Source organism: Hyla sarda, chromosome 3, assembly GCF_029499605.1.
Source record: "Hyla sarda isolate aHylSar1 chromosome 3, aHylSar1.hap1, whole genome shotgun sequence".
NCBI classification, from domain to species: Eukaryota; Metazoa; Chordata; class Amphibia; order Anura; family Hylidae; genus Hyla; species Hyla sarda.
This window is the reverse complement of record NC_079191.1, coordinates 241695748-241904900: the sequence shown is the minus strand read 5'-3', so window position 1 is coordinate 241904900 and position 209153 is coordinate 241695748. Positions and strand designations below refer to the sequence as shown.

Below are 209153 nucleotides of genomic sequence, written 5' to 3'. Positions count from 1 at the left end.
TATTTTCTGCTATTACACTTTTTAAAAATGTAAAATTTTTGGGAAATCAAGCATTTTAGGTAAAAAAAATATATTTTTTTTACATATACAAAAGTCGTGAAACACCTGTGGGGTATTAATTTACCCCTTGTTACATTCCCTGAGGGGTCTAGTTTCCAAAATGGTATGCCATGTGTGTTTTTTTGCTGTCCTGGCACCATAGGGGCTTCCTAAAGGTGACATGCCCCCCAAAAACCATTCGTCGCTCCTTCCCTTCTGAGCCCTCTACTGCGCCCGCCGAACAATTAATATAGACATATGAGGTATGTGCTTACTCGAGAGAAATTGGGTTTCAAATACAAGTAAAAATTTTCTCCTTTTTACCCCTTGCAAAAATTCTAAAATTGGGTCTACAAGAACATGCAAGTGTAAAAAATGAAGATTTTGAATTTTCTCCTTCACTTTGCTGCTATTCCTGTGAAACACCTAAAGGGTTAAAACGCTTAATGAATGTCATTTTGAATACTTTGGGGGGTGTAGTTTTTATAATGGGGTCATTTATGGGGTATTTCTAATATGAAGGCCCTTCAAATCCACTTCAAACCTGAACTGGTCCATGAAAAATAGGGAGTTTGAAAATTTTGTGAAAAATTTCAAAATTGCTGCAGAACTTTGAAGCCCTCTGGTGTCTTCCAAAAGTAAAAACTCATAAATTTTATGATGCAAACACAAAGTAGACATATTGTATATGTGAACCCAAAAATGTTTTATTTTGAATATCCATTTTCCTTACAAGCAGAGAGCTTCAAAGTTAGAAAAATGCAAAATTTTTATTTTTTTCATCAAATTTGGGGATTTTTCACCAAGAAAGGATGCAAGTTGCCATAAAATTTTACCACTAAGTTAAAGTAGAATATGTCACGAAAAAACATTCTCGTAATCAGAATGATAACTAAAAGCATCCCAGAGTTATTAATGTTTAAAGTGACAGTGGTCAGAATTGCAAAAAATGCTCAGGTCCTTAAGGTGAAAAAGGGCTCGGTCCTTAAAGGAGTAGTCCAGTGGTGATTCAGTGGTGAGCAACTTATCCCCTATCCTAAGGATAGGGGATAAGTTGCAGATGGCGGGGGGTCCGACCCCTGGGGCCCCCCGCGATCTCCTGTACGGAGCCCCGACAGCCCACTGGAAGGGGGCGTGTCGACCTCCGCACGAGGCGGCGGCCGACACGCCCCCTCAATACAACTCTATGGCAGAGCCGAAGCGCTGCCTTCGGCAATCTTCGGCTCTGCCATAGAGATGTATTGAGGGGGCGTGTCGGCCGCCGCCTCGTGCGGGGGTCGACACCCGCTATCTCGGCGGAGAGCCGGGGCCCCGTACAGAGAGATCGCAGGGGGCCCCAGCGGTCGGACCCCCCGCGATCTCAAACTTATCCCCTATCCTTAGGATAGGGGATAAGTTTTTCACCACTGGACTACCCCTTTAAGGGGTTTAAGGTAAAAATGGGCTGGGTCCTTAAGGGGTTAAAGACAGTACACAGAACTCCCAGTATACATATCTATACACATACAAATGAGCACGTCACTGTTTGACACAATCTGACTCCTCATGTGCACAGTATATACACAGCTCTGCTGCATTCACCTTACACGTGCACAGTACATACACAGCTCTGCTGCATTCACATTACATGTGCACGGTACATACACAGCTCTGCTGCATTCACCTTACATATACACGGTACATACACAGCTCTGCTGCATTCACCTTACATGTGCACAGTACACACACAGCTCTGCTGCATTCACCTTACATGTACACGGTACATACACAGCTCTGCTGCATTCACCTTACATGTGCACGGTATATAGACAGTATACAGAACTTCCTGTATCCACATCTATACAGCTGGTCACGTCACAGTTTCACGCAAGGTGACTCCTCCCACACATGTGACTAGTCATGTGACGATGACTCGCTGTAAGGTCCTGAAGCTCAGTAGCAGGAAGTAGCCAGTAACGGCCGTTGTCAGGGCAGCAGGATGACCCAGTCTATAGTGGTGCAAGGTGAGTCCGGCAGTGACTTGTGTCCCTAGTGAGGGATTATTATATCCATACATCCTTATACACGGAGGGACATGTGGATGGGACAGGACATCTATTCCGGCTGATAAAATACCATGAGGCGGATGTAGCGCAACGGGCTGACAGTAAAGCTCTCCTTGTTGCCAATAACAACCAGCAAAACTCTGCTTTTATATGGCTTTTCAGAATAATGAAAGCTATGGTATGGTAGGCTGCTATAGGCAACAAGGACATTATAGCTAAATCTACACTAATAATGACAAATGTGTGGTCTTTATAGAGTGTGTGGCAGCAGTCTCTATAGTGTATAGTGGTGTTCTCTATAGTGTGTGGCAGCAGTCTCTAGTGTATAGTGGTGTTCTCTAAAGTGTGTGGCAGCAGTCTCTATAGTGTATAGTGGTGTTCTCTATAGTGTATAGTGGTGTTCTATAGTGTGTGGCAGCAGTCTCTATAGTGTATAGTGGTGTTCTCTATAGTGTATAGTGGTGTTCTCTATAGTGTGTGGCAGCAGTCTCTATAGTGTATAGTGTTTAGTGATGTTCTCTATTGTGTGTGGCAGCAGTCTCTATAGTGTATAGTGGTGTTCTCTATAGTGTGTGGCAGCAGTCTCTATAGTGTATAGTGGTGTTCTCTATAGTGTGTGGCAGCAGTCTCTATAGTGTATAGTGGTGTTCTCTATAGTGTGTGGCAGCAGTCTCTATAGTGTATAGTGTTTAGTGGTGTTCTCTATAGTGTGTGGCAGCAGTCTCTATAGTGTATAGTGTTTAGTGATGTTCTCTATTGTGTGTGGCAGCAGTCTCTATAGTGTATAGTGGTTAGTGGTGTTCTCTATAGTGTATAGTGGTGTTCTATAGTGTGTGGCAGCAGTCTCTATAGTGTATAGTGGTGTTCTCTATAGTGTATAGTGGTGTTCTCTATAGTGTATAGTGGTGTTCTCTATAGTGTATAGTGGTGTTCTCTATAGTGTGTGGCAGCAGTCTCTATAGTGTATAGTGGTGTTCTCTATAGTGTGTGGCAGCAGTCTCTATAGTGTATAGTGGAGTTCTCTATAGTGTGTGGCAGCAGTCTCTAGTGTATAGTGGTGTTCTCTATAGTGTGTGGCAGCAGTCTCTATAGTGTATAGTGGTGTTCTCTATAGTGTATAGTGGTGTTCTATAGTGTGTGGCAGCAGTCTCTATAGTGTATAGTGGTGTTCTCTATAGTGTATAGTGGTGTTCTCTATAGTGTGTGGCAGCAGTCTCTATAGTGTATAGTGGTGTTCTCTATAGTGTGTGGCAGCAGTCTCTATAGTGTATAGTGGTGTTCTCTATAGTGTGTGGCAGCAGTCTCTATAGTGTATAGTGGTGTTCTCTATAGTGTGTGGCAGCAGTCTCTATAGTGTATAGTGTTTAGTGGTGTTCTCTATAGTGTGTGGCAGCAGTCTCTATAGTGTATAGTGTTTAGTGATGTTCTCTATTGTGTGTGGCAGCAGTCTCTATAGTGTATAGTGATGTTCTCTATTGTGTGTGGCAGCAGTCTCTATAGTGTATAGTGGTGTTCTCTATAGTGTGTGGCAGCAGTCTCTATAGTGTATAGTGGTGTTCTCTATAGTGTGTGGCAGCAGTCTCTATAGTGTATAGTGGTGTTCTCTATAGTGTGTGGCAGCAGTCTCTATAGTGTATAGTGGTGTTCTCTATAGTGTATAGTGGTGTTCTCTATAGTGTGTGGCAGCAGTCTCTATAGTGTATAGTGGTGTTCTCTATAGTGTGTGGCAGCAGTCTCTATAGTGTATAGTGTTTAGTGGTGTTCTCTATAGTGTGTGGCAGCAGTCTCTATAGTGTATAGTGTTTAGTGATGTTCTCTATTGTGTGTGGCAGCAGTCTCTATAGTGTATAGTGGTTAGTGGTGTTCTCTATAGTGTATAGTGGTGTTCTATAGTGTGTGGCAGCAGTCTCTATAGTGTATAGTGGTGTTCTCTATAGTGTATAGTGGTGTTCTCTATAGTGTATAGTGGTGTTCTCTATAGTGTATAGTGGTGTTCTCTATAGTGTGTGGCAGCAGTCTCTATAGTGTATAGTGTATAGTGGTGTTCTCTATAGTGTATAGTGGTGTTCTCTATAGTGTATAGTGGTGTTCTCTATAGTGTATAGTGGTGTTCTCTATAGTGTGTGGCAGCAGTCTCTATAGTGTATAGTGGTGTTCTCTATAGTGTGTGGCAGCAGTCTCTATAGTGTATAGTGGAGTTCTCTATAGTGTGTGGCAGCAGTCTCTAGTGTATAGTGGTGTTCTCTATAGTGTGTGGCAGCAGTCTCTATAGTGTATAGTGGTGTTCTCTATAGTGTATAGTGGTGTTCTATAGTGTGTGGCAGCAGTCTCTATAGTGTATAGTGGTGTTCTCTATAGTGTATAGTGGTGTTCTCTATAGTGTGTGGCAGCAGTCTCTATAGTGTATAGTGGTGTTCTCTATAGTGTGTGGCAGCAGTCTCTATAGTGTATAGTGGTGTTCTCTATAGTGTGTGGCAGCAGTCTCTATAGTGTATAGTGGTGTTCTCTATAGTGTGTGGCAGCAGTCTCTATAGTGTATAGTGTTTAGTGGTGTTCTCTATAGTGTGTGGCAGCAGTCTCTATAGTGTATAGTGTTTAGTGATGTTCTCTATTGTGTGTGGCAGCAGTCTCTATAGTGTATAGTGATGTTCTCTATTGTGTGTGGCAGCAGTCTCTATAGTGTATAGTGGTGTTCTCTATAGTGTGTGGCAGCAGTCTCTATAGTGTATAGTGGTGTTCTCTATAGTGTGTGGCAGCAGTCTCTATAGTGTATAGTGGTGTTCTCTATAGTGTGTGGCAGCAGTCTCTATAGTGTATAGTGGTGTTCTCTATAGTGTATAGTGGTGTTCTCTATAGTGTGTGGCAGCAGTCTCTATAGTGTATAGTGGTGTTCTCTATAGTGTGTGGCAGCAGTCTCTATAGTGTATAGTGTTTAGTGGTGTTCTCTATAGTGTGTGGCAGCAGTCTCTATAGTGTATAGTGTTTAGTGATGTTCTCTATTGTGTGTGGCAGCAGTCTCTATAGTGTATAGTGGTTAGTGGTGTTCTCTATAGTGTATAGTGGTGTTCTATAGTGTGTGGCAGCAGTCTCTATAGTGTATAGTGGTGTTCTCTATAGTGTATAGTGGTGTTCTCTATAGTGTATAGTGGTGTTCTCTATAGTGTATAGTGGTGTTCTCTATAGTGTGTGGCAGCAGTCTCTATAGTGTATAGTGGAGTTCTCTATAGTGTGTGGCAGCAGTCTCTATAGTGTATAGTGGAGTTCTCTATAGTGTGTGTCAGCAGTCTCTAGTGTATAGTGGTGTTCTCTATAGTGTGTGGCAGCAGTCTCTATAGTGTATAGTGGTGTTCTCTATAGTGTATAGTGGTGTTCTATAGTGTGTGGCAGCAGTCTCTATAGTGTATAGTGGTGTTCTCTATAGTGTATAGTGGTGTTCTATAGTGTGTGGCAGCAGTCTCTATAGTGTATAGTGGTGTTCTCTATAGTGTGTGGCAGCAGTCTCTATAGTGTATAGTGGTGTTCTCTATAGTGTGTGGCAGCAGTCTCTATAGTGTATAGTGGTGTTCTCTATAGTGTGTGGCAGCAGTCTCTATAGTGTATAGTGGTGTTCTCTATAGTGTGTGGCAGCAGTCTCTATAGTGTATAGTGGTGTTCTCTATAGTGTGTGGCAGCAGTCTCTATAGTGTATAGTGTTTAGTGGTGTTCTCTATAGTGTGTGGCAGCAGTCTCTATAGTGTATAGTGTTTAGTGATGTTCTCTATTGTGTGTGGCAGCAGTCTCTATAGTGTATAGTGATGTTCTCTATTGTGTGTGGCAGCAGTCTCTATAGTGTATAGTGGTGTTCTCTATAGTGTGTGGCAGCAGTCTCTATAGTGTATAGTGGTGTTCTCTATAGTGTGTGGCAGCAGTCTCTATAGTGTATAGTGGTGTTCTCTATAGTGTGTGGCAGCAGTCTATAGTGTATAGTGGTGTTCTCTATAGTGTGTGGCAGCAGTCTCTATAGTGTATAGTGGTGTTCTCTATAGTGTATAGTGGTGTTCTCTATAGTGTGTGGCAGCAGTCTCTATAGTGTATAGTGGTGTTCTCTATAGTGTGTGGCAGCAGTCTCTATAGTGTATAGTGGTGTTCTCTATAGTGTGTGGCAGCAGTCTCTATAGTGTATAGTGGTGTTCTCTATAGTGTGTGGCAGCAGTCTCTATAGTGTATAGTGGTGTTCTCTATAGTGTGTGGCAGCAGTCTCTATAGTGTATAGTGGTGTTCTCTATTGTGTGTGTGGCAGCAGTCTCTATAGTGTATAGTGGTGTTCTCTATTGTGTGTGTGTGTGTGGCAGCAGTCTCTATAGTGTATAGTGGTGTTCTCTATTGTGTGTGTGTGTGGCAGCAGTCTCTATAGTGTTAAGTGGTGTTCTCTATAGTGTATAGTGGTGTTCTCTATAGTGTGTGGCAGCAGTCTCTATAGTGTATAGTGGTTAGTGGTGTTATCTATAGTGTTTAGTGGTGTTCTCTATAGTGTGTGGCAGCAGTCTCTATAGTGTATAGTGGTTAGTGGTGTTCTCTATAGTGTATAGTGGTGTTCTATAGTGTGTGGCAGCAGTCTCTATAGTGTATAGTGGTGTTCTCTATAGTGTATAGTGGTGTTCTCTATTGTCTGTGGCAGCAGTCTCTATAGTGTATAGTGGTGTTCTCTATAGTGTGTGGCAGCAGTCTCTATAGTGTATAGTGGAGTTCTCTATAGTGTGTGGCAGCAGTCTCTAGTGTATAGTGGTGTTCTCTATAGTGTGTGGCAGCAGTCTCTATAGTGTATAGTGGTGTTCTCTATAGTGTATAGTGGTGTTCTATAGTGTGTGGCAGCAGTCTCTATAGTGTATAGTGGTGTTCTCTATAGTGTATAGTGGTGTTCTCTATAGTGTGTGGCAGCAGTCTCTATAGTGTATAGTGGTGTTCTCTATAGTGTGTGGCAGCAGTCTCTATAGTGTATAGTGGTGTTCTCTATAGTGTGTGGCAGCAGTCTCTATAGTGTATAGTGGTGTTCTCTATAGTGTGTGGCAGCAGTCTCTATAGTGTATAGTGTTTAGTGGTGTTCTCTATAGTGTGTGGCAGCAGTCTCTATAGTGTATAGTGTTTAGTGATGTTCTCTATTGTGTGTGGCAGCAGTCTCTATAGTGTATAGTGATGTTCTCTATTGTGTGTGGCAGCAGTCTCTATAGTGTATAGTGGTGTTCTCTATAGTGTGTGGCAGCAGTCTCTATAGTGTATAGTGGTGTTCTCTATAGTGTGTGGCAGCAGTCTCTATAGTGTATAGTGGTGTTCTCTATAGTGTGTGGCAGCAGTCTATAGTGTATAGTGGTGTTCTCTATAGTGTGTGGCAGCAGTCTCTATAGTGTATAGTGGTGTTCTCTATAGTGTATAGTGGTGTTCTCTATAGTGTGTGGCAGCAGTCTCTATAGTGTATAGTGGTGTTCTCTATAGTGTGTGGCAGCAGTCTCTATAGTGTATAGTGGTGTTCTCTATAGTGTGTGGCAGCAGTCTCTATAGTGTATAGTGGTGTTCTCTATAGTGTGTGGCAGCAGTCTCTATAGTGTATAGTGGTGTTCTCTATAGTGTGTGGCAGCAGTCTCTATAGTGTATAGTGGTGTTCTCTATTGTGTGTGTGGCAGCAGTCTCTATAGTGTATAGTGGTGTTCTCTATTGTGTGTGTGTGTGTGTGTGTGTGTGGCAGCAGTCTCTATAGTGTATAGTGGTGTTCTCTATTGTGTGTGTGTGTGGCAGCAGTCTCTATAGTGTTAAGTGGTGTTCTCTATAGTGTATAGTGGTGTTCTCTATAGTGTGTGGCAGCAGTCTCTATAGTGTATAGTGGTAAGTGGTGTTATCTATAGTGTTTAGTGGTGTTCTCTATAGTGTGTGGCAGCAGTCTCTATAGTGTATAGTGGTTAGTGGTGTTCTCTATAGTGTATAGTGGTGTTCTATAGTGTGTGGCAGCAGTCTCTATAGTGTATAGTGGTGTTCTCTATAGTGTATAGTGGTGTTCTCTATAGTGGTGTTCTCTATAGTGTATAGTGGTGTTCTCTATAGTGTGTGGCAGCAGTCTCTATAGTGTATAGTGGTGTTCTCTATAGTGTGTGGCAGCAGTCTCTAGTGTATAGTGGTGTTCTCTATAGTGTGTGGCAGCAGTCTCTATAGTGTATAGTGGTGTTCTCTATAGTGTATAGTGGTGTTCTATAGTGTGTGGCAGCAGTCTCTATAGTGTATAATGGTGTTCTCTATAGTGTATAGTGGTGTTCTCTATAGTGTATAGTGGTGTTCTCTATAGTGTGTGGCAGCAGTCTCTATAGTGTATAGTGGTGTTCTCTATAGTGTGTGGCAGCAGTCTCTATAGTGTATAGTGGTGTTCTCTATAGTGTGTGGCAGCAGTCTCTATAGTGTATAGTGGTGTTCTCTATAGTGTGTGGCAGCAGTCTCTATAGTGTATAGTGGTGTTCTCTATTGTGTGTGTGGCAGCAGTCTCTATAGTGTATAGTGGTGTTCTCTATTGTGTGTGTGTGTGTGTGTGTGTGTGTGTGGCAGCAGTCTCTATAGTGTATAGTGGTGTTCTCTATTGTGTGTGTGTGTGGCAGCAGTCTCTATAGTGTTAAGTGGTGTTCTCTATAGTGTATAGTGGTGTTCTCTATAGTGTGTGGCAGCAGTCTCTATAGTGTATAGTGGTAAGTGGTGTTATCTATAGTGTTTAGTGGTGTTCTCTATAGTGTGTGGCAGCAGTCTCTATAGTGTATAGTGGTTAGTGGTGTTCTCTATAGTGTATAGTGGTGTTCTATAGTGTGTGGCAGCAGTCTCTATAGTGTATAGTGGTGTTCTCTATAGTGTATAGTGGTGTTCTCTATAGTGGTGTTCTCTATAGTGTATAGTGGTGTTCTCTATAGTGTGTGGCAGCAGTCTCTATAGTGTATAGTGGTGTTCTCTATAGTGTGTGGCAGCAGTCTCTATAGTGTATAGTGGTGTTCTCTATAGTGTGTGGCAGCAGTCTCTATAGTGTATAGTGGTGTTCTCTATAGTGTGTGGCAGCAGTCTCTATAGTGTATAGTGTTTAGTGGTGTTCTCTATAGTGTGTGGCAGCAGTCTCTATAGTGTATAGTGTTTAGTGATGTTCTCTATTGTGTGTGGCAGCAGTCTCTTTAGTGTATAGTGATGTTCTCTATTGTGTGTGGCAGCAGTCTCTATAGTGTATAGTGGTGTTCTCTATAGTGTATAGTGGTGTTCTCTATAGTGTGTGGCAGCAGTCTCTATAGTGTATAGTGGTGTTCTCTATTGTGTGTGTGGCAGCAGTCTCTATAGTGTATAGTGGTGTTCTCTATTGTGTGTGTGTGTGTGTGTGGCAGCAGTCTCTATAGTGTATAGTGGTGTTCTCTATAGTGTGTGGCAGCAGTCTCTATAGTGTATAGTGGTGTTCTCTATAGTGTGTGGCAGCAGTCTCTATAGTGTATAGTGTTTAGTGGTGTTCTCTATAGTGTGTGGCAGCAGTCTCTATAGTGTATAGTGTTTAGTGATGTTCTCTATTGTGTGTGGCAGCAGTCTCTATAGTGTATAGTGGTGTTCTCTATAGTGTGTGGCAGCAGTCTCTATAGTGTATAGTGGTGTTCTCTATAGTGTGTGGCAGCAGTCTCTATAGTGTATAGTGGTGTTCTCTATAGTGTGTGGCAGCAGTCTCTATAGTGTACAGTGGTGTTCTCTATAGTGTATAGTGGTGTTCTCTATAGTGTGTGGCAGCAGTCTCTATAGTGTATAGTGGTGTTCTCTATAGTGTGTGGCAGCAGTCTCTATAGTGTATAGTGGTGTTCTCTATAGTGTGTGGCAGCAGTCTCTATAGTGTATAGTGGTGTTCTCTATAGTGTGTGGCAGCAGTCTCTATAGTGTATAGTGGTGTTCTCTATAGTGTGTGGCAGCAGTCTCTATAGTGTATAGTGGTGTTCTCTATTGTGTGTGTGGCAGCAGTCTCTATAGTGTATAGTGGTGTTCTCTATTGTGTGTGTGTGTGTGTGTGTGTGGCAGCAGTCTCTATAGTGTATAGTGGTGTTCTCTATTGTGTGTGTGTGTGTGGCAGCAGTCTCTATAGTGTTTAGTGGTGTTCTCTATAGTGTATAGTGGTGTTCTCTATAGTGTGTGGCAGCAGTCTCTATAGTGTATAGTGGTTAGTGGTGTTCTCTATAGTGTATAGTGGTGTTCTATAGTGTGTGGCAGCAGTCTCTATAGTGTATAGTGGTGTTCTCTATAGTGTATAGTGGTGTTCTCTATAGTGTATAGTGGTGTTCTCTATAGTGTGTGGCAGCAGTCTCTATAGTGTATAGTGGTGTTCTCTATAGTGTGTGGCAGCAGTCTCTATAGTGTATAGTGGTGTTCTCTATAGTGTGTGGCAGCAGTCTCTATAGTGTATAGTGTTTAGTGGTGTTCTCTATAGTGTGTGGCAGCAGTCTCTATAGTGTATAGTGTTTAGTGATGTTCTCTATTGTGTGTGGCAGCAGTCTCTATAGTGTATAGTGATGTTCTCTATTGTGTGTGGCAGCAGTCTCTATAGTGTATAGTGGTGTTCTCTATAGTGTGTGGCAGCAGTCTCTATAGTGTATAGTGGTGTTCTCTATAGTGTGTGGCAGCAGTCTCTATAGTGTATAGTGGTGTTCTCTATAATGTGTGGCAGCAGTCTCTATAGTGTATAGTGGTGTTCTATAGTGTGTGGCAGCAGTCTCTATAGTGTATAGTGGTGTTCTCTAAAGTGTATAGTGGTGTTCTCTATAGTGTATAGTGGTGTTCTCTATAGTGTATAGTGGTGTTCTCTATAGTGTGTGGCAGCAGTCTCTATAGTGTATAGTGGTGTTCTCTATAGTGTGTGGCAGCAGTCTCTATAGTGTATAGTGGTGTTCTCTATAGTGTGTGGCAGCAGTCTCTATAGTGTATAGTGGTGTTCTCTATAGTGTGTGGCAGCAGTCTCTATAGTGTATAGTGTTTAGTGGTGTTCTCTATAGTGTGTGGCAGCAGTCTCTATAGTGTATAGTGTTTAGTGATGTTCTCTATTGTGTGTGGCAGCAGTCTCTATAGTGTATAGTGGTGTTCTCTATAGTGTGTGGCAGCAGTCTCTATAGTGTATAGTGGTGTTCTCTATAGTGTGTGGCAGCAGTCTCTATAGTGTATAGTGGTGTTCTCTATTGTGTGTGTGGCAGCAGTCTCTATAGTGTATAGTAGTGTTCTCTATTGTGTGTGTGTGTGTGTGTGGCAGCAGTCTCTATAGTGTATAGTGGTGTTCTCTATTGTGTGTGTGTGTGGCAGCAGTCTCTATAGTGTTTAGTGGTGTTCTCTAAAGTGTATAGTGGTGTTCTCTATAGTGTGTGGCAGCAGTCTCTATAGTGTATAGTGGTTAGTGGTGTTATCTATAGTGTTTAGTGGTGTTCTCTATAGTGTGTGGCAGCAGTCTCTATAGTGTATAGTGGTGTTCTCTATAGTGTATAGTGGTGTTCTATAGTGTGTGGCAGCAGTCTCTATAGTGTATAGTGGTGTTCTCTATAGTGTATAGTGGTGTTCTCTATAGTGTATAGTGGTGTTCTCTATAGTGTGTGGCAGCAGTCTCTATAGTGTATAGTGGTGTTCTCTATAGTGTGTGGCAGCAGTCTCTATAGTGTATAGTGTTTAGTGGTGTTCTCTATAGTGGGTGGCAGCAGTCTCTATAGTGTATAGTGTTTAGTGATGTTCTCTATTGTGTGTGGCAGCAGTCTCTATAGTGTATAGTGGTGTTCTCTATAGTGTGTAGCAGCAGTCTCTATAGTGTATAGTGGTGTTCTCTATAGTGTGTGGCAGCAGTCTCTATAGTGTATAGTGGTGTTCTCTATTGTGTGTGTGGCAGCAGTCTCTATAGTGTATAGTGGTGTTCTCTATTGTGTGTGTGTGTGTGGCAGCAGTCTCTATAGTGTATAGTGGTGTTCTCTATTGTGTGTGTGTGTGTGGCAGCAGTCTCTATAGTGTTTAGTGGTGTTCTCTATAGTGTATAGTGGTGTTCTCTATAGTGTGTGGCAGCAGTCTCTATAGTGTATAGTGGTTAGTGGTGTTATCTATAGTGTTTAGTGGTGTTCTCTATAGTGTGTGGCAGCAGTCTCTATAGTGTATAGTGGTGTTCTCTATAGTGTATAGTGGTGTTCTATAGTGTGTGGCAGCAGTCTCTATAGTGTATAGTGGTGTTCTCTATAGTGTATAGTGGTGTTCTCTATAGTGTATAGTGGTGTTCTCTATAGTGTGTGGCAGCAGTCTCTATAGTGTATAGTGGTGTTCTCTATAGTGTGTGGCAGCAGTCTCTATAGTGTATAGTGGTGTTCTCTATAGTGTGTGGCAGCAGTCTCTATAGTGTATAGTGGTGTTCTCTATAGTGTTTGGCAGCAGTCTCTATAGTGTATAGTGTTTATTGGTGTTCTCTATAGTGTGTGGCAGCAGTCTCTATAGTGTATAGTGTTTAGTGATGTTCTCTATTGTGTGTGGCAGCAGTCTGTATAGTGTATAGTGGTGTTCTCTATAGTGTGTGGCAGCAGTCTCTATAGTGTATAGTGGTGTTCTCTATAGTGTGTGGCAGCAGTCTCTATAGTGTATAGTGGTGTTCTCTATAGTGTGTGGCAGCAGTCTCTATAGTGTATAGTGGTGTTCTCTATAGTGTGTGGCAGCAGTCTCTATAGTGTATAGTGGTGTTCTCTATAGTGTGTGGCAGCAGTCTCTATAGTGTATAGTGGTGTTCTCTATAGTGTGTGGCAGCAGTCTCTATAGTGTATAGTGGTGTTCTCTATAGTGTGTGGCAGCAGTCTCTATAGTGTATAGTGGTGTTCTCTATAGTGTGTGGCAGCAGTCTCTATAGTGTATAGTGTTTAGTGGTGTTCTCTATAGTGTGTGGCAGCAGTCTCTATTGTGTGTGGCAGCAGTCTCTATAGTGTATAGTGATGTTCTCTATTGTGTGTGGCAGCAGTCTCTATAGTGTATAGTGGTGTTCTCTTTAGTGTGTGGCAGCAGTCTCTATAGTGTATAGTGTTTAGTGGTGTTCTCTATAGTGGGTGGCAGCAGTCTCTATAGTGTATAGTGTTTAGTGATGTTCTCTATTGTGTGTGGCAGCAGTCTCTATAGTGTATAGTGGTGTTCTCTATAGTGTGTAGCAGCAGTCTCTATAGTGTATAGTGGTGTTCTCTATAGTGTGTGGCAGCAGTCTCTATAGTGTATAGTGGTGTTCTCTATTGTGTGTGTGGCAGCAGTCTCTATAGTGTATAGTGGTGTTCTCTATTGTGTGTGTGTGTGTGGCAGCAGTCTCTATAGTGTATAGTGGTGTTCTCTATTGTGTATAGTGGTGTTCTCTATAGTGTATAGTGGTGTTCTCTATAGTGTGTGGCAGCAGTCTCTATAGTGTATAGTGGTGTTCTCTATAGTGTGTGGCAGCAGTCTCTATAGTGTATAGTGTTTAGTGGTGGTCTCTATAGTGGGTGGCAGCAGTCTCTATAGTGTATAGTGTTTAGTGATGTTCTCTATTGTGTGTGGCAGCAGTCTCTATAGTGTATAGTGGTGTTCTCTATAGTGTGTAGCAGCAGTCTCTATAGTGTATAGTGGTGTTCTCTATAGTGTGTGGCAGCAGTCTCTATAGTGTATAGTGGTGTTCTCTATTGTGTGTGTGGCAGCAGTCTCTATAGTGTATAGTGGTGTTCTCTATTGTGTGTGTGTGTGTGGCAGCAGTCTCTATAGTGTATAGTGGTGTTCTCTATTGTGTGTGTGTGTGGCAGCAGTCTCTATAGTGTTTAGTGGTGTTCTCTATAGTGTATAGTGGTGTTCTCTATAGTGTGTGGCAGCAGTCTCTATAGTGTATAGTGGTTAGTGGTGTTATCTATAGTGTTTAGTGGTGTTCTCTATAGTGTGTGGCAGCAGTCTCTATAGTGTATAGTGGTGTTCTCTATAGTGTATAGTGGTGTTCTATAGTGTGTGGCAGCAGTCTCTATAGTGTATAGTGGTGTTCTCTATAGTGTATAGTGGTGTTCTCTATAGTGTATAGTGGTGTTCTCTATAGTGTGTGGCAGCAGTCTCTATAGTGTATAGTGGTGTTCTCTATAGTGTGTGGCAGCAGTCTCTATAGTGTATAGTGGTGTTCTCTATAGTGTGTGGCAGCAGTCTCTATAGTGTATAGTGGTGTTCTCTATAGTGTTTGGCAGCAGTCTCTATAGTGTATAGTGTTTATTGGTGTTCTCTATAGTGTGTGGCAGCAGTCTCTATAGTGTATAGTGTTTAGTGATGTTCTCTATTGTGTGTGGCAGCAGTCTGTATAGTGTATAGTGGTGTTCTCTATAGTGTGTGGCAGCAGTCTCTATAGTGTATAGTGGTGTTCTCTATAGTGTGTGGCAGCAGTCTCTATAGTGTATAGTGGTGTTCTCTATAGTGTGTGGCAGCAGTCTCTATAGTGTATAGTGGTGTTCTCTATAGTGTGTGGCAGCAGTCTCTATAGTGTATAGTGGTGTTCTCTATAGTGTGTGGCAGCAGTCTCTATAGTGTATAGTGGTGTTCTCTATAGTGTGTGGCAGCAGTCTCTATAGTGTATAGTGGTGTTCTCTATAGTGTGTGGCAGCAGTCTCTATAGTGTATAGTGGTGTTCTCTATAGTGTGTGGCAGCAGTCTCTATAGTGTATAGTGTTTAGTGGTGTTCTCTATAGTGTGTGGCAGCAGTCTCTATTGTGTGTGGCAGCAGTCTCTATAGTGTATAGTGATGTTCTCTATTGTGTGTGGCAGCAGTCTCTATAGTGTATAGTGGTGTTCTCTATAGTGTGTGGCAGCAGTCTCTATAGTGTATAGTGGTGTTCTCTTTAGTGTGTGGCAGCAGTCTCTATAGTGTATAGTGGTGTTCTCTATAGTGTGTGGCAGCAGTCTCTATAGTGTATAGTGGTGTTCTCTATAGTGTGTGGCAGCAGTCTCTATAGTGTATAGTGGTGTTCTCTATTGTGTGTGTGTGGCAGCAGTCTCTATAGTGTATAGTGGTGTTCTCTATTGTGTGTGTGTGTGTGTGGCAGCAGTCTCTATAGTGTATAGTGGTGTTCTCTATTGTGTGTGTGTGTGTGTGTGTGGCAGCAGTCTCTATAGTGTATAGTGGTGTTCTCTATTGTGTGTGTGTGTGTGTGTGGCAGCAGTCTCTATAGTGTATAGTGATGTTCTCTATTGTGTGTGGCAGCAGTCTCTATAGTGTATAGTGATGTTCTCTATAGTGCGTGGCAGCAGTCTCTATAGTGTATAGTGTTTAGTGGTGTTCTCTATAGTGTGTGGCAGCAGTCTCTATAGTGTATAATGGTGTTCTCTATAGTGTATAGTGGTGTTCTCTATAGTGTGTGGCAGCAGTCTCTATAGTGTATAGTGGTGTTCTCTATTGTGTGTGGCAGCAGTCTCTATAGTGTATAGTGATGTTCTCTATAGTGTGTGGCAGCAGTCTCTATAGTGTATAGTGTTTAGTGGTGTTCTCTATAGTGTGTGGCAGCAGTCTCTATAGTGTATAATGGTGTTCTCTATAGTGTATAGTGGTGTTCTCTATAGTGTGTGGCAGCAGTCTCTATAGTGTATAATGGTGTTCTCTATAGTGTATAATGGTGTTCTCTATAGTGTATAGTGGTGTTCTCTATAGTGTGTGGCAGCAGTCTCTATAGTGTATAGTGGTGTTCTCTATAGTGTGTGGCAGCAGTCTCTATAGTGTATAGTGGTGTTCTCTATAGTGTGTGGCAGCAGTCTCTATAGTGTTTAGTGATGTTCTCTTTTGTGTGTGGCAGCAGTCTCTATAGTGTATAGTGATGTTCTCTATTGTCTGTGGCAGCAGTCTCTATAGTGTATAGTGGTGTTCTCTATAGTGTGTGGCAGCAGTCTCTATAGTGTATAGTGGTGTTCTCTATAGTGTGTGGCAGCAGTCTCTATAGTGTATAGTGGTGTTCTCTATAGTGTGTGGCAGCAGTCTCTATAGTGTATAGTGGTGTTCTCTATAGTGTATAGTGGTGTTCTCTATAGTGTGTGGCAGCAGTCTCTATAGTGTATAGTGGTGTTCTCTATAGTGTGTGGCAGCAGTCTCTATAGTGTATAGTGGTGTTCTCTATAGTGTGTGGCAGCAGTCTCTATAGTGTATAGTGGTGTTCTCTATAGTGTGTGGCAGCAGTCTCTATAGTGTATAGTGGTGTTCTCTATAGTGTGTGGCAGCAGTCTCTATAGTGTATAGTGGTGTTCTCTATTGTGTGTGTGGCAGCAGTCTCTATAGTGTATAGTGGTGTTCTCTATTGTGTGTGTGTGTGTGGCAGCAGTCTCTATAGTGTATAGTGGTGTTCTCTATTGTGTGTGTGTGGCAGCAGTCTCTATAGTGTTTAGTGGTGTTCTCTATAGTGTATAGTGGTGTTCTCTATAGTGTGTGGCAGCAGTCTCTATAGTGTATAGTGGTTAGTGGTGTTATCTATAGTGTTTAGTGGTCTCTATAGTGTGTGGCAGCAGTCTCTATAGTGTATAGTGGTTAGTGGTGTTCTCTATAGTGTATAGTGGTGTTCTATAGTGTGTGGCAGCAGTCTCTATAGTGTATAGTGGTGTTCTCTATAGTGTATAGTGGTGTTCTCTATAGTGTGTGGCAGCAGTCTCTATAGTGTATAGCGGTGTTCTCTATAGTGTGTGGCAGCAGTCTCTATAGTGTATAGTGGTGTTCTCTATAGTGTGTGGCAGCAGTCTCTATAGTGTATAGTGGTTAGTGGTGTTATCTATAGTGTTTAGTGGTGTTCTCTATAGTGTGTGGCAGCAGTCTCTATAGTGTATAGTGGTGTTCTCTATAGTGTATAGTGGTGTTCTATAGTGTGTGGCAGCAGTCTCTATAGTGTATAGTGGTGTTCTCTATAGTGTATAGTGGTGTTCTCTATAGTGTATAGTGGTGTTCTCTATAGTGTGTGGCAGCAGTCTCTATAGTGTATAGTGGTGTTCTCTATAGTGTGTGGCAGCAGTCTCTATAGTGTATAGTGGTGTTCTCTATAGTGTTTGGCAGCAGTCTCTATAGTGTATAGTGTTTAGTGGTGTTCTCTATAGTGTGTGGCAGCAGTCTCTATAGTGTATAGTGTTTAGTGATGTTCTCTATTGTGTGTGGCAGCAGTCTGTATAGTGTATAGTGATGTTCTCTATTGTGTGTGGCAGCAGTCTCTATAGTGTATAGTGGTGTTCTCTATAGTGTGTGGCAGCAGTCTCTATAGTGTATAGTGGTGTTCTCTATAGTGTGTGGCAGCAGTCTCTATAGTGTATAGTGGTGTTCTCTATAGTGTGTGGCAGCAGTCTCTATAGTGTATAGTGGTGTTCTCTATAGTGTGTGGCAGCAGTCTCTATAGTGTATAGTGGTGTTCTCTATAGTGTGTGGCAGCAGTCTCTATAGTGTATAGTGGTGTTCTCTATAGTGTGTGGCAGCAGTCTCTATAGTGTATAGTGGTGTTCTCTATAGTGTGTGGCAGCAGTCTCTATAGTGTATAGTGTTTAGTGGTGTTCTCTATAGTGTGTGGCAGCAGTCTCTATTGTGTGTGGCAGCAGTCTCTATAGTGTATAGTGATGTTCTCTATTGTGTGTGGCAGCAGTCTCTATAGTGTATAGTGGTGTTCTCTATAGTGTGTGGCAGCAGTCTCTATAGTGTATAGTGGTGTTCTCTATAGTGTGTGGCAGCAGTCTCTATAGTGTATAGTGGTGTTCTCTATAGTGTGTGGCAGCAGTCTCTATAGTGTATAGTGGTGTTCTCTATTGTGTGTGTGTGTGGCAGCAGTCTCTATAGTGTATAGTGGTGTTCTCTATTGTGTGTGTGTGTGGCAGCAGTCTCTATAGTGTATAGTGGTGTTCTCTATTGTGTGTGTGTGTGTGTGTGTGTGTGTGTGTGGCAGCAGTCTCTATAGTGTATAGTGGTGTTCTCTATTGTGTGTGTGTGTGTGTGTGGCAGCAGTCTCTATAGTGTATAGTGATGTTCTCTATTGTGTGTGGCAGCAGTCTCTATAGTGTATAGTGATGTTCTCTATAGTGCGTGGCAGCAGTCTCTATAGTGTATAGTGTTTAGTGGTGTTCTCTATAGTGTGTGGCAGCAGTCTCTATAGTGTATAATGGTGTTCTCTATAGTGTATAGTGGTGTTCTCTATAGTGTGTGGCAGCAGTCTCTATAGTGTATAGTGGTGTTCTCTATTGTGTGTGGCAGCAGTCTCTATAGTTTATAGTGATGTTCTCTATAGTGTGTGGCAGCAGTCTCTATAGTGTATAGTGTTTAGTGGTGTTCTCTATAGTGTGTGGCAGCAGTCTCTATAGTGTATAATGGTGTTCTCTATAGTGTATAGTGGTGTTCTCTATAGTGTGTGGCAGCAGTCTCTATAGTGTATAATGGTGTTCTCTATAGTGTATAATGGTGTTCTCTATAGTGTATAGTGGTGTTCTCTATAGTGTGTGGCAGCAGTCTCTATAGTGTATAGTGGTGTTCTCTATAGTGTGTGGCAGCAGTCTCTATAGTGTATAGTGGTGTTCTCTATAGTGTGTGGCAGCAGTCTCTATAGTGTATAGTGTTTAGTGATGTTCTCTTTTGTGTGTGGCAGCAGTCTCTATAGTGTATAGTGATGTTCTCTATTGTCTGTGGCAGCAGTCTCTATAGTGTATAGTGGTGTTCTCTATAGTGTGTGGCAGCAGTCTCTATAGTGTATAGTGGTGTTCTCTATAGTGTGTGGCAGCAGTCTCTATAGTGTATAGTGGTGTTCTCTATAGTGTATAGTGGTGTTCTATAGTGTGTGGCAGCAGTCTCTATAGTGTATAGTGGTGTTCTCTATAGTGTATAGTGGTGTTCTATAGTGTGTGGCAGCAGTCTCTATAGTGTATAGTGGTGTTCTCTATAGTGTATAGTGGTGTTCTCTATAGTGTGTGGCAGCAGTCTCTATAGTGTATAGTGGTGTTCTCTATAGTGTGTGGCAGCAGTCTCTATAGTGTATAGTGGTGTTCTCTATAGTGTATAGTGGTGTTCTATAGTGTGTGGCAGCAGTCTCTATAGTGTATAGTGGTGTTCTCTATAGTGTATAGTGGTGTTCTCTATAGTGTGTGGCAGCAGTCTCTATAGTGTATAGTGGTGTTCTCTATAGTGTGTGGCAGCAGTCTCTATAGTGTATAGTGGTGTTCTCTATAGTGTATAGTGGTGTTCTATAGTGTGTGGCAGCAGTCTCTATAGTGTATAGTGGTGTTCTCTATAGTGTATAGTGGTGTTCTCTATAGTGTGTGGCAGCAGTCTCTATAGTGTATAGTGGTGTTCTCTATAGTGTGTGGCAGCAGTCTCTATAGTGTATAGTGGTGTTCTCTATAGTGTGTGGCAGCAGTCTCTATAGTGTATAGTGGTGTTCTCTATAGTGTTTGGCAGCAGTCTCTATAGTGTATAGTGTTTATTGGTGTTCTCTATAGTGTGTGGCAGCAGTCTCTATAGTGTATAGTGTTTAGTGATGTTCTCTATTGTGTGTGGCAGCAGTCTGTATAGTGTATAGTGGTGTTCTCTATAGTGTGTGGCAGCAGTCTCTATAGTGTATAGTGGTGTTCTCTATAGTGTGTGGCAGCAGTCTCTATAGTGTATAGTGGTGTTCTCTATAGTGTGTGGCAGCAGTCTCTATAGTGTATAGTGGTGTTCTCTATAGTGTGTGGCAGCAGTCTCTATAGTGTATAGTGGTGTTCTCTATAGTGTGTGGCAGCAGTCTCTATAGTGTATAGTGGTGTTCTCTATAGTGTGTGGCAGCAGTCTCTATAGTGTATAGTGGTGTTCTCTATAGTGTGTGGCAGCAGTCTCTATAGTGTATAGTGGTGTTCTCTATAGTGTGTGGCAGCAGTCTCTATAGTGTATAGTGTTTAGTGGTGTTCTCTATAGTGTGTGGCAGCAGTCTCTATTGTGTGTGGCAGCAGTCTCTATAGTGTATAGTGATGTTCTCTATTGTGTGTGGCAGCAGTCTCTATAGTGTATAGTGGTGTTCTCTATAGTGTGTGGCAGCAGTCTCTATAGTGTATAGTGGTGTTCTCTTTAGTGTGTGGCAGCAGTCTCTATAGTGTATAGTGGTGTTCTCTATAGTGTGTGGCAGCAGTCTCTATAGTGTATAGTGGTGTTCTCTATAGTGTGTGGCAGCAGTCTCTATAGTGTATAGTGGTGTTCTCTATTGTGTGTGTGTGGCAGCAGTCTCTATAGTGTATAGTGGTGTTCTCTATTGTGTGTGTGTGTGTGTGGCAGCAGTCTCTATAGTGTATAGTGGTGTTCTCTATTGTGTGTGTGTGTGTGTGTGTGTGGCAGCAGTCTCTATAGTGTATAGTGGTGTTCTCTATTGTGTGTGTGTGTGTGTGTGGCAGCAGTCTCTATAGTGTATAGTGATGTTCTCTATTGTGTGTGGCAGCAGTCTCTATAGTGTATAGTGATGTTCTCTATAGTGCGTGGCAGCAGTCTCTATAGTGTATAGTGTTTAGTGGTGTTCTCTATAGTGTGTGGCAGCAGTCTCTATAGTGTATAATGGTGTTCTCTATAGTGTATAGTGGTGTTCTCTATAGTGTGTGGCAGCAGTCTCTATAGTGTATAGTGGTGTTCTCTATTGTGTGTGGCAGCAGTCTCTATAGTGTATAGTGATGTTCTCTATAGTGTGTGGCAGCAGTCTCTATAGTGTATAGTGTTTAGTGGTGTTCTCTATAGTGTGTGGCAGCAGTCTCTATAGTGTATAATGGTGTTCTCTATAGTGTATAGTGGTGTTCTCTATAGTGTGTGGCAGCAGTCTCTATAGTGTATAATGGTGTTCTCTATAGTGTATAATGGTGTTCTCTATAGTGTATAGTGGTGTTCTCTATAGTGTGTGGCAGCAGTCTCTATAGTGTATAGTGGTGTTCTCTATAGTGTGTGGCAGCAGTCTCTATAGTGTATAGTGGTGTTCTCTATAGTGTGTGGCAGCAGTCTCTATAGTGTATAGTGTTTAGTGATGTTCTCTTTTGTGTGTGGCAGCAGTCTCTATAGTGTATAGTGATGTTCTCTATTGTCTGTGGCAGCAGTCTCTATAGTGTATAGTGGTGTTCTCTATAGTGTGTGGCAGCAGTCTCTATAGTGTATAGTGGTGTTCTCTATAGTGTGTGGCAGCAGTCTCTATAGTGTATAGTGGTGTTCTCTATAGTGTGTGGCAGCAGTCTCTATAGTGTATAGTGGTGTTCTCTATAGTGTATAGTGGTGTTCTCTATAGTGTGTGGCAGCAGTCTCTATAGTGTATAGTGGTGTTCTCTATAGTGTGTGGCAGCAGTCTCTATAGTGTATAGTGGTGTTCTCTATAGTGTGTGGCAGCAGTCTCTATAGTGTATAGTGGTGTTCTCTATAGTGTGTGGCAGCAGTCTCTATAGTGTATAGTGGTGTTCTCTATAGTGTGTGGCAGCAGTCTCTATAGTGTATAGTGGTGTTCTCTATTGTGTGTGTGGCAGCAGTCTCTATAGTGTATAGTGGTGTTCTCTATTGTGTGTGTGTGTGTGGCAGCAGTCTCTATAGTGTATAGTGGTGTTCTCTATTGTGTGTGTGTGGCAGCAGTCTCTATAGTGTTTAGTGGTGTTCTCTATAGTGTATAGTGGTGTTCTCTATAGTGTGTGGCAGCAGTCTCTATAGTGTATAGTGGTTAGTGGTGTTATCTATAGTGTTTAGTGGTCTCTATAGTGTGTGGCAGCAGTCTCTATAGTGTATAGTGGTTAGTGGTGTTCTCTATAGTGTATAGTGGTGTTCTATAGTGTGTGGCAGCAGTCTCTATAGTGTATAGTGGTGTTCTCTATAGTGTATAGTGGTGTTCTCTATAGTGTGTGGCAGCAGTCTCTATAGTGTATAGCGGTGTTCTCTATAGTGTGTGGCAGCAGTCTCTATAGTGTATAGTGGTGTTCTCTATAGTGTGTGGCAGCAGTCTCTATAGTGTATAGTGGTTAGTGGTGTTATCTATAGTGTTTAGTGGTGTTCTCTATAGTGTGTGGCAGCAGTCTCTATAGTGTATAGTGGTGTTCTCTATAGTGTATAGTGGTGTTCTATAGTGTGTGGCAGCAGTCTCTATAGTGTATAGTGGTGTTCTCTATAGTGTATAGTGGTGTTCTCTATAGTGTATAGTGGTGTTCTCTATAGTGTGTGGCAGCAGTCTCTATAGTGTATAGTGGTGTTCTCTATAGTGTGTGGCAGCAGTCTCTATAGTGTATAGTGGTGTTCTCTATAGTGTTTGGCAGCAGTCTCTATAGTGTATAGTGTTTAGTGGTGTTCTCTATAGTGTGTGGCAGCAGTCTCTATAGTGTATAGTGTTTAGTGATGTTCTCTATTGTGTGTGGCAGCAGTCTGTATAGTGTATAGTGATGTTCTCTATTGTGTGTGGCAGCAGTCTCTATAGTGTATAGTGGTGTTCTCTATAGTGTGTGGCAGCAGTCTCTATAGTGTATAGTGGTGTTCTCTATAGTGTGTGGCAGCAGTCTCTATAGTGTATAGTGGTGTTCTCTATAGTGTGTGGCAGCAGTCTCTATAGTGTATAGTGGTGTTCTCTATAGTGTGTGGCAGCAGTCTCTATAGTGTATAGTGGTGTTCTCTATAGTGTGTGGCAGCAGTCTCTATAGTGTATAGTGGTGTTCTCTATAGTGTGTGGCAGCAGTCTCTATAGTGTATAGTGTTTAGTGGTGTTCTCTATAGTGTGTGGCAGCAGTCTCTATTGTGTGTGGCAGCAGTCTCTATAGTGTATAGTGATGTTCTCTATTGTGTGTGGCAGCAGTCTCTATAGTGTATAGTGGTGTTCTCTATAGTGTGTGGCAGCAGTCTCTATAGTGTATAGTGGTGTTCTCTATAGTGTGTGGCAGCAGTCTCTATAGTGTATAGTGGTGTTCTCTATAGTGTGTGGCAGCAGTCTCTATAGTGTATAGTGGTGTTCTCTATTGTGTGTGTGTGGCAGCAGTCTCTATAGTGTATAGTGGTGTTCTCTATTTGTGTGTGTGTGTGTGTGGCAGCAGTCTCTATAGTGTATAGTGGTGTTCTCTATTGTGTGTGTGTGTGTGTGTGGCAGCAGTCTCTATAGTGTATAGTGGTGTTCTCTATTGTGTGTGTGTGTGTGTGTGGCAGCAGTCTCTATAGTGTATAGTGATGTTCTCTATTGTGTGTGGCAGCAGTCTCTATAGTGTATAGTGATGTTCTCTATAGTGCGTGGCAGCAGTCTCTATAGTGTATAGTGTTTAGTGGTGTTCTCTATAGTGTGTGGCAGCAGTCTCTATAGTGTATAATGGTGTTCTCTATAGTGTATAGTGGTGTTCTCTATAGTGTGTGGCAGCAGTCTCTATAGTGTATAGTGGTGTTCTCTATTGTGTGTGGCAGCAGTCTCTATAGTGTATAGTGATGTTCTCTATAGTGTGTGGCAGCAGTCTCTATAGTGTATAGTGTTTAGTGGTGTTCTCTATAGTGTGTGGCAGCAGTCTCTATAGTGTATAATGGTGTTCTCTATAGTGTATAGTGGTGTTCTCTATAGTGTGTGGCAGCAGTCTCTATAGTGTATAATGGTGTTCTCTATAGTGTATAATGGTGTTCTCTATAGTGTATAGTGGTGTTCTCTATAGTGTGTGGCAGCAGTCTCTATAGTGTATAGTGGTGTTCTCTATAGTGTGTGGCAGCAGTCTCTATAGTGTATAGTGGTGTTCTCTATAGTGTGTGGCAGCAGTCTCTATAGTGTATAGTGTTTAGTGATGTTCTCTTTTGTGTGTGGCAGCAGTCTCTATAGTGTATAGTGATGTTCTCTATTGTCTGTGGCAGCAGTCTCTATAGTGTATAGTGGTGTTCTCTATAGTGTGTGGCAGCAGTCTCTATAGTGTATAGTGGTGTTCTCTATAGTGTGTGGCAGCAGTCTCTATAGTGTATAGTGGTGTTCTCTATAGTGTGTGGCAGCAGTCTCTATAGTGTATAGTGGTGTTCTCTATAGTGTATAGTGGTGTTCTCTATAGTGTGTGGCAGCAGTCTCTATAGTGTATAGTGGTGTTCTCTATAGTGTGTGGCAGCAGTCTCTATAGTGTATAGTGGTGTTCTCTATAGTGTGTGGCAGCAGTCTCTATAGTGTATAGTGGTGTTCTCTATAGTGTGTGGCAGCAGTCTCTATAGTGTATAGTGGTGTTCTCTATAGTGTGTGGCAGCAGTCTCTATAGTGTATAGTGGTGTTCTCTATTGTGTGTGTGGCAGCAGTCTCTATAGTGTATAGTGGTGTTCTCTATTGTGTGTGTGTGTGTGTGTGGCAGCAGTCTCTATAGTGTATAGTGGTGTTCTCTATTGTGTGTGTGTGGCAGCAGTCTCTATAGTGTTTAGTGGTGTTCTCTATAGTGTATAGTGGTGTTCTCTATAGTGTGTGGCAGCAGTCTCTATAGTGTATAGTGGTTAGTGGTGTTATCTATAGTGTTTAGTGGTGTTCTCTATAGTGTGTGGCAGCAGTCTCTATAGTGTATAGTGGTTAGTGGTGTTCTCTATAGTGTATAGTGGTGTTCTATAGTGTGTGGCAGCAGTCTCTATAGTGTATAGTGGTGTTCTCTATAGTGTATAGTGGTGTTCTCTATAGTGTGTGGCAGCAGTCTCTATAGTGTATAGCGGTGTTCTCTATAGTGTGTGGCAGCAGTCTCTATAGTGTATAGTGGTGTTCTCTATAGTGTGTGGCAGCAGTCTCTATAGTGTATAGTGGTGTTCTCTATAGTGTGTGCCAGCAGTCTCTATAGTGTATAGTGTTTAGTGGTGTTCTCTATAGTGTGTGGCAGCAGTCTCTATAGTGTATAGTGTTTAGTGATGTTCTCTATTGTGTGTGGCAGCAGTCTCTATAGTGTATAGTGATGTTCTCTATAGTGTGTGGCAGCAGTCTCTATAGTGTATAGTGGTGTTCTCTATAGTGTATAGTGGTGTTCTATAGTGTGTGGCAGCAGTCTCTATAGTGTATAGTGGTGTTCTCTATAGTGTATAGTGGTGTTCTCTATAGTGTGTGGCAGCAGTCTCTATAGTGTATAGTGGTGTTCTCTATAGTGTGTGGCAGCAGTCTCTATAGTGTATAGTGGTGTTCTCTATAGTGTGTGGCAGCAGTCTCTATAGTGTATAGTGGTGTTCTCTATAGTGTGTGGCAGCAGTCTCTATAGTGTATAGTGGTGTTCTCTATAGTGTGTGGCAGCAGTCTCTATAGTGTATAGTGTTTAGTGGTGTTCTCTATAGTGTGTGGCAGCAGTCTCTATAGTGTATAGTGTTTAGTGATGTTCTCTATTGTGTGTGGCAGCAGTCTCTATAGTGTATAGTGGTTAGTGGTGTTCTCTATAGTGTATAGTGGTGTTCTCTATAGTGTATAGTGGTGTTCTCTATAGTGTATAGTGGTGTTCTCTATAGTGTATAGTGGTGTTCTCTATAGTGTGTGGCAGCAGTCTCTATAGTGTATAGTGGTGTTCTCTATAGTGTGTGGCAGCAGTCTCTATAGTGTATAGTGGAGTTCTCTATAGTGTGTGGCAGCAGTCTCTAGTGTATAGTGGTGTTCTCTATAGTGTGTGGCAGCAGTCTCTATAGTGTATAGTGGTGTTCTCTATAGTGTATAGTGGTGTTCTATAGTGTGTGGCAGCAGTCTCTATAGTGTATAGTGGTGTTCTCTATAGTGTATAGTGGTGTTCTCTATAGTGTGTGGCAGCAGTCTCTATAGTGTATAGTGGTGTTCTCTATAGTGTGTGGCAGCAGTCTCTATAGTGTATAGTGGTGTTCTCTATAGTGTGTGGCAGCAGTCTCTATAGTGTATAGTGGTGTTCTCTATAGTGTGTGGCAGCAGTCTCTATAGTGTATAGTGGTGTTCTCTATAGTGTGTGGCAGCAGTCTCTATAGTGTATAGTGGTGTTCTCTATAGTGTATAGTGGTGTTCTCTATAGTGTGTGGCAGCAGTCTCTATAGTGTATAGTGGTGTTCTCTATAGTGTGTGGCAGCAGTCTCTATAGTGTATAGTGTTTAGTGGTGTTCTCTATAGTGTGTGGCAGCAGTCTCTATAGTGTATAGTGTTTAGTGATGTTCTCTATTGTGTGTGGCAGCAGTCTCTATAGTGTATAGTGGTTAGTGGTGTTCTCTATAGTGTATAGTGGTGTTCTATAGTGTGTGGCAGCAGTCTCTATAGTGTATAGTGGTGTTCTCTATAGTGTATAGTGGTGTTCTCTATAGTGTATAGTGGTGTTCTCTATAGTGTATAGTGGTGTTCTCTATAGTGTGTGGCAGCAGTCTCTATAGTGTATAGTGGTGTTCTCTATAGTGTGTGGCAGCAGTCTCTATAGTGTATAGTGGAGTTCTCTATAGTGTGTGGCAGCAGTCTCTAGTGTATAGTGGTGTTCTCTATAGTGTGTGGCAGCAGTCTCTATAGTGTATAGTGGTGTTCTCGTGTATGTGGAGTCCTCTATCGTGTAGTAGGAGTGTCTCTATAGTGTATAGTGGTGGTTCTCTAATGTGTGAGGCAGCAGTCTATAGTGTAAGTGGTGTGATCTATAGTGTGTGGCAGCAGTCTCTATAGTGTATAGTGGTGTTCTCTGATAGCTGGTGTGGCAGACAGTCTCTATAGTGTATATGTGTGGTCTCTATAGTGTTGGTGGCAGCTTCTCTATAGTGTGTGGCAGCAGTCTCTATAGTGTATAGTGTTTAGTGATGTTCTCTATTGTGTGTGGCAGCAGTCTCTATAGTGTATAGTGATGTTCTCTATTGTGTGTGGCAGCAGTCTCTATAGTGTATAGTGGTGTTCTCTATAGTGTGTGGCAGCAGTCTCTATAGTGTATAGTGGTGTTCTCTATAGTGTGTGGCAGCAGTCTCTATAGTGTATAGTGGTGTTCTCTATAGTGTGTGGCAGCAGTCTATAGTGTATAGTGGTGTTCTCTATAGTGTGTGGCAGCAGTCTCTATAGTGTATAGTGGTGTTCTCTATAGTGTATAGTGGTGTTCTCTATAGTGTGTGGCAGCAGTCTCTATAGTGTATAGTGGTGTTCTCTATAGTGTGTGGCAGCAGTCTCTATAGTGTATAGTGGTGTTCTCTATAGTGTGTGGCAGCAGTCTCTATAGTGTATAGTGGTGTTCTCTATAGTGTGTGGCAGCAGTCTCTATAGTGTATAGTGGTGTTCTCTATAGTGTGTGGCAGCAGTCTCTATAGTGTATAGTGGTGTTCTCTATTGTGTGTGTGTGGCAGCAGTCTCTATAGTGTATAGTGGTGTTCTCTATTGTGTGTGTGTGTGTGTGTGTGTGTGTGGCAGCAGTCTCTATAGTGTATAGTGGTGTTCTCTATTGTGTGTGTGTGTGGCAGCAGTCTCTATAGTGTATAGTGGTGTTCTCTATAGTGTGTGGCAGCAGTCTCTATAGTGTATAGTGGTTAGTGGTGTTATCTATAGTGTTTAGTGGTGTTCTCTATAGTGTGTGGCAGCAGTCTCTATAGTGTATAGTGGTTAGTGGTGTTCTCTATAGTGTATAGTGGTGTTCTATAGTGTGTGGCAGCAGTCTCTATAGTGTATAGTGGTGTTCTCTATAGTGTATAGTGGTGTTCTCTATAGTGGTGTTCTCTATAGTGTATAGTGGTGTTCTCTATAGTGTGTGGCAGCAGTCTCTATAGTGTATAGTGGTGTTCTCTATAGTGTGTGGCAGCAGTCTCTATAGTGTATAGTGGTGTTCTCTATTGTGTGTGTGTGTGTGTGTGTGTGTGTGTGGCAGCAGTCTCTATAGTGTATAGTGGTGTTCTCTATAGTGTGTGGCAGCAGTCTCTATAGTGTATAGTGTTTAGTGGTGTTCTCTATAGTGTGTGGCAGCAGTCTCTATAGTGTATAGTGTTTAGTGATGTTCTCTATTGTGTGTGGCAGCAGTCTCTATAGTGTATAGTGATGTTCTCTATTGTGTGTGGCAGCAGTCTCTATAGTGTATAGTGGTGTTCTCTATAGTGTATAGTGGTGTTCTCTATAGTGTGTGGCAGCAGTCTCTATAGTGTATAGTGGTGTTCTCTATTGTGTGTGTGGCAGCAGTCTCTATAGTGTATAGTGGTGTTCTCTATTGTGTGTGTGTGTGTGTGTGGCAGCAGTTTCTATAGTGTATAGTGGTGTTCTCTATAGTGTGTGGCAGCAGTCTCTATAGTGTTTAGTGGTGTTCTCTATAGTGTGTGGCAGCAGTCTCTATAGTGTATAGTGTTTAGTGATGTTCTCTATTGTGTGTGGCAGCAGTCTCTATAGTGTATAGTGATGTTCTCTATTGTGTGTGGCAGCAGTCTCTATAGTGTATAGTGGTGTTCTCTATAGTGTGTGGCAGCAGTCTCTATAGTGTATAGTGGTGTTCTCTATAGTGTGTGGCAGCAGTCTCTATAGTGTATAGTGGTGTTCTCTATAGTGTGTGGCAGCAGTCTCTATAGTGTACAGTGGTGTTCTCTATAGTGTATAGTGGTGTTCTCTATAGTGTGTGGCAGCAGTCTCTATAGTGTATAGTGGTGTTCTCTATAGTGTGTGGCAGCAGTCTCTATAGTGTATAGTGGTGTTCTCTATAGTGTGTGGCAGCAGTCTCTATAGTGTATAGTGGTGTTCTCTATAGTGTGTGGCAGCAGTCTCTATAGTGTATAGTGGTGTTCTCTATTGTGTGTGTGGCAGCAGTCTCTATAGTGTATAGTGGTGTTCTCTATTGTGTGTGTGTGTGTGTGTGTGTGTGTGGCAGCAGTCTCTATAGTGTATAGTGGTGTTCTCTATTGTGTGTGTGTGTGGCAGCAGTCTCTATAGTGTTTAGTGGTGTTCTCTATAGTGTATAGTGGTGTTCTCTATAGTGTGTGGCAGCAGTCTCTATAGTGTATAGTGGTTAGTGGTGTTATCTATAGTGTTTAGTGGTGTTCTCTATAGTGTGTGGCAGCAGTCTCTATAGTGTATAGTGGTTAGTGGTGTTCTCTATAGTGTATAGTGGTGTTCTCTATAGTGTATAGTGGTGTTCTCTATAGTGTGTGGCAGCAGTCTCTATAGTGTATAGTGGTGTTCTCTATAGTGTGTGGCAGCAGTCTCTATAGTGTATAGTGGTGTTCTCTATAGTGTGTGGCAGCAGTCTCTATAGTGTATAGTGTTTAGTGGTGTTCTCTATAGTGTGTGGCAGCAGTCTTTATAGTGTATAGTGTTTAGTGATGTTCTCTATTGTGTGTGGCAGCAGTCTCTATAGTGTATAGTGATGTTCTCTATTGTGTGTGGCAGCAGTCTCTATAGTGTATAGTGGTGTTCTCTATAGTGTGTGGCAGCAGTCTCTATAGTGTATAGTGGTGTTCTCTATAGTGTGTGGCAGCAGTCTCTATAGTGTATAGTGGTGTTCTCTATAGTGTGTGGCAGCAGTCTCTATAGTGTATAGTGGTGTTCTCTATAGTGTGTGGCAGCAGTCTCTATAGTGTATAGTGGTGTTCTCTATAGTGTGTGGCAGCAGTCTCTATAGTGTATAGTGGTGTTCTCTATAGTGTGTGGCAGCAGTCTCTATAGTGTATAGTGGTGTTCTCTATAGTGTATAGTGGTGTTCTCTATAGTGTGTGGCAGCAGTCTCTATAGTGTATAGTGGTGTTCTCTATAGTGTGTGGCAGCAGTCTCTATAGTGTATAGTGTTTAGTGGTGTTCTCTATAGTGTGTGGCAGCAGTCTCTATAGTGTATAGTGTTTAGTGATGTTCTCTATTGTGTGTGGCAGCAGTCTCTATAGTGTATAGTGGTTAGTGGTGTTCTCTATAGTGTATAGTGGTGTTCTATAGTGTGTGGCAGCAGTCTCTATAGTGTATAGTGGTGTTCTCTATAGTGTATAGTGGTGTTCTCTATAGTGTATAGTGGTGTTCTCTATAGTGTATAGTGGTGTTCTCTATAGTGTGTGGCAGCAGTCTCTATAGTGTATAGTGGTGTTCTCTATAGTGTGTGGCAGCAGTCTCTATAGTGTTTAGTGGAGTTCTCTATAGTGTGTGGCAGCAGTCTCTAGTGTATAGTGGTGTTCTCTATAGTGTGTGGCAGCAGTCTCTATAGTGTATAGTGGTGTTCTCTATAGTGTATAGTGGTGTTCTATAGTGTGTGGCAGCAGTCTCTATAGTGTATAGTGGTGTTCTCTATAGTGTATAGTGGTGTTCTCTATAGTGTGTGGCAGCAGTCTCTATAGTGTATAGTGGTGTTCTCTATAGTGTGTGGCAGCAGTCTCTATAGTGTATAGTGGTGTTCTCTATAGTGTGTGGCAGCAGTCTCTATAGTGTATAGTGGTGTTCTCTATAGTGTGTGGCAGCAGTCTCTATAGTGTATAGTGTTTAGTGATGTTCTCTATTGTGTGTGGCAGCAGTCTCTATAGTGTATAGTGATGTTCTCTATTGTGTGTGGCAGCAGTCTCTATAGTGTATAGTGGTGTTCTCTATAGTGTGTGGCAGCAGTCTCTATAGTGTATAGTGGTGTTCTCTATAGTGTGTGGCAGCAGTCTCTATAGTGTATAGTGGTGTTCTCTATAGTGTGTGGCAGCAGTCTATAGTGTATAGTGGTGTTCTCTATAGTGTGTGGCAGCAGTCTCTATAGTGTATAGTGGTGTTCTCTATAGTGTATAGTGGTGTTCTCTATAGTGTGTGGCAGCAGTCTCTATAGTGTATAGTGGTGTTCTCTATAGTGTGTGGAAGCAGTCTCTATAGTGTATAGTGGTGTTCTCTATAGTGTGTGGCAGCAGTCTCTATAGTGTATAGTGGTGTTCTCTATAGTGTGTGGCAGCAGTCTCTATAGTGTATAGTGGTGTTCTCTATAGTGTGTGGCAGCAGTCTCTATAGTGTATAGTGGTGTTCTCTATTGTGTGTGTGTGGCAGCAGTCTCTATAGTGTATAGTGGTGTTCTCTATTGTGTGTGTGTGTGTGTGTGTGTGTGGCAGCAGTCTCTATAGTGTATAGTGGTGTTCTCTATTGTGTGTGTGTGTGGCAGCAGTCTCTATAGTGTATAGTGGTGTTCTCTATAGTGTGTGGCAGCAGTCTCTATAGTGTATAGTGGTTAGTGGTGTTATCTATAGTGTTTAGTGGTGTTCTCTATAGTGTGTGGCAGCAGTCTCTATAGTGTATAGTGGTTAGTGGTGTTCTCTATAGTGTATAGTGGTGTTCTATAGTGTGTGGCAGCAGTCTCTATAGTGTATAGTGGTGTTCTCTATAGTGTATAGTGGTGTTCTCTATAGTGGTGTTCTCTATAGTGTATAGTGGTGTTCTCTATAGTGTGTGGCAGCAGTCTCTATAGTGTATAGTGGTGTTCTCTATAGTGTGTGGCAGCAGTCTCTATAGTGTATAGTGGTGTTCTCTATTGTGTGTGTGTGTGTGTGTGTGTGTGTGGCAGCAGTCTCTATAGTGTATAGTGGTGTTCTCTATAGTGTGTGGCAGCAGTCTCTATAGTGTATAGTGTTTAGTGGTGTTCTCTATAGTGTGTGGCAGCAGTCTCTATAGTGTATAGTGTTTAGTGATGTTCTCTATTGTGTGTGGCAGCAGTCTCTATAGTGTATAGTGATGTTCTCTATTGTGTGTGGCAGCAGTCTCTATAGTGTATAGTGGTGTTCTCTATAGTGTATAGTGGTGTTCTCTATAGTGTGTGGCAGCAGTCTCTATAGTGTATAGTGGTGTTCTCTATTGTGTGTGTGGCAGCAGTCTCTATAGTGTATAGTGGTGTTCTCTATTGTGTGTGTGTGTGTGTGTGTGGCAGCAGTTTCTATAGTGTATAGTGGTGTTCTCTATAGTGTGTGGCAGCAGTCTCTATAGTGTTTAGTGGTGTTCTCTATAGTGTGTGGCAGCAGTCTCTATAGTGTATAGTGTTTAGTGATGTTCTCTATTGTGTGTGGCAGCAGTCTCTATAGTGTATAGTGATGTTCTCTATTGTGTGTGGCAGCAGTCTCTATAGTGTATAGTGGTGTTCTCTATAGTGTGTGGCAGCAGTCTCTATAGTGTATAGTGGTGTTCTCTATAGTGTGTGGCAGCAGTCTCTATAGTGTATAGTGGTGTTCTCTATAGTGTGTGGCAGCAGTCTCTATAGTGTACAGTGGTGTTCTCTATAGTGTATAGTGGTGTTCTCTATAGTGTGTGGCAGCAGTCTCTATAGTGTATAGTGGTGTTCTCTATAGTGTGTGGCAGCAGTCTCTATAGTGTATAGTGGTGTTCTCTATAGTGTGTGGCAGCAGTCTCTATAGTGTATAGTGGTGTTCTCTATAGTGTGTGGCAGCAGTCTCTATAGTGTATAGTGGTGTTCTCTATTGTGTGTGTGGCAGCAGTCTCTATAGTGTATAGTGGTGTTCTCTATTGTGTGTGTGTGTGTGTGTGTGTGTGTGTGGCAGCAGTCTCTATAGTGTATAGTGGTGTTCTCTATTGTGTGTGTGTGTGTGGCAGCAGTCTCTATAGTGTTTAGTGGTGTTCTCTATAGTGTATAGTGGTGTTCTCTATAGTGTGTGGCAGCAGTCTCTATAGTGTATAGTGGTTAGTGGTGTTATCTATAGTGTTTAGTGGTGTTCTCTATAGTGTGTGGCAGCAGTCTCTATAGTGTATAGTGGTTAGTGGTGTTCTCTATAGTGTATAGTGGTGTTCTATAGTGTGTGGCAGCAGTCTCTATAGTGTATAGTGGTGTTCTCTATAGTGTATAGTGGTGTTCTCTATAGTGTATAGTGGTGTTCTCTATAGTGTGTGGCAGCAGTCTCTATAGTGTATAGTGGTGTTCTCTATAGTGTGTGGCAGCAGTCTCTATAGTGTATAGTGGTGTTCTCTATAGTGTGTGGCAGCAGTCTCTATAGTGTATAGTGTTTAGTGGTGTTCTCTATAGTGTGTGGCAGCAGTCTTTATAGTGTATAGTGTTTAGTGATGTTCTCTATTGTGTGTGGCAGCAGTCTCTATAGTGTATAGTGATGTTCTCTATTGTGTGTGGCAGCAGTCTCTATAGTGTATAGTGGTGTTCTCTATAGTGTGTGGCAGCAGTCTCTATAGTGTATAGTGGTGTTCTCTATAGTGTGTGGCAGCAGTCTCTATAGTGTATAGTGGTGTTCTATAGTGTGTGGCAGCAGTCTCTATAGTGTATAGTGGTGTTCTCTATAGTGTATAGTGGTGTTCTCTACAGTGTATAGTGGTGTTCTCTATAGTGTATAGTGGTGTTCTCTATAGTGTGTGGCAGCAGTCTCTATAGTGTATAGTGGTGTTCTCTATAGTGTGTGGCAGCAGTCTCTATAGTGTATAGTGGTGTTCTCTATAGTGTGTGGCAGCAGTCTCTATAGTGTATAGTGGTGTTCTCTATAGTGTGTGGCAGCAGTCTCTATAGTGTATAGTGTTTAGTGGTGTTCTCTATAGTGTGTGGCAGCAGTCTCTATAGTGTATAGTGTTTAGTGATGTTCTCTATTGTGTGTGGCAGCAGTCTCTATAGTGTATAGTGGTGTTCTCTATAGTGTGTGGCAGCAGTCTCTATAGTGTATAGTGGTGTTCTCTATAGTGTGTGGCAGCAGTCTCTATAGTGTATAGTGGTGTTCTCTATTGTGTGTGTGGCAGCAGTCTCTATAGTGTATAGTGGTGTTCTCTATTGTGTGTGTGTGTGTGTGTGGCAGCAGTCTCTATAGTGTATAGTGGTGTTCTCTATTGTGTGTGTGTGTGGCAGCAGTCTCTATAGTGTTTAGTGGTGTTCTCTATAGTGTATAGTGGTGTTCTCTATAGTGTGTGGCAGCAGTCTCTATAGTGTATAGTGGTTAGTGGTGTTATCTATAGTGTTTAGTGGTGTTCTCTATAGTGTGTGGCAGCAGTCTCTATAGTGTATAGTGGTGTTCTCTATAGTGTATAGTGGTGTTCTATAGTGTGTGGCAGCAGTCTCTATAGTGTATAGTGGTGTTCTCTATAGTGTATAGTGGTGTTCTCTATAGTGTATAGTGGTGTTCTCTATAGTGTGTGGCAGCAGTCTCTATAGTGTATAGTGGTGTTCTCTATAGTGTGTGGCAGCAGTCTCTATAGTGTATAGTGGTGTTCTCTATAGTGTGTGGCAGCAGTCTCTATAGTCTATAGTGTGTGGCAGCAGTCTCTATAGTGTATAGTGTTTAGTGGTGTTCTCTATAGTGTGTGGCAGCAGTCTCTATAGTTTATAGTGTTTAGTGATGTTCTCTATTGTGTGTGGCAGCAGTCTCTATAGTGTATAGTGATGTTCTCTATTGTGTGTGGCAGCAGTCTCTATAGTGTATAGTGGTGTTCTCTATAGTGTGTGGCAGCAGTCTCTATAGTGTATAGTGGTGTTCTCTATAGTGTGTGGCAGCAGTCTCTATAGTGTATAGTGGTGTTCTCTATAGTGTGTGGCAGCAGTCTCTATAGTGTATAGTGGTGTTCTCTATTGTGTGTGTGTGGCAGCAGTCTCTATAGTGTATAGTGGTGTTCTCTATTGTGTGTGTGTGTGTGTGGCAGCAGTCTCTATAGTGTATAGTGGTGTTCTCTATTGTGTGTGTGTGTGTGTGTGTGTGTGTGTGGCAGCAGTCTCTATAGTGTATAGTGGTGTTCTCTATTGTGTGTGTGTGTGTGGCAGCAGTCTCTATAGTGTATAGTGATGTTCTCTATTGTGTGTGGCAGCAGTCTCTATAGTGTATAGTGATGTTCTCTATAGTGTGTGGCAGCAGTCTCTATAGTGTATAGTGTTTAGTGGTGTTCTCTATAGTCTGTGGCAGCAGTCTCTATAGTGTATAATGGTGTTCTCTATAGTGTATAGTGGTGTTCTCTATAGTGTGTGGCAGCAGTCTCTATAGTGTATAGTGGTGTTCTCTATAGTGTGTGGCAGCAGTCTCTATAGTGTATAGTGGTGTTCTCTATAGTGTGTGGCAGCAGTCTCTATAGTGTATAGTGGTGTTCTCTATAGTGTGTGGCAGCAGTCTCTATAGTGTATAGTGTTTAGTGGTGTTCTCTATAGTGTGTGGCAGCAGTCTCTATAGTGTATAATGGTGTTCTCTATAGTGTATAGTGGTGTTCTCTATAGTGTGTGGCAGCAGTCTCTATAGTGTATAATGGTGTTCTCTATAGTGTATAATGGTGTTCTCTATAGTGTATAGTGGTGTTCTCTATAGTGTGTGGCAGCAGTCTCTATAGTGTATAGTGGTGTTCTCTATAGTGTGTGGCAGCAGTCTCTATAGTGTATAGTGGTGTTCTCTATAGTGTGTGGCAGCAGTCTCTATAGTGTATAGTGTTTAGTGATGTTCTCTATTGTGTGTGGCAGCAGTCTCTATAGTGTATAGTGATGTTCTCTATTGTGTGTGGCAGCAGTCTCTATAGTGTATAGTGGTGTTCTCTATAGTGTGTGGCAGCAGTCTCTATAGTGTATAGTGGTGTTCTCTATAGTGTGTGGCAGCAGTCTCTATAGTGTATAGTGGTGTTCTCTATAGTGTGTGGCAGCAGTCTCTATAGTGTATAGTTGTGTTCTCTATTGTGTGTGTGGCAGCAGTCTCTATAGTGTATAGTGGTGTTCTCTATTGTGTGTGTGTGTGTGTGTGTGTGTGGCAGCAGTCTCTATAGTGTATAGTGGTGTTCTCTATTGTGTGTGTGTGGCAGCAGTCTCTATAGTGTTTAGTGGTGTTCTCTATAGTGTATAGTGGTGTTCTCTATAGTGTGTGGCAGCAGTCTCTATAGTGTATAGTGGTTAGTGGTGTTATCTATAGTGTTTAGTGGTGTTCTCTATAGTGTGTGGCAGCAGTCTCTATAGTGTATAGTGGTTAGTGGTGTTCTCTATAGTGTATAGTGGTGTTCTATAGTGTGTGGCAGCAGTCTCTATAGTGTATAGTGGTGTTCTCTATAGTGTGTGGCAGCAGTCTCTATAGTGTATAGTGGTGTTCTCTATAGTGTGTGGCAGCAGTCTCTATAGTGTATAGTGGTGTTCTCTATAGTGTGTGGCAGCAGTCTCTATAGTGTATAGTGTTTAGTGGTGTTCTCTATAGTGTGTGGCAGCAGTCTCTATAGTGTATAGTGTTTAGTGATGTTCTCTATTGTGTGTGGCAGCAGTCTCTATAGTGTATAGTGATGTTCTCTATTGTGTGTGTGGCAGCAGTCTCTATAGTGTATAGTGGTGTTCTCTATAGTGTGTGGCAGCAGTCTCTATAGTGTATAGTGGTGTTCTCTATAGTGTGTGGCAGCAGTCTCTATAGTGTATAGTGGTGTTCTCTATAGTGTGTGGCAGCAGTCTCTATAGTGTATAGTGGTGTTCTCTATAGTGTGTGGCAGCAGTCTCTATAGTGTATAGTGGTGTTCTCTATAGTGTATAGTGGTGTTCTCTATAGTGTATAGTGGTGTTCTCTATAGTGTGTGGCAGCAGTCTCTATAGTGTATAGTGGTGTTCTCTATAGTGTGTGGCAGCAGTCTCTATAGTGTATAGTGGTGTTCTCTATAGTGTGTGGCAGCAGTCTCTATAGTGTTTAGTGGTGTTCTCTATAGTGTGTGGCAGCAGTCTCTATAGTGTTTAGTGGTGTTCTCTATAGTGTGTGGCAGCAGTCTCTATAGTGTATAGTGTTTAGTGATGTTCTCTATTGTGTGTGGCAGCAGTCTCTATAGTGTATAGTGATGTTCTCTATTGTGTGTGGCAGCAGTCTCTATAGTGTATAGTGGTGTTCTCTATAGTGTGTGGCAGCAGTCTCTGTAGTGTATAGTGGTGTTCTCTATAGTGTGTGGCAGCAGTCTCTATAGTGTATAGTGGTGTTCTCTATAGTGTGTGGCAGCAGTCTCTATAGTGTATAGTGGTGTTCTCTATTGTGTGTGTGTGTGGCAGCTGTCTCTATAGTGTATAGTGGTGTTCTCTATTGTGTGTGTGTGTGTGGCAGCAGTCTCTATAGTGTATAGTGGTGTTCTCTATTGTGTGTGTGTGTGTGTGGCAGCAGTCTCTATAGTGTATAGTGGTGTTCTCTATTGTGTGTGTGTGTGTGTGTGTGTGTGTGTGGCAGCAGTCTCTATAGTGTATAGTGATGTTCTCTATTGTGTGTGGCAGCAGTCTCTATAGTGTATAGTGATGTTCTCTATAGTGTGTGGCAGCAGTCTCTATAGTGTATAATGGTGTTCTCTATAGTGTATAGTGGTGTTCTCTATAGTGTGTGGCAGCAGTCTCTATAGTGTATAGTGGTGTTCTCTATTGTGTGTGGCAGCAGTCTCTATAGTGTATAGTGATGTTCTCTATAGTGTGTGGCAGCAGTCTCTATAGTGTATAGTGTTTAGTGGTGTTCTCTATAGTGTGTGGCAGCAGTCTCTATAGTGTATAATGGTGTTCTCTATAGTGTATAGTGGTGTTCTCTATAGTGTGTGGCAGCAGTCTCTATAGTGTATAATGGTGTTCTCTATAGTGTATAATGGTGTTCTCTATAGTGTATAGTGGTGTTCTCTATAGTGTGTGGCAGCAGTCTCTAGTGTATAGTGGTGTTCTATAGTGTGTGGCAGCAGTCTCTATAGTGTATAGTGGTGTTCTCTATAGTGTGTGGCAGCAGTCTCTATAGTGTATAGTGGTGTTCTCTATAGTGTGTGGCAGCAGTCTCTATAGTGTATAGTGTTTAGTGATGTTCTCTATAGTGTGTGGCAGCAGTCTCTATAGTGTATAGTGATGTTCTCTATTGTGTGTGGCAGCAGTCTCTATAGTGTATAGTGTGTTCTCTATAGTGTGTGGCAGCAGTCTCTATAGTGTATAGTGGTGTTCTCTATAGTGTGTGGCAGCAGTCTCTATAGTGTATAGTGGTGTTCTCTATAGTGTGTGGCAGCAGTCTCTATAGTGTATAGTGGTGTTCTCTATAGTGTATAGTGGTGTTCTCTATAGTGTGTGGCAGCAGTCTCTATAGTGTATAGTGGTGTTCTCTATAGTGTGTGGCAGCAGTCTCTATAGTGTATAGTGGTGTTCTCTATAGTGTGTGGCTGCAGTCTCTATAGTGTATAGTGGTGTTCTCTATTGTGTGTGTGGCAGCAGTCTCTATAGTGTATAGTGGTGTTCTCTATTGTGTGTGTGTGTCTGTGTGTGTGGCAGCAGTCTCTATAGTGTATAGTGGTGTTCTCTATAGTGTGTGGCAGCAGTCTCTATAGTGTATAGTGGTTAGTGGTGTTCTCTATAGTGTTTAGTGATGTTCTCTATTGTGTGTGGCAGCAGTCTCTATAGTGTATAGTGATGTTCTCTATTGTGTGTGGCAGCAGTCTCTATAGTGTATAGTGGTGTTCTCTATAGTGTGTGGCAGCAGTCTCTATAGTGTATAGTGGTGTTCTCTATAGTGTGTGGCAGCAGTCTCTATAGTGTATAGTGGTGTTCTCTATAGTGTGTGGCAGCAGTCTCTATAGTGTATAGTGGTGTTCTCTATAGTGTGTGGCAGCAGTCTCTATAGTGTATAGTGTTTAGTGGTGTTCTCTATAGTGTGTGGCAGCAGTCTCTATAGTGTATAGTGTTTAGTGATGTTCTCTATTGTGTGTGGCAGCAGTCTCTATAGTGTATAGTGATGTTCTCTATTGTGTGTGGCAGCAGTCTCTATAGTGTATAGTGGTGTTCTCTATAGTGTATAGTGGTGTTCTCTATAGTGTGTGGCAGCAGTCTCTATAGTGTATAATGGTGTTCTCTATAGTGTATAATGGTGTTCTCTATAGTGTATAGTGGTGTTCTCTATAGTGTGTGGCAGCAGTCTCTATAGTGTATAGTGGTGTTCTCTATAGTGTGTGGCAGCAGTCTCTATAGTGTATAGTGGTGTTCTCTATAGTGTGTGGCAGCAGTCTCTATAGTGTATAGTGGTGTTCTCTATAGTGTGTGGCAGCAGTCTCTATAGTGTATAGTGGTGTTCTCTATAGTGTGTGGCAGCAGTCTCTATAGTGTATAGTGGTGTTCTCTATAGTGTGTGGCAGCAGTCTCTATAGTGTATAGTGGTGTTCTCTATTGTGTGTGTGTGTGGCAGCAGTCTCTATAGTGTATAGTGGTGTTCTCTATTGTGTGTGTGTGTGTGTGGCAGCAGTCTCTATAGTGTATAGTGGTGTTCTCTATTGTGTGTGTGTGTGTGTGTGTGTGGCAGCAGTCTCTATAGTGTATAGTGATGTTCTCTATTGTGTGTGGCAGCAGTCTCTATAGTGTATAGTGATGTTCTCTATAGTGTGTGGCAGCAGTCTCTATAGTGTATAGTGTATAGTGGTGTTCTCTATAGTGTGTGGCAGCAGTCTCTATAGTGTATAGTGGTGTTCTCTATTGTGTGTGGCAGCAGTCTCTATAGTGTATAGTGATGTTCTCTATAGTGTGTGGCAGCAGTCTCTATAGTGTATAGTGTTTAGTGGTGTTCTCTATAGTGTGTGGCAGCAGTCTCTTTAGTGTAGAATGGTGTTCTCTATAGTGTGTGGCAGCAGTCTCTATAGTGTATAATGGTGTTCTCTATAGTGTATAATGGTGTTCTCTATAGTGTATAGTGGTGTTCTCTATAGTGTGTGGCAGCAGTCTCTATAGTGTATAATGGTGTTCTCTATAGTGTATAATGGTGTTCTCTATTGTGTATAGTGGTGTTCTCTATAGTGTGGGGCAGCAGTCTCTATAATGTATTGTGGTGTTCTCTATAGTATGTGGCAGCAGTCTCTATAATGTATAGTGGTGTTCTCTATTGTGTGTTTGTGGCAGCAGTCTCTATAGTGTATAGTGGTGTTCTCTATGATGTGTGGCAGCAGTCTCTATAGTGGTGTTCTCTATTGTGTGTGGCAGCAGTCTCTATAGTGTTTAGTAGTGTTCTCTATAGTGTATAATGGTGTTTTCTATAGTGTATAGTGGTGTTCTCTATAGTGTGTGGCAGCAGTCTCTATAGTGTATAGTGATGTTCTCTATTGTGTGTGGCAGCAGTCTATAGTGTATAGTGATGTTCTCTTGTGTGGCAGCAGTCTCTATAGTGTATAGTGGTGTTCTCTATGGTGTGTGGCAGCAGTCTCTATAGTGGTGTTCTCTATTGTGTGTGTGTGGCAGCAGTCTCTATAGTGGTGTTCTCTATTGTGTGTGGCAGCAGTCTCTATTGTGTATAGTGGTGTTCTCTATGGTGTCTGGCAGCAGTCTCTATAGTGTGTGGCAGAGATTCTCAAAAACTACTGTAATTATTTTTTTCTCCTCACATTTTCAAAGGTCTCTCGTGCTGCTTTGAAAATATGTGAAAATTCATTTTCGCGCCACTTTTGGTTTTTTTTCACTAGAATTTTTTTTTGTTGTTGCAGCCATATTTGATTTTTTTAGCACCAAAATTGCTGAGTTTGGTGCCAAAATTGCCGATTTTTGCGCCAAATTCTACAACCCAGAAAATTCTGGCAGAATTAGTGCCCCAGGGATGTGGAAATTATAGCACCCGATGCCCCGGACATGCAGCTTCGTGGGCAAGAAGGGCTAAATACCTGAGGAAGTCACATATAACGGGGAAATCATTCTTGCCAGCCTATAGCGAGCCGCGCAGGACGTCTGCATCCCAGCATAGGCGCGTGCAATGACGTCACTCATCGGGCGCACCTCCGTCAGGACTGAGGATGCGGTCCAACAACGCCAGAGCGCACATGGGGACGGAGGACAGGTAAAAGCAGGGGGAGGGGGTTTTGTGAATCAGTGAATGATGTGGCAAAGGAGGGGAGGGTGTACTGTAATATAATGGCACGGGGGGGGGGGGGGGAATTTAATGGCACAGGGGTGGGGGCTGAAATATAATGACGGGGGGGCTGAAATATAATGGCAGGGGGGGCTGAAATATAATGGCACAGGGGGGGAAGGGGGGGCTGAAATATAATGGCACACGGGGGAAGGGGGGGCTGAAATATAATGGCACAGGGGGGGGAAGGGGTGGGCTGAAATATAATGGCACACGGGGGAAGGGGGGGCTGAAATATAATGGCACTGGGGGGAAGGAGGGGCTGAAATATAATGGCACGGGAGAGGAGGGGCTGAAATATATTGGCACAGGGGGGAGGGGGCTGAAATATAATGGCACAGGGAGGAGGAGGGGCTGAAATATATTGGCACGGGGGCTGAAATATAAGGGCACGGGGGCTGAAATATAAGGGCACAGGGGGGAGGGGGGCTGAAATATAATGGCACAGGGAGGAGGAGGGGCTGAAATATATTGGCACAGGGGCTGAAATATAATGGCACAGGGGGAGGGGGGCTGAAATATAATGGCACAGGGAGGAGGGGGGCTGAAATATATTGGCAGGGGGGGCTGAAATATAATGGCACAGGGGGAGGGGGGGGGCTGAAATATAATGGCACAGGGAGGAGGAGGGGCTGAAATATATTGGCATGGGGGGGGCTGAAATATTGCACAGAGGGAGGGGGGACTGAAATATAATGGCACAGGGAGGAGGAGGGGCTGAAATATATTGGCACGGGGGGTTGAAATATAATGGCAAAGGGGGACGGGGGGTTTGAAATATAATGGCACAGGGGGAGGGGGGCTGAAATATAATGGCACAGGGGGAGGGGGGCTGAAATATAATGGCACAGGGGGAGGGGGGCTGAAATATAATGGCACAAGGGGGAGGGGGGGGCTGAAATATAATTGCACAGGGAGGAGGAGGGGCTGGAATATAATGGCACAAGGGGGAGGGGAAGCTGAAATATAATGGCACAGGGAGGAAGAGGGGCTGGAATATATATTGGCACAGGGAGGAGGAGGGGCTGGAATATATATTGGCACAGGGAGGAGGAGGGGCTGGAATATATTGGCACAGGGGGAGGGGGGGTTGAAATATAATGGCACAGGGGGAGGGGGGGCTGAAATATAATGGCACAGGGGGAGGGGGGGTTGAAATATAATGGCACAGGAGGGAGGAAGGGCTGAAATACAGGGAGCATCAGAGAAGGAGGCACGGGGGGAAATAGAATGGCATGGGGGGTTAAATATAATGGCACGGGGAGGGGGTTGAAATATAATGGCACAGGGGGAGGAGGGGCTGAAATACAATGGCACAGCGAGCATCAGAGAAGGGGGAATATAATGGCACAGGGGAATGATATGGCACAGGGCGGGATAAAGGGGAGGGGGGGGGATGAACTGGATGGTAGCAGCCACATTTCTAATGCGGATACTGGTACTACATTGTGCATTGTCGATGCGCAACGTGATGCATGCAATTGGCAGTATAGCAAGGAGTACAACAACAAAAAACGTGGTCTCAAATGGCTGGAGGTGCTCAACCCCAAATGCGGTTGTGCATTTATACTGGGGGAGCAGATCCTGCCCTTGTAGTCCGTTGCTGGGGGCGATCCCCAGCGTAAAAATGCATACAATGGAGGATGCCTGCAGCGGACTACAAGTGCCACAATAGAATCCTACACCAGATAAACGGTGTGGATGTGTAACAATTAGAATAATACAATACAGGAATGTAGGTGCACTACTGTGGTAGATGTATACAATGACATTGGCTATCCCTCAACACTGATGTTAAAATTGAGACATTTGCCAGTATATCCTTGTATGAAGGACACACCAGAGCCCACACACCAACGCCAAGGTTTCTCAAATGGCCCGGGATCTAACGCTAAACCTACCTGTGCGTGATAAGCAAAACAGGGGCCAGTGGACAATTACGACAGCATTAGGCCAACTCACAGCCTCCTCCCAGGTACCCTCCAGCATGACTAAGCACACATACAATGGGAGGAGGAGAGAGACAGGCTACAAGCCCCACCTAAGTTGGCTGATATAGTTGCTGGCCTCACAGGTGCAACCTTAATACTGCCTGGAAGATGTTCAAGGTGCATTACATATGGAGTTTACACACCTCCAAGTATGAAATTTAAACAACAACATTTGTATGCATTTTTTATGCTGGGGATTGCCCCTAGCAACGGACTACAAGGGCAGGATCTGCTCCCCCAGTATAAATGCACAACCGCATTTGGGGTTGAGCACCTCCAGCCATTTGAGACCATGTTTTTTGTTGTTGTTTAAATTTTATACTTGGAGGTGTGTAAACTCCATATGCAATGCGCCTTGAACATCTTCCAGGCAGCATTAAGGTAGCACCCGTGAGGCCATGCACCTATATCAGCCAACTTAGGTGGGGCTTACAGCTTGTCTCCCTCCTCCCATTGTATGTGCGCTTTGCCACGCTGGAGGGTACGTGGGAGAAGGCTATGAGTCGCCCTTATACTGCCGTAATTGCCCACTGGCCCCTGTTTTGCTTATCACGCACAGGTAGGTTGGCGTTAGGTCCCGTGCCATCTGAGAAACCTTGGCGTTGGTGTGCGGGCTCTGGTATGTCCTTCATATAAGGATACACTGGCGAATGTCTCAATTTTAACATCAGTGTTGAGGCCAATGTTATTGTATACATCTACCACAGTAGTGCACCTAAATTTCTGTATTGTAGTATATAGCAAGGAGTGTGTCACCAAACTATGCAAGGGTGTCACCATGAAAAGTTTGGAAAGCTCTGACTTAGGGGGTATAATTGTTTAAATGGGATCCCTACCTGCCTACCTGATGCGAGTCATATCTAATTGGGGCCTGTCTACCTACTGTGGGAGCTCTACCTAGTGGGTTAATTTCTATCTGGGGCTCTGTCTGAGAGCTCTACCTTTTTACCAACTGGGGGGACATATATATCTGGGCCCTATTTATATACTAGGGGAGCCCTATGTGCCTGCCTACCTGATGAGCAGACGTCCCTACCTGATAAAGGGACATACCTACCTGAAGAGGGGACTACCTACTTAATGGGGCGGACTTATTTATCAGGGGCCCTATCGACCTGATGGGATGACATACTGGTCTGCCTATTAAGTTTCTATTAATAAAGACCTTATTTACAGACTATTTTGCTTGAAATTATTTTATGTACTAGGACAAGTGGATTGTCATGAGAGACAAGTAGATTGTGCTCCGTTTTAGTCCCTTGGACAAGTAGTTTTTTTTTATTTTTTTATTTCCACACCCCTGTGCCCAGACAAGTGATAACTGTATAAAGAAAAACATTCTGAGCTTAACCCCTTAAGGACGCAGGACGTAAATGTACGTCCTGGTGAGGTGGTACTTAACGCACCAGGACGTACATTTACATCCTAAGCATAACCGCGGGCATCGGAGCGATGCCCGTGTCATGCGCGGCTGATCCCGGCTGCTGATCGCAGCCAGGGACCCGCCGGCAATGGCCGACGCCCGCGATCTCGCGGGCGTCCGCCATTAACCCCTCAGGTGCCGGGATCAATACAGATCCCGGCATCTGCGGCAGTTCGTGATTTAAATGAACGATCGGATCGCCCGCAGCGCTGCTGCGGGGATCCGATCATTCATAACGCCGCACGAAGGTCCCCTCTCCTTCCTCCGTGCGGCTCCCGGCGTCTCCTGCTCTGGTCTGTGATCGAGCAGACCAGAACAGAAGATAGCCGAAAACACTGATCTGTTCTATGTCCTATACATAGAACAGATCAGTATTAGCAATCATGGTATTGCTATGAATAGTCCCCTATGGGGACTATTCAAGTGTAAAAAAAAAAATGTAAAAAAATGTAAAAGTAAAAGTAAAAAAAAAGTGAAAAATCCCCTCCCCCAATAAAAAAGTAAAACGTCCGTTTTTTCCTATTTTACCCCCAAAAAGCGTAAAAAACATTTTTTATAGACATATTTGGTATCACCGCGTGCGTAAATGTCCGAACTATTAAAATAAAATGTTAATGATCCCGTACGGTGAACGGCGTGAACGAAAAAAAATAAAAAAAAGTCCAAAATTCCTACTTTTTTAATACATTTTATTAAAAAAAAATTATAAAAAATGTATTAAAAGTTTTTTATATGCAAATGTGGTATCAAAAAAAAGTACAGATCATGGCGCAAAAAATGAGCCCCCATACCGCCACTTATACGGAAAAATAAAAAAGTTAGAGGTCATCAAAATAAAGGGATTATAAACGTACTAATTTGGTTAAAAAGTTTGTGATTTTTTTTAAGCGCAACAATAATATAAAAGTATATAATAATGGGTATCATTTTAATCGTATTGACCCTCAGAATAAAGAACACATGTCATTTTTACCATAAATTGTATGGCGTGAAAACAAAACCTTCCAAAATTAGCAAAATTGCGTTTTTCGTTTTAATTTCCCCACAAAAATAGTGTTTTTTGGTTGCGCCATACATTTTATGATATAATGAGTGATGTCATTACAAAGGACAACTGGTCGCGCAAAAAACAAGCCCTCATACTAGTCTGTGGATGAAAATATAAGAGTTATGATTTTTAGAAGGCGAGGAGGAAAAAATGAAAACGTAAAAATTAAATTGTCTGAGTCCTTAAGGCCAAAACGGCTGAGTCCTTAAGGGGTTAAATGGGTATTCCAGGCCAAAACTTTTTTTTATATATATATATATATATATATATATATATATATATATCTCAACTGGCTGCGGAAAGTTAAAAAGATTTGTAAATTACTTCTATAAAAAATTCTTAGTCCTTCCAATAGTTATTAGCTTCTGAAGTTGAGTTGCTGTTTTCTGCCTAACTGCTTTCTGATGACTCACGTCCTGGGAGCTGTGCAGTTCCTATGGGGATATTCTCCCATCATGCACAGCTCCCGTGACGTGACATCATCATTGAGCAGTTAGACAGAAAACTTCAGAAGCTAATAACTATTGGAAGGATTAAGATTTTTTAATAGAAGTAATTTACAAATCTGTTTAACTTTACGGAGCCAGTTGAGATATATATATAATATAAAAAGTTTTTGCCTTGAATACCCCTTTAACCCCTTAAGGACCAGGCCATTTTACACCTTAAGGACCAGAGCGTTTTTTGCAATTCTGACCACTGTCACTTTAAACATTAATAACTCTGGAATGCTTTTAGTTATCATTCTGATTCCGAGATTGTTTTTTCGTGACATATTCTACTTTAACTTAGTGGTAACATTTTATGGTAACTTGCATCCTTTCTTGGTGAAAAATCCCCAAATTTGATGAAAAAAATGAAAAATTTAGCGTTTTTCTAACTTTGAAGCTCTCTGCTTGTAAGGAAAATGGATATTCAAAATAAATTTTTTTGGGTTCACATATACAATATGTCTACTTTGTGTTTGCATCATAAAATTTATGAGTTTTTATTTTTGGAAGACACCAGAGGGCTTCAAAGTTCAGCAGCAATTTTGAAATTTTTCACAAAATTTTCAAACTCACTTTTTTTCAGGGACCAGTTCAGTTTTGAAGCAGATTTCAAGGGTCTTCATATTAGAAATACCCCATTATAAAAACTACACCCCCCAAAGTATTCAAAATGACATTCATTAAGTGTATTAACCCTTTAGGTGTTTCAAAGGAATAGCAGCAAAGTGAAGGAGAAAATTCAAAATCTTCATTTTTTTTTTACACTCACATGTTCTTGTAGACCCAATTTTTTAATTTTTGCAAGGGGTAAAAAGGAGAAAATTTTTACTTATATTTGAAACCCAATTTTTCTTGAGTAAGCACATACCTTATATGTCTATGTTAATTGTTCAGCGGGCGCAGTAGAGGGCTCAGAAGGGAAGGAGCGACAAATGGTTTTTGGGGGGCATGTCACCTTTAGGAAGACCCTATGGTGCCAGGACAGCAAAAAAAAAAAAAACACATGGCATAACATTTTGGAAATTAGACCCCTCAGGCAACGTAACAAGGGGTAATGTGAACCTTAATACCCCACAGGTGATTCACGACTTTTGCATATGTAAAAAAAATTTTTTTTTTTACCTAAAATGCTTGGTTTCCCAAAAATTTAACATTTTTAAAAAGGGTAATAGCAGAAAATACCCCCCCAAAATTTGAAGCCCAATTTCTCCCGATTCAGAAAACACCCCATATGGGGGTGAAAAGTGCTCTGCTGGCGCACTACAGGTCTCAGAAGAGAAGGAGTCACATTTGGCTTTTTGAAAGCAAATTTTGCTCTGGGGGCATGCCGCATTTAGGAAGCCCCTATGGTGCCAGAACAGCAAAAAAAAAAAAAAAAACACATGGCATACCATTTTGGAAACTAGACCCCTCGGGGAACGTAACAAGGGGTAATGTGAACCTTAATACCCTACAGGTGTTTCATGACTTTTGTATATGTAAAAAAAATAATTATTTTTTTACCTAAAATGCTTGTTTTCCCAAAATTTTTACATTTTTAAAAAGGGTAATAGCAGAAAATACCCCCCAAAATTTGTAACACAATTTCTCCCGAGTACGGCGATACCCCATATGTGGCCCTAAACTGTTGCCTTGCGCATTTGAGGCCTAAATTAGGGACTTGCATAGGGGTGGACATAGGGGTATTCTACGCCAGTGATTCCCAAACAGGGTGCCTCCAGCTGTTGTAAAACTCCCAGCATGCCTAGACAGTCAGTGGCTATCTGGCAATACTGGGAGTAGTTGTTTTGCAACAGCTGGAGGCTCCGTTCTGGAAACAGTGGCGTACCAGACGTTTTTCATTTTTATTGGGGAGGGGAGGGGGGCTGTGTAGGGGTATGTATATATGTAGTGTTTTTTACTTTTTATTTTGTGTTAGTGTAGTGTAGTGTTTTTAGGGTACAGTCACATGGGCGGGGGTTCACAGTAGTTTCTCGCTGGCAGCTTGAGCTGTGGCAGAAAATTTGCCGCAGCTCAAACTTGCAGCCGGATACTTACTGTAAACCTTCGCCCATGTGAATGTACCCTGTATGTTCACATTGGGGGGGGGGGACATCCAACTGTTGCAAAACTACAACTCCCAGCATGTACGGTCTATCAGTGCATGCTGGGAGTTGTAGTTTTGCAACAGCTGGAGGCACACAGGTTGTGAAACACAGAGTTTGGTAACAAACTCAGTGTTTTGCAACCAGTGTGCCTTCAGCTGTTGCAAAAGCTACAACCCCCAGCATGTACGGACAGCGGAAGGGCATGCTGGGTCTTGTAGTTATGCAACAGCCGGAGGCATACTACTTTGGCTGGGGATGCTGGGGATTGTAGTTATGCAACAGCTGGAGACACACTGGTTTGCTACTTAACTCAGTGTGCCTTCAGCTGTTGCAAAACTACAACTCTCAGCAGTCACCGACAGCCAACGGGCATGCTGGGAGTTGTAGTTATGCAACCACCAGATGCACCACTACAACTCCCAGCATGCACTTTAGCTGATTGTTCAAGCTGGGAGTTGTAGTTATACAACAGCTGAAGGTACACTTTTCCATAGAAAAATGTGCCTCCAGCTGTTGCAAAACTACAAGTCCCAGCATGCCCATAAGGGCATGCTGGGAGTTGTGGGGGTCTGCCTCCTGCTGTTGCATAACTACAGCTCCCAGAATGCCCTTTTTGCATGCTGGGAGCTGTTGCTAAGCAACAGCAGGAGGCTGTCACTCACTTCCTGCTGCTGCTCCACGATGCCGCCGCACATGTCAGTCCCTCGCCGTCGCTCCTGGGTCCCCGATCCCAACAGGGACGCCGGGGATCGGGGTCCCCAGCACCCGGGGTCTTCTGCCCGCACCCGCTCACGTCCTCCGATGCGGGAGTGACACCCGCAGCAGGCGCCCTGATTGGTCGGCCGGGAAACCGTCCGACGAATCAGGGCGATCGTGAGGTGGCACCAGTGCTTGCAATGGCTGTTCGGGGCCGTCTCTGACTGAATTGTCCAGCGATCTGCGGCAATCGCCGACATGGGGGGACATAATGACCCCCCTGGGCGATATGCCGGGATGCCTGCTGAACGATTTTAGCAGGCATCCGGCACCGGCTCCGCTCCAGCTAGTGGCTGGGGCCGGAAATGCGCAGGGCGTATCCATACTTGGAAACGGGGGCGTATGGATATGCCCTGTGTCCTTAAGGGGTTAAATGTGGGTGCAGGTGCAGTGACCAAGGGAAAAAAAATAATAATTAAAAAAATTATATAATATATATATATATTTTAATAACAATTTTCAATAGTAATTATTTCTTTTTTTAATTACTTACATAACACCTTTTTCTAAAAAATAAAACAAAGATAAAAAAAAACAATACAACTACAACCATTTCTGTGATTTCTTCACTATCAAAAAGCTGGTGTGAAATTTTTGATGTAAACTGGTCTCACACCTTTGAAAATATCATGTAAAGCCGACAATATACATGGAGTCGCCCATTTTTTACAAAACTGACGTAAACAGTGTAAACCGCTCTTTGTGGTCGATACTTTTTGCGCCAAAATTTTGTCTCAAAATTTATTTTTTGGGTGCAAAATTCTTTGAGAATCTCCCCCAGTGTGTTTGTCAGCGATCTCTATTGAGTGTGGGTTTGCAGTCTATAAAGTGTGTGGCAACGGACTCTACAGTTGTTGTGCCAGTCTCTATAGTGTGGCAGTGGTCTCTATACTGTGTGGTTCCAGTCTCTATACAGTGTGTCTGTCAGCGGTCTCTATAGTATATGATGCCAATATCTAGAGAGCAGTGTTTCCCAACCGGTGTGACTCCTGTCTGAGCATGCTGGAAGTTGTAGTTTTGCAGCTGGAGACACTCTGGTTGGGAAACACCCTAGCAGGTAAAATACGGTATAGCTTGTGATCATAACTGTAAGATTAAAAGAGATTTCCAGGATTAAATAAAAAAATTAAAAAAACACAAAAAAAAAAAAACCTAGATGTTTTCTTCCAAAGACAGTATCACATCTGTCCTGAGGTTTTCATGGAGGGGCTAGAATAAGGCAGCGGAGCTCTCCCATGCAGCGATCCCAGAACCTCTGCTGACAGTATGTTAGCCGGGCTCCCACTGTAAGTACCAGGTGCGGAAAAACCTCAGCTACAGGTAGCTTTTTATATGTTGTACATCCTGGCAAAATATTAGAGTACCTCTTGCCAAATAAAACTTTTAATTTAGTGTTTCTTGTGTAATTAGCAAGCACTTTCCCATTCACTTGCTTTTAAAATTATCAACATAAATACACTGCTCAAAAAAATAAAGGGAACGCTAACATAACCCATCCTAGATCTGAATGAATGAACTAATCGTATGAAATACATTTGTCTTTACATAGTTGAATGTGCTGACAACAAAATCACACAAAAATTATCAATGGAAATCAAATTTATCAACCCATGGAGGTCTAGATATGTAGTCACACTCAAAATCATAATGGAAAACCACACTGCAGGCTGATCCAACTTTGATATAATGTCCATAACCTGTTGGGGACGGAGGGCGTAAGGGTACGCCCTCGCGTCCCAGTACACCCTCCATAATTCTGATCACCGGCGCTCGCCAGGCGGTGATCTGACCGGGATGACTGCTGATAGCTATCAGCAGGCATCCCGTGACATCGCCTAGGGGACCCCCCCTTGTCAATTCTGACAGGCGAATCACAGCTTTTCTGGGCTGATTGGGTCTCTGGTCAGAGACAGCCCGGCTCATCCTAAAGGATAGGAGCGAGGTGACAGAAATGCCACCTCCTCCTATCCCCTGCCATTGGTCAGTCAGTACTGACTGACCAATGGCAGAAGGGGGTGAGGGGTTGTGCTGGAAAGTGGTGCGGGGGTTTTACCCGGCAGGCAGCTCAAGAGCAGCGGTTGCAGGCACAGGAAGACGGCAGCGGCGGAGGAGGAGGAGACTGCGGGTGACAGTAAAGATCCTCTTTGGTGAGTGATCTTCACTTTGGCCTGCTAGAAGTTACAAAACTACAACTCCCAGCATGCCCAGACAGCCTTTGACTGTCTGGGCATGCTGGGCGTTGTAGTTTTGCAACATCTGGAGACCACTGTGGTTTCCAGATGTTGCAAAACTAAAACTCTCGGCATGCTGGGAGTTGTAGTTCTGTAACATCTGGCCCTTCAGATGTTGCAGAGCTACAACTCCCAGCATGCCTGGACAGTCTTGGCATGCTGGGAGTTGTAGTTTTGCAACATTTGGAGGGGCACAGTTTGGAGATCACTATACAGTGGTTTCCAAACTGTAGACCTTCCCAGCATGCCCAGACAGTCTAGCATGCTGGGCGTTGTAGTGCTGCAACATCTGGCCCTTCAGATGTTGCCAAACTACAACTCCCAGCATGCCAGGACAGTCTGTGCATGCTTGGAGTTGTAGTTTTGCAACATCTGGAGGGCTACAGTTTGGAGACCACTACTTAGCAGTCACCAAACTGTTCTTCCCCAGTTGTTGCATAACTACAACTCCTAGCATGCCTTTCGGCAGTCAGTGCATGCTGGGAGTTGTAGTTTTGAAACAGCTGGAGGTTTGCAATGTACAGGTTACATTCACACGGGCGGGTTTACAGTGGGTTTCCTTCAACAAGTTTGAGCTGCGGAAAATTTTCCACCGCAGCTCAAACTCCCAGCGGAAAACTCATTGTGAGCCCCCGCCCTTGTGAATGTACTCTAAAAACACTAACACAAAGGGTGTTAACTTACTTTTAGTTGCAACAGGGTGCCTCCAGCTGTTGCAAAACAACTCCCAGTATTGCCGGTCAGACATTCACTGTCCTGGCTGGCTGGGAGTTTTGCAACAGCTGGAGGCACCCTGTTTGGGGACCACTGCCCTGGATTTTGGTGGAGACAAGCGCCATTCTTGTATCCGGGTCCGCCCCTATTGCAAATTCCTAATTTATTCCTCAAATGTGCACGTCTCCCTCTCACTTCGGAGCCCTGTCGTATTTCAAGGCAACAGTTTAGGGCACTTATGGGGTATTTCCGTATTCAGGAGAAATTGCATTACAAATTTTGGGGGGCTTTTTCTCCTTTTACCCCTTGTGAACAGGAAAACTTGGGGGCTACACCAGAATGTTAGTGTAAAAAAATAAAAATCTTTACACTAACATGTTGGTGTTGCCCCATACTTTTCATTTTCACAAGAGGTAAAAGGCGAAAAAGCTCTCCAAAATTTGTGACGCAATTTCTTCCGAGTACGGAAATACCCCATATGTGGACGAAAAATGCTCTGCGGGTGCACAACAGGGCTCAGGAATGAGAGCGCCATGTACATTTGAGGTCTAAATTGGTGATTTGCACAGAGGTGGCTGATAGTTACAGAAGTTCTAAAAAAAATGCAAAAATAAATAAAACCCACATGTGACCCCATATTGTAAACTACACCCCTCAAGGAACATAACAAGGGGTATAGTGAGCCTTAACACCACACAGGTGTTTGACGAATTTTCATTAATGTTGGAAGTGAAAATTAAAAAATAGTTTTTTTTCCTGATATGCTTGTGTTACCCAAAAATTTTCATTTTCACAAGGGTTAATAGGAAAAAAAGCCACCCAAAATTTGTAACCTCATTCCTTCTGAGTAAGGAAATACCCCATATGTGGATGTAAAGTGCTCTGCGGGCGCACTACAGGGCTCAGAAGAGAAGGAGCGCCATTGGGATTTTGGAGAAGGAATTAGGCTGGAATTGAAGGTCATGTGTATTTACAAAGCCCCATGGTGCCAGAACAGTGGACCCCCCCCCACATGTGACCCCATTTTGGAAACTACACCCCTCACGTAATGTAATAAGGGGTGCAGTGATCATTTACACCCCACAGGTGTCTGACAGATTTTTTGAACAGTCGCCCGTAAAAATGAAAAATTAAATTTTTCATTTGCACAGCCCACTGTTTCAAAGATCTGTCAAATGCCAGTGGGGTATAAGTGCTCATTGCACCCCTTATTACTTTCTGTGAGGGGTGTAGTTTCCAAAATGGGGTCACATATGGGGGTGTCCACTGTTCTGGCACAAGGGGGGTTTGTAAACGCACTTGGCCCCCGACTTCTTTTCCAACCAAATGGCGCTCCTTCTCTTTTGAGAATTGTAGTTCGCTTGCAGAGCACTTTATATCCACATATGGGGTATTTCTATTTTTTGGGGCTTTTTCTCCTATTACCCCTTGTGAAAATGAAAGATTTGGGGTAACACCAGCATTTTATTGAAAAGGAATTTATTTTTTATTTTTATGTCCCACTTTAACAAAAGTTCGTCAATCACCTGTGGGGTGTTAAGGCTCACTTTACCCCTTGTTATGTTCCTTGAGGGGTGTAGTTTCCAAAATAGAGTGCCATGTGTTTTATTTTTTTACTATTCTGGCATCATGGGGGCTTCCTAAATGGACATGCCCCCCAAAAAGCATTTCAGCAAAATTTGCTCTCCAAAATGCCTTCCCTTCTGAACCCTCTAGTGCACCCACAGGGCACTTTACATCCACATATGAGGTATTTCCTTACTCGAGAGAAAATGAACTGCAAGTTTTGGGGGCCTTTTTACCTTTTACCCCTTGTAAAAATGAAAAAAATGTAAAAAATTGAGATTTAGATTTTTGCTGCTATTCCTGTGAAACACCTAAAGGGTAAACAAACTTTTTGAATACTTTGAGGGGTGTAGTTTTTTTTTTTTTTTTTTTTTTTTTTTTTTATAATCTGGTCCATTATAAGGGATTTCCAACATAAAGACCCTCATATTCACTTCAAAATGTAACTGGTCCTTGAAAAATTCTGATTTTGAAATTTTTGGGGAAAATTGCTGTTATACTTTGAAGCTCTCTGATGTCTTCAAAAAGTAAAAACATTTCAACTTTATGATGCTAACATAAAGTTAACATATTGTATATGTGAATCAATTTGTAATTTATTTGACATGTCCCCTTTCCTTACAAGCAGAGAGCTTCAAAGTTAGAAAAATTTAAAGCTTTCAAATTTTTCCTGAAATTTTCTAATTTTTCACCAAGAAATGATGCAAGTATTGACGAAAATTTACCACTAACATAAAGTAGAATATGTCAGGAAAAAACAATCTAAATCAAATTTATAAGTAAAAGCATCCCAGAGTTATTAATGCTTAAATTGATAGAGATCAGATTTGAAAAAAATGCTCACGTCATAATGGGCTCCATCCCCAAGGGGTTAAAACAAGTCAAAATGAGGTTCAGTAGTGTGTGTGGCCTCCACGTTCCCGTATGACCTCCCTACAATGCCTGGGCATGCTCCTGATGAGGTGGTGGTTGGTCTCCTGAGGGATGTCCTCCCAGACCTGGACTAAAGCATCCGTCAACTCCTGGACAGTCTGTGGTGCAACGTGGCGTTGGTGGATAGAGCGAGACATGATGTCCCAGATGTGCTCAATCGAATTCAGGTCTGGAGACCAGGCTGGCCAGTCCATAGTATCAATGCCTTCCTCATGCAGGAACTGCTGACACACTCCAGCTACATGAGGTCTAGCATTGTCTTGCATTAGGAGGAACCCAGGGCCAACTGCACTAGCATATGGTCTCAGAAGGGGTCTGAGGATCTCATCTTGGTATGTAATGGCAGTCAGGCTACCTCTGGCAAGCAAATGGAGGGCTGTGTGGCCCCCACAATAAATGCCACCCGACACCATTACTAACCCACCGCCAAACCGGTCATGCTGGAGGATGTTGCAGGCAGCAGAACGTCCCCCACTGTGTCTCCAGACTCTGTCACATGTGCTCAGTGTGAACCTGCTTTCATCTGTAAAGAGCACAGGATGCCAGTGGCGAATTTGCCAATCTTGGTGTTCTCTGGCAAATTACAAACCTCCTGCACGGTGTTGGGCTGTAAGCACAACCCCCACTTGTGGACGTCGGGCCCTCATACCACCCTCATGGAGTGCTCCTGGTAGTGCCTCCATGCTCTGGACACTACGCTGACAGACACAGCAAACCTTCTTGCCACAGCTCACATTGATGTGCCATCCTGGATGAGCTGCACTAACTGAGCCACTTGTGTGGGTTGTAGACTCAGTCTCATGCTACCACTAAAGTGAAAGCACAGCCAGCATTCAAAAGTGACCAAAGCATCAGCCAGGAAGCATAGGACCTGAGAATTGACCTGTGGTCACCACCTGCAGAACCACTCCTTTATTGGGGTGTCTTTCTAATTGCCCATCATTTCCACCTGTTGTCTGTTCCATTTGCACAACAGCATGTGAAATTGATTGTCAATCAGTGTTGCTTCCTGAGTGGACAGTGTGATTTCACAGAAGTGTGATTGACTTGGAGTTACATTGTGTTGTTTAAGTGTTCTTAAAGTGTTTTTGAGCAGTGTATGTTTTAAAATGTAATAAAAAAAATATAAACAAAACAGCCACTAGGTGGTGCTGTTCTGTTTCCTGCCACAATTAAAGGGGAACTTAGACGGAAACATTTTCAAATCGACTGGTGCCAAAAAGTTACAGATTTGAAAATTACTTTTATTTAAAAATCTTAACCCTTCCATTACTTATCAGCTGCTGTATACTCAAACAATATGCATACAGCAATGAAAAACAGCCTGCATAGGGGCCAGATATTCCCAGCATAAATATGTATTATTATCAACAAAACATTATGTTTTGAAATAGGGGAATTGCCAAAATATATAGCTTTTATTGGATATACATTAATATTTCACCAATACTTGTGATTGTGCTCAAATTAACCAGCACCAAATCATAAACAAAAAAAAACAAAAAAATTAGTCACCACGTTATCATGTGGTTTTACAAGAACACCATGGCCTATGGCCAGATTTAGCAACAATCTCCCAACGCGTTTCTACCACAATGTCATGGCGTCATCAGGGGAACAGTAGCTCTAAAGTGGAGGGCAATGATAACTCTGCCCTTCTATCTATAATTATGGTTCACTGCACTACTAAAATAAATATTGGTACACCAGAAATAAATGTATAGTGGGGAAGCACCCGATACACAGTGCACACCCCTATAATATTATGCAACAGAGTGACAGCAGTCCAGGCTGCGAGTTGATCCTTTATAGGTAATAATCCCCACTAGTCATCCAGGATACGCTCCTGCAGCTTCACTTCCGGTTCCGGATTTCGGTGGTTGCGCTATCCGGCAGTGGCGGGGAGCCATCTGTAACGAACGGCTTCTGAGCTGCTGTATGCTAAAGAGAAAATTGTGCAGTTCTTTCCAGTCTGACAACAGTGCTCTCTGCTGACACCTCTGTCTGTGTCAGGAACTGTCCAGATTAGAAGCATATCCCCATAGAAAACCTTTCCTGCTCTGGACAGTTCCTTACATGGACAGAGGTCTCAGCAGGAAGCACTGTTGTCAGACTGGAAAGAACTTCACAAATTTCTCTGTATTATACAGCAGCTGATAAGTACTGGATGGGTTTGAGTACTGGAAGTCTGTTTAATTTTCTGGCACCAGTCGATTTAAAAACATTTGGTCTCCTTTGAACCCAGGAAGTGTTTCTCTGCACGGAACTTGATAGACAGCTGCACAGAAAGTGAAAGCTCCTCAGATTCTCACAGAAAACCACACAGACTAACAGCTGAAGGAGAGCCTCACTGAAATCTGCACAGACTGAAACATGTACAGAGCTTGAGGTCTTCTATTCATCACAGTGCTGCAACAATATGAGGATGGAAGTTGTCCCCCAGCAGGCTTCAGTGATGTCATGCCTGCTGGGAAACGCCCACTTTCTCCTGCTGGAAAATTGCACTATGCGAGCAAGAAGAAAGGTAGGATACAGAGCTTTTTAAACCAGGAGTTGTGTTAGGAGTAGTTTGGAACATAGCCTGAGTTAGTTTAGAACAGTTTATTTGGTGACAAGTACTTTTTAATCTTTCTGATATACTTCATAAGAAAATTTCCTTTTTATAGAAATCATGGCTTATAAAATCATGGGTATGTCCAAGCTGAAGCACAAGCATGGTCAAAGTCCAGTAAGTCAGGGTGGTCTAGCACTCCTCTGTGCTCTCTCCTGTCTGATAGTACTCCTCTGTGCTCTCTCCTGTCTGATAGTACTCCTCTGTGCTCTCTCCTGTCTGATAGGACTCCTCTGTGCTCTCTCCTGTCTGATAGGACTCCTCTGTGCTCTCTCCTGTCTGATAGCACTTCTCTGTGCTCTCTCCTGTCTGATAGTACTCCTCTGTGCTCTCTCCTGTCTGATAGGACTCCTCTGTGCTCTCTCCTGTCTGATAGCACTCCTCTGTGCTCTCTCCTGTCTGATAGCACTCATCTGTGTTCTCTCCTGTCTGATAGCACTCCTCTGTGTTCTCTCCTGTCTGATAGCACTCCTCTGTGCTCTCTCCTGTCTGATAGCACTCCTCTGTGCTCTCTTCTGTCTGATAGCACTCCTCTGTGCTCTCTCCTGTCTGATAGTACTCCTCTGTGCTCTCTCCTGTCTGATAGCACTCCTCTGTGTTCTCTCCTGTCTGATAGCACTCCTCTGTGCTCTCTCCTGTCTGATAGCACTCCTCTGTGCTATCACCTGTCCTATCAGTACTAGCCCACCCTCACTTACTGGACTTTGTCCGTGCCTCTGCTTCAGCTTGGACAAAGCCATGATTTTATAAGCCATGATTTCTGTAAAAAAGCAAATAACATTTTCTTATGAAGTATATTAGAAAGGTACATTTTTTTGCCAAGATGTACAACATATAAAAAGTTTTTGAATCTGACAGTGCCCATTTAAAGGGAATCTGTTCATCAGTTTCACCTGCACTAACCTGTTGGTATAACAACTATGTTTACCTGGTCCCTTTCCGTGCTGTGGTTCTTCTGCCATTTTCGCCCTATTTTCTGTTCCAAAGCCGACTTGGGGCAAGGGAGGAGCTTCATGATGCCACTGCTGCTTCTCTCTGCTTGGTTCCTCTGTTATCAAACACCATTGGTGACGTCACAAAGCTCCACCAATGCTCCAAGTCGGCTTCGGAATGGAAGATACAGTGAAAGATTGCGGAAGAACCAGAGCAGGGAACGTGTCCTTTAACCCTTTACATGTAGCGGTCAAATCATGACCTCTGCATGTGAGGATCGTCTGTGCACTGAACACCTGCAGCAGCAGGAGCCCTGGCTCCTTCGATCCTCTTGCCCAGTTTCCATGGCAGCAGGGGGTCTTGTGAAGGCCCCCAGTCTTGCCAAGGTTGTCTGTGTGTCTGCCTTTTTGCCTCTATGCCTTTTTAAGTTGAACACTGTTAAAAAAAAAAAAATGCCATGATTGTGGTATTTTGTTAATCCAAAAAAAATTATAGTATTCCAAATTTGTACCAATAAATAGTACATGTTTTCCCCTAAAGATGAGCTCTAACATAGCGGTATCAGGCGCTATAATGGCAATGTATTAAAAAAAAAAAAAAAAAGACCTATTTAAATTTGGTGTAGGGGGGTTTGAACTGAACAAAAAAAAAAAACGCAGGAGTGTACAAAAAGGAAAATACTACCATAGAGACTGAGTATTCAGATATGAGGCATGTGACCTGGAGGCTGTACCTCTTCAATCCTGCAGATTTGGCAGACCTAAGACAACCGAAAGAGAAAGATCTTGTTGCAGATTTTCCTCTTCTACTTCAGTTGGCAAGTCGGAATCCACAAACAAATCCTGATGTGGCAGATTGGGCTGCAGATAATCTATGGATGCACAGGAAAATCTGGAGGTGCAAATAAATGTTTAAATGTAATAAAAATCCACTCCTCTTTCCCTGGCGCTACTATGGTCCCCCAACCATTCACTAGCCTTCAGGAATGGCATATGATGTTGACACATGACTGCTGCAGCCATCACTTGTGTGGACGCGTCTTTGCTGAAGCTTTGTAGTACGTGCTATTTTACCATTAACCATTTTTATTGTGCTTCCAGTGGGACAGTGTGGAAATCAGATTGGTTGCAGGTTCTGGGACCTTGCCCTGAGAGAACATGCCGCTGTTAACAAGGTAAAGATACATCATACTGCTATAAAGTAGTTTAATTTCTAATAGCTGGAACAATAGAAATATTGTACATTTCAGAAGTCCATATGGTGCCTGTAGCTGCCACTAGGAGACACTTCGGAGCATACTGTATTATTATTAAGTTCAGTATATGCAGTATACCAATGAGCTTTCTTAAAGGGGTATTCTGCCCCTAGACATTGTATCCTCTATCCAAAGGATAGGGAATAAGATGTCTTATCGTGGGGGTCCTGCCGCTGGGGACCCCTGCAATCTCTGCTGTGGCACCCCAGACATCTAGTGCATGGAGTGAACTATGCTCCATGCCGGATGACTGGCGATGCGGAGGCTCGTGATGTCACGGCCACACCCGCTCGTAATGTCACAGCCACGCCCCCTCAATGCAAGTCTATGGGAGGGGGGTTTGAGGGGCCCCCTCTATAGACTTGCATTGAGGGGGCGCGTCCGTGACTTCACGAGCAGGGTGTGGCCGTGACATCACGAACCTCCTGGCACTGCACCCGACACTCTAAACAAATGCCAGGTGCAGCAGGTAGAACGCGGGAGTCCCCATCGGCGGGACCCCAGCGATTAGACATCTTATCCCCTCTCTTTTGGATAGGGGATAAGATGTCTAATGGCAGAGTACCCCTTAAAGTAGGGGCTGCAAGTAGCCAGCACATTGTTTCCTAAAAACACATTAGTGAGTCTGTTCAACGTCTAGTGTAAATGCTGTGGTCACTCCACAGTTTGATGTGTGCGGTGAACATTGCCTCCTCCAGGATCTCTGGGCCTGGAATCCTTGGGGGAGGAGTCCCCTGGCAAAAGAGACCTGCAGAGGTGCTGCAGTAGGAGATGTCTCTTAGGCAGTCTGTCTGGGGTGGGATCAGCAGCGTGTGTACTATTATAAATCCTTCCGGCTGGGGCATTCTGATGACGAAGTTGGGAATGATGTGACATTGGACAGTGCCCGCGTTCCTGTTTGAAAACAGCGGTGCGGTCTCCTTCCTTACAGGCTACTGTAACTTTGTCTATGACACCCTAACAATCTACGGGAAGTTACTGACTTCAGCCTAAGGATTACTGCTTCATGCACACTCCTTCCATTCCATGGACTGACCCTTCAGAGCCAGACATGCATCCAGTACTGTGAGTACATTTGGTGCCTGCCCTGACCCTTTCTGGACTATGCTTGATTCTAAGGCCCCAAAATTTACTGCCTATAGACTTTAATGAGATTTCGCTGTTCCACTCACACAGCAGAATTTCTGCTGCGGCAATTTTGCTAAATTTAAGAACCATTCTTTAACTTTGCGGAATTCCATGTCAGAATCCCATTGAAGTCAGTAGGGCTTTAAAGGGGTTGTCCAGGATTAGAAAACCCACTGCTTATTTCTTGCAAAAACAGCACAACTCATGTCCACAACTTGTTTGCAGTAATGCAACTCAATCCTATTAAATTCAATAAAGCTGAGTGGCAATACCACCCACAACCAGAGGACAGGAGGGGCACTATTGAAGACAATGGGCAGCAAAATCTGCAGCAGACATGTAACAATAATACACATGTGACCGTACTCTTTATAGGGATTTTTTTTTTCTCTGTTTTTACTGTTCTTAGATAGAGAATGAGATGACATTCTAAGTTGTGGTTTTTGTTAATGTCCCTCCTCCCCAAACCATGAAGAGAGCAGGACAGTGCAGTGCACTGTATTCACATGTACAGTATTCTGCACAGATTTGATGCACAGGATTTTCGGCTGCAGATTTCAATGTAAACTGAATGACTGAACACAGTTTCAAATCCTTCACTTCACAACTGTGCAGAATACTGTATGTGTGAATAGACCCTCAGGGTACATTGACACGTACAGGATTTGCTGCATATTTTGTGCAGCTGATTTTGTTACCCATTAACTTCAATGGGTAGCAAAATTAGCTGCAGAAAATATACAGCAGTTTCTATACATGCGAACAGGTCGGAATGTCTGCACGGAAAATCTCCCGTGTGGACATTCCGCAAACTGTGGGCGCCAGCATAAACCGGCACTAGGACCGCATAGGAATGTACCGTCTCATAGATGGCTTTGCATTCCATACGGAGTCCGCAGAAAGAAAGAATGTGTTCATTCTTTCTGTTGACAAGGAAAATGGAATTTCCTTCAAGTATGCGCAGGATACTGTACATGTGAATAGACCTTAAGGCCATGTTCACACGTCGGAATTTCCAATGCGGAATCCGGCACGGAAATTCCGACGTATGAACATGGTTTTAGGGTCTATTCACATATACAGTTTCCTGTGCATACTTGATGCACAGGATTTGAAGCTGTCTTCAGTCAATTAGTTTACATTGAAATCTGCTTCAAATACATGTGCATCAAATATGCACATGTGAATACACCCAAAGTTCACATGTGCGTATTTTTGCTGCAGATTTGTTTCTGCAGATTTTTTCTGCCCATTGACTTCAGTGTGCTGCAAAATCTGCTAAAGCAAATCTGCAGCAGATCGGCAGCAAAAAATAAGCACATGTGAACGCACCCTTAGGGTACCGCTGAAGGACCTCTATATGCTGCCTTTACGTGTGCCTGCTCGGAGCGGCAATACGCCGCTCCGAGCAGACACACTGCATGCGCAGTATACTCGCACATCGCGGCTGCTCTTGGCCTAGCTCATTGAGCAGGGGGAGCGGCCGCGATGTGTGAGAGTACACCGCGCATGCGCGGCCACTCGCACATCGCATTGTGTCTGCTCGTAGCGGCAATACGCCCCCCGTGTGGTCGTCACGCCTCTGCCCCCGTGTGACGTCACGCTCCGCCCCCCTCAATGCAAGCCTATGGGAGGGGGTGTGACAGCTATCACGCCCCCTCCCATAGGCTTGCATTGAGGGGCAGAGCGTGACATCACACGGGGGCGGAGGCGTGACGTCACACACCGCCGACCCTGTGGTCGCGAACACGCTCCGGGGACTGATTATAAATGGGGTGCAGCGTGCAAGATCACGGGGGGTCCCCAGCGGCGGGACCCCTGCAATCAGGCATCTTATCCCCTATCCCTTATCCCCTATCCCCTTTAATGTGCTTAAAGAAGCCAAGGAAAGGTGGAAAAATCTCCAAAAGGCATCAAATTACAGATTAGACATTCTTATAATATGTCAACAAAAGTTAGATTTTATTTCCATCATTTACACTTTCAAAATAACAGAAAACAAAAAAAATGGTGTCTGCAAAAGTTTGGGCACCCGGCAGAGTTAATATCTTGTACTGCCTCCTTTGGCAAGTATCACAGCTTGTAAACGCTTTTTGTAGCCAGCCAAGAGTCTTTCAATTCTTGTTTGAGGTATATTTGCCCATTCTTCCTTACAAAAGTCTTCCAGTTCTTTGAGAGTTCTGGGCTGTCTGTCACGTACTGTTTTTTTTAAGATCTATCCATAGATTGTCAATTATGTTGAGGTCAGGAGATTGTGAAGGCCATGGCAAAACCTTCAGTTTACTCCTCTTGATGTAATCCCCCGTGGATTTCGAGGTGTGTTTAGGATCATTATCCATTTGTAGAAGCCATCCTCTTTTTAATTTCAGCTTTTTCACAGATGGCATCAAGTTAGCATCCAAAATGTGCTAAAATTTTATTGAATCCATTTTTCCTTCTACTCGTGAGATGTTCCCTGTGCCACTGGCTGCAATACAACCCCAAAGCATGATTGATCCACCCCCATGCTTAACAGTTGGACAGAGGTTCTTTTCATTAAATTCGGTTCCCCTTCTTTTCCAAACGTACCTTTGATCATTCCGGCCAAAAAGTTTAATTTTAACTTCATCGGTCCACAGAACTTGTTTCCAAAATGCATCAGGCTTGTCTATATGTTCATTTGCAAAGTTCAAACCATGATTTTTGTTGTGAGGACGTAGAAGAGGTTTTTTCTGATGACTCTTCCATGAAGACCATATTTGTACAAGTATCTCTTTATAGTGGAATAGTGTACCACAACTCCAGTGTCTGACAGATCTTTCTGGAGGGATTGTGCAGTCAAACGTGGTGTTTGACTTGTTTTTCTCACAATCCTGCAAGCTGTTCTGTCTGATATTTTTCTTGGTCTTCCAGATCTTGCTTTAACTTCCACTGTTTCTGATTACTGCCATTTCTTAATTACATTCCGAACAGAGGATTCCATTATTGTGCAAAATATTCAGTTGTTGGGCCATTATTTACCTTCCAGTGTTCCTTGTTTTCTATTGTAAACCCAATAAAAACAGATTTGACATTCCGAACAGAGGATATTGACATCTGAAAACGTTTTGCTATCTTCTTATAGCCTTCTCCAGCTTTGTGAGCATCAACTATTTTCAGTTTCAGATTTCTAGACAACTGCTTAGAAGAACCCATGGTGCTGATTGTTGGGGCAAGGTCAAATGAGTCTGGGCATTTAAAATATTGATATCACCTGGTCTTCCCAGATGATGATTGAGAACAATCCATGACACTGGCAGGTCTCAGCTTTGCAAAGGAGGCAGTGCATGCTATAAATTCTGCAGGGTGCCCAAACTTTTGCAGACGCCATTTTTTTGTTTTCTGTTATTTTGAAAGTGCCTGCTCGGAGTACAGTACGGCAATACACCGCTATGAGCAGACACACTGCGATGTGCAAGTTGCCGTGCGCATGCACAGTATACTCCCATATTGCAGCAACTCTCAACCTAGCTCATAGAGCAGGGGGAGCGGCTGTGATGTGAGAGTGTACACCGCACATGCGTGGCGACTCGCACATCGCTTCAGAGTGTCTGCTCGTAGCGGCGTATTGCTGCGTAAAATACGCTGGGGATCCGCTCGTGTGAACGTACCATAAGGGTGTGTTCACATGTGTGTATTTTTGCTGCAGATTTGCTGCTCATGGACTTGAATAAGCAGCAAAATCTTCGGAAACGAATCTGCAGCAGAAAATATGCATGTGTGAATGCACCCTAAGAGCTCATTAACATGAGTGGATTTATTTGCGGTTTTCCCGCTGCATATTTGAAAGGGGGCAGGCTCTCCGTGGCTGTCAGCAGCAGATTTTCGGCTGGTGAATTTCCTCACCGGAAAATCCGCTGCAAGTCCCCTTGAAGTCAATAGGGTCTGCAGAGAGCCCACCACCTTTCAAATACGCAGCGGGAAACCTGCAAATAAATCCGCTCGTGCGAATGAGCTCTAATGGTGCATACAGGATCCTGCGCAGATTTGATGCACAGGATTTTCTGCTGCAGATTTCAGTGTAAACTAAATGACTGAGCATCCTGTGCATCAAATCTGAGCAGGATCCTGTACGTGTGAACGTACCTTAAGGGTATGTTCACACGTGTATTTTCTGCTGCAGAATTTGCTGTAGCAGATTTTGCTACCCATTGAAGTCGATGAACAGAAAAATCTGCAGCAGCAAATCTGCAGCAAAAATATACACGTGTGAACGTCCCCTCTTAGGGTGTATTCATATGTACAGCATCTGGTGCATATTTGATGCACAGGATTTTAAAGGTGATCTCTGGCAAAAGTAGCTGGTCGCGAGGGGTCTGACCGCTGGGGTCCCCCGTGATCACCGGGATGGGACCTGGCACTCAGCGAGGAGCATGTGGTGCAGCCAGCAAGCACTTCATTCATTCCAATGGGAGTGCCCAAAAGACCTAGGCATAATCCGCACTCCTATAGAAATGAATGGAGCGTGTGCCATCTACCAGTAGAAGACACGCGCGCCTCACTGAGTGCGCTGGGGTCCCGTCCCAGTGATTACAGAGGTCCCCAGCAGTTGGACCAACCGCGAACAGCTTCAAATCTGCAACTTCAAATCCTGCTATAATGGAATGTTACCAGCCCCAAGTAAAAGAATGCCCTCATTCTACCATTCCACAAGGGCTGTACTATCCTCACAACCACGTGGTCTACACTACATATGTTTGCCCATCATTACAGATCAGATTAGTCAGCCATTCAGGACTGCGACTTTAAACATAATGGGGGAGATACATCAAAACCTGTACAGAAGAACAACTAATTAAATAGTAAATAGGCCTCTGAAAGATACAAGAAGCAATCTTAATTGGTTGCTATGGGCAACTGCACCACTCTTACTCTCCACATATTTTAATAAATCTACCCCAAAGTCTTTCAGGCAGTTGTCCTAACATGAGCTACGTATCTGGTAGGACTCCATCATGGTGCCATTCTGAAGGGGGAAGCTGTGAAAAGAAGGAATTATTCCTACCCTTAATTCGGTTTCCATGAATCCTTCATGACAGCACCACCACATGTTCCCTCCCTTTAATTTGATAATGGCTTTATATTCATCTCTCTATAGTAATTTGGTGAGCACTGAGGTCTGATAGAGAGGGGCCTCTTTTTAACCTCTTACTGTCCCAACAGTGATGTTGGAGCATCCTCCTTTTATGATTCTATCATGAAGGGTTCTTGAAAACCGAATTAATAGTAGGAATAATTACATCTTTGTAGCCTGATGCATTTTTGGTGTAGAATATACCCCTAGTGAGGTTTTTGTTATTATAAGACCCTGTCGAGAGATGGGACCGTTTTTGGCAAACTTTTTGGCAAACTAGCAGTTAAAGGGGTACTCCGCCCCTAGACATCTTATCCCCTATCCAAAGGATAGGGGATAAGATGTCAGATCGCCGCGGTGCCGCTGCTGGGGACCCCGGGGATCGCTGCTGCGGCACCCCGCTATCATTACTGCACAGAGCGAGATCGCTCTGCACGTAATGACGGGCAATACAGGGGCCGGAGCATCGTTACGTCACGGCTCCGCCCCTCGTGACTTCACGGCCCGCCCCATCAATACAAGTCTATGGGAGGGGGCGTGGCGGTCGTCACACCCCCTGCCATAGACTTGCATTAAGGGGATGGGCCGTGATGTCACGAGGGGCGGATCCATGACGTCACGCTGCTCCGGCCCCTGTATCGCCTGTCATTACGCACAAAGCGAACTCGCTCTGTGCAGTAATGATGGCGGGGTGCCGCAGCGGCAATCCCCGGGGTCCCCAGCAGTGGGACCACGGCGATCTAACATCTTATCCAAAGGATAGGGGATAAGATGACAGGGGCGGAGTACCTCTTTAAAGACCATAGCTGCAGATGTCCTGTATGGCTGTATATGTGTGTGTGTGTGTATATATATATATATATATATATATATAATATTATAAACGTGTACCTCTAGGATCTTCCCTTATTGCGAATCATGTAGCACAGTGTATTTGGGACATTCCCAGATTGTTGTTTGTAGTTTACTGCACTTTCTGGTGTGCGTACAGTGAATCTGAATATTTATTGATGAACTGTAAGGCTCAGTTCATACTTTTTGATTTTCTAATTTTTTTACATTCAGAAAACTGTTTTCTCCTTGCTTGCTTAAGATGGATTCTATGGAGAGTCTATGGGGGACATTTATCATCCCTGTCTATTTTAGTCATCAATATAGACCAATGTCCAGCACATAAGTCCGGACTATTGTGCGCCTAATTTATAAACTGTCGCATGGCTCTTCATAAATTTTCCGCACTGACTGTAGTTTAGATTTTATTTAAGGCTGGTATTTTCGCCCGATGCAACTTTTCTGTGAAAAGTCGCAATTGATAAATTCCGGACCACTGCATTTTTTGATCTATTATAGACTACTATGCTGCAGTGAACTAAAAGTCCTCTATACCAAAAGTCAAAAAAAGGCGCACCAATATAGACTGCGACTTTCTGTGCGACAATTTTAGATGGGGGAAAAACAAGGCTAAATCCTTTGATAAATGTCCCCTCATGAGTCTGTGTTCAGGGAGTGAGAAAAGATAGCACTCGGCTAAGTGCTTCTCTCTATTTATTTTTTAGATCAGTGGGGGTTTCAACACCTGGATCCTTACCAATTAAAACTTCTGACGTGTCTTCAAAAATGACTATTACACTTCATGAAAACAACTTAGCATTTTTATTATATTCTTAAAGGGCAACTAGGGTTACTAGTGTGAAATGACCAGCTAGTTTACATGTTAGTTTCAACTTTATTTAAATTGGGTCAAAGATGCATTTCAAGCTATTGAAAGAAATTGTGTTTTTTTTTTTTAATTATTTATATATATATATATATATATCCTGCATGTACTGTAAATGTAAAGCAAATCTCAAGTTATTGCTGAGGTGTGAAATACACATCACTGTTGTTAATAAAAAAAATATATGTATGTATTGTCATAGATCCGTTCTACAGCTGTCCAGAAGTTTCTTTTTATATACAAATGTAACGATAAAGGGAAATGTGTGGAGTTATATACTTATGAGGAAGATTTATCAAAACCTGTCCAGAGGAAAAGTTGTCCAGTTGCCCATAGCAACCAATCAGATCGCTTCTTTCATTTTTCACAGGCCTCTTTAAAAATGAAAGAAGCAAGCTGATTGGTTGCTATGGGCAACTGCACCACTCTTCCTGTGCACAGGTTTTGATAAATCTCCCCCATGGTGTGTACATGTGTGCAGTGAGTATAGACTGTCAAAATATGTTTTTCCTTCCAGAAAGGAATATATGATGACGCGTTGTGCAGCTTTTTTAGAAATGTCGATACAAGGTATGTTTCAAAGACTGTTCTGTACATTAATAGATTATGTATACCACAAGTGACACCAATAGAATAAAAATATGAATACAAGGGGGATCCACATGCCAAGATGTCTCAAGGAGTCTTGTTTGAAAATGGGAATGGGTCATTCAGAAGGGGAAACATTACTAAATGACAGGCTTTAGGATGTAATCCAGGTGAAACTGTTTTAAAGGGGTATTCCAGGAATTTTTATTTATTTATTTATTTTTTTATATCAACTGGCTCCAGAAAGTTAAACGGATGTGTAAATTACTTCTATTAAAAAATCTTAACCCTTCCAATAGTTATCAGCTGCTGAAGTTGAGTTGTTCTTTTCTGTGTGGCAAAAGTGCTCTCTTGCTGACATCTCTGCTTGTCTCGGGAACTGCACAGAGTAGAGGTTTGCTATGGGGATTTGCTTCTACTCTGGACAGTTCCCGAGACACATGTCATCAGAGAGCACTTAGACAGAAAAGAACAACTTCAGCAGCTCATAAGTACTGAAAGGATTAAGATTTTTTTTATAGAAATAATTTACAAATCTGTTTAACTTTCTGGAGCCAGTTAATATATATATATATAAAAAAAATTGATTTTCCTGGAAAATCCCTTTAAGGTCTAGCATAGAATAGTTAAAAGGGGAATTTATAATTGGCTCAGTTTCTTGTGCTATATGTATGTTGCTAAAGCTATTGATAGTCTGGATTTTCCCAGTGTGTAATTTATCATTAGTTGGGTACCTTATGTATTTCATGGGCTGTGAGCAGATACACCAACCCTTGATTTAGGCTTAAAAAATAAACCACCCCCTGTGTGGTATCAGAATGGGGTAAAACTTGAAATTCTTTTTTTTTTTAGCTATATTGCAACTAGAGATGAGCGAACTTACAGTAAATTCGATTCGTCACGAACTTCTCGTCTCGGCAGTTGATGACTTTTCCTGTATAAATTAGTTCAGCTTTCTGGTGCTCCCGTGGGCTGGAAAAGGTGGATACATTCCTAGGAAAGAGTCTCCTAGGACTGTATCCACCTTTTCCAGCCCACCGGAGCACCTGAAAGCTGAACTAATTTATGCAGGATAAGTCATCAACTGCCGAGCCGAGAAGTTCGTGACGAATCGAATTTACTGTAAGTTTGCTCATCTCTAATTGCAACCCATGTTGGTGCATTGCTTACTGCAGAAATACTCCAGAATCAGAAATATCCAATTTTGCCCTCTAGTGGTGATCACAATATTACCGTATATCATAAAATATAATATTGTTTTATGCTATGTTAACCACCCAAGGAAAAATGTACACCCTTTAGTTTACTTTAAACTTTTAAGTTCTTCTGTTGAGATCCTAGCCCTATACTTAAACCTGTGAGATGCTTTTTTGCTGTCTAGGCAGTTACTGTTAATAGAAAAGAGCGATATTATTCATGAAAGCATTTTGTAAGTTGAACTGTTGCTTTTGTCTTTCAGAGCCGACGCTGCTGGAGCAGATGTTCAGAGAGGAAAGATCTGCTCCCTTAAAGCACGTGTAAGACAAATGATTCTGATTACATCCTGAGCCCTTATTCCTACAAGTATTTAACATGTAGTCACGTTGTAACTGAATACAAAGCACAATCAGATGTCACAGAAATTACCACTATTTACACTTTTTATCTTTATTTATTTAGGAACCATTATACACTTTCAAGTAAATGATACTCTGTTCTTAAAGGGGTACTCTAGTGGGTGCCACCTCTGTTAGTGTCAAGAACTGCTAAGAGCAGGAGTAAATCCCCAGAGCAAACCTTACAGAGGTGACAGTACTGGAAGGGTTAAGATTTTTAAATTGAAGTAATTCACAAACTTGTATAATTTTCTGGCACCAGTTGATTTGAATTTTTTTTTTCCCCTTGGAGTACCCCTTTAAAGTGGATCAGTCATGCATCCATGTTGTTGTTTTTTCAAGCAGAGGACACTGTTGTGTTAAAGGGAATCTGTCATCTTAGTTATATTGTTTTCATCAGACTGTCACTTGTAATGTGCAAAAGGTTACAAGTACCGTATTTTTCGCCATATAAGACGCTCCGCCATAGAAGACGCACCCAATTTTAAAGGAGGATAATCTAGGAAAAAAAGATTCTGAACCAAATACAATGTAAAGTATAGGACAGTGATCTTCAACCTGCGGACCTCCAGATGTTGCAAAACTACAACTCCCAGCATGCCCGGACAGCCAACGGCTGTCCGGGCATGCCAGGAGTTGTAGTTTTGCAACATCTGGAGGTCCGCAGGTTGAAGATCACTGGTATAGGAGGTAATACTCATGTGTCCCCGCTTGTCACCGCTGCCCTGGATGTCGCCCTCCATCGCTGTCGGCGCGTCCCCGGGGTGTCCCCGTTGCTCCGGAACGTCTCTGCTGCCCAGTATCCTCGCTCTCCATCGCCGCCATCACGTCGCTACGCACGGCGCTCCTATTGGATGACGGGACGGCGTGCACAACAACGTGATGAAGCCGAAGGAGAGTGCCGGCCATGCAGGGGATTCCGGCATGGAGCAGTCATTCGCCGATCGGACACCGAGGAGACAGGTAAGGTCCCTCCCGGTATCTAGTAAGCTGTTTGGGATGCCGCGATTTCACCGCGGCTGTCCCGAACAACCCGACTGAGCAGCCGGGTTAGTTTCACTTCAGACGCGGCGGTCAGCTTTGATCACTGCGTCTGAAGGGTTAATACAGGGCATCACCGTGATCGGTGATGTCCTGTATTAGCCGCGGGTCCCGGCCATTGATGGCCGCAGGGACCGCCGCGATAGGACAGGGTTTTAATGTGTATTCGCCGTATAAGACGCACCAACTTTTCCCCCCCAGTTTTGGGGAAGAAAAAGTGCGTCTTATACAGCAAAAAATATGGTAATTATGTATATAGAGTCGCAGTGTTACAAGAACTTATGTATATAGAGGCGCAGCTATACATTGCCACCGTTCCTTCTCAAGGATGATTGACAGGTTTCTCCCTCTGCACAGTATCAGGCAAAAATCTGCCAAGCATCAGCAGGCGGGAGGATTGGTGACCCCTAATAAATAATTGTTTCTGACGGGTTTCTTTCCATGTAAACAGTACCAGTTCATACAATTTTTATTACAAAAATATATACTATCTGCTGTGGACAGGTAACAAAACAAAGTGTTTTACTTTAGACCATGTTAGACAATCGTTTTTCATGTTTGCAGAACATGTATACATCTTCATAAGCCAAAGCACTCTGCTCCAATGAGAAGGACTTACCTAAGAAGTTCAGATATCCATAATTTTGCCTATAAATGGAGTCAGCAGCCTTTAAGTGATCTCTTCTGAAGCCTGTAGTAAAACAGTATACAGTGGTTCCTCAAGTTATGATATTAATTGGTTCCAGGACGACCATTGTATGTTGAAACCATTGTATGTTGAGACCATAACTCTATGGAAACCTGGTAATTGGTTCTGAAGCCACCAAAATGTCATCCAAAAATTGGAAAAAGTGAGGATTAAATAAAAATACGTAGACTAATATAGATAAAGCAAGTCCTTGCATATGAAGGTAAAAAAGAGCTACTGGAAACTGTAAGGACAGGAGATTCTTCAGGGTCCTGTACAGTACAAGCAATGCCCTAAAAAAGTAAAATGGAGCCGCCCTCACTTGGTGTCCAAAGGAGCAGCTAACCCTGGTACAGGTAAAGAGTAGTACAAAACAATATCTCCCTGTACTGTAGGGGGCGCTACCAGACAGCCAGTCAGTGCATGCACTTCAGGAATACAGGGGTTTTACCAGTATTTCAGTAATACAGGGGTTGAAATGGCCGTTCTGATTGGTCAGTTCTTCCAACCATTGACACGTTTCACAGATCTGGACTGTCTGTTGCATTGTATGTTGAGTCTGGTTTCAACTTACAATGGTCCAGAAAAGACCATTGTATGTTGAAACTATTGTATGTTGGGGCCATTGTAAGTTGAGGGATCACTGTATACTTTGATGACAGTAGAAGTGAATTGACTAGTCAATCAGTTTATAAGGAACTAGGGCTGGGTGCTATACCGGTTCATACCGAATACCAAAATTTTTGTGCTGCACAATATGAATTTTAACCCATAGCGCAATATCTGTTTGGCCCCTCCCCCTCGGGAATGAATGAATCAGCCTAGTGCTGCGCTGTCCCCACATCTGGGAACTACTCACATGTCACCCGCGAGCGCTGCCCCCCAATTAATTATCAGCCCAGCGCTGTCCCCATCGGGGTAAATACTCACACGTCACCCGCAAGCGCTGCCCTCCTCGTCCTCCTGTTTGTTGCGGCCGCCGGCGCTGACACTCTTTACCAGTAGTCTACAACCTGCAGACCTCCAGATGTTGCAAAACTACAACTCTCAGCATGCATGGGAGTTGTAGTTTTGCAACATCTGGAGGTCCGCAGGTTGAAGACCACTGCTCTATACTATGCCCGGGCTGCAAAAAATAAACAAAATAAACTTTAACTCACATCCCGTTGGTCCGGTAACGGCCTCATCTGCTTCTTTGGGACGGGAACGTCGGACAGCCGTCAGCCTATCACTGGCCGCAGCAATGTTCCGCCTTGGCCGGTGATAGGCTGAGTCCACTGTCATGTAAGAAGCCGGCCAGAGCTCCTTACATGACAGTGCGCTCAGCCTATCCCCGGCCGGGGCGTGACATCGCTGCGGCCGGTGATAGGCTGACGGCTGTCCGACGTTGACGTCCCCAGCATAAGGCCAACGTCGGAACATGCGTTAGTTTATTTTGTTTATCTTTTGCAGCCTGGGCATAGGTATGCCGCACAGTATAGAGTGTCAGAGCCGGCGGGCGCAACGAACATGAGGACAAGGAGGGCAGCGCTTGCGGGTGACATGTGAGTATTTACCCCAATGGGGGTAGCGCTGGGCTGATAATTGAGGGGGGGGAGGAGGAAATACCGTTATATGCCGTGGAACCGCCAAAAGTTACAAAAATACCGCGATACACGCATTTGGTCATACCGCCCAGCCCTATAAGGAAGTGTCAAACTTTTCATCTTCTTTTTTTTTTAGGCAGTTTTGATAGACATGGAAGAAGGTGTGGTAAATGAAATATTACAGGGACCACTTCGAGACTTGTTTGAGAGCACACAATTCATTACTGATGTTTCGGGATCTGGAAATAATTGGTATGTATACATTTTTTCATGAGAAAGGGAGTTCTTTGTCCCCTAGTAAATGAGAGAGCAACAGGTTTGTTTAGAAGGCAGAGTACAGAGCTTAGCTATCATCAGAAGTCACATAGAGAGTGTATGGAGAAGCAGCCAAACATGGAAGCTACCATTCTATCCACTTAGGTAAGGAGAAGCCAGTTCTTGTGATCAGTAGGGGTTACAGCAGTCAGATCTCCACCAATGAGCTACTTATCACCTATCCTGATCAGCTACTTACCCCTATCCTGTGGCTAGGTGATATTTTTTCTTGCCAAGGATATTTCAGTTCTGTTGGTATTTTGTACTAGAGGTCAATGTATTGTGGAAGCTCAGATGACTGTTAGAGACTACTGTATGCTGTTGGCTCATAGGTCACACAGCAGAATGAAGCTAACCCGCTGTCCAAACTAAATAAAACAGTGGAATTTTCAAGTGTTGAAAGCAGTTATGTATATGAATGGAGATGACAACAAGAAACAGCTGGAAATCAGTACATAGACAATGTGAACATTTTTACTTGTATTTTTATTTTATAGTAAAAGTGTTATTAACCCCCACCAATCACAACTTCTAACTTGTTGCTATGACTTTATTGTCAGAAATTTTATCAAATAACAGAGTTCCCAGTCCTAAAATACCTCAGCCAAAAAGGTTGTACAATGGATGTTTGGAAATATACATACATTTTATTATAAATAACTTTTACACATAAAATTTATCACAGGGCCCGTGTGATATAACATTAAATAACATAAAAATATACTTGATAATAAATGGACAATCTATAAAAAGGGAAACCTGTAAGATACAAGAAAAATGTCCAGTGTGTATAGAAGGACACTTCTGAATATATATATATATATATATATATATATATATATATATATATATATATATATATATATATATAAACTGCAATAGTGATTGACCGCAATTCACATTCAATAGCAGTTTGTATTCAATAATGTGGCATCTGAATTACGGATGGTACTATGTACCGCTCACCGCTCCTCGAATAATCGCCGTCCACCACTCTGTAAAGGCTCCGCCGATGTATGTAAAAGTTGCCGGATGGTACTAGATTTTCAATCTAATAGCGGTCAGATAGTAATCCAGGTAAAAGTTCAGGGCATGGACAAGAAATAAAGCCACTGAGGAGGGGGCTACTACACACTTGTCCATGCCCCAAAACGCGTTTGGCCTACCTACCCTGTCTGAACAAGGTGCTAAGGAAGGACTTTTTATTTAGGAACTTGGATTACTATCTGACCGCTATTAGATAGAAAATTCTGCAGCTCCTGCCGCCACACTGTTCCAAATACCTCCATCTGTGTACCCTGCCAGGTACTATTCCAGCTGCCTCCATCTGTGTACCCTGCCAGGTACTATTCCAGCTGCCTCCATCTGTGTACCCTGCCAGGTACTATTCCAGCTGCCTCCATCTGTGTACCATGCCAGGTACTATTATAGCTGCCTCCATCTGTGTACCCTGCCAGGTACTATTATAGCTGCCTCCATCTGTGTACCCTGCCAGGTACTATTCTAGCTGCCTCCATCTGTGTACCCTGCCAGGTACTATTCCAGCTGCCTCCATCTGTATACCCTGCCAGGTACTATTCCAGCTGACTCCATCTGTGTACCCTGCCAGGTTCTATTTCGTATACCACTGTGTGTGCCTTCATCTGTGTACCCTGCCAGGTTCTATTTCGTATACCACTGTGTGTGCCTTCATCTGTGTACCCTGCCAGGTAATTACTTTAGTCGGGTCCGCACTGCTCCGCTGCTCCAGGCCTCCGTCGTTGCTATGCGCTGAACGCCGCGGCGCATGACGTCAGAGCGCCGCGCCGTGCATAGAAACGACGCTTGTCCCCAGCGTCGTTGCTATGCGCGGCGCTCTGACGTCATGCGCCGCGCCGTTCAGCGCATAGCAACGACGGAGGCCTGGAGCAGCGGAGCAGCGTGGACCCGACTAAAGTAATTATGCCACCGGGGATGGGGGGAGGCAACAGGGCAGCGGCGCCGGCAATGGGTGCCGCTTCCCCTTCTCTCCCCCTGGCTGTCGGCACCGCTTCTCTCCCCCTGGCTATCGGCGCCGGCACCGATAGTCAGGGGGACAGAACGGGCAGCGGCGCCGATAACCAGGGGGTGAAAAGGGCCGACAGCAGCGCTCTAGACCCCAGGAAAGGCAGGGGGAGAGAAGCGGGCAGCGACGGCCTCTCTCCCCCTGCCTTTCCTGGGGGTATATCGGGGTATACACGCGCACACACGCACCCTCATTTTATCATGGATATTTGGGTAAAAAACTTTTTTTACCCAAATATCCTTGGTAAAATGAGGGTGCGTGTTATAGGCCGGTGCGTGGTATACCCCGATAAATACGGTATTCAGAAGTGTCCTTCCATACTCACTGGACATTTTTCTTGTATCTTACAGGTTTCCCCTTTTATAGATTGTCCATTTATTATCATGTATATTTTTATGTTATATCACACGTGAGAAAGGTTGTGAGAAATCTTATGTGTAAAAGTTATTTATAATAAAATGTATGCATCTTTCCAAACATCCATTGTACAACCTTTTTGGCTGAGGTATTTGAGGACTGGGAACTCTATTATTTTCCATTCCATTGTCATTTCACCTGAGGGTACAGGTGCACCGAGTTAACCTTGTACAATTTTTGTAGGGAGCTGTCCATCTTTTTTTTTAATAGAAATTGCATAAACCTTTTTGGCTGAGGTATTTGAGGACTGTCATTTCACCTGAGGGTACAGGTGCACCCAGTTATCCTCGTAAAATTTTTGTTGGGAGCTGTCCATCTTTTTTTTTATAGAAATTGCATAAACCTTTTAGGGTCCCTTTTTAAACTGAAAAGGATTTAAATTAGAAACTATGAATCCATTGTGTAAGAAGTATGTTGTATATTAATGTACATATGTATATTTATGCAGGGCAGTTGGCAACAAACTGTATGGTTGCCAATACCGAGAGCAGATTGTGGAGAACATAAGGAGAACAGCAGAACAGTGTGATTGTCTGCAGTGTTTTTTTGTTATTCATTCAATGGGAGGAGGTGAGAACACAACTTTATTGCACATTTACCTTAAAGGATTGCCAATTGTATACAAGGTTGTAGACTAAGGGACATGTGGACAGTAGCATTGGATCATTTAAATAGTCTTCAACTCCTGCTTGTTCCTTCACTCCTGCTGTTTAATAGGAATAAGTTCTATTAATCCAGGATAATGTTCTGTCAGGTTAAAAAAAGGACAGTGATGTCACAAAGTACTATTGAATGCCGAAAGTAGTTGATGCCCAGCTCACTCTTCACTCCCCACGACGTCCCGGATGGTGCAGGGCATCACCTACAGGAAGGACAGAAGTCCAATGCACTATACGCAGTTTAAGATTATTTATTCATTCAAATCAGACATTAAGTCAACATCAATGATCATGTAACTTGTTTCAGGTGGTTCACACCCTTAATCGTAAGTGTTAAATTTTCACCGTAAAATGCGTTACATGTTCATTGCTATTGACCTGATGTCTGATTTTAACGAATAGACGATCTGAAACTGCCAGTACCGCACTGGACTTCTGTTCTTCCCAAAGTACTATCGAGGCATGCTAGCTAGCTGTTGTGTGGTTTTGGCATTAGGCTACTGGATTGCACTTTCATCAGACATTGTCTCCTGCCTGAATAGAATCCACATGTCTTCAGAGCAGGGCAGGTTAGCAGTCAGTGTTGGGATTTCCCACAGCTACAGGCCCTTTAACTGCTAGTCTACATTGTTAGATGTTTTGCTAGCTGTCTGTTTGCTACCCTGTAGATCTAGGTATATTTTAATACTGGCACAAGTAGTTTGCTATAGGTTTTTGGATCAGTGGTTGATAGTATGTTATAGCAGGCTTTCTTCTTGATCCTTTTCTGGGTCTCATGTGTAGTTGTGAATAGCATAAATAATAAACAGTTAAAGGGGTATTCTGCTGCTCAACGTTTGGAACAAACTAGGGGTGTGAATCGCCAAGAATTTGGCGATTCGATTCGAATCGCGATACCGTCTAGGTGACGATACATCGCGATATATCGCCCACCTGGGAGCATTCATAGATCCCAATAGACGCCGCTGTCAGCTTTGACAGCGGCGATCTAGTACTCCGGTGCACACTTTTCTCATGTTATCCCGTCCGGGCTGCAAAATAAAATAAAACGCACTTTATCTTACCTGCCAACGAGCCCGCGGAGCTCCGGTACAGGTGTTCGGTCCCCGGGCTGTATTCTTCTTACTTCCTGTTAGTCCAGCACGTCACATGGAGCTTCAGCCTATCACCAGCGGAGGCGGGACATCGCTGCGGCCAGTGATAGGCTGAAGCTCCATGTGACGTGCCGGACTAACAGGAAGTAAGAAGAATACAGCCCGGGGACCGAACACCTGTACCGGAGCTCCGCGGGCTCGTTGGCAGGTAAGATAAAGTGCGTTTTATTAAAAATTCCACATCCCTAAAAGAATCGATTCAAAAATATTTTGAATCGATTCTGTATCGGCAAATGAAAAATCGCGATTATCGCGAGAATCGATTTTTTTCTTACATCCCTAGAACAAACTGTTCCAAACACTGGAGCCGCCGCCAGGAGCTTGCGACTTCATAGCCCCGCCCCCTCATGTCATGTAATTCATGGACTTGTACTATTAGCGCTAAAGGTTTCTAAGACCTAAGATTATATCTGCACATAATAGAAATGGAAACCTAAAAATATCTCTTTGTCTGCAAAGGTGACAACAGTGTCATAGGGTTGCTGTAGTAGTAGTAAAGTCTCAGCAACTAGGAATAAACTGCCCCTTATTTTGTTGCTAATGCTTATTCTAAGAAAGTAGCAGATTTTGTTTTCAGTTGCTGAGAAACGTATGCTAAAGTGACAACCATTATGGTGGTGTGTCACTTGTGTAAAAACATCCAGTACAGTAGGTAATAGAAATGTTATTAGTTGTAAAGGTGCAATCATAGTCCTGTCTTAAATATGGCTGTTTTTTAAAAGGACCGATATCTCTAAATAATTGTGTCAAGACACTTTGCTTCTCTTACTACTGGCTCCCATGTTTGACAGTAAAGATTGACAGTAGCAGACATAACCCTGTCTCCTAGGTGTCTCTAGCTAGCAGGAAGTCTCACTGTGCTGTTTTTGTTGTAATCAATTGCAGCAGAGACTTTTGATAGCTATAAATGCCTAGGAAACACTAAGCTCTTTCTGTTCCTTGACTTTCACATTGATTTTTAGAGAAAAATCCTCATTTAAATAATAGAATTAACCAATGTTTTAAAACTGATGGCCTATCCTCAAGATCAGTTGGGTCCCGAACCATCTTTGTTTGCATACAGTTGTATTATGTTTGTACTTTTCATACTAACTGTGCCCCCTTTAAGTGAGCGGCATACTCTGCAATATGTAGTACATTGGTTATTGCAAGCAAATCAGGAGAGCTAACAGACTCAATTTAAGTCCAAGCTTTTATTGTCTATTCATTTTATGTTGTAATTCACTTATGCCCTCAGGCACAGGTTCAGGCTTAGGTACATTTGTACTGAATGTACTGGAGGATGAATTCCCTGAGGTATACAGATTTGTCACTTCTGTCTATCCATCAGCCGAGGATGATGTTGTCACATCTCCGTACAACAGTGTTTTAGCAATGAGAGAACTTACGGAACATGCCGACTGTGTGCTGCCCATAGAAAATCAAGTAAGTTGCTTTTTGATTCAACGTTTTTTCTTAAAGGGTTTTTTCAGGGTCTCAGGATGCTTAAAAGATAAAGGACCTCTAAAACAGGTTGATTATTCATTGCTAGGTTAGTTGGCTGATCATTGGAATCATTGTTAGTCTGCTGTACATCCCCCCCCCCCCCCATATGTACACATGATGTAGGACTGACGGTGATGTAAGTGAAGGGCTATATGAATCATCACTGGATTGCACTGACAATAATTTGGGCCATCTAAGGTTGTTACTTGCAATTATTGAATACAAAACAGCAACAGATAATAAATGTAGGGCATGTATTATGAAAAAACTGAAGTCTCCTCTTTTTGAATGCCTGGCTTTGTATTCAATAATTGCCGTTAAAAACCTAAGTATGTGAACAGTATCTAAACGGTCCTTTTAACAAGTGCCAGTCTACTAGATCCGTGCTTGTATCCTGAATCGGCCTGCCCATCAAAGGCTTCCAAACAACTTATTTCTGATCACTTACTTACCTCAGTGATCCATATAGTATACAGTGCTATATAGGGCAGCACTGTATACTGTCTTTGCTCCTAGCGGGGCTGTGCTGTGCCCACAGCTATACAGCCACGGGTAAATCTCCTTCCAGCAAGAACATACCGTAAACCATCAATCTCTATAGATCACTGTTTTACTGTAACCCCTTTCTTGGCTTAGCACTATATATGGGCCCAGTAAGGAAAGAGCTAACTGGTGCTACTAACCAGCACTAGTTAACTCCTTGGGGGGGTTATAAAGTATACAGCCATCTATATAGATGGCTGTATACTGTTAACAGTGAGCAGAAGATCACTTACCCCTATTCCTGTTATGGCCTAGTCCTGTATACCTTTTCCGCTATTAACAGTGTTGTCACTAGAGGCGTTGCTACACAGGAAGATGACAGATAGGGACAGGGGTGGCAAGTCAGGCTGTGTGTATAATGTGAACAGATCCTTTATGACAGTGTTTCCCAAACAGACCCTGTGGAGAGTGCCCATAAAGTGCATAAAGCAGTTTGTTCCCAAACAGGTATCCTCCACCCATAGCCAAAGGCTGTTTGGTAATCGGTTCGTTTTTGTATTTGATATACATATTTGTGAAATATTTTATTTTTAATTTTTCAGTCTTTAGTTGACATTGTGAATAAAATTCACCAGATGGCAAATTCTGGCAAGCTTGGAGCTGTAAAGCCAAATAGTCTGGTTACTTCTAATAAAGGTGGCGTTAAAGAAAGTGAGAAGCCATTCGATGCCATGAACAACATAGTGGCGAATTTACTCCTCAATCTAACCAGGTAACATGCTTCCTATAGCTTATTTTGTATTTGTATTTTTACTAGAGCAAGGATACCAAGCTCCCAGGTGTGGAAAATAATCAAAACTGTCTTTGTTGCCCATAGCAACAATTTAGGTTTGGTCTCCTGCACTATACCCAATATACCGGGTTATAATGCGGGTAAACTTGAGTTCAAAGAGATTTTACTTTGGTCTAGCAATCTCAGAGATATAGGGGGAGCTTCATCAAGAACTGTGCTGAGGAAAAGTGGAGTGCAATCAGATCGCGTCTTTTATTTTTCAGAGGCCTGATTTGATTGGTTGCTATGGACAACTGGTTGGATTTTCCTCTGCACAAGTTTTGATGAATCTTCCTCATAGTCCCCATTGCTAGTATGCAAATGACCTCCTCTGTGCAATGGAGGCGGGAGCCAGCTTGCCAAGCTCACCTTTTTTCCGTCCTCCTTGCTCAGCTATGGCGGCCCATATTCATTCACTCTTATGTAATTACGATGTGAGAGTGAAGAATTATGAATATTCAAACTATCAAAAGTTTGTAAACTTCAGTATACTTGTAGGATAATATGAAACCTTATACAATGCTTTATCTCATGTATATGACTTCTTTTTTATAATGTATTTATTTTATTTATTATTTTTATTTTAACACATTCTAATTTGATATTATGCTATTCTCCATCATTTGATGTGTCATTTATCTTTATGTATGCATACATAAAGTCTCAATTAAAATTGTCTGAAAGAAACTAACTTTGTTGTCCATATCAACCAGGGAAAACACAGCTTTTATTTTTTTTCAATAGCAGAATGTGAAATAGAAGCTATATTGTGATTGGTTACTCTGAGCAACAAAGCCAGATATGTTACATCAGCCATTGCTGAACAGTACATGTGTGTGGAATGTTTTTCTGCTTCTTAAATTATATGCTATTATCATATATTGTTAAAGAAATCATAATAATCTGTCTCTTACTATTATCATCATCCAGTAATGTTACTCAGTGTGTACCTTTACCCTTACTGTGTCTCCTCTTTACTCAGCTCTGCAAGGTTTGAAGGGCCACTTAATATGGATCTTAATGAAATCACAATGAACCTGGTCCCATTTCCACATCTCCATTACCTGACCTCAAGCTTGACACCCCTGTATACACTGGCTGATGTAAATGTGCCAACAAGAAGGTAGGACCTGTGGTCATCTCCTCATATATTATCCACATATATTTATTTTCTGTCTGACCACAGTGCTCTCTGCTGACACCCCTGTATACACTGGCTGATGTAAATGTGCCAACAAGAAGGTAGGACCTGTGGTCATCTCCTCATATATTATCCACATATATTTATTTTCTGTCTGACCACAGTGCTCTCTGCTGACACCTCTGTCCGTGTCATGAACTGTCCAGAGTAGGAGCAAATCCCCATAGTAAACCTCTCTTGCTCTGGACAGTTCCTGACGCAGACAGAGGTGTCAGCAGAGAGCACTCGGGTCAGACTGAAAAGAACTTAACAACTTCCTCTGTTTTATACAGCAGCTGATAAGTACTGAAAGGATTAAGATTTTTAAATAGAAGTAATTTACAAATCTGTCTCTTTCTAGCACCAGTTGATTAGAAAAATGTTATTCCTTGCCTTAAATTAAAACTTTTTTCACCTTGTGCCTCATATGAGGATGTGTTTTTTGTGGGACTAATTGTACTTTAGAATGTCCTTTTTCAATTTTCTGAAACATATATGCTTTGAAAACACAAAAAATATATGTAGTTTCCATCACATCTTACTATTTAGAAACTTCTTAGAACTTTTTTTTTTTTAATTGTCATTTTGGGATTGATTAGGCTTTTTGATTGCTTTTTATTTTTTTTCTGGGATGAGATATAATCAAGAAACCTCAATTCTGGTGTTCGGTATTTTTTTACATTTGCACCATTCACCACTGCGCGGTTTCGTTTATGTTAGATCTTGATAGTTCGGACATGACCGCATGTGGCGATACTAAACATGTTTAAGGAGTTTTTTGTTTACACTTTTTCATTTGAAAAATTGGGTTGATTTTACATTTTATTATGAAAGGCAGACTATTGGAGTTTATTTTTATTTTCTAAACTTTATTAGTCCCTATAGGGGACTTGTGTAAGCCATCATGATATGGCTTTTACAGATCAATGCAGTACCTATGAAGTGCATTGATCTATACAGTCTGTGCTTTGTTGCAGTGATGGAGGCCCAGGTAATCGCTCTGGCTGCCAGAACAACTTATCTCCTGGCCGCACTTGCACCACGGCCAGGAGTTCGAACCACTGCACCACCAATGATGGCTGTAACCTGCATTTAGATGCCATTGTCAACTTTGACAGTAGGATCCAAATAGTTAATAGCTGGCAGAGGCACGACATCTATCACCGGTGACCCATAGTTACTGACATCAGCTGGGTGGGGTCACCCGGTATGGATACTGCTCCATATTTCTTAGTGTCACCATGAAGCTCTAGAATCAGGGTTAATGTGATCATTTTCTTGGCATAAGAAGCTCTTCCCTGTGCTGTTCTCTATACCTCAGTTGTAAGTGCTCAATTTCACTTCGTGACTCCAAAAGACCAATAAGGCTTTAAACATTGCCCATTAATATCATTGGGAGGACCCTAAAGAGTGAAAGTGCTGGGTCCTCCAGAAGGTAAGAATCTGTGTAGCTGCTCTCTGCTCTGGCAAATAAATGAGAGGTCTTGAATAGGGAGCTAGTTGTATTATTTTGTTACCTTCTGATTTAGCGGAATTGTATATACCTAGTGAATATCAGAATATGCCTTGGGGGATCTCATGTTTTTTAACTATTCGTCTTGTGTTTGTTTCTGAGGGAGAAAGAAATAATGAAAAGAAGATTAGGGGAGGGACGTTAGATAAGTCTGATTATGACTACATCTGATCATCCAATTCATCCAGATCATACAGCAAGGGAAGGCTTGTTCTAACCATGTGCTTTTTCCATTTAAATAAATTGGTAATGTACAATTGCAGATGTAAACTATCAAAGTGTATCCTTGTGCAATCCATAGCTGGAAAGTTCATTAAAATGAAAACCTATTTAAATATTTGTTACCTTTTACATTCAATATATTAGGTTGGATCAGATGTTTTCAGATGCCTTTAACAAAGATCATCAGTTAATCCGAGCAGACCCTAAACACAGTCTCTACCTGGCATGTGCTTTGATGGTGAGAGGAAATGTCCATATATCAGACCTCCGCAGAAATATTGAACGGTAAGTAGTTATTTGCATTATGAAGTGTATATTTTTAATCAGAATGGTATTTACTCTGTATAGGTTAGGTATATTTTCTAGTGTAACATCTGCAACAAATATGCAACCTAGGTGTAAATGATCTGGTTAACTTTGAAACTAAACTTGTTGGAAAACTATTTTAACCCCTTAAGGGCATTATTATTTTTTAGTTTAAACTTTTTTTTTTTCATCCTCTCCTTCTAATAGCCATAACGCTTTCAATGTTTTACCTACAGACCCATATAAGGACTTGTTTTTTTGCACCACCAATTGTACTTTGTATTGACATCACATATATAGTGATGACTAATACAGCTCTATGACCTTAAAGGAGAACTATCATGCACAAAAATGTTTCCCCTATCCAAAGGTTTAGATCATAGGGGGTCCGACCACTCAAAGCGGTGGCCGACACGCTCCCTCCATGTATCTCTATGGGATTGCTGGAGACACAGCATTCGGCTATCTCAAGCTCTCCCATTTTCTTTTTTTTATTAGGGCACATGGTTGTTATAGAGGGCAATCTCCCTTATGCTAAATGAATCCCAGGAGATCTTTAGGAAATCATTTTCTGTAAACCCAGCCATAAAGAAGTATCAGTAAATGTTAAGACCTGAATCACATTGGTCATTTGCTGACCAGGCCGCAGCACCTGTTTGACTGTGTTAGTGACAAAGGAATCATGCCATATGTCAGTCAAAACCGTATAATAATTTGAATACATTAAAATAAACATAAACAATACATTTGAATTATTCATGTATTTTATTTTAGGCTAAAGCCTTCACTGCAGTTTGTCTCTTGGAATCAAGAAGGATGGAAGACAAGTCTGTGTTCTGTCCCTCCTGTTGGTCATACCCATTCCCTCCTTGCACTAGCCAACAGCACTTGTGTTAAACCCACATTTATAGATCTGAGAGACAGGTTTACTAGACTTTACAGAAAGAAGGTATGTGTATCAATTCTAGCCTGACCTATATTAGAATATGTATTGTCATCATTTTTTACAGTGTTTTGTGCTGTTGATATAAACTGTTAGTCCAGTCATGCCCTGTGCAGGGCATGGAAAGCTGGGTGGTTTGTCAGGGTACACCCGTTATTACTCATACATCAGTCCCTGATTAGAAGTGTATCCAAGAATTCCAAAGTTATTCAAATTAGTTTTTTATGCTTTACATATGAAATAGAAGAAAAATTGCAAAAAAGAGGATCTTTTCAATTCCTTAAAGAAAATCTGTCAGCAGATTAGCCCATACTAATTTCAGCAGATTAGCCCATACTAATTTCAGCAGATTAGCCCATACTAATTTCAGCAGATTAGCCCATACTAACTTCAGCAGATTAGCCCATACTAACTTCAGCAGATTAGCCCATACCAACTTCAGCAGATTAGCCCATACCAACTTCAGCAGATTAGCCCATACTAACTTCAGCAGATTAGCCCATACTAACTTCAGCAGATTAGCCCATACTAACTTCAGCAGATTAGCCCATACTAACTTCAGCAGATTAGCCCATACTAACTTCAGCAGATTAGCCCATACTAACTTCAGCAGATTAGCCCATACTAACTTCAGCAGATTAGCCCATACTAACTTCAGCAGATTAGCCCATACTAACTTCAGCAGATTAGCCCATACTAACTTCAGCAGATTAGCCCATACCAACTTCAGCAGATTAGCCCATACTAATTTCAGCAGATTAGCCCATACCAATTTCAGCAGATTAGCCTATACTAATTTCAGCAGATTATCCCATACTAATTTCAGCAGATTATCCCATACTAACTTCAGCAGATTAGCCCATACCAACTTCAGCAGATTAGCCCATACTAACTTCAGCAGATTAGCCCATACTAACTTCAGCAGATTAGCCCATACTAACTTCAGCAGATTAGCCCATACTAACTTCAGCAGATTAGCCCATACTAACTTCAGCAGATTAGCCCATACTAACTTCAGCAGATTAGCCCATACCAACTTCAGCAGATTAGCCCATACTAATTTCAGCAGATTAGCCCATACCAACTTCAGCAGATTAGCCCATACTAATTTCAGCAGATTAGCCCATACTAATTTCAGCAGATTAGCCCATACTAACTTCAGCAGATTAGCCCATACCAACTTCAGCAGATTAGCCCATACTAACTTCAGCAGATTAGCCCATACTAACTTCAGCAGATTAGCCAATACTAACTTCAGCAGATTAGCCCATACTAATTTCAGCAGATTAGCCCATACTAATTTCAGCAGATTAGCCCATACTAATTTCAGCAGATTAGCCCATACTAATTTCAGCAGATTAGCCCATACTAATTTCAGCAGATTAGCCCATACTAATTTCAGCAGATTAGCCAATACTAACTTCAGCAGATTAGCCCATACTAATTTCAGCAGATTAGCCCATACTAATTTCAGCAGATTAGCCCATACTAATTTCAGCAGATTAGCCCATACTAACTTCAGCAGATTAGCCCATACCAACTTCAGCAGATTAGCCCATACTAACTTCAGCAGATTAGCCCATACTAACTTCAGCAGATTAGCCAATACTAACTTCAGCAGATTAGCCCATACTAATTTCAGCAGATTAGCCCATACCAACTTCAGCAGATTAGCCCATACTAATTTCAGCAGATTAGCCCATACTAATTTCAGCAGATTATCCCATACTAACTTCAGCAGATTAGCCCATACCAACTTCAGCAGATTAGCCCATACTAACTTCAGCAGATTAGCCCATACTAACTTCAGCAGATTAGCCAATACTAACTTCAGCAGATTAGCCCATACTAATTTCAGCAGATTAGCCCATACTAATTTCAGCAGATTAGCCCATACTAATTTCAGCAGATTAGCCCATACTAATTTCAGCAGATTAGCCCATACTAACTTCAGCAGATTAGCCCATACTAATTTCAGCAGATTAGCCCATACTAATTTCAGCAGATTAGCCCATACTAATTTCAGCAGATTAGCCCATACTAACTTCAGCAGATTAGCCCATACTAACTTCAGCAGATTAGCCCATACTAATTTCAGCAGATTAGCCAATACTAACTTCAGCAGATTAGCCCATACTAATTTCAGCAGATTAGCCCATACTAACTTCAGCAGATTAGCCCATACTAATTTCAGCAGATTAGCCCATACTAACTTCAGCAGATTAGCCCATACTAATTTCAGCAGATTAGCCCATACTAACTTCAGCAGATTAGCCCATACTAACTTGCTGGTATTGAGTAATGGCTCTCGTTACACTGCTCACTATGGTACCTTTAATAAAGTTGCTCCGTTGCACTGTTTTTTGAGAAATCCTCATTAACAACAATATTCAAATGATGGTCTTTGATGTTCTGGGGGACAGTACCTTGCCCCCAAGTGCACCACTATTCCCACCCACCAGCTCCTATAATTCCTGAACCTTATAATTATTCATAGTCCTCCCCTGCAGTGATTTAGCACAATCCCACTTGGATTGTGCTTGTGCAGTAACGCATTTTGTCAAAGGTGTTACTGCACAAGTGCAAGGTTTCCATGCGGGACTGCACTATGTCACTACAGGAGAGGGCAATGAATATGTATGTGGTTGAGTAGTACTAGCGGAGTAGTGTAATCAAGGTACCATAGTGATTAGTATACCAAGAGCTATTACCTGACCTGCTAACCTGCTGAAAGAATACCTTTACACCTGCTAAAAGAAGATTAAGGTGTAAGAGACCTGTAGTACTTATTTTAAATGTGCAAGAAGCTTTTAGTCTCATAGATTAGTATTGCTGTTTTTGTGCAGCGGTGTGTAAACGTAATTTATCCCGTCAACCTATGTTACGCATCTGATTTAATGTTTTCCCTCATTGTAGGCTCATCTGCACCATTACCTTCAAGTGGACGGCATGGAACAAAGCTCTTTTACAGATGCTCTCTCGTCATTATCCTCCCTAATTGATGAATACAACCAGCTTGATATATATAAAGGGGTAGCTATGCCTGACCCTCCTAGAATTAACATAGCAGTCTAACAGTCATGAACAGTCTGTTGTTTATGTAAAGAATGAATTTATTGTAGGGGAGGGGATGGGAATTAGAGACTACATTTGGTGCAGAGATATTTTTTTTTATAAATATAACAAGGGTTGTCCATGAAATAGCTTATCCCCTATCCACAGCATAGGGTATCAGTATCATGGGGGATCCAACTACTGGAACCTCCGCAGTCTCCGGAACCAGACCTCGGGTTTCAGTGAGAGCGTGTGCTGCAGACTGTACACGCTCCATTTATTTGTGTGGAAGAGAAGAAGATCTGGGAGTGCTGTTCCGGAAGATGTCCAGTACTCCTATACAATGGAATAGGGCGTGTGTCGTCTGAAGCATGTGCTCTCACTAAAAGCTGAGGTTCTGTTCCAGAGATTGAAGGAGTTCCCAGCGGTCAGACTCCCGCTTTTAGATACTTGTCTGCTATCCTGTGAATAGGGGATGATATCATTTTTATCGGACAGCCCCTTTCATGCTGCTTTTACAGAGAACAGGCTACATTTTTAAAGTGTCATTTGAACAGAATTTATATTTTTAAATACTATTTATTATGTAGATTATTTTTTTTTTACTGTTACTGAAAATAAATCTTTTTGTAATTAAAGAGTTATGTTATATATTTGTTTTAAAATTATTAGTGCTTACGTTAAATTATTAAATAATGTTCACTCACAGACCATCACTAGTCTTACAGTGCCATCTGTTAAATTCTAGAACAGCTCCATCTATACGTCAATGTAACTGGGTCATGTGAACACTAGCCAGACCGACAGAAAATGTCTCATATGGAAGAGGCCTGTCTGTTATTAAATAGGCACTGTCGTGAGTAGTTCATAAAAGTGTAGGATCCCCACCGCAGGGTGTGTGCAGTATATGAAAGACCCATAGACATTAGGTTTTGCTCACCAGCTTTGGGAGAACTGAAAAACACAAATGAAGCCTGCAAAGCAGAAATCTGCCTAAATATGTCATATACAAGTTATATAATGACCTGAAATGACAGGTACACTTTAAGGCTTTTTGGACTCTAGAATACATAATAGGAAGTGGCAAAAACACTGATCACTGTGTGAAAAACTGTGCTGCAATGGGATAAGGTGCCCATACACATACTAAAGTTGGCCAAACATGCCGACAAGTTCGACAGACTGTCTAAGGTGTATGGCAACAACCTGACTTACCCCCGACAGATAATGTTGGTGGATTGGGCCAAGCATGCTGGATTTGTATCTTGCTAGGGTAAAGTTCTATTTTCCCCACACCCTAGCAGCTGGTACTTATTCTTTCTTTGCCTGCAGACTCTGTATGGACTAGTTCTGTAAGAGCTAATACACACAGGTAAAACCCACAGCCATTAAACACCAGGTAACAAATGTGAGGATTTTTTTCCTGTAAAATGGCAGCAATGTTTCTTTAGTTCAGATGATAAATGGAAGGAACGCACAACATTTCACAGCGGAAATCCTCTTTTATTGTGTTGGCACTGTATGTGATCATTACAATAAAGAACAAATAGACTGATACAGTTCCATGCAGTTTATACTTTGATGAATAATCTATACTTTTCATTCACTGCATGTTACACTGGGATTCCTCATTGAATAGTGGGGTCTGCTGCTCCAGGAGGACAGACTGTATTTATTTACTATAACAAATATTGCATTGCGTATGGATGTGATTAAATAAACAATTCTTTATATATGTATTCTCTCCACACTGCGGTACAGATGTATGCTAGTAAATAAACCCACCTTCTTCTTATGGAAATAGTCCACACTTCGGGAGCAATTTTCTTCTCTACTAAACACGTTCATGGCTCTGTTATTGCTGTTGCATTATAAGAATGAAAAGCCCTTTACATAATACAGTGATCCCTCAACTTACAATGGCCTCAACATACAATAGTTTCAACATACAATGGTCTTTTCTGGACCATTGTAAGTTTAAACCAGACTCAACGTACAATGCTATGAACAGTCAAGATCTGCAAAACATATCAATAGCCGGAAGAACCAACCAATCAGAATGGGCATTTCACTGGTAAAACCCCTGTATTACTGAAGTGCATGCACTGACTGGTAGCACCCCCTACAGTACAGGGAGGTATTACATGTTCTGTACACTTTACCTGTATTACTGAAGTACATGCACTGACTGGTGTCTGGTAGCGCCCCCTACAGTACAGGGAGGTATTACATGTTCTGTACACTTTACCTGTACCAGGGTTACCTGCTCCTTTGGACACCAGGTGAAGGCGACTCCATGTAACTTTTTTAGGACACTGTGTACTGTACAGAACCCTGAAGAAGCTCCTGTCCTCTACATAGACCAGTGTTTCCCAAGTAGGGTGCCCCCAGCTGTTGCAAAACTACAACTCCCAGCATGCCCGGACAGCCTTTGGCTGTCCGGGCATGCTGGGAGTTGTAGTTTTGCAACAGCTGGAGGCTCCCTGCTTGGGAAACACTGACATAGACAGTGATTTACAGATTCCAGCAGATCTTTCTTACTTTTATATGTAAGGATTTGCTTTATTCTGTATTAGTTATCTACTTATTTCTCTTTAATCCTCACTTTTTTCCTATTTTTGGATGACATTTTGGGCCTTTAGAACCAATTACCAGGTTTCCATTGAGTTATGGTCTCAACATACAATGGTTTCAACATACAATGGTCGTCCTGGAACCAATTAATATTGTAACTTGAGGGACCACTGTAAATTATTAAAATTTCACTATATAATAAGCTATACACATATTTTAAAATGTGAGACTAAGGCTGGGTTCACATTACAGAATCTATTCCAGCTGGAGGTTTCATCTGCTGCAGGCGCTGACTGATCAGTCTGCTCTAGGACCAATTGAATATCCACTGTCTCCATAGACGGCAATACATACCTCAGCGAATCCGCCAAAAGAATGTACTTGGTCATCTACGGAAATTTAAAAGTGTGCAGAATGCTATTGAAACCAATGGGAGGCTGCTGCATCGGAATTTCCAAACAGAATTTCCCACCTCGAAAATTCTGTAATGTAAACCCAGCCTTATAACCCAAACTAAAACCCAATCCCAATGATGATTTTTTTCCTTTCTTTCTTTATTTATCACAGTTTCTTTGACAAGTATAATCTTACAATACATTTATGTTCATTATACAAATATTATGCCCACCCTCCCAGAACATAAATGTGTGTGTGGGGGGGGGGGGGACACACGACTCAACATTTCCATAAACCCCATGTCCTCTCAATTTTATTCTTTATTTATTTATTTTTTTTCCACTTCCTAAATTTTAATTCTGTTCACCAATGACAACCAAAGTTTTATATGGCGGGCTTGAGTCCATCCATTTCCTCATAATTAGATATTTTGCTGGAATGAGAAGTTTTGGTATCAATGTTTTGAATTCTGTTAATTCTGAAGTTTCCCCTAAGATGATACATCTCATTGATGGGTTCAGATTCAATTTAAGACAACTCTCTATAGCTTTTATAACGTCTTCCCAGAATACTTTCACTCTTGGGCAATTCCACAATAAGTAAATTGTATCGGCATTGATCTCTCCACACTTGGGGCATAGTGAATCTGATATTTTGATGCTTTTAATTCAGGTTTTTAGACCCATGGTAAGACTGGGGCTTGTGCCTGTCATACATTTGTCTGAAACAGGTCTATAAGGAATCATTTGAGTAAAACCCTTTACTAGAAAAAAACTGTTAATCATCCGGGGTGCATAATTTTGTCTTTGTGGGGTAGTTTATTTCGTATGTATCCAATAATGACTACCATCAACCTCCTCTTTAAAGGGGTTGTTGGAGGGAGTAGAAAGACATTACACCATCTGCTCCCTGGCACCCTACTTCCGCCCTGTGCATGTCTCAGAAGGAAATCTTTTAAGACAAGAGGAGGCAGCTACCATATTGCGATGATTGCGGGTAAGACCATGCCCGGATGCAATGCCCCATAGCCCCAGACAACCCATTTAAACCCAACTAGATTTTTGCGCGTTTTCCAAACAGTCATCGAATCCCATATATTTTCTAATGCCATACACATTTGGTTAGACTGTCGTTGTATTAGGCATGTGGACACATATTTTGATTGTACTTTTTAAGTATCGTATTTTTCGCCGTATAAGACGCACTTTTTCTTCCCCAAAACTGGGGGGGAAAAGTCGGTGCGTCTTATACGGCAAATACATCCCTATCGCGGCGGTCCCTGCGGCCATCAACGGTCGGGACCCGCGGCTAATACAGGACATCACCGATCGCGGTGATGCCCTGTATTAACCCTTCAGACGCGGCGATCAAAGCTGACCGCCGCGTCTGAAGGGAAAGTGACACTAACCCGGCTGCTCAGTCGGGCTGTTCGGGACCACCGCGGCGGTCCCAAACAGCCCAAATGAATAGCCGGGTTATTGCTTACAGGACACCGGGAGGGACCTTACCTGCCTCCTCGGTGTCCTCTCCGTTCAGGGATCCCCTGTATGGCCGGCGCTCTCCTTCCTCGTCATCACGTCGTCGAGTACGTGCGTCGGCGTGCGTAACGACGTGATGGCGGCGACGGAGAGCAATGATACCCGGCCAGCAGCAGAGACATCCAGGGCAGCGGTGACGGGTCCGGAGCGGCGGGGACACGTGAGTATTACCTCCTATGCAGTGGTCTTCAATCTGCGGACCTCCAGATGTTGCAAAACTACAACTCCCAGCATGCCCGGACAGCCAACGGCTGTCCGGGCATGCTGGGAGTTGTAGTTTTGCAACATCTGGAGGTCCGCAGGTTGAAGACCACTATTGGATTCAAAATAAAAAAAATTTTTTTTTGATTTTGCACCTATAAATTGGGTGAGTCTTATACGCCGGTGTGTCCTATAGGACGAAAAATACGGTAATTTGCATGTTTAATTTATCTACTCTTAATTTATCCTGTTTTGAAGGCTAAATTCCCACAATGCAGCCAGAACTGCCATGACATGCAAGTTTTCAAAATGAACATTGACCATGCGATATTGCTACATAGTATTTTATTTTGCTTATAGTTGAAGTCATTTTGAAAGGCACTCTGACTCTCATGTATTCATAAAACCAGAGTAAATGTATTCATAAAAATAGGTAATTCAGGGTAAAACATGCACATTTTGCCGTTCGGTAGTTTGCCATGCTGCTCATTAGCTATGGGTGAACCCAGCCTTAATAACCAGTGTGGTTTGAAACCTTTAAGCCTTTACTCTATCCTTTTACTGCATGTTGAGATACTGAGCTTTAAAGAGTACCTGTCACCAAGCTAAACTTAATAGATTGTTCCTTATGTAATTATAAGACACTTCGCTAATTACTTGCTGTTAAATTTCTCAACCTTTTATATATTTTTAATATACCGTATTTTTCGCCGTATAAGACGCACTTTTTCTTCCCCCTTATACGGCGAATACACCCCTATCGTGCGGTCCCTGCGGCCATCAACGGCCGAGACCTGCGGCCAATACAGGACATCACCGATCACAATGATGCCCTGTATTAACCCTTCAGACGCGATGATCAAAGCTGACCGCCGCGTCTGAAGGGAAAGTGACACTAACCCGGCTGTTCGGGAATGCCGCGGCGGTCCCGAACAGCCCGACTGAATAGCCGGGTTAGTGCTTACTGGACACCGGGAGGGACCTTACCTGCCTCCTCAGTGTCTTCTCCGTTAAGGGATCCCCTGTATGGCCGGCCCTCTCCTTCCTCGTCATCACGTTGTCGCGTACGTGCGTCAGCGTGCGTAACGACGTGATGGCGGTGACGGAGAGCGAGGATACCCGTCCGGCAGCAGAGACGTTCCGGAGCGACGGGGACACGGCGACAGCGATGGAGTGACATCCAGGGCAGCGGTGACGGGTCCGGAGCGGCGGGGACACGTGAGTATTACCTCCTATGCAGTGGTCTTCAATCTGCGGACCTCCAGATGTTGCAAAACTACAACTCCCAGCATGCCCGGACAGCCAACGGCTGTCCGGGCATGCTGGGAGTTGTAGTTTTGCAACATCTGGAGGTCCGCAGGTTGAAGACCACTATTGGGTTCAAAATCTTTATTTTTTTTGATTTTGCACCTATAAATTGGGTGCGTCTTATACGCCGGTGCATCCTATAGGGCGAAAAATACGGTAATTGAAAAAACGGCTGCTAGGTGGCTCTGTTCTGTTCCCTGCCTCAAGTCAAACAGTTAGTTTGGTCTCCTCCCGGCTTGGCACAAGACCAAACGCAGTGCGTGCGGGGAATGGAGAGGCAAAGCTCGCGCAGGCCTCAGTGTTGTCGCGCCTGCTGGGAGCTCATGCCATGTGAGCAAGGGGAAAGGTATGATATACACAGCTTTTTTAAGCTCAGAAAATGTTTAAAGGGCAGGAGGGGTGTAAGGAGTAGTTAGGGAATATAATCTGAGTTAGTTTAGAAAATATGGTTTCATGACAGGTAGTCTTTAATGGATTTTTAAGGAAAAAAAGTTACATTTTAATGGAAGTGCTGGATACCGTGCATAGGCAGAAAGCTGTCAATTTAACATTGAGTACTAAAATGAACATGCTAAAAAATGATAGTGTTGTTTTACAGATTCATCAGGTTTTTAAACAGAGCCAATATAAAACCCCAAACTGGGGAAAGACTGCAATATGTCTATCAGAGATGAGCGAACTTACAGTAAATTCGATTCGTCACAAACTTCTCGGCTCGGTAGTTGATGACTTTTCCTGCATAAATGAGTTCAGCTTTCCGGTGCTCCGGTGGGCTGGAAAAGGTGGATACAGTCCTAGGAGACTCTTTCCTAGGAATGTATCCACCTTTTCCAGCCCACCGGAGCACCTGAAGGCTGAACTAATTTATGCAGGAAAAGTCATCAACTGCCGAGCCGAGAAGTTCGTGACGAATCGAATTTACTGTAAGTTCGCTCATCTCTAATGTCTATCATAAGGATATACTGTCGCCCCACCTTTTATAACACTCTTTTTGTTTTATCACTTGTTATATGCTTTTATATATATATAATCTATTTGCTTTTCTTATCATCTATTTTTAGGTACACGTATAACCTATAAGTGCAGCCAAGTATGTATAGATTTAGTGGTATGGCTCAGTAACATGGTCTCCTCATACATACTGGCTATTTTTACAGACAGAAAATTCAAAGAGGAGCCAGACCAGATTTCTTAACCCTTCGCATAGGGTGAACTTGATGCATTATGTTTCTGAATGCATCTTCTACTACAGTTAGAGTAGTAACTGGTTGTATATGTTGGTAGCATTTAGTTACTGAATATAACCTAGTCAACTGCTACTCACAAAATTTTAAGATGAGCAAATATATCTCCAGGGTCAGTACAGGTCTTTTGACACACACAGGAAGTGATCCACATCATTTTCCAAGAGAACGAACCCTCATTGGGGCACTGGAAATGGACAGTTATCATTTTAGATTTGTTGGGGATGCAGCATCTCTTATCTGTGCACACCCCGCAGTATAAGGGCCGGTAGGTTCGCACTGTAGAGCACTCGGATAGATACAGTTTAACAGGTTGTCGGTCTTGGAATGTAGGCTGGCAGGTCTTTCCTTTAGGAATCTATAAAATGACAAAAGTATGCATAGTTTAAAGATAAGATCTCTAGGGGCTGAGTACCCCTTTAATCTTTAAATTTATTAATAGAATAAAATACATAAGGACATGATTAAGAAAATGTCAAATAAAATGTCTAAATACTGTATGTGTAGATAGGGGGTAAACCTCAGCACCCTCGTGGTCATATGTCAGATGTGCTGTTTGTTGAGTCTCTGTATATGCTGTAGCAGCAGCAAGTAAAGGCCTAAAGTTTACCTTTTGTAGTCAGTAGTGGCCAGTGTGTTACTTTTTGTGTATCCTTTATGTTAAAGGAGTACTCTGGTGGAAAACATTTATTTTTAATCAACTAATGCCAGAAAGTAAAACCGATTTGTAGATGACTTCTATTAAAAAATCTTTATCCTTCCAGTACTTATTAGCGGCTGTATATTACAGAGAAAATTCTTTTGTTTTTGGATTTCTTTTTTTTTTTCTGTCCACAGTGCTCTCTGCTGACACCTCTGTCTGTATCAGGAACTGTCCAGAGCAGCATAGGTTTGCTATGGGGATTTTCTCCTTCTCTGGACAGTTCCTGATACGGACTGAGGTGACAGCAGAGAGCACTGTGGACAGAAATAAAAAATACAAAAACAAAAGAACTTTCTCTGTAGTATATAGCAGCTAATAAGTACTGGAAGGATAAAAAAGTAACTTACAAATCTAAAGCAAAATTTCAACCACACCTCAAGGATACCACCCTACTGGGTGCACAGTGAAAAGATGGTTTGAAAACAGTTAGTTTAAACAATGTGCAAACATTTTATTCAAAAACAATCATATAATAAATCAATTAAAAGAAATTAAAAGACATTTGAACAGAGCAATAATATATAAAATTAATAACCATAGGGCCCTAATGGTAAATATTAATTATAATGTATGAAGCACTGCAGTTTTAAATGATTGGCCGACTATCCGGAATATGCTGATGAACCGGCAATTGGATTTCTGTTTATAAAGTCCCTTTATGAATTGGACTAAACTGCCTGTAGTCTCTACGGAGATATAATGCTCACCGTGTTCGCTGGTCCCATGCTGCGACGGGCCGAGGGTGATCGGAGCAGCAGTTGTACTTTGCAAGCGAAGGCTTGGCTGCAGAGCGTCGTGTGGAACTTGGTCTGGGAGCGGTGCTGTGGCAGAAGGCTCCCACGCCGGAGGTCCGCAGCTGCGGTGTTCATGCTGTTGTAATGACTGACCCTCGCCGGCTTACTCCGATGGAGATGCTCGCGGTGGTGGCAGCATGTGAGGCAGGATAGAAGGCAGATCAATGCGCCAGGTGGATGAAGATTCCAGCTGGAACAGCAGGTCTGTCAGCGGCTGATTTGGATTATTGGGTTACAAAATTTGCCTACTAAAGAAGGGGTCTAGTTGCAGTACCGTGAAACGCGTCTAGGCTTAAGACTTTGTCTGAATAGAGCACTACAAAGACGCACTGCCTATTCAGAAGCCGACGTAATAATCCAAATCAGCCGCTGACAGACCTGCTGTTCCAACCGGGATGTTCATCCACCTGGCGCATTGATCCGCCTTCTATCCTGCCTCACATGCTGCCACCACTGCGAGCATCTCCATCGGAGTAAGCCAGCGAGGGTCCATCATTACAACAGCATGAACGCCGCAGCTGCGGACCTCCGGCATGGGAGCCTTCTGCCACAGCACCGCTCCCAGACCAAGTTCCACACGACGCTCTGCAGCCAAGCCTTCGCTTGCAAAGTACAACTGCTGCTCCTATCATCCTCGGCCCGTCGCAGCACGGGACCAGCGGACACGGTGAGCATTATATCTCCGTAGAGACTACAGGCAGTTTAGTCCAATTCATAAAGGGTCTTTATAAACAGAAATCCAATTGCCGGTTCATCAGCATATTCCGGATAGTCGGCCAATCATTTAAAACTGCAGTGCTTCATACATTATAATTAATATTTACCATTAGGGCCCTATGGTTATTAATTTTATATATTATTGCTCTGTTCAAATGTCTTTTAATTTCTTTTAATTGATTTATTATATGATTGTATTTTAATAAAATGTTTGCATTGTTTAAACTAACTGTTTTCAAACCATCTTTTCACTGTGCATCCAGTAGGGTGGTATCCTTGAGGTGTGGTTGAAATTTTGCTTTAACCCCTTAAGGACCAATACAAATAAACCTGTACGCCCCTGAAAGACCAGGCCTGTTTTTTCAAATCGGGGATGTCTGTCTTTATTAGAGAATAACTCTGGTAACGTTTTGCCAATCACGATAATTCTGACATTGTTTTTTTGTCACAAGTTGTCCTTTATGTACATAGTAAAAGTAAGCCGATATCATTTGTAGTTTTTTTTTTACAATGCAAAAAATCATTAAATTTTTACAAAAAATTACGATTTTTTGCTATTTTAACACTAATAGGTTGCATATATTTATACATACTGACCAAATAGTTTATGAAACTTATACTTTCAGATGTCTACTTTATTTTGACGTAATTTTTTTGTTTTTAATTAACATTTTAAATTAGTTAGAAGCCTAACAATTTAACTTGAAATTTTGAAAATTTTGAAAATTTGAAAAGTACATCTTTTTTTGTGTGCTATGCAAGGTTTGCAGAAATTAAAAGGTAGTAGAACATAGGAACACCCCCCCCCCCCCAAAAATGACCCCATTTTAAAAACTAGACCCCTCAAGGTATTCGCTAGGGGGTACAGTGAGTATTTTAACACCATAGTTTTTTGGCAGGAATTATTACAAAGTCAGTGTTAAAAATTCGAAATTTGCAATTTTTCACAAATGCATCATTTGGGGGGCATATTTTTTGTACATCACTTCTGATATTGAAAGAAATGCACCCTATATTTTATTTAGCTGCTTGTCCCATGTTCGGAAATACCCCCGCTTTGGCCATATATGGTTCCTTGGCCGCGTGGTAGGACTCAGAAGGAGAGGAGCGCCATTTGGCTTTTAAGGCAGAACAGTACCCCCACCCCCACAAGTGACCCCATTTATATACCGCACCCCTATAAGTTATTGGCTGCACCAGGGACCTCTCTGATTGGTCCTTGGTCGGCTGGCAGTATAACGCATCTGTCTGTGACAGTTAAGGCTCCTGATGGATATATCCGCCATGTTGTGGGAATAAGCACCCGCTCATGGCGAATATATCCTTCACTGCTGCGGCTGGGTAGCTCAGTGTGTTCGCTCATGACTGCTGGCGGGAAATCCGCCGCTATGAGTGGACACACAAAGCTACCCAGCCGCAGCAGGGAGCTCATTACCGTGACTGCTGCATAATGTGTAGGATCACATGGTGGACATCCGCCAATGCGATCCTACACATTATGCATTTTTTTAAATTAGATTCATTTAATAAATGTATTTTTAATATATATATTTATTTATTTATGTATTTATTATTATTATTATTATTATTTTTTTTACACTTTTATTACATTTTTATTTATTTTTACACTTTTATTTTATTTATTCATTTATTTTTTACACTTTTTAATGCTTTGGCACGTCCTTTCAGGCAATACCCAGGGCAGACCTGGGGGTCTTTGTAGGACCCCCGGCTGCCCAGGTATGCAGCAGCACCCCGCGATGCTCCGGGGTGCTGCAGGAGAGACAGAGGGAGCCCCCTCCTTCTGTCAGAACTCCTTACAGCGCGCGGTCACTTCTGACCGCGGCTGTAAGGGTTAAACTGTCGGGAGTGAAGTGAACTTCACTCCCGGCAGTGCGGCAGGTCCCGGCCAGCCGCGGCCACACAGCACCCCGCGATCGCGATGCGGGGTGCTGCAGAGGAGACAGAGGGAGCCCCCTCCCTCTGTCATAACGCTTACAGCCCGCGGTCACTTCCGACCGCGGCTGTAAGGGTTAAAACTGCCGGGACCGAAGTTTACTTCGGTCCTGGCAGTGCAGCAGGGTCCCGGCTGTGTGATACAGCCGAGTCCCTGCCGCGATCTCGTGGGTGCACTGGGCAGCACCCACGAGAATAATGGACGAGTATAGACGTCCAGGTGCGGGAACGGCCGCCAACCTGGACGTCTATACTCGTCGGTGGTCGTTATCGGGTTAAATTCACTTTACTTAGTCGGTGGGGACCGATTTATCAACCACAACTTAACCTTGGATACAAGGTTCGGATTTAACCTCGGATACAATTTTTATTTTTCTCTAATTTACAAATCTGTTTAACTTTCTGGTACCAGTTGATTTAAAAAAATAAATAAATAATGTTTTCCACCGGAGTACCCCTTTTAATAGTATGCCCTCTGCTCTGTAGATCAACAAATATGGCATCATCTTCTTTGGATGGTATTAGTTCACCGCTTCTTTTTGAGTGTAATTTTAATGCACCACTCCTATGTAAATTGGCCCCACCAGAAAGAGAATCTCATTACTGCAGGGGTTTTGCCACTTCCTCTACTGGGAGAGGTTCCAGCATCTGTGACAATTGCTGTGCGTGCAGACATGTGGTCCACTGTCACAGCCTGCAGGGTAACAGATCCAGACGCTAAGTGCATGAGGCTGGTGGGTGGGGAAAAGCTCCAGATGAGACAGCAGATGGCGCCAAAAATGTAACAATTTGCTATGGCAGTGTACTGCATCCACTTGTATTTGTATATGACCAGAAATAACTGATGTGTTTCTTGGCACCTGGCTCCTTCCACAGTAGAAGCTTGATTTTTAAAGTTTTTATGTATGATGTCCTAATATATTTTATTCAGTTAATAAATTCAAAGATTTTCCTATTGCCTGAATGCATCCTTGAGGACTGACAATACTGATTTAGTAAATAACTGCATGCTCTTGGATTTAACAATTCTAGAGCAACTGCGCTAAGCTGGAAATAAGTGAATACATTCACAAGTGGGCGATACCATTACTATCAGTGGTTATCACTGACTAAGTCAATGGTAAACTTTACCAGTACACACCTTATTAACAAGGGGAATCATAGGGCCCAGTTGTTAATACTGTCATAAGGAAAAATTGTAGCCAGCTCACCGCTTATATAGTCTTGTTGATCCAAACACTTTGTATCCGTATTCTGGAAGCCTGGATGACGCCGAGCCGTTTTCTCGGTATAAATACAATGCAAGAGAATCCCATAGGGAAGTGTCCAGCTCCCAGACAAAATTAGATTAAAAGTCCAAAATTTTAATTAGTCCATATAAAAATAAGATAAGATGAAAAACAAAACACCCAGTGAGTTAAAAACACAACGCCGACGCGTTTCGGACCATTAGATCCTTAGTCATTACTAGGAACCTAATGGTCCGAAACGCGTCGGCGTTGTGTTTTTAACTCACTGGGTGTTTTGTTTTTCATCTTATCTTATTTTTATATGGACTAATTAAAATTTTGGACTTTTAATCTAATTTTGTCTGGGACCTGGACACTTCCCTATGGGATTCTCTTGCCCAGTTGTTAATGCAAGAATACTTTTCTAAGAGGGAGAACAGTTGAACGGCACAACAGTGAGTTCTAAGAAAAGATGCTCCAGAAGTGTTATGGTAAACAAGTGTGTACTGTTACAGACATCTTACTAGAGCAAAAGCAATATTAATATCCTAAAGTGGCTAACTCTGTGTCCAGAACCCAATGAAAATGAGAATAGAATTTATGGTTGCATGTGAAATATTTCACAGGCAGCTTGACTGGGCTTTAACAGGGTAAATGGAATAAAGACTTTTCTTAGGCACTATGTAAAAATAAGTCACAGAAAATGATTACCTTCACATTACTTAGCAGAGTTGTATTACATGGCCTAAGAAAGCAGAGTCGTCTGTCCTTTCTCATTTCACATTTGCTGTTCTCATTGGTAACTCGTATGGATATGCCCATTCCGCACGTTTTAGAACATGGACTCCATGAAGTTGCCTGCACAAGACATTTCCTTTTCCAAACAAGTGGTAAAATCTTGTACACTGAAATACAGCACAATGGAGTTTTTACAGATGGCATATGCATAATATTTTCCCTATAAAATGTTAAAGATGAAAGTACAAAATTGCTCTTAGTACAGTGGTTATTAAGAGGGTATAAGAGGGGGATTTACCAAATGGTTTAAAGCAATATGAATAGTTTATTTGTGCATGCAGATTCTGGTGCAGCATCGTATTTGGTTATCAGCAATAAATGTAAAGGCTCTTCAGTTACCTTTTCATTGAAGATTAAGATTTTTTGTAAGTTCTTTAGTACATCAACACAGTATTTTAAGCAGCTGTAAGTAGAAAACTCTTACATATTATTATAAAGTGTTGTATTTATATGTGTCCATAGAACCCAAATAAACCTATGAAGTTATCAAGGTGCATAAAATAAATTGCTAAATAGGAAGATTAGGATTAGCTTTATGTGACCGCCATACCTCGCTTTAGGCTTTGTGTGTGCAGCCCATTTGGATTTGAGGTATTGCATGTCTGCTTAGGTAGTCTTAGCAAATAGCTTTGGTTCTGTGACCTCTTGACTTGTCATATTCAGCTACATATTGTTCCTGACCATTTTTATGCTTTGTCCTCTAGTACTGTATTTTTTGACTATTGCTGGTCATATGCCTTATAACCTGACATGCCCAGTTCTAGGCTCCACTACTCACTGATGCTGACCATTGGCAAATAAGCTAGAAAACCGTGAGAGTCTCCCATTACCACCAGAGTATTACCTTGCTTGTCTCAAAAGTAAATCCCGTATTTTACGTCAGATGTCTGGAGTCAAAAGAGTAAGGCTGGGTTCAAATATGTCCATCCGGCATATGTGAACTCAGCTTAGATCTGGACGCAACTGATGCCACAACTGATGACAAGTTGTCATCAGTTGTATAGCATCCGGCGTCCATTGTTTCTGGATGCGGGACTGGAGAATGCAGCAAGCTGCGTTCCCCAGTCCGATGCTCTCTGGTGTGTCCAACCATCTGGCATCAAAATTGTGAACTGTCCCATTCAAATGAATGGGATCAGTTCTAGCATAAGTTTCCCTCCGGTGCACACTGGAGGAAAACTATGCTGGATACAGTGGGGCAAAAAAGTATTTAGTCAGCCACCAATTAAAAATGAGAGGCCTGTAATTTTCATCATTGGTATACCTCAACTATGAGAGACATAATGAGAAAAAAAATCCATAAAACACATTGTCTGATTTTTAAAGAATTTATTTGTAAATTATGGTGGATAATAAGTATTTGGTCACCTACAAGCAAGCAAGATTTCTGGCTCTCACTGACCTGTAACTTCTTCTTAAAGAGTCTCCTCTGTCCTCCACTTGTTACCTGTATTAATGGCACCTGTTTGAACTTATCAGTATAAAAGACACCTGTCCACAACCTCAAACAGTCACACTCCAAACTCCACTATGGCCTAGACCAAAGAGCTGTCAAAGGACACCAGAAACAAAATTGTAGACCTGCTCCAGGCTGTGAAGACTGGATCTGCAATAGGAAAGCAGCTTTGTGTGAAGAAGTCAACTGTGGGAACAATTATTAGAAAATGGAAGACATAAAAGACCACTGATAATCTCCCTCGATCTGGGGCTCCACGCAAGATCTCACCCTGTGGTGTCAAAATGATCACAAGAATGGTGAAAGACCTGAAGAGAGCTGGGACCAAAGTAACAAAGGCTACCATCAGTAACATACTTTGCCGCCAGGGACTCAAATCATGCAGTGCCAGACATGTCCCTCTGCTTAAGCCAGTACATGTCCGGGCCCGTCTGAAGTTTGCTAGAGAGCATTTGGATGATCCAGAAGAGGATTGGGAGAATGTCTCATGGTCAGATTAAACCAAATTAGAACTTTTTGGTAAAAACTCAACTTGACGTGTTTGGAGTAGAATGAATGCTGAGCTGCATCCAAAGAACACCATACCTACTGTGAAGCATGGGAGTGGAAACATCATGCTTTGGGGCTGTTTTTCTGCTAAGAGACCAGGACGACTGATCCGTGTAAAGGAAAGAATGAATGAGGTCATGTATCATGAGATTTTGAGTGAAAACCTCCTTTCATCAGTAAGGGCATTGAAATTGAATTGTGGCTGGGTCTTTCAGCGTGACAATGATACAGGAATTTAGGTGCACTACTGTGGTAGATGTATACAATGACATTGGCTATCCCTCAACACTGATGTTAAAATTGAGACATTCACCAGTATATCCTTAGATGAAGGACACACCAACGCCAAGGTTTCTCAAGTGGCATGGGACCTAACACTAACCTACCTGTGCATGATAAGCAAAACCAGGGGCCAGTGGGCAATTACAGTAGCATTAGGCCCGACTTACAGCCTGCTCCCAGTAACCTCCAGGCATCCCCCATTGTATGCATTTTTATGCTGTGGATCACCCTTAGCAACAGACCACAAGGGGAAGATTTGCTCCCCCAGTATATATGCACAACTGCATTTGGGGTTGAGCACCTCCTGCCATTTGAAACCACATCTTTGTTGTAGCATGACAATAATCCCAAACACACCACCCGGGCAATGAGTGACTTTGTAAGAAGCATTTCAAGGTCCTGGTGTGGCCTAGCCAGTCTCCAGATCACAACCCCATGGAAAACCTTTGGAGGGAAATGTTGAAAGTGCGTGTTGCCCAGCGACAGCCCCAAAACATCACTGCTCTAGAGGAGATCTGCATGAAAACCTTTTTGTTATTGACCAAATACATATTTTCCACCATAATTTGCTAATAAATTCTTTAAAAATCAGACGATGTGATTTCATGTATTTTTTTTCTCATTATGTCTCTCATAGTTGAGGTATACCTATGATGAAAATTACAGGCCATCTTTTTAAGTGGGAGAACTTGCACAATTGGTGGCTGACTAAATACTTTTTTGCCCCATTGTATATGTGAACCCAGCCTATCAAGACCTAAAATGACAATGTATTGACACAATATAATCTGTAATAATGTCCCTATGTTTACCAATACATAGTTCAAAAGACAAGAGTCCATTAAGTTCAACTTTTAACCCTACTGTGTTAATCCGGAGAAAGGCAAAAGAACCCTTATGAGGCAAATGTCAATTGCCCCATACCAGGGGTTAATAAATCATTCCCTTCTCCAAATATGGCAAACTAATTATCTCCAGAAATCTAGAATTTATAAATTGTAATATATTTTTCAAGAAAGGCATCCAAGCCCCTGCTGAACAGTAGCATCAGCTATTATGTGACAGATAGTTCTATAGTGTGACTGCTCTTATAGTTAATACACTAGTTTGAAATAAACCTTGACCACATGGGAGCTTGCTATGAATGGGAGGTCATGTTTGTACTCTGCTGGTCTGAAAACTTTTTCATATTAAAGGCCGCTAAATTCAGACAAAAGATGTTAAAACATATTTCAGCTGAGAGACGGTCTCCAGACCTCATACATGTATTTTGGGCAAATCTATTGTGTACCTGAAAAGTAGACATGGTTGTAAAGCGTTCAGAGCAGGAGGCAGGTTAGAAGCCATATATCTGCAATACACAAAAGCATGTTATATTATTGCATGTGTTGAAGAGTATTTGCCCATGCGAACAAGATATAAAGCGAAGGCCGGAATGTTCCAAAGGTTGTGTTAATAAAATCATACAGAGTTTCATCGTGCCAAAAGCATTTACCTTCCCACTTTATAGGCGAATAACATTGCTGCATGTAAAGAGGATGACAGGAACTTTTATTTTTATTTATTATTCAAATGGGCTCCTTTAAATCATATCCTAAGCACTGGTAAAGTGCAATGTTGGTCTGCTACATATTTGAACCGTATTTTACACTTTGGGGTACTTTCATACTGGGATCAGCGGTGTCCACGGACTTACATTTTGTGGGAAGTTACTGACATGTACATTCAATGTATTCTTATGACAGACACCGCGTGGTATGCATTTTTTCCTCATGGAAACCATGTGGATCTTTTCTTTCCATGGCATATCAACTTTGGTTTCGGTTTTTATGATGGATTCTACTTCTTTCAAATCCAAAGCGATTCCACAAGAATCTCAGCATGTAAGACTATTTTCTATACAATGCCCAGACGTATTTATGGTCGAACAAGACACCACATGTGAACCTACCCTAATGATTTATATCACATTCTTGACAGTATTGTACTATTCCCCATTTCTGCAGATATTGGTGGTATATGGCTAAAACATGCCGTCAGTGTAGGGTCAATAGAGATCCAATCTCTATGGTGATATACAGGAATGGCACTGGTGAGAAGAAGGCACAGTTTTTTCGGTTTTGCAGGATAGACAGCCATTGGCTTTCAAGGCTATGGACTCCTTTAACAATAAATATATATATATATTTTACATATGTTTATAAATACATTGAGTTAAAAAAAAGCACTTAGGTATGTGAATCTAGGCTTCTGTATTCATTGAATGTCCTGTATCTGCGCTGAATGTCATGTATTGCTCTTTCTACAGCCCATGAGAGATCCTATCTCTTGTGCTAACAGACACTACTCATAAAAAGTGGGATATTCTGTTTCCTCCCTTACATTCTACCATGGGTTATTTTCTATATCTGCCCCCCTGTGCTCTCCCTTCTATGTACACTGAGAAGGTTCTGCATGCATGTGACCAGCCTCCCACCCCCTCTACTTTGATCTGCCAAGTACAACCTCCTCCAATTCTGCAGGTATCTTACACTGAGACATGGTAGGAGAACAGCAAAGAAAAAAAACTTAAAATGTAGCCAGCACCTAAACCCAATACACGGGTGCACGCTGCTGTGGCAAGTACAAAACATGTAAAAAAAGAAAATGGCAGCAGCACACTTGGTCAACAAAATGGAGGCTCTTAGCGCACTTTTTGATCAAAACGTGTCCCCCATCCACCACGCGGAGGTGGCCTCTTATCGGATGGGTCCCTAAACACTCACCTACCTCAGGCTGGGTGACATGTTGGATCCACTAACGATCCAAACCACCTCCTGTGAAAATAGGGGAGGGGATGCACGGCTACAGAGGGAGCCACTCCCCCCAAATTTGCACAGCAAAGAAAAAAAACTTAAAATGTAGCCAGCACCTAAACCCAATACACGGGTGCACGCTGCTGTGGCAAGTACAAAACATGTAAAAAAAGAAAATGGCAGCAGCACACTTGGTCAACAAAATGGAGGCTCTTAGCGCACTTTTTGATCAAAACGTGTCCCCAATCCACCACGCGGAGGTGGCCTCTTATCGGATGGGTCCCTAAACACTCACCTACCTCAGGCTGGGTGACATGTTGGATCCACTAACGATCCAAACCACCTCACAGGAGGTGGTTTGGATCGTTAGTTGATCCAACATGTCACCCAGCCTGAGGTAGGTGAGTGTTTAGGGACCCATCCGATAAGAGGCCACCTCCGCGTGGAGGATGGGGGACACGTTTTGATCAAAAAGTGCGCTAAGAGCCTCCATTTTGTTGACCAAGTGTGCTGCTGCCATTTTCTTTTTTTACATGTTTTGTACTTGCCACAGCAGCGTGCACCCGTGTATTGGGTTTAGGTGCTGGCTACATTTTAAGTTTTTTTTCTTTGCTGTGCAAATTTGGGGGGAGTGGCTCCCTCTGTAGCCGTGCATCCCCTCCCCTATTTTCACAGGAGGTGGTTTGGATCGTTAGTGGATCCAACATGTCACCCAGCCTGAGGTAGGTGAGTGTTTAGGGACCCATCCGATAAGAGGCCACCTCCGCGTGGTGGATGGGGGACACGTTTTGATCAAAAAGTGCGCTAAGAGCCTCCATTTTGTTGACCAAGTGTGCTGCTGCCATTTTCTTTTTTTACATGTTTTGTACTTGCCACAGCAGCGTGCACCCGTGTATTGGGTTTAGGTGCTGGCTACATTTTAAGTTTTTTTTCTTTGCTGTGCAAATTTGGGGGGAGTGGCTCCCTCTGTAGCCGTGCATCCCCTCCCCTATTTTCACAGGAGGTGGTTTGGATCGTTAGTGGATCCAACATGTCACCCAGCCTGAGGTAGGTGAGTGTTTAGGGACCCATCCGATAAGAGGCCACCTCCGCGTGGTGGATGGGGGACACGTTTTGATCAAAAAGTGCGCTAAGAGCCTCCATTTTGTTGACCAAGTGTGCTGCTGCCATTTTCTTTTTTTACATGGTAGGAGAACACAGAGAGCTGATGCTGCCAGACACAGTGTGGTGATGGATCTGTCAGAAGCAACAGGACAGTCACATATATAAAGGATTTCACAGACTTTATAACAACAAAAACAAAAAAGGTAGGAAAATTTAAAATGAAGACTATTTAAAGAGTTTGCTTAAATTTACAATTGGAAGGCAATTGAGCAATAAACTGCAAAGATATCTATAGCCTTAAAGGGGTATTCCAGGATTTTTTTTTTGACTATGCTAAAAGGGCTGTAAAGTTAGTGTAGTTCATAATATAGTGTCTGTACCTGTGTGTGACGGCTTTCTCACAATTTTTATGTGATTTTCACCCCAATATTTATTTTTAACAGCATACAAAATAACTGTTGTCTCCGATTTTTCCCAGGTTGCAATTGCAGAGACCTGACTCACTAGTCAGCTGATGACAGGGAGCTTGTCTGCTTCAATGGGTGGAGGGATCGCTTGGTGGGAGAGAGATCATTCTGCAACTAATGCAACAGCTGTAGGCACCCTGATTTAAAAACATTGGGTGGGGTGGCTGATGTATGGGAGGAAGGAAAAAGGAATTCTGGGATTTGTAGGCAAAGAAGAAAACTCAAACAGGAAATACCAGTTCACAAAAATCTAGCCACAGTATTATGGTAATTTTGCAACAGAGCCATTTAGCCCCAAGACAAGCGCAGATCCTTCCTAAGCATGTCCATTACTGTCTGGCAAGTACGTACTAAAATCACCTTATGGTGAATAACCCCTTTAAAGATGCAAAAACATCTTTAAATAGTTGTCCAGACTAGAAAAGCCATGAACCATGAATTGCACACTATAAAAGCTCCTAAAACAGGCCTGCCAAGCATTGGAGCAATGTGGTAAAGTAGAACATAGCACACAGTTCATTGGAAATGCTATGTAGTAGCACATTAAGTTAAAAAATACTATATACACTCATTGACCACTTTATTAGAGACTCCTTGCAAGAACTGGGTTGCCTTCAGATTTGCCTTCATTTTCCATGGCATACTTTCTACAAAGTGCTAGAAACATTCCTCAGAGATTTTGGTCCATATGACATGTTGGCATCTCACAGTTGCTGCAGATTTGTCGGCTGCACATACATGATGTAAGTCTCCCATCCCACCACATCCCAGAGGTGGTCTATTGGATTGAGATCTGGTGACTGTGGAGGTCATTGGAGTACAGTGAACTTATTGTCATGTTCATGAACCCAGTTTGAGACATGAGCTTTGTGACATAGTGCATTATCCTGCTGGAAGTAGCCATCAGGATCTTAGTCATAAAGGGATGGACATGGTCGACAACAATACTCAAAACAAGAAGGAAGAGCGCTCCATAGCGTAAAATCGCCACTGCAGGATTCAGGTTTGAAATATTGAGAGACCCTTACCGATGGCGGTTGTGTGAGCTCACACACAACAATGGTCTGCGTGGGTGAGTGGATAAGTCTGGTCTGCAGCCTCCCCGATCTGAACGTAACACGACAGGGGAAAGGACTTCCACGGAGTGGTGGGGGATATCGGCGCTGACCAAGATCGGACACGTCCGGTGAGTAGAAGAATTTTTATTAAAATGCAGCCGTTGCATTTTAATAAAAATTCGACTCACCAGACTTGTCCGATCTTGGTCAGCGCCGATATCCCCCACCACTCCGTGGAAGTCCTTTCTCCTGTCTAACAACAATACTCAGGTAGGCTGTCATGTTTTTACAATGCTTAATTTGTACTAAGGGATCCAAAAAGTGCCAAGAAAATGCCCCCCCCCCCCACACCATTACACCACCACTAGCCTGAACCATTTCTACAAGGCAGGATGGATCCATGCTTTCATGATGTTTACGCGAGACTTATTAGACCAGGCAAGGATCTTGCAGTCTTCAATTGTTCAATTTTGGTGAGCCTGTGCCTCAGTTTCCTGTTCTTAGATGACAGGAGTGGAACCTGGTGTGGTTTTCTGTTTCTGTAGCCAGTCTGCTCAAGATTCAACATGGTGTGTGTTCAGAGATGGTATTCTGCATACTGTGGTTGTAACAAGTGTTTTTTGAGTTACTGTTCTCTTTCTGTCATCTTGAACCAGCCTGCCCATTCTCCTCTAACCTCATCAATGAGGCATTTTTGTCCACACAATTGCAGCTTACTGATATGAAAGTTTACAAGTCTTTAGAATACAATGTTTGAATTAGTATTTTCCTACAATGGGCAGAAGTGAATCTTAAATCCTAATACATGATTTTGGTGAACCACAAACTCCATTCAGACAAAATAATTTGCTTTTCTCCACACCCTAGCATTGGCAGCCAAATGGGCAAATCCAGTTTTGCCCAAAACCAGAGGAATTTGTCTAGGTTAGTTTCAGAGATGGATGGAGAAATATAAATGGATTTAGTAAAAGCAAATGTAATTTAGCAGACTTCTAAAAAAAAAAGTCATATATATATATATATATATATATATATAACTCAACGTGTGTGTGTATGTATGTATGTGTGTATGTTCCAGCATCACGTTCAAACGGCTAAAGATATTAACATGAAACCTGGCACACATGTTACTTATATGTCAACAACAAACATAGGATAGGTGATTTAACCCTTACTCACCCCCATTTGCCAGGGGCGGGGTTTATGTTTAAAGTCCCATACAAGTCAATGGGAAATATATGTTACTGCATAACTTCCAAACAGCTGGAGATATTTCGATAATACTTGGTCACATGTTACTTATATGTCCACTTAAAATATAGGATAGTTAATTTAACCCTTAACTATCCCCATTTGTGAGGGTCGGGTTTTTTTTTTTTTTTTTAAAGTTCCAAAGTTCCATGCAAATCAATGGGAAATGTATGTTCACACATAACTTCCATACGGCTGGAGATATTTCAATAACTGGTACACATATTACGGATCGGGATAGGAGGATGGGATAGGAGGACCGGGATAGGAGGATCGGGATAGGAGGACCGGGATAGGAGGACTGGGATAGGAGGACCGGGATAGGAGGACCGGTATAGGAGGTCGGGATAGGAGGACGCGATAGGAGGACTGGATAGGAGGTCGGGATAGGAGGACGGGATAGGAGGATGGGATAGGACGACGGGATAGGAGGTCGGGATAGGAGGACGCGATAGGAGGACGCGATAGGAGGACTGGATAGGAGGTCGGGATAGGAGGACTGGATAGGAGGTCGGGATAGGACGACGGGATAGGACGACGGGATAGGAGGTCGGGATAGGAGGTCGAGATAGGAGGACGGGATAGGAGGTTGAGATAGGAGGACGGGATAGGAGGTTGAGATAGGAGGACGGGATAGGAGGTGGTGATAGGAGGACGGGATAAGAGGTCGTGATAGGAGGACGGGATAGGAGGTCGTGATAGGAGGACGGGATAGGAGGTCGTGATAAGAGGACGGTATAGGAGGACGGGATAGGAGGACGGGATAGGACGATGGGATAGGACGACGGGATAGGAGGTCGGGATAGGAGGACGGGATAGGAGGACGCGATAGGAGGACAGGATAGGAGGACGGGATAGGAGGACGGGATAGGAGGACGGGATAGGAGGTCGAGATAGGAGGACGGGATAGGAGGTTGGGATAGGAGGTCGTGATAGGAGGACGGGATAGGAGGTCGGGATAGGAGGATGGGATAGGAGGACGGGATAGATAGACTGGATAGGAGTATGGGATGGGAGGATGGGACAGGAGGACGGGAAAGGAGGTTGAGATATGAGGACGGGAAAGGAGGACGGGATAGGAGGACGGGATAGGAGGACTGGATAAGAGGTCGGGATAGGAGGTCTGGATAGGAGGACGGGATAGGAGGTCGGGATAGGAGGTCGGGATAGGAGGTCGAGATAGGAGGACGGGATAGGAGGTTGTGATATGAGGACGGGATAGAAGGTCGTGATAGGAGGATGGGATAGGAGGTCGTGATAGGAGGTCGTGATAGGAGGACGGGATAGGAGGTCGTGATAAGAGGACGGTATAGGAGGACGGGATAGGAGGACGGGATAGGACGATGGGATAGGACGACGGGATAGGAGGTCGGGATAGGAGGACGGGATAGGAGGACGCGATAGGAGGACAGGATAGGAGGACGGGATAGGAGGTCGAGATAGGAGGACGGGATAGGAGGTCGAGATAGGAGGACGGGATAGGAGGTTGGGATAGGAGGTCGTGATAGGAGGACGGGATAGGAGGTCGGGATAGGAGGATGGGATAGGAGGACGGGATAGATAGACTGGATAGGAGTATGGGATGGGAGGATGGGACAGGAGGACGGGAAAGGAGGTTGAGATATGAGGACGGGAAAGGAGGACGGGATAGGAGGACGGGATAGGAGGACTGGATAAGAGGTCGGGATAGGAGGTCTGGATAGGAGGACGGGATAGGAGGTCGGGATAGGAGGTCGGGATAGGAGGTCGAGATAGGAGGACGGGATAGGAGGTTGTGATATGAGGACGGGATAGGAGGTCGTGATAGGAGGATGGGATAGGAGGTCGTGATAGGAGGACGGGATAGGAGGATGGGATAGGAGGTCGGGATAGGAGGACAGGATAGATGGACTGGATAGGAGGATGAGATAGGAGGACGAGTTAGGAGGACAGAAAAGGAGGACTGGAAAGGAGGACGGGAAAGGAAGACGGGAAAGGAGGATGGAAAAGGAGGACGGGATAGGAGGATGGGAAATGAGGTCGGGAAAGGAGGACGGGATGGGAGGACGGGATAGGAGGACGGGATAGGAGGTCGGGATATGACAACAATATATGAGGACGGGATATTAAGTCAAAAGCTTCCTCCTTTGTTTATTTTCCTCCCCAACAAGGATTATGAAGGAAAAACCGGGCAACGCCGGGTACTCAGCTAGTAATCTATATATATAAAACTCAATGTGTGTATGTATGTGTGTATGTATGTATGTATGTTCCAGCATCACGTCAAAACGGCTAAAGATATTAACATGAAACTTGGCACACATGTTACTTATATGTCAGCAACAAACATAGGATAGGTGATTTAACCCTTACTCGCCCCCATTTGCCAGGGGCGGGGTTTATGTTTAAAGTCCCATACACGTCTATGGGAAATATATGTTATTGAATAACTTCTTAACGGCTGAAGATATTTCGATAATACTTGGTCACATGTTACTTATATGTCCACTTATATGTATTTCCTTGGCTAACCCTTCAGAATCTCACCTGCTTCTTAATTTAATGAGGCAGGAGGGAAGGGAGGTGTGTATATAAGATGGAGAGTCAGTCTAATCTGGGCTCTTCCTAGGAGACAGCAAGTGGGCTGTAGGGGAGAGACAGAGCCTGCTGAGGAGTACACAGCCCGAGCTATGAGTGGCTCAAAGAGTGACATGAATTGTGAGTAGAAGGTTTCAGAGGACATATGTTTAACCGGCTGAGGTAAGCTCAGCCGTTGTTAGTCAGGACAAGCTGATCTGTTTAGTCAGTGACCAGACGGTCTAGGATTTTGTTTTGTTCCTACTTTTTGTTTATTTTTTCCCCTGCAACCTGTCTAATAAAACTGGCAAGGTGCCAGATTTGCATTATAAACGTTTGTTTGCTGGTTTATTGAGAAGAAACGCATCCTGTGGCGTAGTCCAGGACGATCCCAGAGTGAATCCCCGAGGATGGTTCCTTACAATATGGTGTAGGATGCGGGAAAACTGTTGCCAAGGGCAACCAATGGATGAGTTGCAGTTGAGCCGTTGCTAGGAGCAACCCCCTGCATGTTGCAAGTCGGATGAGCTCAGCAGAGGAGTTCAAGCACAGGATGGTGTCTGTGGAGGAGCGTTTTTTTTCTCTCTGGAAATGGGTCGCCATCGGGAGGCTGTTGCTGGGAGCAACCGACGTGGGCCACAACTGATGGTCACAAAGATGAAAAAGGGACCCGTGAGTTATTAGTGGGTGGAGTCCCACTGTTGGTGGAGTTGGATTGTTGCCAGACTGTATCTCGGAATATGCCGGAAATAATTCCCTTTGTGAAGTCCCGCCCGGAGCCCGGTGAGACTGTTCAAATTACCTTTGATACATGTTTTGGGACAGTAAGCAATATGATGGAGGTATGTGAGGAACTTACAGTTGAAATTGTACTGGGCAGAGACTTTCCGTATTTCTGGCAGCTGTTGGATGCTGAGAGTGCACCTGAGAGTTCACACACAAAGGTTCCGGAAGTAGTGAGGACTGGGGTGTCACTACTGGACTGTGTGAATGGTGCTGTATATTGTGAACCCATGCAGGCTGATAATGTTTTTCTTGAAACACTTATGTTAATGTGTTCTGATGTAAAGAGTACTGTCGCCAGGCAAAAGAAAACCCGTGTGAGCTGGAAATAGAAGGTAAAAAGATGGTGGTTTTGTTAGATCCAAAATGTGTAATAAGTCTGGTAAAGACCAGCTGCAGAAAGCCAGACCCTGCTGTAGTGTCTATACAAGCTGGTATTTGGGGTTGTAAAACAGTTAATGTGTATATTTCTACTCCCTATGGTACCATAAGTCATAAGTTTGCAATTGAGCCTACCTTAGAGTATGAAGTAGTGCTGGGGAAAGATTTTCTGTTTTTTCAATAGTTGTGGGAAGATAGTCGGGTGACTAGAGCAGGAACACCTGATAGGCTCACAACACTTGATTTGCACCATGTAGCAGGGGACAGTAACTCAGCAGAGGATGAGGACGGGGAGTGTCAGCAGACCCTAGGTATATCTCAGGTGGGAGTGTGCCAGACCACTAGGGGAGCTGAAGAACAGTCCGCGAGTCAAGTTAAAGAGGTGACTGGAATAGAAGCTACAGAGATGGCTGCGGAAAAACCAAAACTCCAGAAAAGAGTACCGCTGGAGCTGGGGGCTGCGCTTACGGTCACAGACAGAGTCCTTACTGAAGAAGATGTGGTGTCTGAACTAAAGAGAGGTCGTAACCAGGAAGGACGAACCACTGGACCACATATTGTTGCAGACCCAGGAGCCCTAGTAGTTTTTTCCAGGCCATGGAGAGACTGTGACAAGACAAAGGAAAAGTCTGCCAAGCAGCCGAGAGGCAGTTCAGAGGAACTGTTTGGGAATCACCCGCATTCGCTGGTGCCCATAGCCATTGAAGTTGTTGCTAGGGGCAACAAACTTACCGCCAAGGGATTGCCTGTCCTAGGGGAGTGTTTAGAAAGAGTCTCCAGAGTTGCCAACGTGGTGGGAGAGGAAGAGTGCCAGGTGTCAGTGGCACCTGTTGTTGATGATGATAAGGAGGCACAAGTGGCCGCAACCCTGAAAAAGGGTGATACTTCATCTAGAGATGGAGAATTGCTGAGTTGAGTGTCTGACAGAGGACCAGAGGATGTCTCAAGGTCTAACAGCGAAAGTGAGGAGACCGCTGTCAGTAAAAGGTCTCGGAAAAGACGAGCTGGCCTTGGAAAAAAACTATGAGTGGCTCAAAGAGTGACATGAATTGTGAGTAGAAGGTTGCAGTGGACATATGTTTAACCGGCTGAGGGAAGCTCAGCGGTTGTTAGTCAGGACAAGCTGATCTGTTTAGTCAGTGACCAGACGGTCTAGGATTTTGTTTTGTTCCTGCTTTTTGTTTATTTTTTCCCCTGCAACCTGTCTAATAAAACTGGCAAGGTGCCAGATTTGCATTATAAACGTTTGTTTGCTGGTTTATTGAGAAGAAACGCATCCTGTGGCGTAGTCCAGGACGATCCCATAGTGAATCCCCGAGGATGGTTCCTTACATATAGGATAGTTAATTTAACCCTTAAATACCCCCATTTGTGAAGGTCGGGGTTTTTGTTTAAAGTCCAATGCAAATCAATGGGAAATGTATGTTCCCACATAACTTCCGTACGGCTGGACATATTTCAATACCTGGTACACATGTTACGGGTCGGGATATGAGTTCGAGATAGGAGAATGGTATATGAGAACGGGATATGAGGACGGAATAGGAGGATGGGATAGGAGGTCGAGATAGGAGGTCGGGATAGGAGGTCAGGATAGGAGGTCGAGATAGGGGGTCAGGATAGGAGGTCGAGATAGGAGGACGGGATAGGAGGACGGGATAGGAGGTCCGGATAGGAGGTCAGGATATAGCAACAATATATGAGGACGGGAGATGAAGTCAAAAGCTTCCTCCTTTGTTTATTTTCCTCCCCAACAAGGATTAAGAAGGAAAAACCGGGCAACGCCGGGTACTCAGCTAGTATATATATATAAAACTCAATGTGTGTATGTATGTGTGTATGTTCCAGTATCACATCCAAACGGCTAAAGATATTAACATGAAACTTGGCACACATGTTTACTTATATGTCAACAACAAACATAGTATAGGTGATTTAACCCTTACTCACCCCCATTTGCCAGGGGCGGGGTTTATGTTTAAAGTCCCATACAAGTCTATGGGAAATATATGTTACTGCATAACTTCCAAACGGCTGGAGATATTTCGATAATACTTGGCCACATGTTACTTATATGTCCACTTAAAATATAGGATAGTTTATTTAACCCTTAACTACCCCCATTTGTGAGGGTCAGGGTTTTTGTTTAAAGTCCTATGCAAATCAATGAGAAATGTATGTTCACACATAACTTCTGTACGGCTGGAGATATTTCAATACCTGGAACACATATTACGGGTCGGGATAGGAGGTCAGGATAGGAGGTCGAGATAGGAGAACGGCATAGGAGGTCAGGATAGGAGGTCGAAAAAGGATGACGGGATAGGAGGTCAGGATAGGACATCGAGATAGGAGGACACGATAGGAGGACAGGATAGGAGGTCGAGATAGGAGGTCGAGATAGATGGACTGGATAGGGGACGGGATAGGAGGTCGAGATAGGAGGTCGGGATAGGAGTACAAGATAGGAGGTCGAGATAGGAGGACGGGATAGGAGGAAGGGATAGGATGACAGGATAGGAGGTCGGGATAGGAGGTCGGGATAGGAGGTCGGGATATGAGGATGGGATATGGGGTTGGAAAATGACAGCAATATATGAGGATGGGATATGAAGTCAAAAGCTTCCTCCTTTGTTTATTTTCCTCCCCAGCAAGGATTAGGAAGGAAAAACCGGGCAACGCCGGGTACTCAGCTAGTATATATATATATATATATATATATATATATATATATATATACATATATATATATTCCCAAATAATTTCCAAAGGAACAGCACACCGTGTGGATCTGGGGGGTGCCAGCGGCGAAGGAGCCCGGTCAAGGCAATTCACACATCCGAAGTAAACCGCGGCACTCAATGGATAAGGTGCAGAAAGTTGTGATTTATTCCATACTAATGCAAAGCAAGCGACGTTTCAGCTGCCATGCAGCCTTTCTCTGGAATAAATCACAACTTTCTGCACCTTATCCATTGAGTGCCGCGGTTTACTTCGGATATATATATAGATAGATATGTATACATGTAGATGCATACATGTATATGTTTACAGCTTACATACCTGGTATGAACTTGAAGTCTGTCATAGTGGGGTTCTTCTCCAATGCACAATTTGTTAGATCAGGCTTTTTTTTCATAAGTCCTGCGGTATCTATACAGCGGCTGTCAGATTGTTTAGAATCCAGTATAGGGGTGCATCCAATTGTGTCACTTATGCATAAGCATGTGTAAAAGGGACTGGGATGAAAAGACTGTCCATTTTGATAAAGCACCCCATTGAGTTCACACCCAACAGCGAATATATCTGCAGATTTAAGAAAAGTATCAATGTATAAGTATGTGGTAGTAACCTATAATAACACGTAAAGTTTACATATCTGTTAGATGTGCCCCCTTCTTTATATAAAGACAAAGCAGCTAGAGGTCTGGTGCCACCATGCTTATGTTTACAGATATCATAAAGTCTTCCTTAACACATCTTTGTGAATTCAGAAAGGAGCTCTAGTTGGCAAGCAGTTTGGCAGTGCTTTGCTTGAATAGTGCCAAAATGGGCAGCCGCAAGAAAGTTGTGGTCCATGCATAACTTCATGATTTTACAGATTGGAGTGAATTGGAAGATTTGTGTTATATTTTTTAAGTAAGCAATGCTATATAAAAGAAGTTATTCTTATCATTTTTGTAGCAAACTTATGTATGTGAACTGTATGAGCACACTATTAATCCCAGTGAATAGATTTCGTATTGGACCTATTAAGGGTGATTAAAAAATGGTGTTCAGGGATGAATATTCACTTTAATACTTACAATCACTGTTCTAGGAAATAAATTGTATTGTATGATTACATATAAAAACAATGTTTTTATATATGTAACAGTGAAGCCTCTCCAAAAGACCATTCCTTTGAATCCCCCCCCCCCCCCCCCCCCTTTAGTCCACCATATGTTATGCATTGTGGCCATATTCTTTAAGAAAAAGGATGTTCTTCTTAAGGGTACGTTCACACATGCACAGGATTTGATGTGCAGGATTTTCTTCTGCAGATTTCAATGTAAACTAAATGACTGAGCACAGCTTCTAAACTGCAGTTACAAATCCTGCACATCAAATCTGCGCAGGATCCTGTATGTGTGAATGTACTGTAAATAGTTTTTACTGTATTTAACTTTCCACATTAGTGCAGCTTTTTTCAATTGCTGCCGTGGTGTTTTTCTCAGCTGCACTGGTAAAAGGGCCGGGTATCGCGTTTTCCCTGGGCACAGCCATTGCCGAACTACAGGATTTTGCTATAGGTCTGGTTATCCTACCAATCAAGAGGCTTGGTCAGCAGACCAGTGTTGGGCTGGGTTAGTGAGGCCAATCTGGGAGCTTGGCTGTCTGAATCCGATTTGCCACTTTTTCTATGACAGTTATTGTACCTTGCATGGTGCGCTTGTAGATATTGTTCAGGCTAATGTCTGACTTCTTTCATGGATTAACCCTTTCTACGCTGGATTGGATTTTCCTTTAGACTTCTTGACTCCTCTTTGCCTGCCATTCCCTTACTTGTGAGCCCTTTTGGTTATTTGACTTGGCGTGGTTCCTGTTTACATATGTGGATTTCCTTTGGATTTGATGTACAGTCTCTCTACCTTGTAATGACCCTTGGTTGGTTGGTTCCTCTCTTGCCTGACCGCTTCACCAGTCAGCAGCTACTCTGCATACACAACCCGGGGATACACAGCAGTGATATTTAGATCCCTGTGTAAGGGTTAATGGGTGAAGCCCCACATTTTCTTGACTCTGCTGTAAAACTGCAGTTGTGAAATTGAAATAATAAAAATAAAAAAAAATTGCACAAAAACCATTCTCGCAAGATTTGCTCTTAAGATGATTCTTCTCCCCTTCTGAACCCTGGCATGAGCTCAAGAAGTTTATGTAACAATTTGTAGGGGGCTTTTCCAATTGTTTTGTGGAAATTTACATTTTTGAATTAAAATACATAGGATTGAATTTTTTTATTTTTTTTGTGAAACACTTGTGAAGTCAAAACGCTCATTTTACCCACCTTGTGGCTGGGCTGGGGTTAGGTTTGAGCGTGGAGCCCTATGCTGACAGTACATGTGTCAGGTGCTGCAGTCGCACTATTACATGAGGCAGGAGACTGTGTTGAAATAAAAACCTGCAAGTATTTCCACATGTTGTTGTCAAACTGTGGAGAGGGTTGAGAACACTGACTGACTGACTGTCAAGGCTATTTTTGCTGCTGCATTACTGACAGAGACACTGCATGACCCAGAGACAGGAGCTGGTACTGCAGAGAGCCGTAAGGCCATAAACTAAGTGCCACAATCTATAGATGGATCAGTAAGGGTACCAGGGTAGGTGAAGAAAGCCTCCCTGTGGACACTATGGGGGAGATTTATCAAAACCTGTGCAAAGGAAAAGTTGCTGAGTTGCCCACAGCAACCAATCAGATCGCTTATTTCATTTTTCAGAGGCCTTTTCAAAAATAAAAGAAGCAATCTGATTGTTTGCTATGGGCAACTCAGAAACTTTACCTCTGGACAGGTTTTGATAAATCTCCTACTATATGACCAGTTAGAACTGTAGGCAGGTTGCAACATAATGACAACCACAACTGCCATCCTTTCCATAAGCTGTTGCACTTACTAGTAACTAAGACTATGCCTCATTCAGAGGACTGCTGGGCTTTTGAACTGTATACAATCTGCAGCCACCAAGCTTTTGTCTTCAATAAGAGAACAATTTTTAATTAAGTTGAGCTTATCATATCACTAAATTTCTTTTTAGGGTAGGGTCACTTGTAGTACATTTTTTCAAGCTGCGCATGCCCTACAGCAGTTACAACAGCGACCTCCCTGCTGTGGCCTGGTAGCTCTGTGTGTCCACTTATAGTGGCGGATTTCTCGCTGTAGACACAGTGCCTGCTCATAGCAGAAACGCAGCGGGAAATCCGCCACTACAAGTGGACACACATAGCTATTCGGCCACAGCAAAGAGCTTGCTCTTGTGACTGCCATTGGTGCATCTACAGCATGAAATACGCTGCAGGTGTGCTACGTATGACCCTACCCTTAAATGGGTACTCCGCCCCTAGACATCTTATCCCCTATCCAAAGGATAGGAGATAAGATGTCAGATCGCCGCGGTGCCGCTGCTGGGAAGCCCCGGGATCCCCGCTGCGGCACCGCGCTATCATTACAGCACAGAGCGAGTTTGCTCTGCATGTAATGACGCGCAATACAGGGGCCGGAGCATCGTTACGTCACAGCTCCGCCCCTCGTGACGTCACGGTCCGCCCCTTTCAATACAAGTCTATGGGAGGGGGCGCGGCGGTCGTCACGCTCCCTGCCATAGACTTGCATTAAGGGGACGGGCCGTGATGTCACGAGGGGCGGAGCCATGACGTCACGCAGCTCCAACCCCTGTATTGCCCGTCATTACGCACAGAGCGAACTCGCTCTGTGCTGTAATGATAGCGGGGTGCCGCAGCGGGGATCCCCGGGCTCCCCAGCAGCGGCACCGCGACGATCTGACATCTTATCCCCTATCCTTTGGATAGGGGATAAGATGTCTAGGGGCGGAGTACCCCTTTAAGTATTTTGTACAATGAGTCCTGTATACTTTGGAAAAAAGTCACTTACATTTACAAATCCCAACTTCAAATTTGGGTGCATCAGCGGAGTAGTCACAGTACAGACCTCTGTGGTGATCACATGCTTCTGCTTCATTACAACTTTCACCCAGCTGTTTAGCACAAATTTTACAGCATCCACAGCCATCTTTGACCAGGCTTACACCCAACGGGCATGAACGCTTATGTGAGCATTTGCACGGCCAGTGACAAAACTCCCGCCGCTGGAAGACCTCCGACTCTGCTGCTTTGTCCACTGCCATGACCAAGTTTGCAGTTTCTTCAATACTGCAAACAAACTAAAAGATATTGCACTCAGTCAGAATATTATTACCTACAAAACATAATAGGTCATGTCCCAAAGTCCAATTCATCCAATTCATTATATTTCTCATTACATATCATAATTCTCAGTTAGGTTTTGATTTCATAAAAATTGCCGGTATACATTTCAAATAATAAAAATCCTACCTGTGAGAATTGTGGAGTGCTACAAATTTTCTAAACATTATTCAATATTAGGATTATTTCTCATTTCAGTGAAACCTCTCCATAAGACAACTCCTTACCCAGACCCTATTTTCTGTGACAGATTTCTAGTTCCTCATTTATTATGGTTTCTCTTTTTTTTTTTTTATCTTTAAAGAAAACCACCAGCCTAAAAGAACAATTATCCGTGAAAATTTGAGTGGTTGTCTCTGTAGTATTTGCATAAATATTCACAGGAACTGAAATATAATTAAAGCCAGTGACACACAACATATCCCCTATCAAAAACATAAGGAATAAGTGTCTGATCGGGGGTGGGGGGGGGGGAGGGGGATCTCTTGCTGTTTTCTTTTATCACCTAAAAATAGTCTTTTGTAGATTTTGTGATATTACTATTCAGGGGTTATAAAATGTTTTCTTTGTGTAGCTAATTTTTTACATTCAAATATTATTACAGCTTTAATGGAAAATTGCTATAAGCTCTGGAGCTATTATTATCTTTGTCTACTAAAAGCATAGACTTCAGTAGTGCAGACCTACAGTTGCAAGAAAAAGTAAGTAAACCTTTTAGAATTATCTGGATTTCTGCATTAATTGGTAATAAAATGTGGTCTGATTGTTATCTAAATACCAATTTTAGGCAAACAGAATCTAACTAAACTAATAACTTACAGACAGTTGTACCATGAATGTCAATTATTGAACATACTGAATAAACATCTATGGTGCAGGGGAAAAAATTAGTCAACCTCTGAATTTAATAACTAGTATATACCCCTTTATCATCAATCACCTACACCATGTATCTCCCATAGCTGAAAATAATGTTTGCACAATGTTTAGGAGGGATTTTGATTTTTCCCCTAGGCTTATTGTTTGATGTACATGAGGAGTGAATGTTTGCCTCTCTAGTCTGGTCCCACAGAAGACCATTTCTAGCACAAATTTCCCGAAAGTAATAGTTGCTATGATTAAAAATTCCATCCTAACCCTGTCCACTCTGGTCTCCAATGGGCAATTAAGCATCAGAACTGGACAGTGGAACAATAGACGTAGGTGTGGTCTGGTGAAACACATTTTCTATTACATCAAGTGGACAGCTTTGCACGTGTGCATTACATGCCTTGGGAAGAGATGGCACCAGGTTGCACTAATGGAAGAAAACAATGTGAGGAAAATGACAATGGGTTCTAGGTGTCAAAATGGGTCCTAGATCTCAATCCGATCAAGCATCTTTGGGATGATCTGGACCTAAAGGCGTTTTGCAGGATTAGAAAAGCGGAGATGATTTCTTTTTAATAAAAACTGCACCGTACCTGTCCTCAGGTTGTATATGGTTTTGCAGCTAAGAGCTAGAGCGAAGTTGTTATACCACACACAACCTGAGTACAGGTGTGGTGCAGTTTTTGGTAGAAATTAGCTCTGTTTTTCTCATTCCTGGTAACCCCTTTAATCTGCTGCTAATATTGTAGTGTAAGGTAAAAACAGGCAATTTTGTATATACTTTACCCACACATGTATATATTATCATTAAAGTAGTGTCACCTCAGGCATTCAAATATATAACATGTAGCCAAAAGTTAAAAACTGCTTATAAATGGAAAGTAGAACAGTAGTAAAACCAGACTGATCAATAGCTTTGGCAACATACGCGTAGCACAAGAAACAGAGCCAATGATAATTTCCTCCTAATATTTAGTAATATTTGTTCTAATTTAGGCTTTATTTTTATTTTAAACTATTTATTTATGGATTTTTTTTTATATGTTCAGTGGTATTGGACTTGATAACATTTGTAGTAAGCAGAGGTTTAAGCCAAACAGGATGAATGTTACTGCATTTTCTATATTTTGTAATCCTGACAACACTGAAGAACTAACAGTCACAATGAAGCTATTGCAAAACTACAACTCCAAGCATGCTGTCCGGGCATGCTAGGAGTTGTAGTTTTACAACATTTGGAGGTGCACCGTTTGGACCACTGCAATAGATAGACTTAACATTGCAAGGTTTGACACCACACTGATACTTATAACCTCCTCCAACCTAAAACAAATTACAACTCATGCCAGAAAGTAGGCATTTAGCACACAGACTCAAAATGAATCTACAATAAACTAAATCTGCCCGTGGCCACACTTCCTCAGGTGTCAGAATAAGGATTTGTCAAAAGTCATAACCCCCTTAGTAGAGATAAGACTCAGTTAAATATCACATCTCAGTTATGTAAAATGATATCCGCTCCTACTTCTGTAACAAATGGGTGAAGCCTTTAACCTGATAGGGGGGAATGTAATAAACAAGTAGTCTTCTATATAAGGGACGATGGTTATAATGTACATAATTATATCTACACAACCCACAGAAAGCAAAAAAGAAGTAGAATGCATAGTAAATCTAGAATGGATGGATGAGATGGCACAGTGGTATGTCAGCCATTCCTACAGGCATATTTAGGGCTTTTAATATTTTTGTAAGAGTTTAGATAAGTCTAAACCTGCTGTGATATAGGACAATAATGAAATGTTGAAAACTTACCTGCTGATAGTATGTGGTTAGGAGAGTAAAGAGAAGCCACTGCATGTTCCTTAAGCTCGAAATAGAACTGAGAGATAGAAAGTGTGCAGAAGTGGATATGAGCGAGCACAAAGCTCCCCTCTGTCTCCTCTGCTAGTCTTACCTTTCTCTAAGCACACATGGACTCTCACACACATACATTCAAGGGTACAGTCATCTGCGTCATATACCCACAGCCTCCAAGGCCTTCACACTCGGCTCTTTGCTTTTCCTTTATTTTTTTATTCAGCCACAACGTGTTTACATGAATGGCAGTAATTCAACAAATAAACAAGCAAACAGAATGATAGTTATTTAGGCGCTCCAACTGTGAGGGATCGGGTATTGGGCTTGTATTTTTTTGTTGCTTTTACATTGATTTTGATAGAAATCTTGTACATATTAGATTATCACTACATTATTACAAAGATTTACATATTATTAAGGCATTACTGTCATTAAATGATAAGTTGATACAGTGGGGATCAAAAGTTTGGGCACCCCAGGTAAAAATTTGTATAAATGTTAATAAAGAAGATGGAAAAATCTCCAAAAGGCATCAAATTACAGATTAGACATTCTTATATGTCAACAAAAGTTAGATTTTATTTCCATCATTTACACTTTCAAAATAACAGAAAACAAAAAAAGGGTGTCTGCAAAAGTTTGGGCACCCTGCAGAGTTAATATCTTGTACTGCCCCCTTTGGCAAGTATCACAGCTTGTAAATGCTTTTTGTAGCCAGCCAAGAGTCTTTCAATTCTTGTTTGAGGTATCTTTACCCATTCTTCCTTACAAAAGTCTTCCAGTTCTTTGAGATTTCTGGGCTGTCTGTCCTGCACTGCTTTTTTGAGGTCTATCGATAGATTTTCAATTATGTTGAGGTCAGGAGATTGTGAAGGCCATGGCAAAACCTTCAGTTTATGCCTCTTGATGTAATCCCCCGTGGATTTTGAGGTGTGTTTAGGATCATTATCCATTTGTAGAAGCCATCCTCTATTTAACTTCAGCTTTTTCACAAATGGCATCAAGTTAGCATCCAAAATTTGCTGAAATTTTTTTGAATCCATTTTTCCTTATACTCGTGAGATGTTCCCTGTGCCACTGGCTGCAATACAACCCCAAAGCATGATTGATCCACCCCCATGCTTAACAGTTTTACAGAGGTTCTTTTCATTGCTCGTTCCGGCCAAAAAGTTCAATTTTAACCTCATTGGTCCACAGAACTTGTTTCCAAAATGCATCAGGCTTGTCTATATGTTCATTTGCAAAGTTCAAACGCTGATTTTTGTGGTGAGGATGTAGAAGAGGTTTTCTTCTGATGACTCTTCCATGAAGATCATATTTGTACAAGTATCTCTTTATAGTGGAATAGTGTACCACAACTCCAGTGTCTGCCAGATCTTTCTGGAGGGATTGTGCAGTCAAACATTGGTTTTGAATTGTTTTTCTCACAATCCTGCGAGCTGTTCTGTCTGATATTTTTCTTGGTCTTCCAGATCTTGCATTAACTTCCACTGTTCCTGATGACTGCCATTTCTTAAGTACATTCCGAACAGAGGATATTGACATCTGAAAACGTTTTGCTATCTTCTTGTAGCCTTCTCCACCTTTGTGAGCATCAACTATTTTCAGTTTCAGATTTCTAGACAACTGCTTAGAAGAAACCATGGTGCTGATTGTTGGGGCAAGGTCAGATGAGTCTGGGCATTTAAAAGATTGACATCACCTGGTCTTCCCAGATGATGATTGAGAACAATCCATGACACTGGCAGGTCTCAGCTTTGCCAAAGGGGGCAGTGCATGCTATACATTCTGAAGGGTGCCCAAACTTTTGCAGATGCCATTTTTTGCAGATGCCCCCTTCCCCATAAACAAATGGAATGTTTTCCTGTCACTATAGAATCTCAATAGATGGCAATGCATTTCGGAGCCAATTCCACCAAAAGGTGTGTGGAAATTAAATAAATAAATAAATACTTGTCCAAGGGACTGAATCGGGAGCACAATTTTCTACCTACAGACCGATATAATTGCTTGTTTTTTGCATCACCAATTTTATTTTCTAATGACATCACTAATTTTACCACCGAATCTACAGTGAAATGAAAAAAAATATTTGTTGGGAGAAATTGGAAAAAAAAAGCAACTTAGCAACTTTTGTGGGTTTTGGTTTCTACGCAGTGCACTTTTCAGTACAAATGACACATTGTCCCTCATTTACTAACCTGAAACCGACCAGTTTTGTCGGGTTATTTGGGGGCGGATTGTCTGCGACAGCGTGCGCCTGGAAAATCCGACAAACCTGACATTGCACTGTGAAAAGCTGAAAAAAGGGCGCAGTCAGTCGCAAAGGGGCGTGGTAAGACCATAAAGGGGCATGGTTTCACAACCTGACCTATTTACTTTTGAATTCACAGAAAATCCACACCACATACTGTAAGTTTCTATTTATTTTTGGGAAAAGAATAAAAAACGGGAAAAGGGTGATTCAAACTTTTATTAGGAAATGGGTTTATTCACTTTTTTTCACACTTTATTCACAATATTTTAGTCCCCATAGGAGACTGTTACCTGCAATCTTCAGATTGTATACACTGAGCAATTCTGCTATAGCACAGCATTGATCAGTGTTATCAGCACTCCATTGCTACAGGCTGCATTAAAGCATAACAGAGAAGCACCGATTAGATGTCAGGGAAGCAGGTAAAAGACATCCCTCTGTCCTTAGAGCTGATCAGGATGCCGCGATTAGCTACCCTGAGCTACCAGCACTAGATTTTGGCACTTTTAGACATTGCAATCAACTTTGATTGTGGCGTCTAAAGGGTTAATATCGGATGTTGACCTGATCAGCAATGTTTGCATTAGCCACGGGTCCCGGCTGCTAATAGCAGCTGGGAGCAAGCGTGTATGAAGCCGGCTGAGCTCGCTTCATACCTCTGCCATGCCGCTGCACCACATAAAGATGGTGTTCTGAGGCAAGGGGTTAAAGTGGCGCTTGCTCAGGACATCCAGAATGTGAGTCCTGGATCCCCGAGCGGTGCCCCCCTCCCCTGGATGTTGTAGGCTGGTGGCGTAAACCCTGACTCTACTTGCCCGAAACAGGCCTAAATGCTTGTAGAAATCACCTGCCCAGCGCCCAGAGCTGAATGTTCTGGGTATCGAGTGATATGATTTCTACAGCTCTGTGTTTATGCAAACACCTTGTGTGAACTGACACTTTTCAAACCTCAAAGGTTCTTACTTATAGCCCCAAATAACTTTTTGGACAACATTTATAAAGGCTGTGCTAGGTGCAGGCCCAGCAAAAAGTCACAAACAACATGTTTGCGCTAAAATGTGTGACTTTTTACTGTGTCAATGCATAGCCAAAAGGGGCATGACCTTCTGCTGCACCAAATTTACAAGAATTTAGGCCTGCCTTACGGGCAGCCTAAGATGCACCAGATTTTTTTTTAGATGCATGCACCTTTTAAGAAATCAGAAAAGTGGGGTGGGTAAGATGGAGGGCAATTTATTTAAGACTGTGAAATCAATACACTTGGTCATCTTGGTAAAGGCCACCCTTTATTTGTGGTAAATCTGTGATTGTAATATGGAAATGTGGTGGCCCAGTACGGGATGGTGTTTCTCCCTACTACTTCTGCCCTGTCAGGCAGAGTCTCTCCATGTCCCCAGGACCCCCCTTTATGTATTATCCCCTGTGTATATAAGTTATGATATTAATAATGTACTGTTTCTTTAATTGTTATACCATGTGATTGTTACCCAGGAGGCACTAGTGACCAGGTGACCCCCCAAGTGACCTATGGGCTCATGGCACAGCCCCTCTATATAACCAAGGGAGGGGCTGCAATCTCTCTCTCTTAGTTCCTGGGGTTCAGTGCAGTCAAGTCGTCTCAGTGTGTGTGTCCGGAATATTGGAGGCCTCAAGCCTAAAGTCTGCAGGCACCTGTCAATTGCAAGTAAGCCAAAGTCATCTAATTGTCAGTCATCAAGTCAGTCAAGTCTACTGTTTAGTCACCGTGGCTTGTACCAAAGTCTGTATACTGCAAGTCCCAGCGAGTCTGCAAGGTCCCCCTGTGTCACTGGTCACCTCCTTGGGATATTGGCTGTAATGCATAGACTGTGTCATCTGTCTACCCTCAGTAAAGCTACCGTTTGTCTTTGTCTTCATTGCCCCCGTGCCTAGCCCAGGACCAACAGTATTACTTTCGGGTGGTTAAGGCTAAACCACGCCCTGGCGTCACGACAAGAAGGGGTTAATAACATCTGCCCCTTGGATTATAACATGAACCTGCACCTCACACCCCAACGCCATAACCTTTTGGCGTCACGAACAGGAAACGTGTGTGTGCCATATACCAAAAGTCCTCACCCTTAGACTGAACTGTGACCAACACCATTTGCAAAATTCGCAAGCCGACATTTGCGCCTGAAAAGTGTGCGGGACTGTTGTCATTGAAAAGTGTTTTACTCATGGCGCTTGTGAAATAGAGGGGGAGGTGAAGGAAAGACTGTTGTTTGCTGCTGTGGAGTGTAAAGAGTCGGTACCTGAAAGAGTTAAATTGGTCTGATGTTATCCGCGAGCACTCGAGCGGTTGCAGCTCCACCCCATCAGTCCCCAGCGGTGACGCCTCTTCAGTGTTGCGAGGAAGAACCAAAGATCCGCCCTGTGTTGCACAGGGGAAGACTTTACCATCCAGACTGAAAAAGGAAGTTTCCTGGGCGCAGCCATATTGGAGGTTCCCTGGGCGCCCCCCAGAGTGCTTCCGCCAGCAAAGACTAAACCTCTGCAGCAGCTCAACCAGCTTCTTAAAGCAACAGCGCACTCAATTCACCTTAAAGTGACAGCGCACTCAATTCTTCTTTAAGTGAAGGCACACAAAAAAAAGTCTACAAGGCACCCAGCTCTCCAAATCAACCTGGAGGCGGTGCCCCTTCATCTCCAGCAGCAGGATAATTTGCTGTCCCAGCGTCCGGAATGCTGCCAGTCCTGCCTGCAGTCCACATCAACCACCTGAGTGTTCCAGCGTCAGCACCTGTATTCATGGGGAACCCTGTCCTCCCTACCTACAATGGAGACCCCTTAACCTGAGGGATTTCAAAGAAAGGATCCAGAGTCTGTTTGTCTTTCACACTTTCCCTCCTAATCAACAGGTGCCATTGCTCACAGGACAACTACAGGGGTCAGCACTAGAGGAAGTCCGCACCTGGCAGCCTCCGAGAAGGCAACTGTAGAGCAGATCTTTGAAGGCCTGTACCAGGTATTTGAGTCACATTCTCCGTCAGAGGTACGTCTCCGACTGTATGAAAGGCGACAGAAGCCAGGTGAGACTTTAAGAGCTTATGCCGTAGCCCTACAGAATGCCCTAGAGACTGTCTAAAAACGTGATGGTGTAACTCCCGAGCAGGGCAACAAGGTGTTAATGGACAGATTTATCGATGGGGCTCATAATAAGTGGGAAAAAGCCCAGTTGAGAATGTTAGCAATCCAAAACCCTAATTTGCCCTTCCCCACTTTTAAGAGACTGGCTGTTCAAGTGATTGTGTCCGGGACTGAGTTAGAGGAAGTTTGTACCCCTGTCCAAGAGCCACTAGGGGCGGTAGTTAGGCCCATACCACCACCATCACCGGCCCCCGCCCCAGTATCATTTGCTTTGCCAGTCACCACACCATCTGACCTACAAAGTGTTAAGCAGTTGACTATGGCGGTGAAGGAGCTTGCCACCCGGGCCGCTCCACCTGAACGTGAACAGCCCCCACATAGACAACCTGTTCCAGTTCCCCGCAATCTTAACCCCCACTTCCTCCGCCCAATTGGCCCTCGGGGACTCAAAGGCCCTTTGTACTTACTGCAATAAGTCAGGACATTGGAAGATGCAGTGTTGGGATTTAAACGGATTTCCCCTGAGGTCGCGGACCAGCCTTCAGGAAAACAGTCACCAGGTCCAAACCCCGAACGACCCGAAGTCAGGACTCGCACTTTATGTCGCCTCCTGCCCCTATGTAAAAATTGTTGTAAAAGGTGTACAGTTGGAGGCGCTGATAGATACAGGGTCACAAGTGTCTACTATACCTAAAAATGTTTATTGTGTGAGCCTGATGATGTTGATTTCAGAGAAGTTGCGGGTAACAGGCAACCAATGGATTTGGATGCCCGTTTTACATGGATATTGGGAGCCAACCATTCAGTTAGGAGAGCATGTACTTAGAGGGCAGGGAGTAATTGTAACTAGTGTATCAGGGGATCTGCTGAGTTTATGTTGGGGATGAACATTATTTTAAAAAACTGTTTCGCTGAAGTAGTAGATTCCTTGCATGCCTCTCTCTACATGTCTCCTTCAGGTCAGCGGGCGGTGCAGCACCACTTGAAAGTTCTCCAGGCAGAGCAGAAGTTTGACAACAAGCAAGGTGAAATCTGCAGAGTGCAAGTACAAGACATCAGGTCAGCGACCTTTCAACCTAACACAGGGACCATCATCTGGTGCTGTGCACATCCTCGAGTAAGGAACAAGGACTATCAAGCCCTGCTGGAGCCTATGCAACTCGAAGATCAAACCCTTGTCCGAGCTGCGAGAAGCCTCAAAGTTACCAACGGGAGAGTCCCAGTCCGGTTAGTCAATCTGTCTGATGCTGCTACTGTTTTACCTAAGTACACAAATAGAAACAAGGGTCTGGGTGTATTTTAGCAACTGGGTGTAACAAGGTGCACCTGGGTCTCCACGACACTCAGTATATAACCAATCCACCATAGAAAGCACTCGTACAACACTTTATGTTCCAAGACTTTTACACTTTACTTCCAATGTTTCTTCATATAAGAATACTTTTCATACAGGAATAGTGTACTTGAACATAATGCAAAATCATCCAGGGCATACTCGCCCATACGTGATCACAGCCTTAAAACGGCTGGTGAGCTTTCTACACTGGTCTCAGAGGAAGCAGGTTTCACAGCACTATTGGACATGTTCGCATTGAGCTCCGGCTGGAGCCGAAGAGGTCCGTTGTAAGGCTGTGATCACGTATCGGTGAGTATGTACTGGGTGATTTTGCATTATGTTCAAGTACACTATTCCTGTATGAAAAGTATTCTTATATAAAGAAACATTGGAATTAAAGTGTAAAAGTCTTGGAACATAAAGTGTTGTACGAGTGCTTTCTATGGTGGATTGCCTAAATACACCCCAGTTGCCCAGCTGTATTTCATAGTCAAGGGACATTCTAACAGAAGGCAAGGTGGCCCGACAGCGTGCGACCCAAGTGGCTGAAGGATTCGGTGCAAGTACTCCTGAGCCCTTGTGGGCGCAACTCCTAGTAGGAGATGATACTATTCTAAGGGATCAAGTTAAGGGAGTCGTCAAAGTCGCCAAAAGGTATCACGAGGCTTCTAATAAACATCCCACAGACTTTGGACATATATCTATTATCCAGCACAGAATCCTCATGGCGACAGTCCACCTTGGACTTAACCAGCGGGTATTGGCAAGTACCTATGGCCATCGAGGACCCAGGGAAGACCGCCTTTGTGATACCCATGGGACTGTTTGAGTTTAAGAGTATGCCGTTTGGGCTATGTAATGCCCCTGCTACATTTCAGCATCTGATGGAACGATGCCTGGGCCATCTGAACTTCAAAGTGTCCTATTGTACCTGGACGATGTCATCATGTATTCCAAGTCCAACCAGGAGCACCTCAGTGATCTGTTAGACATCTTCCAAGTCCTGATCAATCATGGGCTGAAGATCAAGCCGTCAAAGTTTCATCTGCTTAAGCCACAGGTACACTACCTGGGTCATGTTGTCAGCGCTGAGGGAGTCCAGCTTAATCCTGAAAAAGTGGAAGTTGTTAAGAATTGGCTTACCCTGCGCACAGGGAAAGATGTCAGGAGCTTCCTGGGATTTGCCTGCTACTACTGCCGCTTCATTCCCCACTTCACCCAGATTGCAGAACAGCGAAGATTACATGTTGAATGGTCTGAAGAGGAAGAGACAGCTTCCTGAGTTCTAAAACATCTGCTGACAGAACCACCCATCCTTGCGTATCCAGACTACAGTCAGCCGTTCCGGCTGTATACTGATGCCAGCTTCGAAGATCTGGGGGCTGTCCTGTCCCAAGTTCAAGAAGGGCAAGAGTGAGTGATAGCCTATACCAGTAGTAACCTGCAAGGAACAGAATGATGCAAACTACAGCTCCTTCAAGCTGGAACTTCTCACCCTTGTATGGGCTGTGACTGAAAAGTTTAAGGACTACTTGCCTGCCATGCCATTCACTGTCTACACAGATAACAACCTGTTGGCCCATCTCAATACTGCCAAGTTGGGTGCCGTTGAGCAGCGTTGGGCCTCAAGATTGGCCAACTACAGTTTCACCATCAAGTACAGGAGCGGCAAGTCAAATGTCAACGCCGATATACTGTCTCGGATGACCCCCGGCGAAGAACCACCTGTCGTAGACAAGTGGGAAGACATGGAGATGCCCCCTTTTTACCAGAAGTTCGTAAATCAGAATGTTGTGACCGCCCATGGGGGCGGTGAACCCAGGTCCAAGAAGGTCCAAGAAGACCTATACACCTGGAAGACTCTACAAGACGAAAGTCGAGTCATGGGGGGATCTGTTGGACTACCTTCTGATGAAAAAGGAACCAACCCGTCTATGCCGGGCCCAGTGTGACTACAAGTTGAAATGTCTATGGCGACAGCAGAAGCGACTGTTGTACCGGAATTCTTTGGATCTGGTCTCTGATTATCGACCTTATCAGATTCTGGTTCCCCGAAGAGACGCGGCGATGGTCCTCAAAGCATTTCATGATCAGTCTGGACACTTTGGAGTCCACAAGACCGAGGCTACTGTCAGGCGAAGATTCTACTGGATTGGGATGCAGAGCGACATTGAGAAATAGTGCAGTGAGTGTGCACTCTACAACGCCACCAAGAATGTGTGCAAGGACGCAAGAGCACACCTCCATTCCATTCAGAGTAAAAGGCCTAATCAGTTGGTCCCACTAGACCATGTCTCCTACCCGGTCAGGGTACACTTATGCTCTCACCATTGTTAATCATTACTCCAAATGGGTTGTCGTAGTACCTCTTGCAAGCAGCTTCTGTATCCAAGCAGGAAGAGTGGCCCTGATTGTTGCCAGAATTGTTGGAGATTTACAACAACACAGTCCATTGTTCTACAGGGTACACCCCTTTCTACCTGATGATGGGGCGGCATAGGCAGCTGCCGAAGGACCGAACGTTTAGGCTTCAGGCCCCATTCAATAACTCCCCGCAAGCCTCCATGCAGTGGGTCTCTGACCATCAAAGAAGGATCCAAGAAGCAAAAGAGATTGTTGGCATAAAGATGGGCTAGGCTCAACGAAGACAACAGCAAGATTATAACCGTCACGCCTCTGCCAAACCCCTCCACCTAGGTGACAAAGTCTGGCTGCGGAAGTTCCCGAGAACTCATAAACTGGACTCTATCTGGGAGACAGAACCATATACAGTGACAGCCGTACCTTATCCAGACTCTGACATGTACGAGGTACAAAAACTTAGGTACCAGCCGCAAGTTGTCCAACGTAACAGAATCAAGCTATGTCACAAAGAAGACCTACCTGTGCTCCCCATACCTTCACTCCAGCAGTCAGACCTACAAGGGAGTACATGCCAGGAGAAGGGATCCATCCTTCCATCGATGTTCCAATGTTCTCTCCCAGCCAACCTGTAATCTTCTGTATCGCGCCAACACTGGGACCGATGCAACCAACATTAGTCTCCACACCAGCCCCCGTCCTGTCACCGTTGGCGCCGGTCTATACTCCAGTCTAATAATCAAAACTTTGGGGCACATTTACAAAGCTGTGCCACATGCGCATATCCTCAAAAGATGCAGATACTGTGCTCGCTTCAAGGGGGAGGAAAAGAGGCAGAGAAGGAGCCTGAAGTGGGCATAGCTTTGCATAGAGGAAACATGCATGGGGTGCGCCCTCCTCACATGCAACCTTAGGGGTGATTTGCGCCACACCAAAAGATGGAGAAATCTATACCAGCTATAATGGCAGTGAAAGGTCCCCTTACCTTACTCCGGATTGCCAGAGTAATAGTGTACCCCAGTGAAGTTAACATACCTGGGACAGGGGGAAATGCACCTTACTAAAATATTTCCAAACTTTTTTTTTGTTTTTACAAGAACAAGGTTCATTTATTTTTATGGCAGTGGTATTCCCTAACAGCAGTGGCCTCTTTCAGTGTGAAAATGCAATGTATGTGCAACATAATAAAATATGTTTATTAACTACAGTATTTATCGGCAGTATATCACTTTAGACAAGTAACGTGTTCAGCTGATAATTAATTGTTTTCAATATACAGTATTACTTTAAATGCTTAAGGGAAAACATATCTTTAACTAGTGCAGTCTGCCATCTGCTGGAAATAAATGAGAAGCTACTGTCATATACTGTAAATATCTCAAAGCATATGATCTCTTAAAAGGGTCTCTTGTTTTCTGTAAATAATCTTCAATCACAGCATAGAAAAAAGTTATACATTACTCTAATGTACACAATTGGAGATCAGCGAACTTTTAAAAAATTTGATTCGTCCGATTCGCCTTTTCGGGCGTTTCGGGTCTAATTTATTCGCTGCGAATCTACTGTATATTAAAAAACGGCTATTTCTGACCTACAGAGAGCCTCAATAGGGGTGTAGAACACTTTGCTTTGTTCTAACACGCATATGGAGTGTGCTGGGGTAGTGAAATAATACTGTTATTCAGTATGACATGCATATTACAGGCATCGCTGCGCTGGGAACAACTTAATAGAGAGAGAGAGAGAGTTTCCTCTCTTTTCCTCCCCTGTCACCTTTTAGCTCCCGTACTCCGCTGTCTATTGGCAGCATGGAGGGGGATGGAGATCGCTCTGAGCTCTGTACCGGCCGCAGTGAGGTGTCTGAAGGAGGTCAGGGGTCATTGCTACAGATCAGTAAGTCATCTGTATGTTTCTGTGGAATACACTTAGCTCAGCTCCTGGCTCTGACAGCAGCTTTCCTGCCCCAGAGGCAGGCTCTGGTCTCTGTCAGTCTATAGATCCCCATAACTGTGTTATCTACAGATCCCCCATAACAGTGTTCATTCACAGCTCCTCCATAACAGTGTTCATTCACAGCTTCCCCATAAGTGTGTCATTCACAGCTCCCCCATAAGTGTGTCATTCACAGCTCCCCATAACAGTGCTCATTCACAGCTCCCCATTACAGTGTGTCATTCACAGCTCCCCCATAAGTGTGTTATTCACAGCTCCCCCATAAGTGTGTCATTCACAGCTCCCCATAACAGTGTTCATTCAAACCTCCCCCATAAGTGTGTCATTCACAGATCCCCCCCTAAGTGTGTCATTCACAGATCCCCCATAAGTGTGTCATTAACAGATCCCCATAACAGTGTTCATTCACAGATCCCCCATAAATGTTTCATTCACAGATCCCCCTATAAGTTTATCTAAGGACCCCACCATAACAGTGTGTGATCTGCATATCCAACAAAGGTGTATCATCCACAGATCCCCCATAGATGCGTCATCCAGAGATCCCCCCCCCATAAGTGTGTCATCCACAGATCCTCCTATAACAGTGTATCATCTAGAGATCCCAATAATAGTCATCTACAGATTATGCATGGGAGTGATTCTGGGGTCTGATTCTGGGGTTTATATTATGCGGGGCGGTGATACTGGGGTCTGTATTATGCAGGGTGGTGATACTGGGGTCTGTGTTATGTGGGACGGTGATACTGGGGTCTGATTCTGGGGTCTGTATTATGGTGAAGTCTGATTCTGGGGTCTGTATTATGTAGGGCAGTGATACTGGGGTCTGATTCTGGGGTTTGTTTTATGATGGGGTCTGAATTAAAATACTTATCCCTGCTAAATAAATACTTTTGGCTGTTGAGGGCAATCCCCTCTTTTTCTATTGTGCTCACTGTAAGTTACTTACAGCAGGGACAATATATTGAAAATATTCAGAAAAAAACAGGAGTAGACCATATAGTGGCTGAATGGCACAGCCTGGAGTTGACTGAAGCATGAGGAGACCATTGCAATTTAAGATTTTTAAATGTAAATTTAAGATTTTGAAATTGAAATGGAGGATTTTCAAATTAAAATTTTAACTCCCAAGTTTTAGTGTCCCAGGCCCCGGCGTGTGGGTACAAAGGACCAAATATAACAAGGAGTCACATGTCACATGGCAGCACAATGACAGAGCCTGGAGGTGGCATCAGTATGAGGAGACCATATAGTGGCTGAATGAATGCCTGGAGTTTGTGGCAGCATGGGGAGACCATATCGTGTCTGAATGGCACAGCCTGGAGTTGGCAGCAGCATGAGTAGACACTAAGGCTTCACAATCCCTAAGATTACAAGATGAATTTAGAAATGTAAATTGAATATTTATGGTAGCTAGTGCTACCATAAAAAATTTTAGGCCCACGCCCAGGCTCAGCAGCATCAGTAAACCATATAGTGTCTGAATGGCACAGCCTGGAGGAGGCTGAAGCATGAGGAGAGACCATATAGTGGCTGAATGACTGCCTGGAGTTAGTGGCAGCATGAGGAGACCATATAGTGTCTGAATGGCACAGCCTGGAGTTGGCAGAAGCATGAGGAGACCATTGAAATTTAAGATTTTGAAATTGAAATTTTAGCTTACACTTCCAAGTTTTGGTGTCCCAGGCCCCAGGTTTTGGGTACAGAGGACCAAATCTAACAAGGAGTCACATGTCACATGGCGGCACAATGACAGAGCCTGGAGGTGGCATCAGTATGAGGAGACTATATAGTGGCTGAATGACTGCCTGGAGTTTGTGGCAGCATGGGGAGACTATATAATGGCTTAATGGCACAGCCTGGAGTTTGTGGCAGCATGCAGAGACCATATAGTGGCTGAATTGCACAGCCTGGAGTTGGCTGAAGCATGGGGATACCATATAGTGGCTGAATGAGACATTCTGGAGGTGGCAGCAGCATCAGGAGTCCTGAAAGTTACCGTAATGCAGAGGAATTTCTGAAACTGGGGACCAGCACCTTAATTATGTTTTGCAGCATCCATGGCAACACAATGAGAGTGCCTGGAGGTGGTAGCATCAGCATGAGGAGACCATAGAGCAGCTCAATTAGAGAGCCTGGAGGTGGCAGCATCAACATGAGGAGCTATTCAGCCACCATTATTGCAAGTGCCATAGTACTCCCCCTATCAAGAACTGTGTTTAATGAAATGTCCGGTATTTTCGCATATTGCGAATATAATTGCGCACAAAAGTGTACGGGACTTTGCTATTGAGATTGTGTTTGACTGGTGTGCAAGAAAAAGTAAGGGGGGAGGCGAAGAATTCTATGTGGTTGCAGTTCCTACCTGAAAGGGTTATAGTCAGCGCCGGGCCTTCCCGCACGTGTGAACAGCTGCAGCTCCTCCCCGCCAGGCCTTTGCTGCAGTCACCCCTCCAGTGCCGGCTGGCCAGAACAAAAGTTACCTCCTGTGTTGCTGGGGGGAAGAATTTTTCGCCTGTACTAAACCGGAAACTCCTTCGGGCACAGCGAAAATTTTAACGCATCGGCAGCTGCGCCCGCATTTTTACACAGCACCTCTGCTGCAGAAGCTCTGCAAAAGCTAAAAGAAGGATCCGGACAGCACAGCTGGTACAGTACACTGCAGGAGCGGACCGCACACGTTGCCGCAGCAAGCTACAGTTCTTCTTAAAGGGCCAGTGCACTATAAAGACTCAAGCTGCCAGATCAACGCACTCAAGTTCCAGATCAGCACACTCAAGCTGCATTTAAAGGGCCAGCGCACGCAAGCTTCATTTAAAGGGCCAGCGCACCCAATCAAGTATACAAGATGTCGGCACCTACAGCACCACAACCATCTCCTGACCAGTAGGATGGTGGTGCGCCTGCGAACCCGCCGGAGGGGTCACCACAACAAGCAAGGAGAATGTTACCTGCTTCACCTCCAGTTCAACGTCTCAACTTGGGAGCTCCTGTAGCCGCACCTGTCTTCCTGGGGAATCCAGTGCTCCCTACCTACAATGGGGATCCCTTCACATTGCGTGACTTCAAGGAGAAGATACAGAGTCTCTTTGTTTTCTATTCTTTTCCCCCTAATCAGCAGGTGCAGTTACTCACGGGACAGCTACAAGGATCTGCATTGGAAGAGGTCCGCAACTGGCCAGCTGCCAACAAGGCTATAGTGGAGCAGATTTTTGAGGGTCTCTACCAAGTGTTCAAGTCTCACTCCCCATCTGAGGTATGCCTACGGTTATACGAATGACGTCAGAAACCAGGTGAGACCCTTCGGGCATATGCTGTGGCGTTACAAAATGCTTTAGAAACTGTTCAGAAGTTAGATGGCATTACGCCCTAACAGGGTAACAATGTGCTTATGGATAGATGGGGCACAAAATAAATGGGATAAGGCCCAACATAGGATGCTGGCAGTGTAGAATCCGGATATATCTTTCCCTGCCTTCAAGAGATTAGCCATAAAAGTCATTAAGTCAGGGCCCGAGGCAGAGGAAGGTAGTACCCCTTCTGCTGAGAGATTAGGAGCCTCTGCCAGACCAACACAACCCTTACCACCTGTTGTTGCACCAATATCTGCCCCTACAGGTCCTGTGCCTGCGGACCTGCAGAGTGTCCGACAAGACATTGAGCAGTTAACTAAACCTGTTAAAGAACTGGCGAGCAGGTCTAGTCCACCTAGTCAAGAAATACTTCCACCTAGAAAACCTGCTCCCCGTCTTGCCAATCCACCTCATTACCCCCCTGTGAGGCCTCCAGGGACTCAAAGGCCATCTGTAGTCATTGTAATAAAGCAGGGCATTGGAAAAAGTCAGTGCTGGGCTTTAAACGGGAATCCCCTTAGGTCGAGGACCGCCCCTCAGGAGCAACAACCTTAGGTCCAGAATCAACCGGCACCAAGTCAGGATTTTCTATGTATGTTGCCCCATGTCCTTATGTGAAAATTATTGTAGAGGGGGTACAGTTAGAGGCCCTGATTGACACAGGTTCCCAGGTATCCACTATTCCCCAAGAGGTGTTTTATAGGTATTGGGGGCCTGAAATGTTGTGTGAACCCGATGATGTGGATTTTAAAGTGGTGGCAGGGAACGGGAAACCAGTACCCAGGCATGTGTACTAGGAGCCCACCATACAAATAGGAGAGTATGTCCTTAGAGGACAAGGTGTTTGTTACGCCGAGCGCTCCGGGTCCCTGCTCCTCCCCGGAGCGCTCGCGGCATTCCCCGCTCTACAGCGCCCCGGTCAGACCCGCTTACCGGGAGCGCTGCACTGACACTGCCGGCGGGAATGCGATTCGCATACCGGGACGCGCCCGCTCGCGAATCGCATCCCAAGCTACTCATCTGTCCGGGTCCCCGGCTGTCACGTCCTGGCGCGCGCGGCTCCACTCCTTAGGGCGCGCGCGCGCCAGCTCTCTAAGATTTAAAGGGCCAGTGCACCAATGATTAGCTTCCTCCTGCTCCATGTCCATATAACCTCACTTTCCCTTCCCTGCTTTGCCGGATCTTGTTGCCCTTGTGCCTTGAGAAAGCGTTTCCAGTGTTTGCCATATCAGTGTTTCCCGACCTTCTGCTATCACCATTGACTACGAACCTTGCCGCCTGCCCTGACCTTCTGCTACGTCTGACCTCGCCTCTGTCTAGTCCTTCTGTCCCACGCCTTCTCAGCAGTCAACGAGGTTGAGCCGTTGCCGGTGGATGCGACCTGGTTGCTACCGCCGCAGAAAGTTCATCACGCTTTGCGGCGGGCTCTGGTGAATACCAGTAGCAACCTAGAACCGGTCCACCGACACGGTCCACGACAATCCCTCGCTGACACAGAGGATCCACATCCAGCCTGCCGAATCGTAACAGTAGATCCGGCCATGGATCCCGCTGAGGTGCCGCTGCCAAGTCTCGCTGACCTACCCACGGTGGTCGCCCAGCAATCCCAACAAATCGCCCAACAAGGACAGCAGCTGTCGCAGTTGACCGCCATGCTACAGCAACTTCTGCCACAGCTACAGCAGCAACCATCTCCTCCGCCAGCTCCTGCACCTCCTCCGCAGCGAGTGGCCGCTCCTAACCTCCGCTTGTCCCTGCCGGACAAATATGATGGGGACTCTAAACTCTGCCGTGGTTTCCTGCCTCAATGTCCCCTACATTTGGAGATGTTGTCGGACCAATTTCCCACAGAATGGTCGAAGGTGGCTTTCGTGGTTAGTCTCCTGTCTGGGAAGGCCTTGTCATGGGCCACACCGCTCTGGGACCGCAATGATCCTGTCACTGCCACTGTTCAGTCCTTCTTCGCTGAGGTTCGTAGTGTCTTCGAGGAACCAGCCCGAGCCTCTTCTGCAGAAACAGCCTTGCTGAACCTGGTCCAAGGAAATTCTTCTGTAGGCGAATACGCCATCCAATTTGTACCTTCACCTCTGAATTATCTTGGAACAACGAGGCTCTCTGCGCGACCTTTAAAAAAGGCCTATCCAGTAACATCAAGGATGTGCTGGCCGCACAAGAGATTCCTGCCAACCTGCCTGAACTTATCCATTTGGCCACCCGCATTGACATGCGTTTTTCTGAAAGACACCAGGAGCTCCGCCAGGAAAAGGACCTTGATCTCTGGGCACCTCTCTCCCAGTATCCTTTGCAATCTACCCCTGTGCCCCCCGCCGAGGAGGCTATGCAAGTGGATCGGTCTCGCCTGACCCATGAAGAGAGGACTCGCCGCAGAGATAAAATCTATGTCTGTACTGCGCTAGTACCGAACATTTCCTAGTGGATTGCCCTATTCGTCCTCCACGTCTGGGAAACGCACGCACGCACCCAGCTCACGTGGGAGTGGCGTCTCTTGGTGTGAAGTTTGCTTCTCCACGTCTCACTGTGCCCGTGCGGATTTCTCCTTCTGCCAACTCCTCCTTCTCAGCTGTGGCCTTCTTGGACTCTGGTTCTGCGGGAAATTTTATTTTGGCCTCTTTTGTTAATAGGTTCAACATCCCTGTGACCGGTCTCATCAAGTCGCTCTACATTTCCTCGGTCAACGGAGTAAAATTGGACTGCGTTTCCAGTGTTTGCCATACCAGTGTTTCCCGACCTTCTGCTATCACCATTGACTACGAACCTTGCCGCCTGCCCTGACCTTCTGCTACGTCTGACCTTGCCTCTGTCTAGTCCTTCTGTCCCACGCCTTCTCAGCAGTCAGAGAGGTTGAGCCGTTGCCGGTGGATACGACCTGGTTGCTACCACCGCAGCAAGTCCATCCCGCTTTGCGGCAGGCTCTGGTGAATACCAGTAGCAACCTAGAACCAGTCCACCGGCACGGTCCACGCCAATCCCTCGCTGACACAGAGGATCCACATCCAGCCTGCCGAATCGTAACAGTGTTATTATAACTAATGTAAATGGTAAAGGTGCAGCAGAGTTTATCCTAGGGATGAACATTATGAGACATTGTTTTGAGGAGATTGTAGGGTCCTTGCATGCATCTCTCCCTCACATGTCACCCTCAGGCCGGCGAGCTGCACAACACCATCTGAAGACGCTGCAAGCGGAACAGAAGTTCGTCAACCGACGTGGGGAGATCTGCCGTGTAAGGATTCAGGATATACGGTCTGTTGTCCCTTCAGCCACAAACGGAAAAAATTATCTGGTGCCGTGCCCGACCAGGGGTGAAGAATCAAGATTATCAGGCCTTGCTAGAACCAATTCCACTGGAAGACTACCCGTTGGTCCGTGCAGCGAGGAGTCCGGTGACCGTAACTAATGGAAGAGTCCCGGTTCGAGTAGATAACCTCTCGGATGTTGCCACCAGACTACCTAAGTATACTCCTGTTGCTCAGCTATACCATCTTGGGCCTAAGGATGTACTGACAAAGCCACAAGTAGCTCGACACCGGACCGCTGAGACTACGCACGTAGCTGACAAAGGTTATCCCGAACCCTGGTGGAGCCAGCTGCAGATTGGGGATGAGAATACCCCTAGAGACCAGGTTGGCGGAGTCATCCAAGTGGCCAAAAGATGCCTTTAGTAAGCACCCCACCAATTTTGGCCATACCACAATGATCCAGCATCTGATAGTCCTTGGATCAAGCAAAGGCATCGTCCATTTGCCCCTGGTATGTACCAGACGGTCAAGAAAATGCTGATAGAGATGAAAGAGGCTGACATCATCCGGGAGAGCCAAAGTCCTTGGGCTGCTCCCTTGGTCCTTGTTAAGAAGAAAGATGGGACCATTCGCTTCTGCGTGGATTACAGAAAGCTGAATGATGTTACTCACAAAGATGCCTACCCTCTACCTCGAATTGAGGAATCTCTGACTGCCCTAGGATCAGCTGCCTACTTCTCGACACTAGACTTGACCAGTGGATATTGGCTACCGATGGCAGAGGAGGATCGTGAGAAGACGGCGTTTGTGACCCCGATGGGGCTCTTTGAGTTCAAAAGTATGCCCTTTAGGCTATGCAATGCACCTGCCACCTTCCAACGCCTAATGGAACGATGCCTAGGACATCTTAACTTCCAGAGTGTACTCTTATATCTGGATGATGTCATTGTCTATTCCAAGACTTATCAAGAGCATCTGGACCATTTGAAGGAGGTGTTTCAAGTTCTGATCCAGCACGGGCTAAAGATCAAACCTTCTAAGTGCCATCTATTAAAGCCACGGGTCCACTATCTTGGACACGTAGTCAGTGCCGAAGGTGTTCAGCCTGATCCAGAAAAAGTGAGTATTGTCAAGGACTGGCCTACCGCACGTACGGTGTGGGACATCAGAAGCTTCCTAGGATTCGCTGGCTACTACCGGTGCTTCATCCCTCACTTTGCACAAATTGCAGGAACTCTTACAGCTCTTCTCCAGGGTACTGCGAAGGATAACTACAATGGAAGACTCCCAATCCAGTGGGCTGAGGAACAAGAGACGGCGTTCCAAGATTTAAAGTACCTACTCACTGAGCTGCCTATCCTGGCGTATCCTGATTATGGTCAGCCCTTCAGGCTTCGAAGGCCTGGGAGCTGTACTATCCCAGGTACAAGAAGGTTAAGAAAGGGTGATAGCCTATGCCAGCAGACATCTGCGAGGAGCAGAGAAGAATGATGCCAACTATAGTTCCTTCAAGTTGGAGCTCCTTGCCTTAGTGTGGGCAGTGACCGGAAGTTCAAGGACTATCTGGCAGCCACCCCTTTTGTTGTGTACACGGACAACAACCCGTTGGCACTAGTATCGAGCGGCATAGGCCATATTCGAATTCGCGAATATTCGCGAATATATGGACGAATATTCGTCATATATTCGCGAATATTCGCATATGCTCGTTTTATTTTCGCATATTTGTGAAAATTAACATATGTGAATATTAGCACATGCAAAATTAGCATACGCGAAAATTTGCATATGCTAATTTCCGCATATGCTAATTTTCGCACGCCAGTCTCACACAGTAGTATTACAGCCTTCTTTACACCACACAAGCTGGAAGCAGAGAGGGGTGATCACTGTGATGTGTACTGTGAAGAAAAAAAATAAAATAAAAACGAATATTCGTAATTACGAATATATAGCGCTATATTCGCGAAATTCGCAAATTCGCGAATATGCGATATTCGCGAATAATATTTGAATTGCGAATATTCGTGAGCAACACTAGTTGGCACACCTGAATACTGCAAAATTGGGAGCTATTGAACAGCGTTGGGCTTCCAGACTGGCCAACTATGACTTTAGCATCAAATACTGAAGTAAAATCCAATGTGAACGCTGATGTACTTTCCCGTATGGCTCCTGGAGAAGAACCACCCGTCGAGGACGAGTGGGAAGATGTCGAGATGCCCCCATTCTACCAGAGGTTCGTGAGTCAGAATGCCTTGACCACACAAGAAGACGGTGAACCTGGATCTACCAAGGTTCCTGAGGGCCTCTACACTTGGAAGACTCTGCAGGGCGAGAGTCAAGTCATGGGGGATCTGTTGGACGATCTTCTTCAGAAAAAGGTACAAACCCATCTACGCCGGTCACAAAACTGACTGTTTATCCACAAAGGACTACTATACAGGAACTCATTGGATCCAGTCTCTGGTGAACGACTCCATCAGATCCTGATCCCTAGAAGAGATGCTGCCATGGTTCTGAATGCCTATCCTGATCAGTCGGGACACTTTGGGATCCACAAAACTGAAGCCACCATCCAACAGAGGTTTTATTGGATAGGGATGTGAGGAGACATGCAAGAGCACCCCTTCACCCCATCCAAACCGAAAGACCCAACCAGCTGATTGCCTTGGATCATGTGAAGTTGTCTTCTACACGCTCTGGCTACACTTACGCCCTTACCATGGTAGATCACTATTTCAAGTGGGTAGTGGTAGTGCCTGTTAAAGATCTTATGGCAAAGACTGCTGCACAGATGTTCTACACCAACTGGATCCAGACCCTGGGATGTCCGGAGTCTGTCCTCACGGATCAGGGAAAAGCATTTGAAGCCCAATAGTTCCAGGAACTGTGCCAGTTTCATGACTGCAAGAAGCTCTGGACTACGGCCTACCACCCACAGGGGATTGGGCTGTGTGAGCGAATTAACCAGGTCTTCATACACATCCTGCGAGCAGCGTCAGTATCCAAGCACGAAGAGTGGCCCCGGCTATTGCCCTAACTGTTGGAGATCTACAATAATACCATCCACTGTTCCACAGGGTACACTCCCTTCTTTCTCATGATGGTGAGACATGGGCAACTTCCCAAGGACCGAGCATTTGGGCTACAAGCACCTTTCAACAATTCTCCGCAAGTCTCACAAGACTGGGTCTCTCACACCAAAGGCGAATTCAGGAAGCTAAGGAGATTGTTGGGAAGAAGATGGGCGAGGCCCAGGAACGTCAGCAGAGAGACTACAACCACCACACCTCTGCTAAGCCGTTACAACTGGGAGACAGAGTTTGGCTCAGGAAATTCCCCAGAACACACAAGGAGATAAATATAGAGAGACTTCAAAGATACAGGAATTCAGGCACTGACCAAGAAGGGAACAAGTGGAACCAGGTAGGTAACTAACAAATTTAATCCAATGCGATGCGTTTCACCACGCTTGCGCGGTTTCATCAGGCTTGCGCGGTTTCATCAGGTTTCATCAGATGCCTGATGAAACCGCGCAAGCGAGGTGAAACGCGTCGCATTGGATTAAATCTGTTCGTTACCTACCTTATTCCACTTGTTCCCTTCTTGGTCTGCGCCTGAATTCCTGTATCTTTGAAGTCTCTCTATATTTATCTCCACCGTTCTCAGGAAGGCTGCAGACCTCTACTACTACATCAAACGTATATCCTTGTTGTGTGGGAATTTGCACAACTTAGCAGGGTGAGCCTTCACTTTCCCCTCCTTCCCACACACCTTTGGTCTTGTTGATACTCCACAAGGGAGCGCCTGTTCTTCTTTTGTTTTCCAGAACACACAAGTAAGACTCCATCTGGGAGACAGAGCATTATACCATCACTGCTGTGCCATACCCCGATTCAGACGTCTATGAGGTCCAGAAGACTGGATTTGAAACGCAGGTGGTCCATAGGAATCGGATCAAATTGAGCCTTAAGGAGGACTTACCAGAACTGCCTCCTCCTGCTCCCACAGTTGACAGACCTGTGAGGGAATACGTCCCAGGAGAAGGCATCCATCAGTCCATGGACATTCCGATGTTGTCATCTACTCAACCTGCAGTATTCTGTGCAATGCCCTCTCTGACTCCGGCACAACCACCTCTGGTCTCCTCTCCTGCTACAAGCCTGTCTCGAGTGACAACTCCAGAAAGGACAGAACCCAACTCACCAATCCCTATGGGTTCTCTCAGCCCAGGATTAAGTATGACTCCTGCGTCCAGCCCTCAAGCTGGTCCCACTGGGACTGAAGTCACAAGAGAACCAACCATAGAAGATATTCCTTAAACTCAAGAGGTGGTGTTGTGTCGGTCTCAAAGGTCGACATTGGGAAACATTCCCATCAGATACCAAGATTCAATACCATGTACATATAGTACATTTCATAACTTTCACTAGTGTGCTTTCCAATAAAATTAATTACACAGAATTCCAAATATATCCCACATAAGAAAAAAAACTCAGCTTTAGGGACTTTAACATGCTATAACTCTAGCATGTGTTTTCTTTTGTCCTTTACGTGTTCAGGATGCTCTTCCTGGCCAGAAGGTGCTTCTGTAGCTCAATAAAAACGTACGTATCCAGAAAGGTAACAGTATGTAATTGTTATCTAGATAGAGAGTTCTAGGGGTAAGAGTGTAATACCTATAGACCCTAGTAGCTAAGGCATTGGGCAGAAAGCCTCAGGCAACCCAATCTGAAACAAGTGTATAACTTAGGTAATAAATATGTGGTAGAATAAAAATGCGGTATAGAACAAAATAGTAAGTGAGATTATTATTCTAGTATGTAGTATCGTCAGTGTCATTATGCATACTCCCGATTGATTATCAGATATTTGTCAGTCAAATGTTATCTGGTATTAAATTTCCTGCATAGCCAATAGGTGCATAACAAAGTGAAGTAAAATGGTGAAACCAAAAGGATCTCTAGATAAGTCTATACTATCCTGTTCGTGATCCAATCCCCAACTATCCTGTTTATATCAATTTTAGAGCTTGTATGGACATTCTACTATAGCAGGACTCTTTGTTGTTATTTATCTACAGCCTGATCAAGGACATTTGCAATTACGCCCAGGACTGTGTCTGGCCTTATGGTCATTTCGTCCCTATGTCTTTGGGGACCTTCGTTGAGGACAACTTGTTTTAAGTAAGGGGGTTTGTGGTGTCCCAGAACATGACTTGGTTCTGTTCCTCTGTCTAAAGTCCCCTCAGCCAGAGCCCCTCCATGACAATAGGGCTCTCCTTTAGGACTAACCCCTAGTCACCTCACATAAATGGTATTTTATGTAGAAATATATATATATTTAATGTGTAATATAAGAATAACTCTGTATAGGACCTTAGAGGTCACGTGCCTATAAATACATTGTATTATGGTTTAAGGACCTTTGGGTCATGTGATACCCAGAGTTCACTGGGTCAGGACTGACAGGTTCTACTGACCAATAAGCTTGGTCCCACCCCCTTAATATATAAGGGGCTGAAGCCACTAGATTCTCTCTCTTACTCTCTTGAGACCTGTACATGAAAGCACGCACATCTAATCATCTCATCAGCATCAATTCAAGCTAGGCCTGAAGCTTAATACCTAGCAGCCACAAAATCGTGAGTTATTCCAAGCTCAAACTACTGAATTCTGTGTGACTACTAGAAACTCAAAACTCCTAAAAATAGTAGCACAGTGGCTAGCATTAAAGCTCATTGATTCCGGAGTCCCAGCAAACCTGTGAGAAACCTGTACCACGGTTCTCTCTCTCAAAGACTGTTGTGTTACATGCCGTTGCATAAAATATACAGTAAAGTTACTTCAAGTTTACTTCATAAAATCTGCTGTGGATATTCCGTTATTTCTCCCTGCCGTTTGTGGGACGTTTGGTGGTAGGACTATTACATTGAGGAAACCTCACCCTGGTGTCACGACAATTAAGGGTTAACACCAATATACCCTACACTATCACCAGCACCACCCCGTCACCACAAATCCATGAGTTAAACTGAAAAACTAAATATTTAATCTTTGGACACTTAAATAGAATTTGCATAATAATTTGGAACAGGGTGTATATTATGGCCACTATAATCACCTGTACCATCATTAAACGTCTTTGTCTTTTAATCCAGTATAATAATCATGGATTACCTTTTCTGCCATCTCATGGATCACTTGAAATAGAGAAATACCATTCACAATAGACCAATAAAACCCAAGTGTTATCTACACACGTGTATTTGGACTATATATTAAGTGACAGTCTCTTAAAATGCTTAAAGGGGTACTCTGCTACTCAGCATTTGGAACAAACTGGCGGGCCGTGATGTAATGAGAGGGAGGGGCTATGACGTCACAAGCTCCCGGCGCCAGCTCCAGCGTTCAGAACAGTATGTTCCAAACGCTGAGCAGCGGAGGACCCCTTAAAGCTATATAAATCAGTACTATAGTATTATACTGTGATAATTTAGCATAGCCACACCAATGGATATTAACTATATAAGAAGTATAAGACAAATATCTGTAAATATATTCTCTATACCTACCCATTCCAATGCAAGTTTGTATGATACCCATTCAGACCTTTCGGAGTATACAGAGCATGTTTATCACTGTCATAAAATGATAGACAATGGTTTTCACCATCACAAATGGTCACTCAGGTACTGGAGACATATTTTCTTATGTTTGTCCCTAGTACATTCTGTTTATCTCAAACATGCCACACTTTATGGCCATATTTTGACTCTTTATATGAGAAGTGGAATTAAACTGAATCAGTTTGATTCAAGATGGAAGCAATAAACTACAGTATATTGTATCTCTCATATCACAATTCTGATTTTATCGGTACAAAAAAGCATGACAGGATAACCCCTGTAAGTATGAAAAGTGGAGGGGATCCATCTGCTGGAATTAGGCATCATACAGATATCCCTATTGATAGTAACAGGCAGCCAAAGTTATATCATTGTTGAAGTCAGAACAACAGATTTCTCATATACAGATATAGCAGAGCTTGGGGTAACTTGGGGTAACTATTATTTCTGTGTATGATTTTCAATGCCTACTAAGACTATAAGGAAATATAGAGAGTTATTATAGATTATTTGTAAAAAAAAAAAAAAAAAATGAGAACATTGATTCGGTCCTTCTGCATTTCCCTAATATAATCTTTGCTCCAAGGAAGGACTTCACATACAATAAATACATGTTACATTCTTTGCAAAATATTGCCGGACACCGTTAATGAAATTATTTTAGAACATAGATTTACTATGACTGCAGTTAGAGGCTTTTTTTTCTATCTTTGCCCTTGTTGTCTGACATGGACTACTGCTGCAAGCCACTGTAAAACTTCTATAGCTCTGTATTAGTCACTGACCTCATTTTACCTTAAGATCATGCTGATACATAAGGCAATAAACAGACATTCAAAATAACTGAAACATTTCTGGTGATTTACTAGTCAGTAAAAGAACACTGGGATATATCTCCGTTTGTAGAATATATATATTTATAACTTTGATTTCTGGAGCTGAAATATTTTCCATTATTCAGTTCGGCTTCTGTCCTTGGAATTCAAAAATTCCAGTAATCAATTGCATGTGTCCCGTTTACTAAATACCAGGCAGCCTGCGGGCCATTTGTGGCCTGCGGAACAAAAGTTTGTGGCCCACGCCAGGTATGTAGTGAAGAAAACTGTGTCTTGAAGCAGTTCTGTGTCCTGAGGAGTGTCTCAGCACTCAGCACAGTGACTCAGCACTTTCCTCAGCTATTCAGGACACAGAACGCTTCAAGACACAGTTTTCTTCACTACTCCGCAGTGCAGGACAGGTAAGGTTGTCTGTGTGTGTGTCTGTCTGTCTGCGTGTGTGCATGTGTGTGTGTCTGTCTATGTGTGTGTGCATGTGTATGTGTCTGTCTGTCTATGTGTGTGTGCATGTGTGGGTGTCTGTCTATCTGTGTGTGTGTGTGTGTGCATGTGTGGGTGTCTGTCTCTCTATGTGCATGTGTGTGTGTCTGTCTGTCTATGTGTGTGTGCATGTGTGTGTGTGCTCGTCTGTCTATGTGTGTGTCCATGTGTGTGTGTGTCTGTCTATGTGTGTGTGCATGTGTGTGTGTCTGTCTATGTGTGTGCGCATGTGTGGGTGTCTGTCTATGAGTGTGTGCATGTGTGTGTCTCTGTGTGTCTGTGTGTGTCTCTGTGTGTCTGTGTGTATGTGAGTCGGGGGGGGGGTGTAATCGAAAATGCTACCTGGTGTGGGGAACCTGCTTCTACCTAATGTGGGGAACCTGCTTCTACCTAATGTGGGAAACCTGCTTCTACCTAATGCGGGGAACCTGCTACTACCTAATGTGGGGAACCTGCTGCCTACCTAATGTGGGGAACCTGCTGCCTACCTAACGTGGGGAACCTGCTGCCTACCTAATGTGGGGAACCTGCTGCCTACCTAACGTGGGGAACCTGCTGCCTACCTAACGTGGGGAACCTGCTGCCTACCTAATGTGGGGAACCTGCTGCCTACCTAATGTGGGGAACCCCCAGAAGTAGCAACCCCATCATCCGTCAGCTTATGCTATTACCACATGGGGTAGGGGGAATGGGGGGGCTGCTGGTGGATGATGGGGGTGCTACTGCTGGTGGAGGGTGTTGCTGGTGGATGATGAGGGGCATATGATGAGGGTATTATATGTAATGGGCGCATGCGGCCCAGCCTCACCCAGCTGCTACCTCCAGTGGCCCCTGGATAATTTGAGTTTGAGACCCCTGCTCTAAAGGACACGGCCCATTTTGGCCTTGAGGATGCAGGAAATTAGCATTTTTTGTTTTTTTTCCCCTCCTCACCTTAACTTAAATTATTCCATTCATGGAGCCATATGAGGGTTTGTTTTTTGCGCAATCAATTGTACTTTGTAATGACCCCTTTCATTGCCAGAACGGGACTCAGGACGTACATGCATGTCCTGGTACTCCAAGTACCAGACGATCAGGGCGGACAGGAACATCCTATGTCTCCAAATGTCCACTTCAATCTTCCACGGTCAGTAAGCACCGTCCCATTCACTCTAGTGCAGTGCTGGGACTTTAAGATCAATGTAAGTCTGGTGCAAGCAGAATTTGTGAGGAATTGCCTTGCGGAAATTCGGGAATATAAATCGGGCCTATATATATCTCAAACAGTAATTTTTTACTATCGCTAGTACATTTAAAATATGTTTAATTTTACATAATGCATCAGTTTAGATATTTTATTTTAATGGAAAAACCCTGTTAACTCCATTAACATTAATCTTCATAACCTTTTTGGAGGCTGCAAACCACTGCAAGGTCCGTTACCTTAAAGGAGTACTGCAGTCTTAAACACTTATGTCCTGATCGTGGGAGGTCCCAGCAGTCTGACCCCTCAATCTCCCGTATGGGGCCCGGCATACCGTGGCTCTGCGTGGTTAATGCTCGTGTTGTCGACCTCACTGAGGTCGACGTCACGCCCCCTCCATACAGATCTATGGGATAGGCGGGGATGACTGCATGCTGCATCTGCCTCTCCCATAGAAATACATGGAGGGGGCGTGTCGGCAGTGGCGTCATGCTGCAGCCAACACACCTCCTGCACGGGAGAGCCGCAGCAGAGCCGGGTTCCGTACAGGAGATCGCAGACCCCCCGCAATCAGACACTTTTCCCCTATCTTGCGGATAGGGGATAAGTGTCTATGGATGCAGATCTCCTTTAAAAGGCTCAGTGGCGATTCCATAAAGAATGTTTTGTAATATACTGTTGCTAATATATCAGGTATATAGTGGTGCAATGAAAGAAGTGCATATTTTGATATCTAAAATCTTTTTCATTCAAAATCAATGTGTAAGGTGAAATCCACAGCAAATCGGCACCATTTCAGCACCGAATCTGCAACAAATCAACACCAAAATCTATAAAGCAGATTTAAAGCAGATTTTTTTCCTCACTAGTAATCTGTCTAGTGTGCCTTTACTATAAAAACTGTTAGTATACTATATACCATATACTAAAAGTAAGACTAACATGTGACCTTGCGTGACGTTTATGACTTTTAGCACACAATATATGGGATAAATGCACTACATTTGATCCATGCTGGATTTGCCTTCTATCTCTTAACGTTTGTAGGCTGCCTGCACTATCCGAGCTACGGTTGAGAACTTCCGAACGTAACCTGTTAACGATTGGGGATTTTTAATATGAATACTTGATACATTTCTGTATGGGTCTAAAAGCAGTTTTCATATTTTTTAGTATATAATTCCTCTATGCATACTGTTATTAGAATTCCTAACCTGCTGCTTTTCTGTGTGCTTTAGCTGAACAAAGCCTCAATTTGCCATGGTTGGATTGCAGAATAGGTGGATTTGATAAAGATACAGAAGAGACAAACTAAACCTTGAGAAAAATTTGGGGACAAATGCAGAGAAACTTGTTAAATCCCTGCAGGAGAACCATTGCAGTATAGCCATGTCTACACATCATCTTGCTCAAGGCCCTCTTCCATAATAAAAGTAGGCATCACTATAATTTATAGGTTCCTCTGCTTGATTACTCATGAAAGCACATCCAGAAGAATAAATGCCTTTAAATCTGGTTTTACATGGGCCACGTGATCCCAGAAAGAAAAGAATAGTTTTTCTCCTTTATTTTCAAGAAAAATTCATAATCACATCTGTCACAATTTGTTATGATTCAATTACTAATTTCCCTCTCAGGCATTGAAATATGGCACCTTAATGAAACATCAGGGGGATTATTCAGCTAGACACTTTATAGCACAAATATATTGCTCTCAGTATGGTTATTGTTGTTTCGCCATATATCTTACAATATCCATAACAAAGCGGAAAACACTTTGTTTTACATATATGTGTTCTGATTCTTTCTTAAAATTATTACCCATTGACCATTTTAAAAGAGTATTTTGCTCAGGCATAGAATAAACAGGTTCCTTATAATGTTCAGTCATACAAGCTCATATATGTTCTGCAGTTATGGTCCTTTACTTTGTTGTCAACATTTAAACTGTCCATAAGTATTTGACTAGATTCAGAGGACCAGGTTAGTGCGAAGTGCGAAGCCTTATATATTTATGTTGCAGGTTCTGCGGGAAGAGTTGTGGCTGGAAGAAATCGCCATTATGGCCTAGTCAGATGGAGAAGATAACACACACACATGTATATATATATATATATATATATATATATGTATATATATATATATATATATATATATATATATATATATATAGGTATCGTTCATTGCTTATTTTTAGCTATTTTTTGTGTCATGTCGAAAATTATGGTGTAGGAGTCTTCCGAGCCAAAAAAGGTTAGGACACACCTTGTTTAAAATATGTAAATTTTAACATGTTTTTGCATCCTTAAATCAGATACTTATAATGATAGCCGTACTCCTGAAGATGCAATAATTGTTTACTGATCGTCTATCAAATAAGTAAGCCAAAGTGAGTAATGATCAGCTACAGAAAATCATAAAATTAGTTGAAAACATAGTAGATTAAGTTATAAAACATTGAAATGCAGCTGTATGTTTGTGAAGTTTTGGCTAGTCAAAAGAAGAGAAGCAAAAACTGCAAAATTTAACTGGTCGTTTCAGGCCTAAATAAATTTGAAAGACTATACAGATGAAAGAAATAATAAAGAAATGGTGAAAAACATGCAATCTGTCAGGGGAATGTTGGGGGCCCTATACACTTGAGACAGTCAGGGGGCTTGGGTGACTTCTGTCTAAAGTGTATGGGCACCTTAAGAGTAGAGAAGCCAAAGCTAATGTAACGCCGAGCGCTCCGGGCCACGCTTCCACGCTTGCAGCGCCCCGGTCAGCGAGTGTGCCCGGGAGCGCTGCTCTGTGTCCCTCGGCGGGGATGCTATCCCCGTGGCAGGACGTGCCCGCCCGCGGGTCGCATCCTGTGTCACTCACCGACCCTGTCCTTCTGCTCAGTCCCGGCGGGCGCGGCCCCGCTCTCTAGGGCGCGCGACTGCCGGGTCTCTCAGATTTAAAGGGCCAGTTCATTAATTGGTGCCTGGCCCAATTAGTTCCTAACACTCCCTACACTATATAAACCCACTTCCCCTTCCTGTCCCTGCCGGATCTTGTTGCCTTGTGCCCTGAGAAAGCGTTTCTGTGTGTTCCATTGCCTGTGTATCCAGACCCTTGCCGTCACTCCTGACTACGAACCATTGCTGCCTGCCCAGACCTTCTGCTACGTCTGACCTTGCTCTTGCCTTGTCCTTGTGTACCGCGCTTGTCTGAGCTGTCAGTGAGGTTGAGTCGCTATCGGGTGGAACGACCTGGGGGTTACCTGCAGCTGCAAGTCCATCCCACTTTGCGGCGGGCTCTGGTGAAAACAAGTAACCCCTTAGATTCCGTTCCCCTGGTACGGCCCACGCCATCACCTCACTGACACAGAGGATCCACCACCCGTGTCCTCCCGCATACCAGTCCGGATCCTGACAGCTAACATTTTGTGGGTCAAGAATGTAATGGTCCGTAGCCAAAGCCAGAGCATTTCTGTCTAGAGGTCTATGTGATAAGTGTGTTTGAGTTGTATACCTTTTTCAGTTTACAAATGAGAAATTCTCTTCAAAATGGTACCATTGTCTTAAATAAAATTTGACTCAAACTGTGTTAACCATCCAGTAGTTAGGAACCGTACTCTGTTAGCACTGAGCAACATTCATATGTGTTAAGGGAGAATACAAATTAAGGATAAATGTTTAAATAAATATCTTAAAACTGGTTTAAAAAAGGCTAAAAAAAATGATTCAAAATGGCAAAAAATATTTAACTTTTTGAGGCTCTAAATGAGTTTTATAATACTGTGTGCACAAAGCCTCTGGAAGATTCATGGCAGTTTTGACCAGTGTCTGAACAGTGTCTAGTGCTGGTGTCAGGAAGGGAAAGTACACACCATCACTGCTGTCTTAGGCCACTCATAAATATTAATAAATAGGTCCATCACTGCCGCTCACCACTTAAAAATATTATTTGCCACAGCTGGGCCCCACTACTACCCCTCTGACTAGGTAAGGCCTCGTTCACACTGCCATTGGGCTCAGTTGGATGTAGCTCCGTCAGCAGTTCCATCAAGTTTAGCGTAAAAAAAAAAGTTCAAGCACAATTTTTTTCTCCGCTAAGCTCCTGTAAAATTACTAGATCATCGATGGACCCCCTGTAAGTGAATGGCACCAGTCGGGACCTGGCAGTAGCTGTTTGCATCCGATCCAGCGGGTTGGATGCAAATGGAAATGTGAACCTAGCCTAAGCAGGGCAGCTGAGTCAAGTAAGCATCTCAGTGCCTGCTTCAATGTGAAATCCTGCCTGTAAATTAATGGCAGAGACAAGTTAAACCATGGAAGCAAAAATTCAGAACATCATTCAGAAGCATCAGCAAGACGTAGAGAGCTAGTCAGGGAAGTAAATTTACACTGTTTCTGAATAAGTAAACTGTGGGAAGAAGGACAGAGAGCTACTGCTAACAGATCCCCTGCCAATAAATGGTTTAAGGACTGGAACACGTTTTTCTAATGTAGGATTTAATGGTTTACCTGTCCCCAGCTGATAGTATGTGCTGTACCATTGTTTGTATTTTAACCCCCACCCCCCCCCTCCCTTGAGAGGTACTGGAGATCTACCTGGCTCTCTATGGCAATCTTTGTTTTATGGGTAAACCACAGTAAAATCTTTAGACCTTTTTTTTATTAATTTTTTTATTTTGCTACGGCCTTATGCTGAAATAAAATAATAAACTAAAAAGTTTTCCCCCATCTTTCTACACTCAATACACCATAATAAAAATGCTAAAACATAATTTTAGAAATGTAATAAAAATCATATTATACTGTGATACTTGAGATTCATCTATGGGGGCCTCCCATTTCTCTTTTCGGAGATGTTTCTACACCTTGACTGGAGTCACCTGTGGTACATTTATATGACAAGACATGAGTTGTAAAGACATAGCCCTGTCTATATAAGGTCTCACAACTGACAATACATTTACAAGTAAAAACCAAGCCACAAGGTGGAAAAAGCGCTCAGAGACAGGACTGTATGGGAAACAAATCTGAAGAAGGATGCAAAATAATTTCTGCTGTACTAAAAATGTCCAAGAGCAAAGTAGCCTCCAAAATTATTAAATGTAAGAAATTTGGAACAAACATGACTTTTCCTAGAGTTGACCAAGAACTTAATGATCAGTCTGGCTGATCCCCAAAGATCCTGTGTGCAGATGGGAGACCTTATGAACCATCACTGCTGCCCTCCACCAATTTTGACCTTATGCCAGATTGGCCAGAAACAAGCCTCTTCTCTGTAAAAGACACATGAAAGCCCATCTGTAGTTTGAAAAAAGCAGCTAAAGGTGTCTCAGACTGTGAGAAACAAGATTCTCTGGTCTGATAAAACCAAGATTGAAGTTTTTGGCCTTAAAGGGGTACTCCGCCCCTAGACATCTTATCCCCTATTGAAAGGATAGGGGATAAGATGTAGGAATGCGGGGGTTCCGTCGCTGGAAACCCCGGGATCTCGGCTGCAGAACTTACCCACTCCGGCAGCGCTGGTGGCTCTCATCCTAACGTCTCACGACCACGGTGACGGGAGAGCGTGACATCACGACTCCGCCCCCGTGTGACGTCACGCCCCGCTTCTTCAATGCAAGTCTATGGGAGGGGGTGTGACGGCTGTCACGCCCCCTCCCATAGACTTGCATTGAGGGGCGGGGCATGACGTCACATGGGGGCGGAGTCATGACGTCACGATCTCCCGTCACCGTGGTCGGGAGCTGAAGCCTCCAGCGTTTCCAGAAGCCGCAACAGGTGGGTGCTGCAGCCAGGATCCTGGGGGTCCCCAGTGGCAGGACCCCCGCAATCTGACATCTTATCCCCTATCCTTTGGATAGGGGATAAGATGTCTAGGGGCGGAGTACCCCTTTAATTCTACCTGTGATGTCTAAAGGAAATCAGGCCATGCTCATCACATATTCAATAGCACCACTACAGTGAAGCATGTCCATCCCTTGAATTTCTTCCATAAGCAACAAAGGTCTGCCAGAGTAGAACGATGACATTCAAAAGTAAAGACATAATGAAGACCCAAGTTACCTTCAGATATAAGGGGTTAAAGGGGTATTCCAGGCAAAAACTTTTTTATATATATCAATTGGCTCCGGAAAGTTAAACAGATTTGTAAATTACTTCTATTAAAAAATCTTAATCCTTCCAATAGTTATTAGCTTCTGAAGTTGAGTTGCTGTTTTCTGTCTAACTGCTTTCTGATGACTCACATCCCGGGAGCTGTCCAGCTCCTATGGGGATATTTTCCCATCATGCACAGCTCCCGTGACGTGACATCATCATTGAGCAGTTAGACAGAAAACTCCAGAAGCTAATAACTATTGGAAGGATTAAGATTTTTTAATAGAAGTAATTTACAAATCTGTTTAACTTTCCGGAGCCAGTTGATATATAAAAAAAAAAAGTTTTTGCCTGGAATACCCCTTTAACTTACAAATAGTTAACTAGATTGTTCACTGGATTGTTAATATTACTGCAAATGCATTGAAAGCTATGCTGTGTTGAGCAATGGAAACTTGGCTTTGTTACTGGAGAGGTGGTAGAACCCAGAAAAGTCTAATTCCATGCACAGATAATTGGAGTAGCAATTACATTATAATGGAAGACACTTAAGGCATCACAAAAGGATTTGGTTCCCGACAGCTTCTGATGAAAGTTTCATTCCACTGATGGATGCTGGTGTTATTCTGGTGCCTGATAGTGTTCTGTAAATATTCAGATAAAGCAGTGTTTTCTCATACATCCAGAAATACATTATCTTTTGCTCTGGGTATTTTTGCATACAAGGAAAAAAGAAATTTGAATATTCTGCATGTGTCATTTAACGCAAGCAAATTCTTCTCAAAGCTGGTATATAGCGTAGTTATACAAAATAACAGAATGTTTCTGCTTTTGTAGAATAATGGGATAATCCCAATGTCATTCGTCCAAAATGGTTTTATAATATACTATCACATATTCAACTATAAAGATTTTTTTTTGTTTGTTACACATGAACAACATTAATAACTTAAAGGGGTATTCCAGTGAAAAACATTATTTATTTATTTTTTTATTTTTTTCAAATCAACTGGCTCCAGAAAGTTAAACAGATTTGAAAATTACTTCTATTAAAAAATCTTAATCCTACCAGTACTTATCAGCTGCTAAAGTTGAGTTGTTCTTTTCTGTCTGACCACAGTGCTCTCTGCTGACACCTCTGTCGGTCTCGGGAACTGTCCAGAGCAGGCTCCTACTCTGGACAGTTCCTGAGACAGACAAAGGTGTAAGCAGAGAGCACTGTGGTCAGACAGAAAAGAACAACTCAACTTCAGCAGCTGATAAGTATTGGCAGGATTAAGATTTTTTTATATAAGTCATTTACAAATCTGTTTAACTTTCTGGAGCCAGTTGATATGAAAAAAAAATGTTTTTCACTGGAATACCACTTTAAGGCTCATGTAGTGACTGTATTATGGCTCCACTGGGCCATTTAGAACCGCCTTCCATAAATGTATATGGCCCTCTATTCTACTTCTGTTTATCTACATTTTAAACAAGAACAAGTATTATCACCATACATAATATCATCATACTGTTACTGAACACATCCAAGTATACCGAGTATTTTTATATCTTTTTCCAGCTTTATACAGTTCCATTACCTTGGTACGCAGGTCTTTTTACAGTTCCTTTCTATTCCCCGTGGCTCAGTATCTAGCCTGTTCAGTGCATCTATGTGACCACTAACAAAATAATTGCAATTTAAAAAGCTGCAAGCGTGGGAAATTAACATTTAATTGCCATTTCAACCTATGTGGGTAGTTTTATATTTAAAGGGGTTCTTCGGTGCTTAGACATCTTATCCCCTATCCAAAGGATAGGGGATAAGATGCCTGATCGCGGGAGTCCCGCCGCTGGGGACCCCCGGGATCATGCACGCGGCACCCCGTTTGTAATCAGTCCCCAGAGCGTGTTCGCTCCGGGTCTGATTACGGACGACCACGAGGCTGGTGGCGTGTGACGTCACGCCTCTGCCCCCGTGTGACATCACGCTCTGCCCCTCAATTCAAGCCTACGGGAGGGGGCGTGATAGCTGTCACGCCCCCTCCCGTGGGCTTGCATTGAGGGGCGGAGCGTGACGTCACACAGGGGGCGGAGGCGTGACGTCACACGCCGCCAGCCTTGTGGTCGTCTGTAATCAGACCCGGAGCGAACATGCTCCGGGGACTGATTACAAACGGGGTGCCGCGTGCAAGATCATGGGGTCCCCAGCGGCGGGACTCCCGCAATCAGGCATCTTATCCCCTATCCTTTGGATAGGGCATAAGATGTCTAAGCACCGGAGAACCCCTTTAAGGGTATATTTATGTCCTGCGCTGGCTCCTGATATGTGAAGCACGCTCAGGGGCTGAGCACAATTCATACTCTGTAGGTACGTGGCTAATACCGGAAATTACCGATCAGGTTGAAGTCTGGTATTTACCCTTTAGATGCCATGATCAAAGTTGATTGTGGCATCTAAAATGTGAGAACATTGTTGCCAGTTAGCTCAGTGGGCTGTTCGGGACCGCCACGGTGAAATCACGGTTTCCTGGACAGCTGAGAGGACAGCGGGAGGCTTCCTACCTTGCTTCCCAACATCCGATCGTCGCTCTGCTGCTCCATGCCTGAGATCCAGGCTGGAGCAGCAGAACACCGATAACAGTGATCAGTGCTATGCTATGGCATAGCATTGAACAGTGTATGCAATCAAAGGATTGCATGTAATAGTCCCCTGTGGGAACTAAACAAAATGTAAAAAAAAAGCTTTAAAAAAAAGTTAATAAATGTGATTTAAACCCTTCAGTAATAAAAGTTTGAATCACCCCCCTTTTCTCATAAAGAAAAATGTAAATAAAAATAAATATTTGTGGTATCACCATGTGCGTAAATGTCCAAACTATAAAGTTGTAATGTTAAATAAACTGCACGGTCAATGGCGTACACGTAAAACAATTCTAAAATCCAAAATTGTGTATTTTTGGTCACTTTGTATACCCTAAAAATGTGTATAAAAAGCGATCAAAAAGTTCCTTAAAAACTAAAATAGTACCGATAAAAACTATTTTACACATACTAATTTTTAGTGCCTATAGTTATAATTTAGTAATTTAGTATAAAGTAGTAAAATAAAATAAAACCTAAATAAATTGGGTATCCTTGTAACTGTATGGACCTACAGAATAAAGATATGGTGTCATTTGTACCGTAAAGTGCACTGCATAGAATCGGAAGCCCCCAAAATTACAAAATTGCATTTTTTATTTTATTTTTTCAAATTTTGCCCCACAAATATATTTTTTCAGGTTTCGCCGTAAATTTTGTGGTGAAATGATTTATGTCATTATAAAGTACACTTGGTGGCGCAAAAAATAAGCTATGATTTTTAGAAGGTGATGAGGGAAAAGTGAAAATGCGAAAACGGAAAAAAACTGCGTCCTTAAGGGGTTTAAAAAGCAGTCAAACAACTAGGTAATAAAAATTGGCTTCAAATTATCACTTTTTTTTTGAATAAATGTTGTTTTACATGATCAGTCATAAGTTATAAGTTATAAGATGATAGGCTGCAATGACATGTTTTACCTCTTTTAGTCTCAGAAGGATGGGTTTGAACCCACATCTCTATGCCTTCTCCATTGCTACGTGGAAACAAGATGACAGACGGAAAAACGAGGCTTGAATGTAATTATTTGTTAAGAATTTCCTTGATTTTGTTATAACACCAAAATATAATGATATGGAACTATGCTCCCTTTCTCTATTTTTATATGTCTTGAGTATTATTTTAACACATGTATATGTCTAATTTTTGTTTGGTAAAAATTCAAATTCAATATAAAAAAAAAAATATGCACAAGTTCTGTAATGAATGTATCTGAATTTGGTTTCAAGACAATTTAGTATGTTGCCTCTGTATATTTCCACTGAGCTGGATTTAGTGAATTTAGTAAAACTTGGTTCTTTCAGCTTTGAACGATTTTCAGGTCTAGAACACATAAAGACCAACTCAGTCATTTATAGTGTCGGCATCTCATCAGGTATTGGACAGTATACTGTGAGATCAAGAGAAACTACCGTATTTTTCGCCATATTAGACACACCCAATTTTAAAGGGTGAAAATCTAGAAAAAAAAAGATTCTGAACCTTCAACCTGCGGACCTCCAGATGTTGCAAAACTACAACTCCCAGCAAGCCCGGACAGCCGTTGGCTGTCCGGGCATGCCAGGAGCTATAGTTTTGCAACATTTGGAGGTCCACAGGTTGAAGACCACTGGAGGAGGTAATACTCACGTGTCCCCGCCGCTCCGGACCCGTCACCGCTGCCATGGATATCGCCCTCCATCGCTGTCGCCGCGTCCCCAGGGTGTCCCCGTCGCTCCGGAACGTCTCTGCTGCCAGGTTTCCTCGCTCTCCGTTGCCACCATTACGTCGCTACGAACACCGCTCCTATTGGATGACGGGACGGCGTGCGTGACGACGTGATGACGACGAAGAAGAGCGCCGGCCAAGCAGGGGATCCCAGCACGGAGAAGACACCCAGGAGGCAGGTAAGGTCCCTCCCGGTGTCCTGTAAGCTGTTCGCGATCCCAAACAGCCTGACTGAGCAGCCGGGTTAGGGTCACTTTCACTTCAGACAGGTTAATACGGGGTATCACCGTGATCGGTGATGTCCTGTATTAGCCGCGGGTCCCGGCCGTTGATGGCCGCAGGGACCGCCGCGATAGGACAGGTTTTAATGTGTATTTGCCGTATTAGACGCTCCGACTTTTTTTTTTTTTTGGTGAACAAAAAGTGCATCTTATATGACGAAAAATACGGTATGTAAAATGCCTAAAGGATTATAAGTAATTGGAGAACATAATCATACATGAAACATGCATGTGTTGTAATGAATGCAACTGAACCTGGCTTCAAGGCAAACCAGTTTGTACCATCTGCAGATGCCCCTGAAGTGGATTTAGTAGGTCCACCCAACCATCACCTAACCTACACAGCCCAAACAAAACATAGGAGGACAGACTCCAGACCCTAAAATCGAATTCAGTACCCAATTTCTCAAATTGGTTCAGACACACGACATCAGACCCAACATTAAGTCATGTAGACTTTAGATCTCAAAAGTTTTTTAACAGCAATTGAGACCCAAAAATGTACTCAATGTCCAAACTACAGGCACCATCAAGTCAGCCCTAGAAGCACTTATTATTCTGTGTCGCCAAGGCTTGTATGGGAAAGATAAGAATGCGCTTATGCTCCTCTCCTGCAAGCACAAAAAGGATAAACAGTGTTAAACAGCAGATGCTTTAACTACTCATCATTACTACGGAATGCGTTGTTGTATTACTCTACTAAGTTTGCTTAATAGTATCTGTAGGTAGGCAGATAACAACTGCAGCTACGCACCAGCCCATCAGGAACTTACCAAAACATTTCATAGTAAATGTGTGAATCTCCTTATCATCATATTCCCAAACCACCATTTAGATTCCCCACTGATTTAAGTGAGAAGAACGTCACTATAAATAACATCACCATATCCTACAGGTCATGTGATTCATGTGATTTAATGTTGCATTACTGACACAGTTATATTAGTTGCCACCAGAGGGAATAGTCACACCATCTGCACTTCACATTCATCAGCATCGAACAAAAAGCAACACAATCTTTCATACTTCCTTTTATTCAAGTACTGTATCATACTAGACATTGGATACATATCACTATAATCTTTATATATATATATATATATATATATATATATATATATATATATATATAAAACTCAATGTGTGTGTGTGTGTGTGTGTATGTATGTATGTATGTCTCATGTTACTTATATGTCCACTTAAAATATAGGATAGTTAATTTAACCCTTAACTACCCCCATTTGTGAGGGTCAGGTTTTTTGTTTAAAGTCCCATGCAAATCAATGGGAAATGTATGTTGCCACATAACATCTGTACGGCTGGAGATATTTCAATACCTGGTGCGCATATTATGGGTCGGGATATGAGGTAGGGAAAGGAGGTTGAGATAGGAGGTCGGGATATGAGGACGGGATTTGAGGACGAGATAGGAGGTCGAGATAGGTGGTCGGGATATGAGGACGGGATAGGAGGACGGGATAGGAGGACAAGATAGGAGGATGGGATAGGAGGTCGAGATAGGAGGTCGAGATAGGAGGTCGGGATAGGGGGTCAGAATAGGAAGGATGGATAGGAGGTCGAGATAGGAGGACGGGATAGGAGGTCGAGATAGGAGGTCGAGTTAGGAGGTCGGGGTATGAGGAGGGGATGAGAGGACGGGATAGGAGGTCGAGGTAGGAGCTGGAGATATGAGGACGGGATAGGAGGTCGGAATAGGAGGTTGGGATAGGAGATCGGGATATGAGGATGGGATAATAGGTCGAGATAGGAGGACGGGATAGGAGGTCGGGATTTGAGGATGGGATAGGAGGTCGGGATAGGAGGTCGAGATAGGAGGTCGAGTTAGGATTTCGGGATATGAGGACAGGATAAGAGGATGGGATAGGATGTGGAGATAGGGGGACGGGATAGGAGGGTGGGATAGGAGGTTGGGACAGGAGGGTGGGATAGGAGGTCGAGTTAGGAGGTCAGGATATGAGGTGGAGATAGGAGGTCGGGATGGGAGGACGGGATAGGAGGTTGAGATAGGAGGACGGGACAGGAGGTAGAGATAGGAGGATGGGATAGGAGGTCGGGATAGGAGGTCGGGGTATGAGGACGGGATATGGGATTGGGATATGACAACAATATATGGGGATGGGATATGAAGTCAAAAGCTTCCTCTTCTGTTGATTTTCCTCCCCAACAAGGATGAGGAAGGAAAAACCGGGCAACACCGGGTACTCAGCTAGTGTTATATAAAATGTTTAATAATTAGCAGTTTTCTGATGTGTTAGATCCTGGAGTAAGCTGTGAGGGGCCATGGACCTGAATACTGTCCACTGATTCAGCTTTGGGAAAGCATCAGGCAGATGTCATACAACTCCTCAATTCCCTACTGGAGAAAATGCCTCCATTACACTGTTAATGATAAAGTCCCCCCCCCCCCCCCCCAAAGTGATCCCGCCTATGACCAGCTTTACAAAGTGAGGCTGGTCATAGATCACTTTGGGGCCAAATTTTTTAGGCCTATGTACCGCTCAGGGAACTCTCGGTAGATGAGTCTCTTGTCAGTTTTAAGGGGAGACTCATCTTCCGGCAGTATATATTTCCTCGAAGTGGGCGCGGTATGGCGTGAAACTCTACAAACTTTGTGAGAGTACCTCTGGGTACACTTACAAGTTTAGGGTACATGAGGGAGGGGATTGCCGTATTGAACCCCCAGAATGTCCCCCCACTCTGGGTGTTAGTGGAAAACTCGTTTGGGACCTTGTGCACCCATTGCTGGATAAGGGTTACCATGTGTACGTGGATAACTTTTATACCAGCATCCCTCTGTTCACATCCCTTGCCACCAGATCCACGTCAGCTTGAAGAATCAGAGAGGCCTCCCACTAAATTTGGTTCAGACACCTATGCTCAAGGGTGAGTCCCGTGCCCTTACCCATGAAAACCTGTTGCTGGTCAGGAATAAGCATAAGAGGGATGTCCTTATGCTGACCACTATTCATGGTAACAGCAGCTCACCTGTCCCTGTGCGAGGTACCACAACAACAGTCCTCAAGCCTGATTGTATTCTGGACTACAAACAGTATATGGGGGAGTTGATCTTTCTGATCAAGTCCTCAAGCCATACATCGCTATGCGGAAAACACTGGTATGGTACAAAAAAATTGCGGTCTACTTGGTACAGGTTGCCATGTACAACTCTTATGTACTGTCCCAGTACGCTGGCAACACAGGGACATTCCTCCAGTTCCAAGAAGAAGTCCTAAAGGTCCTGATCTTTGCTGACCGGGAAAGAGCAGGCCGGACTTCCCAAGAAACTGGAAATATAGGTGCCAGGATCGTCCCAGGCCAGCACTTTCCAGGTGAGGTCCCCCACGCTGGAAAGAAGGAACAATCCTAGAAAAAATGCAGAGTGTCACAGGAGGGAGATACTGAAGAACTCCACCACTCAATGTGACACTTGCCCCGATCATCCGGGCCTCTGCATTAAAAACTGCTTCAGGGAGTATCACACTACCATGCAGTACTAAATTTTCCCTTTTCATTTTAATTTCCCATAAATTGACCCCAATGTACCAAGTCCAGAGTACATTCCAAATTTTAACCCAATAAACCACTAAATTGCCCCCCAAAATTTTCATAACAAAATTTTTTTTTTTTAAATGATCTCTGGGGGGTATTTTTTTCCAAAAATGGGTCATGGGTCACTGAGTCACTATCATCGGGGACTTTTTTATGTTGCCTAAAATGTGCAGCACTCTCTTTCAACCTGAGCGGGGTGCGCATTTGAGGCAACAGGTTAGGGACGGTCTCACACACATCATATTCCCAGAATGATTATTCAGAGCATAAGGGTTGGGGTGGGCATATTTTTTAGTTTTGGCTATGCTCTGGGTCATCATTCTGAGAACATAAACTGTTTTATCATTTTACGTCCCATTGTATCCCTTGTTAGTAATTTACCCCATGTAACGCTCCTTGAGGGGGGGTCCCGCTGTTCTGGCCCCATAGGTAGCTATGTAGAAGCTCAAGGCACCTGACTGCGCTCCTGCTCCTCCGAGACCCGGTGTGCACCCGCAGAGCAGTTTACGCCCAGATATGAGGTATTTCCTTACTCCAAAGAAATGTATTTACAAATTTACAGTGGCCACTTGTGAAAATTAAAAATTTGGGGTAACCCCAGCATTTTAGTGTAAAAAAAATAGAATTTTTCCTTTTCACATCCAAATTTAATGAACATTTATCAAACACCTGTGAGTTGTTAAGGCTTACTGTACCCCTTGTTACATGCCTTGAGGGGTGTAGTTTCCAAAATAATATGCCATGTTTTTTTTTTCTGCTTTGGTACCATAGGGGCTTCCTAAATGCGACATGCCCCCCCCCCCCCCCATTTCAGCAAAATTTGCAAATGTGACTCCTTCTCTTCTGAGCATTGTAGTGCACCCGCAGTGCACTTGACTTCCACACATGGGGTATTCCCATACTGAGAAGTGATGGGGTTACACATTTTGGGGGGCATTTTCACCTATTACACCTTGTAAAAATGTAAAATTTGGGGGAAAACCAGCATTTTATAGAAAAAAAAAGAATAATTTACACATCCAATTTTAACAAAAAAATCGTGAAACACCTGTGCGGTGTTAAGGCTCACTGTACCCATTGTTACGTTCCTTGAGGGGTGTAGTTTCCATAATAGTATTCCATGTGGGGGATTTTTTTCTGTTCTGGCACCATAGGGGCTTCCTAAATGCGACATGCCCCCCATTTCAGCAAAATTTGCAAATGTGACTCCTTCTCTTCTGAGCATTGTAGTGCGCCCGCTGTGCACTTGATGTCCACACATGGGGTATTTCCATACTCAGAAGAGATGGGGTTAAAAATTTTGGGGGGCATTTTCTCCTATTACCCCTTGTAATAATTCATGTAATTTGGGGGGAAACTGCATTTTAGTGTAAAAAAAAATAATAATTTACTCATCCAACTTTAACAAAAAGCCCACTGTCGCTCCTTCCCTTCTGAGCCCTCTAGTGCACCCACAGAGCACTTGACATACACATATGAGGTATTTTCTTACTGGAGAGAAATTGGGTTACAAATTTTAGGAAGATTTCTCTCCTTTTACCCCTTGTAAAAATTCAAAAACTGGATCTACAATAACATACGAGTGTATAAAATGAAATTTTTTATTTTCTCATTCAATTTGTTGCTATTCCTCTGAAACACGTAAGGGGTTAAAAAAAACTTTTTGAATGTCATTATGAATACTTTGAGGGGTGCAGTTTTTATAATGGGGTCATTTTTTCGGTATTTCTAATATAAAGGCCTTCAAATCCACTTCAAAACTGAACTGGGCCCTGAAAAAATTAGATTTTTTAATTTTGAGAAAAATTGCAAAATTGCTGCTGAACTTTGAAGCCCTCTGATGTCTTCCAAAAGTGAAAACACGTCAATTTTATGATGCAAACATAAAGTAGACATACTGTATATGTGAATCAATATATAATTTATTTGGAATATCCATTTTCCTTATAAGCAGAGAGCTTCAAAGTAAAAAAAAATGCAACATTTTCAATTCTTTCATCAAATTTTGGAATGTTTCACCAAGAAATGATGCACATATCGACTAAATTTTACCACTAACATAAAGTAGAATATGTCACGAAAAAAAAGTCTCTGAATCAGAATGAAAGGTAAAAGCATCCCAGAGTTATTAATGCTTAAAGTGACAGTGGTCAGATGTGCAAAATATGGCCGGGTCCTTAATGTGAAAATGGGCTGGGTACTTAAGGGGTTAAAGGGGTACTCCACCCCTAGACATCTTATCCCCTATCGAAAGGATAGGGGATAATATGTCTGATTGCGGGGTTTCCCGCAATCTCCTTGCTGCACCCGACGTTCGTTTAGAGTGTCAGGGGCAGCACCAGAGGCTCGAGACATCACCGCCGCGCCCCGCTTGTGACGTCATGGCCATGCCCCCTGAATGCAAGTCTTTGGGAGGGTGGCATGATGGCTGTCACACCCCATTACATAGACCTGCATTGAGGGGGCGTGGCTGTGACGTCACGAGCCTCCGCCCCCATCGCCAGTCATCCGGCACGGAGCGAAGTTCGCTCAGTGCACCAGATGTCTGGAGTACTGCAGCCGAGATCACAGGGGCCCCCAGGACCCCCGCGATCAGACATTTTATCCCCTATCCTTCTGAAAGGGAATAAGATGTCTAGGGGCGGAGTACCCCTTTAACCTTGGTTTTTTATCAGACCAGTGAATCTAGAGTGCTTTAGGTACTTTTTATTTGCAAATTCCAGGTAGGCTTTCATGTGTCTTTTACTCAGTAAAGGCTTTCTGGCCACTAGATCAGATAAGAGTGCTGCAGTAATGGTTGCCCTTCTGGAAGTTCTTCCCCTTTACACATAGGATCCTTGGAACTCAGAATGACCATTGGGTTCTTGGTCACATCTCTTATCAAGGCCCTTCTACTCCAATTACTTTGGTTGGGCAGCAAACTTAAGAATTATGATGGCCATTGTGCTTTTAGGTACTTTAGGTGCAGCAGAAACTTGTTGTACTCTTCCAAAGCTCTACATGCAGTTCTTTCCTGCTCATGGCTTGTTTTTTGCTCTGACATGCATTGTCAGCTATGAGACTCCAAGGTGCAGAAACATCTAAAAATAATCAAGAGAAATAGGAGGCCCCCAGAACAAAATTTCGATGTCATAGCAAAGGGTCTGAATACTTATGTCCATGAGAAATTTTTATTATGGGGTATTGAGTGCAGAAATCCTGAACTTTTAGCACAAGGGCTCATTGTAAAAATGTGAAAAAAAGTGAAAGGATCTGAAGACATTCTCATTGCTTGTGGGGTAATGGTAGTGGTCATGGTGTGGCCCAGTTATTTATCCTTTGTATAGAGAGTGTTATTAGTGATATTGCTCTGTGTATAGAGGTTCTTATTTCATAACAGTATCATGTTATTATTTAGTCACATCAGTAGTATGATGTAATTCTGGAGTAGAGGTATTTATTTAGATTTTTTTAAATGCTAACCCTTGAGAAAATCCTGTGTGCACCCCTGGTGAGTGGTGATGCATATACTGTATTTATTGACCAGGTTAGGGAAGAGGGAGGGCACAAAATACTTTGCCTTGCCCCAAGTGCTGCCAACCTACACTACATCACTGTACCTACTGCAAAGTCATTGGCAAAGAAGGTTTAGGGTGGAAATGACGAAACAACAAATATATTTATGTGAGACATTTGTATGGCTGTATCACCCTGTGTTCATTTTTTTCTGCCAATTTAGACAAATGTTCATATTCTGCCACATTATTGACTTCTGGAAATTGTTTGGAGGATGGTTGTTAAAACAATAAAATTACTCATTTCCATTGGGTTTAATTATGCAACATTTCACACCCTATCACTGCATTCCCATGCAAACAGAAGTCTAGATTTTTCTTATTATATGAGACCAATTAGCTTGAAAAAATTTTTTAAACAGAAATGCTTAGTGTCTATAAGCCAAGGAAAGTTGAGGCTCTTTTCTGTAGGATCCTATGTTATACATATGTTTAGTCTATTATATTTCAAGTCAGATAGTGAAGGCTATGGTACAAACACCCAAAAAATGGTTTACCTAGAGCTTGCTGTATTTAAAAAAAAATTCACTGTTCAAACACTGTTTCAAGCTACAAAAACACAACAAATAAATACAGTTTGTATGAGGTGCACTTTACATTCTACTATACAGTGGGGATCAAAAGTTTGGGCACCCCAGGTAAAAATTTGTATCATGTGCATGAAGAAGCCAAGGAAAGATGGAAAATGTCAAAAAGGCATCAAATTACAGATTAGACATTCTTATAATATGTTAACAAAAGTTAGATTTTATTTCCATCATTTACACTTTCAAAATAACAGAAAACAAAAAAATGGCGTCTGCAAAAGTTTGGGCACCCTGAAGAATTTATAGCATGCACTGCCCCCTTTGCAAAGCTGAGACCTGCCAGTGTCATGGATTGTTTTCAATCATCATCTGGGAAGACCAGGTGATGTCAATCTCAAAGGTTTTAAATGCCCAGCCTCATCTGACCTTGCCTCAACAATCAGCACCATGGGTTCTAAGAAGCTGTCTAGAAATCTGAAACTGAAAATAGTTGACACTCACAAAGCTGGAGAAGGCTATAAGAAGATAGCAAAATGTTTTGAGATGTCAATATCCTCTATTCGGAATGTAATTAAGAATTGGCAGTCATCAGGAACAGTGGAAGTTAAAGCAAGATCTGGAAGACCAAGAAAAATATCAGACAGAACAGCTCGCAGGGTTGTGAGAAAAACAATTTAAAACCCATGTTTGACTGCACAATCCCTCCAGAAAGATCTGGCAGACACTGGAGTTGTGGTACACTATTCCACTATAAAGAGATACTTACACAAATACGTCCTCACCACAAAAATCAGCGTTTGAACTTTGCAAATGAACATATAGACAAGCCTGATGCATTTTGAAAACAAGATCTTTGGACGGATGAAGTTAAAATTGAACTTTTTGGCCAGAATGAGCAAAGGTACGTTTGGAGAAGAAGGGTAACAGAATTTAATGAAAAGAACCTCTGTACAACTGTTAAGCATGGGGGGTGGATCAATCATGCTTTGGGTTTGTATTGCAGAAAGTGGCACAGGGAACATCTCACGAGTAGAAGGAAAAATGGATTCAATAAAATTTCAGCAAATTTTGGATGCTAACTTGATACCATCTGTGAAAAAGCTGAAGTTAAAGAGAGGATGACTTCTACAAACGGATAATGATCCTCAACACACCTCGAAATCCACAGGGGATTACATCAAGAGGCGTAAACTGAAGGTTTTTCCATGGCCTTCACAATCTCCTGACCTCAACATAATTAAAAATCTATGGATAGACCTTAAAAGAGCAGTGCGTGACAGACAGCCCAGAAATCTCAAAGAACTGGAAGACTTTTGTAAGGAAGAATGGGCAAAGATACCTCAAACAAGAATTGAAAGACTCTTGTCTTGCTACAAAAAGCGTTTACAAGCTGTGATACTTGCCAAAGGTACAATATATTAACTCTGCAGAGTGTCCAAGCTTTTGCACATGCCATTTTTTTTCTGTTATTTTGAAAGTGTAAATGATGGAAATAAAATCTAACTTTTGTTGACATATTATAAGAATGTCTAATCTGTAATTTGATGCCTTTTTGAGATTTTTCCATCTTTCCTTGGCTTCTTTATGCACATTAATACAAATTTTTACCTGGGGTGCCCAAACTTTTGATCCCCACTGTAGACTTTTAAAAAGGTTTTCAAGGCATACAAATGGTTTTACACTGGAATATGGATGCTTTCAAAATAAAAGCAAACCATACTCACCAACCCCCATCCCCTGCAACTGCCATTCCAACAACTCCTGATCCCCGCTGCTCTCTATCTTAATAATAATATTTCTGATGGTGTTACATTTCTGCAGAGAATGCCTCTTTTGCCAATTAATGGCCACAGTGGTGACCCGCTGAGATGGCATTGCCTGCAAGAATAAAACTTTATTGTAAGTGGTAAGAAACCTGTAATGTCCTTTTTTGTGTTTTTGCTTTTTTCTGTTTTAGGTCCTGTTCAGACATTGGGCCTCATTTACTAAGCTGAAACCGACCAGTTTTTGTCTGGTTATTTTGCCTGAGACATATCTGAGACGTGTCTGCGCCAGTGTGCGACAGTGTGCGACAGTCTGCGCCTGAAAAAGGGGGCGTGGCATGTCACAGAAGGGGGCGTGGTCGACCAAAAAGGGGTGTGGTTTCGCAACCCGACCGATTTACTATGGAATTCACAGAAAATCCTGTGGGTAAATGGCTGGAAAAATCGACCTAGAAAAAGCTGGTCAGAAAATGTTCCCGACTTTTCCCAATAGTAAATAGAGAAGAATCCTGCAAGTCTGAAACAACTTTTCCCACTAGTAAAAACCCGACAATCTTAGTAAATGAGGCCCATTGTCTTTATGTGTGAACAGGTTCTGTGCTAATTCTTCCTTGGGTTGGAAGAGTTAATGCTCTCAGCCAATGACAGCTTGGGTGTGGTTTTAAAACCCGAGCTCTGCCTGTACTCTGTGCTGGTTAGTAGATCTACTCTGACTATGTTATTAGTTTTAACTTTTCTATGTCTGTTGATTAGTTCTTATTCTGACAATGATTGTGTTAATTTGTCTGTTTGTCTGACTTTTAACCATGTTTGAGTTCTGTTATGATATCGATTTTAGTCTGCTTGGTTTTAAGTACATTTGTCGACTTTTAGTACCTTGTTTTATCTTAGTCTGTGTTCACACTGTGAGTCTTGCCCGTATCTGTGCTCTGTATTTAGTATTCCTGTTTAGAGTCCTGACCCGTATTCCTCCATGCTATGGAGTTTAGTTTTGTAATATTCCTGTTTGCTATCATGATCCGTTCTCAGTCTAGTGTTCTTTGTATTATATTTCTGTTTCCTTCTAGGCCAGTATCCTGATCGTACGGTGGAGTGTGCCTGCTGGCTAGTAGTCTATTTATCTTTTGTATTGATGTCCCTCCATGTTTGGAGTGGGGAGTCTAGTTTGTTATTTGTGCAGTGTGAGCTGCCATTTATCTTCATTCCGGTTTCTGAACTGAATGTTAGTACGCTATATCCTGCCCTGTTTGTATATTTATATCCTGTCTGGTTTATCTGGTTGTTTTTCCGTTATGTTTCTGGCCTATCCCCGACTATGTTCAGTATTATTTGTGTACCTTTACGCCCTTTGCACATTAGCGCAGGGAGGGACCGGCTCCAAGTTGTCGATCCACTGTTTAGGGCGGATGGGCAAGTAGGCAGGGAGAGTCTTTCTAGGGACAGCTTAGGGCTCACTCTCCCTGTCCACCCCCGGCCATGACACAACTGTGAGCAGAAGGAACCAGGAACTGTTGAAAGAACAGCTGCAGGGAACTGGGGGCGAAAGTCAACTTTCAAGAAATCCTTTACTTCGTCAATGCCACAAAGAAGTCTGATTACAATATGCCCAACAACACCTTGACATGCCTCACAGCTTTTTGCAAAACAGCAAGACTAAAACAGATATTTATTGTTACAACCATAAGCATAACGTTTGGAGAGTGGTCAAAAAGAAATTTTGTGAAAAGAATCCCATCCACACTGTATGGCATGGTGGTGGCTCACTGATGGTTTTGGGGGGTGTGAGCTCTAAAGGCACGGTGAATCAAGCTGTGCATGGGACATAATTGGGCTTTCCAGCACAGCAATGACCCGTAACACAAGGCCAAGTTGACCCTCCAGTCTCCTGACTTTAATATCATAGAGCCACTCTAAGGAGATCTCAAACATGCAGTTCATGTAAGACCACCAAAGATTTTGCATGACCTAGAGGCATTTTACCAAGATGAATGGTGACCTATATAAATTTTAAGAATTTGGGGCCTAATAAACAACTACTACAAAAGATCGCACACTGTTATTTATGCTAAAGGAGCAATACACAGTGATAAGAACTAAGGGTATGCAGACTTTTGAAAAGGGGTCACTTCATTTTTTATTTGTTGCCATGGCTTGTTTTATGATTGTACCATTCTGTTATAACTTACAGTACAACATAAAATCACATAAAAAATAAAATAAGTGTTTTTTGGTTGATCACTCATTTTCTTTAAAAATTGTTCATTTATTACCAACTCTCCAATGGTATGCAGACTTTGAGCACAACTGTACTATGTCTTTTCTTTATTTATATCCTCTGCCTCAGACCCCCTACTGACTTAATGTGCAGTTGTGACACATTTGCTTCATGTGCTGTTTATTGTTTTGTTTTTGTTTTGTTTTTTTGCTTTTTTTATAGATAACTGAAAACTATAAGAACAATTACACTTTTTGTAAAAGTTTTCCATTGTGTATGGAAGTGGGTGATACTATATTGTGGGTGATACTATAGGGTGAAACTATATTCTGCTGCATACAAGATACAAGACAACTTTAGAAGGTATATATGGGAAGCTATAACAAAGTCTTTAGTTTGCAGAAATGCTGTTTACATCTGTGTTTCTGGACATTCATGAAAATACAAGTTTTAGCAATGACATCAGTTTTTTTAGTCAGTAATGTGGTGTCGCCATGGAGAACACTGAATTCACTATGTGCTGGGCAATGGTTCAACAAAATTATGCAATGTAAATAAAAAGAGATATGTGTCTTATTATAAAGGGGCTGAGAGGAGTCTGTGCTGTAAATTATAAGTGATGTCACTAAGGGCAACTCTGAATTGTTCTCTTTTGTGCCAAGGGCCATTTGACCATGAGGGGATATGTGTTCTGCTTAAAAGAATTCCACTTATTAAAAAGGAAAAGTCAATGCACCCATTGAAACTTCATCTGATACTATAAATTCTCTCTACAGTCAGCTGTATTGCCCACTTTATTCATTCATTACTCATTCATTGTGAACATTAATAATTCATTTTATTTGGATGCATAATCATGTCCAGTTTACAATTTCTAATGAAAGATTCCAATTAGGGGATTATTAGTCGCATGTTCTACTCATTTACTATCCAATTATCATAAGAGAGATGCAAACTGAACATAAATTGCCAGGCAGACAAACATGTAAAGAGGCATCTGGCCTAAATGAAGATCGTAAAAATTGTGTGAGCATTCTTCCTATCCTAATGGGAATTCCCAGGTGTCTGATGCAGTAAGAAAGATAACCACATCAACATAGCGACATGAATATAAGAGGGGGGCATTCACTTCTCCTGATTGGTCCTTTATTTTTGGTGCAAAATAACTACATGCCGGGACTGCAAACAGACAGAGACAGGTGTAGTGACAGCCATTTCACATACCTCCTGGCGCCTCTTTTGGTAGTCAGAAGAAGCGTCCGGAGGGTCATGAAACGGCTCTCGCTACACCTGACTCTGCTTGGCATGCCTGCTTGTAGTAGGTTTGCACCAAAAATAAATACCATACCATGGTTTTCAGTCCGGCCACAAAACCGGATACGGAGCAAAAATTAGCCGAACAGAGTCACTATCTGACTCATTCGGGCCCGACGAGGATACTGTAGCATCCAGTTTTGACTTTTCCCTGCCAGATTCAGTGACCGTATTAGCGTGGTGTGAATGCACCCTTAAGGTGTATTCATATGGTGAATCGGTGGTTTGACCCTATTTGTTGTGGTAAACACAGCTGAAGCTCATTCAGGTTGGGTTCACACAACTTATTTTGATCAGGAGTTGGTCCTCATTTTGAAGCTTATTTTAGTTAGTATTTTTGCTAGCAAGAAGTGGAACCGACACAGAGAAATATGATAGTAAGATTTGTTCCTTTTTCTTTATTTCGGATTTATTCCCATTTAGAAACTTTTGAGAACCCCCAACAAAATGTATAAAAATAAACTAAAAACAAACTATGTACTGTCCATTGAAATCAATCGATCAATCGATTGTTCTTTACAAAAACATGTCTTTATCAGATATGAAAATACAACAAAAGTGTCCCTGGAGGTTTCAGGGCAAATTGATATGTAACAACCTTTAAGGGGTTGCCCCCTGTCGGGGAAAACCCTTTACTAGAATCCCCCCTTTTAAAATATAACCTTTATTGGTGTTTTAATAAAATTATACCCCACAAAAACGTTTAAAATTACAACGGATTTTATATGGTGTGTAAACTGTTGTCTGTTATACACTTGTAAGGGGTGTAAGGGTCCAAATTGTGCTTATATGATCTTGTGCTGGTTGTCCAGAACACCACGTCAGCTATTGGTACCCAATCTCTATACTGTCATTATCCTCCGCTGATCTAAAAACAAGCAACTACTAGCCTCCCCGACGTTTCGCTGAAGGATCAGCTTTGTCAAGGGGAGCGCAATTTGGACCCTTACACCCCTTACAAGTGTATAACAGACAACAGTTTACACACCATATCAAATCCGCTGTAATTTTAAACATTTTTGTGGGGTATAATTTTATTAAAACACCAATAAAGGTTATATTTTAAAAGGGGGGGATTCTAGTAAAGCGTTTTCCCCGACAAGAGGCAACCCCTTAAAGGTTGTTAGTTATCAGATATGAGCATGTCTTTATTCACATGTCACATGTCTTTATTCACAGGTTGCTATATGCCACCGCATACATAAGCCTCTAAAGACATTAACTCTAGATTTCAAAACTTCTAGAGCTCTGTACCAAGATATAAGATGGAAGTAGATGGAAGGGATGAAGTAGATAAAAGTAGAACAGTCATTTCTAGAAAATATTTAGTTGCCATCTCTGACATAAGAACTAACACTGACAGCAATCAATAATCCAGCAATCATGTTAACTTATTATGTAAACAAGATAAAGGTACATTGAATCTGAGGCATCTTTAGTGATCATTGCCCCCAAACCCCTGAAGATGCTGTGTATGTGGTAAAAGATGTATGGGGAGGTATAGTATCATTTCAACAGCTTAGCAAGCTGTTTAGTGATAAAGTAACAGTGTCATATACAGATGTGATATAATTAAAAAAAGTTATATTTTAGCAAGGTACTTGGGGGCTCTTTCATGCTACCGTTTATATCCTCTGAATTATGCCCATTATGCTCTCCCGTCCTGAACGCCTGATAATGGGTCATAAAGGATCCCATCCATTTCATTGGGTTTCTTTTTGCATCCTTTATCATCAGTTACTGTCAGTTATTGGTTTCGCCCGTTATCGTGACGGGAGAAATGACGGTGCTTGAACTAATTTTTTCCTCGTCAAAAATGACGGACGAATAACGGCCGTTATAAATTTAAGAACAATGAAGTTTATGGATGACGGATGACCACAAATAGCATCCATTATGTGCTGTTATTTTCTATTTCGTTCTGATCCATTATTGCTTCTGAGCATGTTCAGTAAAGTCTTACAACCAGGAAGTCCCATAGGGAAATGACAGGGTTAAAAAGTGGTTCATTTTAACGGAAAATAACGGTTATTAACGGATGAAATAACTGACGGTAACGGATGCAACATGTCTGTTATTTTAGCAGAATATCCGTTAAAATAACAGACATCTGTCATCCGTTGTAATCCGTTATGAACAGTTTTGTAATCCGTTATTGCATAATAACGGGTCTATAACGGGGCGGCTCTTAAAGGTAGTGTGAACCTAGCCTTATTGAGATTTATGGTAAATTTACCACAAGGTAACTCAGGATATAAAACTTTTCTTAAAAATATAAGAAGACTATCTGACCATAAATGTTCAGAATGCCAGGGTCCCGGGCCAGAGATTGTTTGAGTACTCCTTTAATAGCAGACTAGTTTGCATTTTTAGATTCACATATTAAAGTCCATAATTTTTTCCTCAACATTGATTTTACAGGTTTTTACTCTACATGATTTGGAAAACTTCCACCTTTATTTTTCATGAAGCCAACTCTGCTATGTAACAAGCATTGTTTTGTTTCATATCTGTGATTTTTGTATTTGTGATGAAGTTAAAAAAGATGAACATTCCTGGACCTAAACTTTGGTCTCCCATGTACAGACATAGATAAAATTGTTGATACTCTTTTGTTGAAGTAAGAAAATATTATTTTACCTTACAAAAGTAATAATGAATAAAATGTACGGAAAATTTACAGATGGAAATCAGAAATTGCTTTTGAATTGTGGTTCAACAGAATCATTTTGAAAAAATAAAATAAAAAAAATAATCAAACTGACCTGGACAACAATAATAGTCCCCCTAGAAAAGATAGGAAATAATTTGACAACTAGGGACCTGTTTAACTAATGGGTCACAGGTGTCTCCAAACTTGTAATCAGTCAGTCACCTATTTACTTGGTTAAAAGTAGTCACTGTGCTGTTTGGTATCATGGGGAGATTTATCAAAACCTGTGCAGAGGACAAGTTGCCCATAGCAACCAATCAGATTGCTTCTTTCATTTTGCAGAGGCCTTGTTAAAATGAAAGAAGGAATCTGATTGGTTGTTCTGGGCAACTGGGCAATTTTTCTTCTGCACAGGTTTTGATAAATCTCCCCCTATGGTGTGTACCACATTGAACATGGACCACAGAAAGCCAAAGAGAGAGTTGTCTCAGGAGATTAGATAGCAAATCATAGACAAGCATATTAAAGGGGTTCTCCGGTGTTAGACATCTAAGATGCCTGATCGTGGGGGTCCCGCCGCTGGGGAGCCCCGTGATCTTGCACGCCGCACCCCGTTTAAAATCAGTCCCCGGAGCGTGTTCGCTCCAGGTCTGATTACTGTCGATCACTGATTACTGTCGATACTGTCGGCCGGAGCGTTGTGACAGCTGTCACTCCCCCTCCCATAGGCTTGTATTGAGGGGGGCAGAGCGTGACATCACACGGGGCGGAGCCTTGATGTCACAATGCTCCGGCCCCGTGATCGACAGTAATCAGACCCGGAGCAAACACGCTCCGGGGACTGAATTTAAATTGGGTGCGGCGTGCAAGATCACGGGGGTCTCCAGCGGCGGGACCCCCGTGATCAGGCATCTTATCCCCTATCCTTTGGATAGGGAATAAGATGTCTAAGCGCCGGAGTACCCCTTTAAAGGTAATATTAAAGGAGTACTCCGGCCCTAATACATCTTATCCCCTGCGCACCCATCTTTGTGAGCTCTCTGCAGCCCTGGAGGCTCCAAATGTGTAGTGTGACGACCATAGGGCTGCAGTATTGTCACGATAAGATGTATTAGGGCCGGAGTACCCCTTTAACAATCTTCCGTCACATGAAAAATCTGTATAGTGAACATCTGAGTTTCTATGATTCAATATTTTAAGAGTTTTTAATGTGCTATGATTTAAGCCTGCCAGCCACTCTGGTAAAGAGTCACATATTTTCCGACATTCCCCATTCGGAAATAACTTGTTCTTTTATAGAGTTGCTAGGATTTTAATACATGTGAGTCGCCTTTTTTCAACTTCAATATATGTAAAGTTATCGTGTGGCTGAAAAAACCCTCTGCTAACTGGGTGGTATAGCAGGGTGCAATGCAGGGCAGATGTTGTAACCTAGGAGGCAGATGTTATTAATCCCTTCTTGTCGTGACGCAATGGCGTGGTTTAGCTTTAACCACCCGAAGGTAATACAGCTGGTCCTGGGCTAGGCATGGGGGGCAATGAAGACACTGATGCCAAGTTACAGACAATGGTAGCTTTTGCTGAGGGTAGACAGGTGGTACAGGCTATGCAGTACAGCCAATATCCCAAAGAGGTGACCAGTGACACAGGGGACCATGCAGGCTTGCTGGGACTTGCAGTATGTAAAGACACTTTAGTGTAGGCCATGGTGACTATATAGAAGACTTGACTGACTTGACAATTGACATGAAGATGACTTTGAGCTTACTTGAGCTGACTTTGTGGCTGCAGACTTTTGGCATGAGGCCTACAATGCTCCGGACACACTCTGAGTTGTCTTGACTGAACTGGACCTCAGGAACAAGAGCCAAGAGCTCCAAGAGAGAGATTGCAGCCACTACCCTGGTTTTCTAGGGCAAAGGCAAAAATAAAAAAGAGGGGCGCTCTCTGGTGTGCTGTTTGTAGGAAAAAACAGACAGAACCCATCACCTCGTTCTCGGTGTCACACCTGATCCACTAGGGTGGTCCAACAGAACAAGTGAGACCTTGTAACGGTTGTGCGGTGGGTGGGGTACGTGCAGTGTGCAGCTCACTTTCCCTATTTCCATATCCACAAGGGTACGGAAATGTAAAGGTAGAGAATTAGAGAAAAAGGGAGGGAATTGGATGGAGCGCTTCTGCTAGAAATGACGGGACTCAGGACACCAAGGTATCACAGGACGATATTTATTAAAAGATTTTGGACTACGTGTTTTTCGGCGCAGGCACGTGCCTTCCTCAGTTCCACAAAACAATCATGTAGGTGCGTCCGTGGGTTTGTGGCTGTGCTGTTAGTGGCATCACCACTAACAGCACAGCCACAAACCCCAGGACGCACCTAATTGATTGTTTTGTGGACCTGAGGAAGGCACGTGCCTGCGCTGAAACGCGTTGTGCGAAATCTTTTAATAAATATCGTCCTGTGCTACCGTGGCGCTCTGAGTCCCGTCATTTCTAGCAGAAGCGCTCCATCCAATTCCCTCCCTTTTTCTCTATTTACTCTACCTGCTTTTATAGGGGAGCTTAGCAAAGGTCCCATAGGTAACTTGGGGGGTCACCTGGTCACTAGTGCCTCTTGGGTAACAAGCACATGGTATAATATTTAAAGCAACAGTACACTTATAATACAAACATATATACAATAGGGGTTACACTATAAGGGGGGCTCTGGGGACATGGAGGGACTCTGCCTGACAGGGCAGCAGAAATGTATGGGGACACACCCTCCCGTACTGGGCCACCACAAACGCCCCCTCTTTAAAGAAGTCACCCTCAATGCCCAGTCCTGGAGGGCGGAGGACCGTAATGATGACAGGGGCCACAGACAGTTCCTGAGGCATTTCAAACATCGTCCATATCCAGGTCTGAAATTAGTAATTGGATGCATATAAAGAGTCCTTGTGGCATAAAATGTCCATACACGCTCAGAACTAAATGAAGACTTGTTAACCCTATAACTGTTTTAAGGGTATGACTCTAATACATTATACATGACAGTAGATGCAACTTGAACAGATTGGGCTGCCAGAGGCTTTTTACCCAATGCCTTGGCTACTGGGGTCCCTCGGTGGACACACTTCTCCCTAGAACTCTATGCATTGCTAGACAACATTAGACATTTGTTACCTTATTTTTGTATGTGCGCAGTTGGTTAACAGGAATACCTTCTGGCCAGTAAAGAATCCTCGGCACGTGGACACAAGAAAATGTTAGACATTAAACATTCTAAACATTTTGTGGACTGGTACTATGGTAAATTCTACAGCCCTGATGTGATTATAGACATATGTGCATGACTTAACGTGGTGTCGGTGGACTATGTGTAGCACAGGACTTTATGTGGTATTTTAATCTTTATACCAAGCTGGAACTTGGCCTTGAGTGGACCGTTGGGATCTACGAAGCACCACCTCTTGGGATTCAGGAATGCCTACTGGTGTGGCGACTAAAGTTTGGTTGAACCGGTCCCGGGTTTGGAGAGATACAGAAGACCACAGGTTGACTTAGGGAGAACAGAGGGACATCCATGGATGGGTGGATTCCCTCTCCCGGCACATACTCCCTGGCAGGTCTGACAGCTGGTGAAGAAGATGCTGGGAGCATGTGTAGGTCTTCCTTGAGACATAGCTTGATTCTGTTACGATGGAAAACTTGCGGCTCGTACCCAAGTTTTTGTAGCTCGTACATGTCAGAGTCTGGGTAAGGTACGGCCATCACAGTGTTTTTTTGCGTCTCCCAGATAGAGTCCAGTTTATGAGTTCTCGGTAACTTCCGCAGTCAGACTTTGTCATCAAGCGGGAGGGGTTGACGGAGGCGTGACGGTTATAATCTTGCTGTTGTCTTCGTTGAGCCTCGCCCATCTTTTTGCCAACAATCTCTTTTTTTTCTTGGATCATTCTTTGATGGTCAGAGACCCACTCCATGGAGGCTTGTGGGGAGTTGTTGAATGGGGCCTGAAGCCAAAACTTGTCCTTCGGCAGCTGCCCATGCCGTCACATCATCAGGTAGAAAGGGGTGCACACGGTCCGTGTTATAAATCTCCAACAATTCAGGCAACAGTCAGGGACACTGTCTTGACACAGATGCTGCTCGCAACATGTAGATAAAGACTTGATTGATGCGCTCACAGAGCCCGTTCCCCTGGGGGTGGTAAGCAGTAGTCTTTTGCAGGCATGAAATTGACACAGCTCTTGGAAGAGTTGGGCCTCGAAGGCCGTTCCACGGTCCGTTAGGACAGACTCCGGAAACCCAAGGGTTTGCCCTCAATTAGAGTAGAACATGGGCCGCTGTCTTGGCTGTGAGGTCTTTAACGGGTACAACGACATCCCATTTAGAGTAGTATCCACCATGGTGAGAGCATAATGTGAATGGCGTGGCAGCTAAGTAGTCCTTAAACTTTGCAGTCATGGCACATACGAGGACGAGAAGTTCCAGCTTGAAGGAGTTGTAGTTTGCATAGTTTTTTCTGCTCCTCGCAGGTCATGACTGCATAGGCTATCACATGCTCTTGCCCTACTAGCACTTGGGACAGGACAGCCCCCAGACCATCAAAGCTGGCATCAGTATATAGCCGGAATGGCTGACGTCTGGATACGCCAGGATGGGTGGTTCTGTCAGCAGACGTTTAAGAGCTCGGAATGCTGTCTCTTGCTCTTGCCCATTCAACAGGTAGTCTTCCACTGTAATTCTCCTTCGCCGTACGCCCCAGGAGAGCTGTGAGGGGTTCTGGAATCTGGGTGAAGTGAGGAATGAAGCGGTGGTAGTAGCCAGCAAATCCCAGGAAGCTTCTGACATCTTTCACTTCGCGTGGGGTAGGCCAGTTCTTGACTACCTCCACCTTTTCAGGATTGGGCTGGACTCCCTCAGCGCTGACAACATGACCTAAGTAGTAGACCTTGGGTTTAAGCAAATGACACTTCGATGGCTTAATCTTCAACCCATGTTTGATCAGGACTTGAAAGACATCTGACAGATGACTAAGGTGCTCTTGGTAAGACTTGGAATACACGATGACCAGGTACAATAGGACACTTTGAAAATTCAGATGGCCCAGGCACCGTTCCATCAGACGCTGGAGTGTAGCAGGGGCATTACATAGCCTAAACGGTATATTTTTAAACTCGAACAGTCCCATGGGTGCCACAAAGGCTGTCTTCTCTCGGTCCTCCACGGCCCTAGGCACCTGCCAATATCCGCTGGTTAAGTCCAGGGTGGAGAAGTAAGCAACCGACCCGAGGGCTGTGAGTGACTCTTCAATTCTGGGTAGAGGATAAGCGTCTTTATGTGTGAAATAGTTCAACTTCCTGTAGTCAACACAAAAGCGGATAGTTCCGTCTTTTTTTTCTTTACCAGGACAGGGGGCGCCGTCCAGGGACTCTGACTTTCTTGAATGACGTCCGTCTCTTTCATGTCAGCCAGCATTTTCTTAACAGTATGATACATGCCTGGCACGACTGGACGATGCCTTTCTTAAATAGGTGGGCTGTCGCCGGTCAGGATTCCGTGTTGAAAAGTGTACAAAGTTGTAGGGTGTTTAATTAAAGCCTTGTGGTACCTTTTGTTGATGTTGACGACTCCCTTGACTTGATCCCTTGGGGTAGTATTGTCTCCTACTTGGAGTTGCGCCCACCAGGGCTCAGGAGAACTCGTACCGGATCCTTCAGCCACTTGAGCCACACGCTGTCGAGGCACTTTGCGTTCTGTTAGGATATCCCTTGACTCTATGAGATGCAGCTGTGCGACTGGGGTGTATTTGGGTAACGCAGTAGCAGCATCAGACAGATTGACTAACAGGACTGGGACTCTCCCATTGGTAACTGTGACAAGGCTTCTCGCAGCTGGGACAAGAGGATGATCTTCCAGATGCATAGGCTCCAGCAGGGCTTGATAGTCCTTGTTTCTTACTCCAGGATATGCCTGAAACCGGATGATTGTTTCTGTGTTGGATTGCAAGGTCACCAACCCGATGTCTTGTATTTGCACTCTGCAGATTTCACCTTGCTTGTTGGCAAACTTCTGCTCAGCCTGTGGAACTTTCAAGTGGTGCTGCGCAGCCCACTGGCCTGAAGGGGACATGTATGGGAGAGAGGCATGCAAGGAATCTACTATTTCAGCAAAACAGTTTTTCATAATGTTCATCCCCATTATAAACTCTGCAGACCCCTTATGTGACACATTAGTTACAATCACTCCCTGCCCGGTAAGTACATGCTTTCCCAACTGAATAGTTGGCTCCCAGCATCCATGTCTGGGTATTGGTTGCCCGTTACCTGCCACTACTCTAAAGTCAACATAATCAGGCTCACACAATAAACTAGCATCCCAATGCTGATAGAAAACATTTTTAGGTATGGTAGACACTTGTGACCCTGTATCTATCAGCACCTCCAACTGTACACCCTCTACAATAATTTTTACATAGGGGCAGGAGGCGATATAAAGTGCGAATCCTGACTTAGGTAGTTTGGGTTTTGGACCTGGTGACTGTTTTTCTGAGGGCTGGTCCGCGACCTCAGGGGAAATCTGTTTAAATCCCAACACTGCATCTTCCAATGTACTGGCTTATTGCAGTAAGTACAAAAGTGCCTTTGAGTCCCCGAGGGCCTATTGGGCTAAGGGTTGAAATTGCGGGGAGCAGGAACAGGGACAGGTTTCCTATGTGGGAGCTGTTCATGGTCAGGTGGAGCGGCCCGCGTGGCAAGCTCCTTCACAGCCTTAGTCAACTGTTTAATATGCTGCTTAACACTTTGTAGGTCAGAGGCTGTGGTGACTGGCAAAGCAGATGATAGTGGGGCGGGGGCCGGTGAAGGTGGTGGTATGGGCCTAACTACCGCCCCTAGTCCCTCTTGGACAGGGGTACAAACTTCCTCTAACTCAGTCCTGGACTCAATCACTTGAATAGCCAGTCTCTTAAAAGCGGATGAAGGACAAATTAGGGTTTTGGGCTGCTAACATTCTCAACTGGGCTTTGTCCCACTTATTATGAGCCCCATCAATAAATCTGACCATTAACACCTTGTTGCCCTGCTCAGGAGTTATACCACCTAGTTTTTGGACAGTCTCTAGGGCATTCTGTAGGGCTACGGCATAAGCTCTTAAAGTCTCACCTGGCTTTTGTCACCTTTCATACAGCTGGAGACGTACCTCTGATGGTGAATGTGACTAAAATACCTGGTACAGGCCTTCAAAGATCTGCACTACAGTTGCCTTCTCGGAGGCTGGCCAGGTGCGGACTTCCTCTAGTGCTGATCCCTGTAGTTGTCCTGTGAGCAATTGCACCTCTTGATTAGGAGGGAAAGAGTAAAAGGCAAACTAGATCCTTTCCTTGAAATCCCTCAGGGTGAAGGATTCTCCATTGTAGGTAGGAAGAACAGGGTTCCCCATGGATCACCCAGGTTGTTGATGTGGACTGCAGGCAGGACTGGTAGCATTCCGGCACCTGGGGCGGCAGATGATCCAGCTGCTGGAGATGAAGAGGCACTGTTGCCTGGTTGATTCAGAGAGCTGGGTGTCAGCATCCTGTAGACTTTTTGAGCCCGCTGTCACTTTAAGAAGAATTGAGTGCGCTATCACTTTAAGATGCTGGTTGAGGTGCTGCTGTGGCCTATTCTTTACTGGTGGGAGCACTCTGGGGAGCGCTCCCCTCTATTTTGCAGGTACCCGGTAATACTGTTGGGCACTAGTGGGTTAATAAGGCTAGTTACCGGCACTGGAGACTGGATACTGATGCTCGCAGGTATTTGCAGAGTGTTCCCTTGCAGCGGATGCTGGGTAGTAGACCGCAGAGCCGGACGCAGCTGCTGGAACCTCCAATATGGCTGCACCCAGGTAACTTCCTGTTTTGGTCCCGCCAGTAAAATCTTCCCACAGGGCAGATCTCTGGTTCCTCCTCGCAACACTGAAGAGGTACCGACTCTTTATACTCCACAGCAGCAAAACAGTCTTTGCTTCTCCTCCCCCTCAGGGGACACAGTTCAAACTAGGGGGGAGGTTGTGGTATATCGGGATGCAATGCATGGCAGATGTTGTAACCCTGGGGGTAGATGTTCTTAACCCCTCCTTGTTGTGAAGCCAGGGCGTGGTTTAGCCTTAACCACCTCAAGGTAATACTGCTGGTCCTGGGCTAGGCACAGGGGCAATGAAGACACTGATGCCAAGTTACGGACAATGGTAGCTTTACTGAGGGTAGACAGATGAAACAGTCTATGCAGTAAACCCAATATCCCAAGGAGGTGACCAGTGACACAGGGGGACCTTGCAGGCTTGCTGGGACTTGCAGTATGTAGAGACACTTTAGTGCAGGCCACGGTGACTATATAGAAGACTTGACTTGACTGACTTGGCAATTGACATGAAGATGACTTTCAGCTTACTTGAGCTGACTTTGTGGCTGCAGACTTTAGGCTTGAGGCCTCCAATGCTCCAGACACACTCTGAGACGTCTTGATTGAACTGGACCTCAGGAACAAGAGCTAAGAGCACCAAGAGAGAGATTGCAGCCCCTCCCCTTGTTATATAGGGGAGCTTAGCAAGGATCCCATAGGTCACCTGGGGGGGTCACCTGGTCACTAGTGCCTCCTGGGTAACAAGTACATGGTATAATATTTAAAGCAACAGTATACTAGTAATACAAACATATATACAATAGGGGTTACACTGTAAGGGGGCCCTGGGGACATGGAGGGACTCTGCCAGAGAAGGCAGGAGAAATGTATGGGGACACACCATCCCATACTGAGCCACCACAACTGCTTAAAGTATGTGGTACTGTGAGTTGACCTGCATGATTTTTGTGGCATTACAGCATACACTGAAGTATTTTGAGAGTGTTAGGTATTTGCATACCTTGTATCAGATGAGTGATTTATTGGCAACATTACATGTTCCCCAGCTAGTTCTTATGTGGAAACTTCAAGAAGGGCTGTAGAAAGGGTCCCCAGTCCCACACAGTCTCCATAGAGGACTGAGGATTGAGTGTAACTCCTGGGAAAAGTTCAAGCCTCCTCAGTGCCCTATGTCTTGTTCAAGTCAAAGCCTGCTTCAAGAGAGTCAAAATACGGGTTCCAGTTGCAAGTAACAATCACACCGGAGAATGACCTGTGCCGCATGGGCAGTGATCGTCTCAAGTCCACACTTTGAGGCCATGATCCTTTACGTTTCCAGTTCCAAAAAGGAAGTATCTACTAGCCAAAAGAGGAGAAAGTTAAGCAAATACTCCTCTGTGTTCACTAATCTGTTCATTATCTTAGGGTCAGAGATAGTGCTCTAGGTCTGACACATTACAGAAGTTTCTTCAGTCTTTTGTTCCACAAAACCATGAGTAAAAGTTTAACTTAAGTGTTGGCACCACGGTAAGCCAACCTGTTTAGGCCTTCCAGTACAATCTGAACTAACTGGACTGTATCCTGTTTACAGCTGCCTTAGCAATCATTAAAATAACCCACGCCCACAAAAAACTTTATCTAAATGTATTATACATACTGTAAATAAAGATTAACATTTTTTTTTCTAAATCACTTAGAGGTGGCCTATCTAGGGGGTTATTATGACCAGGCAGCTTTCTACTAAACTTGCAAGGGGCGGCATATTATCCTTTAGCCCTGCACTCCTGAACAGTCATGCACACTTTTGCAGTGTTGAAGCTTACATGGATTGCAAAAAAAATGTCTCCCTGATTTACACAAAAGCATGGTATAAAATTGAAAAGGGGAAAACAAGTGACAAAACCACCATGTAAATAATATCTTAAATAGTAGGATTGCTGTGAAAGAAATCAGACAGATAAAGTCACATATCTTTACAAGTCTGGAAGCGAGGGGTGGGACTTACCAGAAGTCTAAGAAAAAGTGTATGTTCTGTTAGGTGTTGGGATCAGTGTTAATTTTGACAGCAAATTTGGATTTAGTTTTAGTCATACTTTAGTAATTTGAATTGTTTTAGTTTGTGTCTTGTTTTAGTTTACTGTAAGATTTTAGTCGATATCTACAGTAGACTTAGTCAAATAAAATACAACATGTTTAATAAAAGCATTATACAAATTCTAGAAAACTTTTTACATAAGCAAAACTGATTATATTCTCCTAAAGTAAATAGCTATTAATCTGTTATTACTTATGTTATTAATATTTAATCTGTTAAGGACATAGGACGTTCTCTAACGTCCCCGCTACCTGGGCTTTAATGCCCAAGGACGTTAGAGAACGTCCTGTTGTATTTCCGGTCTCTGCCGCTCGCCGGGCAGAGATCGGAACGGCATGTCTGCTGAAATCTTTCAGCAGGCATCCCGTGCAAATGCCGAGGGGGGTCCCGGGACCCCCGCATGTCGGCGATCGCCGGAGATCGCTTGCGAAATCACACAAGCGATCTTCAACGATTCAGGTCATTCGGGTCACTTGTGACCCGATGACCTGGAAATAAATGGTGATCGGCGGTGTACAATTACACCGCCAATCACCTACCGTTGCTGGGGAGCAGTGACAATACTGTCACCGCCCCAGCAACGCTGCTATTGGCTGGCGATCGTCCAGCCAATAGCAGAGGGGCAGAGGAGGGGTTAACGGCTCCTTCCCGCTGCTGGACCCGCTGTTTTGGTTCAGTCAGCGGGTGCAGCAGCAGGAAGAGGACCGTTGATCCCCCCTCAGAGCTCCGGAGCCCCCTCAGGAGCCTTAGAATAGGGTGAGATCATTTTAGGGACAGGTAGGAGTATAAATAGTTAAAAAGTTAAATAAAAGTTAAAAAAAAAGTCAAAAAAAAAGTACCCCCCCTCCCCCCCTGACCCCCTAATAGGTCCCCCAGGGTCCTATTAGGGTCTGATCCCTGACCCCTGGTCCTATTAGGGGTTCAGGGAGCTGCGTGTGCCACCCCTTTTTTTTTCGGCGCGGCTTTTTTTATTTTTATTTTTTTATAAAAATAAAAAATCCCCCCCCCTGACCCCCAGGGTCCTATTAGGGTTTGATCCGTTACCCAGGGTCCTATTAGGGGTTCAGGGAGCTGCGTTTGCCACCCCTTTTTTTTTTTTGTCACAGCTTTTTTTTTCTCTTTCTATTACTTTTCTACACTTTGTACACCAAGCACCACACACTACATACTTCCCCACCCCCCCCCCCACCGTACAATAAAGGCGATGGCCCGCCGGGCATTTTCGGCAGTGGAGGCTTACGCTTTTTTAGCCTCCGACTCCGAATCTGCCAGTGAGGACGATGAAGATCCAACATTTTTGTGTTCTTCATCACCCTCCTCATCATCTAGTAGTGATGATGAGTCCCCTGTACGGCGGCGGAGACGCCGCCAGGCGAGGCCACGCACCCCCCATGAGAGTGACCCAGGGGCCGACACTAGTACGGGTGGCAATGCCGCTCGTAATAGGAGTCCGGCCCCCCAGACAAGTGCACCGGAGCCCCCTTCCGATGACCCTGTCTGGAGCCCCCCAGAGGATTATCAGCCACGGGTTCCTGAGTTTGTTGGCGACTCAGGAATTCGGATTGACACGGCTGGGTTCACTGATCTGGACTTTTTTAAGTTTTGTTTCAGTGACAGCCTGGTCAATCTAATGGTGGAGCAAACGAACTTGTATGCCCAGCAGTTCATTGCCCACCACCCCAATTCGTTTTTGGCGGGGCCCAATGAATGGCGCGCCATTGATGCAGCGGAAATGAGGACATTTTGGGGCCTCACACTGCATATGGGCCTGGTCAAAAAACCAAGTGCTCGTCATTACTGGAGCGGGGACGTCCTCTACCAGACCCCGCTTTACAGTATGGCGATGACACGGAACCGGTATGAGGCCATTCGGAAATGCCTGCATTATGCAGATAATGAGGCATGTCCGCCCCAAGGTGATCCCGCCCATGAACGGCTTTACAAAGTGAGACCGGTCATCGATCACTTTGGGGCCAAATTTTTGGAGGCCTATGTACCGCTCAGGGACCTCTCGGTAGATGAGTCTCTCATCAGTTTTAAGTGGAGACTCATCTTCCACCAGTATATTCCCTCGAAGCGGGCGCGATATGGCGTGAAGCTCTATAAACTTTGTGAGAGTACCTCCGGGTACACTCTCAAGTTTAGAGTGTATGAGGGACGAGATTCCCGTATTGAACCCCCAGATTGTTCCCCCACTCTGGGTGTTAGCGGGAAAATCGTTTGGGACCTTATGTACCCATTGCTGGATAAGGGTTACCACGTGTACGTGGACAACTTTTATACCAGCATCCCTCTCTTCACATCCCTTTCCGCCAGATCGACGTCCGCTTGTGGGACCGTGCGGAAAAACCAGAGAGGCCTCCCTCTAAATTTGGTCAAGACGCCTATCCCCAAGGGTGAGTCCCGTGCCCTCACCCATGATAACCTGTTGTTGGTGAAGTATAAGGATAAGAGGGATGTCCTTATACTCACCACTATTCATGGGAACGGCAGCACCCCTGTCCCTGTGCGAGGTACCGTGGGACCGGTCCTCAAGCCCGATTGTATTCTGGACTACAATCGGTATATGGGGGGAGTTGATCTCTCAGATCAAGTCCTCAAGCCATACAACGCCATGCGGAAAACACGGGCATGGTACAAAAAAGTTGCGGTCTACATGGTACAGGTTGCCATGTACAACGCTTTTGTACTATCCCAGTACGCTGGCAACACGGGGACATTCCTTCAGTACCAAGAAGAAGTCCTAAGGTTCCTGATCTTTGCTGACCGGGAAAGATCAGGCCGGACTTCCCAAGGGTCTGGAGTTATAGGCGCCAGGATCGTCCCAGGCCAACACTTTCCAGGTGAGGTCCCCCCCCCCCCCCCAGTGGAAAGAAGGGACGATCCCAGAAAAAATGCAGAGTGTGTTACAGGAAGGGGAGACGGAGGGACACCACCATTCAGTGTGACACTTGCCCAGATAATCCGGGCCTCTGCATAGGCTGCTTCAGGGAGTATCACACTTCCATGGAGCCCTAAATTTTCCCTTTTCAGTTTAATTTTCCATAATTTGACCAATGTACCAAGTCCAGAGTACATTCCAAAATTTTACCGCCATAAATCACTAAATTGCCCCAAAAAACTTGAAAAAAAAAAAACCTGATAAGACCTCTGGGGGTGTTTTTTCAAAAATGGGTCATAGGTCACTGAGTCACTATCATCGGGGACTTTTTATGTTGCCTCAAATGCGCAGCGCTCTCTCTCCACCTGAGCGGGTGCGCATTTGAGGCAACAGGTTAGGGACGGCCTCACACCTCACATTCCCAGAATGATGGCTCAGAGCATAGGGTTTGGGGCGGGCATATTTTTTTTAGTTTTGGCTGTGCTCTGGGTCATCATTCTGGGAACATATCCTATTTTATTATTATATTATTTTCTGGCCCACTGTACCCCATATTACGGGCCACTGTACCTCACCTGTCTACCCCAGTTACGGCCTGTTGTCCCCCATAGTGTTCCCCTATTTTAGGGCTCAGTGCTCCCCACCCATTAACGCTCCTTGAGGGGGGGTCCCACATCCTGGCTGCTATAATAAGCTCAAGGCCCCTGACTGACCTCCTACTCCAAGACCTGGTGTGCACCCGCGGAGCGAAAATCATCAAAAATTAAGGTATGTCCTTACTCCAAAGAAATGTATTTACAAATTTTGGGGGGTATTTTCTGCTATTAACCCTTGTAAAAATGTAAAATTTGGGGGGAAACACCTTTTAGTGAAAAAAAAGATTTTTTTTTTTTACATATGCAAAAGTTGTAAAACCCCTTTGGGGTATTAAGGCTCACTTTACCCCTTTTTACATTCCTCAAGGAGTCTAGTTTCCAAAATGGTATGACATGTGGGGGGTATTTTGCTGTCCTTGCACCATAGGGGCTTCCTAAATGCGACATGTCCCCCCCATTTCAGCAAAGTTTGCAAATGTGACTCCTTCTCTTCTGAGCATTGTAGTTCGTCCGTAGTGCACTTGACGTCCACTTATGGGGTACCTACATACTCAGAAGAGATGGGGTTACAAATTTTGGGGGGTCTTTTCTACTATTAACCCTTGCAAAAATGGGAAGTTTGTAAAAATGGGAAATATATATATTTTTTATATATGCAAAAGTCGTGAAATCCCTGTGGGGTATTAAGGTTCACTTTACCCCTTGTTACGTTCCCCGAGGGGTCTAGTTTCCAAAATGGTATGCCATGTGTTTTTTTTTTTGCTGTTCTGGCACCATAGGGGCTTCCTAAATGCGGCATGCCCCCAGAGCAAAATTTGCTTCCAAAAAGCCAAATGTGACTACTCCTCTTCTGAGACCTGTAGTGCGCCAGCAGAGCACTTTTCACCCCCATATGGGGTGTTTTCTGAATCGGGAGAAATTGGGCTTCAAATTTTGGGGGGTATTTTCTGCTTTAACCCTTTGTAAAAATGTAAAATTTTTGCAAAAACAAGCATTTTAGGTAAAATTTTTTAGTTTTTTTTTACATATGCAAAAGTTGTGAAAACCCTGTGGGGTATTAAGGTTCACTTTACCCCTTGTTATGTTCCCCAAGGGGTCTAGTTTCAAAAATATAATGCCATGTGTTTTTTTTTGCTGTTCTGGCACCATAGGGGCTTCCTAAATGAAGCATGCCCCCAGAGCAAAATTTGCTTCCAAAAAGCCAAATGTGACTACTCCTCTTCTGAGACCTGTAGTGCGCCAGCAGAGCACTTTTCACCCCCATATGGGGTGTTTTCTGAATCGGGAGAAATTGGGCTTCAAATTTTGGGGGGTATTTTCTGTTTTAACCCTTTGTAAAAATGTAAAATTTTTGCAAAAACAAGCATTTTAGGTAAAATCTTTTAGTTTTTCTTTACATATGCAAAAGTTGTGAAAACCCTGTGGGGTATTAAGGTTCACTTTACCCCTTGTTATGTTCCCCAAGGGGTCTAGTTTCAAAAATATAATGCCATGTGGTTTTTTTTTTTGCTGTTCTGGCACCATAGGGGCTTCCTAAATGCGGCATGCCCCCAGAGCAAAATTTGCTTCCAAAAAGCCAAATGTGACTACTCCTCTTCTGAGACCTGTAGTGCGCCAGCAGAGCACTTTTCACCCCCATATGGGGTGTTTTCTGAATCGGGAGAAATTGGGCTTCAAATTTTGGGGGGTATTTTCTGCTTTAACCCTTTGTAAAAATGTAAAATTTTTGCAAAAACGAGCATTTTAGGTAAAATTTTTTAGTTTTTTTATACATATGCAAAAGTTGTGAAAATCCTGTGGGGTATTAAGTTCACTTTACCCCTTGTTATGTTCCCCAAGGGGTCTAGTTTCAAAAATATAATGCCATGTGGTTTTTTTTTGCTTTTCTGGCACAATAGGGGCTTCCTAAATGAAGCATGCCCCCAGAGCAAAATTTGCTTCCAAAAAGCCAAATGTGACTACTCCTCTTCTGAGACCTGTAGTGCGCCAGCAGAGCACTTTTCACCCCCATATGGGGTGTTTTCTGAATCGGGAGAAATTGGGCTTCAAATTTTGGGGGGTATTTTCTGCTTTAACCCTTTGTAAAAATGTAAAATTTTTGCAAAAACAAGCATTTTAGGTAAAATTTTTTAGTTTTTTTTTACATATGCAAAAGTTGTGAAAACCCTGTGGAGTATTAAGGTTCACTTTACCCCTTGTTATGTTCCCCAAGGGGTCTAGTTTCAAAAATATAATGCCATGTGTTTTTTTTTGCTGTTCTGGCACCATAGGGGCTTCCTAAATGAAGCATGCCCCCAGAGCAAAATTTGCTTCCAAAAAGCCAAATGTGACTACTCCTCTTCTGAGACCTGTAGTGCGCCAGCAGAGCACTTTTCACCCCCATATTGGGTGTTTTCTGAATCGGGAGAAATTGGGCTTCAAATTTTGGGGGGTATTTTCTGTTTTAACCCTTTGTAAAAATGTAAAATTTTTGCAAAAACAAGCATTTTAGGTAAAATCTTTTAGTTTTTCTTTACATATGCAAAAGTTGTGAAAACCCTGTGGGGTATTAAGGTTCACTTTACCCCTTGTTATGTTCCCCAAGGGGTCTAGTTTCAAAAATATAATGCCATGTGGTTTTTTTTTTTGCTGTTCTGGCACCATAGGGGCTTCCTAAATGCGGCATGCCCCCAGAGCAAAATTTGCTTCCAAAAAGCCAAATGTGACTACTCCTCTTCTGAGACCTGTAGTGCGCCAGCAGAGCACTTTTCACCCCCATATGGGGTGTTTTCTGAATCGGGAGAAATTGGGCTTCAAATTTTGGGGGGTATTTTCTGCTTTAACCCTTTGTAAAAATGTAAAATTTTTGCAAAAACAAGCATTTTAGGTAAAATTTTTTAGTTTTTTTTTACATATGCAAAAGTTGTGAAAACCCTGTGGGGTATTAAGTTCACTTTACCCCTTGTTATGTTCCCCAAGGGGTCTAGTTTCAAAAATATAATGCCATGTGGTTTTTTTTTGCTTTTCTGGCACAATAGGGGCTTCCTAAATGAAGCATGCCCCCAGAGCAAAATTTGCTTCCAAAAAGCCAAATGTGACTACTCCTCTTCTGAGACCTGTAGTGCGCCAGCAGAGCACTTTTCACCCCCATATGGGGTGTTTTCTGAATCGGGAGAAATTGGGCTTCAAATTTTGGGGGGTATTTTCTGCTTTAACCCTTTGTAAAAATGTTACATTTTTGCGAAAACAAGCATTTTACATATGCAAAAGTCGTGAAACCCCTGTGGGGTATTAAGGTTCACTTTACCCCTTGTTACGTTCCCCAAGGGGTCTAGTTTCCAAAATATAATGCCATGTGGGTTTTTTTTGCTGTCCTGGCACCCTAGGGGCTTCCTAAAGGTAACATGCCCCCCAAAAACCATTTCAGAAAAATGTTCTCTCCAAAATCCCCTTGTCGCTCCTTTCCTTCTGAGCCCTCTACTGCGCCAGCCGAACACTTTACATAGACATATGAGGTATGTGCTTACTCAAAAGAAATTGGGCTACAAAAACCAGTAAAAAATTTCTCCTTTTACCCCTTGCAAAAATTCAAAAATTGGGTCTGCAAGAAAATGCGAGTGTAAAAAATGAAGATTTTAAATTTTCTCCTTCACTTTACTGCTATTCCTGTGAAACACCTAAAGGGTTAAAACACTTACTGAATGTCATTTTGAATACTTTGGGGGGTGTAGTTTTTATAATGGGGTCATTTGTGGGGTATTTCTAATATGAAGACCCTTCAAATCCACTTCAAAACTGAACTGGTCACTGAAAAAAAGTGAGTTTGAAAATTTTGTGAAAAATTTGAAAATTACTGCTGAACTTTGAAGCCCTCTGGTGTCTTCCAAAAGTAAAAACACGTCAATTTTATGATGCAAACATAAAGTAGACATATTGTATATGTGATCCAAATATTTTTTTATTTTGAATATCCATTTTCCTTACAAGCAGAGAGCTTCAAAGTTAGAAAAATGCAAAATTTTCATTTTTTTCATCAAATTTTGGGATTTTTCACCATGAAAGGATGCAAGTTACCGTAAAATGTTACCACTAAGTTAAAGTAGAATATGTCACGAAAAAACAATCTCAGAATCAGAATGATAACTAAAACCATTCCAGAGTTATTAATGTTTAAAGTGACAGTGGTCAGAATTGCAAAAAACGCTCCGGTCCTAAGGTGTAAAATGGCCCGGTCCTTAAGGGGTTAAAGACTGAATACAGACAAAATATTAGTTTTGATGGAATCTCTTCCCAAACCTTTTCTACCAAACATTTATCAGTTGACTAAAATGTTGATAGATTTGAATCATAAATTCAGTCATCATTACTAAATAAACACTAAGTTTTTGTGTGTTTTTTTCTTTTCTTTTTAATCTACTTTTAGTCACTGAAAAAATGTTGTTGACCAAAACTATGCTGAAAATGATAAGTCAATGAATTATGGGATGAGTATGTGAATGTGAGAGTTTCGTTGTCTGTATAAGTGTAAGCAGATATAGGCCTATCCATTATTGTCTGTATATTGGTAATGACCATACATTATTCATTGTATCGTATCGGTGATCATACCTCTGTCCTGCACTGAACACCTCTCTATTGCTGTCCTTGCAGTGTTAGCTCTGGGAAGGCCTAGGGTATGGTCACATGTAACTAATGCGCTGTGTGTTGCCCGCAGTGGAAAATCTGCAGAGGATTTTGATACAAATTACTTCAATGGGACCATGGAAAATCCACAAGTCTGCCAATTTTTCTGCAGACTCATTGACAGGGCCGGCGTTAGGGCGGGGCCACCTGGGCAGTTGCCCTGGGCCCCCATCCAAAAGAGGGCTCTCTGAACATATTTACATCCATACCTACAATACTGTATTTTGCCGTGATTTGCACAAAATGGGGACCCATGGCCGCACTTACATCCCTATGCTCTATGGCCACAGGCTGGTTTAGACCTGCAGGAGCATGTTGATGACATCACAGGTCCGACACAGGCAAGCAGGGTGTAATCTCTTCATTGCACCCTCTGTGTTGGATCTCAGAGGTAACCAGCGTGTTCCCCCTGTCTCATAGACTGCAGGTCTAAACCAGCCTGTGCAGTCTGTGGGGAGATCTGAAGAATAGAGGAGTGCTGAGGAGAGCCTGCAGAGCAAGAGGGAGATAACAACTCTTTTCCCTCTGCTCTGTAGAAGTTACCCAGTGCTATCATCCTGTCAGCTAACACAGGCACCGCTGAGGAGGAAGTAAGTGTGAGGACTGCCCCTCCCCCTATACCAATGAGCCAGACTGCAGGCAGTGACAGTGATGGATGTAAGTACTGGTCATTGTCTGCCTGTGATTAAATGTAAGAAAATTGTCCTTATGGGGAGGGGAGGACACACTGACAGCCCTTCTAGTACTACTACTCCCAGCAGCCTGCTGCATCAGGCTGAGTCTATTAGTCCAATATGAGCTACAGTACAGCAGAGCCTTATGTTAATGTTGCTTGCCAGACTGTAAATGTACAATATAAACTACAACTCCCAAAGTGGTCTATCTGTGTGGCCTATGTAATTACTCACCACATCCCTTTAACCTCTTCAGGACACAGGGCGTATGGATACGCCCTGCATTCCGAGTCCTTAAGGAGCGAGGGCGTATCCATAAGCCCGTGGGAAATCCGGTCCCCACCGCTAGCCGGTTGGGGACCGGAGCCGAATGCCTGCTGAAATCATTCAGCAGGCACCCTGGCACATCGCCCAGGGGGGTCCTGAGACCCCCCCATGTCGGCGATCGGAGAAAATCGCATGTCAATTCAGACATGCGATTTTCTCCAATTCCGGGCTGATCGGGTCTCTGGTGACCCGATCACCCAGAAAATAGGGCTGATCGGAGTTGTCAGCAACAGCCCCAATCAGCCTAAAGGATTGGAGTGAGATTGCAAAGCTGCGATCTCCTCCTATCCCCTGCCATTACTCAGAACAGAGTTCTGACCAATGGCAGCGCAGGACAGGGGGTTGCCATGGCAACCCCCCGTTCTGCCCGCCCCTGGATGTCGAGGGGCTCTGGGAAGAAGATGCCTGGGGACCTGGGATCTTCGCTGGAGCCTGCAGGATCCTGATCAGGTAGGGAATCGACAGTGGGGGGGGGGGGGGAATTGAAAGTGAAAGTAAATCGATCTTTACTGTGGAAACCACTAGGGCGGCCAAACTGCTACTCCCAGCATGCCCAGACAGCCAAAGGCTGTCTGGGCATGCTGGGAGTTGTAGTTTTGCAACATCTGGAGGGTCACAGTTTGGAGACCACTGTTACAGTGGTGCCCAAACAGTAGCCCTCCAGATGTTGCCAAACTACAACTCTCAGCATGCCTTGACTGCCCAGGCATGCTGGGAGTTGTAGTTCTGTAACATCTGTCCCTTCAGATTTAGCAATTTTCATGCCATTTTTGAAAATTGCTGCTCTACTTTGAAGCCCTCTATTTTTTCAAAAAGCAAAAATATGTCCATTTTATGATGCCAACATAAAGTGGACATATTGTTTTTTTGAAGAAAAATAAAATTTAATTGGTAGGTTCCATTTTCCTTACAATTAGAGAGCTTCAAAGTTAGAAAAATGCAAAATTTTCTAAATTTTCATGAAATTTTGGGATTTTTCACCAAAAAAGGATGCAATTAACGCCGAAAATTTACCACCAAAATAAAGTAGAATATGTCACGAAAAAACAATCTCAGAATCAGAATATTCGGTAAAAGTGTTTTCGCGTTATTAATTCGTAAAGTGACGGTGGTCATAATTGCGAAAAAGGGCTCAGTCCTTAAGGGGTTAAGGCTGGGGGAGGGGCACAGACACACTGGGAGCTGTAGTCCTATGTTGTATAATATATTGTACCTCTAGAGTTCTTTTTAACGGTAAGCTTTAATCCTAGATGTTTTCAGCTGTATACCGCTGTGCCGTGTAAGAAGAAGTTACCACTGTGTCTCCATAGGACCCATCTCCAGTGATGAGAACCAGTGCCGTAGAATTACATTATGCTGGTTCTCATCTCTGGAGATGGGTCCTATAGACACACAGTGGTAACCTCTTCTTAAACGGCATAGCAATATACAGCTGAAGGCATCCAGGAGAAATCTTACTGTCTGACTTTTATGGGTGCTCTCTGGTATAGAGGTTCCCTGACTGACTTTTATGGGTGCTCACTGGTAAAGAGAGGCTCCCTGGCTGTATTGCAGTGGGGAAATGTATTATTTATTTATTTATTTATTTTATTTTTTGTAGTTTTGTAGGTTTTGTAGTCATCATGGCGGTTTGGGGTGGAATGAGAAGATGGGAAAAGAAAATAACTCCTGAGGGAGTATCAGTATGTATCCTGTGCATATTTGATCCACATAATTTGAAGCTGCAGATTTTATGCTGCAGATTTCAATGTAAACTAACTGAACAGCAAAAACAAAACAAAAACAAAAATGTAGCCAGCACCAAAACCCAATACACGTGTGCACGCTGTTGTGGCAAGTACAAAACATGTAAAATAAAGAAAATGGCACCAGCACACTTGGTCAACAAAATGGAGGCTCTTAGCGCACATTTTGATAAAACGTGTTCCCCCATCCATCACATGGAGGTGGCCTCATATTGGATGGGACCCTAACATTCACTCACCTCAGGCTGGGCGACATGCTGTATCTACTAACAACCTAAAACGACCTCCTGTGAAAATAGGGGAGGGGATGCACGGCTACAGAGGGAGCCACTCCCCCCAAATTGCACAGCAAAAACCAAAAAAAAAAATGTAGCCAGCACCTAAACCCAATACACGGGTGCAAGCTGCTGTGGCAAGTACAAAACATTAAAAAAAAAAAAAGAAAATGGCAGCAGCACCCTTGGTCAACAAAATGGAGGCTCTTAGCGCACTTTTTGATCAAAACGTGTCCCCCCATCCATCACATGGAGGTGGCCTCATATCAGATGGGACCCTAACATTCACTCACCTCAGGCTGGGCGACATGCTGGATCTACTAACAACCTAAAACCACCTCCTGTGAAAATAGGGGAGGGGATGCACGGCTACAGAGGGAGCCACTCCCCCCAAATTGCACAGGAAAAACAAAAAAAATTAAAATGTAGCCAGCACCTAAATCCAATACATGGGTGCACGCTGCTGTGGCAAGTACAAAACATGTAAAAAAAAGAAAATGGCAGCAGCACACTTGGTCAACAAAATGGAGACTCTTAGCGCACTTTTTGATCAAAACGTGTCCCCCCATGCACCATGCGGAGGTGGCCTCATATCGGATGGGACCCTAAACATTCACTCACCTCAGGCTGGGCGACATACTTCAAATCTGCATTTTCAAATCCTGTGCATCAAATATGCACAGGATACTGTACATGTGAATAGATCCTAACAGAGAAGATTATTCTGCGTCTGAATTTGTCTGATCAGTAATATATTCATTTATCCAGCACTGATTGTGGTGACTCTACAGGCCACCATATGCTATCTGATATTGATATATTGTATGTGTATCAGGTCTCAGTATGGTGGCAATATTGGTATTCCTATAGTAGTTTTTACCTGAATCACTGAATGGTGGAGTTATTTACTCATGGCATGGAGGTGTTAAATAGTCTTGGTGTCATGTATATGGAGCACAGGGGGCTTACAGGGATTATCCAGATGAAGGGTTTTGTTTTTCTAGAAGCATGCCCATTCTATGTTATGTATAAAAGAAATAAACTTTACATACCCCCAGCGCTCCCGTGGTGCCTCCAATATCCCACTCCAGTCCCTGGCTGCAATCCTCTTGCTCAGTATACTAGTTGTTTGGTGGTAATATTGGTCTTAGTAAACAGGATTTAGAGAGTGTGTGTATATATATAGATATATAGATATATTTGTATTTATCCACAAAAGAAAAAAAAAAGAGGAATACGTCTGTGCCTTGATGTCAGTGGCTGTAGGGCTGGTTTGCAATTATTTCCAGGGCTGGTTTTTATTCCCAGTCCGTCTCTGAATACAGTAGTGAGAATATAGCCTGAAAGCTGTCTGGGCTGCACATAGCCCATAGACAGCACGCACACTTAATTTGGATCTTCTAGTACCTTTGGGGACGTCATCAGGACTCTAAGCCAATAAGAGTCATCCCAAGTCTTGGAAGATACATAGTAAGTCTGTGTATGCTGTCTATGGATTTAACAAACATAGAAGAGTAGAAGGTAAGGGGAAAGGATGAGGGTGCCATAGGGAGCAGTGTATAGTTACACCTTAGAAATGGGGTATGATTTTATATTTTCCAACAACCAAGAAAAAGAACACTGTACAGAGTGCACACCACAAGAATAATTATATACTCATATAATATAAAATGTATATCTTTAGGAGGCGCATGCGCGCGGCTCACGCAGGAGGATGGTGTTGATGTTAGCTCCGTGCTGACTGTGGCCTACTAGCCTTTCTAAGCGCCGGAAAACGGCTCCTCAGACCCGGAGACCCCACTAAAGCCTTGGGGAATATGCCCCGGTCGCAGCAGAAGAAAAAGCATCACCTGACTCAGCGTTTATCGCAGTCTATCCCCGACTTATTCCGGACCAGCTCGCGTTCCAAGATGGCGGCGGCCCGCTCGAGCTCGCCTGTGGAGCACTCAGAGGAGGAGACTCCGGACCCTGGGGACCTTACGCCTGCATCCATGTTTAAGAATATACAGCGCATGTTCCGCTCTGAACTTACCAAGGCCGTGACTGATCTCTCCTCTCTACTGCAGGAATTGGGGCAGAGAGTTGCGGATACAGAGGCGCGAGTGGATGACTTGGCGGAGGCGGCGGAAGCCGACAAGAAGGAGCTGGAGGATCACTCATCGCAGCTTCAGGCCCTCGAGCTGAAACTCGAGGACTTAGAAAACAGGTCACGCCGTGCCAATCTGCGCATAAGAGGGTTGCCGGAGGAAGTGACGGACCTGACTAAGACCATCACTTCCCTGTTCTTCGAGCTGGTCCCGCATCTGGAACCAGAGATGCTGCGGTTCGACAGGATCCACAGAGCGCTCTCACGCCCCAAAAATCTGGATCTCCCCCGAGACGTCATCTTGAAACTACATTACCCGGAGGTGAGAGATATGATTTTACAGGCTGCCAGGAATGTCGCTGCCCTGCCGGGAGTTCCTGCTACGGTACATATCTATTCTGATTTGGCCCCCTCCACCTTAGCAAGACGTCGGGACTTTAGACCTGTCACCCTGGCACTCCAGAAGGAGGGGATCCGTTATAGATGGGGTTTCCCCTTCTCACTGTCTTTTCAGATAAAGGGGCACTCTCACACTGTCCGCACATACTCAGAGGCACAAGAGGTACTCACCCGGGCACGTATACCCCTGGTTGATCAACCCCCTCTCCCGCAGCGCCCGAGCAGGGCTTCCCGTGCCTGGACCCCAGTTGGCAAAGATGGCCGTGCATCTAAACAACAGAAAGGCACTCGGCCGCCTATATGACTTGAGTGACTAGATGGCCATCTGCGTTCATGTTTCCTATCCTGGAAAGGTGCCTCCTTGCTTGGGGACTGCATTTAATGTATATTAGTTAAGGACTGCCATGAAGGGACACTGCCTCCTACTTGCCTAGGACTATGTTTTACTCGTGACAGTCTCCGATTTCGTTTTGGTTATGGCTAGGCTGCATGTCGGGCCAGTGTGCCTCATCCCTCCATGGGGGGGTTTAGGAGCCTTACTAGACAGTCACTGGTGGTCCTAGGATCTGGACTTCTGTTTGTTTTGTTTTGTTCTATATATGTATATCTGTTTGTCTGTTTTTTGTTTTCCTCTTAGGTGCGCACCTGCGTGACTTACGGGACATGGGGTGTAAGCGGGGTAATATACGGCCAGACTCCTTTTTAGATGTTGGTTACAATGCTATACCATTGTTATGTTTAACAAGCGTAACTATCTTCTGCCTTGTCCATGGCTAAGGTTATATCTCATAATGTCCGGGGATTTAACTCCCCACTTAAACGTAAGAAAGCTTTTTTAGATTATACTTAATCACAACCTGACCTGATTTATATACAGGAAATGCATATCACTCAGTCTTCCAGTCCTTCATTTTTTCATAAGTCATACCGTAGATTCTACATCTCCTCGTTCACGTCTAAATGTAGGGGAGTCATGATTTTGATACGTGACTCCTTTCCATTTATAGTGGATCAGGTACGGACGGATCCCGAGGGGCGGTTTTTGCTGATATTGGGAACGTTGTATGACAAAAAATTATGCTTATTTAATGTGTATGCACCCACCGATGCCCCTATGCAATTTTTCTTGGATGCTTGTAGAATGCTTGAAAAGGTAGAATACGATCAACTGGTATGGGCTGGTGATTTTAACATGGTATATGATGGGAGGTTAGACAGATCCAATGTGGCTCCTCTCCGCAGGCCGGCCAGCCAACAACGTTTATTACGCCAATCCTTTGTTAATCTTAGTCTAACTGATGCTTGGCGTGAACATAATGGGACTACTAGGGGATATTCGTATTATTCTCCGGCTCAAAGTCATTATACCAGAATAGACTGGATATTGTTGAATGTGATTCTATTGCCGAGCTTATTATTTGCTAAACATGTACCATCTGTCTGGTCTGATCACGACATGGTGTATGCTATGATTGACTTTCTATCACCATTTCGCTGCCCATTCAGATGGCGTTTGAACGAAGCTTTACTCACCATGCCCCGAATGAGAGATCAGCTAGAGTCTGACCTCACCCTTTACTTTAGCCAGAATTCTACCCCAGATGCATTACCAGCTTGGATATGGATGGCTCATAAGCCTTACATCCGAGGTCGTATTATTTCTATTGCTACTGGTCTTAAAAGGGATCGTACGCATCTGAGGGCAGCATTGGAGGCTAAACTAAATAGGCTGACCTATGCCCATCAACAGAACCCCTCTCAGTCCTTATACACTTCACTAAAAGAGACCAGGACGAGACTGGACGCACTAAAGTCAGTTTCTGTTGAGAAAGCAATTAGGTGGACTAAGGCCACTTACTACAAATACGCTAATAAGCCTGATCGCCTGTTAGCCATGATGTTGAAGAAAACTGCATCATTTAATCGAGTTCACTGCCTACAGTTGCGTCCTGGTCTCAAAACCTCTCATCCTGACAAGATCTACGCTGCATTTCATCAGTTCTACTCTAGTTTGTATGCTGCTCCCTCGGGCTCCTCTCCTGACTCCTCTTCCGTGAACTCCTTCCTATCTTCTGTGAACTTACCTTCTTTGACACCTGAAGCCAGAGAGACTCTGAATTCACCATTCACACTTGAGGAGGTACAGGATGCCATAGCACGATTAAAATTAGGGAAGTCCCCGGGGCCGGACGGCCTTACTGCTGCATATTACAAGAAATTTGTAGCAATCCTTGCCCCGCATTTACTAACCTTCTTTAATGCTCTGCGCTCTGAGACGTCCCTACCTCCTGAGTTCTTAGACGCTATGATTACAGTTATACCTAAACCCAACCGTGACCATCTTAATGTCTCCAATTATCGTCCAATATCGTTGTTGAACGTAGACACAAAATTACTCACCTCTATACTGGTCCAACGTCTTAATCCCTATTTGTCTGGCCTGGTTCACCAAGACCAGGTTGGATTTATACCGGGTCGCCAGGCCCCAGACAATATTAGGAAAGTTGTAGACCAAATTCACTGGGCAAGGGAGAACTCAACTCCTATGGCGCTGTTAGCCCTTGACATAGAGAAGGCTTTCGACAGTGTGACGTGGCCTTACTTGTTCGCCGTGCTGTCGAAATTCGGTTTCTCTGGCCCATTAATATTGATACTCAAATATCTCTATTCCCACCCGACAGCTTACCTGAAATTGCCCTCGACTGCACCTCAATCAATCACAGTTGGGAGAGGCACTCGGCAGGGTTGTCCCCTGTAGCCTGCTCTTTTTGCCTTAGCGATGGAACCTTTGGCGCAGGCAATACGGGACAATCCTGATATTGGAGGGATGACGATTGGGTCCTCAGTGTATAAGTTGAATTTGTTTGCTGATGACCTGTTGTTGACATTGACGATTCCCTTAATATCTTTGCCTAATCTCTTCAAGGTCCTGGAAGGATTTGCCATTTCCTCTGGCCTTAAAGTGAATGTGACCAAATCGGAAATTCTATACTGCGGTATTCCATTAGAGGTCCAACATTCGATTCATCAATCCTTTCACTTCACAGTGGCCACCTCGGGTCTTTCCTATCTGGGAGTGAAATTGTCCACATCTATACACACCCTCTATAAATTGAATTATATCCCGATTTATAAATTAATTAGATCCGATTTAGCAAGATGGAATTTTCCATATATCTCATGGATTGGTAGAATTAATGTAATTAAAATGATGGCCCTGCCCAAATTATTATACTTGTTTCGCTCCCTGCCCATTCCAGTGAATAGAAAAGATTTAGATGCCATGCAGCGAGACATGTTTGATTACATCTGGAACAATAAGAGGCATAGAATAGCCCGGACGGTGATGCACTATAATAAAAAGAGGGGAGGCTTGTCAGTTCCCAATCTATTGAAATACTATTATGCGGCACGCATAGCTCAATTGACACAGGTGGCTGCGGGAGGAGGGGCTCCTAGGTGGACGAGGTTGGAGGATCGGCTTCTGACACCCTATTCCTATATGGCTTTGATGTGGACGACTGGCCCTATTGGGACTAGGGTTCCGAGTTCTGCATTAGTTGCGCTGTACTCACTCTCTCTCTGGCGTCGGGTTCGCTTTAAATTCTCTTTACAATCTCCTTCCTCCCCTCTGCTCCCTTTCCTCTCTAACCCCTCTTTCCTTCCTGGCCTACATCGCTCCCCTTTTCAATGGTGGATTGATAACAAACTGGTGAGATTGCATGACCTTCGTGATGGCCGGAGTTTACACACCATCCCCTCCCTTCAGTCCTCTAAAGGTTTACCTGATCGGGAGACGTTCAGGGCTCTTCAAATACTCTCCTTTCTTCATACACTGACAGACAGGGTCCCTTATACTTCTCCCACCTTTCTAGAGGCATTCCTTCTATATTGACCTACAGAATCTGGACTCCTCTCATTACTATATGCTCACCTCAACAGCCCACCTCCCGAGGGGAAATTAAAATTTATGGAGGAGTGGGAGGGGGATCTGCATATAACTTTGACATCAAACCAATGGTCGGACTGTTGCACTACACTTAGTAAGAGCAGCTGGCAGGTTTCCATTGCAGAGACGGCTTTGAAGGTCCTACACCGTACTTACATGGTTCCCACGAGACTCCACGCTGTCTTTCCGGAGTGCTCACCACTGTGTTTTAGAGGCTGTAACCAGAGGGGTACGATGTTTCATGTGTGGTGGGGATGCCCCACGGTGGTGGGCCTCTGGACGAGAGTGTTGGATCTTATTGTATCTCTGATCCCGGGTACTGTACCTCGAACTCCAGAGTTCTGTCTGTTGGGACATAAGCCTTCTAGAATGCAATTTCGTACTTTCCGCTTTACCCAATTTATTATGATGGCGACTAGGTTTTATATAGCCTCCCAATGGAAGCAATCTAGTCTGGATTTTTCTAGAGTGATTGATCGAATTAATGTGTTAATGCTTAATGAGAAATTGATGGCTATCAGGGAGGACGGGGTGGAGGCATTCGAACTGTTGTGGAAACCCTGGCTCGATTCTAACCACTGTCCAGTCCGTCACTGTCTCACCACTTACTGATCTGAGGGGGGGGGGAGTGGGGGGGCCTGGGGGGTGAGATGGCCTTATGCTATTGGAGTCTGGCTATGTATATGTATGTTCATTTAAATATGCAGAAATGTTTTACTTGAGCTCAGCCTTATCTTGCTCATATATAGCAGTTCAATATTACCCTATGTCATTATTATCTACCTTATGCTGTAGAAGTACCTATGGATTTATTTTTGTCATTCCCTTCCCTTTTTTCCTTTTTTCTTTTTCCTTTTTTGTTGTTTTCCTTTATTATTATTTTGAGTTAAGGCTGTTGTGGCCTCTGTTACTGGTTATACTAAACTGATATATTTGTACTTTGATTTCGTGCAACAATAAAGCTTCATGGTTTGATTATTAAAATGTATATCTTTATTGGTAACAGAATATAATGAAAAGGCACAAAACAAAGGGGCTAAAATCAATTAAAAGGCTCAACAGAGCATGACTCAACATGGGAGAGGGGCCATGAACCCTCTCTCCCCAATGCCCTGTCCCTATATGTAACACACTAACTGTGGCGCTTGATATATTATGATAGAAACAAATAAGTCTACTACCATTGCACTAAATACATCCTAAGCAATGTCAATGTATGGTAAAGTAACATAACCGTATATTAAACAATAAATAAAGTGCAGAGTATATAGCAAACAATGTCACCAATTGGCAGCAACCACAGACGGAAAATCCAATTGATTCAGTGTAGGGACGGGACCCCAGATTTAATATTTTAACCACTCAAGACACAGCCGGGTTTTATTTTAGCATTTTTGTTTTTTCCTCCTCATCTTCTGAGAGTCAAAACTCTTATATTTCCATCCACAGACCCATATGAGGCTTGTTTTTTTGCGTGACCAAACATCACTAATTTTACCATAAAATGTACAGCAAACCCCAAAAAATATTATTTTGTGGGGAAATTAAAAAGAATACCACGATTTTTGCAGCTTTTGAGGCGTATAATTTTTAAGCAGTACACTTTACATTAAAAAGTCCATATTTTCTTTATTTTGTAGGTCAACATGATTAAAAGGATACCCATGGTTACATGCTTTAATATTCTACTGGTTTTAAAAAGAAACTCATACTTTTTAACAAAATCGGTATGTAAAATTGCCCTTTTCTGACTCCTGTTATCTGCAGTTTTTATTGGTTTCCCTTTTGCGTATATGTGACTTTTTGATCACTTTATTTTATTTTCTGAAATAAATGCAGCAATTTGAGGTTGTTTGTTTCTTTTTACATATACACCGTTCACTGCATGGGATCATTAACATTATACACTATTTTAATTGGGCACCAAAAGCCAGAAGAAGACCAGGACCAGAGGACAGGACTGCGATATTGGTGGCACCAGGGGAGCGGTGAAAGGTAAGTTACATAGTTACATAGTTACATAGTTAGTACGGTCGAAAAAAGACATATGTCCATCAAGTTCAACCAGGGAATTAAAGGGTAGGGGTGTGGCGCGATATTGGGGAAGGGATGGGATTTTATATTTCTTCATAAGCATTAATGTTATTTTGTTCCAGGAATGTATCTAATCCTGTTTTAAAGCTGTTAATTTTTCCTGCTGTGACCAGTTCCTGAGGTAGACTGTTCCATAAGTTCACAGTTCTCATGGTAAAGAAGGTGTGTCGCCCCTTTAGACTAAACCTTTTCTTCTCCAGACGGAGGGGGTGCCCCCTCGTCCTTTGGGGGGGTTTAACCTGGAACAGTTTTTCTCCATATTTTTTGTATGGGCCATTAATATACTTATATACATTTATCATATCCCCCCTTAAACGTCTCTTCTCAAGACTAAACAATTGTAACTCCTTAAATCGCTCCTCATAGCTAAGATGTTCCATGCCCCATATTAGTTTAGTCGCGTGTCTCTGCACCCTTTCCAGCTTCACAGTGTCCCTTTTATGTACAGGCGACCAAAACTGAACAGCATATTCCAGGTGAGGCCGTACCAATGCTTTATAAAGGGGGAGTATTATGTTCCTGTCCCTTGAGTCCATGCCTCTTTTGATACATGACAATATCCTGCCGGCTTTGGAAGCAGCAGCCTGACATTGCATGCTATTTTGTAGTCTGTGATCTACAAGTACACCCAGATCCTTCTCTACCAGTGACTCTGCCAGTTTAATCCCCCCTAAGACATACGATGCATGCAGGTTATTAGTACCCAGATGCATAACTTTACATTTATCCACATTGAATCTCATTTGCCAAGTGGATGCCCAGACACTTAGTCTATCCAATTCATCTTGTCGCTTATGCACATCCTCTATAGACTGTACCGTGCTACAAAGCTTGGTGTCATCTGCAAAGATAGAAACAGAGCTGTTAATGCCATCCTCTATATCATTGATAAATAAATTAAACAACAGCGGTCCCAGTACAGAACCTTGGGGTACACCACTAATTACCGGGGACCAATCAGAGTACGAATCATTGACCACCACTCTTTGGGTACGATCCATGAGCCAGTGTTCAATCCAGTTACAAACTAAAATTTCCAAACCCAAAGACCTTAACTTACCTGTCAGATGTCTACGAGGGATAGAATGCTATCCCTCGTAGACATCCAAATGCTTTAGCAAAATCCAGAAACACTATATCCACAGCCATTCCATATCCAAGTTGAAGTTTATTATTTTTATTCTGGCAGCCCAGACATAGTGGATACATTTTTTTTTACTGAAGTTCATCTTTAGGGTACATCCACACACTCATAACTAACAGACGGTTTCCCACTGTAGAAAAACCTGTACAGATTACGCTACCATTCCTTTTAACGGGTCTGCAAACCTGCCACTATTACGGACTGTCCATGTACCCAAACAAGTGCATGGCAGAATAACTCACAGTGGAAACCTACTGCTAGTTATGAACGTGTGAACGTTCTCTTAAACACAGAAAATATTTACTATAGATCTTAGATTTGGACCCTGATACGTTTGTGTTATGGCTTTAGATGCTTTTCCCCTCATTGGGATCTCAGGTCATATTGACATGGTGCGTGATCAGTAACCTAGTGCTGTGTATTCTGTATCACAAAACAGAGGAAACCAGGAAAGTCTTTGGTCGTGCAGTTCGGAGACCCCATATTTAATTTTGCCCAGGTCCACACTTAGTCTAAAACCGGCCCTGCTCCTTGAAGTCAATGGTATCAAAATCCGCTACAGATTTTCTGCTGCGGGCAACCCATAGTTGATCAGTTACGTGTGAATGTACCCTTATAGTGGATCAGTGATAACAAGTGATTTGCCCTTAAACCTTTTACTACCATAGACTATCCATTATTACATGAAGCAGATGTTTTTGCTCAGAACAAGTCCCATACATCAGAGTCAAAAATCACATTGTTACCCACATGTTTTCTCACCAAGTACTCCCCGAAGTCCCTAAATACGTGCATTGCAAATACATTTTTGCCACCTGTGAATTTCTGCGAAATGAGATTTTCTTTTATAATATATCTGCACAAATATTTCACTGTGTAAAAAATGCCTAAACGCCTGTATCAGTTGCTGATTATCTCAAAATAAAGTAACATACATATAGAATGAATAAAAATTACACGATGTGTACACATACATGCTTTTCCATGATTCTAATCTTCTTTAGGCAGGCATCAAAGCAAATAGGACCTTTTTCAATATAGTCTTCAGAATGTGATGCAATTTTTGACTAGATATTTTCTGTCAACATTTATTCTGGTACTTTGTGTGTTAGTAACCTGTGATTTACTGACCACAATGGCTGTTTCTGCTGTCTACCGCTAGTTTCTTTTTTTGTTTAAGATTTGCCTTTGCTTTGAATACATATGTTCTAAAAATTCTAAAATCTTTGTGTAAGACTGAGGCTAGGGATAAGCGAATCGAATCTGATTAATCCGAATTCATTACAAATTTCAGGAAAAATTTGCTTCGTAACAAATGCGAATATTGCCGCGATTCGATCACGCAAATCGCTGTATTAAATTCGATTTAGTGCGGTCCAGGCTCCAGGGGCATCTAAAATGGCGGATCCACATGTAAGGACATGGGGCACGGAATCCTGGGAAGCGGGAACAAGGGTCGGCAGGATGACCCTGAATCACATGCAGCATGCAGCCTATCAGCAGCCAGACACCCCTGTGATGTCAAAGCCCTATATAATCGGCAGCCATCTTGCGGCCAGTCCCATCAGTGTTCTATTACAGAGAGAGAGAGAGAGAGACAGCAGTGTGTGTTGCACAGAAAAGCATTTTTACAGCAGCGAATTACCTCCCAGTTACATCAGCGTTCTATTGCAGAGAAAGAGGGACAGAGAGCAGTGTGTTGCACAGAAAAGCATTTTTAGAGCAGCGATTCCCCTCAAGCCCAAATCAAGCCTAGAAGCACTGATAGGGAAGAGAAAAAGTGAGAGAGAAAGTGCAATTTTGGGTGTAGTACACAGCGACTGTGTGCTGCAGCACTGGTGAAAAGCTAATAGTAGCCAGCAAGTTAGGGTGAGCAGAGCACAAAAGTGGTGTACCATTTTGTTCCTGTTAAAGTCTTAAGGGCCTAGATACTGTGAAAGGCCAGGCAAAAGTAAACACCTGCTGGTGTTGTAGACAAATACTGTTTAGAGCGTATTGTACTCCCCTCATATAGGCAAGTATGTCAGGCAGAGAAGTGCCAGGATGTGCATAGAGGAGTGGCAGAGGCCTAAATTCATCAGGCAGAGTTGGCAGCAGAATAGGGGCGAGTGGCAGCAGGAGTCGCAGTGAGAGGCCTGAGCTTCCGGTATCAGTTAGCGGTCGTGTCTCGACCAGCAACCCATCTGCCATCATCGATTGGTTAACACAGTCATCCACTTCATCACAAGTGACATCCGACACCCCCAGCTCAACAGTTGGTGGGTTCCTCAGACATAACCCTCAGTTGGCATTCCCCGGGAGCAGTCCCTGTCCTCCCATTGCCTCTGTCCTCTACTGTTCCTTCCCTCACAGAAGTATCTTATGCTGTGGGTTAAGCTCCACTATTTAGTGAGGATGATCTACTAGAGGACAGTCAGCAGCTACTGCACAGCCAAGAAGTGGAGGAGACATCCGCCACTTCCTCCGCTTCGCGGGCAAGTAGTGATGAGGAGAGTGGCATGGGAGGTGGTGTTGCGAGTGTTCAGCAGACACTGTTGAGGAACCTGGAGAACATAGCTGGATAGAACCGGATAGCTGTTTAATGTGCCCCATGTGCACCACTGAATGATACTTACATGCCCTGACGCTCCAGCCTGTCATTTTGCCTCTCCTCTGCTGCAGCTGCCCTGCGCCGTCGCTCTCTGTCGTCGTCATCACGTCGTCCTTTTGATA

General features: G+C 43.3%; 2 protein-coding genes across 5 annotated transcripts; one reads left to right on the top strand and one right to left on the bottom strand.

Annotated features, from left to right (window-relative positions):
* Nucleotides 1–1902: 1902 nt before the first annotated feature.
* Nucleotides 1903–87466, top strand: TUBE1 (tubulin epsilon 1). Of its 4 annotated transcripts, XM_056566342.1 has the most exons (13): nt 1937–2042; nt 56160–56438; nt 58559–58632; nt 67168–67220; nt 68698–68755; nt 72285–72400; nt 75373–75494; nt 77975–78162; nt 79308–79477; nt 80520–80660; nt 82597–82737; nt 83533–83707; nt 86618–87466. In XM_056566342.1, the coding sequence occupies exons 2-13, from the start codon at nt 56375–56377 to the stop codon at nt 86774–86776; spliced, it is 1461 nt and encodes a 486-aa protein (XP_056422317.1). In that variant the 5' UTR covers nt 1937–2042; nt 56160–56374; the 3' UTR covers nt 86777–87466. The 4 variants fall into 4 exon arrangements, with proteins under 4 accessions (XP_056422319.1, XP_056422317.1, XP_056422318.1 ...); XM_056566344.1 differs by lacking the exon at nt 56160–56438 and having other exon boundaries at nt 1903–2042; nt 86618–87465; XM_056566343.1 differs by lacking the exons at nt 1937–2042; nt 56160–56438 and adding an exon at nt 58235–58355.
* Nucleotides 87467–93747: 6281 nt separating this feature from the next.
* CCN6 (cellular communication network factor 6) lies at nt 93748–122604 on the bottom strand. Its single transcript, XM_056563591.1, has 5 exons — nt 122560–122604; nt 119543–119831; nt 115959–116201; nt 100127–100320; nt 93748–94374 (listed from the first exon to the last, which is right to left on the bottom strand). The coding sequence occupies exons 1-5, from the start codon at nt 122602–122604 to the stop codon at nt 94093–94095; spliced, it is 1053 nt and encodes a 350-aa protein (XP_056419566.1). The 3' UTR covers nt 93748–94092.
* Nucleotides 122605–209153: the final 86549 nt, after the last annotated feature.

Excerpts from the sequence above, each read along its gene's own strand:
- TUBE1 (XM_056566342.1), top strand. The coding sequence starts at position 56,375 with ATGCCTGCTGGGAAACGCCCACTTTCTCCTGCTGGAAAATTGCACTAT. Across the intron at positions 82,738-83,532 it reads CTCCGCAGAAATATTGAACG|GCTAAAGCCTTCACTGCAGT; the intron begins GTAAGTAGTTAT and ends ATTTTATTTTAG. Across the intron at positions 83,708-86,617 it reads CTAGACTTTACAGAAAGAAG|GCTCATCTGCACCATTACCT; the intron begins GTATGTGTATCA and ends CCCTCATTGTAG.
- CCN6 (XM_056563591.1), bottom strand. The coding sequence starts at position 122,604 with ATGCAGTGGCTTCTCTTTACTCTCCTAACCACATACTATCAGCAG. Across the intron at positions 119,832-122,559 it reads TAACCACATACTATCAGCAG|TTTGTTTGCAGTATTGAAGA; the intron begins GTAAGTTTTCAA and ends AATATCTTTTAG. Across the intron at positions 116,202-119,542 it reads TGAAGTTGGGATTTGTAAAT|ATATATTCGCTGTTGGGTGT; the intron begins GTAAGTGACTTT and ends TTAAATCTGCAG.